The sequence below is a fragment of the Gambusia affinis genome, linkage group LG19, assembly GCF_019740435.1.
Source record: "Gambusia affinis linkage group LG19, SWU_Gaff_1.0, whole genome shotgun sequence".
Taxonomy (NCBI): Eukaryota; Metazoa; Chordata; class Actinopteri; order Cyprinodontiformes; family Poeciliidae; genus Gambusia; species Gambusia affinis.
The window spans coordinates 1,663,915-1,950,486 of record NC_057886.1 but is presented as its reverse complement, the minus strand read 5'-3'; the positions used below and the strand labels follow the sequence as shown (position 1 = coordinate 1,950,486).

The 286,572-nt window shown below is 39.7% G+C and overlaps 15 protein-coding genes and 1 long non-coding RNA gene across 27 annotated transcripts in view; 9 read left to right on the top strand and 7 right to left on the bottom strand.

Annotated features, from left to right (window-relative positions):
• sept12 (septin 12) overlaps window positions 1–11,801 on the bottom strand; it is a 50,645-nt gene extending 38,844 nt beyond the window's left edge. Inside the window, exon 1 of the mRNA XM_044099114.1 lies at window positions 11,552–11,801. Within this exon, the coding sequence (XP_043955049.1) occupies window positions 11,552–11,606 (55 nt within the window). The 5' untranslated portion in view covers window positions 11,607–11,801. The remainder of the gene's footprint in view (window positions 1–11,551) is intronic.
• A 6,679-nt stretch (window positions 11,802–18,480) lies between these two features.
• Window positions 18,481–38,005, top strand: pdxdc1 (pyridoxal-dependent decarboxylase domain containing 1). 2 transcript variants are annotated; one of them, XM_044099120.1, is made up of 23 exons: window positions 18,481–18,778; window positions 20,937–21,033; window positions 21,149–21,217; window positions 22,203–22,295; window positions 22,364–22,510; window positions 23,385–23,574; window positions 24,570–24,638; window positions 24,723–24,801; window positions 24,941–25,025; window positions 26,007–26,055; window positions 27,361–27,462; window positions 27,545–27,670; window positions 28,042–28,092; window positions 30,127–30,187; window positions 31,278–31,348; window positions 31,983–32,088; window positions 32,202–32,376; window positions 34,022–34,140; window positions 34,226–34,347; window positions 34,975–35,067; window positions 35,151–35,247; window positions 36,425–36,523; window positions 37,404–38,005. In XM_044099120.1, the coding sequence occupies exons 2-23, from the start codon at window positions 20,960–20,962 to the stop codon at window positions 37,667–37,669; spliced, it is 2,343 nt and encodes a 780-aa protein (XP_043955055.1). In that variant the 5' UTR covers window positions 18,481–18,778; window positions 20,937–20,959; the 3' UTR covers window positions 37,670–38,005. The 2 variants fall into 2 exon arrangements, with proteins under 2 accessions (XP_043955055.1, XP_043955054.1); XM_044099119.1 differs by lacking the exon at window positions 18,481–18,778 and adding an exon at window positions 20,144–20,269.
• A 4,968-nt stretch (window positions 38,006–42,973) lies between these two features.
• gspt1l (G1 to S phase transition 1, like) lies at window positions 42,974–57,813 on the top strand. 2 transcript variants are annotated; one of them, XM_044099112.1, is made up of 14 exons: window positions 42,974–43,417; window positions 45,443–45,487; window positions 47,776–48,018; window positions 48,249–48,282; window positions 48,354–48,431; window positions 49,248–49,428; window positions 49,593–49,747; window positions 52,042–52,182; window positions 52,267–52,360; window positions 52,470–52,550; window positions 54,019–54,192; window positions 55,796–55,885; window positions 55,972–56,140; window positions 57,180–57,813. In XM_044099112.1, exons 1-14 carry the CDS (start codon window positions 43,231–43,233, stop codon window positions 57,230–57,232), a joined length of 1,725 nt encoding a protein of 574 aa, XP_043955047.1. In that variant the 5' UTR covers window positions 42,974–43,230; the 3' UTR covers window positions 57,233–57,813. The 2 variants fall into 2 exon arrangements, with proteins under 2 accessions (XP_043955047.1, XP_043955048.1); XM_044099113.1 differs by lacking the exon at window positions 45,443–45,487.
• A 2,247-nt stretch (window positions 57,814–60,060) lies between these two features.
• si:dkeyp-72e1.6 (transmembrane protein 238-like) lies at window positions 60,061–64,788 on the top strand. Its single transcript, XM_044099111.1, has 2 exons — window positions 60,061–60,762; window positions 64,666–64,788. The coding sequence occupies exon 1, from the start codon at window positions 60,233–60,235 to the stop codon at window positions 60,749–60,751; it is 519 nt and encodes a 172-aa protein (XP_043955046.1). The 5' UTR covers window positions 60,061–60,232; the 3' UTR covers window positions 60,752–60,762; window positions 64,666–64,788.
• A 1,777-nt stretch (window positions 64,789–66,565) lies between these two features.
• On the top strand, window positions 66,566–85,221 carry mettl22 (methyltransferase 22, Kin17 lysine). Of its 2 annotated transcripts, none has more exons than XM_044099109.1 (12): window positions 66,566–66,691; window positions 76,151–76,305; window positions 76,946–77,141; window positions 77,978–78,135; window positions 79,107–79,147; window positions 80,133–80,277; window positions 80,483–80,554; window positions 81,030–81,083; window positions 81,801–81,881; window positions 82,506–82,608; window positions 83,449–83,617; window positions 84,364–85,221. In XM_044099109.1, the coding sequence occupies exons 2-12, from the start codon at window positions 76,200–76,202 to the stop codon at window positions 84,424–84,426; spliced, it is 1,188 nt and encodes a 395-aa protein (XP_043955044.1). In that variant the 5' UTR covers window positions 66,566–66,691; window positions 76,151–76,199; the 3' UTR covers window positions 84,427–85,221. The 2 variants fall into 2 exon arrangements, with proteins under 2 accessions (XP_043955044.1, XP_043955043.1); XM_044099108.1 differs by having other exon boundaries at window positions 66,569–66,691; window positions 76,142–76,305.
• A 306-nt stretch (window positions 85,222–85,527) lies between these two features.
• yipf2 (Yip1 domain family, member 2) lies at window positions 85,528–90,469 on the bottom strand. Of its 2 annotated transcripts, XR_006368997.1 has the most exons (10): window positions 90,314–90,455; window positions 90,065–90,133; window positions 89,352–89,515; window positions 89,187–89,267; window positions 88,976–89,063; window positions 88,276–88,392; window positions 88,039–88,205; window positions 86,991–87,173; window positions 85,938–86,239; window positions 85,528–85,806 (listed from the first exon to the last, which is right to left on the bottom strand). XR_006368997.1 is itself a non-coding variant. In XM_044099110.1 (9 exons), exons 2-9 carry the CDS (start codon window positions 90,093–90,095, stop codon window positions 86,153–86,155), a joined length of 918 nt encoding a protein of 305 aa, XP_043955045.1. In that variant the 5' UTR covers window positions 90,096–90,133; window positions 90,314–90,469; the 3' UTR covers window positions 85,528–86,152. The 2 variants fall into 2 exon arrangements, 1 of the variants encoding a protein (XP_043955045.1); XM_044099110.1 differs by having other exon boundaries at window positions 85,528–86,239; window positions 90,314–90,469.
• Window positions 90,470–90,646: 177 nt separating this feature from the next.
• On the top strand, window positions 90,647–93,097 carry timm29 (translocase of inner mitochondrial membrane 29). Its single transcript, XM_044099107.1, has 2 exons — window positions 90,647–90,871; window positions 92,167–93,097. The coding sequence occupies exons 1-2, from the start codon at window positions 90,766–90,768 to the stop codon at window positions 92,814–92,816; spliced, it is 756 nt and encodes a 251-aa protein (XP_043955042.1). The 5' UTR covers window positions 90,647–90,765; the 3' UTR covers window positions 92,817–93,097.
• A 21,444-nt stretch (window positions 93,098–114,541) lies between these two features.
• On the top strand, window positions 114,542–127,362 carry LOC122821315 (cytosolic phospholipase A2 gamma-like). Of its 2 annotated transcripts, none has more exons than XM_044099104.1 (13): window positions 114,542–114,688; window positions 117,592–117,702; window positions 118,874–119,016; window positions 120,044–120,230; window positions 120,314–120,419; window positions 120,834–120,974; window positions 121,943–122,008; window positions 122,091–122,225; window positions 122,443–122,589; window positions 122,699–122,782; window positions 123,988–124,142; window positions 125,348–125,519; window positions 126,695–127,362. In XM_044099104.1, exons 1-13 carry the CDS (start codon window positions 114,569–114,571, stop codon window positions 126,871–126,873), a joined length of 1,746 nt encoding a protein of 581 aa, XP_043955039.1. In that variant the 5' UTR covers window positions 114,542–114,568; the 3' UTR covers window positions 126,874–127,362. The 2 variants fall into 2 exon arrangements, with proteins under 2 accessions (XP_043955039.1, XP_043955041.1); XM_044099106.1 differs by lacking the exon at window positions 114,542–114,688 and adding an exon at window positions 117,424–117,505 and having other exon boundaries at window positions 126,695–127,314.
• Window positions 127,363–128,627: 1,265 nt separating this feature from the next.
• On the top strand, window positions 128,628–216,733 carry LOC122821313 (carbonic anhydrase-related protein 10-like). Its single transcript, XM_044099103.1, has 9 exons — window positions 128,628–129,348; window positions 132,159–132,233; window positions 173,041–173,183; window positions 206,922–207,107; window positions 209,562–209,657; window positions 210,060–210,132; window positions 212,330–212,484; window positions 213,770–213,944; window positions 215,929–216,733. The coding sequence occupies exons 1-9, from the start codon at window positions 129,288–129,290 to the stop codon at window positions 215,949–215,951; spliced, it is 987 nt and encodes a 328-aa protein (XP_043955038.1). The 5' UTR covers window positions 128,628–129,287; the 3' UTR covers window positions 215,952–216,733.
• LOC122821314 lies at window positions 138,596–140,398 on the top strand. 2 transcript variants are annotated; one of them, XR_006368995.1, is made up of 3 exons: window positions 138,596–139,114; window positions 139,392–139,471; window positions 139,592–140,398. It is a non-coding gene; the product is annotated as an uncharacterized LOC122821314 (long non-coding RNA). The 2 variants fall into 2 exon arrangements; XR_006368996.1 differs by having other exon boundaries at window positions 139,564–140,398.
• A 14,055-nt stretch (window positions 216,734–230,788) lies between the features above and the next one.
• On the top strand, window positions 230,789–233,978 carry rpl23 (ribosomal protein L23). Its single transcript, XM_044099102.1, has 5 exons — window positions 230,789–230,890; window positions 231,599–231,682; window positions 232,599–232,727; window positions 233,343–233,456; window positions 233,858–233,978. Exons 1-5 carry the CDS (start codon window positions 230,878–230,880, stop codon window positions 233,938–233,940), a joined length of 423 nt encoding a protein of 140 aa, XP_043955037.1. The 5' UTR covers window positions 230,789–230,877; the 3' UTR covers window positions 233,941–233,978.
• A 1,762-nt stretch (window positions 233,979–235,740) lies between these two features.
• On the bottom strand, window positions 235,741–240,219 carry si:dkey-283b1.7 (von Willebrand factor C domain-containing protein 2-like). Its single transcript, XM_044099101.1, has 3 exons — window positions 239,815–240,219; window positions 239,189–239,318; window positions 235,741–236,267 (listed from the first exon to the last, which is right to left on the bottom strand). Exons 1-3 carry the CDS (start codon window positions 240,178–240,180, stop codon window positions 236,038–236,040), a joined length of 726 nt encoding a protein of 241 aa, XP_043955036.1. The 5' UTR covers window positions 240,181–240,219; the 3' UTR covers window positions 235,741–236,037.
• A 1,299-nt stretch (window positions 240,220–241,518) lies between these two features.
• On the bottom strand, window positions 241,519–252,619 carry smarce1 (SWI/SNF related, matrix associated, actin dependent regulator of chromatin, subfamily e, member 1). 4 transcript variants are annotated; one of them, XM_044099097.1, is made up of 11 exons: window positions 252,519–252,619; window positions 251,911–251,968; window positions 250,419–250,462; window positions 249,690–249,788; window positions 247,866–247,958; window positions 245,762–245,893; window positions 244,646–244,817; window positions 244,329–244,501; window positions 244,139–244,240; window positions 243,202–243,433; window positions 241,519–242,513 (listed from the first exon to the last, which is right to left on the bottom strand). In XM_044099097.1, exons 2-11 carry the CDS (start codon window positions 251,915–251,917, stop codon window positions 242,185–242,187), a joined length of 1,383 nt encoding a protein of 460 aa, XP_043955032.1. In that variant the 5' UTR covers window positions 251,918–251,968; window positions 252,519–252,619; the 3' UTR covers window positions 241,519–242,184. The 4 variants fall into 4 exon arrangements, with proteins under 4 accessions (XP_043955032.1, XP_043955033.1, XP_043955034.1 ...); XM_044099098.1 differs by having other exon boundaries at window positions 247,878–247,958; XM_044099099.1 differs by lacking the exon at window positions 249,690–249,788.
• A 3,395-nt stretch (window positions 252,620–256,014) lies between these two features.
• On the bottom strand, window positions 256,015–261,657 carry LOC122821929 (all-trans-retinol 13,14-reductase-like). Its single transcript, XM_044100251.1, has 10 exons — window positions 261,454–261,657; window positions 260,301–260,483; window positions 259,922–260,060; window positions 259,584–259,686; window positions 258,448–258,643; window positions 258,167–258,364; window positions 257,510–257,629; window positions 257,216–257,354; window positions 256,364–256,473; window positions 256,015–256,220 (listed from the first exon to the last, which is right to left on the bottom strand). Exons 1-10 carry the CDS (start codon window positions 261,611–261,613, stop codon window positions 256,015–256,017), a joined length of 1,554 nt encoding a protein of 517 aa, XP_043956186.1. The 5' UTR covers window positions 261,614–261,657.
• A 2,750-nt stretch (window positions 261,658–264,407) lies between these two features.
• Window positions 264,408–279,461, bottom strand: mpp2a (MAGUK p55 scaffold protein 2a). Of its 3 annotated transcripts, none has more exons than XM_044099094.1 (14): window positions 279,170–279,461; window positions 273,220–273,268; window positions 272,884–272,984; window positions 272,617–272,772; window positions 272,327–272,497; window positions 271,422–271,529; window positions 269,839–269,958; window positions 269,564–269,695; window positions 268,643–268,745; window positions 268,109–268,177; window positions 267,822–267,983; window positions 267,486–267,688; window positions 266,135–266,263; window positions 264,408–266,042 (listed from the first exon to the last, which is right to left on the bottom strand). In XM_044099094.1, the coding sequence occupies exons 2-14, from the start codon at window positions 273,248–273,250 to the stop codon at window positions 265,866–265,868; spliced, it is 1,662 nt and encodes a 553-aa protein (XP_043955029.1). In that variant the 5' UTR covers window positions 273,251–273,268; window positions 279,170–279,461; the 3' UTR covers window positions 264,408–265,865. The 3 variants fall into 3 exon arrangements, with proteins under 3 accessions (XP_043955029.1, XP_043955030.1, XP_043955031.1); XM_044099095.1 differs by having other exon boundaries at window positions 279,164–279,398; XM_044099096.1 differs by having other exon boundaries at window positions 272,617–272,766; window positions 279,170–279,398.
• A 1,657-nt stretch (window positions 279,462–281,118) lies between these two features.
• pyya (peptide YYa) lies at window positions 281,119–286,198 on the bottom strand. The gene is made up of 4 exons (XM_044099092.1): window positions 286,069–286,198; window positions 284,200–284,406; window positions 281,640–281,720; window positions 281,119–281,502 (listed from the first exon to the last, which is right to left on the bottom strand). The coding sequence occupies exons 2-4, from the start codon at window positions 284,385–284,387 to the stop codon at window positions 281,478–281,480; spliced, it is 294 nt and encodes a 97-aa protein (XP_043955027.1). The 5' UTR covers window positions 284,388–284,406; window positions 286,069–286,198; the 3' UTR covers window positions 281,119–281,477.
• Between the last annotated feature and the right edge of the window lie 374 nt (window positions 286,199–286,572).

Sequence of the window (286,572 nt, the reverse complement as noted above, 5' to 3'; positions counted from 1 at the left end):
AGTACAACTTCCTGTGGTGGCATGGAAAGTTAAAATGACCTCTTGACTGGATTACTTCAAGCAAAGTTTTGCTGAACATCTAGACCAACATAATGTCAATTTCTGAGTATTGTTTAATACAATACTCAGAATGTATTCTGAATAATTGAAGCTTAATTGTTTAAGCTTCAGTTATTCAGAAAACTTGAATAAATGTTTTCAGAAGAAACCAGTTTATTAAGAGTCATTGGTTCAGTCATGTTTAAGAGCTAACGGCTAAATGCCAACGTAGAGTTCACATGTGGCTGTACCTCTGTCTGTTGGCTTATGAAGTGTAAAGGCCTGCCCTTCTATGGGAAAAGTGTCCCCTTCTACAGGGGAGGACACACATACACAAGCATGCACACGCCCACGCACACATGCACACACACACACACATTCCTTCTTTCTGTAAGCACAAAGGGCAGATTGAGGTCGTCGCTGCAGTCAGGACATCAAGTGGGGGGTTTCATTACAAAAATCAGCCGTTGCAATGTGACACAACATGAAAGGGTGTGGGGGTTTGAGGGTGGTGGAATAAAATACCTACCAAGACTTGGCTCATTGTTCAGTCAATTAACCGCTCATATTGGTAGGATTTAATTTATTTCTTTGTATAACAACAACAAAAAAAACTAACCAAACATTTTGATAGCAGGTCTATGAAATCAGTAGCGCCATCTTTTCCTCAAAAGCATCTTTTAAAGTTTTCGGGCATAGAGTACCATTTTCTATCACAATCAAGTAACTATATTACCTTCTGCTACAAAAATGCCACATTTATCAAATATGACTTAAAAAATTAGCTTTGTAGTTTGCTTCCTTGAAATTGGGTCTCTGTCTCTTTAAAAACTCCTGCTCTTTCTGAAACTGTCTTCAGGAAATCATCACTACATGGCCTCTTTTTATACAACATTTTTACCACTGTTTTACTGAGAAGTTGCTCCTATAATGAGGTCAGCAGATGCTCAGTTCCACCAGGTGTTTGCTAATTACTGCTGGCTAGTCTGAAGGATCTGAGTTGGGGAGTGGCAGGGAAGGGTTGACCTGTAAGGCGGAGACTCAAAAACTGCAGCTCTTTGGAGGAGTTGCGTCTCAAAGGCGTTTTACATAGCTGAATGGTTTCCATGGATATTAAAGGATTTTTCAAACATCCATTAAGAAATCAAAACAACTCTCCAGATATGTTTTCAATGAGGCAATAACATTCTGACATGATGTAAATCATTGAAGAAGACTTGAGATGGGAATTGTTTTCAGTCTGCAGAGACAAACATCAACAAAGCTGCAGCTTTAATTGTGCTTTTATTTGTAAAACATATTGAAAACCATAAATTACTTTCCTTCCATTTGTCCCATGTGGCTGCGATGAGACAAATGAAGGCAAATAATAAGATAAATAACGGGAGCCGGCCTTCATTAAAAGCATTTTTAAAGAAACACTGTATTGTTTCTTTAAGAGCAACATGTCAACATGTGCTAAAGAATGCTGTACCACGTTTACTGATGAGAAAAAGATTCTAATTTTGTTTAGCTAGTGTCTGCTTGGATATCTTTGTGATAGAAATAAAAATAATAATTAGGTGCAATGAGGCCTAATTTTAGCTAAATAAAAATGAAACACATGTTCAAACCTGAGCAGCTGCTGTATGCCATATTAACGAGCAACAATTTGTGTTTGAGGCAGTTTATGTGCTAGCTTCAAGAGATATGCTAACAAAACTAATGACTGGTAGCAGGCGAGCCTTAAATCACACACCTAGCTGCACAGCTATTGGCCCTCAGCTTCTGTAGGCTCCAGGCAGTCTGAGGATGTGTATGTGTGGACTCGGCTTGGTTCACCGAGGCTGCAGGCACAGACATGCCCTCCCTGCAGTAGATAAGACGTCCTGGTATCAGGTAATTGCTGGCACCATTTCAAACTCTGCTGAAATAATTACCTGTGACAGTAATGTGCCTCATTTCAGCTCCGTTTTACCTTTTACCTGAGCAGACCCTGTTAGACAATATGTCATCTGTTAAAGCCAGCACCTAACTTTGTTTCTCTGTCTCTTCATTACCTCCTCCCTCTCTCCCTCTCACCCCCACCCTCCACACACACACACACACACACGCACACACATATCCAGGCACATTGAATACCTGAGCAGGGTTGTCAGTCTGTCCATCCTCCTGCAGGTTGTTTCACCTGATATACATGTGTTTTAAGTACCTGCATGCATGTAGAAGTCCCACTGGTATGAACTTTATCCTTCAGTGTAATGCTGTTGTCATATTTCCTGACACAAGCCCAGGCTGTTTAATAAAATCATAGGAAATTTTCTGGTCCAATACCAAACATTCCATACTTGACAGGTGAAGAGTCAGAGAAGGTGTTACTCTGCCTTATCAGTAGCTGCCTTTTCAATACAATTGTGTCCAAATCTCAACTCAACTCATTCTTGTGCTTCTCAGATCATTCCTGAAGCATTTTTGCTTAGGGGTAGATTGCATTATGCTGCTGAAAGAGGCCATGGTTAGGATTACTATTAAATGATAAATGTCAGTGAACAGTCACATGAATAGCAGAACCCGAGGTTTCCTATCACATTGATTTCTTAAAGGGGCAGTATCATGTGTTTTTGAGCTATAAAAATCATCTTATAAAACAATCAAGTAATATTGTTACCTCCAATTGTTAAAAAAATCCTGAATATATCAAATATAACTTGAAAGAAATTTGGCTTTGCAATTTAAAACCTTGAAATTGGATCTTTGTCACTTTAAGAAATGAATGCTCTTTGTGAAACTGCTTTCAGGAAGTTACCACAACATCACTCCTCTATCAACTCTTTAATAATTTTTTTAGGAGCGTTTTACTGAGATGTAGCTCTTATAATGAGCTACTTCTCAGTAGCATTTCTACCAGGTGTCTGCTAATTGCTGCTGGCTAGTCTGAAGGAGCTGAGTGGAGGAGTTACGGGACAGAGCTGCTCTGTGAGGTGGAAGTTCAGAATCTGCAGCTCTGAGGAGGAGCTGTGTCTCAAAGGCGGGGCTAGGTCCAACCATGCGTTTTGCACAGCTGAATGGTTGCCATGGAGATTAAAAGATTTCTCAAACATGCATGAAAGAAACAAGGCAACAGTCCAGGTATGTTTCTGATGAGGGAGTTACACTAATGGCAAACCTAACAGTATGTGAACATGTAACATAAAAAGGTTTATTCTTTTAAGGAGTTAAAGTCATGGGCCTGCAGCCACAGCATTAAGACCTTTTTCTTCCTGCTCCAGTTCTGATGCTCACATGCCCATAGTTGGTGCCTTCTGTGGTGGACAGGGGTCAGCTATTCTGATTGGCCTGCAGATATGTGACTCAAACAATCTATGAAACCTGCTGTTTATTATGACACATTTCAGAACTCTGGAATCCGTCTGAGATGTCCAAGATGCAGACGAGGGAAAACACATTTGTCCTCAGAGCAGTGCATCTCCTGGACTCAGATTTGTCCTGTTCTCTGCACCTTTTAAATTCCCCCTTGGAGATGAATAAAGTTTTATTAAGTTGAATTGAATTGAAGAACCAGCATCAACATTTTCAGGAAGTTAAGCTACATTAGCTTTAGCTATGGGGATTGAGAATCAGTTCTCAGTAAATGACCTGATACAAATTTTCTAATTAACCTCAGTGAAAAGTTACTCCACCTTTCAATATGAACATACAGTGAACCATGAATCTGATGGCAGTTCATACAGCTTCAAATTGTGTTAAGATGATGTTAGATAACCTTCATGTCTGGTTTAGAGGTTAAAAGTTAACTGTAGTTTTCCACCACAGGCTAATGCTCTCAGACACTGGAGACCACACTATGGGCTTTCTGCTTTATTTGGTTTAGTTTGTTCTAACGTGTAAAAAATAGTTCAGTAGACTAAACTATTTTACCACCATTTGTATAGACATATTGTTCAGTTTTGTTCAGCCATAACTCCCATATATGCCTTTTGTAAGCCAGGTGTATCCAACTATGAGAAGATCCCATTCACACCCAGACAACACTGGAGAGAGATTATATGTTCCTCCTGGAACAATCGGCTGCACATCAACACTCCTGGGACTGTGTGCCAAGTAAACGGCCCAATCCATGAAATGTGGCAATACACAATAAAAATATGCTGCTGAGAACGCCCAGTTACTACACACTGAAACATACACTGATTTTTCACTGGTATCTGTGATCCGTACTCCTTGCTTGACATTATTTCAGTTCAACATATTTTATGTACTAAAATATATGTGCTTGATGATAGACAGACGAACGGACGGACACAGACAGACAGACAGTTTTGACTCCCAGGCAGCATACAATCTTCCAATGTCATGCAAAACTCCTACATAGCCATCAAAGTTAAAATGAGAAGTTTCTAAAAGTTTGCTAATTAAGAAACATGGACTGCATTTACACTTAATAGACTTAAAAGTAAATGTAGAAAAATGCTCAGTCGTAAAAAAAAACAACAATGTTTTGGATTTACAAAATATGACACACATCCTGAGGGAAGGTAATTAGGCATGAAATTGGAGTTCTGAGAATGAAATTACAGCAGGTAATATCTGAGCTGGTGGTCCCATGTTTCTCCCAGCTGCTGCCTCCACCCAGACAGACCAGGCTGAACTCAGGGAACTACTTACTACTGCTGCATCCTCAGGCAAGTCAGCCCAGAGCTATAAATGACTCTCCAGAATCTGCATATCTTCACTAGATCTGAGTGGGAAAGATAGGGGGAGAACGTCAACGTGATGCAGGCGGGCCCTACACATGAACATTATCACCATCATCAGTGCATACCTCCTGTTAACAGCCCCATTATAGAGTTTCCCACTATAGTGTTAGTGCGTGCCTCAACTCTAAAATGGCACCTCTCACCCCTCTTTGGTGCTACATTCATTTGGTTTTCTGTTTGGAAAATAACATCAGAGATAAGATAAACTCATCCATGCCATTATCTTCAGTTGTATTGATTATTGCAACAGCGTCTTCACAGGTCTGTCCAACAAATCAACCAAACAGCTGCAGCTGATCCAGAATGCTGCTGCTCGCATTCTCACTAAAACCAGGAAGATAGAGCACATAACACCAGTTTTAAAGTCCCTCCACTGGCTCCCTGTAGCTCAAAGAATAGACTTTAAAATACTGTTGTTAGTTTACAAATCACTGAATGGTTTAGCACCACAATACATTAAAGATCTGCTGCTGGGCGTGCTGCGGTGGCGTAGGGGATAGTGCGACCCACGTTTGGAGGCCTTCAGCGCTTGACGCGGCTGTCGCAGGTTCGATTCCCAGACCCGACGACATTTGCCGCATGTCTTCCCCCCTCTACTTCCCCGTTTCCTGTCAGCCTACTGTCATATAAGGGACACTAGAGCCCACAAAAAGACCCCCTGGAGGGGGAAAAAAAAGATCTGCTGCTGCTGTATCAACCTTCCAGAACTCTCAGGTCTTCTGGTTCTGGTCTGCTCTGCATCCAGAACCAGAACCAAACGAGGAGAAGCAGCATTTAGCATCGACGCACCACAAATCTGGAACAAACTTCCAGAAAACTGTAAAACAGCTGAAACACTGACTTCCTTTAAATCTCGACTAAAAACCCACCTTGTTAGAGTTGTATTTGAAACGTAATCAATTACAAATTTATTGATGGAACCTGACTTAATGTTGTGTTTTGATTGTTGATTCTATGTTGCATTGTGTTTTTGTGTCTGATATGATGTAAAGCACTTTGAAATGCCTTGCTGCTGAAATGTGCTATACAAATAAAATTTGATTGATTGATTTATTGATTGATCAGAGCTAAATAACAACAGCAGTCTTTTAAGGTCAGCTTAAAGCTACAGGATGTAACTTTTATAAAATAAAAAATGCTTTTTACATTGTTGTTAAAATGATCATTATGTCATGACAGTTCCCCTGCCTTCTCCCAGTGTTCCCAGTACTAACTGCAGAAATACTGTACATCACTCTGTCAAAAACAACCAGGAGGATGGACAGATGGATGGAAAGACAGAGATTGTTTTAGTTTTCCATCTGTCTATAATCTATATCCACTTATCCTTGCAGGGTTTGTGCCCTAGACAGATTGCCATTCCATTACAGGGCAGCGTTGACACAACCCTGCAGCACACACACCCAGACCTCCTCCCAGTGAGCAGCTGGATGGTTAGACTGCATGAGTTCCTCCATCTGATGGTCCTGGACTTTGGAACTTCTGAACAGACCTCTCTGGCTGCTGATGAACGTGTGCAGAGTGTCCGCCATTGTCCAGTGTAACAGGCTCCTCTGTGCCACAGTAGCCAGAGAGTCCAGGTGACCACCTGCCCACCTGATCAGTTTGTCCAACTTGGAAAGGTCAGCCTCGGAAGTCGTACTGCCCCAGCATGCCACATTGAAGGATAGGACACTGGTGACCACAGACTGATGGAACATCTAACTTTAGACATTTGTTAAAAGATCTTAGCCTCCTCAGGAAGTGCATGCTGCTCTTCCTGAGCAGAGTTCTTGGTCTGGATCCGGCCATCCCAAAGCCAACACTAAGGAGCTGTATCCACCGTGTGGATACTATTGAGCTGTATCTACTGTGTCTGGTGATCTTCCTGCACTATTTCAATGAACCGGTTGTCTGCTTGAACATTATTCCTCCACCTGTGTTGTCATATTCCATTTCCTGTGGTGCCTGTTCTAGGTGCACTAGCTCCTTCTAAATCACACCATGTACATACCCAACATTGCTCAAAGCTTGGACCAAATTTTGTTCTGATTCTTCTTTTTGCTTTAAGGTTAGTGAGTGAAATTGTCTGCTAATGCCATCTATCTCTATACATCATCTGTTTGGTCTCTGGAGACTGTTGAAGTTAAAGTAACACATGCAAGTGTGAAGAAATGTACGCTCATTTCTTCAACTAACAACGTAATTATTCCCTGCAATTACTGAGCAGTGAACTGGTAAACATTTAGAGGACAAGAACTTCAACCTGCCAAGTGGAACAACTTTAAGATGGAGGAGTTGAGTCTGGACTTGTTTATTTCAAAAGATTCACATTTAGCAGAACCACAAGAGCGTAAATAAAACTTGTAAACTGCGCCCTTTAATAGAGTTTACACATGCGTTTATCCAAGATGTCAAGTTTTTACATTATGACGGGCTCAACATATTGTAACCATATTTATAACAAAGAATTCTGTTCTCTGATACTAAGAATTCTGCCCACTATGTCTATGAATTCCATCATTTATTACTAAGAGTCCCTTCCTTTCTTATTCTTTGTAATAAGAATTCCATCTTTTCTTACTAAGATCTCCATTCTTTCCTACTAAAGATTCTGTCCGTTTTGACTGTCGTATATGACTAAGAATTCCATCATTTATTACAAAAAATTCCTTTACTACAAATCCTATTCTTTATTTCAAAGAAAATCTGTCTTATTACGAAGAATTCCGTCATCCATTACAAGAATTCCATCCTTTATTACTAAGAATTCCATCCTCTGATACTAAGAATTCCTTACTTTATTAAAAATTCCATCTTTTATTACTAAGAATTTCTTCCTTAATTACACAGAATTCCATCCTTTACTAAGAATTCAGGAGGTGCAGAGCATCTCGTCTTATTCAGCTTGCAGCAGCATTTACCAACACCGTTCCAAAATTTTAAACACCACATTGTGCATCCTGTAGGATCTGCTCTCAACATTCAAAATGTTACTGCAGCTCTAATAACATCACAAATATGCACAACAGTAATGCCACACGTAGGACTTCTATAGTTCGACGTGTTTCTGTCATTGCTGTCCAGAAGGACAGCGGTGTGACTTTAAAGGTTAAGGCCCACTCAAAAAATCACAATATGAAAGCTAACTACACCAAACAAAAAAAAAGTCAAGACCGCTTTTGTTCCAAATAAACGGACCAAAGGGCTGGAGCTCTCTGAATCTTTGAGATTCTCTCTGAGAATCTTTGAGAATACCAGGAAGGGAGATAAAAATTTAAAAAATCTCAACACCACTGAGAGTAGAGTACAGATTGTAAAGCTGCACTTTAAAAACAGTGCTAACTTAATAAAATTGGTCATTTGGGGGAAAAAAATCCTCTGTCTTCTAGGCCAGTGTTTCCCAACCCTGGTCCTCCTGCCTGCTGTAGACGTTGCCCCTCTTTACCAACACCTAGTTCAGCTGACTGCAGTTCAGCAAGCACCTGTCAATTGAAATCACCTGGGCTGAAGCAAGGAAACTCCTAAAACACACACGGCAGTGGGCGTGGAGGACCAGGGTTGGAAAACACTGTTCAAGGCAAACGAAACATGTAGAGGATTTCTGCCAGGTGTCCAGTGAGAGCCAGCTACAGGTGGGAGAGGGCACAACTACAACTACAACCTCTATTCTCCATACAGAGAGCAACAAGTAATATACAATGTGTCATTTCATTGAAAAATCTTTAAACAGTATGGACGTTATAGCTGAAACATCTTGGTACCTTGGTAACTGATCCACACCTGTTGCCTATCTTTCTCCTCTATCTCCACTGCTAATGTCTAATGGTGGAATCATGGTGTCAAATTGATCAGCAGAGACCCTGTCTAACCGTTTAAACTAATTTGTTTAGAGGCCCAGAGAAGCACCTGTCTACACAGAAGAATGTTGAGGACCAGAATCAAAGTAGTGCAGATTTTCTCTTTTCTGTCTTTGCCGCTGTCCCTGCAGGGCTGTGAGCCATGACTGATAACCCCGAGGAAGAGCAAACTATTTAAATTGGGGCGGTCTCCTCCTCTATATACGCTTCCTCACTCTGAGCAGCTCTGGTGTCCATTAATCATTTTCTTGATGTTGGCCTGTTATTTAACGGTTTCAACTTAATCTGTACCTCATACTCCCTGTTTCAACAAGGCTGCTAAAACTTTTTAATAACGCTGACAGCAGCTCTAACGTTTGATGGATTATAGAGAAAATTTCAAAGGTGATGGAGAGGGGCAGAGGCAAGAGGAAGCATGCTCTTTCACAGCGCTGCAAGCAGAAATCCATTCAGTGTGATTATGAAAGCTCCATCACATGACAGCCAGAGCACTTAATCCTTGTTAACACTGCACTTAAAGACAGGACTGCTGCACCTCCCTGTTCCGAATGGAAGGCAGATACAAAAGGTGTGTAGTATCAAGGCTCTATTGCATTTCAGTAATTTACCATTATGTGCTGTACTTTTGGTATTCAATTTTAATTTTTAAGCTCCCTTTTTTGTGTCAGAATCTGTTTTATGTAAGTCACCTTGAATGGCGCTGTACATGAAATGTGCTATTCAAGTTAAATTGAATTGCCTAAGAAAAAGACCCTAAACTGCTCCAACGTGCTGCCTTTATTTAAACTCCAGGTATGAGCGAAGACAAGTAATGGCAGCACATTTAAAGGTGTTTTATTTCAAGGGTAATTACTTTGTGAAAGCTGAGAATACCTCATGACAATACCTCATGAGATTCAGTGGTGAGAAAAGTATCTGCAAAATAAGGAAAATAGAGCACTTTCATGGTGCTCTACCATCAAAGTTTTATATGGTAGAATTTAGTCAAATACGGTAGATTTTAAATATTCTGGGTGACCTTTCCTTGCATCAGCGTAAAAGTAACACAAAGTGTCTGGAACAGCCACAAGCTTAGTGGTCATTTTTACATGAGCAGTGACCAAACTGATAAAAAAAAATAAAAATCTATTTTTCCAGTAATGGCAATTTTAAGAGGCAGGTCTACCTAACAATTTCAGAGCGACATCACAGAGTTCCCTACCTTTCTACGCCTGATTCAGCTGATTGCTGTTCAGCAAACACCTGTCAATTGAAATCACAGTCAATTGAAGCAAGGAAACTCCTAAAACACGCAGGGCAGTGGTGAGAAAATTATCTGCCAAAGTAAGGTGTGTGTGACCCAGGGCTCACAGACTCTGTTGGATCTGCAGCCCAGAAAAGGCGGCGCAGGTTCTGTTTGTCTGCTGCATGTTGTAAACAGACGTCTGACTGATTAGCACAGCCAGACTGCTGACAATAATTATGAAATGATGTTAATCCCTCATAGCCAAGGGAATATTCAAGATAAAACAAATAAAACATTTTTTAAGACCTCATAGTTTAAAATACCAGGTCCCCATACGCTGTTGAAAACACACAGAAGAATTTTAAAAACCTTTCTTGTATTAATCCTCACTGACTTTGTTCTGTTCCTTTAATACCGTACTTGTGGTTTTTTATTCATTATTGTTACATTTAGTGTTGTTGTGTGTGTGATAGACTTGTATTTATAAAACTAAAGAACAGACCCCGTAACGTTTAACTGCCAATTAAAGGAGTATTCCATATTTTATAAGAAAGGTAGCAAACCTGTTGTAACTATTCACATTTTCCTTCGACAGACTACATTTAAAGGGCCTTTATGACTTGATTGGACTGTTATGACTTTAACTGAATTTGAACCAGAATGACATCATAGGGCTGGACAATATGGCTGAAAAACGTATCATGATGCGAGCATTTCATGTCAGTAGGTATCCATAATTGCTGAATTGATTTTGTTTAAAATATCTGAAATTCTGTCAAACCGGTGGAGTGACCTTTCCTGTTTTACCCACAGCTTTCACTAAGCACTGCTTTTATTTTACAACAGATATTAGGAACAGTGACAAAACTTGAAACATTGTTGCTAGGTAACCAAAGAGCGTGTTAGTTGATGCCGTCAACCTCACTTTGCTCACTGTGAAAAGCCTTTCCTCTGCCTTCATCTCCCAGAATTCAGTGAATGTTCTATTAAATGTCTTATCTATTGATATTGATCACGTCTTTAAAATGTTTATCTGCAAAACTCAAACACTGGGAAGTTCTCTGTAGTTTAATTTGAATTCCAGCATCAAAAGACACGCAGCATGTAGCATGAGGCCTACCAACACATGCTGTACTGTACGCATGTTTGTTCACTAAAACACTTGCGTTGACTGGAGGGACTGCAGAGTTTTACCCCGAACCAGGCAGGAAGCAGGCAGGAAGCAGTCTCACAGCAGCTCATTCAGAGCATCTGACGATCTGGAGATACTATTCCCCACTCCCACAACACACGCAGACACACACAAACTCACACACACCAAACTATTTGATATCCACTTATCATACCCTAGCCACATTCAGGTGAATTAAATGTTTTTCACATGGTAGTTGAACTGGAGTCCTGTTACATTACAACCCAGAACAGGCTTTAGCTCTGCACTCTGAAACTAAATGGAACTTTTTTAAATTAGTGGATTATTATTTGGTGTAAAAAAACAAAAACGAAAAACATAACAGCAATATTTGGCAAAAAAAAATTAAAGCTATCACAAAAAGTTAAACAGGTCTACTGTGTCCTGTTTTTTTGTTTTGTTTTATTTTGTTTTAAATAAAATAAAATGAATATCCTCCAGCCAGGGTCTGTTAGGGAAGGGTACTACGCTCATTACTTCAGCCTGCAGTAAAGTAATTCAATATTACCGCCCCGCATACCTTCAAAATCTGATAAGATCCCAGCGAGGTGGTCATTGACTGGAAGGTCCGACATCCTGTCCTAATAGTGGCAGAGATTCCCGTCGCTGCGCTCCAAGGCAGAGGAGAAACGGAACGAGCTCTAAGGAAAACTCTGTCCGTCAGGAAATAACTCAACCCGGTCCGGAGACAGAATGCTGGGCAGCAGATTCCTTCCCTCCAGTTCGGATCTCACTGCTCTATCGGACTGCTGGACCTTCGGAGCCCCTGCGTGGCGGTGGGCCCTTCCCCCTGCTCCATGCACAGGGAGCGGATGGGAGGGAAAGGGAAGGGGGGCTATTGGGCGGACAGGGGTTGGGCGGAGCCGCATGCAACACCTGGGGAAAAAAAAAAAAAAAAAAAAAAAAAAATTCAGCGAGAACCCCTCCATCCCCCACAAACCTCCACCCTCACCCGCGGTCTGCAGAAGCTGACCAAGCTTCAGAGTTTTCGGGTGCTTCTTTCCTTTCACTGCTCCACGAGGTGTGAAGTGGATTCTAGTCAGAATGTCGGAATCCAATGATTAGCTGTTGGATATCATTCATTCTGAAGTGTGGAGAGATGTGGAGAGGAAAAATAAATTCTTGGAAATAGCAACAGCATGCAAGAAAAAGCACAACGCAGAAAAAGAAATGAATGAATGAATGAAAAAACTGCGTTTTACAAGTAACGTTTATTTGTACAGTTAAGCGACTGGGCAGATCAAAGTGTCTTATATCATAAAAACAATCACAGAGTCACCTATTAGGAAACATTCATTTACATTACATGTTATCAAACGCCATAATCAAAGTCATCATCAGCTATACATCAAATATATTAATCTATGTTCCAGTTATTGTCAATCAAAGGAAACTAAACAAATTACTTTTAGTCTAGATTTAAAGGAACTCAGTGTTTCAGCTGTTTTCTAAAAGTTTGTCCCAGACTAGTGGAGCATAGATGCTCAATGTTGCTTCTCCATGTTTGGTTCTGGTTCTGGTTCTGGTTCCAGTTCTGCCCTTACAGCTGCAGGAATTTTGGAATGAATCTCCACCAGCTTTCATGTCCCTCCTGTAGACAACCGTGTCCTGCCGCACGTAACATTTTGCGTTTTGAGTGTCTGATTAGTTTTGGAAGCAACGTCCCAAACTTTGAACGTCTCCTAGAGTTCTGTTGAATAGAACATCTGAACGAGGAGAGAGGATGAACCTGCTGTGGGTTCTTTGGACGTTCCACTGTGGCAAAAAGGGATAACGAACCCACTTATGCAGGTTTAGCGGTATTATATATACATATATAATAATTGCACTAAATATCAACAAAAGAATGACTCCGAAGCGACCAGGAATATAATTTAGATCTTTTTTTGTCTATAGCTTGGAAACCATGTGCTTTTTCAAAATCAGTTTTATAGGCCAGCATTGTGTACCCAAACAAGAATTTTGACTCTGATTTCAAGCTTTCATAGTGTAAAGACACTAACTATAAATATATAAACTATAGAGAAAATAAAGGAAGATATTTTTTTTTTTTGCATTTTCTACAAATGACATGTATCCACCCACTTTTTTTGCAAAGATTTTGTGTCTTTTTTTTCTTTTAAAACCTAAAAACAGAAATAAAATGATGGTTCTTTAAATGTGAGAACACTTCCTGCAGAAAGCTATAAAACTTATAAGCAGTTTTTTTCTCTGGGAATTTGAATAGAATATGTAACAATTAAAAAAAATCATAATTTTTTAAGTACAATTTCAAATAATATTTATACTCTTTCAGAGTTTACAAAAAGAGGAGGAGCAAATTAATCACAGCTCAGGTGGGGGAATTTGACCTCTGAACTCACGACAACCATCAGTCATGCACTGCACAAATCTGACCTTTATGAAAGAAGAGAAAGAAAAGCTAATGCTGAAAGAAAACCCTGAGGAGTCTTGTGTCTGCAAGCCAGATAGAAATCACAGCAAACATGTAAACCATCTGGTCAGATGAAACAAACATGTTGACCCACATTCAGATGTCTATGGGTGGTCTAACACTAACGCTGCACATCACGCAATAGTGTGGTGGTGGCAGCATCATGATGCAGGGGCTTTTTTTTTTTTTTAACAAGGACACAGATGTTTCTCAGAGTTGATAAGAATATTTATGGAGCTAAAATCCAGAAAAGTACATGAAGAAAAGCTTTTAGAAGCTGCAGAAGACCTGAGTCTGGGCTGGAGGTCCGTCTCCACGACGACCACCCGGAACATCCAGCCAGGATGTTTCCTTCAGATCAAAACGTTTTCATGTGTAAGAATGGCCTACTGAAGGTCTGGACTGATTTGTCTTCCATCAAGGGACTGCAGATGCAAATTAGCTTATGCTATAATCTGGTACAGCACATGATAACATTTATGTTTGAGATTTATTGCAATGGAGAATTTGGGCCAAGGTAGATAGATAAAAAAAAAAAAATGACCAAAAAGCTGAGCCACAAACATGAAAATAAACTCAGCAATCTTTTAGAAAACTGTGTTTGAAAATTTTTAAGTATTTGACTTTTCAAACTCAGAATATTTCCAAAAGTTGAAAATACTAGTATTTTGAAATTTTGAAATTTCCATTATTTTTTTCAAGAAAACTTTTGTGATTAAGCTCAACATTTCTGAGTTTTTTGACTGGAAATTTGCTCCTCTTTTTTTCCATCTACAACAGCCTACTGCCTTCTTAAATGCTCCCTATTAAGTAAAGTTGATTATTGTTAAACTGCTAAAACTGACGTCCTGCTCAGCTCAGTATCAAACTGCAGGGACTCTCAAACCACCAAGACCATTTTACTTCCACTGAGCAATTCACATGTAACAAACCTCAATCATCATCTCTGGTACAACAAAAGAGGCAGCGTTTCAAATAAATATAACTGCAGGAACACCCAGAGGTCTTCACCTTCACAGCAGCTAAGTCCCATAATTTGGGCTTCCTGTGTGAAGGCCTGCTTCTAATGAGTCACAGCAACTCTTTTCATTGTCATGTTAAACCTATATTCATCAGATCTCATCAGGTTCTCCGTTACATCGCCCTCTGTGTTGCCACAAGGTTAATTTTGCTGATTTTACTCTTGTGTTTGAAGAGGAAAATAAAAACTTCCACAGGGCTCCAATGTAAAGATGCAAAACATAAATATATTCCACAGTTTTTTGCTTTATCCTTTACAAGAGCAATTGAATCCTAGATAACCTCCACAAAACAAACTACCATTTGGTTGAAAAACCGTGTGGTGCTGTCCATCTTACTTGCAGCGTCTTCCCTTCTCTCTGCTCTCTATCCTCTGTTAACGCTCCAGCACACCTCATTTGCATGAATTGCAAAGTGCCCAATTAAGCTACAAAACATACAAACTTAGAGTAAACCACTTGTTCACAGTAAAACATTATGAAATTAGCTTCATGCAATATAACAATGCTACCTAAACCTCAACAAAGGCACTTATTAAATTACTAATTAAACAAATACGTTTTAACAGTAAGTGAATATTTTGTAAGTTAACTTGGCTTCCACACCCACACTGAGGCTAAAATGAACCGTTTGTGTCCTTGGTGCACAAATCACTTCAGGTTATCTCTGTGCCATTTGATCTAAATTACCCTGGAATGCAGTTCACAAATTCTTCACCTGACAGTCTGCCACACACATCAAGCCCAGTGTAAGAAGATTCCTTCAGGCCAGTCAGAGCACGCATGAACACACACACACACACACACACACACACGCACATACGCACACTGACGAACACACTCAATTGTTATCTCTCTCACCTCACACTTTTATGTAAACACAAATGCACCACTGGGAACTATCAAGCCCATCACAAGCAGAGATTAGGGATGAGTGAGACAGCAGGTTAGATGGACAGAAGAACTAACTGAACACCCACAGTCAGCAGCAACATGCAGCCACTGTAATATCTCTGTTTGTAAGATTCCTTCTCACATGTTCTCCTGATGGTAGCGAAGGTCAGGGGCCCCTCATTAGTCCTGTAGCTCTGAGCCAGAGAGGATTAATGTCATAGTAGCTTTCCCTCATCTGTGTGGCTCGTAGATATGGATTTGTGTGCTGTGTGTGTCACGGAAGGGGGTGGAAACAAAAAGGGTGGAAGAAATGTACCACAGAATAGTAGGACCAGAGTAGATAGATTTTTTTAAATAAAAAGGAGTAAATTTCTGCTCTTTGTATTGCAATACAGGAGTTTTAAACAGTTCCTGATTGGGGTTTCAAAGTAGGTTGACTTTTTATTAGATTGGTGTATGATATGATTTTTACCTTTTGGTCTTGTTTTCATGGTTTAAAAAAAAAAATTTTTTACACATGTACTTATTTTGATTCATTGTGATTCTCGTGGCGCTGTGGGCTCAATGGGAATAACAGAAAGGCTTTTGACTTTTCTTTTTAATCTCTGTTCAGTTGCTACATTTTCCTAATATTTGTGTGTTTTTTCATGTTTTCTTTTTATTTATTTGGGGATATTTATTTATTTCAAACAGGCAAGAAACAAAAACAGAAAAAACAATATTAAGCCAAATAATTATGCACTTTGATGTGCCATTTTATATTATTCAAAAAGGAGCAGGTAAAAGATACAAACTCTTATGTATCTTCTTGTGGGTTTATCGTTTATTATTCTGTACAGCCCCTTGAGCTCCTTTTAACGTGAAGGGTGCTTTATAAATAAAATTGACTGATTGTTTCGGTTGATTGATTTCACAGCAATTTTTGCCTAAGGACATGCTGTCAGTGAGAGGCTGGAATCCACATCTTGACCCAAGTTTCTAACTGAAAACTGTCCGCCATCCATATGATTTACATCCTCATAACGTAAGGCTCATGTAGCTAACCTGGTGAAGACTTGGAATCAGATTGCTTAAAGGGAAGAAGCCAAACAGGAGTAGACAGTCTAATGATCTGGGCAATGTGTGCGGAGGAGACCTTGTGTTCAGCCATTTCCGTGGTTGATATTAACTCAATAATGTCTTCCACTCACGTATTTTCATTATTAAAAGTACTTATCTTTTAGACAGTAACACACTAAGTTTGGATTTGAATCATTACTGTAACTCGTAGAGCCTTGAGAAAAACTGAACATCCCAATCAGTCCATCAATAAGCAACAGCGCTCCCTGGTTGTGGCTTATTGGAATGTTGTTGTTTTTTCTTCTTCTGTGGTTTATTCAAGTTCCTTTTTTAAACACATACAGGTTCAGACAAGTACGGTACCCAGACAGCCCGTCTGATGACATGGGAGAAAAAGGTTGGTAGCAGTGACGTGCGGTCAGGGGAGGCAGGTGAGGCAGTGCCTCACCAGCCATCATGAAAAGAAAGAAAATATATAATCATAAAGTAATTTAAATTGTTATATTCGTCCGGTGGTTTGTACTAAAAAATATTTATTTTTCATGTAGCTTCACCAATTTCGATTTTTATTTGTTCAAAATCGCTGAATTTTCTTATTTTCCCATTCAAATGCTTGGAAGCGATGCCGGTGAGGCAGCAGCGAGCTCTGCCTCACCTTGGATTGCGCAACCCCTGGCTCTGCGCTGGCTGCTAAGCGGAGAGAGCATGTTGCTTTACGGCGTCAATAAAATGGTTTAAACAAATTTAATATGTGAACTTATTTCCAATAATTTAGCTTATGTATATAATGTACAGTGCTGTTTGTCACCAACTGTGTTTGTGTAACGTGTTTCGTGTAATGAGCGATTATAAACTGCAGAGAACAGGTTCGAGGTGAGGCAGGCAGTTCTCTTGCCTCATGGCAGGGGCGCTCAAGATCCCAGACGTTCGTCTTGTTCACCTCAACTGCCGAGTAAGTGACAGCGAGCTAGGCTAAACGATTCGGGAAGCAAGTCAAGTGCAGCGATAGATTATAATAGAGATAGTGATTTTTTTCCTCTCGCTTATCCCGACTTTCGACATGGATGACTACATTACAACACTAAAAAAGTTTTCTCAAGTGAACTTTCAATCGAAGCAGGAGATAATATGTGTGTTTTGTGAGCTACAGTTTGTATGTGTAAGGATGCAGAAGTGAAACATAACCTGTAAACTGCTGTCAATCTATGCATCTATTTGCAAATCTGATTCTGATGACGTCAGTGCCTCACCAGCTATGAACCTCACCGCACGTCACTGGTTGGTAGCCACGAGTTTCTATAATTAAGTTGTTATAAAATATTAAGTTGTACCCATAAACCCGTTCCCACAAGTTATTAAGTTTTATTCACATTTTTTCCCCTGCGTGTCACCAGAAGACGGGCTCCGTAGACAAGAGATTTATTCCTAGATAGTTCTTGCTCTCACTATATCAATTCATTCCACTGTATTAAATTTTTTATTTTATGTTTACATTTGATTCTTTATGCATTTTCAGAAATTTTGTTTTTATGTCCTCCCCGGCTTATCTCATGTTTATTAGTCTCCTTCCAATTTATTGTATTAAAGCTCTAGGTCCGATATTCATCACACTTAATGATGACTTAATTACATATTTCTTTAAGTCTCTCAATTTGATCAGTAGTCTTCAAAAACCAAGGTCTCCTTTACCTTCAAGTTGAAGATAAAGTTGTAGGGTCCAACTTCATTTAACTGAAATCAATTATTCTTAAAACTTGGTTCAAAGTACTCTGATTCTCATTTGATTCTCATACTTCCTAAATCCCATAAACATATGTACCAGTTTCCTCAACATTACACAGTTTAGGAAGCTTCCCCAGAAGGTTCCAGTGACTCAGAATTATCTTTTCTCTCTTTATGACCTCAGCATTACTTTGAATATTGTATCAATGTTTGGCTTTTCATACATTATCCCACTAAAGCTGCTACTGTTGTCTGGTTATTGTTGTAGTTCCGTGTTCCATGTTAAGCTTTAGTAACATATGCTGTGTGATTATCAGCTGCCGCCAGTTGACCAATCCTGCGCAGCGGGGCGTGACGTCAGCCCTGCCAGCGTGGAATGGACGTCGTTCGGCAGGTCCAGGAAGTAAACTGTCCGGTTCGGCCAGTGGTTAACAGAAATCTCCTACGGAGACAGGATATTTAATTCGCAATAAATTCAAAACTGGCGACTTAATTTTTTTTTCCTACGGGCTTTCCTGGAGACTTCTGCAGGGGCTCCCTCGCGTTACCTAGCAGCGAATTCTCTGCGTCCCTTTTCACGGAGCGCAGGTGTCAAGCTGTCAGCTGTGGACTGCTAAAGGTAAGGAACGTGTGCTGTGGAAAGCTAGGAATATGATGTGGGGTTTGTTTTAGCTGGGATAGCGCGCTGCTGGTTCCGTATGTCCGAACTCCAGGTCATACTGAGGGTCTGAAGGAGAGTTAGCCGGTGATTGGGCTTCTCTCAGCCAGAGGAGCCGCACCGAGTTCCACCTGGGGAGTGAATGACAATGGGGATGATAATACACCAGCATATCAATTACCTCCATAGAGCCCCGCTGCTCTTCTTAATATTCTGGGTCAGATATTCAACCAACTTCCAAAAAATGAGTTGGTGTTGCTCATTTAATTCGTCATATATACAACTGCCTTACCTGTAAAAGTATACGTACCTTTAGAACCTTTTGCCATATTAGAACCATAAATGTAATTGTATTTAATCAAAAAATGTTAAATATTTGTTTTAAGAAAAGAAATATTCAAGCTGCAAGCCTGCAGGTTGGTCTCTACCAGCATTCCTGATCTGTGCCAGAACGTCTTTTCCTGTTCTTACAAAAAAAAGTTGAATCTACATCTCAAGCCCAAGTACTGATTGTTTTTTTTTTCTCTCAGGATTTCTCTGACCAACTTTATCTCATAAAAAGAGCTTCCCCACAGCATGATGCAGCCACCACTTAGCATACTACTGGACATGTACTATTGTTTGTTGTGACCAAAACCCTTTTTTCTCATGTTTGGTGTCCCTAACATGACTCATAGCACTATTATTTGTTATTGCACTTTATGAGATATCACTTGTACTATCTGCATTTTTATGCTTATGCAAAAGAATAGGAAACAGAATAGAGTTGAATAGAAACAACCTGTATTGTCCCGCAAAGGGGAAAATTCAGGTGTAACAGCATTGTGATGCCTAGATATAATTTTGATATTTTAACAATGACAATAAAAATATAAATTTTTCATATTATATATTGACTAACAGTTGTCTAGTCAAACGGGTTCTTCCACCTTTGCTGTGGATTGTTGCAGCTTCCTCAAGGTTTCTTTGCTGCTTCTCAAATCAACGCTCTCCTCAGGCCTTTTGCCACTGCAGGGCACGGCCCCCTTCGGCCCGGCCCTATTGTACTCCGGCCCTGGTTGTGTTTGCATTGAGCAGAGCTGCTTCAGAAGTGGGAGGGGATCAAATAAATTCCTCTTGGAGCTGACTGAAGCAATCTCCTCACACTTTTTCTTTTGTTCCTCCGTCTGTGTCAGTGAAGAAACTGAGGAAAAAATTAATTTAAAAAAACCAACATTTGAGTATTATCTTTAAGCGTGATTAACGTCTGGTGAATTTCTTCTGCATTGAGAGTTTGTGATCTGGAAACCCCTCGTTCACAGAGTTTTGCCCACTTCTGATCTCTTCACTTGGAGGAAAGGTTCCTGATTTCAGCTCACCCAAAACTTTGGCTGAAGTGGGCCTTGTCATTCCAGTCTGGCAGAAAGTGCAGATTCATCCTCCAGATCAACATGAAAACTCTGAGACATTTGATTAAGTACCAGCACGTGGACATAATTTAAATCTTATTATTGATGCATCGCTACTCAGACCACAGTCAGTAGTTTTTGTCACCAGCTGCGTTTCCATTACAAGTGTATGCAAATCTTTGTCTATATTCTGCCATTGTTGGAAAAAAAAATTTTTTGCAATTGTGGTGCTTCCATTAAGTAATAAATTAAATTAAAATCACGTGAATATGTTTGTTCATGTAGTAAGTCATTAACAATCATTTCAGCAATGGATGTAAACAGGATGTGCTAGCAATCATTATCTGTCATCCAATCAGAGGAGACTTTAGTGTCTTATTCAGATGTTGGAGCAACAAGTCCCACCTATTTGGGAGCCGCTACAGTTTTGTGAAATTTGTAGTTGGTGAATTGGCATGTTTCTGTTCAGCATATTTATTCTCGTAACTTCAATTAGTGCAATTCTAAAGTTAATAGAAAGGCAGCTTCAGTGGAGAGAAAGTTTCAGGTATATGAGGCTACCTTTTAAAGACATTTGTTAGCGGTCTGAAAGGAGTACAAATATAAATGCATGCCACACTTTTTTTGACGATGCGTGAATTTCCTTTCACTTCACAGTTGTACGCTACTTTATGTTGGTATGTTGGTCCATTCTGTGCTTCATGTGTGAATTCTTCTTAACTCTCCTTCAGGAAGCGAAGCCTCTTCCTTGATCATGGTGGATGCTGCTCTGGCTCAGGTGGGAAAGAACCTGAGTGAAGCCATGAGGATCCTTGGAGATGGACAGATGTAGGTTCAACATCATCTTTTTACAATAAAGAAGAAGGAGGCGAGAATTTCAATAGCATACTTACTGAAGGATTCATGGAGCTGTGTGTGGGCGTGTGCGTGTGTGTGTGTTTAGGGAGCCAGACGCAGGAACGGAAAGCCGACGTTTCAGTAGAACCAGTATCCCCGGACCTCTACAGGGAGAGTAAGACACTTACACACACATGTTACATCTTTCTATTGTCACATGCACTTTGCATTGACTTCCATTAATTTTTCATTGATCTCAGTTGCCTGACCCTGAAACCTAATCATTACCAGTACAGACTGGTACTGGCAATAATTACCAGTAACAGACCGGACCAGGCTTCGGTCCCCACAAGGAGCAGCAACACACACACAGCTAGCCCAGCTCAGGTTTTATTCCAGCTCAGTACTTGTGTGTGTTTCATTCTTCAAGGTGTCCTGCAGATATCTATCTACTTTCCCGGATGCTGTTTTAAAAACCTGTTTTTATTGTTGTGTTTAAAGAGGGTTGTGTGTTTGAAGAATGATTTTTTTTTTTTTTTTTTTTTTATCAAGACAATGCTTAGCTGGAACAGAAGTATAATTTTTAACAAGCTGTGACATATTAACAGTTTCTCAGGATGCGACCCTGATAAAAATCCCCACAATTACTATTGAAATCCACTGAACCACAAGATGCTTTAATTATCTCTAGATTACAACTCTACATTGGAGTGTTTTAGAATGGAAAAGCATGGTGTTATTGGATGTGTCTAAAAAAGTACAAATTTCAGATTTAACAGAAATTCCTTAAATAAATAGTCTCAATTCCAGACCACAAAGCACTCCACACTATATTCAATCATTCACCCACACACACATATTGGCACATTGATGGTGGTGAGCTGCTGGATAGTAGCCACAGCTGCACTGGGGCAGTCTGACAGAGGCCGTCCCTCTGTCCCCCACCAGCAGCAGGCAAGGTGAAGTGCTGCCTACAATGTTCTGCATTAGTCATGTTTGACGACTGAGATAACGTCTGTTAACCATCTAAGGTTTTACAGCACCTGAATGTTCCGCTGGTAATAAACTGGTTTCATATTATGTGGCAACTGTGGCTCACTGGATACAACAGTTGTCTTCTATTTACAAAGTTGTGAGTTGAAGTTGTGTTTCATCTGCAGTGGCCAGGATGTAACCACAATACTGCACCTTGTTCACCACCTCATCCATGACGAGGAAGATGAAGAGGATGGGAGGGACAAGGCCAGCCAGCCGTAAGCAGAACTGACCACTGACTGAAGCTTAGTGGTGCGCAGATATTTATGTGTGCTGTGCCCAGCAGGATCCAGAATGTGGCGGAACAGGGTCACATGGCCTTGCTGGGCCACAGTCTGGCAGCATACATCTCCGTGCTGGACAGAGAGCGGCTCCGGAAGCTAACCACTCGGATTCTGTCTGACACCACGCTGTGGCTCTGCAGGATCTTCAGGTAAACCCTGCAGCACCCTCCGTCATTTAGGGAACAACATTCAGGTTTGATGGAAAGCCTTAAAAAGGTCTTTGTCAAGTGTTAGACAGGTACGATATCAGCATCCTAACTCCTGATACCTTACCTGGTGAAAGTAGTCATTCTTCAAATACTTGATCACATACAATGTAACATTTGCAGTTACATTGTATTTTATACAAATTACATGTAATAGTGCAGAGGTCTGTATGCATCTGTTCCAGTGATGCATGTGAATCTTTGAACCCACCGCAATTACACTTCATAATTTTGGTCAGATATTTAAAACAGAGTAGTTTTGTTGTTTTTTTGTATTGTTATTTATTTATAAACATACTAAAGAGGCTGTATGACGTAAATTCAACTTTTTTGACCTTTTCATGCGTGTTTGCAAAATCCTTTAATCTCCATGGCAACCATTCAGCTATAAAAAATACCCAGGTGGACCTAGCCACGCCTTTGGGGTGCAGCAGCAGTTTCCAAGTTTCTGCCTCACAGAGCAGGCCTCTCCCATAACTCCCATAACTAACTTTCTTCCTTTCTTTCTTTTCAAAATTCTTTATTAAGTTTCACATTTTTAGAAGTGTCTTTAAGTTTTTTTAAACATGTCTCTGTGTAATGTAACAAAATTTCTAAAAAACTAATTTGCTATAAATATTTCTGTAAGACACCATATTCCATGGCACTCAGAGCTTGTAATGTTTTTTTTGTAGCTTTGACGAATTGCCTGAAATTATAGATATTGGACTAATCCCATATCTACACTTGATCAAAAATAGTTTGCATCTGGGTTCACAGATGCAGTTTATGAGCCTGGTTAATGTTTCTCATCATCCATCACCTGACTGTCCTGCAGGTATGACAACGGCTCCGCCTATTTCCATGAAGATGACAGGGATGGCCTTGTAAAGGTCTGTCGGCTTGCCATCAACGCCCGTTACGAGGAATATACAACTGAAGGCTATGCTGTCTTAAGCTCCAGACAGCCAGTTATCTACCAAAGCGCCTCCTGCAGGCCTGGCCTGGGACAACACCTATGCAACCAGGTGGGTGGAATCCATATAGAAACAGAGTAGAAATAAGTGGTCTGTGAGACATTGTGCTACAGTGATGTTGTTTTAGCCACAGTTCTTCTGTCTCCAACCACCTGCACTGGGTCAAAGGTCATCCTAGCACAGAACTAGGTCCTTGACCAGGAGCTGGTTGCTCTGGCACCAGTACACAAAGTGCTGAGTCCACCATCTGTCCCTTGAGTCGTCCTCACCTGTGAAGAGGCCAGCTATGGCAGAGTTCATCAGAGAACTTCTGAAGTTCTCTGATGGACTTTGTTAAAGGAGACCTCTGGCGTGTAGAGGAGGTAAAGGAATGGTGCTAGCACAGTTTGCCGTGGGACCCCATACTGCAGACTCAGTCCTACTAATATTTGGATAAAACATCCCTTAACAATCCTCCATGTAAACATCAAAAGGTGTTTCGTTTCCAACCAGAGGCTTCGTGTTGTCCTGCTGGAACACAAACTATCAAAGTTTCAACCTTCCAAATGGTTGAGGTTAAGTTCAGAATGCAGGTTGTTTGTCTTTACTGCTCCACAATATGGATGATGGTTTTCTAAGAAAACACCTCCTCCATTACCACGCTGTGGAAGACTTCACGAGTTTCTCTCTTTCTTGGAGCATTTTGCTCTGGACCCTGTGAACCAAGCCGTGCCATTTAGATGCATCTCCTCCTCTTAGCTGCAGTTTCCAAACTTCCAAGCTTTCACCTCTCCCTCACTCAAAAATTGTCCCAGCAATAATTGTTAGCCCAGGATAATTGGGTGTAGACAGTTTATTGTTTATTATGAGGAGCTGGTGTAAATGTCAGCTCACTGTTCAGTCTTCATAATGTTGCTTTTCACATGACTGCACACATGTGAGGCTAACTAAACCTCTGGGAGCACCTTGATTCAAACAGTGACTGAATCATTTCTTAATGTTTAATTTTAAAGTCAAAGACTATCCGTTGCAGTAAAGGAAACATGATTTTCCTTTGTCTCTAATAGCTTGGCTTGCCTCTGTCCAGCCTGTGCACAGTGCCATGTAACACCATCTTTGGATCCCAGCACCAAATGGTAGGAGGAAACAGATGGAGCAGTATCCACCTCAAATGGCTCAGTGAATATAAATGTGATAAGAAAAACACTTTTGACTTCCAGGATGTTGCCCTGTTGGACAAGTTGATCAAAGAGGACACGGACGCTGGGAAGCTTCCTTTGCTGCTGATCGCCAACGCAGGTGAAGATCAGACTGTTCCAAAATATTTACATCCATGTGTACGATACCAGGAATTCTGCATCAGTTGTCTGGATTTTCTTTTTTTAAACTGATGGTGAATTAATAATGCAGTTTTGTTTCTGCTGATTCTCCCTCTCAGGTACCCCTGAAGCAGGTCACACAGACAAACTGAGTCGCCTTAAGGAGCTGTGTGACCAGCATGGTATATGGCTTCATGTGGAGGGGTAAGTCAGCGCTGATCCTCAGGCCTCAAATGCCTCATCAACATTTAGGAATTATTTAAAATGAATGAAAAGTCATTTATTTTGAACAAGAAAACAGAAAATAAAATAAAAAATAAAAATGGGTAAAGGAAAAAACAGAAAAAACAAGATGTGACAGATCTTTTAATTTTTGTCATACCATTAAATTTACTCCAAAAATCTAAAGGCATATTTATATAATGTTGAACAAGGTTCAAGTGCTTTAGCTGTTTTTTACTATTTCTTGTGACTGCTGTATATATAAAAAAAAATTAAAAATCTGTTTTTTGTCTCTTTAATGACTAAGTTAGCATCTGTTTATCGTTGTTCATATCGTCCACGCTATTATAATTCACTCCAAATGTGTTGGGAGGAGTTTCTTCTCCTCATTCTGAGCTGGAAATGCTTAATATTGGGAAATTATTTGCTAAAGCCACTTTTACTTTTGTGTTCAAAATAGTAAAGATGCCCAAATTTACTACATAAATGATATAATCAATATAAATGTAGGAAGTAAATAAACAGGTGTTAAACTTCTGTATGAATGGAACAGGAAGTGCTTTTATTTTGACTTTTTTTAACTGGAAATGTCTTTGTAATGTACCAGGTAGCTTAACAGCAAGAGATGTTGAAGGAATGTTGATGTTTATTTTTCCTAAATGGTCTAAAGTCATTCAATTCTGTGTTCAGTTTGAGAGACATTCATGTTGTTGTTATTAAGAAGCTACAGCTAACAGGGACACATTTTTTCGAGCCATTAATATCCTGTAATAATTCTCCAACATAACTGGCTAATAATATAAAAACGAATCCAAGTTCACTTAATTTTATAGGAGGAAAGGGGGGGAATTTAATTTTAACAACAATTACACATGTTAATCATCCTAAGTTATTTGATAGCACAACTTTGTTTTCTCAAACAAACTTAATAATGTGTTTTGTTTGTTGTTTTTTTTCCTTTAGGGTCAACCTTGCCACCCTTGCTCTGGCCCAGGTCACCTCTGCTGTCATGGTAATCTCATTTAAATAACACCCAGCTCTGTGTGTTCCCAGTTCATCCTTAACAAGAACCAGTCCTTAACTCGTCAAGTTCAATCATGGTCAAAATGAATTGATTCATGTTCATAGAGCATCACCAGGTGCAGCTCTAAGTAGAACTTCTTCACCTTAAGTAATTATATTTCATCTGAAAGGAGGCTTAAAAAAATCAAAGCCATAATATCATTCTCAAATTAATGTATTATTTGTGTCATTGCCCTCTATTTTTTTAAACTCTCTTTTGTTTCTTTGCTCACATAAACTGTATCTTATAATGACTGCATTTCCCAACAGCTAGTCTTATTCCCATTTTAATTCTTTTATCAACTATATCACATCACATGTCAAATTCATGGTCCGGGGGACAGCTTTGGCTCACCGTAAGATTCCATGTGGCCCTCTATTCTCTAGGAGGACACATAAACAGAACCTTCATGATAACACATCAATGCAGTTTTTATCTGTGTTCTGTCAAGTTACATCAGTGTGAAATGACGTTCAATCTAATTTAAGTTTAAGAAGTATTTACCAAATGCAGATTATTTTAGATTGTTCATTAATATTTTTAGCAGTTGGTTATTGGATAATTTTATCAATATATCCCTCTAAAAATAGTCCGTCAAAGTTGCAGTATGTAACTTTTATGAAAATTTATTTTTACACATTTGTTGAACTGTCTCTGTTTTGTGACAGTTAATCTGTGAAAAAAATTGAGCTGCTTTGCTTTCTCACAGTTCTAACTGGCAACAACCAGCCTGAGCCAGGAGGCGGGTCTTAGTGTTGTCAGTCACAATCTCATGCGGTGCTGCTCTTCCTTCCACCCTCCTGCCTCCTCTTGCTCTCTGCTGTGCTGCAGCTAGCTTAGCCTGTTGTGAATGCTCAGGTTAGTTAGGATAGCCACCAACGTCAGTGGACAAATGGTTTTCCATTATTAGCACACTTAGCAGTGCATTCATGAGGTTGATTGAATGCACTGCACTTTTCCTGTGGACAGTGCAAGAGGAGTTTTATACCTGCCAGTATACTGACTGATATTCTCCTGCAGTAGTTAAAGTGATGTTAATAATGATAATGATGCATTTTATTTGACAGCACCTTTCAAAACACCCAAGGACACTTTACAACATTAAAAACATAAATTAAACTGTAAAAAATGGCTCCAAGACAGAAAACCACAAAATAACTACACAGTTAAAGTGAAAAGGCTAATTTGAACAGATGAGTTTTGAGTTGTGCTTTGAAGCACAACGATTGTAATCAGAGTGTTTTTTTCCCACAGGGAGCCACCAGAAGCGACAGCATGACGCTGACACCTGGTCGCTGGCTCGGGCTGCCTGCAGTCACTGCTGTCACCCTCTACAGACACGAAGACCCGGCTCTGGTAGGCTCGCACCTCTCTCATTCAGACGGTAGGGGGAGCTGTGGTGAAGGGGCCTTATCTCTCTGTGTGTTGATGTCCTCAGTCCCTGGCAGCTGGTCTGACCTCCAGCCAGCCTGTGGAGAAGCTGCGGGCGCTGCCTCTGTGGCTCTCTCTCCAGTACCTGGGCCACAACGGGATTGTTCAGAAGATCAGACACGCCGCAGCTTTGGTGAGAATGACTTTATCTGAAACCACAGTTGGAGGAATGATTGTTTTTAGACAGTATGTATTTGAATGATTTCTAAGATGCAAATGAAGAACAGCACAGGTTTATCTGTTCTTCTTATTGAAGATTTGATGAAGAAAGAGGAAAAAGTCTGACTGGAAAAATATTTGTTTCTGTTTTTTTTCGGTAGAAGGCTTCTTATTGGTTAATGAACAGGCGTTTTTTTAAACAAAAAAACATGGAGTATGTTAGCAGGAGAATGGTAGCACACAGTCAATGAAATGTATCTATGCCTTTATAATATTCAGAAGTATTTTCAGAAACAAAAGCTATTAACTAAATGTTGCACTTTAATTTGTTTTTCTCCCCTGCAGAGCCAACACCTCCTGCTGAAGCTGAAATCTGTGACCTGCATCAGAACTTCAGTACGTCTCCTCTAGGGCTCTAGGGTTGAAAATTCATTCTAGGATTTGACTGCATTTGTTGTTATGTTCTGTTTGTTGCCATTGCTTACAGGAACACAAAGGATCAGAGTTTCTCCATATTTTAAAAAGCATTATATTGCAACATGTTCAAAAACAAAATCCACTTGTGTTTGTAGGAAGGGCTTGAGAAACAGATCTCTCTCATTGAGGCACTAAAAATGGTAATTTGTTAGATTTTAGGGATTCTAAATCAGTCTTTGGGTTCAGAGCTGACTTTAAAACCTGTTCATTAGCATTTCCTAAAAGCAACTATTCAGTCCTTCCAGGATGTTGGGATGTTTTTTGGTGATTGACGTGGTCTAAAATTGTAGATTTTCTGACACCTTTATCAAAAAATTGTGGTCAAAGTTCCATTTTAAAAATATTGAAATAAATTAATAAAGTTTAAATAACTCTGCATTTCCTTCACAGGTTATGTGTAGCTTAACCTGGGTTTCTAAAGTACAAATCACATTTTCAAGTACCTTCCTTAAGTAGCACCTTAATGCTTATCAAATCCTGACCTGAGGAGTTGTCAAAGTGCAAAAGCAGAACTCCACATTGGTTGTTCAGGTTAATATGAAGCGTTTACACAGTAGAAGCAAATCCTACAGAACATCTCAAAATGGGTTTTGCTACTAAAAATATGGCAAACGTTGCAGCTTATTCATGTTACACAAGATTTCATTTTACGACTTTGTCTTTCAAGAGACATTGTGAAACATGAAGTTAAATTAGAAGGGAGCTGAGGAGATTGGTCAAAATTGATTTGCAGCGGTTAGTCAGAAACCAACAGAAAAGAAGGAAATACGGAAAACGTTAGAGACTGGTCAGATTTGCGGAAAATTTCCGATGACTTGTGAAAATTGCAAATGATGAGTGAATTTGCACTAAGCTGCGATTGCAACTTCCGGGAGGGACTGACTAGATTACCACACACTGAGACGATATGAAGCCAAGTGTAGGGGGACCCAGTCCTAACCCAGCGACTGGAGCTCAGCAGAACCTATTAGAACAGGCAGCAGGTCAAAGAATCTGCAGTTTAACAGTCTCAGTGAGATGTGTGTGAGAGGCTTCCTGTGTATCGTAGGCAGTATTGGTTACCTTGGTTCCAGGGCATGGTGTCGCAGATCCCTCCTATCTCCGGGGCTTCTCTGCGGGACATTCTGGGCTCTGTCATGCTCTCTATTGTAGGTGGGACCTATCCTCTGCCTCTTACCCCCACCTCCCTTCATCCTTTTTTATTGTATCAGTTCTGGTCCATTTTCTCTCATCTTCATCAGCTCAATGAAATGCTCTCTCCATTTGCTGGCTGATTCTTTATTTCTTAGGGCGTGCTTTCACCCAGGCATGTGTTTGAGAGAGTCCTCATAACTACAGTCTCTTGTTGTCTGTGAAAGAAAAACAGGGTCATGAAGAACTGTTCACTGTGAAATGTGGTGTGGCAATCTGCTACTGTCTACTGTGGAGCAAACTGTATTACAAATTGATTTGTTATATGGAGCTTTAGTTGTGTTGAGAATATTTTGTCCAATCAGCTAATTCGTTTTTTAACAAATGCGGTTTACCTCAGACATGCACTGTGAATGCTGCAATCAGGAGCAGATGACCGAACTATGATGCTCAGTTGAAATAGTTCCCCCTTGAGTTTAAGGAATGCTTTTATAGCTTTATGACAGTTAGTGATCAGATCTTAGTTTGTGGAGCTAATCCAACTGTGCCGCTGTGATTTCAGAGTTGTAAGTTTGACTTTAGCTTGATACGCTCCATTTCACTCCGAGCCAAAGGCTCGATCCACCGCCACCATATAGCGCAGTGGGACATTTCAAACACTGTATGAGACATTTACTTACAACTGTCATGCAGTCGGTGTTTACTCGAGCTGCAGCACATCGCACCTTTTCAACTAACATGTCATGCATGATAACAAGAAGATGTTGTGGTATTAGAACATTTGTTTCCGGAGCCTGATCCATATTCTTGTGTGTTCAACAGGTGGAAGACGAACAAAACTCTCCTGTCGTGCTGTTTAAGTTTTCCCAGGAATCAAATGATGGTAAAGTTGTCGCATTCTGCACAACATGTCCCTTCAGCTGACGGTAGTCAGAGGCCCAGTGGTGCCGCTGCATGGCAGACTGCCTCATGACAACTGTGGCTACAATGTAATAGCTTGCTGCTATCAAATCAAGTCAACTTTACTTGCATAGCACATTTTAGCAACAAGGCAGTTCGATGTCCTTTACATCATGACAGCAACATACAGTCACCAACTGTGAAAACAAGTAATAAACATTACATTTTGTCAAATGCCATCATCACAATCATCAATACACAATACAATACATCAAATATGTTGATGAATGTTTCATTTACTGCTAATCTAAAGCAGCTCTAAACAGGTGAGGTTTTAGTCTAGATTTAAAGGAACTCAGTGTTTCAGCTGTCTTGCAGTTTTCTGGAAGTTTGTTCCAGATTTGTGGTGCATAGAAGCTGAATGCTGTTTCTCCATGTTTGGTTCTGGTTCTGGGGATGCAGAGCAGAACCAGAACCAGAAGATCTGAGAGGTCTTGTAGATCTGTAATGTATTTTGGGTTTTGATAAATTGCTCTACAAGTATTCACCCTTTACACCCAACAAGAAAGATCTTCTGAAATGGTGGGGCTCCAAGCCTGAGTGTAGGGAATGTCCAGTGGGCACGTTTCATAAAACGATGCATCAATACTCGGCTACATCTTTTCCCCAAAAGCCAATATGAAGTAGCTGCCAAATGTACCTTTTTCGTTGAAAAATCATTGCCTTATCAATTACAACCTGTCAAGTTCACCGCCACCGGTCATCCACAGGACATGTTGTGGTCAAACACCTTCCACTTGTGCTAACACAAAGACCTTAATCACAAGTCAAGGGAGACTGGAAGCAATTCTGAGATGGTCCCCAAAAAGCAAGTGTCTTACTGGCTGATGGAAATATGAGAAATCAGTTTTTACATTTGTTTGAACATGTTTTCATAAGCTAACCACCAGATGGTGCTGTTTAGTAAGGAATCAGATTTCAAGTTCTAAATGTTTGAATGGTGTCTAGACCCAGTTTGATGAAAGCATTGGAATAATTTCATATCCTTTGTTTCCTCATCTGTTGTGTGTAAGGAGGCAGTGGGGGGTCTGTGGATGGTTTGTGTGCTGGAGAGAAGGAGGTGCTGGATACCTTCAACAGATGGGTGAGTTTTTCCGCGTAGTATTAGAACCGCCAGGGTTAAAGGTCATGATATGAGAAAGAAAAAAAAAACATCTTTGTGTGTCCTGCATTAAGGATAGAGAAGAAATCAGTAACAATATATATCATGATAGACTCAATATCAATAGATAATGCATCTGATAGAATATTCAATAATTTCACTGAACTCTGATCCAGTGCCTGCACAGCATTCTGGGAAATGTATTCTGAGGAAAGGCATTGCCGTTCAACTTCTCTTGGCGAGTTAAACAAGATTGGTGGCATCAACTAGCTCATTCACTCTTTGGTTACCTAGCAACAACCTGTTGAGTAACTGGCTCTGTAGCAGTTAAACGTTTTGTCACCATGACTCATAACTGCTTAAAAATGGAAAAACTGCCACATAGAGTTAAGGTCATATTTAAGATATTAAAAACAAAAGTCAATCAAAAGTGATGTGTATCATCTGATATGAAACATTTACATCATCCAGTCAAAACTGCTCATTTTAGGGCATCATATAAAGAATAAAGATTTTTCTGAGCTTCTTACCACCACATATTTTACCACACATCTACAGTATAAATGTTTTTCACGACCTAACCAGCGCAGAATATTCTGTACTGGTCTGAATGCAGATGGGTGAGCAGCTTGCTCAGCTGGTTCCCTCTAGTGGAGTGGATGTGGTGGAGCTGGAAGATGAAGGGACCTGCGTGCGTTTCAGCCCCCTCCTCACAGCTGCAGGTAACATGAACACCTATGCATCGCTGAGATGACATTGCTTTTAGGCGTCCACTCTTAAGTGCTAGAAAAGTGCGGAAATGTCAGCTGAACACTTTTCTGGCTTTCCCCATCAGTGCTGGGAACCCAGCAGGAGGATGTTGATGAAGTGGTGCAGAAACTCCTGGAGCTGGTACCAATGATGTCAGCCACAATGAACTTAAGACAGGACTTCAGGGAGGAGACCCACCGCCACGCACCGTCACTCACATACATAGAGGAGCTGAGCTGGCCTGGTCTGGGAGCAGTCCGGTAAGCTGTCTGGGCTGCTGGGTTCTGCTTCACTCGGTTTAAACTTAATCTTTTATCCTGTTGATCAAAGATTAAGTTTGATCAACAGGATCTTTACAAAGCCACATGAAATATCAATCCATGCATCCATCAATCAGTCCATTTTATTATTTACTTATTTAGTTATTTCTCCAGGAGTATGGGGTACCGGGCTCCTTGATACGGGCTGTCAGGTCCCTGTATGACCGGTGTCAGAGTCTGGTCCGCATTGCCGGCAGTAAGTCAGGCTCGTTTCCGGTGAGGGTTGGACTCCGCCAGGGCTGCCCTTTGTCACCGATTCTGTTCATTACTTTTATGGACAGAATTTCTAGGTGCAGCCAGGGTGTTGAGGGGATCCGTTTTGGTGGCCTTAGGATTGCATCTCTGCTTTTTGCGAGATGCAATCACGTGCCCCTCTTGGCTGGCCTGGGAACACATTGGGATTCCTCCGGAGGAGCTAGAAGAAGTGGCTGGGGAGAGGGAAGTCTGGGCCTCCCTTCTGAAGGGACCCCGGATTAGCAGAAGAAGATGGATGGATGGATGGATGGATATTTAGTTAGTTACATATTTAGAGTAATTCTAATTAATACATTTTAATTTATTTTAATTCATTGTTCATTTATTTATTTCATTAAATGGCTATCAAACCGAGAAAATAAGATGGTGTTCCAGTGACTGACCAGTTGTTCAGGCATTCCTCTCATGTTTTCTTCGCTTTGGTTAAAGATGTTACCCCAGACTAGCTGCTGTCATAGCAACCTAAAGGAGCATTGTCTTTTAATTGTCTTTTGTCAAGTTATAAAAGTTAACTGGACTCTATCAGGTTAATAAGTTATTTACATCTAACCCCAAGCACACAAAAACATTATTGTGAAACAATTCCACAATGTAAATTTCTTTTCCTCCAAGCATTTCCTTTCTGACTTCCTCTGTGCTTCATGAAAAATAAGTATTAACATGATGAAGAGAAAACATCAGGAGCGACCTTAAAAAAAACAACATTTAACACAGCTGTCTGTCTTCCCAGGAGTGAACCTTTCAGCTAGTTCCGCCACGGACAGTGTTCCATATTCAGAAAAATGACAAAAACCCAAAACCCAAAGAGGTTGAAACTCTGAAAGCTCTAGTTAGCATATTCAGTGTTAAAATCATAGAAAAACCACTCATTTACAAGAGCCACACTCTTGTAAATGAGTGTGGCTCATTTACAAGAGGGCAGAACAAAGACTGAAAAAATATGGCAGCAGAGCAAAGAGTAGATTTGTAAAGTTGCATCTAAATGAAGTACAGGAGCTGTGGAATCTGCTGAGTGGTTGAATATATTTGCTGTTAAATGCAAGTCACTTTAGAAGATGATAAACACTGCATTGTGTGTTTATTGTGATATTGATGGGTGAACTTCTTTTTAACAAAACCTTTATATTGGTAGTCTGATCAGTCTGTATGTAAATAAAGAGGCTGTAGAAACCCAGACCATCTGTAGAATGATGCTGTGCAATAAAAGTGGCTCGTTCTTCATTTACTGTCGTCCACTTGGTCAGACAGGCTCAGTCAAAACAAACAGGCATAGAGGTGAAAAAGCCAGTTTGGACATTTTGCCCCTTTCTGAGCATGTGATGATGTCCAGGTATGAATCCCAGGCTGAAGGAGCAGATGAGAGCAGGAGGAAACAAGAGCAGAAGAAAATCAACGATGCACTGCTGACGAAACTACAAGAGCTTGACACAGACATCGTTTTCTCCACTGGTAGGTTCCTCAACATCTGTGCCCCAATCTGGTACATTGTGTTTTATATTCAATCATTTTCCTTTCTCCGTTTGTCCTGTATCAGGCCCCGAGTTTGCGACCGAAGAGAACTGCATCTTTGTGGGCATGGTGACAGATGATGTTGATGTGTCAGAGCTGGTGCACACAATATCTACACTGGGAAGAGACATAGAGGAGAGCGGAAGGGTAACTGCTCTGTTGGTTCTGTGGGATGCATGAAGGCAGTTGGATGGTGTTTTCCTACCTGGTTGTCCAGTAGACTCAGTTTAATTGGGGACCAAAGCTATAACATGCGTTACATTTATAGCTGGTTCAGTTTGATTTCACACTGCAGAGTCAAATGAAAAACCTGTAACCCCCCCTCACCTGTGGGGGCACTACACAAAATAGAAAGAAACAGCACAAACACTAGAGAAGCACTGATCCATCTTTTTCACTTCTGATACAGATAACTGATGTCTGAGAGTCGGTATCGGCCAGAGGTTTGGTATCGGACAGAAAAACAGAATTGACTCATAGCGTTTAGTTTTTTAAACACAGACATAAATGTACTGAATTACAAATTTTTTTTAGCACTCTGTACCAGTTCAGCTCACTCAAACACACCAGTAGCTTCAGAGCCTTGGTCAAACATGTAAAAACAGCACAACTTTCATTTGTTCAGTTAGTGCAGTTAGAGGTAGAGCAGTCAATGGAAAATAAATAATAAGACATGACATCACTCAGAGCACAAAGCGTCGAATTGGACTGAATTCAGTGCCTGGTGTTATGTTTTCTACAGCACTTCAACAGTTGTGATTCTGTCCTCTGCAGATACTGGAGAACATGACAGAGCGTGTGAGGAAGGGCATCCTGGAGGCAGAGCTGCAGCTGCAGAAGGCCAACGAGGAGAAACTCCTGGAGGAAGTGTGTGTGCTTGTGTTAACAGAACAGATGTGCTCAATCATTTGTTGCATTGTCGCCACTAATTCTGAGTCTGTGTGTTCTAGGGGATGTTGAGACAGCTTCCTGTGGTCGGCTCTGTGCTGAATTGGTTCTCTCCGGTTGAAAGCTCCATAAAGGGAAGGACTTTTAACCTGGCAGCAGGTACTTTACTGACTGCAGACATGTTCTGGAGCAGGGCTGCTCAATACGTCGATGATGTCTGACTGTAGTGTGGGTAGACCGCATGACATAAAATAAATAGACGTCGGCCTGTCGTTCATCCCGTCAGTTGATTGATATACAGGGCCACATTACCAGTTGGTGGCCATAATGTTTCCTTTACTTGTTTGCCAACTGACATTATAACAAAGAAGAAGTAGAAGCTAGTTTTGCTGCGCTAGGTGCAGCAAAACAAGTTAGTTAGTGTGTTACCTCCAATTTGTAGCCCTCTGTTTTTTTTCTTAAGCTTCAGAAATGGTCAATAATAAGTGAGGGAGCTGGACAGAGTAAGAAGACTTAAACATATCGCTTTCATACAGAATTAAACATACAAAGAATGCTCAATGTATTTGTAAATAAATGTATGTTTTGCATTTTTGTAGAAGGAAGATCATTTGGACTTGGTCATTTTATAAATAGATTGCATGCTGAGAAAGTGTGAGCACCCCTGTTCTGGAGACTGAGTGTGTGTGAATGAGAGAGCCATCAGAACGGGGAAAAGCAGAGATGCTGAAGGTGATCGGACCAGGAGGAGAGCAGAGGCAGGGCACAATGGAGTAACTGCCCTCGTCGATTGTGTCCTTGGGCAAGACACTTCACTCACCATGCCTGCTGCTGCTGCTGGTCAGAGGGCCCAGCAGGTGGCGCCAGTGCATGGCAGCCTGGCCACTGTCAGTCTGCCTCAGGGCAGCTGTGGCTACAACCCAGTAGGTCACCACCTGCAGTGTGAATGTGTGTATGTGAATGCCTGAATGTAGTGTGAAGCTCTTTAGTGTCATTTGGACCTGATAGAGCGAAATACAAGAAGAGAATATTTACCATTTAGGTTTTACAAAGCGTTCACAGAGAGAGTGCCACACCTTCCTGCAGACGGCTTCCTCTGACCATGACGTCGCATTTTCCATCCAGAAGTTTTTTGCCATTTGACAAATTTCATAGTGAAGAATAATTTATTTATGGGTAGATGGATAGATGCCTGTTTTTTTTAGAAGACTACCACCTGGATATAGCAAAAGTATGTTATCGTGGTAGTCTTCAATATAGTAGAGCCTTACTGTAAAGGTTTTTGATGTGATTGTTTGGACAGCAGACATGTTGATTTAACCTCTTTGGCCATCAGGTTCTCTGGATTCCACAGATGTGACTTATTCTACCAAAGTTCAGGCAGGCAGGACGTCCCTCCAAGACATCCCCACCCTTTCAGCTAAGAGACTGTCAGGTAGGTCAGTTTCTGTTAAACTCTATTGGTCAAACAAGAACAGCTTTTCATACAGCTTTACATGTGTCTAGAGGCATACACAGCATCTTCTGTTTTACTACAAACAGTACAACAATCTTAAAAAAAGGATTGGACAGAACAAGAACAGGAGCAAATGTATGTTTAGTGTCTTGCAATTTAAAACGTTTGCATATTTTCTTGTGTTATAATTACAAACTTAAGTTTGTTTTATTGAGATTTTATGTGACTGACCAACACAAAGATGGTAAATAAAGCTGACGTTGTCCCAGAACCAGTAAAAAGAGCCCATCTGTCTTTAAGTTAATCTGAGAAGTGCAGCTGCTGTGAGGAGAGAACAACCGAGAACAAACAGCGTCACAGAAGCTTTACTCACCAAGTCTGTGGACACAAACAAATATAAGTTCCACTTTGCTTTCAAGTAAGACATTTAAGACCTAAATAGAACAGGTGAGGGGGGGGACAGGTTTTTCAAAGGTTTGGTTCATCTGACAGTGCAGTGTGAAAGAGAACCAGCTGAAAATAGAATAAATGTTGTATCTTTGGTCCGGCAGACCATCAGGTGTGAAATCATCCTAATCTCATTAGGAAAAGTGATACGATCCAGTGTCATTCCCTGCTGTCCCTCGTTGTGTTGTCAGCTGGTTTTCATTGTGTGTTTTCATTTTCACAGATAATAAAAGCCAGTCATTGTTCATGACTTTCATGTGTACAGTGAATATAGACCTGGAAAATTACCACAGAAATCTGTAATTAGCTTCAAGTGCCAAGTTTAAGGATTCCATTTTTCTAGAAAACGTTCTCTTTTAAGGAAACTTCCTGTTTGTTCTCTGATGACGTCAACACATGATTCCTGTCACAGGTCAGAGGTTATTTCGGCGCCCAGGTGCAGGTTCTGACTCGATGAGTGAGACCAGCTCCATCGGACCAGCTGACGAGTCTTCCAGAGTAGAGAGCTTCACCGGGAGCCCCAACATCCACCCTTTCATGTCCATGTCTCCACCTGAGACAGCGGAGCATGCCGAGGCCTGCATCATACCACCAGGTCTCCATGGGAACCCAGAGCAGGTAGAGGCTGAGGAGGAGAGGCAGCCTGAAGGCCAAGAGGTGGATCTGATTGGGAGATAGGTCCACTGCATGTCCAGGTGCCCTCCATCCGTCCTGCACAAGCAGCCAGTCTAACATGTGCTAAACTAAGACACTTGGAGTCCAACCTCTGCAGAAGGCCACCTGGGCAGTTTGTATCTCTCATTTCAATGTTTCAGGATGCCAAAACAACCCAACCAGTCCCTCTGTGTGACTCACTGTCAACTCAGATCAGTGCATTTCTACCAGTCTTCCTCTCTTCTGCCTTCACTTCTCTGTTGGTATAAAATCACTTGGCTTTTGGGTTGGAGATGAAGGTTCATCCCACATGGAACTGTTTTGAAGACTTTTCAATAAACACCCCAGTTGACATGTTTAGATTGGGCCATTTTCATCTCTGATACATCTACATAAATATTTGCATCTGTGAACAGAAGGATAGAATGAGTTATTTTGCATAAAATGATGATGTCCTTGTAAAACCTGGACCACCAGATCAGTCCAACAGAGTCACTGAGGAAAGGTCATTTTCAAGTTTACATCCACTCATCATGGGTTATTATTGTTGTTCATTCATTTATTTGAGTCCTCCTTTTTCCAGAGTTGTGTAATTATGCAACAAACAACTCCAGCTTGGAATTTATTGCTGACTTTCTCCAGTTCACACAGGCTCTAGGATGTACATACTAGTTCGGAAATGGCTCTAAACGACTAGTGTTGACCTGTAGTCCTCCATAGATTATTCATTGCTCTGGAAATCAGTCTGTCCAGGGGGTGCTGAGGAAAAGTATTTTTGTCATACTTGTAAAAAGTAAATATAGGTTATTAAGCTTTAGCTTTTGTCTAGATCAGAGGCCTTCTTGAACCTTCACCGCCACAATGTTGAGGGGAATTTGTCAACATCTGCCTACAGCCCAGTGTGGATAAGAGAAAATCTACATTAAATCCATTTTTTTCCGTCCAATTCCTGTTTTAAAAAAAATGTTGGCAGTTAATTTGATCAAAATTTTGCATTGGAAAAAAACAATAAGTGAATCATTAAACGTCCCAAATTCAGATCAAACCCACAATGGTTAGATCTAAACTTGTGACCACTACTCTAGTCATTTATAAAGTCATTATCCATGACAAATAATGGGCTCATGCAAAATGAAGGATAGAATGCAGCATTACATTGACATACATGTTATGTTTTTCAAAAGTTCCGTTATATTTCTATAGAACCTTCTGAGCTATAATAACTAACATGCATATTTGTAACTAAAAAATAGCAGTGGAAAATAATAAATTGAATTTAGTAAGAAAAGGTGGAACCTGAAGAACAAGCTTGAGTTTTGACAGAATTCTAATGTTATAATATTTTCATGAACAGGAACGTAGATCAGACACGCCAGATTTCTGCTGTTACTGTCGGCCGTTATCCCATGTGGTTGAATCCATCAAAGCTGAAAGCTTCAAAACAGACATTTTGTGCTTCTAAGTGTTCATATTTATCAAGAAAGTTAATATTTATTCAGTGTAGAAGTACATTTACGAGAATATTTGTTATCACAACTGCTGATATCAGAAATGAGCTGTTGAAGTTGCACATATGTAATGTAAAAATAACTTTTAACACCAAAACAGCTTAGAGAAATCAAATCAAATTCTCTTTACAGCTGCAGAAGTGGCTAGATTCAAAGAACCTGACTTTTCCTTAGTTTTATTTTATTTTACTTTTATTATTAATCTCACCAGGAAGCATTACTAAATTTTTTACTACTCTGAGGGATATTTTTCTTTGCCAAGATATTTTATATAAGTTGTGTGTGAAGAACCGGATATATGGAATGGTTTGAGTGTTTGTGCTTTATTGATTTTTTTTATTTTTTATTTTTTATTTTGGGGCTCGGTCGTATTTTTGAACAGTTGAGTTTATTCTGCTAAACATTTGAAGTCTTTTGTTCGCTCCTCAAGGCTGCTTTATTGCAAGCGTATGCACTTTAATGAGGATTCTGACAAACTAATCTGTTTTCCATGACACATGTTCAGTACCATACAGAAATATTCACACCTTTTGAACAACATGACCTTTTTGAAACATTACAATCTCAACTTTAAATGTCTTTTAGAGGAATTTTATGTGGTAGACCAACAAATAGTTCGTTAAACAGAAAAAGAAACAAAACAATGCATTTGTTTTATATATGAAAAAAAAAACTCTACAATTCTCTGTGTTGGTCTCTTACAGAAAATCCCTACCAAAGCCATAAATTCGGGTTGTGAATAGTTTTGGACTGGACGGCACACTGGTCGTCCCACCCCTCACCATGGACTACTGGAGAGCTAGTGCTGCTGGTAGGACAGGGATGGATGTGCTGTTGGAGAGGGGCTGCTGCACTGGCATTAAGTTTCTAATTTCAGAAAAAAAAAAAAAAATCCAAGTTTCTTCCTGAATGTGTTCCCTCTTCCTCTGACGCAAACTTTTGTTTCAGTTAAGGTATCTTAATAGTGAAAGGTTGGTTGCTTTGAGGTGGGACTATATGACCTACATTCAAGCTGTCCTTATCTTCCTGGCAACAAGCATTGTTCAGCTAGTGTGATGAGGACTTACTGTGGTGAAATTGCATCTTAACAAAATTACATTAACATCTACATCTGGTTATTATTAATTCCCATGCCAGGTGGAAACTTGACTAGGAGTGAACGTTGGCTGTTACAATGTGGATTTAAAGGCCCAGTTTGGGTTTTCTGAGATTGAGAGGCCATGTGCTTCCTGTTGAGTCAGTCCAACAGCAGGACTTGGACTAAAACGGAAGGTTCTGACATCTTGAAGCAACCTTAAATGGTTGCTGATCATTTTGTACTTTTTGGTTATTTTGTGTCCAGCATTTGAAAGGGGAAGAAAAGAAAAAAAAGCTGTCATTTGTTGAACGTTTTGCATGAATTATACATCTATTCCAACCCATCCTGGAAATGTTATTTTCGGTTTCCACTAACCTCGTAATCAGATTATTCTGTTAGCGAAATGTGGTTGTTTATCAGCAGCGGGTTTGCTCCGGGTTATTTTGGGTTTAAAAAGTCACAATCTGGTATATTTGAAAATCAATGACCCAAACGGGAAAAAGAATACCTTGTCGAAGGAGAATACTGTTTGTTATAAAGTTTCATTGCAACCCCAAATTATTCACACCCCTGGCAGATTTGGATTTAAAATATTTTTTATTCAACTTCTAGGCTGCATAAGTCAGCCTAATTCTGTGGTCACTTAAGATGAAAATCCTCTTGGCCTGGAAACTGCTAAAAATAATGATCCGTGTGAAAAAAGATGCAAACATGACCTGATAAGTTTTTGATGATTAGCTTTGCACAGTTAAAAACTCAAGAAATGGTAGGGGGAAAATGGAATCTGCTCATAGTTACCTATTACAGATAAGATATTGATTGCTCACCACTTCTCCACAAAACCCTATCACAAAAAATTATATTTCTTTAAATGTGTTTGCATTGTTGTGCCTCATTGTAAACTTTGTATGAGAGGAAACTCTCTGAATGAAGAGCTGAAACTCCAATCTCCAAACAGTGAGGATGAAGGTTCCACCAGAGTTGCACATCTTCTGTATATAATTATTTTACTACTGGGTTGTTTTTTTCTCTTATGGTGTAAATGAAGCAGAATTTCCTTAATGATTCTTTCTGTAATGGGATTCTAATGCAATATAAAAATTATAAAGTTTTTAACTTGAAACAAAGCTTTTGGTTCTTGTGTGGTGTTTGTCTCTGACATGCTGGATGGTTTCCTTTTGACATTTATTTTTAAGTGCAGTCAGGGTAAAAAAAAGGTATGTTCACCTGTCAGTTCTAGGGATTTAACAAATGAATGATCTGATTTTGATCGTTGTAACATTGTTTCAGTCTGTTTCCATGTCTTTACACCCCTTTATTCTTCTTCTGCACCTTATTTCATATTTCCAAATAAAGTCTTACGCTGAACAGAAATAATGATCCTAATCGCTCAATAATCCTACATTGAGCGATTAATTTCTAGTTTAGAACTCTAAAGGTTGATTTAATTTGACTGAATTCTACTGCAACTTTTTTCCGTGTATTGTGTTTTATATTTATCTAAAATAAGACAATGATCACAATGATATTGTTTTAACCAAAACAGAACAAAAGAATAAACAACTACTGGTAGGTTGTAATTTAAATGGAATGTTTTTGTCCTGTAGTGCTGCCATCCACAGACAAGCCACGTTCTCTCTGCTAGTTTACTCACAGAACCTCAGATGATTCTCACCATGTCTCCAGAGGCTTATGTTCCACTTCATTGCATCATCCATAATAATGACAGAAAAGCTTTTTCTATTATTTATTTTCACATCTATTGGGAAAGCCTCAGTGTTGATTATTCTATGCTTTGATCTAGAAAACTAAAGGTGTTGATTGGATACACCCAGCACATTTCTTTCTTCAACAGCAGAAGAAATACCAACGAGCAGGAACGTAAAACAAACGCAGGTCTAATAAATGATAAAAGAGCAAAATTCCTGAGTTTGGGAGAGAATAACTAAAGAATACTACCATATTTAAAGTGACATCATGCAGTGAACTTTATTAGCGTGAGGTGAGGCATGAATGGTGTCCAGACTTAAGTTTTAGTTTCTGCAAAACAGTTTGTATTTTTCATTGCTGGATAATTGTGAAGAATAGTTTGACTATTCACATCAGCATGCATGAAAGATATCATCCTCCAGGGAACTAGCGTATCATACTGGACTTTGGAAAGGGACAGGCCAACACAACATAGTGCATACTCATAAAGTGGAGGAAAATCATACATGGGTTTCTCTATTCAGAAAAATGGAGGGCTCATATTCAGTCCCACTGGTTCAACACTTTGTAGAACCACCGTTTGGGGGTCTTGATTGGGTGAAGAGTATTTGTGACAATCAGCTTCCAAGTCTTTCTACAAATTTTCAACTAAATTTAGCTGAGAATTATATATATATAATTCTTGCCTGTGGTTTAAATTCATAAAGTAAAATTACAAATAAACTTTTCCTAGAAATAGTTCAACATACTATGCTTTATATTGAATATGTGTACAGCTGGTGAACACGTTTTCAGTAAATTAAAAAAAATAATAATTAAATGTTTTAGGCCGCATGAATAAGCATAAAAGTACTATTTATTTTTCCTCGACCAAAACCTAAGCGAATCTGCTGCGTTAAAAGTTCATATCAAGTGACGTTAACCAATTTTTCTATTGTTTTTCGGGGGATGTAGTTTGTTACTTTTAAATGTCTTCGAGCTGAATGTAGTTCGGTTGCTCATAGGACTTCGAATCCCAGAGTTCTTCGCGCTGAGCACGTCGACTGAAGGAACGCTGCAGCTCACGCGGACTGTCTCTGGGAGTGCTGAGTCGAGCCTGTTCTGAGGCGTCCGGACCGACAGAGCGACTGCTTTACTTCATGTGAACTGGGGACAACATCGCGCACGCACTACAGGGACGGTCCTCACAGCTCAGCCGGACACTGCTAACATTGGGTTGAAGGTGGACACTCACGCGGACCAAGAACTGCGAAGCTCCAATCTTACTTGGTCAAAATCTAAGACCCACGATGGACCCGAGAGACACTGCCCCTGATTCCTGGGAACAAGAGGACGATGTGGAGGCCGACGGACAGCTTGAAGCGGCATTCACAACCCTGAATGTGAACGCTAAGCCGTTCGTACCCAATGTGAACGCAGCTGAATTTGTTCCGCCTTTTGCCATGAGAGCGCCCACAGAGAACGTCGATGCTGCTGGTAAGTTCACCCCAGTCACGTTGGCGTTAGCCGTTCTAGCTAACTGCTAACCGTAGCCTGTAGCTTAGCGAGTGTTCAGACACGCGTCGGTTGGAGGGCGAAAAGGCAGCTACATACTTTCCCGTGACGCGTTTTGTGGTCTACTTTGCCCCATGAACCTTTCATTTGTGGTTTTCTAGCTGTTGTTAAACACAGTTTGAGGACACTTAAACTCTACCGGCACTTGCGTTTTCACCCAACTGGCGGTAAACTGCTAGCTTGTTCGCTAGCTGGTGTGTTACCTACTTAGCGACTGTCACTCAGTTCGTGGGTCAAAGGCCGTGAAACTGACAAATTCTAAACATTACTTGGAAAAAGATGTGAGGTGCTGACATGTTTGTCATCGTGTAGCTCCTTGTTTTAACCAGACACTCGGCTACATGGACAGAAATTGGCGTATCCACTCTGTCTTTTACGTGACGTGGATTTTCTGACGCATTTGTTGGTCAAGAGTGGAATAAAACATGCGAGAACTGCTTGAACGCAGCACAAAGACAGGACAGTAGTTGTCATTGGAAACTAGTTCTACAACTGAATCTCAGTGTGAGTTTTAAAAGCGGTTGCGGGTCACTTCCTATCTTTGTCGGGGTTTATTCCATTTCGTAACTAACATTTTCTGGTACAAAATTGAGCCGTTTGCTTATGAGGGTGACTTGTTTTCATAGGACTCTTGCCTTATTTCTGGCTCTCATTGACAACCAGTGATTTAAAGTAATCCTCAACGAGTCACTTGGCTGTGAGGGAATGTTCTGACATCAGTAAACATCTGTCTGGACTGGAGTTACTGTGTTCTGGTCTGGTACATTTCACAAGAGCCAAACAGCAGTTACAGCCCAAACTGTGTCCAACAGTCTTCAGAAAAAAATCTTAAATTGAAATCTGGATGAGATTTGAAAATTGAATCAGTTTTATTTTTATAATATATCAAAACACTATACCGAAATAGTTGAGTGGCAACTCAACTATTTGAAACCTAAAAGATCTTTTTCTTCAATTAGTCAAATCTAAGTACTCCCACCACATTCGCTCCATAAAAGCAACTATTAACACAAGAACATTTACCTAGATGTTTGTATTTGACTTTAATAGAAATCAGACAACGCTCATGGACAAACTTGGATGCAGAAATCACTGGTTATCTTGTGGGATGCCTTCATTTTCTGTCTAAATCCAGAACTACAACTTCCAACAATCCTGCAGTGCATCTTTTATTTTATGTTGGTTTAGAATAAGAAAAAAAAAATAATTTTGTTGAAGTGAGCAGGTCAGACGCCAAAGAAAACTGGAAATGGGTAAAAAGCCTGATTATGTTTCTCTGTTCTAAGTACTCGTGTACAGATAGGAAGGAAAGAAAGGGATTCCAGCTCAAGTCTCCCCTTTCTGAATTCATACCCATATTTCTACACAAATTCCCCAAATCTCAACCCTTTCCTACTTCAGTTTTATGTCGTTGCTGTGTATCAGTTTATTTCCTCAAGTGTAATTTTTCTCGTTTATATGTAATTATTTAAAGGCGTGGTATGACTCCAGTTAACATTGATTTTAATTCTGAGGACAAGTTGTTTTTATGAAATTGACAAGTGTCTCCTGATCAAACCAGAGTAACGGTGAGGGACTCAGGTTTGTTGGTCATTTCTGGAGTCGTGTAGTAACATTGATTTGCACTAAGCCCAGTAGCTTCTGCCTTCTGGCAGGTATGAGCTATTAAAAGGTGCAGTAGCAGGCATATGGTGGGAGGGCTCTTCTTTTATTTATTTATTTTTTACCCAGAAGTGTTTGGTATGAAATGACCTGACCGGTTCTGATCTGTGGACGTGGGACAGACCAGTTCTGTGTAGTCATTAATGAGCTGCTTCCAAAACACAAATTAATGGTTCAGGTATTCATTTTAGCTGTACTCATTACAAAGTTTTGTTTCTGAAAGAAAGCAGCATTAATAGACTACCTTGAGAAAAATCCAAACATTACCTTTTTTCCCCCCTGCAGTTGTGAATGATAAAGTCTCTACCATGGACGTGTCAGAAAGCAGTGGTACGTATAACGCTCCTGCCAGGCTGGCGTCTGTGTCCTCCATGTTGTTGTTGCATTTCTCATTGTTGTGACATGAGCCAACTCACGCTGAAAACACAGCAGCACACAGAACTGCATTCACTATATATACGTTCCTGGTGGTCCACATCCGGCCCGCGAGCCGTCTGATTCTGGACTCCTGGCTGACAACCTGCTCTCTGTAGTTTTGTGGTCAGTCCAGATCCTGATCCAGAAAACATAATGGATGTTGATCCGTTTTGGATTTTCCAGGTCTAAAGAAGAACCATTCTAACTTTGATTTAGCTTGAACGCGCTAAAGATGTGTCAACGATCTGTTAATAGGCTGTTACTATTGGCAGACAGCTGAACGCATGCGGCTTTTAGGAAAAAAAGAAGTTGGCGGTGTGCTGAGTTTGGGTTAACATGACATGCTGCAAGTTCACCAGTAAAATAAGGTGGACAATAAAAATCGATGTTCTGATGATATTGAACTTCTGCAGTCTTAGCGCCACCTACAAGAGGAGCGCGGCAGATGATACAGGGGGTAAAGGAGAGTGTCCTGTCAGACTGTTGATTTAGACCTGATTTATTTCTTCTCTTGTCTGACCAGCATAAGACCAATGTGCCTAATAAGGGGTAGTAATATGTAAAATAGATTTTTTTCAGTTTTACATCATGTTAACTTATTCCCTCTTCAAAAACATACCTGGAGTGTTGCCTTGATTCTTTCATGTATGTTTGAGGAATGTTTTAATCTCTGTGGCATTTTAAAGAGGCCTTTCATCAACAATAAAAACTCAGAAGAGCTTTCATTTTTAAATTCCTGACTTCTGTGGATCACCTTAGAATTTAACTATCGCCTCTTTTTTTGGCCTTTTGTATTCATTGGTAAAATGTTATTTAAACCCCCCCTTAAATTAAGTACGTAAATTTATAATGACATTTTATTTCCTTGTGTTTATTGCTTTGCATGAAAAGAAACGCCGTTCATATTTTCTTATCGGTTCTACAAATCAACTAAAAAGAAAAGTCAAAATGTTGATTATTTAAAAACAACAGAATAAGTAAAAAATCACCATGCACACAGTTGAGTGGGTAGTCTACTTTGGATTGCTGTTCAATTGAAAACACAGTCTTGCAGTAGATTAACATCAGCTTGTGTTTGTTGTGTGTCTTGCTTTGTCACATCCAGTGGGAGTGTTTCATTATCACCTTAAACACATGTGGCCGGATTTCAACGGGAAATAACAGTAAATGATAAACAGCCGAGTATTATGCTGGTCAGTCTTCTACGTCATAGTTGGGCTTCAATCATACAATACATGACTGTAAATCTGGAGAACAATACCTAGAATTTGCATCAAGCACAACAATGAAAAGATCCCCAGCTTTTATAGCTGCGGATCCATTAATCACCATGGCAACCTATCAGCTGTGCAAAACTGGGTGGGCCTAATACCGCTTTTGAGACAGCTTCTCCTCTGAGCTGCAGTTTCCAACCTCACAGAGCAGCACTCCCCCTCAAGTCCTAGACTCTGCTCCTTCAGACTAGCTAGCAGCAATTAGCAAACACCTGGTGGAGCTGAGTAACTGCTGAGCTCATTATGAGCTACTTCTCAGTGAAATGCTGATAAAAACATTAAAGGGTTAAAAGATGACTTCCTAAAGATGGAGTTTCAGAAAGAGACAGTTTTTAAAGAGGCACAGGCCCAATTTCAAGATATTAAATTACAAAGTCAGATTTTTTTAAAAGTCATATTTGACGTATACAGCATTTTTATAACAACTTAAGGTAACATACTTACTTAATTGTGCTATAAAATGGCACTGTGGAGCTGGAAAATACATGGTATTGCCCCTTTAAAGATATGCAATTCTCTAGTATGTAAATTCTGTCATAACTTTGTTAAGATAGAAAAACCTAGAAATGTCAACGTCACATCCCTTGAAGCAGAACCATTCTATTCTGGGTTTGTTAGATTTCAGTTAAATGTGTTACTATGAACTTACAAATGTTAACTTTGTAGTTTCTCATTCGGTCAGCTTCATCTGTTATTATTTATACTCATTCAGCGATGTGTCTCAGAGGTGTCTGTGTGTTTACGTGAGTCACTGAACATCGTGTTTGAAGGAATCTGTGCCACAGTTTAATCGAGCTGTTTTTATTCCAGATCAGGTTCATGCCGGTTAAGCTGCTGGCTCCCGAAAATTGACATTTAGTCACAATTAGCAAGTATTTGATAGTTGACCTTTTGAGTCTGACTCTGTGATGTTCTGTGCTTGTAAAGTGCCTGTGGAGAACGGTGATACGGAAATGACGTCGGAGGAACCATGGGACCAAAAAGACGACGAAGCGACCGAGGAGGAGCCGGGAGGTGGGGACCGGGGGCCAGGGGAGTCGGCCTCGCCGGAGGACAGGGCTCCAGAGATGATGGAGGAGGAGGAGGAGGTGTTAGTGCCAAAGGTTCCAGCCGTACAGCCAGACGCCCCCAAGAAGGAACACATCAATGTGGTGTTCATTGGACACGTAGGTCAGTGCCGAGACCCACTGGTTCTATTTTATTTGTGCAGGGCATTGTTTAAGAAATGCACACCTTACAGTTAATCTGGAAAGTATTAACTCACTTCTTCACTTCTCCCATGTTATGTTCCAGTGTTATTCCAAATTGTAACTAATCTCTTTCCCCACTATTAATTTACACAAATACCCATGACAATGTGGACTTTTATTCAAGAGTCTAAAGTTTGATTCTGTTTCCAGATGCTGGAAAATCCACCATTGGAGGACAAATTATGTAAGTAGTGTTCTGTATTGCAGGTGAAGTGTTGTAGGAGGATTAGCTGTAACCTCCCCGTCTCTCTGCAGGTATCTGACAGGCATGGTGGACAAGAGGACCTTAGAGAAGTACGAGAGGGAAGCCAAGGAGAAGAACAGAGAAACCTGGTGAGTGGGCCGCCTTAGCTGCTCTGTCATAACAAACTAGCTCTGTTTTCATTCTTTGTCCGTACTCTCTTTTTTCCAACATTTTGTAATTGTGGTGTTTCCAATAAATAAGACATGAAATTAAAATCCCGTTAATAAGTTCCTTCATGTGATAATTAAAAATCATTTCAGCTGTGAATGTAAAAGAACGAGATATATTCATAATTCAGCCATGGTGCTAGCACTCATCATCTATCAGCCAATCAGAGCAGACATCGGCGTCTTATTTGTTGAAGCAACAAGCCCCGCCTACTTGGGAGCAGCTATGTATGCGACATTCTGGGGAAATAGTAGTCAGTGATTTTACATTGGTTATGGATTCAACACGTAGGAATGACATAACATTTTATGAACTGTGATGCTGTGGGAGTTCTGGTGGAGCCAGCTGAACATCGTCCGAAAAATACAAAAACACCCAATCATCTTTCTACCACTTCCAGTAGTCTCATTTGGCTGTTGATTACATGACTCATGATGCAAAAAATGGTTTGAGTTGCAGTTTTACAAAATAAAGCTATTTTGCTACGGCTAGAAAAACCATCCTGGCTCAAAAACGTTTTATGGAAAATCATGAGTGTTTTTATCTAGTGTGTCTCCATTAAGAAAGTTTATTTTTGTAAATCCAATGTGCTCAGTTTTATGGTTAATGGAAATTAGTTATTTGTGTTTGATCCACTGCTTGGTGTGTTTTTATGATGGCAGATGTAGGTCATTGTGAAGATGTTGTAAAGAGCAGTCCTTCGACAGTCGGTGACGATGTGTCCTCTCTGTCTTCAGGTATCTGTCCTGGGCTTTGGACACCAATCAAGAGGAGCGGGACAAGGGGAAGACTGTGGAGGTGGGCCGAGCGTACTTTGAGACAGACAAAAAGCACTTTACTATCCTAGACGCTCCAGGCCACAAAAGCTTTGTGCCGAACATGATTGGAGGAGCATCCCAGGCTGACCTGGCTGTTCTGGTGAGTAACTCACAACTGGCCCACTGTTGGGCTCCACCACACACAGACATGCTAAGAACTCAATAACCTCCAAACTCAACTGCTAATTTATGTTGAATATGGATGGGAGTGCTTCTCAGTATAGAGTTCCCCTGTATAGCTGACACCACTAACTGCTCTTACAGGTGATCTCTGCCAGGAAAGGTGAGTTTGAGACTGGTTTCGAGAAGGGTGGACAGACCCGGGAGCACGCCATGCTAGCTAAGACGGCCGGTGTCAAACACCTGATAGTCCTGGTCAACAAGATGGATGACCCTACAGTCAACTGGAGTCTGGAGAGGTGGGTACAGGGAAAACAAGGGAGGGCTCAATGTAAGCCTGCTGCAATTAATCAATTACTCACATGATTAATTAAAATGCATTCAGTGATTTCCATTCTGATTATATTTTTTGAAGAGCAATTTTCTTTAGATTTCCTAATTCATTTTATTTATGGTTTCAGTTGTGTGTGGTTGTTTTTTTATTATTATTATTTATTGTTTTTGGTTGTTTTTATTTTGGGCAATTAAAATATCTTCCAGTTGCAATGTGAAGTGTTATGTGCAAAATTAGTGCTTATTAGTCTTTCAAATGGTGATCTTCTATTATATTAATTAAAAATGGTCTGAAAATGACAATGCTATCATCTATTGTAATGATTTTAGGGACAACTCATTGTCCAGCAGAAATTATTGTGACCAGCCTAGTTCAGTGTTGATAACAGAGGTGGTTAATGATTCATGCTCTGCTGTTTCACTGTCCTAATTATAGTCCTCTGTGATTACTCTGAATGTTTGTTTGAATTCTAAATTTGTCCAGGTCTCGCAGTACTCAGCCAAATAAAACAGATCAGATGACAGTTATCAGCTCTGCTGCCATGTTACCAGCTGGTAGCTCACTGTGGTGGCCTCAGGTCTGTCTGCAGGGAGTCTCCATGTTTCTCTGGGTACTCTGTCTTCCCCCTGAGCTCCAAAACAAGCGTGTACATAAGTCATTCTAAAGTTGCCCAGAGGGGTGTGTGTCTTCATATGGTACTTTGTCCTGTTTTTTTTGTGGTTGTCCTGCAATGACCCGGTGACCCTTCCAAAGAAAACCCCATTTCTCACCCAACATAAGCTGAAGAGGGGCTCCAATCCCCTCCACAGCTCTGAAAGAATAAGTGGGTGTTGGGATGCTCATATGGAAATTTAATGGCATTGTTACGCAACCTGCTAATGAAGAACCATAATTGCATGATTCCATGTTGTTCGAGTGTTTCGGCCATTTGGATTGAAATAAGAAACCAAATTAAACCCCAGCATCTTTTATCTAGACGACCTGAGACACACTGAATCCAAACTGGTGAACAGTATTGGCTTAAAGGCCCCAGGACCATCTGCAGTCCTTTAAATGAACAAGGTGTTGACTGTAGAAACAGATGGAGGCGTGTTGACCTGTCCATCCTGGGTTAACTGATGGAAGATGCTGCAGCAGCTGATATTTACAAGGCTGAGCCTGAGATCATGGCTTCATCTGTCATTTCCACCTCATGAATAAAAATCGGCTCCTTGGATCGCTGTGGGGTTAAAGGTTCTGCTTCTTGTCCCTTTCATGACTCACCGTCCTGGTCAAGACAGCGTTTGCTGATGCTCAGCTGGGTTTGTCGTCTGGTTCTGATTTTTCCCACAGAACTGGGTCACACAGTGGTTGGACCTTTTAGGAAGGAGATGAAAAGGCTTGGAACATCATGAAGATAGAAAAGTAGAAACTTTCCCCACCCCCTGTGCTGTCATTGGACAGCTGGCTTTCAGTGACCAAAGACATTCTTGAAACAGGAAAGTTGTGTAAAATGTATTTATTTAGTTATAATATTACTGTCATCAAAAACACACCTGGAGTGTTGCCTTGATTTTTTTTATTTTTTATGGATGTTTCAGAAATCTTTAAATCTCCCGTGGCAACCATTCAGAATGAAAAAACACTCAGAACAGAGAGTCACATTTTCTCTGCTGCTCTGCCTTGGATCTGTTGTCTCCAGCCGAGCTTTCCCCTCACTTATGACTCTCCCCACTCAGCTCCTTCAGACTAGCGAACAGCAAATATCAAACACTGGGTGGAACTTCACACTTGCTAAGCTCATTATAAAAGCTACTTTACAATCCAACACTCCAAGGAACGGCTGTAAATGGAATAATGGAGAATCATTGTTGTGATGGCTTCTTCAAGGTGGAGTGTTGGAAAGAGCAGTAGCGTCTTAAAGACAGAGTCCAATTTCAAGGTGTCAATTCTTAAGTTATGTTTGATACATACAGTATTTTTATAATTGAAGGTATCACCATTTTCTTGATAGTGCCATTTTATAGCACAATGTTGCTGGAAAATACATAATATTGTCCCTTTAAGTTACTCATTTTTGTCTAAAGTTATTGAAATTGTAGATGTTTTCTTTAACTTCTGTATATGTACATTGATGTTGGGACTAAAGGCAGCCCATTTCTAACCTTCTCTGACTGAAATGGATACTTGTCCCCTGCTTTTTTTCTTCACCTTCTCGTTTCCAACGCCAAGCGTTTATTCAGGTGAACCTATGTGCTGCTTTGTTTCCTGGGCTGTTAGGTATGAAGAGTGCAAGGAGAAATTAGTGCCATTCTTGAAGAAAGTGGGCTTTAACCCGAAGAAAGACATCCACTTCATGCCGTGTTCTGGCCTCACCGGAGCCAACCTGAAGGAGGGGACTGACATGTGCCCCTGGTACACGTAAGTCTGTTAGCTTCCTCACAGTCAGGATAACCCAAGATCATCACCTTGTCCTTCTCTAACTGCTTTTATTTGAATTTCCAGAGGCTTGCCCTTCATCCCACACTTGGACAGTTTGCCAAATTTCAACAGATCTAGTGATGGACCCGTCAGATTGCCCATTGTAGACAAATACAAGGTGAGAACATCTGTTTGTTTTTAATGCATGTTGTATGAAAACTGCTTCCTGAAACATGGAACAGATTTTGTTGTTGTCATGGATTGAAAATGTGTTGCTCTCTCACCAGGACATGGGGACTGTGGTTCTGGGAAAGCTGGAGTCTGGCTCCATCAGTAAAGCACAACAGCTAGTCATGATGCCCAACAGGGTAAGTCATCAATCAGATACAGACCCACCCTGATCCAGGGTTACCAGGGCAACCAGCGGCCCATCGGGTTTTTGTTTTTAAAAATGTTTTAACTGAAAATGTAAAATATTACTGGATAATTATTATAGGAAGACATTATTGACAATACTTAGACATATAGCTACAGTATTAAAAACAACAAATAAAAAAAAAAAAACCAAATAAAAAATGATCAATTTTTTTCACATTTGTTAAATCTCAATGAAGTAATCAGACACTACCCATACTACCTCCAGCCAGCCACTGCACTGCGCATCTCTACTGTATGCCAGAGACAAACGGGGAGATTTAATTTATGTGGCCAAGATTTACTGGTGTATGAAAAGCTATTTAAAATTAAAAAAAAGATGCCACACTTATCCTGATGGGGAAGCAAGTAAAATACACTGTGGGAAACCCTTCTGGAGAGTTTCAACTATTTCATCCAAGGTTTTTGTGGCTCTATTGGTCTTTATTCATTAATTGTTGGACAGAGAGGAAGACGTCTTCAGGAATCAATCTGGGATCCTATGTAGCCTCTGTCTGATTCAACACTGAGCCACAATCTGGGATTATTTGATATTTCTCAGCAGACTTATCTGCTAATGCTGACTCCCATTTTCTGATCAGTTTCCCATGAGCAATACTGGTCCAGATTGGGAGAGGCGATGCCACACAGTGTGCAGGAGCAAGTGCTGTCAGACAGAGTCAAAATGTTCCTTGAACAACATGGACCTTTAAGTCTCCCCCACATACTTCAGCTGAAGTTCTGAAATCAGTTCTCAAGGTTGAATGCTTGACAAAAGTTGCGTCATTTTGTTTGTGGAGACATCCGCCTGCCGAACTCAACAGGCCAGGGTCAAACTATTTCAACAAAACTCTGTGTGAAGTGCTGTCTGACCGGTTAGAGGTGTGTTTATGCTGTGTTATATGTAGAACGTTGATCACACAGCAGTGTTAACATTTCTCTTCAGCTAGTCCTCTTTCACTACCTGGTTTTTGTATGTAGGAAATCTGACGTAATGAGGAACTATGTATATGCATGGTTCTTCACTCTAATAGAACTGTCAAACATAGTTCTAAGTAGTTCCAGCATCTGTAAACGAAAACCAAATAATTGAAGCATCAAGTCACTGACTTACAGAAATTCCTCAGACTGAACATGCATACAGTGACAAAAACACTCACTGATTCTAGATCAGTTCTTCAGAACACCCTCTGCCCTCCCTGCAGAGGCCACTAGTCTTTGCATGATGTTTCTGCATCTTGTTTTTCTGCCACCATAATTAGTTGTAAGGTCAAAATGATCAGAGGCGTTGATTTCTGATACGAGTTACATCAGGAGGGAAAGATTACTGTTTTTCCCCCATTTAGCCCACTTTGTGTTTTAGACCTTAAAACATTTCTCATTACTGTTACACCTCTGATTTGAGTGTCTGTGTTCCTGCAGCATGTGGTGGAGGTATTGAGTCTGCTATCGGATGACGTGGAGACGGATGATGCAGAACCTGGTGAGAACCTCAAGCTGCGACTGAAGGGAATCGAAGAGGAGGAGATCCTGCCGGGATTTATTCTGTGCAACTCTGACAGTCTCTGTCATTCAGGGCGCACCTTCGACGCCCAGGTGAGTCCGCCCAGCACAGCTCCTCTAGTGCAAGAAAAGTGAAATGTGTTAGATCTAACAAAAACAAATTTACCGCACTTTGATCGCGAAATAAAATTATTTCAGTCCATAAACTTGTTAAGGATCCATAATCCAGGCCTGGGAAAAAAAGTGGTGTTTAGTTGAACTAAGTCAGTTTAGCTGTATGTATATGTAAGGATGCAGGCTGCTGTCATCTATACTAGAGCTGCAGCTGATGATGATGTAATGAATTATTCAATTGGTGCAATTTCATTTAAACACTTAAGCACAGCTTGTACAATATTAATAGTACATTAAAAATGCAAGTAACCAAATAATTCTTTCTTTTTTTTAAATGAGAAAATACATATTTTATTTATCTATCTTTGGTCATGGGAGGATGGGGGATATTTTTATTTGTGTTACAAGAATATGGCTTCAGTTATCCTGGCAATATCACACAGGATGTTTGTCTTCCGACATCCTGTGTGATGAATTAACACAAGTTTTTATGACTGATGCTAAGAAAATCACTAAAGTCATGAAGCTTTAATGTGCACAAGATTTCAACTTGATCTCAATCTGGTCATTTGAATTATGATGTGTGGGGGGTTTTTTGTATGTTTTTTAATTTGCCAATTAGTGCACACAGAACACACAACAAAATATTTTAATTCATTGTAAAAATAATTTGTAACAACAAATTGTTTTTGCACTAATTTCTTGTTAAAAACCCTTAACAACATTTAGTGCAAAATAACTGGATAAGAGGACGAACAACAGCAACAAAGATCAACCAAAAATAAAACTGATGGAGGAAAACATTAAAATGGATACATTCAGAAGAAAAACAAAACACATCATCAGATGGTGTCACAACAAAAACAATTTATTTGTTTCACTTATGTGGGTTACGATACATGTGTTTTTGTTTCAAATGCATTAACTGCATTCCTTTAAGTGTAGGTGTGATTTTTTTTTTTTATTTATTTTTTTTTTTTTTGAAAATTAATTTTCTTGGATTAACCAATAATAATTGGAGAGCAAATGACAATAAATAGTAAAAAAAAAAAAAAAAATTTACCATAGCTAAAACAGCCAGTTAGTGGCTCTGGCTAAAACATATTTATTTTTCATCTTAAATGCAAAATGATCATTTTGATAAGTCATGAGGACTTTGATGGGTTTTTTTTATAAACTGCCATTTTTTTTAAATATATGCTCCTGTTAACGATTAATTATTGAATTAACTGACGATTATTTCAATAGATGATTCATTGTTTCTGCCCTAAAATTAATAGTAATCCCATGAGCATTTAGATAATCAAATAGTTTTGTATGAAAGGCTCAGCATTCAGCGTTGGCACAACGATGATGCATTTAAGGACTGAGGGACGAATCAGAGACTGTCTCAGTGGTTCTCTGCCTGCAGCAGTGCTGTGCTCGCTCTCTACCAAACATGGCGCCGCCATCTTTATTCAATATGCAGGGGAGTTCTGTGGGAATCATCCGGTGGTAGTTGGTACTTGGGGGAACACCAAACAACTGGACATGAGCTTTAGATGAAATTACTTGAACGTAGTGTGTACCATTTTCTCCACAGATCGTCATCATCGAACACAAATCCATCATCTGTCCAGGTTACAACGCGGTCCTTCACATTCACACATGCATTGAAGAAGTGCAAATCACGGTAAGCTCCAGAGTGGGATCAATTTGCTACTGGTATGGATCTGTATCAGAACCTGACCTCCCTGCTGACGTCTGCCTCCTGTGCAGGCCTTAATCTGTCTAGTGGACAAGAAAACAGGAGACAAGAGTAAGACGCGGCCCCGGTTCGTCAAACAGGACCAGGTCTGCATCGCCCGTCTGCGTACAGCTGGGACCATTTGCCTCGAGACTTTTAAAGACTTTCCTCAGATGGGACGGTTCACTTTACGGGATGAAGGTAGGCCTGATGCTCTGAGGTAACATCCAGCTACAAGCAGGATGGAGGTGCAGCGAATAATCCATAAACGATCACAGTACATAGTTCTCTTGTGACGTCACAGCTTCTGTGAACTTTGTAACTGACAGCCATCTTGGCAGGCAGATGCTATGACAACAATAAATCCACAAGCTTAGAAGTAGATCTCAGCTTGTTCCTATTTAATTTAGAAATGGTATACGTAAATTACAACTAGTACACGACTATTCTGTGAAATATGAAGACAAATACCACTGATAGTTACTGTAGTACTTACTGCTAAATTAGCTTAGCTAATGTAGCTTTTATGTGCAATGTCTGTTACTATGTAAACTCACTCTGCAAATTAATTTAAACATTGATTGTATGCGTCCATAGATTTCAGGCCGTGAGGCTCCTCCATGCTGTACAAACTCTTCATGTTCACCAAGTAGTGACCTGTGTCACAGTGAGAGGTCAGAGGCATCGTTTCCACATGGTCTGACATGTTTTCCTTCTCCATGTCATGCAGGTGGATTCCAACAGCAGATTATTTCATGACAGCAGCAGTCACACAGGGGCCATGAAATAAATGCATAAAATAATTATATTTTTAAATAAATTTTTTCTAAATGGACATTTTTATTTAAATTGATATAAAAATTTTGCTTTAATCAGTTCATGGGACATTCAATTGCCTATTTCATAACATAGTTAAATACTGATATATATATAATTATTTAGTATTAAATGAATGATTTTGATACATTTAATTTGGTATATTTGGTTAAATGCTGTCATCCCTCTCCTTCCATACAGTACGAAACCTTACAGAATACATTTAAATAAATCTCAATTTGCTTAAACTCTTTCCTCTTGTCACTTACATAAATTAAACAAAACCTCTAAAATGTTTGAATAGAGAAAATTAGATGTTTGAATCAAATCATGTCCCTAAAAATGGAAGCGGATTCTGTGGCCTCAAAGATGGACGTGTGTAAAGCAGGAAGTTGATGCAGGTTTTTTGTTGTGCTGTTGCCAGGTAAGACCATCGCCATCGGTAAGGTTCTGAAGCTGGTGGCTGAGCGGGACTGAAGCGGGCCGAGCGCTCGGGAGTCTTAGTGAGAAGGATCTGGCAGAATTCGCTCACATACTGCCTCTTCTGTCTTCAGCGGTGAAAGCACCTCCCCGTCACGCCCCCTTTGTGCGTGTTGAAGATCAGCTTTGGAAAAATCAACTCGTGAAAAAGCAACCTGTTTTTAAACAAAAGACAACGAATGATTACCACAGGAGTCAGCTTTCTCATATTGAGAGCTCTGTTATGCCATTCTGGGTTAGCCCCTTCCAACTCTCCCATTCCTATTACATTACATGTTTTCTTTTTTATTTTCTTTTTGAGTTTTTAATTTTTCTTGCTGTCATAGATGACTCTCAGATGGCAGAACATTTATCCATAAACAGATGCGGACCAGGATTTTGCGAATGATTTTCAAATGCAAATGAAATTCTTGGAAAGAACTCGACCATTTGAAAGCAGAAATGTGTCTTGGTTGTATGTTTTCCCTTTGCTTTTACCCAGTTTTGGTTTCTCATGAGATGTTCTGGCAGAGTGCTTGAGCGTTGATCAAATGTTATTAAAGCATCCAGCTGTTCCAATAAAACATTAATTGGGAAAACAAAGTGTGTTTGTCAGAGCTCACTCTGCCAGCCTGATTTCCGCCATTTTCCTCAGATCAACTTCCTGGAGAGCTAAAGGAGCTGAAAGCGCCGACTGGTTCTGGAGGAGAGCCTTTCATTTAAACCTTTCAATATTCATTGACTAATGTTAACCCTTTCATGTGTATGATGAAGTATTAGGGCCATACTAAGAAAAATTTAAGAAATGATTGAGAATAAAGTCGCATAAGAATAAATTTGACATGAGAACTTGTACAAGAATATTATTTTGACTTTATTCTCCTCTTTCCGTATTTTGATTTGGTCAGAATTAGAATTTTATGTAAATTTATGGCTTTACTCCTGTATTTTCATTCTTTCTTAGAATATGGCCGTACTACTTTGTATATGTCGAGGAGTTGCTGCAACAAACTTTTTTATTTATTCTCTTGTCAGTGTTTATTTTATGCAACATCACCCTTACACTGCCACCTACAGGTGCAGATGGGATGGTCAATAAGTTTCTGGTCACTGGGAGCATCTTGTCAGTTATTCAGGCAATTAATTAGAATAAAATTGAAAGTTAATTTAGTTTAGTGTCTTGATCACTATTAAAACACACAGATTAGTCCCATCAGAATGGATATTCTAATTAATCGGTATGACCGTGAGCATTGGCATCAGTTAGCAAATATTTAAATTTTACCACTTTGTGTAAAGGAGTAAAGCAATAAAGGAGGAATTATGAGTAATATTAGAAAATGGAAAAATGTTTTACACGTCCATATTTTAATGTCCATCAGAGATCTTGTAGAGAACGGTGACGTTGCAGAATCTTCATGAAATGAATACTGAATGCATTTCCGCAGAAACTGGCTGCAGCGTTCAGTGACGGAAATGTCCCGCTTTGCTGGGTGACAGAAGCAGTGACGGGTCCGACCTGTCGGGACGGCAGCACTACAGGGAGCAGTGGAGGAGGAAACCACGCGGCTCCTGAAGAGCTTTTTGCTCCTGTTCACTAAACGATTCCATCTGTAAATCTGCATCATGAACTGACTGCATCCAGCTGTGTTCGAACCTGAGGGTGAATATTTAACCTCCCCTCTCCAGCTAACCGTGTGAAAGATTGAGATCTGGAAGGTTCGCATGGACGCAGTGGACACAGTATGTAAATTCTTTAGATGTTATTTGCCCCGTTTCCGTCTGCAGATTTAATATTATTAAGTGCAGGTTCCAGTGAAAGCAGATCAACACGCAGCCGTTGCATGACTCGCCGTCTGAAATCAGTTAAACCACCCAGATGCCCAAGTTTTGCAAAGTCCAAAAAATGTGTAAAAGGTGACACTTTTCATGTCTTGGAGTATTGGTTCATTCCTTGCTTTTTCCACATTTTTATAAGGAATCTATTAGCAATTTTATTTTTGCTTTAGTCAGGTACCTGACATCCTGCAATCCTGCAAATGAATTATGTCTCTAGTTCTAGTTCTAGTTCAGCACAAGCTCCTTTGCTGTAGGAAGGACAGTTTTTGGTAACTTTATTAATGACCTAAAATCCCTCAGTGGTTGCTAAAATGGCTAGAATCTGACAAAAATAAGTTATTGAAAATTAATCAGTGGAAATAGCTGATTTCCACTGATTGTTTCTGCTAAAAAGACTAAACACAACTTCACCATAAGGTGACGTTTGATGTTCTGAAACAACGAAGTGTGAAAAACATTCAGGCCAATTAGGAAATCAGGAAGGTAGCAAATACTTTTCCCTCACATATCTTTTACATTTTGTCACCTTACACCCACAAACAATTTAGTTTGATCAAATTTAAAGACAGGCTGTTAGACCTTCATTACACAAACCACCACAAGGTGGTCTCACCTTCCTGTGAACTTTGCCCTCCTTCAGTCAATAGTTTGTGGATGTTGATATTTGTAGAAAATGCTAAAAAAAAAAAAAAAAAATCCTCTAAAGTCTATATATTTGTACCTAAAGTCTCTACGCTATGAATGCTTAAGATTGAAGTCAAGATTCTTGTTTGGGCCCATAAAGCTGATTCTGAATAAGCGCATAGTTTCCAAACTGACCAGAGAAAAAAACACTAGAAAATATTACTATTTGTTTTGGAGTGATTTTTTATGGATATTTAGTCCAATTATTACATTAAACAAATCTGATATAATAATAAAAGCCTGCATTTGTTATTATATCTTTACTATAATCTTCATTATACATTATTGGTTCTTTATTGCTCTTTTTTAAATTTTTGCCAAAGTTATGAAGAGCGGCAGGTTGCGTGTAGCCTGGCAGAGGAAGGCCGTTACCGGCCAGGTGCCTCAGCTGCAGTCCCGCCTCCTGGCAGCGGAACGCCCCTCCTGTGAGGTGTGTCCGCCTGTGTGCCCCGAGCAGGACAGGTTGTCTCACCTCCCAGCCGCTGACACCTGAACATGGAGGCCGAGTACCGGGGTCTGGGCCGCTGTGTGTGCAGCTTCTGGCTGGCTGTCGCCTTTGACATCGTGGGCCTGACCGTGCTCCTCCTCGGGGTGTTCGTCAACGTGTTTTTCTATGACCTGCTCATCTACGCGGGCGCCATCGTCATCTTCCTCAGCCTCATCTGGTGGGTGTTCTGGTACTCTGGGAACATCGAGGTGCCCCCGGGGGAGCTGGAGGATGACGTCGGCCTGCTGAAGAAGAAGGGCGCCGCGGGCGGCATCGGCGGGATAGTGAGGCAGCTCTCCAGCCGCGTCTCCAACGGAATCAGGAACTCTTTCCGCCGGAACGGAGGCCGCGTAAGCCGAGCGCAGAGGTCAGCCGTTGGGACAGCGGAGTCCCAGCGGACGGGACAGGTGGCCGTTGCCATGGAAACCGTGGTCCCGCAGGAAAGCCCCCCGCACACTGCAGTGTCCCCCGTGGCTGGCGGTCACGTAGAGATGCCGCACACAACTATGGAGACTTCACCCACGTAATAGGTGGACAGGTGAGGCCCGGATCACACACAGCAGGTCAAAGTTCAAGATGTACTGCCGCTTTATTGCGCTGAGGACATGTTTACAACAAGGATTACATTTGTCACGATGAATAGCTTAGTTACATGCACTATAAAAACACATTTTGGAGAGTAATAAATCAGTCAGAAAAAATGTTGACATTCTAATCAAGCATAACTTTGTAAATGTAATGTTCAATAACTGTTCAATTCTGACCAGAGGAAGTCATTTCACTCCTTCACCGTTTTTTAGCTTTTTATTTTTGCTCTAATTGTTTTGTAGCCTGGTGGTAAAAATTAGAGATGTGCAATATTTTGGTAACAGACTGATACCAAGACCAGGGTCTGCATCGCTGGAACAAATGATAATAACAATAATTTTTATTTAAGGTGTGTTTTTGTTTCTATTTTGAATTATCTTCTTCTAAACCTGAGATAGGATTTGGACAAGGTTTATAGGCAAGGGAAGGTAATTTTATTTATATATCACATTGTCAGCAACAAGGCAGTTCAAAGTGCTTTACCTGAATTAGAGGAAATACAACAAAACAACAAACCAAAGGAAAGAGCAGAAGAAGAAAAAAGAGAACAAAAAAGTATAACCCCATGTTTAAGAATAAGTAGTTAGTGATTTATTAACTAGTAGGGGTTTCCTCTGGATTCTAAGTTTGTTCTAGTTCCTGCTCTGCGTTGAGTGAAATCTTCTGGATATTTGTTCTAACTAATAGATTTGATTCTTCTTCTGGGTTGAGTGAAGTATGGAAGCTAAATGTTCCTGTTCTGGGTTGCTAAGCAGAAGATGAATAGGTTCTTTATTGGTGTCTACAAAATATTTTTATTGACATTAGCGTGACAAACAGTAACTGTGGAAAATTTTAAAAATGACAAAGCGCCAAGAAAAATATCATTTGAGGTGAAATTGAGAAGACATTTCTTCTCAAATTAAGAGGAGTTTAACTCTACTTGCTGACAGATTAAAGACACAGTATACCCAGATAATACTTTGTATCACTATTAATATCATTTTTGGAAGTGTGTACCTTTTGATCCAGTCTTAGCTCAAGACTCTTGAAAAGATAAGAGGCATGTTTAGGACTTCCTGAGCAGAGCCGTTTGTCCCACTGTCCTGAAGAAATGTGATACATTTGTGTTGTGCTTGCCGACGCTTTGAGATGTCACCTGAAACAAGTTTCCTTTGAGCCGAGTGCTACAGGAGACCCAGTGCATCCGAGCTGTCCATCGCCTGAGCTGAAGAAGATTTACTGTGGCTCATCTTCTCTGAATCAAGTCAGACCTCTGTGTGATAATAACCCCCACCGGTGGGAGCAGCCGATGCTGGCAGCATGTGTGAACAGGGTTGGGTGAGAGGCTGACCTCGCCGATGGTACTGGCCTCAGTGAGATGGAACTGAACCCCCTTTTCATTCTCCGTCCTTTGGTTCCTGTTTCTTTGAAAGAGAGTTCAGATGACAAAAGGGAGGCTTTCCACACCGAGTCTTTGAAAAGACTGGCAAAGGTTTCAGTGTTCCTGGAGCTTGATAGGTTGAATGAGAAGCTGTTGAATATTCATTCCCTGTGTAAACTACAAAGCTAGGAAATAGATTCCACTCCTGGTCTGTTTAAACAACTGATCATCCATCCATCCATTGTCTTTTGCTTATTCGGGGTCTGGTCACAGGGGCAGCTGCTCAGACTTCCTTCTCCAGCAACTTTGGCCAGATTTTCCTCTGGGATTCCAAGACGTTCCCAGACCAGGAGAGGATCATAGTCCCTCCATCATGTCTTGGGTCTTCCTCTGGGTCTTCCTTGGCGTCTCCTACTGGTGGGACGTGCCCAGGACACCCCACCATCCTAACCAGATGCCCGATCCACCTCTTGCTCCTCTCAATGCGGAGAAGCAGAGGCTCTGCTCTGAGTCCCTCCTGGTTGACCAAACTTCTCACTCTATGTAATTTATTAGAAGAAGAATATATGGCAGATCGACACGTTGATTATTATTTTCATTTAGTCATAAATATGAGGTTGATACTTTTACTGAATGTTTTCAGTAAACATTCAAGAAATGTTTACTGAAAAAGATTCTGGAAATGTTAAATCTTGACATTAAAAGATGTATAATTACAGATGTGCCCATCAACAGCAAATACCTTAAAGCCTTTTTATGAGTTTCAGAGTATCAGATAAAGGTTAGGTGTATAAGCCTAAAGGCACAAATATGGAAAATCTTGTTTTTCTTTTTTTTTTTTCTGTCGAATTCCAGACTATCTCCTCTATCATGTATGTATTTAGTCCTTAGAATAAAAAAAATTACCCAATCTATCAAATTTGAAGTTAGAAAGTTATTACTGAAAATCTGAATTCAGATGTTCATTAGATTTTTAGATAGAGGGTTGTCAGGCTTCAATAACAAACATTAAGTGAAATGCATTCTCTCCTTGTTAACGGTACTACAATGTACTTTGCTGTGTATTCTTCATTCCTCAATTTACACATAAAGTTTAGATACTGTATGTCATTCGACTAGAGTCAGCAGCTGTTTATAGGAAATGTAAAATTCTGGTTTTTTGCCCCAAACGACTTCTTCATGTTGACCATCGTACCCACTGATCCCGGATCAGCTCTGTGCTCTCTGTGTTTGTGTAAAGCTTTGTTCTCTTTTAGTCAGATGTGGTTTGAATGCGGAACTGAAGAAAACTTCCCGTAGCTTTGAGGCTGTAAAATCTGTTATCGCTGGATAACCATTAACCAGCTGAGAGCTCCCTGGCAGACCAGCCCCTAGTTTAAACAATAGCAGCTTCTCCTGAAGCCGGCTCCCAGACTGGTGTAGATGTTTGATCGAACTCTGAAATCACTTTTTTTTTTTTTGGTCCGCCTTAAAATCCATCCCACCTGAGTTCAATGTTTAACGACCGTTTTCTGTTTTTTCCTCCCCTACAGAGACACACCCACTTCCTCTCAGCATTCACTCTGGAGTCAGTCTGACCTGCAGGACTCTTCGGTTTACTCATGTGGACAACAGATTTTATAACTAGTTATTTTTTTAGAAGGAAAATATGTTCATATGTTTCAAATCAACACTAGTAGATACTGACTTAAGATCTTCATATTGACCTGGGAATGTGTTCTTATCTGAATAGCAGCTGAAGCTTTTTGGTTTGTTCCAGTTTTCCGCATGGATATGACCTGTGTGCAGGCTTCCATTTTAAAAACAGATGAAAATTATGAGTTAGATCTGATAACAGTATTTTTATTATGACCAGACTGAAACCTGAGCGTTAAAAAGAATTAATGGAAAAAAAACAATCTCTTTCCTCATGTTTGAAAAAATGTGTTGTATTTTATATAAAGTGAATGATGTGCAATTTTCACATTTTTTACTCTTAAATCTGACTCGGGGATATTTTCTATATTTGTTGGTACTTGATGAACTTGTTTGTGAAGATGTTTGTGTTGTGTTTGGCGTCACTGACACCTTCAGATGAAAAATACTTTAATAAAAAAGACAATGCACTATATTATAAATAAAAGTTCTGAGCTCTGGTGTGGATGGATTACATCAATTTCCATAATGTTTATGACACAGTGGCTCTAGTTTTGATAACCAGAACCTGCTCATTTGGGCTCTGTACTTTCAGGACATTTTAGAGAATTGCTGCTGCTTGTTTAAACTGAGGTGCAGGTTCTAGAATCTAGATCACATCTTCACAGCAGAGGTTTGATATGGAGATGTTTTTGTCATGCTGATCTAGTTTTAGTCGAGAACATTTGGCTTCTAACCTGAGTCTAGAATCCTTCGGTATGCTGAGGGATAACCACGCCTGTGGCTGCAAAACAAGCCTCGGTCACCAGCCTCCACCACACTAAACCGTTCTGATGTTTGTGCTTCCTCCTTCAGAACAAGCCAGTACAGTCCTTTTCTCCTGGTCCTGTCATGAACTTCATCTCTCCTGCCACTGAAGTGCATATCTTCCCTATTGACATATGAAGATATGCAGCAGAATAAAACTTTGGCCCTGAAGGTTTTTGTCATTGCATGCAGAAAAGCTCAGACATTAGGTATATGACACATCGGTTTCCTCTCTAAAAAAAATGTTTGCTCTGATAAAAAGTCGCTTCCCTCCACATGCGGAACTGGAGGGAAGAGTCAAGCTGTCAAATTCTTCAGATAAAACATTATTTGACCACTTGGGGGCACCGATGAAGCACAAAACTGAAGTTCCAAGGGAGAGAGTTTGTTTCTGGAACTAACTTTCTCATTTCTTTATATTTTGACCAATATAACACTCCATTGCGGCAGACTGGCGACCTGTCCAGGGTGAACTTCGCCTCTCGCCCGGAACGTATCTGGAGATAGACACCAGCAACCCTCCTGACCCCACTAAGGGACAAAGGGTGAACAGAAAATGAAGGGATGGATGGATAACACTCCATTTGTCATTATTCCAGCATATCTATAGTTCAACAAACCATGTTACAGCAACTTCAGCATATAGCATTCCACTATGGCTAATAGAGCTGAGACAGAGCTCTCTGAGGTTTTTTTTTTTTTTTTGAAGACTTTCTAAGCATTTCACGATCTGACCTTGGATTGAACTGGTTTGGATGTCACCTCAAGGGAAGATGCTGCTGCTCTGAATATTCTCTCTCTACACAACGATGGAAAAGCCCATATGAGCAGCAAGCTGCCAACACTTCAGTGTTTATCACTTAACCAAGTGTGTTTGACTAGCAGTACTTCATTATTCTGTGGTTGTATTTAATTATTAATGACACATGATACATAAAAGTTAATCAACGTTCCTCCTAAAAAATATTGTAGTTGCTCCTGTTTCCTTACTTCCTATTTTGAACATCTGTTTACAGGAAAAACCTGTCCTACATGGACATTATATAAATGAAAGTGTTCATGGACTCCTACAAATGTATAATTTGGCCACAATGTATTTTGTTTGGGTCATTACTGGATTAAGGAAAACCTTCAGAAAGTACATCCACAAAGCAGCCCTTTGTCCTACACTATTTGCTGTTTTTCTAGTGTAGTTGCACAGGAAGGCCACAGGAAGGCTAACATCAACATATTGAACAGGAGGAACTCCTGACCTTATTCCCATCTATAGCGATAAACACCAGTTAGTGACCTTTGGACTCTGATGATGATACTTTTCCATGTTGCTCCTGACTGCAGATTAAAGCTGCCTATAAACCACCCAATAAGTATTCATCCCACTTTTTCCTCCTCTGTGATTTTGGATTTCACTTCCCTAAGAAAAATCTACTTTCTCATGTGTACGGTAGTTACAGTCAAGTATTTTTATTTGAGAGTGGGATTGATTCTCCAAGTGCAATATAAAAATGGGTGGAAATTTAGATGAAAAGAAATTAAAAGCTAAAAATATTGAATGTATTTGTATTCAGTTAGTCTCTTTAAGATCAAGGTTTAAATTTACTAATTTTTATGTTATATAATATAATATAATATAATATAATTAATATAATATAATATAATATAATATAATATAATATAATATAATATAATATAATATAATATAATATAATATAATATAATATAATATATTTCCTAAATTGTTTGTTGGATTTCGGAGGTAAATCAAACGCACCATTACAATGAAGTATGTTGCATTCAATGTTAGACGGGAACTCGTAAGTTTCATCATCTAACAAAATACCGCCTTTGGTGTTTTACTGAAGTCATTTTAATTTTTCTGTATCTCTTAAAAATTTATTTTATTACTGATTCTTTGACAAAGGAAAATATTTGGCAACAGAAAACTGAGATACTAATCGGTGGCAGCCATGTTAGATGTCCTTGTCTGAGTTTCTCAGTGCACTTCTCAAAGTTTTTCTAATTCCGAGAAACATGAATGCATCATAAGACTGTCATGTCGGCCCCGTTACGGCAGGTGAGTAACCCTTAATCCTGTTTTAGTTCCCTTCTAAAGAGGTGTAGGACTTTAACTGTATAAACAGTGTTTCCGAACATGAACGCCCAGACATGATGGCTAGCAGAGTTAGCCGTGGTTAGTTGTGCCGCGGTCTGGGGGGAGGGAAGTCAGAATCTATGGACGTTTCACGTGCAGTCACTAGTAAACAACAATCAGTTTCTCTTGACAACAGGAGGTTGGGTTGGAAAAAACACGATTTAAGGCAGAGGTTTCCAATTCCAGCTTCGGGGCTATTGAGCTAAAGCTGGAGGTGCAGTCCTGCTCCAACTCACTGATTCTCTGTCTGAATAACTTCCTCGGTGTCCTCGAGATCCGGTTGGTAGTTAGAGCTCTTCAGTTAGTTCAAGTTAGTTAGAACGGGGATGATGGATCTGCTGGGAAGTTGGAAGGCAGAGACTCTACAGTTCTGGAGTCGAGCACCCCTAATATAAGGGAGCGGGCAGAAGTCGACTTTTCTCTCCGTAATAGTCAGACAGCAGAGGAATGTGGCGTATTTACTGCTTAAATTATTCATTCATTTATTGTATTCCAATAATTTTAGATTATAGTAATTTATATCCACCCAGTCAACAGGACGTCCAGCATGCAGTGATCTTTGTAGACAGATGGCACCAGCGTGGAATACTAAAAATATACCGCCAGAAACAGACACTCAACATGATGGCATAGTCAAAGGAAGGCACAACTTCTCAAGTCTCGAGTTTTAGATATTAGGACATAAGACTAAGGATTTCCACCAGGGGTCTTCAACTCTGTTCCTTGAGGGTCCTGCAACTTGTATATGATTCCCTGGTGGTCCAGCACACCTGAATCAAGTATGCAGTCCAGTTGTCCAGAGTCCTGCTAAGGACACTGGCCCCTTCCTACATGATCAGGTTACCTCCTCAGATGACAGGCCGTGGAGGTGGCACTGCTGTCATCTGTAAAAGGATTTTTTTTTTACGTCAAATTATCGCTTCAAGTACTTCCAATTCCTTTGAGTTGATCATGGTCTGAATCACCGAGATAGAACCAAATGCTGCTCTGATTTATCGACCATCTGGTCCGGTTTCATCTTTTCTTTTAGACTTTCAGGAGTTTTTACCTTCTGCAGTCAAGCTAAATAAGATCTTCATCACTGGGGATTTTAATATTCATGTTGATGGTCCTACAAATCATTCCGCTATGATGGACTTTCTCAATATTATGGACTCTTTTAACTTCTCACAGCATGTGTGAGCCTACTCCTACTGCAGGTCACACTTTAGACCTGGTTTTTACTTATGGACTCAATCTTAGCGATTAAAGTGTCTTACGATAAAAGATGTTGTTTTTAGTGACCATAAGGCTGACTCTTTTAATATGTCTTGTTATTTGGAGACGACTTCTCAAGTTGCCAGAAAGTGCAGACGCTTTATTGACAATGTTGTAGTTGGGGAGTTTTCTTCCTCTTTTCATTTACAGCTCCTCTTGATGATGACAGAAGGTTAAAACCTAAAGGGGCCCGGGGCCTTTCAGTCGGTGGCCCCAAAGCTGTGGGACAGTTTGTCCTTGCAGCTCCGTTTTGTTGACTCTGTGGAGGTTTTTCAAAACCAACTAAAAACATTTTTTATTTTCCCAGGCTTTTATCTCTTGATTACATTGTTTCTGATGTTGGTTTTATGTATTTTCTATGGTTTTAAGGTTGATTTTTTATTGTACAGCACTTTGTGATTTTATCGCTGTGGAACACACTTTATAAATTAACTTTACTTACCCACTTACTTATTTATAAATTATTACATTTTTACCACTAGCTAGAATGGCAAAATGTTTTTATTTGTGAACAATGGGGTAGAAACATCCTTTATGGTTCCACAAGAGGGGAAATGTCTGAGCAACAGCAGCAAAATGACAAAATAAATCAAAGAAAGATAGAAATATGCAATATATAAAAACAGAATAAGGCAGAAAAATACTGTATGAAATTTCATCATAAATATGCAGCTGTAAAAAAACTAGTGTATTCAATCAACTTATAATCTAAGATTTGCTTGTGTTATGCATGGATTTGTCTCTTATGCTGTATTTAAAAAGTCATATTTTTTACATGATGCAGAAGTTGGTATCATATATATGGTATAAATGAATTAACCTTTCTTGTGGGTTGCATGTTACACACAGATCCGCCCCGCTCCTCCTCACCATGGACCCGGTGTCTGAACAACATGGAGGAAGAGAAACTGAGTCATTATTAGACTGAGGGCAGCCTGACTAGTTTATTTTTACTAAATTATTATCAACTTATAATCTAAGATTTGTTTGTGTTATGCATGGATTTGTCTCTTATGCTGTATTTAAAAAGTCATATTTTTTACATGATGCAGAAGTTGGTATCATATATATGGTATAAATGAATTAACCTTTCTTGTGGGTTGCATGTTACACACAGATCCGCCCCGCTCCTCCTCACCATGGACCCGGTGTCTGAACAACATGGAGGAAGAGAAACTGAGTCATTATTAGACTGAGGGCAGCCTGACTAGTTTATTTTTACTAAATTATTATATTTAGCTAAATATTATTGCTGAGGGGCCACAGGCAGGCCTCCTGACATACAGGTTAAAATAATAAATAAAATAAAAAAAATTAAAAAAAACCTCAGAGAGGGCATTAGGGGCATCAAGGATAAAAGGGGCAGGGGCTCAAGCCCCTATCTGCCCCCCCCGCACCCCCCCTGCACGTGCCTGTTGAGTTTGATTGATTGATCTCTTTTCCAATATGTGAAACATTTGTGAAAGGATTCACAAGAACGTATTTCAACGTGAGTTTGTTGAAAGATAAGAGACACGACACATACATGTGATATGAATAAGTGAAGTGTTAATTAACATGCTATTATGTGTAACAAGTACGTTAACACTTCACTTATTAATTCATTCGCTCTCATTGAGCTTCCCACACAATTGTAGAAAATTGTAAGAAGACTGTAATAAAGGAGCAAGACGCTCGGCTACCTGGCTCATGAATATTGAGTTTGGCTAATCTACGTTAACATACACGGTGTATCCAACACGTAGGGATAACAGTATAGTTAGGTTTGTTTCTTTGTTTTTTCTTTTGGTTTTTTTGTTAGTCAAACTCTGGTTAGTAGTTATTATTGCAAAAGATAAACTGCTTTCTGGTAGATAAGCCACTTTCAATATGGCGGACGATATAACGTATCACAGCAACGGGCTGACCCGTTCAAGCGATAACTTCCAGTTCAAAAGCACTGTCGTCCAGTCAGTGATCTCTCAAGTCTCCAACTGGGACGTACCGTTTCCGTTAATGTTGTTGTGTTTTTACAATTTGTAATTGTGCTTCGTTAATTTTGTAGTGCTTTGCACCTCACGGCCACCGTAACAAACGGAGGACAAAACCAAACAAAATAAATGAAAGGTTGAATACAAAAATTACTAAAGCTTATTATGAAATCACTCTAATCAAGTCAATCTAAAACACATTAAAAACACTGCATCACATAAACCAGCACTCTAAAGTCAAACTTGATCTAGTAGATCTGGTGCAGCCCTGCTAAATAAAAGCAATATAAAAAACAAAAACATATAATTCAATCTGATTAAAAGAGACAAATGTATGAGCCAACCCGCGACGTCGAACAACCACACGCCCACGTAACGCTGCCACCGGAACGTTAATAATAAAAACAATTGTCTAAAGATGAATTGGCCTTCGTGGTTCTGGTTCTGGATACAACGGATGAAAGACATTGGTGCAATGCTGAGAAGGGAGGATGATTTGGAGAAACAGTTGACAGAAGCTCTGGATGAAATTGCGCGTCTAAAACAGGATGTTGTTTCTCTCACCGAAGAGCGAGACTCGGCGCTCTTTCAAAACAAAATCTTGGAAAAACGGACAATCCCAAGGTTAAACCAAGAGATAGAGAACCAGAGAAACCCCAGGAATCAGTTGAGGTCTGAGATTCAAAAGTACCATAAGAAAGTTATGGAGCTTCAAACCACTTTCAAAAACTTCGAGAGGGAGTCAAAACAGGAGGTTGAGAGGATTTTGGTAGAAAAGGAAGCAGTGGAGTCTCGAAGCACAGCAGGCCAAAAGACAATTGAGAAGCGTGAAGATGAAGTGAAGAGACTCAAGTTTGGGCTATCAAGAAAAATTGACGATATCGGTATTTTGAAGAAGGAGGTATCACACCACAAAGACAGGTGCCGACGTCTAGAGGGCAAAACAGAAGATCTGGAAAAACAGCTGGAAATGGGAGAAGAGGAGAGGAAAAGTATTCTGAAGAAACGTACAAAACCTTCAACAGAGGAACTCATTTTTAAAAGTAGGCAAGAGTTTAGAGCAACGCTACAATTATGTGAACCTGTAATAATTGAAGAGAAAATGAGACGCAGGGGATTAGTGAACCATCTGAAGAAAAAAGAATCTGAGATAAACGAACTCTTGACGAAACAGGCTGAGAGCAACTCTGAGCTCTCAGCCTGTCAGGTAGCAGCCAGGAATGGCAATGAGAAGAAATGTTTTGACCGCCCAGAATCTGATTGGAGAAAATTCAGAGCTTAAATGGTCACAGAGAAGATGAAAACAGGGATTTGAAGAAGAAAGCGAGGATTTGAAGGAACTCCATAAAGAGCAAAAGGCAAAGTGAAAAAAATGATACACAGAGATGAAGAGGAAAGTTGAGACGAAAACTGATAAACAAATCAAATTTCTTCCACCCATTGACTAAAAGTCAGTTTGTTATCAAACTTTGGCTCTCGGTGAAGGCAAGTTAGTGGCACATTTTAAAGAAAACAAGCTCACACCACCAGAACAGTTAAAGCCAATGCCAACCTAGTAAGAGAAAGTCTGAAATGTCATCAACATTAGCAGGCAGGAAGCGTTCTCTCTGGGAAACTGAGCAGAGAAAAGATGGTGGGCAACCAGGCAGAGCGTGGCGCTCATTAGTTATTAATGAGATTAACTCATTAATAACTAACTTGCACTAACCTGTACAAAACTAAATGTGTAGGTTTTCTCCGGGTGCTCCGGTTTCAGGTGTCTTTGATTTGACCTCTGTCTCTCACTCACTGACTGTTAGAGATACAAAGAATATGAACTTATCTAGTTCAGACTCTTCATGCGTTTCTTTTTAGCACACACTCCTTACATGGCTTCTATTTTACTGCTCAGGATGAGGGACGGTAACAATTATCAATTAGATAATTGGATGAATGGATTGATGATTGGATTGGATGCAAAGTTTTTCTCCCGGTGCCCTGATTTTTTTTACTATTGAGGAAAATAAGTTTTTAGGCTAATGGAGTAACTTTGTGTTGCAAGTTGGGGTGGGGGGTTAGGGTGCTGATGCACCCACAGTCACTGGACGGCCTTTTGTTTTCTAGTGCTAAGAATAACGCTAAAACTTACATGAGAATACCAGGCAGTCGTATTCAATAAATTAAGATATGATGTGTCTTTAATATAGTAAATAATAAAGACGCAAAACCTTTATTGGGTCTGGTTCGGGCAGTTAACTCTTTATTTAGTTATTATTGGATTCTATAAAACTTGTGGCTTGTGGCTGTGTGTGTATATATATATATATATATATATATAGGGTTCGATCTTGTCGTGTGGTGTCCAACAGTATACTGTTAGCCTTTGCTGCATTTTTTTTTACAGTTAAATACCACAAAATGCCCAGTAAAACTAAAATAAGACTTCTTTACAAGTAGTTACTGTAATTTGCATTGGATTGTGGGTATAGGACATAGTATTACAGTAATTTACTGTATGTTTTGAAGTTGCAGTAATTTACTGTTTTCACATTGCAGTAGTGGTACTGTACTTATAATGTCTTTGTGCTGCCCATGTAAGAATTCTATTTGATTTCCAACGGTCGTCGTGGTTCCCTGTTTCTGTATTTTTAATCCTTTAGTGGTTAACATATTTTTAAGGCAGAGAGAGAGCATGTACTTTTGTTTTTTTTACATCCTAGGTAACATTAATATGCAGTTTGTCTAGCTAAGTCATCAAGGGCTTCGCTTCCAACTTTTTTCTGATAACGTTTGTTTTAAACTCCGAAGCTTTTTCCCTCCAAGTGCAGCTCTGTCGCCGTGCTGTGGGCTCACACTGCTTCAGCTCTTCGCAAGACAGGTAAAACAAACACTTCATAGAAAACTGTTTGAAGCCTAAACCTAGTCTGGAAATGTAAATTTTAGATGGAGTTTACGTTATTTATAGCAATATAGCATGATGAGCTCGTTTGTGCTGGTTAACCTGGTAAAATAACGTTACCTTTAGTTTCTAACTCTGGTCTATTATATAACTAACATACTGCAACGTAATAAGTAGTCTGTAAATCACGTGAAGAATAGGAAAATATGATGGTGTTATTTTTTGAGCTAGTTCGGAATTAACGTTAGCTAAGGTGCTAATTTTACCGTTGAAAGTTTTAACTTTGACTTTTGCCGCTTAATCTTCCTGTGGCGGCTAGCTTTGGGTTGAGATAAGCTCAATGCGTGAGCGTCTGTTAGCATTGTTGTTACATCCTTTGTCGAATAATATAACGTTAACTGATAATTCATCCTTTTTTTTTTTTACATCTAATAACTGTTCATTTGTTTAAACCATGACCTTGCAAATATTAAAAGTGCAGATTAGCTCGGTCAGCAAGGATGAATTCTAACGTTGTTCTTTTTTTTTAAATTTTCTTCTTCAGATGACTTTTTTTAACTACCAAGCTTTTTCCCTCCAAGTGGCTGTGCAGTTCTGTCCTGCTGAGTGCTAACGTAGCTTCAACTCTTCAAAAGACAAGACAACAGGTAAAAAGACAGCTCTTCAAACATATTTGAAGCCACAAAATAGTCTGGAAATGTAGAGGAGCAGCTAACCTAATCTATAATTTTGAGTTTCCTACAGCTGGTTAGCCTGCTAAAGTACCATTACATCTCCAACATAGTGCATAATCTTTTGAATTAGTGAAGACTGACTGACTGCTTTTGCCATAAACAATCCAAAAACCTGAAGTGAAGCCAGTCCTGCACATTCTTTATGCAGCTTCTATTATCACTTCAGTGCAATTGATTTTTTTAAAAACAAATTATCAATTTAATGCTGCTTTATGCCAATGATTTTATGCATTTGGACATTGTCACGTCAGCTTAATTTGTCAGCCTTCCTGTCGATTTGAAAATGTAGATAACTTCCTGACCATCTCATGACCTCCCACATCGTCTGTCTTATTCTTTACAGTTCAGCTTCCACAAGATGGATCCCACTGGTTTTGTTTGACGAATGGAATAAAAGTTCTTCTGATGTAGGAAATGCATCTGATATAACAATATTTATTGATATGAATGCTTACCATACTGTACATTATCCCACTTGCACTGTTATTGTGATGTATTGTGTAACAGAGCACATTTAAACTACTGTTAACTGCATTCTGACAATGCAGCCTCTGCTGGTTTTTGACTGTTCACCATTTCAATGATATATGTATAACATATCATTGATGGTTCATATCTTATGAGGTGCATAAAATTTGTAGTGCCCATTTTTTTTTAGTTCTTTGGTTGTACAGTGTACAACAAATACAAAAAAAAGTAGATATTGTTATTGTTATTGGATTCAGATGCATTCAAGTGTTCATATTGAATGAAATACAGTTCATATTCAAATGAAGTTAAGTATATTCTATATTTCTTTTAAAAGTCAGTCTTTTAATAGTTTATGGCTGGTACTTGATGCACACATGTTCATGTTGCTACATACATGTGCCATAAAAATATTGACATGACCTGTAGTGTGTTCTATGGTTTTGTTGTTTTATAGCACATTATATTGTATTGTGACATTGTTCTTTATGACATTGTGAATATATAAATGGATTTTATTTCAACAAATCTGCTGAAAATAAATACCTGTTGTTATTCACAGTACTTGGACTAAATTTTCTTTTATGAAATTTTTCGGTTTATGGTAAAATATTCTTATATTAAAAAATGTAAACTTTAATTTACAGTAAAACTATTATATTGTGAAACAAGTTTACAGTAGACCTGCTTTACTATAAAATACAATTACAGTACTATACTATAAACTACATTTACAGTAAAGCAGTTATAACTGTAAAGCACACTCACAGTAAAAATTAACTGAAATATAACAGTAAGGGTACTGTGGAATGGTAATTACAGTAAAATGCCTAACAGGCACAACATAATGGCTACAAGTCCAGTTAACTAATTTTAAAACCAGGCATTAATCAATGCTTTACTACAATCTATCTGCAATGCATGTGTCTCTAGTGTCAGCGTAACGTCCTGACTGAATGAAAACCATTATAACCTGTTTATGTCACGTTAACGAAGAACAGCTGAAAAGTTACCGGGTTCATCAACGTAGCAATTTCGCTCCAACTCCTCCCCTCGTCATTTCTATATTCTTTGCACCAAATGTTTTATAAACATTAATGTTGTTTCCACATATCATCTCCAATGTCCGCTGGACTTCAGGTTGCGCCTGTCAGCTGTTTGGGATTCCCCTCTGTAATTTCCCCTCAGAAAGCAGGAGGAGAATCCGGCTTTCTGATTGGCTACCTGTCACATTCAACAGGCTGCGGTAACGATCCCAGTCGGGGGAAAACCCCTGATTTAGATCCAGCGGCCACAACGATCTACCGTAACACACCACACACTACAGGATGATCAGAAGTGACAATCTTACAACGATAAAAGTTCTAAGGTTGTCATAAGGGGAAAATGTAGGTGTGAACTAACTGTAGTGTGAACTATTGCATCAGGTAGTCGATGTTCCATCTTCTCTATTTAAATCTAATGATTACTGAAGGGCAATATGGTAAACAGACTTTATAATCTGCACTCTTGGTTGAATGGAGTATTTATTTACACTTTGACTTTATGTTGTTTAGGTTTTTTTTCAAGTACATTTTTTGTTAATGGAGACTGAGAATCAATTTTATTTTTGTTTTTGGTTGTTTTGTTTATTTTATCAGTTCCAGTGTTGGGTGTTCTTTTGAAAATAAAGTGTATCTATCTTTGGCAGGAAATCGCATGCATTATTATGTCATTTCCATTAAATCAGCGTAAAAAGGTCTTCAAACAATACTATCATCTATCGCAATAGTTTTTTGAGACAATTAATCGTTCAGCAAAATTTGCTATTGTGACAGGTCTAGTATCAGGATTGTAGTTTGAATAAAGGGCCTTTTCTGTTTTGAAGAACTCTGCCCTGCCTTAGATCAGCTCTATTTGTAAAATACATCCAAGTCAATGCACAGTTGGAGTTATGCTCAACTAAAGATAAATTAAACACAGTGTGATTCTCGTGAAACTTTTATTCTACTTGTGAAAAGCACCCAGTTTTATTTAAGCTATGAAAGAATAAGCTGTTGTTAATAATTGTTCTGTTCAATTTGAGTGTGTGCAGGTTCCAGGAAGCAGATGGTTGGGTTTATCCAGACTGTGAGTGATCACCCATGGATCAGATGACCTTTAAACATGACACCGTGCTGTCAGATGTTCACATGCACCGGCCCAACACACACCACCTGATGACACGCCTCAACAGCGCCGGGCAGCCAGGTGTGTATGACAGCAGCTTTCACTGATTACCTGTTGGTCAGTGCAGATGTGGCAGACAATTATTTGGAAGATGAAATCATTTTTGCACAGTCACATGGTTACACAGCAGGTTTCACACGACCCAAAGACCACAGTAAGTAATCAGAGGTCTTTCCAGTCCACTTGTTGCTTAGCAGCACTCTGAGAACTTGTGTATTCTGCCTGTTTCCTGTGTGTTAGTCAGAAACTAGACACCTGGATTATTAAAAACAGCTGCATGTTTAATCTAAGTTCTGTTCCAAATAGCAGCACTTGATAATGTTAGGGAACCAACCACTGTGATTCAAGTCCACTTTGCTTTCAGTCCAGTTCTGTTTAATTTGCTCCATTCAAACTGATTCATATAAACCTCAAATCACTTTATGAAGTCAGGAACATTCAGTACAACAATACCTGAATTCAATTCCACAATGATTTTACAAAGTAAATCATACACTGTAAAAACACAAAATCTTACCAAGTATCTTTGTCTAGTTTCTAAAGCAACTACTTTAGCACCATTTGAACTAAGAAACACTGGATGAAATCGATTTGATGAGGAAAAGTTTCTTCATGAGGGACTTGGACTAGAAAGGAATGACTTTTGAACATGTCTGTTCAGTGTTCAGGTCCAGATTTAGGTTCTTGGTAGAAAGTCGTGCTGACAGTGACTCTGGGACGGATTCAGCAAACGACGAGAAGCACGAAAGTCCGAGGAGAGACGGAGGAACGTCTCCTGAACAGGATGAGGAGGGAGGTAACCAAGGAAACGTGGAGACATGTTTGGATGAAGACGGAGACCTTGACGTCACACATCGGTATGAGGGCTGAAACAACCCAGTAGACATTAAAATGTTGGTTTTGTGATTAAGAACTTAGAATTCCTGTTTGGCAAAGTTCTAGAGAACAGAATTTCTTGGAATGGAATGTGGCTATTTACAGGGTTTGTTGGGAGCAGTGAGGGAGTTAATTAATCTCCTATAACGCTCCTTTGTTCACCTCTGATGCAGCACATATTCCACCATATTCCAACAAGCTGCTGGTTCTATAGGTCATGATGTTTCCTAAAGAAGTTCCTGGAACTGAGTCTAAGGTTCTGCACCAGGTGGGACAGGCAGGTGTCCGAAATATAACAGATATGAAGGATAACTGGTCAAAGCTCCAGAAAGCCACAGACTTTTCTTACACATACACAGCAGTGTACTGGTCCAGTCACCATACAAAGGTTCCATCTACAATTGGAGTGGAAGATCGGTCATTGGTGACCACAGCAGAACATAACAGAGTGCAGACTAACTTGTTATTGTTAAAGATTTTTTTTTCTTTTACTTTTACTTGTTAAAGTTTTTGACTACTTTGTTTCCATGTTACTTAAACACATCAGTGGAATTGGAGAAGTATTTAAAGACTGACAGGAGAAGAACTGGAGTCCTTCAGCTGCTCTAAATAGATCTAGTTATGCTTTATGTTTATGTTATCAAATCATTTTGAAATGGAAGAGAGTCTCAGAATGGAGGATCTTCCAGAGTACCTCATTGATCTTGTTCAAGTTATTCATATTGAAGGTTAAATCTGTATAATTCTGACATGCTTGATGAAGTCTTTGGTATGACCGCACACACACACACACATCTCTATTCCTTTGATTTCACAGACCACGAAAAAGCTCAGTGGATGAAGGCGGCAGAGACTTGGTCTGTCCCATCATCCTCCAGCAGTCTGCTCCTGACCTGGAACAAGATGAGAACAGTGATGATGATGGTGGCGGTGATGATGAAGAGACTTGTTGTTCTCAAGACATTATACAGATTGGTAAGACTGAATTTATACAGTTTCGACCAAATGTGTGATGTGGTGTATTGATGTGTGTGAATGTGCTTTTGTTTGTTTTTCCTATAGCTTCATTTGGTAGATATCAAAAATAAAAAGATTTAAGAAGAAAATGTGAATTTTAGAAAATACCCAGGAGGGAAAGAAACAGCTTTATTTATTGAGTTTTGAAACTGTTTGTATCCTAAAGTCACTTTGAATGAGTTAACTTGTGTTTCCATGGAATAGACTTTGATTTGAAGGGTGTAACAAGATCCCCCAATATTAAAATGGCCCAATATCTAAAGGAAATCCACCTAGCAAAACACTAACTAGCTGCTGTTAGCATGGGGCTTTGGTGGAATAATACAGAATGTTATCTGCTAACAATGCTAACATTTTATTTTGATCATTTCCAGAAGCAATTCTACTCTGAACAGAGTATTTACTCTGTTTGAAATTCATGAACCCCCTTTTACTCCATTTGTGAAAACACAACATGGGAAGTTTTACTTTTCAAAAATATTACTTGAAGCATATTTTGATGTTGTGAGCTCAATATTAAATAATCATCTTTCCTCATGTGTTGGATGTATTCTTACATCTCTTCCACTCTCTGCCTCTTATGCTACTACATAGCTTTTATTTTATTGAAGTCGAAAGCAAAGTGTATAAAATCCCCTGGACGTCTCTTATGTTACAGACATTTAGATCTTGGACTGGATCTTGGACTGGACTGGATTCACATGTGATTTTACCCCATGTGATCACATGTGATTTTACCACGAAACGTTCCAAAATCACACGTATTCATGTGCTTTCACATGTGATTCACATCATTCACATGTGAAATTTGTGCGATCCACATGTGATCACATGTGATTTTCATGGGATTTTTTTGTAATGGAGATCTTTATTATTTAAATGTATTCATGTTGACCAGACAACACAAATGAGTAAATACTGTCTTACAGAACACACTATGGCTACACCTTTAGAAGATGTTGGCAAACAGGTGAGTAGTTTCCATCCTTGTGTGTCACTGGCTCCACACTCTTTAGCTATTTAAGTATGTAACATTCATAAAAAGTATTTTTACATATCAGTTTAAGCTGTCACTATGTTGCCACAGTTTGTCATGAGACAGACAATCTGTGAAAAAGATGGAGCTCCTCTGCCTTCTTCTAATGCTAAGTAGAAACAACCAATCAGAGTGAGGATTGGTTATTTCTTCAAGATCTCCAGGTTATTGTATGCCTAACTGGAACAATACCATTTGTTCCAGTTACGGTAATGTATTTTTTGTACAATATTGGACAAAAACTACATAACAACTATGTTAGCTTCAGTTGTTATAAAAATGCTGGATATATCAAATATGACTTAAAAGAAATTTGACTTTGTAATTTAACGCCTTGAAATTGTGCCTTTGTCTCTTTAAAACCTCCTGCTCTTTCTGAAACTCCACCTTCAGGAAGTCATCACAACATGGCTCCTCTATTAACACTTTAACAACGTTTTTGCGAGCTTTGCTTTGGGAAGTAGCTTCTATAATGAGTGGAGCAGATGCTCATTTCTGCCAGGTGTTTGCTAATTGCTGCTGGCTAGTCTGAAGGAGCTGGGTGGAGGAGTTATGGGACAGAGCTGCTCTGAGAGGCAAAAGCTTGGAAAATTCAGCTCTGAGGAGGAGCTGTGCCTCGAAGGCGGGGCTAAGTCCAACCAGGCGTTTTGCACAGCTGAATGGTTGCCATGGAGCTCAAAGGATTTCTCAAACATGAAATGAAAGAATCAAGACTATATTTCTGATGAGGGAATAACATTATAACATGATGAAAAACTCAAACAAGATTAACTATTGCTGGCCCTTTAAGCAGTTCTATGTGTCTGGCCAGATGACAGACGACCTCCTGACCTTTCTGGAAATGTTTTTGTCATACTGAACAGTGAGATGGCGGAGGGTTGGATGGAGCTGATGTTTCATGTCCTTTGGGTTGACCCAGGTCTGGCGAGGGGCCCTCCTGCTGGCTGACTTCATCCTCTCTGAGAAAGGCACGTTCAGTGGGGCCACCGTGCTGGAGCTGGGAGCAGGGACAGGCTTAACTAGCATCGTCATGGCAACCACAGCCAAAACAGTCTACTGCACAGGTACGAGGCCATTAGGTAGGGCTGCTCAGAAATGGTGGGAAAAATCATTGTGTTTAGCAAAGTCACTCATTGAATGTGTAAACCTGTTTGCATTCCAGCTTATCTTTACTTTCCTAGTCGCTTCTCCTCAGTAAGTCAAATCAGATGAAAGGTGTAAGAAGACATGTTGAGGTCTGTCTGCGCTGACGCTGAATGTGTTTTCCAGACGTGGGTGAAGACCTCCTGAGGTTGTGCCACAGGAACGTGTTTCTGAATCAACACATGACAAAACCAGCAGGTCAGAAATGTTCACATTTCCTCTTTTCTCTTTTAAAGTCGAGCGCATACATTTATATATCGTTGCCAAAATGGCTTTATTTGGCTTTACAACTTTATTTTGAAGGGATTTGAGGAAAAGGAAAAAAAAAAAAAAATTCTAAAATGCCAAACTCAAGGAAGTCAGGGTGTCAACATGATGAATAGTGCAGTGGTTCTGATCCTCGGTTCTGATTCAGATCCGTCTCCAGTTCCTCTGCTGCCACCAGCTGCTGCAGACGCCTGTTCATGTCCAGCTTCCTGTGGCAGCAGAGGAACACCTAAAACCTGCCGGACGAACAGTAGACGTAGTCTATTGGAGCTGTGTTGTAACTGTTGTCTGAGAAGATATTAAATTTGACCTCAAACACTGCTACTACTGCTACATCTACCTTAGCTTAGCTTCTTCATCTTTGCCAGCAGCAGGTTACATTCATGCATTTTTTTCCACCCATCAGGCGGAGAGGTGAAGGTAAAACGTCTCAACTGGCTTCAGCACAGTCTTTGCACAGGTAACACCATTCTGCTTCTTCTCTTAGATATTAAGCATATTAGTCCGTTCATAACCCATATTTTAATGTCCAACAGTACAAAAGTTGCTAGACAGACTTTTTGCACAAATACTCCTGAAAAAATAAGTGTCTACTGCACTGAACCCCATTGAAAACCTCATTGTTATCCCACCAAATATTTATCCTGAACTCTTCCTGAGTTCAGCCATTAGTGTTGTTGTTTCTAAATTGTTTTCTTTGCATTATTTGAGGTCTGAAAGCTCTGCATCTTTTGATGTTATTTTGATCATTTCTCATTTTTTGCAAATAAATTCTACGTTTTTGCTTGGAATTTCGGAGACATGTTGCCAGTAGATCATAGAATAAAAGAACAATGTTCATTTTACTCAAACATGTAACTATAAAGAGTGAAACCAGAGAACCGATCATTTTAAGTGGTTCTCTTCATTATTTCCAGAGCTGTCCGTGTAAATTCTTATCTGGAGTTCATCATCCATTAACCCACCAGCTGATGATGTCACTGGACTGCTTACTTCAGTTCAACTTTTAATCAGATCTGTCCACCAGTTGTGTTTAGGTTGCAGCAGAACGTCTGAGGACCCTCGATGGATTTGTGGATAATTATTTAGCATGAATGCAGATTTGATCAGAATGATCTGCTGCAGCATCACTCCACCAATCACCTGCTCTTTCTGCTCTTCCTCTCTGCTTGTGTAGATGCCGATCTGGAGTTCAGCTGGACTGAAGAGGAAGTCGCTGATCTTTATGACAACACCAACTTCATTATTGCAGCTGACGGTAGGTTTGCAGTTCTGATGAAAATAAAATCAACTTTCCATTTCTTCGTTCAGCTTGATGTTCGTTTGAACCCAGTGCACTGCACAGGCATGATGAGTCCAGTGGCTGGATGGCAGGTGCAGTTATCATGAGGTGTAGTCGCTACATACAAATAAATTGCAAAAGGTTTAATCGGTGAAAAAAAAAACAAACCCTTTAAATCTGTGTTTTCCTCTACCCACTCATTTTCAGGCCAGGAGGTGGTGCATGACGGTCAAGTTCCAGTTTATTTTTTATTTTTTAAATGGGACAATACATATACATGAACATTTACACGTAAATAGATGAGATTATAGCCTAGTGGGTAATTTCCATCTCTAGCCTCATTGGCAGGTTGATTTTAAAGCACAATAATAAATACAAAGTTAAAAAACACAAAAGAACAGAATGAGAAATACTCTACAACAATCCTGACAAGAACTCATTAGTCATTATGTCTAATAGGTTTTCATTTGCCTCCATGTTTTATTCTAAGGGAGAGATGATCGAGTGATTAATTTATTATAATTTTTTTTTTTTGCATTTGTCACCATTGAAGCTGCAACAGAACAGACTGAACTAATGTTTCCATATTTGTGTCTCCAGTTTGCTATGACGACGATCTGACAGACGGCCTCTTCAGGACTCTGTACCGACTCTGCAGCAGCTTTAATCACTCCTGCACAGTTTTCATTTCTTTAGAGAAAAGGTAAGGAAAAACTGTCTGTCACTGTTTGTTCACCTAAACTGACAGTTCAGACTGCCAGCTTCGTAGAGCCGCGGCACAAAATACATGACATTAAGGAGGCGCTATAGAGTTAGTCTCAGTCTTAGGACACACTTCGGATTTTAATTATAATAAAATTTAAAAACTTTGTATGATTTTTTCTTCCATTTCACATTTATGCACGGCTTTCAATTTCCGTCACAAAAGATTCCAACAAAATTGTGTCAAATTTTGATTCAGTTTAAATGAGTTTTAGTGTCATCTTGCTACAAAGTTTGTCTTAAAGTCAAGTGCACACACTTCAGTTTGGTCCTGGTCAAGTTCACTTTATTATTCAGATTAGTTTATGTCTGAGGAAACCCAGCGGCTTGCAGCATTCACTCCTCCAACAATCGCTCGACTTTACAACAATCAAAGTCAAGCGACTTTGATTGTTGCATGTTCAGTCAAAACCAGAAATCTGTACAATATAAAAAGATGTATTTTTTTCACCCTGTCTGACATGAAACCAGAATGAACTTTTCCCGTTTTAAATCAGTTAGAATTACCAACAATGAAAATTCCCTTAAAAAAAAATCCTTCTCATTATTTTGGTATTAGCATGTATAAAACATAATTGACCTGAAACGGGAAAAATTCATTCTGATTTCACATCAGACTGTGTGAAATAAATATAAATATCATCAGCATAAGAGAGGAATCCCATGTTCTCTGATTATTATACCATTTAGAAGCATGTATGGTAAAGAGAATGGTCCCAGCGCAGGGCCCTGTGGTGCTCCAGGATTTGGCAGTAATTTTCTTCCCTCTTCTGTCTTACAGGATGAACTTCAGTCTGCGCCACATGGACATTTGCTGTGAGGCCTACAATCATTTTAAGCACTGTCTGTCCCAGCTGCAGGACATGGAGGACGGCCGGTGCAGATTCAAAGTGGAACCCGTTCCTTTAAACTTCGCACAGTTTCTTCTGTATGAACGTATTGAGCAGCTGGTGAGAAAAACCTTTACACCCACAGTCTGAGCCGCTCTGGTTTTCTATATTCAACCTGTCTCTCTCCTAAACAAAGCTACAGCTGCCACTAACTACCATCCCATACTTTGCACTGCATGCTCTGTTTATTTGTGTTTCTCTGCTAGATCAAACCATTCCAGCTGCTAATGCTGCCATTAGATCTTTGTTTTTTCCTTAACTTAGAAAGTACTTCTGGATCCAGTTTTCTCTGGTTTTGTGTGAATCCATCCTTTTTTCTTTTTTTCTAACGTGGATGGGGTTTTTTTCAGAGCAGTATTTTTAACTCGGAATGACAGTAGTTGTGAATTTGTATTGTATTTGTATTGTACAGTTTGTTTATTGTATAAACAAACTGCTCTGAACTGGATTAATATGGATATTTTTTTGCTGTTATTAGAAAATACTTTGTCTTCTTATTACAGTGTCTTTTATGCAGTGAATCTAGGCTTTTAGGAGGAGACAAACTTACGAAGATGTATTAGGGCCATTTTAGATATAGAAATAAAAGGAGTACATTTCAGACAAAAAAGAAAATCTCAAAAATTTTCTAGAAAAAAAGTTTGAACAGTTGAAAATTTGCTAGGAAAAAAAAAAAATCTGAAATTTGAGATTAACCTCAGAAAATTTTGAGCTTCAAAAGTTAATTACTGAGCTTTTGGCAGAAATGAACTTTTTTCTCCCCTCATCTTTTACTGGTTTTTGAATAACACTTCTTGTTTTTGCAGGAGTTGTGGAAGATCTCTGCGTCTCCTCGTGAATCTGAAGGAACTCAGTCTGACTCTGAGTGAAGAAGCTCCCAGAGATCAGCGGCTGACGTTTCAGCTCCATGGACGCTGACCACAGGCTGCCTGCTGGACGCCCCTAAAATCCACTCTGTTACTGATCTGTGAATGAACCATTGCTGACCGGGGGGGGGCTTTGTTTGGTGGGAGGCTGTTCAGCCACAAAACAACCTGTTTCTGTTGAGGAACGTTCCGCTGGTTGATGCTGCAGGTCGTGTGAATCCTTATCAGTCTGCCAGAAGTGTAGGAGGCTGATGGATCCTGTACGTCTGACCAGCTTCCACCATGTTGACATTTATTTACTTTCCTACAAACGTCATGATGAGACATCTTTCTGCTGCTCAGAGGAACTGTTACTGATTAGAACCTCTGAGGTTTATTGCTCTGAATAAGAACTAAAGATTTTCATGTAACAAGCAGCGGTCCTGATCACCATCATGGGACAGTCTCCACATGGAAAATATTTGAAAGAGCTAATGTAATTTATTTGACTTTTTTTTTTTTTTTATGCTGTCCAGTTGGTAATAATCCCTTTATGCTCTTTGATTCTAACAGAATCTCCCCCCAAATAATCAGATCTCCACTGGCCATGTTGGTGACGTCAGCATTTGTAGTTTTTATTAGCTGAGCTTCTCGTTCTGTTCACACAGGTTCTTTGAGAATGTGGCTCAAACTGTGTAACAATGTGAACTAGAAAAATAACTGTTAATATTTAACAGTAAAGAGTATTTGGGGAAACTAGGATGTTTGAGTCCAAGAAAGTGGAAAAGGAGTTAATAAAAGTTCTTGTTGCTTATGGAACTCACCATGAATATTTAATTTTAAAAGAAGTTGAAATGTTTTATATATATATATATATAAAACATTTATATATATATATATATATATATATATATAAAAAACATTTATATATATATATATATATATTTGAAATATGTCACTGTGTAATGAAGCTATAGAAGGAGTTTCACTTTATGAAATAAATGGCAAAAACTATTTGAATTTACAGAGCGGTACCTACAATAATCAGTGTCTGAATCCTTCACATGGAATATTTAGGAATTTTACAGAGGAAGGACCAGAAATAAAACACATCCTCAACAGAGGCAGAGTAGTCATTCTAAATTTATTAACAAAAAGTAAGTCTCAGTAGTTTCACAAAGGAAAATAAATAGCTGTAAACCTGCTACATACTTTAGAATTTACTTTTTAATTTTTTTTTTTAACTAGAGTCCTGACAGTGAGCGCTGAGTGGAGGAGACGGAGGCGGTCCACCAGCATCACTACGTTTCCGTTCCAGGTTATTAAAACACCTTCAGAACAAACACCATGTGGCCTGGAATCCATTCAGTCGGCTACGACTTCATCAGGCATGTTCAAGCTTCACTAAGCAGGACGAAGAGGAATGTCAGTGGATTCACCTCCAGTGTGTGGATTGATCAGGTTATAATGCAGGAAAGAACTGAAGGACTCCTGATTCCAGAACCTGGGAGTTCTAGAAGCAGATCTCCACTTACTGAGAGTTTAAGTTGCTCTGTTTTCACCAGAGGGGAGCGGCGGCCATGTTGGACCCTCTCCATGCATCACTTCATGACAGATCACAGTAGAAAAAGCTGCTTTTTAACTTCACATGTCAACTTCATTTCACCTTTCCAAACCTTTCCCAGTCAGGAATGGATCTAATGTCCTGTGCTCCTGATAGGCTCCGCCCCCTCCCCACCTGCTGCTCTGGTCAGTGGGCCGTGATGGGTGTTGGATGGATGGGCGGGGCTATAGTGGCAGCAGGTGGTGTGTGCTCTGCAGTTTGAAAAAAGTATAGCTGGAAAGGAAAAGAAAAATGAGGATTTTCAGCCGTTTGTTGTGAATCAACAGCTGAGTTTTGATTAGAAATGTGTGCAAATCTATTCTGCTAATGTAATAAAATTAAATTAAATGAAAAATTCCAGTGTTTCCATTAAATACCAAATGACATTAAGTTTACATGTGAATAAGCTTGTTCACACAATAAGTCATGTCAGCAATAGATGTAAACAGTTGCATGAGACGTATTCATAATTCAGCCATGATGCTAGAGCTCATCTTTCAGCCAATCAGAGGAGACGTCTGCGTTTTATTTAGGCATTGGAGCGACAAGCTTCTGGGGAGAGACTAGGTATGTGACGTATTAGGGAAACTGTCGTCTGTGATTTTAACTATGGATTCAAAAGGTTATAATGACTCAACATTTGATGGACTGTGACTCTGGGAGCTCTGGTAGAGCCAGCTGCACATTGTCAGAAAAACCAAAAACTAAAACCATCTTCCTAATATTTCTTTGACTTTTTCCTCGTTTTCACCAGTAGTAATATCTGGCTGTTGATCATGTGACTCATTTGATGCAAAAAAGTGTTTCCATTGCAGTTTGGTGAAATGCATCCATTTTGATACGGCTGAAAAACCATCTCATCCCGTCACAAAAACTATCAAAATCGTGACTTCTTCAAAATTAGGATATTTCCGTTAAGCAAATTTATTTTTGCAATTTCGATTTGTGCAATTTTATGGTTAAAATCCGCCCCGAGCTCATCTACCTTACAGCCGATGGCCAGCAGAGTGTGTAACACCACGATGGTCACCACTGTGGCCACCGCTGTTACTCTGGTGTCGTCCCGGACAACGGGCCAGAAGGTGAGGACCAGGACGGAGCCAGAGATCACCATGGCAACGACGATGAGCGTCCATCGCAGCCACTCGTATGATATGATCCACAGGATCTGGAGGTGATGAGATGTGAGGCGTTACGACCAGCGGCTGGACCAGCTGACCTCTGGTCAAAACTCAGAGTTTAGACATGAGTCCAGTTCCAAAGTTATTCAGACAAAATCAGATTCATATTCATCACAACCACTGACTTTCTTGTGTTTTACAAAGTACAAATCTCTGTGCAACCGTGGAGATGAAAGATAACATTACCTCCTTTTAGAAGAAATGTTTTACACATAAAATTCTGAAAAGTGTGGCATGCTCTCTCTAAAACCCATCACCTCCAGCTGCCTTCAAAGGAACCTAATTAGTAAAAAGTCCATCAGGTGGAGACTCTGTTGTCAGGACAACCATCAGACATAACTCCACACATCCGGCCTTTCAGAACAACGGAGATCAGGAAGCCAGACTGCCTCCAGGTTGACTTGACAACTGAACCTTCTGCACACCACCCTGAACACACCATCCCCACATGGCGGTGGTAGCATCATGCTATGGGGATGACCGTCTTCGGCAGGACTGGGGTGGAGGTTCATAACCAGTCAGAATAGTCTAGATTGAAGCACTTTCCGGTGTTAGAACGGCATAGTCAAAGTACAGACCTAAGTCTAATTGGAATTTTTTTTTCTAGAAAGAATTAGAAAACTGACATTCAGACATCCTTGATCCAATCTGACTGAACTTGTAGATGTGCAAAGCTGGTAAAAACAGACCCAGATCACCTGCTGGTTCTACAGTTTACTCAGATAAATGCATGCCACACTTTTCAGATTTTTATGTGGGGATTTTTTAATTTTTTGGCCTACTGTAAAAATTGCTGTAGCACACACTAAAGGCTAAGAGAAGCCTGAAGCAGATTCAGCAGCATTCACTCACTGATGTTGGGATGTAGATGAAGAGCGAGTATCCATAGACGCACACCGTCTCCAGGAAGGAGTAACCTCCGACCTGCCGCTCGGTGCCCTGTCTCCAGGTCAAGAACGCCCACAGACCGATCGGCACCAGCCAGGCGTACAGGAAGATCACCACTGCAGCTATGGTAACTGCAGCCAGACAGATTACAGTGAGCGCTGAGTGGGGGGCACCAGGGAGGTCATGGGGTTAGAGACTGACCCCTGTGGAACTGAGGCCTGTGGTGATAACTGGGGTCGCCGAGCGAAGAGAGGAAGGTGGACAAGTTCCCACTGATGGCCACCGAGAACACCAGGGTCACACAGATCCAAAACGGCCCTGCACAGCAGACACACACACACACACACCCACACACACACACACATTCAAAAGAGATCATTAATACTCTCTTCTGATCCCTCCGTACTTCATAATATTCTCTAAGATAAGAGCCATTTCTGTGCATCGTCCAGTTAAACATGTCTCATTTGTAGCTACAAATGTCACATAAGCTGTTGAATAAAAGCATCTTATATTTTTAGGATAAATGTTCACTTTAGAAAAATGTTCAGACTTTTTTTTTAAAGAAACCCTTTTTGCTATTTTTGAATGAAGAAAAATATGAAACTTTTGCCAAAAAAAAGGGCGGATACATTTTCTTCTATGGGATGTCGATAATTGTGGAAACTTTTATAAAAGTATTACTGGTACTTTTAGTGTCACTGAGGAAATTCAATGTGATTATTTCTTAAAACAATGATAAAAAAAGCAAAAATATCACATATTGTTAATACATTAATATTTAAAAACATTAGTCAGTTCTTTATCATTGTTATTCAATTATTAGGAGTCATTTTGGAAGGTGTAAACCTCTGAGTGGAACCTGGGCAGCATGTGTTCGGAGGTGAGCTAGCTAACTCACCATACAGGTCGGGGTTATTCCTCAGGTAGTGCTTGACAAAGTTTCTTCCTGGTAGCGGCATCAGAGAGCCCTTAACTCTGTCCAACACCTGCATCATGATGGGAGGGCAGAACCAAGGCAAACATTAGCATTAGCCTCCTATCAAACTCTAGCTGTGTTCAGAAGGTATTTACAGACAGGGTGTGAGGTGTGTTTGTTACTAAGCTCCTACCTGCACTGTGTCCACATTAAATAAAGACTGATAGTATTCAAAAGTCCAGAAGCCACCAGCTGATTTCTGTCCTCCTAAAAGCTGAAAACACAGAACGGCAGTCAGTTGCTGTCCAGTCCAAACACCCAGAGGTCAATATGGGTTTCAGTAACTTATAGGAATGACCTCTGAACTCTCCTCCTGAGCAGCCTCATCCTCAGACAGGTCTAGTCTTACATCCTCCCCAGCCACTGGAGTGCCGGCTGTGGCTGCGGGGTCGTTGGATGCAGACATACTGAGTGTGGGGGCCCCGGGGTCAGCAGACAGGAGATTTGCTGCTTCTTCAAACTCTACATAAAAAAGAAGGGCAAGAGCTGATGAAGACCGTATTTTTCATTTTAAAAAAAAAATCCCAATGAAATACAGTAAAGGTCTGGTTTTAATGTGAAAGTACTGAAGGGTTTGTTTGTTTTGTAGTGGGGAAAATGGCGATTTTTTTATATCAATGTGGTGCACTGTACTATTTAATCAGAAACAAACAGCTGTTCCTACAGTAGAACATTTATTACCAAGAAGAACTGTTACAAGAATGAACGAAAACAAAAAACTCTTACGTGTTATGCTAAGTTGATATTTTTTAAAACCAAACGTAAAACTGTTTGTCTAACATCCCGTCCATTTGGTCTGAAAAGAGTTGCAATCCTCCAATCTCACCAACAGATGTCGCCATTTACATAACACCCTATTCTGCGAAACAGTGGACAGGTTTGACAAACAGATGGTGATAATAAATGTAATATATTGCTTCTCATTTCACTTCTATATGTTCATTACCTGTCTTCAGTGTATGGATGAAAAACATGCTGGAGGAAAAACAGACAGAAAGCGGCCATATTTACCCTGGAACTGCAGGTCATTTGGAGTGGCCATCGCTCGTTTAGACGAGACAAAGCAGCTTCATGCAGAATCTAAAAGAAGGAGCAAAGAGAAAATATTCTAGATGACGATTTCAGTAACAACAGAAATAAAATAAATCAATAATATACCTTTACGTCACCGCTAAAAGCTAAAGCTTATAAAGTGAAAAGAATGTCAACAAAGACACAGCCCGTCAAACGAGCTAGACTAACCGCTCTGCAGCAGCTTACCTTCGCATTAAAATGTTTCACCTCAGGAGGGAAGCGTCTTTCTAGGCTCAGCAGTCCCGGGGGAGGGTTCATAAAACCTGCACCGCTAGTCTTCACACAGGTTTACAGCCGCTGCTGTCAGGCAGGACCTCTTCTGGTACACGTCACCACGTAAACAAAGCCGTCACGTGAACACAATTTTAAAATAATTTATAATTTATTAAAATAATTTATTTATTTTACAGCAGAATATGTATTTCTAGTACCTCGAAACATATACCGAATTGTGTATTTATGTAGAAAGATATTTTTCTCTATCTTTCCCTTTTCATTCAAGAGGAACCTTTTTGACACTAATGTTTGCTGACGGAAGACCAAAGCCGGGGCACCCGGTCCGCGCCATTTTGCTTCCATGCGATCTCTCGGCTGCTTGCAGTGCTGGCTGTGGGTGAAGGTGACCGTGTTAAGTGAAAATGGCCTCAATGAGGACAGCCGGGAGGATGTTCTGTGCTGCGGCTCAAGCAGCGGCTACCCCGGCTCCCAGCAGCCGCTGGGAGAGGCTGAGGAGGAGCAAAGCAGGTAGGGAACGAGCTGACCGAGAGAAGTCAGCTGAGCTTCAGGCCACCATTACTGTCTTCTAGACTGTTATGGGAAGCAGAATAGGTTGCCCGATTTATTGTCGGAATGAATATTATGGGAAACTACTAAACGGAAAACAGAAATGAGAAAATAACTTATTGTGTTAAAGAAGCGCAGACTGGAAGAGGCGTTCAGTCAGCAGGGTTGTCTCTCCGGATGCAGCTGATTGCAGCAAACTGTAGATCAGCTGGTTTATTTTGAAATATTTAATGGAACATAATTATTTAATTTAACGACTAAACTGACTGCACATTAAGCACAGAACCACGTTAGTCGATATATCTGTTTAATTGCTTATTAACAGTAATGGCAGTCAATGCACGGATCTAGAGATGATAAATATCTTGCTGAAGTTCAAAGCTTTATTCCAGTGAATAATTTGTTCATCCATCCTAAAGCTTCTCCATCCATCATACGATTCAACGATTTGACCGTCTGGTCTTCCTGGCAGTCTTTACTTTTAGCAGGTTCCATATTTATAGTCGGACAGCACAGTGGTGCCAGTTGCAGCAAGGGTTTGGGTTTGGTCTCCTTGAATGGCCGGTTCTCTCCAGGTACTCCGACTTCCTCCCACAACCCATAAACATGACCGTTAGGTTACTAGATTTCTCTAAATTGTCTTTAGGTGTGTGCGTGCGTACCTCGTTGTTGTGATTGGCTGGGAATCTATCCAGGATGACTCCTGCCTATACACCAATGACTACTAGAGCAGCATGTATTTAAAGTGACATTTAAAGTCTTAACTCCAAAGATGAATGAGACATTTTGAAACGTGTCTGAAGTTTTAACTTGGGACATGGGCAGTGATCCCAAGAAATTAGAAAAAAAAAAGACTAAAAACATGTATCTTTGATAAGGCAGAAACGAGTTAGTAATGAACTGATTCTGTTCAACTAAACCTTAGGCTGTGTCTGAAAACGGAGTTAGTAAGATGACTGTAAGTTGTGTCATTTTGTGGAAGAATAAGGCATGATGTCACTCAGAGCACAAAGCATAGAATTAGCCTGAATAGATCTGTCCTTATAGATCGGGTACATTGTCACGGATACCCGGTCTAGAATCTTTTTCCAATATCGGGACCAACACAGATGTTAATGTGTCAGTCCCAATAGAAACTACGCCAGCTAACTTCAGCAGTGAGGATTATCTATGAGCTTTAGAACAGACAGGTGAGAGGTGACAACCCTCCCTGATGAACATTTTGCCTTAACTGTGTCTTCTTCTGTTGCCTCCAGGTGTGTGGTGTGGCAGCCTGCTGTCCGACTATAAGGAAGCGTTCAGGGAGATGGTTGTTGGCGCTTGGGAGCAGCCGCTAAAATCCTCTGTGTACTTGTCTCTGCTGGGCGGGGGCTATGTCTGTTTTCACACCAAACCCGACCAGTCCTCTTTTGAGGCCGCCTTGCTGGAGCGCTCCAACCAGCTGGGCCTTCTGTCACCGTGGATACGCAATGGCATCTCTGACGGCCACGTTCAAAGCCTGGTGAAGCTTCGTAACGAAGGCCGACTCCGCTACGCCAGCCTGGGACTCCTCAGTGTGGTGTACCGTGCCGACTACGACCCAGACGCCACGCTGTACGAGGCCCGCTGCTCCAATCTGTCGGTGCCCTGGAGGGAGCTTCCTCAGCGGGTGCTGGACGTCGGCTTCACTGGCTGCTGGTGGATGCTGGACTCAAAGATGAAGGACTACGACATCAACAACAATGAATACAAACACCTTCCGGCACACCTGCAAGCAACCGCACCACCCAGCCCGCAGCAGGTGGAGAGAAACGAGAGGCTGCACAGGGATTCCTGGTTGCCACCGACGATGGAGGACAAGGAGGATGAAAGAAAACCTGTGGACAAAATGGAGAATGTCAGTAAACAGAGTCAGATAAAACTGTGAGGCATTTAATCTGTGAACTCTTTTATTCTCAGTGTTGGGTCAACAGCGTGAAAGAGAAACATCTTCGGTTCAGAGGGTCGTTAGTTTGTTTTTTCACACTGAGTGTTGGTGAATATTTTGTACAATACATGGGCATCCTTGAACTAATGTGTGGTAATGTGTAATGGCTTACCAAGCTGAGCCATTACAGGTTGAAGAAAACCATCTAAAACATCTACAGGTGAGACACACAGAGCTTGTGGTTTAATAATTTATTCTGATTAAAGCAAATCTGAAATATAGCAGCTCAAGCTCAGTTTTTTTTTTATACGGTACTATCAATACTTTCTAGTATTTCCTACAAGAATTTCCAATAATGTGAAACAAGTTTTATCTCACTCTGGCTAAACTTCATTTTACTCTCCTTTGTCATTCAGTGTCCTGGGATGGACGCTCTATTTAAGGTCATGGCAATTATCTTTTCTGGTTTGAAGAAATCTTATAGATTTTTATCTGGTCTAAAAGCCAACGATTTGTAAATGCTTATAGCTGAGATTGGTAAAGCTAAACTATTCTTATGCCTGTAAAAGTTTTAAAAAATGTCCTATTTCCTTCCTCTTCACAGTTGTGCGTTACTTTGTGTTGGTCTGTGTCATAAAATCCCACTAAAATACAGAGGAGGTTCTAATTCCAATGGGAACAAGTTTAGTGAATTCTTCAATGAGACAGAGTAGCTGCATGCCAGACACTAGATTACTAGCCAAAGGATGATGAAGACTTGAAAGTAATTTTGGTCCTTAAGAGTTGTTCATTTCTAGAACATCAGCCAGATGAGTTGAGTTGAGGTTGGATCTCAATGTGAACAGACTGTGATCTATTGACAACTCAGCCACTGGGCCAGGAAGTGTAGATTATTGTTTCCACAGTGATCCATGATGCTGGTGATAAATCATTAACACAAGATGCCAAATTTCATGTGAAGAAAGTTACAAGTTAAGAGTCTTAAGTTCTGGTGTCCACCAGCCAGGCTACCGTTTCGTTTGTATCCCAGGCTTGGTAATGATAGCTCTTCCCCACCAGGTGGTGCTCTAGTTTGCCTGATTCCTGTCAAATTGAAACAGTTTTACTGTTCTAGCTCTATAAAGAGTTGGAAAGGGAAGCATGAAGAATGACTCAACATCAGCACAATGAAATGAGTCTTAAAAATAAATACAAACAATGCAAAGTCCAGAAAAGTAAAGATTTAATTCAGATTTCCTTTAAGGATCAATAAATAAGAACAGTTTTTATATCCACTATTCTCTCCCATAGCAGCCTGAAGTGGATAATGACCCGGCAGAGATGTGATGGCTGCAGCATGCAGTTCAATTCTAATTTTCTATTAAACATCGATGGGGACGGTTCATCCAGGAAGGATTCTGTAGGGGTTTGTGGATTTATGTCTCTGGTGTAGTGTCCATCTTTTATTTCCCTGCATCTCTCAAAATTCCCCTTCCCAGTATTTCCTTGATCTCATGTAAAATGAAAATATTCAGGAAAAAGACGCATGTTCCAGATTATGTGTCAAACATGGAGGGCATGTGATTGGATGGAAGGAGACCAGTGTTTACTGCTGACCTCACCACCAGTAGAACTGGCAGAAGGATTTCTGAATCAGTCTGAATCTCTGTCTGCTCACATCACCTACACGTCACCAATGAGGCGAAGCGTTCTTCAGACGGTTCCTGGTAGCTGCTCAGGGCAAACAGATGAAACATTCCATCCTGTCAGATGACCTCACCCCTTAATGAGAGTGGCTCTCGCTTCCTGAACTTTAATGAAAGCCAAAAAAAGAGTGAAACAAGAAAAAAGTGTGGCACATGAACTTAACAGTTAAGCATCTCCACATAAGACTCCAGTTGTCTTCTTATTGTCTTCTACTTTAGACCATTTTTATGTCTTATTTCTCACTCTACACCTTTCTTTAGGAGCGGGTGACCTCAAAACATTATCCACAAACTTCCTGTGTGGTCTCTCTCTCTCTGTCTCTCTGTCTCCAAGTCCTATAGGTCCATTACCTGTCCTCAGCACATGTCCAAGTCATGTCTCCCCAAGAGTTTGTCCTTCTGATAAACTCATTTCTAATCACTACCAATGAAAGTCTGATCATCCTTACCTCTGCCACCTTCAGCTTCATCTTCTATTCTCCAGTCAGTGCAGCCACCTCTGAACCCTGTAGACCAGGGGCATCAAACTCCAGTCCTAGAGGGTCACTGTCCTTCATTTTTTAAGTGTCCCACTGATCCAACACATCAGGATCAAGTAGCTAAATCACCTCCTCTATAAGTAGGCAAGTTCTCCATAGTCCAGCTAATGACCTCATTTGATTCAGGTAGTCTGATGGTGAGGGCTGGAGTTTTGTTCCAGGAGGGTGAAGAGATTTAAAAAGAGACGCCAAACAAGAGGAAGCCAAGGCGACAGAACCGGAAATGGAACTCTGACAGGCAGTAAAAGTATCTCTGGATTCAGAGAGAAATTCACAAAGCCTCATTACCACACTGGTGAACAGAACAACCTGGCACCTGCCTCTGGTAAACTGCTCCTGATGGGAGGCAGCATGAGGGAAAGAAACCAAACCCAAACTGTACCTCTCCCAGTGGAGATGGCACTCTATTTTATTTATTTTTTCTAATAAAAGACTACACTGCCTTCCACTTCATGATTTTACTATGGTTGAAGCAGAGAAAATATTTATTGGCATTATAATTGATATCATTCCTCCTATTTATCAGAGAAAACCCTCCTTAATCACTTATTGGTGTCATATCAGGTTTAAAATTTTAGTATCACAACAACCCTGATATCTAGATATGAAAATCTGGTAGAAACTGCAGTGAACTGGGATTTTATTCTGAAACTACATACATTTTACAACTGCAGTCAGAAGACATAGGTTTCCTTTAGTCAGGCAATGAGAATAAAACCATAGGCTTGAGTTTTGGTTTTGATATTTTGAAATAAAAAGGGAATAATAATAAAAAAGAAATAATAATCCTGCTTTACTACTGCTACCTCCTTCCTGTGTTTGCATCTTTTCAAGTTTCCTGTCTGCACATCCCTCCATCTGCGCCGTATGGCCCCTACCGGCCCCTACTGGCCCCTCCTCCACTCAGACAGAGAGCTGGGTTCAGTGAGGGCGGTCACTGTCAGGTGCTGTTGGAGAAATATGCATTTTTTTTCCTTTTTCTTTTTTTTTTTTTTTTTTTCGTCAGTAAGGGCTCGTGAGGCAATCAACAACAAGCGACAGCGTTCACACATAATCTGTAGTCAGGTGTCAGGAAACGTAACTTTTAGACACCTCAAGTGGATCCGTTTGGAATTACAGAGAAGATCAGTTGATCAAATGATTGTATATGATATCATATCCTAATGTCAACCAACCCTTATTTCTCCAGAACATTGTGTCAGATCAACCTTCAGGTAAGATCTGAAGTAGTTTTACTGGTGGGTCATACTGGTGCTGCTTTCTCCAACCTGTTTGCACTCACTAACCCCAAGAAGAGGAGAGACGGAACTGATCGACAGAGTGAAGGAAAAAGAAAACACAGAAAGCTGCCCAGTGCTCACAGACATGCACACACACACACACGCACACACGCACATTGTGACTGGATTAATATTAAACACGGTGATGGAGAAGGTGGAGGAGGAAGAAGTGGGGTTGTGCAGATGGGGGTTAACCAAAACAGCTTCATATTTGCTTGATATCTTTGAAAATACGAAGAATTAGCAAGAAGTCAACATCATGATTCAACAAGTTAGTTATGTTACACTTCATTGAGTGCCTTTGTGTAAAAATGTGAAAACAAAGATTGTGATCTCATAAGCTGAATGTTCCTGAGGTGGGAACTCTTTCCTGGTAACGGCAGGAACCCAGAATCCACTGAAGCCTTGAGATGTGACAACTTCCTGTCCGCTCTAATAATATATATATATTGTTGCAAACATTTTGTTGCAAATAGTCAACAGAGTCACAAGAAACGTGTTGAGGGAAAAACCCAGATTGTTCAAAGAGTTGAGAAGAATCAAGAGTGAAACTGCGAGGAAGCCATTATCTTTGAATTCTGTTCTATTTCATAACTGCATCCTGTCTGAGTAGCTAGAAGTACCAGATGTTCAGTGATCAAAGACAGTAAGAAGGATGAGTAATAAGGATGATGAGTCTTTACCAGATGATGATTTTAATGCAGGACAATGTTCCACAACATGCATCCAAGAATTCTCTGCGTTGCTACCAAATAAAGGCAGTAAAGAAGAAAAACTTTTGACATGGTCTCCTTCCCCACCTGGCCTGAACCTGGAGAGAACAAGATGGCAGCTCTTAAACGGGAAATTTCCAGAGGAAATCTGTTTTGATTGTTGATTCTATGTTGCATGACTTTGTGTTTTTGTGCTTGTTATGATGTAAAGCACTTTGAAATGCCCTACTGCTGAAATGTGCTATACAAATAAAATTTGATTGATTGATTGATTTGTTAAATACCATCATGCTTCATGAAGCACAACACACATAAAATATGTCAGTCAATATTTGATGTGTTATGGTTCAAAAGCAACTCTAAACAGAAACTCAGTATTTCAACTGTTTTGCAGTTTTCTGGAAGTTTGTTCCAGATTTGTGGTGTATAGAAGCTGAATGCTGCTTCTCCATGTTTGGTTCTGGGGATGCAGAGCAGAACCAATAATACATGTGTAGATATTCTTCCAATAAAGTCAAATCCTTAAACATGTGTTGAATGTTTAAGAAACATTCTAGAAGTAGACTGCTGCTTCCACTCTGAATCAACTTCAGTGGAGCTCAGAAGTTGATTGAACACTTTGGATTCACCAAGAGAACTGGAGCTGATTAGTGAAAACTGACACTTAACTAATAATGATGAACTCGGTCTGCAAAGACTCTTTTTGTATTCCTTTATTCATTCTCCTTGTTTCTCCAGAACATTATGACTGTTACTGCTGCTCTGTTTTCTATCTGTCCACCAGCACAATGTCCGGATGGTTGGAATATTCATCAGTCCGGGTCAGGAGGTGCCTCAAGGTGAACTGCTCTTAATGGATCGACCGTCACCTGATTTCTGTCAGGTCTAACAGACGCTTTCAAAACTACAGTTTCTTACATTGTTTCTCATTTCTTTGGCATGTTTTTTTTCTTCTAATTTATCTCTTTAAATTAGAATAGCTTTGAAATAATTTAGAATATAATTTGAAAGTTAATTTAATGAGGTATTTCAATTCAAAGAGTTCACGTCATTCCATTTGTTGGACACGCGAACATTTCTTTAATTTGTTTATTTCTGTCAATGTTGATTGTTACGGCTTAAAGCTAATTAATATTCAAAATTTGGTTTCCCTTATATTTTAAAAAATATATCAACTGATGAAAAAGCCCTTTGATCAAGTTACCCTGAAAAATGAAAACAGGCGATCCAACTGCAACACACTGAGTTCACCGGTCACAAATAATAACTGGCTCCAAATAAATTGTCCAAGTAAATTTATTACGTTTATTAAGTCATCATGTTAAGCAAATGTAAATATAGTAAGTTTGACAAACTTCATTTGTCAAAATTCAAATAGATAGATAAAAAAAAAGCTGTCTTAAGGCAAAAGTCATTTAAATCAGTCATAAACACGATCAAGTTGATGAGTGGTGATTAGGGGTGCTGTGTCATCTGTTGCTATTGGTTACAGCCTTTTAACGTGACATTTTCAAGCCCTTCATGCTTCGTTTTGCTGACAAAGCTTTATGATGCTGATTTCACTTTCTAGTGGGACTTGATACCTGCCCACACTGCCAAAAGTACCAGTACCTGCTGTAATCACCATGGTAACGCCAACAAACTGGCCTGACCTAAACCCTGCAGAGAAAGAATGGACTGTTCAGAAGAGGAAGATGACAGATGTCAGAGTCAATGCAGAAGAGTTGAAATGTGCTGTCAGATCAAGCAGGATGATCAGCTTGATGAAAAGGTAGAATCACTGAACACTGATGTTTAGTGGCTACACTGAACACAAATGTGTTCATAACAGACTGCTGCTTCTACTGGGATAATCCAAGGAAGGTTTAAATCCTAAATTTGTTAGAAAAGAAAAGTAAACCTTTTAAACCCAGTTTCTCCACATCAGTAGAGCCTGTTGAGAATGTTCAGGCTAGTTAGCATAGGCAGCAGATGATGAACTGTTTTCCTGTAATGGTCAGTTGTTTCTCCACCATCAGCACATTGAGCAGCGATTGACAGCGCTAAGCCCCTCCCTCTGGCTCTGATTGGTTGTTTTTGTATTGCTCCAGGCAGCAACAGAAGCTCTGTGATCGCTTAACAGATTATGTGTCTAATATTACCCTTTCTCAACAAACATATATATATATATATATAAAGAGAGAGAGAGAGAGAGAGAAAGTAATTTCATAACAGTTACAGCAGCTTTATTGAGTAAATAAAGGAGCTCAGTGTCACAAACTGTAGCATTTGGAGTTTCTGTCTGTTTCCATGTTTGTATTTCTGATTGTTTATGATTGACTGATTTATTCAAGGGTTTCTGGTTCACTCTGTGGTGTCCCTCAGGGCATAGACACTCCTTGACTCAGTCAGTCAGTCAGTCAGTCAGTCAGTCAGTCAGTCAGTCAGTTGTCAAATCCTCTGCTATTGTTGCTGCTGTTAATATCAGCCTGAGTTTATCATTAAACCTTCTCCAACTCATCTCTGCATTTAGGTCTACAACAAGCCTCCACCCATGAGACACGGGGTGTGTGTGTGTGTGTGTGCGTGTGTGTGGTGGGTGGGGTCAGTGCAGCTCTATAACATCTGTCAGTCTTGGAGTGTGAACATGTTTGAAGGGCAGCAGCAGAAACAGTGAGGGAGGGAGAGAAAGAGAGAGAGAGAGAGAGAGGAATGGAAGGAGGGATAGAGAGAGGGAGGAGATAGCAAAAGAGGCCAGAGCAAGAAAGGAGTGGAGGAGGGGTGTCTGGTAGACAGAGAGAAGGAAAAGGGGAGAGAGAAACAGAGAGGGGGGGAGGAGAGACAAGCCAAGTGTGCACAGTATTCATTCAAACTGACAGAGCCTGAGTGTGTGTGTGTCTGAGTGTGTGTGTGTCCTGGTTTGTACTTCCTATTCCTTTGCTCAGTCTCTCAGCAGACAGCGGGAGCAGGAGGACGACAGCGGAGCGGAGCAAAGGAAAGGAAAGAGAGTGTTAAACGACAAAGGAAGAGGAAGAGGAGAAGGAGGACGAAGAGCAGAAAGGACAGAGGAAGTCAGGATGGAAGTCCATCAGAGTCAAAATGAAAATGAGGACAGAGGCGCTGCTGCTCCAGCAGAGGCTGATGCAGAAGGTGAGTCAGCTCTGGCTCTGGTTCTGGTTCTGATTCTGGTTCTGATTCTGGTTCTGGTGCTGTGCCTCTGAGTCGTACCCCAGCATCCTCCCTCTTCACCGGACCTCTGTTGGGAGAGGCCGGTGTGATGTGACAGGGTGTCAGCGAGTGTTTGCCCACACTGAAGGGCGTGCATGATGCAACGCTGAGGAGGAACGCCCAGAGAGACGGAAGGATGGAGCGGAGAACAACAAGGCTAACATGGCAACCACACTGCTGGATTCTCATTCATCATGTCTCATGTCGGTTTGCTGTGAATATGTGTATGTGTGTGTGTGTTGTTTGTTTTTTTTTTCTAAAAAGAATGTGCGTGTGTGTGCGTGTGTGAGTAGAAAGGCGTGCCGACCCGCATGCTGTGTGAGCCGCATGGCCGACTGCCACAACGCAAGAGAATGACAATTAGATTAGAGTATTGATCCAGTCTGGGGCAGGTATCAGGATGCAGACACACTCACACACCCAGCAGCTAGCCAAAACCAGAGGCGTTACACACATCATCATCCACACACACACACACACACATATCAAATCCTTGTCGCATTTCAAACCAGTGATCGGAAACAGAAGAACTGTGAATGGAAATTCCCAGGAAGACTTCAGCAGCTCTTTCTCTTCTCTCTAAAACCTCCAGTTGTGAGAATCAGTGTTTGACAAAACCCCAAAATAAACACGTCTCTGCACACACACGCAAACACGCCTGCACACGGCTGAACTCGGCTGAGGTCACACTCTCACTCACGCACACACACGCACGCACACACACGCACACACACGTCCCCAGCAGCAGCAGCAGCAGCGCGTGGGTGCCTCCCTTGAACTCGTTCACCAGTGAGGTCACGGGTTCAAGTCCCTGGTGGGGGGAGGGGCAATGAGTGGGAGAGTGATGGAAGGAGGAAGAGGAGGGGTGATGGGGGGGGGCACTCACTCAGTCTTGCACCCTTCCCTGCTCCATTCTGCCTCCACCCCTCCCCCCTTCTCTTTATCCTTCCTCCTTTCTCTCACACAGCCGTGCTCACATGTAGATGCACCAGATTTGCGTCAGTGCATTACATGCAGCCTGCACATGCTGCTGCATGCGCGGCGTGCGTCTTGCTTCTGCGTCCCGATCGGCGGGGTTAGACCTTTATTTGGGCTGCTAGCCGAGCCGGCCAGCATCTTTATCTCTCAGTGGTTTGTGATGTGGTTCCTCCATGTTTCACCCACCGCTGAGGTTTATGGAAGATCAAAACTGTCAAGATTGATTCAAGCTGCAGCATCAGGAGCTAAAAATAATGTTTGTTTGTTTTTGTGTTTGTTTTTCCCCTCGCCTCCTGAAGCAAGATGTCCAGCCACCTGGTCCAGCAGTTCAGGTCTGTTATTTCTTCATCCCATTTTAATATTTTTTTTTTTAAAGCATCTTAAACTATTTTCCCAAAAAGGTTTGGTGTAGAATTAGAACTTCCTAAAAGTTTCTCTTAAAGAGGTAGTGCCATGTAAAATTGTACTTTTTTTTTTTTTTTTTTAGCTTTACTTCATGTTATAATGTTATTCCCTCATCAAAAACATGTGTGGGGTTTTGCTTTGATTCTTTCATGTATGTTTAAGAAATCCTTAAATCTCCATAGCAACCATTCAGATGTGCAAAATGTTTTGGGGGGACCAGGCCCCGCCTTTAAGGACGAAGCTCCTCCTCAGTGCTGCAGCTTCCAATCTTCAGACTCAGAGAACAGTCCCCCCCCTTCTCTGCCCACTCAGCTCCTTCAGACTAGCCATCAGCAATTAGCAAACAGCTGCACATCTGCTAAGCTCATCATAGGAGCTACTTCTCAGAGCAAATGCTTGTAAGAATCCCTATTAACCCTTTAATCTTGTTAAAGGGTTGATAGAGGAGCCATGTTGTGATGACTTCCTGAAGGCGGAGTTTCAGAAAGAGCAGGAGTTTCTTAAAGAGACAGAGACCCAATTTCAAGGAGTTTAACTACAAAGTCAAATTTGTTTTAACTCATATTTGACAGATACAGAATATATTATACATATTTATGGTGTGTATAATAACCATAATAATATAATATATATTATATCAGGCATCACGTTCCTGAAAAACACATTATACTGTCCCCTTAAAAGACCTTGTAATTTAAAAATAAGGAACTTTAACATTAATTAGGCTCGTGTCGCCTTCCTCCCCTTCCTCAGTTCAATCTAATCTGAGAAAAAAGAAAAAACATACAAAACCGGCTTTCAGTGTGAAATTAAGCAAACACACATTCATATTTACTGAACCACATGAGCTCACAGTGACACACACACGCACACCCGCACACACACTCACACACACAGCCTCTCTTTCATAGGAAACAAGAGTAGGCAACCTTTGACCTTAACCATTCAGCCAGTCTGGAAAATACAGAGCCTGGAATCGATCAACACTTCTCCTGACCAGACACTCAGCACCGCCCTACCTCCCACTATCACCCACCCTGCCTCACCCCACCCCGCCCCGCCCCACTCCGCCTCCAAATACCCCCTCATACTTTAAGCCACGTGGCTCCTCCATCCCCGCTCCATCGATTCCACAGCACTGACTCTTTGCGTGGGAGCCATCACCGCTTTCAAGGCTTGACAGACCTGAACATAAAACGCAAATTTTGTTGGGAACTCACAGTTAAGCAAACATTGGTCAGAATTACACTGAGATCATCTCTGGCTTCCCAGAGTTCAGGAAGCTTTCTGGCAGAGTCACAGAGCAGAATCATGTCAATTATTCTCTAAATGCTGGGCTTGTTCTGAACATCTGTTTTCTAGAACACATCAATACACTGATGATGTTTGAGCTTCATATCATGTCACAGTGAGTAGTGGGACAAGATTAAAATGTTTCACTGAGTTAGTTGCAGGGTCCATCATTAATTAATAGAAATGAATCACATTTTAATCAAAATACTATTTATCACCTAAATAGCATTATTAATTGGTCATTTTTTGCCTCTAAAGGATTAAATATACATTTGAGCTGAGCAACGAAAACATTTGCTGCTTTTAATGTGTTTAATTAATACAATTTTAATCAAGAAACAATATATAGACAAAATAAACATTTTTGATTCAAAAACAATTTTATATTTACATTTATATATATTTATACATTAGCCTGTTATACAAGTTGATGCTGTGTATTTCACATTGTATTGGTGATAGATAGATAGATAGATAGATAGATAGATAGATAGATAGATAGATAGATAGATAGATAGATAGATAGATAGATAGATAGATAGATAGATAGATAGATAGATAGATAGATAGATAGATAGATAGATAGATAGATAGATAGATAGATAGATAGATAGATAGATAGATAGATAGATAGATAGATAGATAGATAGATAGATAGATAGATAGATAGATAGATAGATAGATAGATAAAAACTACAAAATACAAAATAGCCAGAGAAAAAGGTTTTCAGCCACAGTGGAAAGAGTTTATTGTTCTGTTCATCACTATATACTTCCTCCAGAAACTATTCAGAGCTTCACTTTTTCCACATTTTGTTTTGTTTCAGCCTAATTCCAAATTAGGCTGAAATCTCTTTCTTCTGAATTCTACACACAAATACACCATGATGGCAATGTGGAATAAAAAAAATATATATACAGATTTTTTATTTTTTTTTGCAAATAAAAAAAATAATAAAATAAAATAAAATAAAATAAAATAATAATAATAGCATCCACCCAAGTAATTCTAGTCTTTGCTTAATACTTTGATGATCTAACTCTGGCAGCAGTTAAAGCCTCTGGTCTTTTCTTGGAGTGGTTTTGGAGCTTGATGCCTCTCAGCTCCAACACAAATGAGTAAAATGTTTGGATCTCCTCTTCAGGATGGAATCACGTTTGGAAAAGACCTGGTCATCGGTTTGATTCAGGTGTGGAGAAAAGCCTGCAGGACAGCAGATCTCAATGAGACGCTTTGATTTAAACTGGAGAAACATTTCTGAGATGATCAGTGGAAACAACTCGGTTATGATCGTCATGGCACGAATACTTACAAAAATGTGATTTCTTAGTCCTATATTTTTGATGCATTTGCAAAAATCTCAAAAACCTTTTCTATCTTGTCGCGGTCAGACATTTGTGTGTAGAATTTTGAAGTATGAGAAATATTTCATTACAACTTGGAATAAGGCTGGAACATCTAATGTGGAAAAAGTGTAGAATTGTGAATTCTTTCCTAATGATCTGTTACTGACAGAAATTTGAGTGAATACTGCACAGCAAAAAAAAACTGCTTAAATACAAGCAACATGGTCCCTAGTCATGTTCAGTGCTGCAGTTTTAACATTATTTCTAATTATAATAGTTTATTTTCAAAAATTTTACTGTGTTTTTTTTTTATTTTTTTATTTCATATGTTTGTGCTTCAGCTTCATCTGTGAGAGGAATCCTGTGCTGTCATGAGCCACCCAAACAGCCAAGACCAGGTGAGAAATGTTGAGTCATAGCTAGTGTTATGGTGATTCACAGCAATGCAGTGAAAAACACAGAACAAACCCTGTGACTGTGATTTCCCCTGAAATGAATCTATTAATAATAATAGGAATACTATAAATGAGCAGTTCATGGATTAGGAGAGCTGTATGTACAATGTGCCACTCTGAGATGGACCTAACGTGGCATTATCAGTAAATTCCTATCATACTTAGAGGAGGGATGAGGATCCTGATCTGAGTGAGGTACATTGATCTAAACCATCCCATAATATCTCTGATTGGATGTTCAGGGTGGTTGTGCTGCTGGAAGGTGAACCTCAGGTCTCAGGTCATTTGGAGCCTCTAGCAGGTTTTTTTCCTCCTGGATTGTCCTGATTTAGCGCCATCCAGCCTCACATGTGTGTCGGTTGTCTGTTTTGGTGTGATGGGTCCACCGGCCTCCACATGTTACTGTTCCCCATCTCGCTTCCTTTAAGCAATGGCTTCAACTATTCCATAAGAGCCAGATTCCTTGGTCTTCATGAAACAGATCTTCTTCTTCTCCTTCTTCTTCTTCACTGTAAAACCTGACAGTACTTCTTAATTTCAGAAAAAAATTAAACTTACATTTACAAAATTGTAGCGGTCTCTAATTTCTGTCAATTAATTAAACTCAGAGATGAATTTTTAAAGTAATAACTCATTTGTTTTAAGTGCAGAGCAAGTTTGGGGGCATTTTTAGTAATTATAAATAATTCAACTTTGTTCCATAGACATTTTTTTAAGTTGACTTTGTACCTAAAATGAAAGCCCTATTGAGTATGGACAGTTAATTAATTATTTTTTTTTTAATATATACATCATTGTCTTTGTTTTGTAAACAAAAAGTAAAATGTTGTGAACAAGTAAAAATAAAAACAGCGCATTGCCATATTTTTATGAACTACAGAAAATTGGATGATGTTATAAAATACAGAAAAAACACTGTCAATTTTTAGTTTGTAAAGCCAAAAGCTTTCACAAAGAAAATCATGAAATTAATTGTCAGCAAAAATGACCAAATACAAGACTATTTAGGCAAGGCACTGTGAGTACAGGTAGCTTCTATTCTAGAAATACATTTCTTGCCCACCAATCCTTCAGTCTTCATTCTGTCTTCACCTGCCAAGCTCTTGTGTTCCTCCACAGGTTCCTCCTGCGTGGCTCTCATCATGGCCGTCTCACCCTCACTGCGCCGGGTGACGGCTGATGGTTTGCTGTCAGACTCACTTGTTCAAGTTGTGGGGAACATTCAACGCTGTCGGTGAGTTTGTAGCTCTGAACAAAAAACCATCGACTGTTGAGTGTACCCTAAACTCCTGAGTTCCCGTCGGTTTGTGTGCAGCCATCATCTGCAAGTCAAGAGCAGGCAGAGGCTGCAACCTTCGCTTCCAAAACACAGGTCCCAGGGCTAAAATTAGCACTGGCATTCCATGAATGGTATTTGTTGACATGCCCAGCTAAAATACTTCTTCATGCTCCTAGTTTCTAGCTCCTTTTTCCGCATGTGTTTTTGTGTGCACTTATTTCCATATTAGTCATCATTGTCCTCAAGTCAGATAAGAGATGATTTGAGGTAATTTCTTGTAAAGCCTCCACATTGACCGTTAAGGAAATGCGTTACCTGGCTGGGGGTTTGATGTTCAATGCACCTCGCTGAGATTCTGCTTGATGTGTTACCTCTTATTTAAAATTTTATTTATTTGAATAATTTGATATTTTTTTGTTTTTATTTTATTTCACTAATCAATCTGACTACAGTTACCTCAATTCAATATATTACTAATAAATTTGGTATCATTCCGTTCAGTTTTATTTTTTCATTCATCGCTTCTTTTCATCGTTCTTTCCAAGGCAGAAAGGTTCAATTCATATCTGACTGAAGATAACAGAATGGAATCCAAATCCGTTACTTTAATGTTGTGTTATCAGGTCCAAATTTAAACAGAACACACACACACACACACATCACGTGTAAACTCTTATAACTTCAACCTCAACATCTTTATGCGAAATTATTTTATTGCTTCACTTTTCAAACACTTTCTGCTGTTGCTTAGATGGAAGGCAAAGTCTGCTTTTCTTTGTTTCTTTGGTGACAGTTTTTTGGGTGGTTGATGTCTTTTGGCCATGTTGACCCTGTAGGCTGTAAGTGGTGTCCTGATTTACGCCTGAAGGTAGGTTATATTTTCACTTTGCCTAACAACGCATTCAGCTGTCTGCTACTTTAACAAACCTTTCACGCTGCAGGATTCCAGTTCACATTCATCGCTGTCGGTGGGTTAATGATGCCGTCAACTCGCTGGTGGATGAATGTCAACTGTGTCCATGCAAGGCACATGTCCCTGATCGAGTTTACATGCACAACATCAAATGATTGTATTTCTAGGCCACTGACTAAATAAATACTTTGGACTGCTGACTAAGTCGTCATCTTTTTTCTAGAGGGATTAAGCTGATGGCTTTCTGTTGTTAAATTCAAAATGTCACCAGTAGAGAAGAAAAAAAATGAACTTGTTGCCAAACGTAAGGAAGTTTTTGTTTGGTTGACTGTCTGCTGCCAGTAAATCTTTTACCATTGGAAAACCTGTTTATGTGCTCTCAATCAGAGTCATGTCTGTCAGGAAAATCCATTTGTGAGTGGAGCAGCAGAGTTTAGTATGTGGGTTGTTTCCAATAAAAGCTTCCTAAATACTCTGCCAATGCCAACATGCTTGTCACAGCCTCATTCTCTCTCACAAGAAAACTAGGCTGTTCTTTACTGGAAGCAGTCTGAGTTCAGAGAGATATCGGGATGGAATCCTACAACCAGTGGCAATTCCATATCTCCTATGTTTGGGACCAAACTCGACCCAAACTCACACCCAGACAGCTAGGTTTATCAGAAACTAGCTCCAGAACCTGCTGGCATTATGGCTGCAGTCTTGACTTCAAGCCCACTCTACAGTTGTAGGATCAGTTTGGGTTTTCTGGTCATCTCAGAGAAACCAACATCCTGGCTGGGGAATGGGATGCCGTCCATCCCACAGCAGTTTTATGAACCTCTACTTAAACAGTACTCAGTGATTTACATCTTTCTTTTTATTATTCAGTTTGTGATCTCAGTCATTTCAAAGAACAGTTCAAACTAGTCTTACATCAGGAAGGAAGAGCCTCCCTTAAATCTGGGTTTCCACCCTGCCCAAAGAAAATCCCTTACTGCATTTATTGTAAAGGTGGTGAGGGAGTAAGAACAAAGTCACAGGAGCTAGGTTTGGTCACCTCGTTTCCTCAACTCCAACTGAGAACAACAGAGCAACAATAAGTGCCAAAAATCCATATTTCTTTACAGACTTTTCAAATTGAAACAACTTGGTGTCTGATTGTGAGTGGAGCCTCCTTGAGGTGCCCCAGAACCCCTAAAAACATAGAAGGGTCCTTAGCCAGTCTAGAACCTTGTGCTTGAGCACACGGCCCGAATGGCTGAACCTGGACACTGTAGATTCTACCATGTAGAATAAGCCCAAAATGCCTTACACCAAACACTGAGGGTATCGAAGAGGGTCTGAAGAAGGATGGAGCTCTGACAGCTGAAGAGAGTCTGTTGAGGGAGGACAGCAGTATATTTACACTGAGTAGGGAGGTCTTTCCCAGCAAGGAGTTTGACCCGTTACAACCTGAACATCTGTCTGTCAATACAGACAATACAGCCAAACAAATCTGAGACGAATTCAAAGAAATTAAATGTTATACCTTGTTTTTGTGCTTATTTTTATAATGTTGTACAGCTACGAATAAAGTTATCAAACCAGCAGAGAATAAAACCCTCTTACAGCTGATGTCTCATATTTTTCATTGGCTTTTGGCAACACAAATGCAGTTGGGTCATAATCAGTTCACATATACTGCAGTACCTCATCACATCCAGATTTAGTTCTGAAAATTCAAACACTTGGACTGTAACTGACATCGGATCAGTTTCCTTCTCACACTTGTTACTCTGGTCTTCACCTCCCTTCACACTAAAAGACTTTTGTGCTGACTCAACCTGACAATCGTCTCTGCCTAAATCATGCAAAAATAATCACATGGTGTCTCCAGCTGAAGTCTGAGCTGACCAAAGCATATGATTACGGGTTACGGTCCAGTTCAGCAAACCTGCTGTTTATAATTGTGATAATCTCACAGAAAAGTCTTTTTTGCAGGCATCACTCTCAAATAACCGGTTAGCATGTAGATACAGCCTAACGACTGTTATGAAGACTTTACTGATAACGGCATGGTGACGCCTGTATATGGTTCATGCTTGATTTTCTATAGTGGGAACCCTGAACCCTTTCACCTTCATCCCAGAGTGCACTGGAGGCTTTCCCAGGCTTTTGCCTTATGTTCAAGGATGGTAACTCAACAAGACTGGTCTCATTGTGAGTCTTCCAGAACAGACAGAGAGATACACATTACACTGTAATGGCTCTGCTCTGGGGTCAGGTTTAGGTTCGAGTTACCTCCCGGTAGAGACAGATGGCCTGTACTTCTTCACCTTTGCCCTTCCCCCATGGAAGAGCCTCACTGGCATGTTGCTTTTCTGCAGGACCAATGTCCTCATTCAGACAGCAAAGAGGCACAAAATGAGACATTTGAGGGTGAGATGGAGACATAACACTAAACTCTCAGTGGATGTTAGATTATGATCATGTGCAGAAGCTCAGAGGGCTAAAAACAAACTCAGAAGTTGTAGAATAGAATAGAATAGAATAGAATAGAATAGAATAGAATAGAATAGAATAGAATAGAGATGTCCTTTTCAGTCCCCCAGTGCCACTTAGTGGATATTCAGTTTTACCAGCAGATGACTGGAAGGCAACATTTACCAAAAAATAAGAAATTGTACAATAAAGACAAATTTAAAACAAACTTCTAACATAATAACAAAAATAATACACAATAAAATGATTATATTATGAATATGCTTAATTTAAAAATGGCATTCTCAGACTCCAATGTCCAACTATGTAGGACAATTTTGAAAATGTGCAAATTAAGCGTGTACATTTACAATGGCTGACCACGCCACTCAACACGTTGAATTTTTCCCGTCAGACATTAACTATGCCTTCAGAGATGAACATGTTTAGGGGTGTCTCAGTGCTGAAGCAAATAAAAGACAGCCCTGTGTGAAGATGCTGGCTGAAGCTGGTCAGAAAGTCCACTGCAGCATAAATGTGACGGTTTTCCCCTTTTTATGCCATGCAGCCATCTAAAAATAAACCTTGTTGTTTTTCTGTTTATGCATTTAGCTCCATTGTGGGTTTTTCGTCTTTTCACTGTTCAATATTTGGCCATAAAGTCAGTCCTTTAACAAACCGTTGTGGGATTAAATGCAAAATTTGACCATAGTATAAATAGTTTCAAAGTAGAAAACTGGAATAAAGAGACTATTCCCTCAGCTTCTAACATCTCCGAACAAATTCTTTGAATATTACAGCAGGAACAGAGAAAATGCACAGAACACAAAGAGTGTATAGACCTCTGGTGTTTCGTTGAAGTATTACATCTGATGACGTTCAGACGTTTTTTAAGCTGAGGTTCTGTTAATAAGAGATATCTAATTTATGTTACCTGCAGTGGCTACTTCTCTTATAGGGGTGTACAGGAGCAGCAGAAGTCTGTAGAGACATCTGATGCTGTTTAATATCGCAGATTAAGATGTTTACAAGTGGGGGGAAGGTTGGTGTTAAGGCTCTAAGATAAACACAGAAGAATCCAGCGGTTTAAGTGTGTTATCTAAATGTTGTCAACAAGTGTTCTTATATCAAAGCCAAACATTTAGACTATATAACAGATTGATTAGAAACAGCTTCACTCAGGCCATGTTTTAGCTAATTTGAGTCTGTTGCAATGTTTCCAGTAGAAGCTAATGCATGGCTGTAAGCTATGTGAAGGACAGACATAGACAGACTATTTTATGTTCAGACTAATTGTTAGAATTGACTTTGATCTGGTTTTAAAAATTGGAACTACATGTTCTCTGCTGTTTATGCTACAAGTTTGTTGTTCCAAGTTAACTCATTAAACTGAGCAATAGCTGTGCACATTGTGATCCTTGCTGTCATTATTAGCACACAACGCTTTTATTGACAACACCAACAGCATTCCATCCTCAGCAGTTTAAGACTAGCTTAGACGCCCCATTGTTGAGCATTTCACTTTCCTGAAAGCTGCAGTCGGTCCTTTTATAAAAATATAGATTTTATGTATTTGTTAAAAACTGTCACTGTCCTGACAATAAAATCTGAGACAAATCAACAATCAAGTGTCTTGTCCTCCTGCCTGTTGTCCCACTGCCATCTGCATGAGGACCACGCCTGGTCAGAATCAAGCAGTTAGATTCAGGAGAAATCTAACTGCTTGAAAGAAAGGCAAGCTTGATTGGCAGTGCAATGCCAATCAAGCTTGTGTACTTGCTGCTCATCGCCTCAGCACATACAAGCTCCAGATTGCTGGTTTGCTGCAGCAGTTCTAGAAAAGAAGTTAAACTGTAACTCTTGTTCTGTGGATGACTACCAGAGTGGATATGTCTCCTCGCTCTCTGCTCAGGTCAAGACTGAATGTAAACATATGTGCACTTGACACCTAGTCCACCTGGACATTTGTCCATAAGCAGCACCTGGAAGGCTGAGCTCGGTCTCCGAGGACTGTCTCACTGAGGAGAAGGTCTGAGTGACCGGTGTGAATTCACAAGGAAGTCATCAAGGAATTCACAGAACCATAAGTCACAGTGGAACGTCTGTTCTGTTCCAGTCCAATTCAAAAATGATTTGTCGATCCCAAGGGAAATCAAATGTTGTTGTAACTCACACTAATTCAAGAAGAAAGTAGAATTGTAGAATGTAGAAAAGTAGAATTGCTGTAGCTGAGGAGGCCTCAAGACCCAGTGTCCTGCTGCCTTTACATGAGCCTGCTGTCTTTTAGACAACTTTTAGAGGTGCTCACTTGGATGCAGATCTGGGGACCCGACAGACCGAACATCAATGCCTTCATCATGCAGCAACTGCTGACACACTTCAGCCGCCTGCATAAAAAGGAACCCAGGGGCCACTGCAGGAGCACATGGTCTCACAGTGGGTCTGAAGATCCCATCCTGGTGCTTTGTGGAGGCCAGGGCATCTCTGGCCAGCACATAGAGGGCTGTGAGGCCATCAAAAGAAAAGCCTCCCCACACCATCAGAGAAACACAAAGAAAACACTGAGTAGAATGGAGAAATGACAGGAAGTACTGGAAGGAACCGGCAAGGAGTGACTGAAAAATAGGTGTTTAGGTACTGGGAGGTAAAAACCAACTAATAATTTACAGGTTGGAGGACTGAGGGGAGACAACAGATTGAGGAGAGAGAGTGAGAGAGAGAGAGAAAATGACACACGGGGCAAGGGAGTGAACCAGCAAATGAGTCTGAGAAAGAATTTTAGGACCTAACTGAACTGGAGTAGAAGGAATCACTAGAGACAAGAAGTAAACATAAACTACAATAACTAGGAAATTACTAAACAAAGGAAAACAGTAACAAGGTCGATCAAAATGAGAAACACAAAATACTGAAGCTAGAGTAACCACAAAAGGACTGAACTGAAATAAAACAAAAACAAGGCTTATCTAAATAAAAGAGGAACTAAGAAACACAGAAGTAAAACAAACCAATCAATCTGGGACCCTGACAGCTGGAGGATGCTACAGTCCAGCATAATCTTCTCCACAGTGTCTCCAAACTGCCTCGTCTGTCACATGTGCTCAGTGTGAACCTGCTTTCATCTGTGAGGAGCACGGGACGCCAAAGGCCAATCTGCCAAGTTTGGTGTTCCCTAGCAAACTGTGTTGGGCCATCAGCACAGGCCCTATATGTGGACATCGGGCCCTCATGCCACCCTCATGGAGCCTGTTTCTGACAGCTTGAGTGGAAACATGTACATTAGTGGTACTGCCCCCTCCATGTCTCCATGTCTCTGGACACTGTGCTGAGAGACACGGCAAATCTTCTCGCCACCACTCATATTGATGTTCCATCTTGGGTCAGACGCTCCAGCTGAGCAACATCAGTGGTCTGTGACAGCACTGACGAAATGGAAAAAGTGACTAAGAGCTCAACCAAACGAGAACAGAGAAACAAGTGCGGTCACCACCTGCAGAATCATTCTTTTATAGGCACTGTCTTGATAGTTGCCTCTCATTTCCACCTGTTGTGTATTTCATTTGCCCAGCAGCAGGTGAAATTGAATCACAATAAGTGTTACTGACTGATTTGGAATTATGGTGCCTAACTCCATGTGGGGCATGGAGTTAGGCATGGAGCAGCAGCGAACCAAAGGACACATGTCCAGTCTGTCTACTGCCACTGGTAGATAGGAAGGAGTGAAACAGAAACAACCTAAAGTTTAAGGAAGCTGGGTGAAGCTGATACCCGACCCACATGAAATATAAACACATTAAAGATTATTTTTGTAGGTCGTAAAAGATAATAAATCCCTCAGCTATAAGGCAACAGTTCCCACACCAAAAAAACCACAAGGTTAACTTTTTACATGTCTTGGTGCCTTAGTAGGTGTGCAGGTGGTCCATCTTCTCTCCCTGTCCAGATGAGGGATTGAACAGAACACTAGGACATGTTCAAAGCTTGGGATTTTGTTTTTGAACCTAACCCTACACCAAACATCTTTCTGACTTTGCTGTTGGGTTCCTCTGTCTTCTGTTTATTCTCTCAAGTTCTCTTACAAACCTCTGTTTGCTGATTACATGATGTTTGACAGCAGCTTGTTGCAGTGGATTTACCTCACCTCCTCTACCAACTACCAGTGGACAAAGTCTCCAGAACTCCCTGCAACCTCAGAAGAGTAAGCTGGTATACACAAAGTATGGGTGACCGTTGAAAACGTCTTCTTCGCTTTTACTTTGTGAATAAGCCTACTTTGTGTCGATCCTTGTTTACAAGACTTTATATTCATAGGAGTAGTAAATCCCTAGCATGTTCTGTTGTTCATAAAACCTACAATCTTTGTTGTGTTTACTGTTACATGAGCACCCTACATTTTTTATGTACTCACTAGAAAAAAAAGAGTGAAAGAAAGAGCAGAACAAAGGTGAGGAGTCCTGCTCACAGTCAATCTTTTGAAATTTATTTCTCACTTCTTAGGACAAGTTCACCATTGGGCTCTCTGCCATAATATTTTCTGTAGCTGTTTGTCTGTCAGTAAGGTTCAGGATGTTACACAAAGGTCCATTCCATCAAACCAGTTCCAGTGTTTGCTATAATCTACCAAGAAACAGTTCTTTGTGTTTCTGGCACCAATGGAGACGTATCAGAGGTAAGAGGGGTCCAGTTTGCTGCTGAAAAAAACTTAATCAGGAACTAGAGGCTCTGAGGGGACAGGAGACAATCAAAGTCTTGTTTAATTGGCTCTAGGGTGCAATAAAACACTAGAGGGAGGGGGAAGACATGAGGCAATGGCTGCAACAAGGACTACTCACACACACACAGATATATATAGATATATAATCTCATTTTGCATAGATTTAAAAATCTATGCAAGGATGTAAAGAATCTGTGCCCCATCAGCTGTTTGCAGCACTTCTTATTCATTTGTTCTGTTTTCTTTACAAATCTTTATTCCAAACAAGGACACTTTGTGGACAAAAGATCCCAGATGTTTTTTCTGCTTTCTACTTTGACTCAAACATCTGGTTTACGTTGGAAACTGTTTCTCTGCATTGCCAACACATGGAAGAGATCAGGCGGCCTTAGTGTGTTGATGAAATATCTCTTTTCTTGTGCAACTTCCTCCAACATTATAGTTGATGCAGAGAAGCAGGAAGAATCTGTAGCCTTATCTGCATGCATGTACGTGAGCCAGCATGCAGACGCAGAGAGGAAATACAGGTTTTTCACGCTTAGGGTTTTGTTTTTGCCTGATCATTTCTGGAGTTGCACTACAGGCAGTGGACAACGTGGAGGGAAATATGATAGCTTCTGAGGTGAGACATTCATTGGTCAAAACCCCAGAATCTGTATTTTGTAGAGCGTTTTCTTACAGGGGTTTTTATGCAGTCGAGATACTTGCAGTTAAACTTTGATGGTAACATCAGTTTCTATTAACTAGCTCCAGTTTACATCATGGGAGGATACATGTACATGAAACATATCCCTGTAATAAAATGTTCTTAAGTATTATTATGTATCCACAGGTTTTCAAAAACAATTTCAGACCTTTTTCAAAAGACTGCCTAACATTTTTGGTCAATCTGTTGTAAGATTAAACGTACAAGAAGGTTTAAACAGAAAGCGTCACGGAGTATAAACAGAAATTATTAAGCTAAATTTAATACCTTTAAAAAAAAAAAAAAAAAATAGTGTTTTACTGTCTATACTGTTTATTTTCACAGAGATAATGCACAGGCTGATGGTAATGAAATATGATTTAACAGATTATGAAATGGTGAAAACCCATTCTACACCGTGTTCCAAATTATTATGCAAATTGAACTGATGTGTCATAAAGATTACATTTGTTGTGTTATTAAATTGACTTGTTCACTGATGACTGCTGTCCAGATGGATGCAGTAGTGTATCGGTGGTGGATGGACACCACGTCCCAACACAGCTGTGACGTCAGCAAGGAGGTGGTGGAGTCATGCTTTGGGCTGAAATCATGAGGACAGAATCATTGGTCAGCAAAGTATATGGACTTTCTGACTGATCACTTTCTTTCATGGTTCAAAAAGAAGAGCAGAACCTTCAGTAGCAAAATCATCTTCATCATGACAATGCACCATCTCATGCTGCGAGGAATACCACTGTGTCATTGGCTGATATGGGCAGGAAAGGGGAGAAACTCATGGTGTGGTCACCATCCTCCTCTGACCTCTGACCTCAACCCTATTGATAACCTTTGGAGTTTCCTCAAGCAGCAGTTCATATTAAACCAGCAGCTCTGGGAAGGTTTTCTGACATCCTGCAGAGAAATTCAAGCAGAAACTTTCTACAAACTCACAAGTTCAATGGATCAAGAATTGTTCTGTGATATCAAAGAAGGTTCTATGTTAACATGTAACTCAGTGTGTTAAGATGTTTTTGATTGAAATAGCTTTTGATTTTAGTACATGTGAACACTTAATGCTGCACATTCAAAGAATGACCATTTGCAGTTCTTTATAATCCATAAAATGTTTAGAAAATCTGCTGTGTATAATAATTTGGAACAGAGCATTTAGAGTTTTTTCTTTTTGAAAAAAATACTGTTCTCATGGGGAGCTTTGTTTAGTAAAATTTGATTTATATTGTAATAGTTTATGACTGGAAAACTGTACTGACCATCATTTGATTTGACCATTTAGGAAAATCTGAGAAAATATCACTTATATAATAATTTGGATCACGGTGTAATATTTCGTCACATACATGTGTGATAAGTCATTTTTCAGATCTCACTAAAACCAAACAAACCAACAGGATTAGATATTAATATTGGATCACTGTATCAATGGCTCAGGCCACAGACTGCTTACATCTCCTCATGGCTTCTTCAGGTAAGGTGATGCAGTGCGGTACATATAACAGAGCTCACTCTACTTCCTTAGAGACAGACATTCTAGCTGTGTCCCCATTACAAATGTGAACTTTTGTCAATATTCTGCTAATGTTAAAAATAAAATTTCACAATTGCGGTGCTTCCATCAAATAAGAAACGCAATTAAAAATCACATGAGAATAAGTTTTGTTCAAGTGACAAATCATTAATAAACACGCCAGAGGCCTGAGCTCATTGGTCAAAGACCCTTTGAGAATTCCTTATTAACTGAGCAAGACTCGCTCTGCCGCGGCTTGCTCATGGGACAGGAGGAGAATACTTTGGCAGAACACCAGCAGTCCAGGATGGGACGTGCTGAACTTGGAGTGCAGAGAGACGTTCAGACGCTGCTTAAGTTTTTAAAAAGACACAAATTCTTCATCTCTGGTTTCAACAGAGTAAGGATGTGGACAGCTGAACACTGACATCACCTACAATAGTGACAGAAAAATTAAGATATAATTGTTTATATCATTAATATCCATTACATGTCACGTAACAGTATCCACATAGTTACAATTCAGTTTGGTAAAAGCTTTCAGGGTGAAAAAGTTGGAAAACCACAAACTAATTTTCTAGCACTATACTTAGACTTGCATAACTTATTCATTCTTGCCTTCTACAAAACACATCATCTGTGATGCACCTCTCTGGTTCTCTGCCCATTCATTTGACCATATGCTATTGAGAGTTTCAAATTAATCAAACTTTGGAGGTAGTCTAAAGTTTTCATTGCCCTTTCACTGATTTTACAAACTCTAGATAAAAAGAGAATTGTGTTGCATCTTTTAATTCAAGAGGTCTCAAAAGCTTAGGCCAGACAGAAAGGTCATCTGATTGGAGTTGGAACGTAGTAGCACCTTTTCATGTCCAATGGTCAACTGTAAATGGTCCAGATCAACAGGTCTGGACTGCAGGCAGGTCAGTCTAGTACAGGGATGGACACTCCTGGTCCTGGAGGGCCGATGTCCTGCAACTCTTAGAGTCTCCCTGGTCCAACACACCTGAATCCAACAGCTGAATCACCTCCTCAGTGCAGTCAGGTTCTCCAGAGTCCTGCTAATGACCTCATTATTTGACTCAGGTGTGTTGAAGTAGAGATACATCTAAAAGTTGCAGGACATCGGCCCTCGAGGCCTGGAGTGCCCACCCCTGGTCTAGTACCTGCACTGTTTCACTGTGAAGTAATGGCTCTGTTATAAGACATGCAGAAAGAGGCTTATTGTATTCTTCATCATTCTTTCAGCCTAAATCTTACTTGTTGACTCTGCAGAGCAACCTGATAATCTCCTGTCATGAATTTTCTTCAGGAAACCATCCGTCACTCCTTGTCTCTGTGTGCTGGAGAACAACAATATATTGACAGGAGAAAAGAAACTGTTCGACAGGCATTGAGCAATCTGCAGATCAACTGTAATGCGGTAAGAAAGACATATCCATATGTTTGGGGGCGGTAGAAGTAAGAGTTCAAAATCCAGGGTGCAGAAACATTATTCAACAGTATCATATCCTGGGTCACAAACACTGCTAATACACCTTGTGACAAAGTGGTTCAGTTTTTGTTCACCATTTGTCCCTTATTCTTATTTTTGATATGTTTTCTTTTTGTAACTGGTCATAATGCTTAAATTTAAACATTAGTTTGCAACTTTGCTTCATTTACTATCCCTGGTTTGATTGTGTTAGCATTAAGTTGCAGTTTCCATCTATTTATAGGTTTAGTTTAACGCTACTACGTCTGGATTATTGGTTGAACTTGTTAATTTTGTTTCAAAGTGTATTCATGGGATTTGTGTTCCTTTTTACTTACCATTGTTTGTCCCTGGTGGATCTGCAGCAGGTCAGGAGTATGGGAGCATCCGGCCGGCCCAGTACTTCCTGTTAAATGTCTGAATGATGTCACTGATTACCTGGCTGGGTTCTACCAATTAGAGGGTTTTCTTTGTAGTATTGTTTTGTATTTTTCTTTAAGGTAACTTTTGAATTATCTTGTATTATAGGGTTTATTTAGCCGACTATTTCATTATGTTGATGAGTTTGTAAATTAGACTAATAATATTATTTTTGTTTCTGTTCAGACTTTGTTTTTTTTTTTTTTTTTCCTGTTTAATTGTGGCTTGGTCCACTCATGTGCAGGTGTGTTGCCAATTGGTTTTAAAAACAGTGTTTTTGGAAGCGCAAGAGAGAGCAGATGGTTGTCAGAGAATTAAAAACCAAATAAAATTCATCAGAAAACTCTGGAACTGGTGGCTGATGCAGTTTGTTCTCGTTCACCTTGAGGATTCTTGACCACACTATTTTACACACCTGCTTTTGCCATTTCTCGTCTCATATGACCAGAAAGCTGAACAGGAAACACAGAGGTCCTTCAGCCACGTATTCGTCAAACGTGGCTGAACACAAAATCCTGCAGTCTCAATTTTCTGGCCCTTGTTCATTCCGTTTACTTGCCAAAGGTCTCTTCATGCCCATTCTGATCAGTGGGGGAGATGGTTCATTCTAAAATAAAGAAAAAAAAAGTAGCATTTTTAGTCTGAAGTAATTTGCAATTAGAGCAATCAACTTGTCTAATTCTCTGGTTTCTCTTTCCAGGATTTAGTCCCTCACATCGCCCTGGTGGCTTCTGGTGGGGGTCAGAGGGCAGCTGTGAGTCTGATAGGCTTCCTGTATCAGCTGGAAAAGGAAGCCATGCTGGACACTTTGCTCTACATAGGAGGAGTTTCTGGGTCAACATGGTAACAGAGCAAATTAGCCATAATTACACTACATGCTGGTCAAATGCTGAGTAATTGGAAGTTGAAACAAGCTGGAAACCAGTGACTGGATCTCGCATAGAATGGAACTGGAACAAAAGCAATGTAGAAACAGAAAAACTTTACTGAACAACCAGGAACATATTTCACTTCTTAGCAGACTTAAAACTGCAGTATGTGACTTTTAGAAAAGTATGTTTTTTATGTACTTGTCACCATGTCCTGACAGTATAGTATGAAACAGACCATCCAGCTGTGGTCCTACAGCCATTTGCAGAAATACACTGCTTCCAGAAACAGCCAATTACGGCTTTTAGTGCCATCTGTCTCGCTCCGGTACGTCCTGCTGCTTTCAAACACCGTCCATTTCTGCTCATACATAGACCTGATTGATGGCGCTCTGCTACTCTGAATGCTGTCAGTAACACTAACAGGGCCATGCCCACAGAGCCAGCCTGTCTGGATAACGATGAATGACATGATGGAAACACTTGAAGCATGCAGGGCAGTGGTCCCTGCGGTCAGCTGCCAGAGGCTTTACAGCCTCATGATGGCTAACAAAGGATGGTGGCGTCTTCTACATCATCGTCTGACATCATGAGCTCCAAGTCCTTTGACTCTGCCAAAACCTTGTCTCTATGTACCTCCAGAATTGGTTGAGAATTTGCAAGGTCATCACAAATCTCATCTGTCTGTATTAGTGGGAATGTTGGGGGCATTAGACCTCAGGCCAGTTGTAGTGAGTGGCTGTAACTCAGCTTGATATTGATTGATATCAATCAATCTATGATAGCTCTGCCATTTACTTTCCATAATTTAGTTAAAGATCAAATTTAAACATTGTTTTATGTGGACCACACTTTATTTAAGAGCACCAAATGGAGGGCAGCTGTGAGTCTGATATAAATAAGTGATTTACATTTTTATGGTATTGTTTTACAACATTTCTAAGCACAAGGCTTTGTCTTGACGCCTGTGTGCCTGCCGCTCATCCTCTTCATGTTGTCAGGTCCATGGCCTTCCTGTACAATGACCCTCAGTGGAGCTCCAACATGGATGAAGCGGTGTCCAAGCTGCTGGGTCCTGGGGTGGAGCTGGAGCACGCTGTGGCCTGGTTGACTGAAAAGTCCAAGGAGGAGGATTTCTCTCTCACTGACATCTGGGGGGTTCTGACCTCTGCTGGCATCATGAAACAGGTTAAACAGACGTAGCTTGGAGCTGAGACATTCATCAGATGTGATGATTCCTCAAAAAAAAAAAAAATCTTGTACTTTATCAGATGGATAAACGGCGTCTTTCAGAGGAGGTCAGCAGGAACGTCACCAACCCCTACCCCGTCTACTGCGCTCTGGAGAAACACTGCTACTCACATGGGCCGTTACAAGGTACACACTTTCATCTGTGGTAACTGAGGGATTTACATGAATAAAGTCAACACTTTATTTGACGGGGTGTGCACAAAACTGACAAGACACTGTCACAAACATGACAGAACACCCGTCATGAAGATGAAGGAGTCTTTATGAATGTTTGCCACTGTTGTCATAAAGTGTCAATCGGTAAGTGATGACACATATAATGCAAAGTTGACCATTTTAATGGACTTTTAATACGAGTTTTAATGTAACTTTGCATTAAAAGTGTCATCGTTTATCGAATGACACTTCATGACTACAGTCACAAACATTCATGAAGACTCCTTCATCTTCATGACGGGTGTTCTGTCATGTTTATGACAGTGTCTTATGCACACCCATTCAACGTAAGTGTTACAGTTAAAGGTTTTCTCTGATGGTTAGGTAAATGGTTTGAGGTGAGCCCTCATGAGGCAGGATTCACAGAGCTGAACCTCTTTGTTGAAACGTCACTGTTGGGCAGCAAGTTTCACAACGGGGAGCTGATGGAGAAGAAACCAGAGATGGACATGATCAGACTACAGGGTGAGCTTCACAATTACTGAGCAATACATCCAAACTCAGCTGTCATCACAATGCATATATATATATACAATACCTCAATTACAAAGGGCTATTTGGATGGTCGTCAATATTTCTAGTTACACACATCTGACTTATATATGCAAATAGTACAATTCCATGAAAGAGGATTCAATTTCTTACTATTTTTTAAATATTTGCTTTTTTGTCCCAGACCATTAAACTAATTTCAATATCAAAGCATAAACCAAAAATCAGTTTATAACTAAAGATGTCATTGATTGAAACAATCTGGCTCTGTGTGGAAAAGGAATTGTTGTGAAAAGACCAAACTGATAGATCAACTTCATAATTAAAAAAACCTTTTATTTCAGTCCCAGTAGTCACATCCTGTCCTGACCACATAGATTCAGGGAATCACTTAAATGTCATTAAATGTCTTTTAAAAGAAACAAAACTGTTTTGTTTTCAAGACCTGAGAACAAAACAGTACCAAGATCAACAATTGTTTCTTCCAGAAGAGTAGACTCTTTTTTTTGTAGGGATGAAGACAGAAAGAGGTTAAGCTAGAATAGAACAGTCTCTATCTTGTCATCACATAAGAGTGTGATGCAATTAATGCAGCTGACACTTTCAGGTGATAAATAAAATACAAAAGCCATAAAAACAACCACTGAGTTTTAAATCGGGTGGCAAGCACAGCCAAACAATAGTGACATCACCTGGTCACATTCCTAGTATTTCCTTGATTTAAATGTAATAATTCATTTGGATTACTCTGCAACTATTAAAACCACAATCATGTTTTATAAAATGTACTTGATCAGATAGCTCTGAAGACTGATGGACCAGGTGGGGACCAAAGCTCTGTCCTAATATTAAAACACATATAGAAGCAAAACAAAAACCAGCATCTAGGATGACCACAAATTGTTTCCTTCATTCATAAATATACATTTTTAACTGTGCAGGAATTTTAGGCTGTGCACTGGCTCATGAGGAAGTTATCAGAGATGTGATCCCTCCCTGGCTTAATGGTAATCACCACTGGAAACATATTCTTAGTAAATTCATGTTGGCTTTCTGACCTAAATCGTTTTCTTTGTGCTTCTGTTTCAGTGCCCACAGATGATGTAACCATGGAATACCTGCGTGTGTACAACGTGCTCAGAAACCTGATAACTCTCGTTTCAAGCACCATTCAGGATCCTACTGCCCTGTCTGAGCTCGACAAGTTGCAGAAAATCCTACATGGTACGAATTCTAACCTACATGCTTTTCATTGACAAATATGAATTTCTTCTAAATTGGTGTGTTTCTGTTCAGCACATTTCTTTTTGTAATATGTGGTCAATGGAAATGCAGGTAGTGCTGATTGGAGAAGAACTAGTCTTTGATTCGTAACAGGATATTGATGCAGCAAATTCTTGTTTTTATTTCTTACTATGCCTGTTAAAATGCTCTTTTCAAGACAAGGTGCATCATAATGAGTCAGTTCTGCTGGAGTCGCTGAGTCCAGAAGAAAGAAAAACTCTGTTCCAACAGTGGAGTGTTGGACTGGTGGGGGCAGTGGACACCTGGGGCCAGGGTTTGGAGGATGGAGCTTTCAAAACATCAGGTGTGTATTCTGAAAGACCTGAAGCACAGGCAGGGGTTACTGGACAAGAAAGGAATGGAGAATTAAAAGATTAATTGAACAAAACTTTGTTTCTGTGCTTTTTCTCCAGTTTCTTTCCTTACAAAGCAAGTCCTTCCTCTTATTTTGAAGTGGGAGTGGGGAACAACCAGCAACTTCCTCTATCAGTTCCAGAGTGAGTGGACAGACCTCTAGAGCACAGATGTTCAGCTAGCCTGCATTAAGACAGACAGACAGACAGACAAACAAACAAACAAACAAACAAACAAACAAACAAACAAACAAACAAACAAACAAACAAACAAGAGTTTGGACATTTTCAAGTGAGGTTCTATGATGTCAGTATCTGCTCTGGACCCCTTACCTGTGGATAGATGTTATGTTGTGTGTGATGTACGCAGGACTGCTAGCTCCCACCACAAATATTTATTTACTTTGCAACAGACTCACTATAGAATATCTTTATGCAGTGGGTATTACAAATAACTCTGTACAATGCTATGTCAAATATTTTAAGCAAACTGCATACTTCTACTTCACTGGTCGTCCCTCAGTGTACTCATCAACACTGTCCCCATGTGACAAATCCAGGTATGGTTTTACCAGAAAAGACTGAAAAATATTTAATCATCTCAGCAAAAAGAAGAAAAAAAAGGGTGAAATTTTAGCATTTGTTTAGGTAAAATTTAGCTACATTCTTTAGAAGACACAACCAACATCAACAAAAGAATAGCTTCACCAGAAGAAAAGCAACATTTTAAAATCATTCAGCCAGAGTCCAGAATGAAATTTGACTAAAATAATCTGTGAAAGAACCTGAGGAATGCTGTGGACTAGATTCAGATCCCAAACTCTTCCCAGTTTGAAACAGTTTGAGTTACTGAAACATTTGATCTACCTTTGAGGTTTATCCAGGACTTTTAGAATAGAATAGAAGTACTTTATTCATCCCAGCAGGGAAATTACTTTGTAGTTGCAGCATAGAGACAAGACAACTACCACTGAGTAGTAGTTGTAGATAAAATATAAAATATAAAATGCTATAAATTGTAAAGTGCTGTAAAATATAAAATGCTTTTGAAATGAATTGAAATTTGGTCTATTTACCAAACACTGAGTTCCTTTGAATTGAAACTAAAACTGCCCCTGTTTAGAGTTGCCTTTGATTCATAACTGGAACATTGATAGATATATTTGATGTCTGTTTGGGCGATGATATTAGACAAAATATTATGTGCATTAATTATTTTATAATTGGTTACTGTATGATGTTTTCATGGTGCAAAGCACACTGAACTGCCTTCCTGCTGAAATGTGCTGAAATGTGCTGTATACTAATAAACGTGGCTTTTACAAGTTCTTAACTTCTGTTTCTCACAGATAATTCAGTTCCTGATTGTCTCCAGACTAAAGAAGAATTTCACCTGATCGATGCAGGGCTGCTGATCAACATGGCCTACCCGTCATTCCTAGGAGAGAAGAGAGACATCGACCTCATCATTGCACCAGAGTCTAGTGCTGGAATTATGTTTGAGGTGCTCAAAATTACCCTTAAATCTCATGTAAACACTTTTAAAATTCTATGTTTGCACTGATGAAAATGACGTCCCAACACAACACTGACAACTGGGCAGAACATGCTCAGCCCTCTGAATCAGTCAAGTTTTATGAAGCAGCCAATGATCACAGGCTGGAGCATGAAGTGGATGTTGTTGCTAATAGAGGATATAAGATATCATTGCCCCTCAACTGGACAATTTCAATTGTTTTCTGATGTTCAAAATAGTTTCTGCAGACAAACTTCCCTCAGTTTTCAGCTGCAGTGGGCTCTGATAGCAAATCCTTCTAATAAGAAATATGTGGCATATTCTGGCAGCTCAGAATAAAACACCTTCTCCAGATGGCCCACAGAAAAGAATTGTAATAGTCTGATATCAGCATTCTTCTGTGTAACGTTGCAGGAAGTGGATATAGAAATGATGTCTGTTTTGTCAACTTAGTAAACGCGTATACTCAACAGTTACATTATGTTTGGACATGGAGCCAGAGACATACTAGTTCACTTACCACAGCACAAGCAATCCTGTCCACATAGAATATTAGGGTTTTTTTTTTTTGTTTTTTTTTTTTTGTAGTAAAACCAAAGTTCTTTACTTATTTCTGTCACCCAGAGCAGTGCATGTTTGAAAACTGAGACAGTAAACCTAAAGAGTATGTACCTGAAGTTAGGCTGAGAAAACATTTTATAGATGTTGATATTAAAAAAAAAAAACATGAAAGCACAGCAGACTGATAGGTTGGTTGAAGTTGAGAGAATGGACTGGATCACAGCTGGCATAGTAGACAGTGAACAGAAATTAGAGTAAAACTAAAAAAAAAAAAAAAAATTCTCTTGTGAGAGCAAAATTGTGTATACTTTTCATGGAAGTGTTCCTAAACTAGAGAGTGGTTTGTCCCTTCAGGGCTCCTGTACTAACATGGCAGAAAGGGTGATGTGGTTGAGGTGGGTCGCTGCCTGGTCTGTGACGACAACACAATCATTTTTTTTTCTGTGGGATTTTACATTAATGGTAAAAAAGTAGATTTGGTAATATCACATTGTGTTTCTTCCTATCAACACTTGAAAGTTGTTTAAAATGACCACAAATCTTTTAGATTTTTTTGATAAAGGCCGTGATACTGTAAGCACTGAGGCCCAGTATGGCACTACTGATCTTTCTACTCCTGCTTCCTTTTACAGACTCTGATTCTTGCCAGGGACTATGCAGCTGAAGTGAATAAACCCTTCCCACAGATAGATGATAAAATCCTGGAGGAGAGCGACTGGCCGAAGGACTGCTACGTGTTTGAGGGAAAAGAAAAGGAGCCGACCATCATCTACATGCCGCTTTTCAACCAGCAAAACTGCAAAGGTTTGATCCGTCTGATTAGTCAAGTTTAGTAGCATTACACTCACCTCCCTATTAGTCATGCTTGTTCATGGAAGAGTGGCAAGAAGAAATCCTCTGCCAAAACAAAGAGCCATAATATGTCCCACATGGTTTGTGTAGTTTGCCACAAACCATCTAAGGCGCAGAGAGAACATGTGGAAGAAGGTGTTTGGAAATTTTCCATCCGTCAGTGGAAAGCAGGTAGAAGGAAGGAACTGATTCCACCAAGAAATGACTGAGAGTGTCTGAACTTAAATGTGCTTTTTCTATTAAATTGGCTTTTTTGAGCTTTACATCATCTTATAATGTTATTCCCTCTTCAAAAACATGCCTGGAATGTTGTCTTGATTGTTTGATGCATCTTTGAGAAATCCTTTAATCACCAATTTACAAAGGTAAAGTTTTAAGTCAAATTTGATACATAAATGTATAGATATACAGCACTAGAAGCTCTGATTTTACTCTTCACAGGTCTCATTTTACTCATTTTGAGTAAAATGAGTGTTGTTTTGTTTATTCTATGAACCACTGACAACATGTCTCTGAGATTCCAAGTAAACAATTTTGCATTTATTTGCAGAAAATCAGAAATGGTCAAAATAACGACAAAAAATACACAATGCTTTCAAACTTCAGATAATGTAAAGAAAACAAGTTCATGTTCATTTAGAAACAACAATACTATCGTTTTAACTCAGGAAGAGTTCAGAATAAAGACTTGGTGGAATAACAATGAGGTTTTCCATGGGGTTCAGTGCTGTAGTCTCATTTTTTTTTTCAGAGCTGCATATATATGTTTATGACAGTTGAAAGTAACAGAGTTACTTGATTGTGCTATAAAATTTCACTATATGGCTGGAAAACAAATAATACTGCCCCTTTAAATAATTATTTCAAGACATTTTAAAATACCTTGTATAATTCACAGGTGTGTATCGCTGTGTGTTGGTCTGTCACACCAAATCCTGAAGTTTGTGTTTACAAATTAACAAAATGTGGCTGGAGCCATTTGTCAAATTCCAGAGCAGGTCTTTGGTAGACGAGACGATCTCTGTGTCATTTCAGCTCACCATCTGTGTGAATGTCCTCTAAAGCGAGGCACAGTGTTCACGGTGAAGGTAAGGAGGCTGATTAAATGTCTCTCACTGTTTCTGCAGATGCAGAGGAGGTCAGAGCAAAGATGAAGGAGTTCTCCACTTTCCGGCTGCCCTTCAATCAGGAGAAGATTAACTTCCTTTTGGAGACGGCCAAAACTAACATGAAGAACAACAGGGAGATTGTGCTGAGAGAGATGAGGAAAGCTGCTCTTTGTCGAATGAGGAAGATGAGCGTATGAGTCTGTGGGAAGGTGCAGGGTAGCAAAATGAGTCAGACAGAGAGATAAAAGGATTCAAGATTCTCTCTCAGCTTATAAATGTATAATCTGAAAACTCACTGTGTCGTCCAAATAGGTGATGGGGAAAAAAATCTGAATAACAGCAGTTAAGGATCTGAATGTATAATACTAAGAAATGTCTTCACATTGCATTTTTATGACATGTTTTCTTTGATTTTTGTTGGTTTGGAGAAATGTTATATAAAGGATTTCACACTGATGTTAGAATGCATGATTCACCTTATTATGATTATGAGCAGTACGGTTTTGTAACCAATAACATTTATAATGTGAGTTATTACATTATTAGCCTAATATAAAAGTATGTAAAAAAAAAAAAAAAAAAAACCCACTGCATTTCTTGGGAATAAAATTTACTAGCTCAAAAACTGATGTCATGTTAAAAACTTTCCTTGTTGCTGGCAAATTGTAGTGTTTGTCTTTATTACATTTAAAATGTTACGTTATTTGTTCCCAAGCTTCGACCCACTCGTCGACCTTTATTTCTAGTGGTTGGAAATGACAAACACAGAGGCTTATATTATTTTACCCAGTGCAGTGCTGGGAAAAATAATTTGCTGCTGTAATGATAATTAGCAGTAAACCAGGAGCTGAGCGGGTCCTGGAGGTTCACAGTGGTCAGTCTCCATGTTGCTCTGGAGACTGACCACTGTGGACTCTGAGACTGTGCAAGGTGACCAGAATTAAAGGGGCAGTGCTGCATGTTTTCTAGGCAGATTGTGCCTTTTAATAGTACAATCAAGAAATTACAACCTTCAGATCCATCCATCCATCTTCTATTCACCCTTTGTCCCTAATGGGGTCTGGAGGGTTGCTGGTTCCTATCCCCAGCTAACGTTCCGGGCGAGAGGCGGGGTCACCCTGGACAGGTCACCAGTCTGTCGCAGGTCAACACAGAGACATACAGGACACACAACCATTCACACACACACACACACGCACACACACACGCACACACACACACACACACACACACACACACACACACACACACCTAGGGAGAATTTAGAGAGACCAATTAACCTGACAGTCATGTTTTTGGACTGTGGGAGGAAGCCGGAGAACCCGGAGAGAAGCCACCATGCACAGGGTGAACATGCAAACTCCATGCAGAAAGATCCCAGGCCGGGAATCGAACCCAGGACCTTAAGTTGCTCCAACTGCGCCACTCTGCAGCTCCTCAACCTTCAGATGTTATATATATGTCAGATATGACTTAAAGGAAGTTTGACTTTGTGCTTTAATGCCTTAAAATTGGGCCGCTAACTCTTTAAGAAAATTGCTTTTTCTTGAACTCCACCTTCAGGAAGTCATCGCAACATGGCTCCTCTATTAACACTTTAACAACGTTTTTACCAGCGCTGCACTGAGACTCTTTTGAGAATTGGTGCTTCATAAATTAACTGAATTGAAATAAAATTAATTTAAATATTGTAAGATCAAATTAATATTTTTTGACATTGTTCACTAATGATATTTAATACATACTAATATACTTGTTTCCTAATGAAATTAAGTACCGACACATCTAACTAATCATTTAATGATTATTTAACTTAAATTTATGGACCTCTACAAGTTACTCAAAGCTAACAGCAGAGGGCGTGCGATATTCACGGTAGACATTTATGAGTTATTTATTTAGGTCAGAACAGCCAAACAATCACCAAGGCCATCTGCATGCACCTCCCTGAGTCCATAGAGAAACTGACTCAACAGAGGGACTTTCTGCGCAAGATGTCAGATTAACATCAATTTGTTTTCTGGAGGATTTTGAGTGTTTGAGTTTTTCCAGGCTCATGCAGTTTTACTGTAAGAGCGACACACTGGAACCGTTTTGTCCTTTTTGCACTTTTAACTAGTAAAAGCATATTGTCTCGCCATTTTTTTCTGGATATATGGTCAGTTTAGCGAATCCATCCTGACATCATCGGATGAACATGCGGAGTTTTTCTGCGCTCTCCTCGGGCTCTGCGTCCACAGCGGCTGCGCGCTCCCAGCCAGCATCATCTCCACGCAGAGCAGCGGACCTCAGCGCTCAGGTGTCCTAACGGCTTCATTCACTGACAGACACCTTCATCACACACGCTTCTAAGATTAAAAGAAAGAAAGAGAAATAAAATAAAAAGATACAGAGTAAGAGAAATGTTGCCTGGGCAACGCACCGGTGAGTGAAGGAGGACGGCGCTGTGGAAGCCGATCTCCCGCTCCGGAGCTTTGAGGCTTCCAAAGATTTCATCGCTGCGCCGGAGGACGGAGACGGGGACCAGGGGAAAATGTACAAAGTTTGCCCGTGTGGTCTTTCAGAGCGATCCCGCAGTAGCGACAGGACATGAGCAGGAATTAAACGAAGGATGCGTTTCATTTGGGATTTATGTTTGATTTTGCAAATATACATCATCTGCAGTTCGTCAGGTAAGGATGCAAAGGAAACTCCCATCATTCACCAGAACCATCTGATGTAGCTACAAACCACCACCAACAAAACTCAGAAAATGCAAATAAATAAATAAAAATAAATAAACATAAAATAAAATAAATAAATAAAAATAATAAAATGCACTACTGTGAAACAAAGTCTGTGTTTATGTGACCATTTAATAGCTTCAGATTTATGAGGCTACTGTACTTCATACATGCAACGCTTTCAACAGCAGCTGCCACTCAGGTTATAATGTCAGCTTCTTCTTTATACTGTTGATTACAAAGAGTCCGGACGTGTTGGGCAGAGTTGGTCACTGAGTCCGCGCTCTCACACACCATGAGCCGACACTTTGATCACACTTACAGCGCATACATATGCATAAAACAGCTCATAATGCAAAGAGCATAGCGAGTCACACACAGTAAATATATAATTCATGAATACAAGATCTGCAGCTGTTTGGACTTCACATCAGCTTCACATCATTCCCACTAAACGAGTCCAGACTTCCTACATAATTACAAAAAGTCACAAACTGGTTGGACTGGATATTTCCATCATTTCAGCTTAATATAGAGAAACACAGAGTGAGAGAAACCATTTGATCAAATCATGGGGAATATATCGAAACACACACACACACACACACACACGCACACACACGCACACACACACGCACACACACACACATATCTATCTATCTATCTATCTATCTATCTATCTATCTATCTATCTATCTATCTATCTATCTATCTATCTATCTATCTATCTATCTATCTATCTATCTATCTATCTATCTATATATATATATATATATATATATATATATATATATATATATATATATATATATATATATATATATATAGTTGTTCTATTCTCAATTGATCAATCAGTTTGATATCTTAGGGCAGTTGGGATTAACAATATGGACATTTATTAAATGTCAAAATAATAGAAGGTGGATTTTTCTAAATGTTTTTTCCAACATTTTCTCTCTCGCATTCAAGTATTTGCTGGATTTCCCTTTGAATCTGTTTTCCAACGTTCCTGGTTCCCTCCAAGAACCTTTTGTTTTGCTGGAAATTTGGCCCTAAACAAAACCAAACCCAAAGGTTTTGACCCAAGTCATGCAGTAAGTTAATAGACAGTTATCCTCAATACTCACTGAATGTATGTAAACTTTTAAGTTCAAGGAAGGTTACAAAAAAAAAAGTCTACAAAATGTTCTCACTACATTTTTTAATTTTAAAAAAATATTTTAAAAATCTATTTTTTACTTATATAAAAAATTAAATAATTTTGGTAATTCTACCTGAGATTAAAAATGAGAAAGGTTTGGTCAGATTTCACTTCAGACAGTGAAAAAAAAAAGTGTCCGTCTCTTTATTTGGTATTCAGGTTTCAACTGTTAACCAGCCAGAAGCAATTAACTTCACTCACCTGAATCTCTGGTGTTTCAGCATTTGATGAAGCTTTGATTAAACAACTATCTGTCCAGTTCTAGATTTCCTTGGTTTCTTTCTTTCACCTGCTGAGTCAAACTCTACCCAGATCTGTAAAATAACTAACAAATTATGGACTGAAAAATTATCACACAATGCAATAAATTTTAACAACAAATTTTTATGACTAAATAGTCTAGAATAGAGGAAAAGCAATAATCCCCATTGAGTTTGTAACCTCCTGATGACAGTTGAAGAGTTCTGGACCAGAGACAGCTTTGATGGCTCCGTCTCCCATAGTAACCATCCTGACTGACTGATTTTTTCACAAATACAATAAAACTAAAGTCAGATCTTGGACTGAAAATTGAGAATCAAGCTCAGTTTTACATTGTCTGCGTGTTTTTGTTGTTGTTGTTGGTGTTGTTTTTTTTTTACTTTGAAGTCAGAAATGTAATTCCAAAATGAAATACCTTTGATTTCTGAATGAACACGAAGATGAACCAGTGGGTTCACCCCGGTTTCCACTCACACAACAATAAGCAAAAGCTACTAATTTTTCCACTTTCAAGTGGAACATAGATCCATTTTCTCCCTTTAGTGTCAAATCTAATACAGCACTAACACAAACATATAGAACTGTGTCAAATTCTATACTTTATGTAGAAAGTCTGTTTATTTCCCGTCTTTCATGGGAAAGATGGGAAATATGGTTTCCTGTGAGAAGCTTTTAGTGACGCTGCATGAAGTCGAATGGTCCATGTAGCTTACATCTAAGATTTATGAAAGCCGAGTTCAGTTTTCGTTTCAGCTCCAGCCTTCTCTTTCAGAAATGACATTTCTGTTTGTCTAAATTGGTTTCCCAGATTTATTTCTTGAGCCGCAAAAGTTTTCAGTGACAGAAGTTCCACACACACAGATTCCATCAGTGTGGAGAGGCTGCAGTTAGCGTTTTGGTAACATGCTAAACCCACTGGTTCATGTTTGTGTTTGTTCAGAAATGAAAGCTGCTTCATTTTGGAACATTTCTGGTTCTTGTGGTGGGTCTAAATAAACTCGTGGCTTCTTTTTGGTAATGTTAGTGAAAACACATAAGGACCCTCTTCTAATGTACAGTGGAGACTATCAGAATTGTTATTTTTCATAAAATAACTTGAAGAAGTCAAGTCACTACCCTCAAATTTAATATTAATCATTGCTTACAGCTGTTTTCTCTTTAATAGTGGTAATCCTCTCTTTTTGCTTTGCCAGGGAGATTTTTTTTAAAAAAAGAGCTTTGATATGAAAGAATTTTGAGCAGTCATTAAGGATCTTATTAAAAACCTCACATTCTCTCTGTTTCTATCTCTTCACAGCTCAGCCTATTATCTCCAAGCTTGATGAGAGTTGGTGGGCATATAAAGATGTGGTCCAGGGAAGCTTTGTTCCAGGTAACCGATTCCCACTTGTCTCACACGCAGCGCTGGGCACGCTGATAGGAAGTGGATCACTGCCATCGTGTTTCTGTCGGTGTTTTTCGTCTGCATTTTGAAATTGTGAATTAGAGAAAGGTGATAGAAATAACACAGATCTGCTGGCTGTCGCCGAAGTGGGCTTTCTTGCTAACTCGGTTTCCAGCTTTTTCTGGAAGGGGCTGGTGGGCATCAGATCAGACGAAACATCTACACTGCCTTGCAAAAGTATTCATGGCCCATGAATATTTCAACATTTCAATAACCACAAACTTCAAGGTGTTTTATTGAGGTTTTATGTGACGGGCCAACGCCAGCGTAGTTTGGAGTTTGTTCAGATGATCATCATCATGATCATAATGATGATGTATTTTTTTAATTAAAAATACATTTGTATTGTTCAGTACATTACAATGTGAGGCCTACTCATCTGCTCCAGTGGAGAACATTCTGTTATAGCTTAGTGAACCATAATAATGTAGCCAGCCCCTCTTATGCTTTCTGTTCTCACTTAGGAGGCAAGGATTAAAATGTTTATTTATTTATTTATTTCTCCCCTCCAGTGGGTCTTTTGTGGGCTCTAGTGTCTCTTATTTGAAAGTAGGCTGACAGGAAAGGAGAGGGGGGAAGACATGTGGTAAATGTCAACGGGTCCGGGAATCGAACCCCTGACATCAAGGACTCAAGGCCTCCAAATGTGGGTCGCACTATCCCCTACGCCACCACAGCAAGCCGGGATTCAATTATTTTAAATTAAAAACATTACATCAATATTATACTTAGTGAATCACCAAGAAAGTTTGAACAATGAAGATGATTTATTTATTTATTTATTTATTTATTTATTTATTTATTTATTTATTTATTTATTTATTTATTTATTTATTTATTTATTTATTTATTTATTTTTAAGCATTCCAACTTTTTTCTTAGAGAAAAAGTTCTAACTTTTGAGCTCAGAATAGGAAAGTCTGAATTTTGAGTTTAAAATCAGGATTGGTCACGGGTAAGGCAAAATATTATTGGTAGTAGTTAAAATGCGCTTCCAGGAAACATCATGCTTCTGCGTATGAACATGTTTCACTCTGGAGACCGCAGCGTAAATATGCTCACGCCGTTGGGAAGCAGCGTCACCAGGGGGCAAAACTCACACCTAGAAGAGTTAGAGAGGGTAAGTGTCAGAGTTAAGATTAGCTGGAGATTACATCAGTGAGATTTGCTGGAGTGAAAAAGCAGGGAGTGTGTTTGGGTGTGCCAGCCTCCCTCTGGGAAAGTTGTGACTGTAAGTAGGCTCAGTGAGGAGTGTGTGACTTTGACTTGAGCCTTTTCATCCTACGTGGGCTTTCACTGGTTACAGTTATGCTGGCATAGGAGGAATGACTCCTGTAAACTGTTGTTATGCTACATGTAGGTCATTCTCATCTGGTACAGTCAAAGTCAGATGTTTACATACAGCACATAAAAGAACACACACACACACACACACACACACCTTCTTTCTTTCTTGCTGTCTGAAGTTACATTATTAAGTTCCTTTCATATAGGTCAGTAAGAATTACCACAATTATTTATATTTGCTTAAAGCCCAGAATAATCAGAGGGAGAACTTGTCAGAGATTTATTTATTGACGTTTTCACAAAATCAGAAGTGTGTTTGGAGATTGATTACTGTCTCTTTAAACAATGAGGGAAGGCACGGATGATGACGTCATAGCTTCGGAGACTTCTGATAGGTTAACTGCATACATTTGAGACAATAGGAGGAACACCTGTGGACGGACTTTAAGGATGTATTTCTGTTTTGACATGATGGGGAAGTCAGCAGAAATCAGCCAAGACTGGAGCTGCATCAGTCTGGTTGGTCCACTGGGAGCTGCTGCAGTCATCTGTTCAAATTCACATTCAAGAACACCTTATTGATCCTAAAGGGAAATTAAATGATCTAACTCACTAATTCAAATTCCTCAAAGAGTTATTGTAGACGGTGATGGCGTTTGGCAGGAGGGTTCTCCTGTAGCGGTCTGTGTTACGGTGAATCTGAAGAAGCTTCTGACTGAAGATACTCTGTTTTCTCAAGACAGTCTCATGAAGAGGATGCTCAGTGGTTTCCATAATTTTCTTGATTTTATGAAGAATCCTTCTTTTCATCATCTTCAGAGGTTCCACAGTCATCCCCAGAACAGAACTATCACAGAACCAGAACAGAACCAGAACAGAACCAGAATAGAACCAGAACAGAACCAGAATAGAACCAGAATAGAACTATCACAGAACCAGAACAGAACCAGAACAGAACCAGAATAGAACCAGAACAGAACCAGAATAGAACCAGAACAGAACCAGAATAGAACCAGAACAGAACCAGAACAGAACCAGAACAGAACCAGCCTTTTTTATCAAGTTGTTGAGTTTTGTCCAGCCCCTTTCTCTGATTCTGCTGCCCAAACAGATGCTGGTAGTAGAGATGACGCTCTCAACAACAGATTGATCTGCAGCGTCTTGCTGGACTCTTTGAAGCATCTTAACTTCAACAAGAAGTCCGGTCTGGCGCGGCTGTCACAAGGTCCTGATCTCAGTCCTGGAGAGAAGCTGTAGGTAGATCCTCCAACCCTGACTGAGTAACGCTGGCTCTGTCAGGAACAATGGGCCAGAACTCCAGCATTGTGAAACTCTTATGGAAGAAAACCCAACATGTTTGGTTCAAGTCAAAGGCATTGTTACCAAATACTGAGGAAATGTATGTAAAATTCAAATTCTGAACTCTGACATATTCTTTCCCTCATTATTGTGGCATTTAGTGAGTAGAAATAAATTTGGTGACTAAACATCTCTAAAACAAGAGAAGTTTGGTCTGAGCTAACTCCAGTCTCTTTATGGGCTATCTGGAAACTTCTATGTTTTCTATGATCCCCTTATTATGCAGATGAGGCAGAGGCTGAAAAAGGTTTAGGACGTTCTGTCTGCCTCAACAGAGACAGAAATTGGCTGCCATCTGAGGCACATTACAGCTGATAGTCCACTGCAGTTTAGGAGAGAACCAAAATGACTGGAACTTAGTCACAAACAGAGAGGTGGTGAAAATGATAGATGAGAGTGAGTATAGTAGAGCCTCTATGCTCCACCTGTAAGCCTTTCTCTTGGCTGAAGAATATCAGGCTAAATCTTGAAATAATGTGCAGCATGCTGGACAGATGACAGCAGGGGCCGAGGCGGAGCGCTTGGCAGGGCAGGACTGACCACATATCAAAACTTTAAAGAGCCGTTCAGATGATCCGTTTTTAAAAATGTAAAAATCTCTAAGAACAAGTTATTTTATTCCTTCTATAGTTTTATATCAACGTTTTGGGTAAATAAAAAAAAAGTTAAATAATTTTTATTAAGCCATATTCATATTAATTGTAAAGGTGTAAAATGTAAGCATAGAACACCTACAAATACCTTTGTTAGCGCTATTTTTAATATACAAACAAAATAAAAGGAAAATATCACAGATAACAAAATAGTGGAGGAAAGAAGTGGTTTTGGAGAAAGAAAAATCCTCTTGTGCACAATTAAATATAATAACACAATATAACACAATTTAGCTGTAAACTTTAGCCAACGAGCAACAAGAAGAAACCGACTTCATGAGACACTGCAGGAAGCATCAGTGTTTCAGTCTGAATGATACGTCTGCCACCATGACACCTGATAAAAACCAAAACAAACAGCGAGCAATGAGCGGGCCTCATACATCCAACCCCTTTCTTTTATTTATTTGCCAAATAAATACTTAAATAATTCTTGCTGTAAAAGAAGATACTCAGCCACTCCCTTCTGTGTAGAAGCTCAGCTGAACATCCATCAGCTGCTGCTAGAAGCTTAAAAGCCCAGAACCATGGAGGAAACATCCAGAGAGGAGAATTTAAGAGCTTCTTAGGCTGACGAGGCGAACCCAGAAGTTCTGTTCAGAGGTGCTTTGACCTATGAGACAGACAAACAGGAAGAGCTAACAACCCAAAGCTGTGAAAGCTTTGGGTTGTTAGCTGTGAAAGTTCACAACAGAAGCTCTGAGAGCAGCGTTGAAAAGGTTGAGGTGTGTTTCCCTGTTCCACACAACGCTCCATTCTACTGCAGTGAAGAGTTAACACACAGAAACATCCCTCAGCAGCTACAGAGACGCTAAGCTTCATAACTTGCTTTACTTTTGTAGTTGTTGGATGTTTCAGGTTAAAACTCATTAATGGTGACCTTCAACTTTAGTCCAACACAATCTGGACAGGTCACCAAACTGTCTTAAATTTTGTATAAGGACACAATAGATTTTAGAAGGCATGGTTTTTAGGTACCAGGTCAGAGGAACAGATTATTTTCTGGGTCTTGGTAAAGTCTTGTCTACTTTCTGACCAGTTTCAGAAAGTAGACAAGACCAGTTCCAATGGAGAAACTTTGGCAGAATGAAACCTGTCCCTGCCTCTCTTTCTGGCACTCAAAATTACAAAAATTATTTTTGCATTGTTTTACACACCCCCACACACGCCCACCCCCTCACACGCACACACACATAGGACACAGGGATTTTCAAAGCTGTTTTCCAAACCTGTCTTTATGTGTTTTGGAGGAGTTTTAGAGTCGAGGATCTGTCTGTCTGAGCATACTTATGTTTCCTGTGTGCAGCAATGGCAAGAATCAATATCTGTCAAATAAAACCCTAAGCTAAGACATTCCAGGAAAGACTTTGCCTTTAGAGATTTTCTAGGAGAACATCAGATATGTCAGTGCTTCTCTGAAGCAAGTCAAGGTGGGTTTAGTCCCTACTAAGAATGTAAATGCCTTTGTTGGGAGGTATTTGAGACCTGGCCCAGTGGAAGAGGCCCTCAGGGCTCACCCAGGACCTGCTCACATCTCCTAGCTGCCTTAGGAACGCCTGAGGGTCGTCTCAGATCAGCATGAGGGGAGGACAGAGGTCTGGGGATGTCTGCAGACGAGCTGTCTCCATGACGCTGTGTTGAAAAACGTTTGAGTGATGGACGCTGTTCTCAGCAGTCCGGCAGAGCTCTCACATCTAAAACAGTTTCCTGCAACTGTCCTCACAGGTTGCTGTTGCATCACATCAAATTAGCTTGTGTGTGTTTCCAGTCTGTCAATTAGAACTTCTACACTGAAGGTGTGTGAGATCAAAGTATCCAATGAACACTTATTGCAGTACCATTAAGAGCATCAAAACCTTGCTAAAACCCAAAACATGCACTGCTTGTGTGTTTTGTGGAATGCGTGTTTGTAAGGTGTTTGGTCTGCTCATGCATCCCTAAGTGGTTTTTTGAAAGCACCAGTTATTATCCAGTAATTGTGTGTATTTTGTGCTGTTGCTCAGACATCCAGCCTCTGCTGTTTGCTCTTCTCTTGTTTCTCAGCAGCTTGTATTTCTTCTCTGAAGTGAAAGTGAGACTGGGAGCGGTGGTAGAGGGCCAGCCTCTCCTAACTGGGGATCGTTAGGAGAGGCTGTTATTGATTTATTTCAAATTAAGAGCTTTGTGTTTCTGTACTTCGCCTCCGTCCATGTTGATGTCAGCTGATCTCCGTCACCCTCTGTCATTCCCCATCCTGTCTCTGTGGCTCCCCGCAGCAGGTTGAGGGGCGTCAGGTTCATCTTCAGTTGTACGGTTCTTATGTATTTTTGATCACATCTGAGTCTGGTTGTCTCCCTGCCTCCTTTCATCTGCTTCCTCTGCTCTGCTGTATTCTCTCTCATCTCTGCTGCCCTTTCAGCTTCTCTCCCTCCTCATTTTTGCCTCTTCGCTAACATTTCTTACGTGTCCACTTTTTCTATTGCCTCCTATTATCAACCAACCTCTTGTAATTTTCCCCCAACTCCTTAATTCATGAAGTAGTCCTTTTGTTTTGCTTTTTCTCCTCTGCCTTTGCCTTCAGACCTGGAGATGTCTGAGTCAGTCAGCTGAGTTTACCGTCTCCTGGGGGATAAGCTGAACCCTCAGAGGAAACCTGGACTCTGGTCTGTGGTTGGACGAGTCTGACAAGGTTGATTCCTAAGTAAACATTGAGCTGACCGTAGACCTGATGTCAGAGATGTCATTTTTAAAATTATTTTTCAAAATATGTTGTTGTTGAATGTTTTTGACATGCTGTATGATGCTGATCACGCTGAAAATCAGTTGGATGAATGAAAAATAGCCTGACATGTAATATAGAGCACACTATTTTAATGGGCTTTACTAGGTTTGCTGTTGTTCTTTTGTAAGTTTTTGCTTATACAATTCAAATTATCTGACATCGTTTCATCTTCTTGGAAAAATTCAATTCCGTCATGTGACTGCGACCAGTTAACATGAAAGGTCAAAACTCATGCCAAGTACAGAATCATCCACTTGGTGTGACCCCTACTGCTGCATAAGTTATCTAACCATCCCGCAGCCTGAGGTTGATGCTCAGGAAGAGTGATGTGGGTGTCCCATCAGCCTGGCAGTTCCTGAAATGACAAAAAAATTGGCCCTCTGTCTCTTTAAAAACTTCTGCCCTTTCTGAAACTCCTCCTTCAGGAAGTCATCGCAACATGGCTCCTCTATTAACCCTTCAACAACGTTTTTATCAGCGTTTCACAGAGGAGTAGCTGCTAGAATGAGCTCAGCAGATGCTCAGCTCCACCAGGTGTTTGCTAGTTGCTGCTGGCTAGTTTGAAGGAGTTGAGTTGGGAGGTCACAGGGGAGAGGGCTGCTCTGTGAGGAGGAAGCTTGGAAACTGCCTTTGAGGTGCGGCTCAAAGACGGCACACTGTTCCTCCAAGCATTTTGCACAGCTGAATGGTTGCCATGGAGATTAAAGAATTTCTCAAAAATGCATGAAAGAATCAAAGCAACACTCTAGGTATGTTTTTGAAGAGGGAATAATATTATAGCGTAATGTAGAGCTAAAAAAAGTGAATTTTGCATAATGCGGCGCCTTTAAAGTCCAGGATGTGTCTGTATTGTGTTCTGCTGCTGTTGGCCTTAGAAAAAGATTCTACTGTGTCATCTGTATTCAGTCCAGTCATATTTATGATGGATTGAATCACAAATGCTGGCTGTCCTGAGAGTATCTCTGATAACCTCCTGACTTCTGTTTCAGTTCCACGTATCTATTTAGACTTTGCTTTTATTTTTAGAAAAACGGTTCCATCTGCAAAATATGTTCTCCCAGGTGTTTGATGGATTCTACGTCTTCCTGTTAGAATTAAAAAGCACGGTAAGTTGCTTAAATATCTCATGCTGCCAGGAAAAAGAAATACCTTAAATTGAATTTTTCTTGTATTTTCTCCCATCTGTGACTTCATGAAGAGACGAGTTGTGTTTTGTTGGCCAGCAGGTCTGAAAGCAGCTGCCCAGAGAGGAATGTGGACTGCTTTTGGCTTCAGCCTGCAGGATTTGGATTCTGAATTCCCTTCAAACTTTGAGTTTGTCTCCTCTCTTGGCGGCGCGCAGCAGACTGAATAAACAGTCGGGTTGCCATTCTCCAACACCCAAGCTGTCTGCCCAACATTATTAATGGTAGCAGAGAGTGGGTAGCCTTTTTGAAGTACCAACGTCTTGGAGAGAGACTGCAAAAGCTAGTTTATATTTAACCCAGACTTGCAGGAAGTGGGAGCAATATATGGCCTGTTAAACAGTAATCAATCATTTCTTAAGATAGCGTCAGAAGAATTTAATAGAGTGCTGTTTTTTTTTATGTTCCAGCTCCACAGCCTTTATTTTCCACATTCTGCTTTGAATATTTCCTCCAAAGCTTTCCTTGACTGAATGTTGGTTTGATGTTTTTTTAACCTGAATCCACTGAAGCTTGAAGGAGTCTAGATGGAGTATGGAATATGGTAAACAAGACAAGCTATTGTTTGTGTGCCCCCTCTAAGATAAAACCTGTGTTTCTGTGAGCCTGAAGAGCTGAAGACTGAGGAAGTGTCTGTCAGGGAAGTGTTTATGAGGAAGAGAGGAAGAAAAGCGGGCGCTCGGGGGAGCTGCCCTTTCCTCCTGATACATCTCCACTCCTGCTCCAACTGTGTGTTTCTCTGAGTGTGTCCACTCCAGGCTCTAAAACGGGGAGGAAAAGTGAGGGAGCACCCAGGGGGTCTCAGCTCCTGCCAGCGTCAACAGCCGGAAAAGCGATTAGAATTAAAAGGAAACCAATGCAATTCCTCCATTAATTATTGGGTTTAATTGAGTGTTTAAGGATCCTCATGGTGGTTTTGTCTTCTTTATGAAGCGGCTAAATTCAGCACAGGCTGTTATTGTTCCACAGAGGGGAAATGTCTGTGCAAGGGCAGCAAACTGACAGGCAGTCAAAGCAAGTAGATTTACTCAAAGAGAAAAATATGAAATAACAGAGTACAGATCCCTCATCACTGTTTGGATTGAATCTATTTCTTGGTTTTAAAACTTATTGAAGCTGCATTTTCCAGGGGCAGTATTATGTAAATTTGACATTTTTGAGCTTCATGGCAACCGCTCAGCTGTTAAAACGCCTGGGTGGTCCTAGCCCCGCCTTTGAAGCCCCGCCTCCTCAGAGCTGCAGCTTCCTAGGTTAAGATCTTCCTCCTCACAGAGCCGCCCGCTCCCCTGCCACTCCTCCACTCAACTCCTTCAGACTAGCCCTTAGCAATTAGCAAACATGTAGAGGAACTGTAGAACTGCTTAGCTTGTTATAGTATTTTTAGGTACTTGATTGGGGTTTAAAATGACAATATGGGCCTGAAACACATGATACTGCCCCTTTAAATGCACCATTAGAAGACTAGAATGAATACATTGATGCCGATGAGTGGATGTTTACTTTGGTCTTACAAGTAGGAATTTCCTAGATCCCATTTGAGATGAAGAGACAGGAAAAAGTGAGGAGTTTTGACAGGCGCCATCATCTCATATGTGTTTGTGTATGTTTTATTCCTGAGTCTGTCTGCTTTGGGTGTCATATCACAGCTCAGGGTTGCTTTCTTTTGAGTGTGCTGTAAGTAGGACACCAAGTTAGTGATCAGAAGGGCCTCTGCCTTCCTCCATCTCTCACTTTTGGGTGCTCACACACACACACGCACACACGCACACACACACACAGACTGTTCTTATGCATATATTTCCCTCTCTTTGTCATTGTCAAGCAGTTTCCTTTGCCGTGCCTTTCCCCTTCTCATTCTGTCTCCATTAACCCTCTCTGGCTCAAAGCCTCTCACACTCACACTCTCATTCTCTCATGCACACGTCGCACGGCCACCAGAGAGGGAAAAAAGTGCAAGAAATGAAGAGAAGTAGCAGGATCAAGAGGAAAGAGGAGGAGGCGGAGGAGGAGGAAACTACATTCCTCCCACGCAGTAGAGCTGATGGGAACAATTTTAGATGGGACCAAAGGACAGAGGAACAGCGAGGCTGGAGGAAGAAAGAGGAGAATAAAGAACAAACGAGAGAGTAGAATCAGGGGACGGGAATGAGGAATGAAGTTATGATACTCTGTCTTAATGATCTCATTCTACTTGCACAGAATGCCTGATGGCGGCCTGCTGCACGTTTTTTTTTTCAATTAGCAAAGTAATGACATTAGAGCTGGTTCTAGCAGTGATTATGACATTATGACTGCTATTTGTTCCTATTTAGCCGGACCGCCGTGGGATGGACGGGAATCGGCTCTGTGGGACAATGTATCTGCCATCTGCACATCAGATTCTTTTAAGCCGGAAGGTGGAATGTGTCTCATTGCTGGGACTCTTCCTGATGTGTCTGTTACAAGGTGTGGGTGTAATTAAAATGTCCCCACTGCCATTTCTAAACAGCAGCGACGTTTACTACTGGAAAAAGAGCTTGACTCACGTATCTGTATCTTTCACACGTATTCATAATGCAGCAACATGCAGCGCTTCTATCACCCACACCAGAAAACACATGAGGGGCAGAGTGAAATGTATTTTGAAGATGTGAAACTTTCCACCAGCTGCTGTGATGATGTTGGTTAGCTCTGAAAGCATCTACTCTGGCCCCAGAACCAGGTTCTGTCCCTGCAGAACGTCGCTGCTGCTGCTGCTGCTGTCTGGGGCCGACGGCGCGCTCCTCCACATTTCACCTGATTAGTTCTTCTTACTTAAAAAAAAAAAAAAAAACTATGTGCAAACTCATTGCCTCAAAATGTTTTGGTGTTCATTATTTGATTGAGTAACATAATTAACTTGTGCATTTTTTTTTAGTGAGTGGTAAACTAAGGCAATAGTAGCACCTATTAGCATTCATATAATTTTAAAGGCAGCTCTAAAATGAGCTCAGGAAAGATTCTTTTTTTTTTTTTTGGTTTTAATTTTAAAGAAAAAAGTTCCCCAAATTGATCTCTCCCATTATTCTGGTGTTTTACAAAAGAAACAAAAGTGTTGGTAAACCTTAGAGTTTAGTCTGATTATTTTTTTTTTTTATGCAGTGTATAAATATCTGGTTTTAGTTGGATGTCATGGCTTTAAACAGCTTGTTTTGTCGCTTCTCAAGTAACTGAGCACAGTTGTTACTTTAAATATATTTTTAGTGATGTTTGATGGCTGAAATGTTATCTATATGAAGGAGGAATTGCACTCCCACAGCATAATAATAATAATAATAATAATAATAATAATAATAATAATAATAATAATAATAATAATAATAATAATAATAATAATAATAATAATAATAATAATAATAATGTGTTTCATATTTTTTGTGTCTGAAATCCAATTAAAGTTTTTTGCCTGACTCAGCATGACTGTCCGCCTGCATTTGAAGTCATCCCTGATCCCTCAGTGGTCAAACTCTCCATCAAGTTTTCAAACACTTGGTTGGGTCTTACTTTCAGAACGTCGTTGATGAACACAGACAGGACTGAACTGTGCTGATCAAATACCTCAGCCTTTGCTGTCTGTCTGGAAGAAGAATGAAAAAATATAAAGAAGAAGAAGGAGAAGAAGAAGAAGCTCGGAGCTGCAGACATCATTGTGATGCTGTCCTTGAGTCCTCGAAGAACGTTGAAACTGTCCATCATCGGATACTTGTGGGACTCACTTAAGTCAGCGAGAACAGGAAGCTGAAAGAGGAAAACGAAGCTCTGTCTCATTACTCCTCTTTCAGGAGGTGGCTCTGTTTTGGTTCAGGCTCAAAGTAAAACGTCCTGCTAATTTCAGATGCTAGAAGGGAACATTGGGCCGGCTGGGGGCCGAGTTCATCCCCCGGAGAGCAGAATTTAAATCATTTTCACACATCAAAGGCCAGTGCAGATGCCCGATGTCTCTTCCATGCTGTGCAGTGTTTTTGAGTGAAAATACTGCAGGCGTGCTGAAAAAGATGTTGATGAAGACAAAACTCCACAGGTTAGGAATACATCCCAGTTATTAGCATCGACTGAAAACAGCATGTCAATGCTCAAAAGGTTTTCAGCTGTTTATTATTATCGCTATTATTATTGCATCTGTACTTTTGGTAAGCAGTGCCTCTTACATTTGGGCTTTCTCCCACAGCCACGCCCACTAACCCCGCCCACCTCACCACCGCAGACATAAACCAGTTGTTTGAGGACCAACTGAGAAGCAGAATTCTAAACTTTGTTATGTTAACCAGCTACAGTTTAAAGCAGATGTGTGGCAATCGGACTATACAGCTACACAGCCAGTCTGCTGGTGTCGCCATAGCGACAGCTCACTCGTTCACACAGAAACAGACCACCTAGAGTTTCTCTAATTCAAGCAAATGTAACACTAGCACACTTTCCATTTACCACTGCCTAGCAGATCGAGTCAGAATTAGGAAATTAGAATCCACACAAACACCACATGAAAATAAGCTGTGGGAAATAGAAATGAAAAACAGCAAAATAAATAAATCAACCAAACCAAGTTTGGTAAGCTAAGGGTGGATCTACTTTGACCATTCTGACAAATCTGTTCCAAATTTTGCTCTTGTGATCGTTAGCTTAAGGGAAACTTCTTTGTCTTGTTTTGTCTGCGGCTCCAGAGTCACAAGTGGAAAAATAATAGAGACTAAATATATTATAATCCCAACCAATTCAGGTTTTTAGCAGTTTTCACTTTTCTTTTTCATGGAATAATTTCATTGAATTTCCTCAACTAAATGACAGTCAATATACCTTCAACATTTCTTTTTACATCTGATTGTAATAAGTGTTGAGTGGCAGCATCACCTCCTCCTGGGTGAGCATAGCATGTGTCATAGTGTTGTTGGCTTTGGAGCAATCCTTCACACTTACCATGCATGTGGTAACAACGAAAAGGACAATAGAACAGTGGAACCTGAACCTGAACCTGAACCTGAACCTGAACCTAACCTGAACCTGAACCTAAACCTGAACCTGATCCTGGCTCTGTGTGAACAACCACCTGCCACCACCACCTGGGAGTTTCCAAATACAGAGCACACACATAGTTAAACACAACAGCATTGATCCAGGAGTACATTCTGTGTCAGAGGACCAGTAGAGAGTTAATGGCAGCAGTAGCTTCTAGGACAGGAACTCAGCTAAGTAGATAAGCTCTGAGCTCATTTCCAGTCTACAGGATGGAATTGAGCACATGCAGTTTGTTGCAGCAAAATATCAGTCAGCAGCTCTGCATAGGAAAGAGACAGGATCAAACACGGAAAGGCAGGGCCAAGTGTATTATCTACAGAAGGAGAACATTTCAGTTATTACAGCAGCAGCTCAGCTTCCTCCAGGAAGACATCCAAGTTAAAGAGAAGGCTAAGCCAGACGTATCCTCTATGAAGAAAACGAGGACAGACAGCTAATGTCAGTAATACTGCAGACAGTGAACAAATGGAGGAAGTCACAGTGTTCCTCACTTTGATCACATTGTCCTCCAGCAGATAAATCTTCAGCAGGATGCCAATAGAGATAGTCAATATAAGCTATTCTTCACTGAGAAATGAAGTCTTGTGCCTTAGAAAATGACACAAATAGGACCAATCACAATGTAACTATCATAATAATAAGACTGGTGAATGGTCAATAACTCACCCAAAAAATTTTAACATCATTGTTCACAAAGGAGAATGTCTGCAGAGAAACATTTCTCCAGCTCTGCGACCGTTTGGTAAAACCAACACAGAGGAAGCAGGGAGGCAGTGGGACTGTTTACCAGACGACGGCGGTCTGCATCACTTTTGTGCATACAATCAACTGCACTCATAGTCTATGTAGACCACTTGAAACATGCCCAATTACTGCATGTACAATTGATCTCAGGCCAGATTGATTAGGTAACATGGTCTGAGCGTGTGTTTTGTTTTTATGGTTGGATCCCAACAGTTGGAATCCATCTTTGTCACTCATTAAACAGGGAATCAGTACTTAAGATGTAGCTTGCAAATTAAGATATAGTTTTGCTTGTGTGTTTTCACATTTTGCCACATCACTCATGTCTTTGTTTTGCCTGGATATATAAACACAGCAACTTATAGTTTTGAAATGAAGGAAGTGTGCATGTTTTATAACACATTTTACTGAGTAAAACCTGGAGGGGCTTCGCTGTGTGGAATCATCTTCACTGCTTTTAGAGCTGCAGGCCTTTTAGGGTATGTTTAATAGACATACTGTAAAATACTGAGACATAGAATACTCAGTATTAATGAGAAAAATACATCAAATTGTTTTTGATGTTGCAAGAACAATAAAGAGCAATAATTCATTTTAATAACAATATAATATGGCAAGTATCTTCATTCTTATCAATAGAGCAAAACCAGTAAGCAGTTGCCAAGCCAGCAGGTTTTTAGATTAAAGATTAAAAACTGTACATTACACGTGTTAGTGCTGTTCATCAATAATAAACAATATATCTTGGTTTCAGTTTTGGAACCAGGCCACCCCACTGCAGAGTGCATCAACACGCCTGTTCAAATTTTATGCTTCTGCAGATTTTTGCGTCACATTGTTATGATGGTCAGGCCGAGGTGGCAGAGTTTGTATTTTCTATTCAACTTCAAGCTGGGTGTGTGAAAAAAAAAATAAAAAAAATAAAATCAAAAACATTTTTTTAAAAACTGTAGTCCCCAACATTCAGATGAGTAAAGTGTTTTTGTACAACTGCATGTGGTTATGCAAAGTTGTCATCGGATCACGAGCGTGATATTGAAGTCGCAGCTGTGCTGATTCTCTTGCAGAGGTGCACATTTGTGGTATCCATGGTCTGCCTGAGCTGTTTCATTTGTTTTGATTTTTTCCCCCCCCAACATGTCCAAAAACTGTAAAAATCCGATTTATGTGGATATCAAACTGGCTACAGAGACTCATGCATAAGAAAGTGATGTTTCCAAATCAAAGGCTGATAGTACCAACATAAATGAATGCTATTTATTAATATTGAAATATGCGGCACATGTAATATTTTCTCACAAACAGAGAAGCTGATCAAACATTTCACTTAGAAGAGCAACGAGGAGGAACGGCGTTGCCGGCAAGTTGTCAACAGTCCATCTGACCATCTGTAGCTCTGCTGGGTGAAGTTGCCTGCTTCAACTGAATTGAATGATTCAATTTTGATTTATTTTTATACAATGAGTGTGAAGTTTTATTTAAATGCAAAAAAACCCCCCAAAAAACCTCTCAGATTTTCTTGTTCTAGTGCTGGTCTTCCATGTAATGTGGCTCAAAATCAGTAAGACTCAATGGAAAACATTTGATTCTAAGGCTGCTTGCTCTGGTTGTTGTGATCATAAATATGCTAAACTATGGATGGCTTTTCACCAACACACACTCAAGTAATTCATTTAAATGTGGGCAAAGTGTCCGTTCAAAGCAGCCAGTGTTTGGCAATGCAGTTTGAGGAGCAGATCTCTCTTTGCAAGTACTTTAATGTTATGGGCGAAGAGCAAACTCTCAGTGCTATAAAGAAATATTTGCCCCCTAACAGATTTATTTATTTTTTCCTTTTGCTTTTGCCATGGAAACCAAGGCAACATGGTCCTGTGGGAAACACAGAACCCGTCGTTACAATGCAGAGCAGCAACTACAAGTGGAAGCTCAGTCCTCTGTCCTTTTAATCATGTTAGTTCACCAACAGTAGAGGGATTTCCACCATCAACCATTTTAAAGTAATGCCAAATTGACTTCATTTAAGTTTGGACTTTGACTAGACCACTCAAAAACCTTGATTGATTTTTTTTTTCTTGTGTCATTCAGAGGTGGAATTGCTGGTGTCCTTTGGATGTCTGTCTTTTTGCATAGACCAACGTGGTTGAGCATAATGTCACACACTGATGACCACGCCCTACTTCAGAGCACAATTCATGGTTCCACCAATTAGAACACTTCGTTCAGGTTCTGAAGACACAAAGCAGCCATAGACCATTACATTACCACCAGTATGTGTGATTGTGTTATTTTTTTCCCCTCACTGCATGTTTTTCCATTCATCATCAAAATAAATTCAGTGGTTTTTCACATTTCTAAATACAACTTTATTTCCATCACTAGTTTAATTTGGGTTTCTTCTCTGGAACATAAGTATCTGGGTATTTTTATGGTTGTATTTTTGAATTAATAAGTGTAAAGAAAAAGCCTCCTTGCAATTCTGCTTATTTAAGTACTTTAATTTTGCTGCGACTGGTTCATAACATGCTGGTTTATCTTTATGTTTTGTCAGAATAATTAGAGATTGTCCTATTAAAAAAGATGATGCTATCATGACAAATTCTTTACAGTCCGTATGAGCCTCATTTACAAGCATCACGGTTCACACTGGGAGGTTTTACAGTCACGCTTTCTGTCTGACTCTTTAAATATGACCTTTGTCGTAGTGCTGAGTATCAACACAGCTTGAGTCAAAGTCGGAGAGACAGCCGAACTGTAGGAGGGATGGACAAGTGACAAGAATACAAAGAAAGGGAAAATAGAGAAGTTCGAGAGAAATAATCCACCCTCACAAACCCACAGGCAGGCAAGCACACACACGCCCACGCGCACACACACACCTACACACACACAAACACACGCACACACACGCACACACACACACACACACACACACACACACACACACACACACACACACACACACACACACACACGCGCACACGCACACACACACACCCGCACTGAAATGAGGAGTCAGTCTTCTGAAGCAGATGGCTGTAAATCCCCAATGTCACCAGATGAAAGGTTGAGACCCTGGAACATCATGACTTGTCTCAGCACTGGGACCAGTACGTCATGCTGCTGTAGCACAGCAGTCTACACAGTTTGTCCATGGGATGAATGTTGGTTTATTGGGCCACTGACCTATGAATAATTCAGGCATGAACCACAGGCCTGATCAGTCTCTGCATATTTTCTGGTGAGTGGAATTCTCTTAAGAACCTTGAAGTTTCTTGCTGTTGTTTTTAGAAACACAGCTGCAGAGAACATCCACACAGCAAAGCTTCATACTGGCCACTGTGCTGTGGCTCCTCATGCTAGTGAACATTCTCATAGAGAAACTATACATAAGCACACCCACGCACACACACGCACACGCCCACACACAACCAGTCAGTCAAACACACTCACGGTGGGAGAAAATTACAGAAAATTAAAACATTTAAATCCAGTTTGTCATTCAGTTTGATGCAAGAATCAACTAAAAATAAAAAAACTCAGTGTGGTTTTTGATGATTAGGATCGTCTGTAAATCAGCTTCACAGTTCTTCTAAGTTTTATCTCTCAGTCAGCGGCGCCAGTGCAGACATGTTGGACAGAAAAAGCTGAACGTTGGAAACGAGCTTCGATTGTCTACATCCTAGATGTCTTAAACGCACAAAGACATCATGTGAGGTCTAGAAACCCCTAAGAACAAACCAGAAGTGTCTACAGCTTCAGCCGTCAAACCCAAACATTCATTCACGGCACAACATGGAGCCACGAATGGTTTAGACTAAAACCTGCTCTGGATGACCAGTCTAAACACGACAAGCCAGATGACAGAAATTATACAGCAACACTAATCCTACACTAAAAAAAAAAAATTAAAATTCAATGTCTGCCTCAGATCAGTTCTGAAACAGCAGCAGTTCCTCACCTGAAGTTTGTCCATGGTGAGGAGACTCTCTGAAAAGCACAAGTGAGAGTCGACTTTCTCACCTTATTTAAACACGTTGCAATGGGATCACCTGCACAAGAACCCACCCTGCAGGTCCATGCTGTCTGAAACCATGACAACCGTTTGGCAACAGATGTGATGTGATATTACTTACAGAAAAAAAATTAAATCAAAAATCCAGCAAGACATGACAAAGTCCTCAAACAACAGAAAACGTTCATTGTTGTTTGATCAGAACAATAACAGGTGGATGATGAAACATTCAGGCCTTTTACAATGAGAGAGAATTGACCTTCAGGAGTGTTACATTATGTTATAATTACATTATGTTATAATTACATTATGTTATAATTACATAATTACATTATGTTATAATTACATTATGTTATAATTACATTATGTTATAATTACATTATGTTATAATTACATTATGTTATAATTACATAATTACATTATGTTATAATTACATTATGTTATAATTACATTATGTTATAATTACATAATTACATTATGTTATAATTACATTATGTTATAATTACATTATGTTATAATTACATTATGTTATAATTACATAATTACATTATGTTATAATTACATTATGTTATAATTACATTATGTTATAATTACATAATTACATTATGTTATGAGCTTATCCCTTCATCATAAACACATCTGGACTGATGCCTTGATTATTATTATTAATGCATCTTTGATAAATCCTTGAATCTGTATCAACTGTATCTGTAGCAACTATTTCTCTTCATAAACCTTTACTTTTCTTAAGTTGTCATGACATCTTGAAGGTGGAGAATCAGAAAAAGTTTTTAAAGAGAATGAGGCTTGAAAGAGATTTCAAGATGTTACATTGTGAAGTAAAACTTCTTTTAAGTCATGATTGATATATATATATATATGTATGTATATTATATGTATACACACACATATATATACATATAAATGTATATATATATACATATTATGTATATATATGTGTATATGTATATATATATATATATATATGTATATATGTACATATATACATATATATATATACATATATATGTATATGTATGTATCCTGCCATTTCTTTTTATTATAAGTTTTACTTTTACTTTTGACCTCATTTTTGCTTATTTTGATATTAAGCTCAAAATTTTCCTTTTTTGCTGCATTTTTAGCAAATTTATCCACCAACTAATTTCCTACTCTTCCAATATGGGCAGGAATCTAAACTAATTTAACCCGGGATCCATAGTTTTTAATTCTAAAAATGAATTGATTAATATCCAATATGATATCTTGTCTTGTTTCTGAATTTTGCTCTAAAATTCTTATTAATGCACTACTAGAATCTGAACAAATCAATATCTTCTTTTTTCTCATTTCTTCACTCCATTCTAGAGCCACTAATACAGCCATTAATTCACCTGTGTATACTGTCAACCTGTCTGTTACTCTTTGATTTTTCAGAATATTTAAGTCCAGAATTATAAATGCTATTCCTATTTTATCATTTGACATTTTAGAAGCATCTGTATATACTTGTATATACTCTGCATATTCTTTCCTTATATACCTTTCCACCTCTTTCTTTTCTATTTGTCTTCCTCTTTCCAATAAACTTAAATCAACATCAGATTTTCCTCTTAACCAAGGTGGAGCATCAGAAATACTCACTACAGGACTGACTAAATAATTAGTTATTCCTACCTCATTTATTTCAGTGTTAATGATCCATCCAGAACTATTCATTTGATTTTCTCTTGACAAGGTTGTAACATGGCGTTTGGAGGGTAACTTTCATTAAATCCTTTAATATTTGCCCAATAATTTAGGGCTGCTTGTTTTCTTCTGAGCTCCAGTGGCCGCCTGAGCTTTTGACAGTACCTGGTTCTGACGGGTCACTGCTGGCTGACACCAGCAGATGTCAAAGATGTCTCTCTCTCTCTCTCTCTCTATCTTTCTCTCTCTTTCTTTCTCGCAACCCTCAGAAACTAAAAGATCCAGGGTGGCACCCAATATCGCAAAGTTCCCGACTTGTACATTTGCACAAATGTTCGGCCAACTCTTTGTAAAATGGATGGTGTTTGAGTCTCTCCTGTGTTTTTTTCTTCATTTTGTTTTGTCTCTGCTGTCTCTGTTGTTTTGGGAACCTCTTCAGGGTTTTGTGCCACCCTGGATTTCCATCGGTCAATCTTCAACTTCAAAGCCACGATCTCCTGGTTTAAATCATCATTGGATGTTTGAATCCAGTTTAGCTGTTTGCATTTTTCTTTCAATTTGTCCTCAAATTTTTTTCGTATTGCACCCTCTGATTCTTTTAACTGTACATTTTTTCTGGAAATTGTTTCAAGGTCATGTTCAAGATCATAAATCGTCAGTTTTGCTTCATCCAGCTGTAAAATCATGGTCCTGATTTGAGATTTGTAAAACTCATTCGTGTTTCCAAGAAGCTCGTTCTCTGCTTGGAGGTTTCTGGTGTTGTTGTCGGTGGAACTATTCAAACGTTCAATTTTAGTCCTCAGTTTATCGACTGTTTTCTGCAGCTTCTCCTTCTGTTCTTGAAGTTTTACGCAGCTCTTTTTCAAAGTCTTCATTTTCGCCAACAATAAACTCTCTGCTTCCATCTTCGCTCTCTGGTCAAAATCTGTAACTGCAAATGAATTTTTCTGTGGAATCTGAGAATATACAAAGACAATCGCCTGTGATGTCACAGACAGGATGAGTGACATCACTGTGTGACATCAAAGCCACAAGAAGTCTGTTGGGTGTGGAGGGAAAGGGGGGATGTTTTTTTTAAAACTTTATTCACAGACACACTATGTAACGACAGAGTTATGCCTCATTTGTTCTGCCTGAAGAAAAAGCAAATACTGATAAATATATTCAAGAAAAAGAAAAGCTTTGGTTCCCAACTGTACATTCAAAGCAACACAGATTTCAATTGTTTTAATAGCTATTTTTTTGTCTTTGATAGTTGGGATATAAAACTTAACTTCATTGTAAAATGCAGCAAAGCCTGGCTTTGTTAGGAATAATTCAAATGAATTTTAATTTAAAGATCACATTAATGTTACAGATCCAAGTTAAATGCACTTTCAAGTTGTATCTAAGTTTAATTAACATTGAAATCAATTTAATTTAATTGACTCAAGTACTGTTTCAATAAACAATGAATTGGTTTTTTATTTTATTGCGCGACTCCAAAGAAATGAACTAATTCCAGAACCGACACGGTAAACAGCTTCAAACCACCTAGAACTATGAGAGCTTCAAACTCCACAAAGCACAATCAGGGCATCGGTACGACCCTGCCTTTACTTCCCCAACCAATCAGACGCTTGACGGGTTCAGAGGTCAAGCTAAACCGCAGAAGGAACGCAGCAACTGGAGGGATGAGGTCATCTCTTTCAAAGACGTCTGATAAGATTTACTCCAGGATTTTTGTTTTTAAAATGTTACCAACTCCTGATTATTTTTTAGGTTTTAATCAGGTAGAGGGGAAAAAAAAGTATTAAATGAGTCACTAATCACAACAAAATAAATCTAAACTACAATGAAAAATCCCAAAGCTACTCCTACCCTGATACTTACATTCCACTGAGGATCCACACGGCGGGAGGAACGCCTGAGGACAAGAGGGAGACGAGGTTCAGGGAAAGAAAGTGGATGATTAGAAGTGGGCAGTCAGAACCGCTGCAGGTGAGTTTACCTGTCGGCTCAGGATCAGGATCAGGATCAGGATCAGGATGAAGATCAGGATCAAGATCCACTGGCGCCTGGATGGTTCGGTTCCAGCAAACGGTGTCGGAGTATTGAGAGCAAGGACTCAGAACCTCCAGAGAAATATCTGCAGGACGCAACAACACGGCTTTAACTTTAAAGAGGCTAAAAAGGCAACGAAACAGAAGTCAGTGACCAGAGTTCAACGTGACGAAGCAACGTTGAGGAGCAGAGGACGGTTTTTACCTGAGCACCTGGTGCATGGAAAACACTTAGTCCAAACTGCAGCATCGAGAACCATTGAGCAGGTTCTGATTACATGGAGGTTTAATGCACACCCACACATACACACACACACACACACACAGAAATCTTTGGATTCAGGCCTTTTCAGATGCACTATGTTGTTGAGCAGCAGTCACCACAAAAACATCTTATATTAAGTTAGTAATGTGTGCTTTTCAGTGATGTTGTAGTTGTTATATTCGTATGTTGGGATTCAGACAATAATTCAGAGTGCACACACTGCTGGACAGGACAGGTTTAAAAATTAAAAAATGCACTCCAGATGTCTGAGGCAGAGAGATGCAGAATAAGTAACAATTTCTGCAATAAATTGAAACCCCAGTAGTTTCTCTCAACAAGCTCAACCTTCTTAACAAGAACAAAGAGCAGAGGCTCTCAGGTTGAGTGGAGCGATACGACCCTCCACACATCAGAGAAATGAACAGCAGCTCACAGTTTATTATATGTATGATTGTTGTTCGAAAAATATGATTTATTCATTTCTCAGTGGGGAGAGATTAGCTCGCCGGTGGGACTATGGATGACATCATAGTAACTTTATTTCACCATGGTTTGAAGTTACTCAGGTTTCCACTCAACCTGAATAATTTCACTGTTGGCCTTTACTATCAAAATGAAGCTGACTAATTTTGTAACTTTTTCGTCACCCTTCTTACTGACTTATAACAGTCGTATTTTTTTTGTTACCTATGTAGAATAATTTTGTTAAAGGCCAACCAAATGTCAAGGCTAAATCACTTTGAACAAAGCAGCTTGGAATCTGTCCCATCCCAAATAGAACAGCTTTCATTGGAAAAGATTCATAATAGGGAGAATGAATTTAAAGGGTTAGTTTGTTTCTTGAAGTAGGGATCTGTAAAGCTGTAAATACACATTTTGCTGTAAATGATAGACATTGAATCACTGTGTGAACCTGAAAGGAAATGAATCCTTGTGGTTGGAGGAAGCTAGTAAGAACTATGCTGATTTGGCAAATTAGCTGACTGAACCTTTGCAAGGATTATATTCAAATATTATAAAGAATTATATTCAAAGTAAGTCACCACTGATCTGGAATAGCTGATAGACTCCACCAATGATCACCTTAGTTTGATTTCAGTCATCTGGCCAAAGATTAGCAGGCACAACAATGTGACTAGTTATATATTCCTCTTACTGTCAGTAAGACAGTTGAGCCTTTACAGCTGGTTATGCAAATCATTTGATGGGCCACTTAGATTCATGTGGTGACAGCAGCTACACAAGGGGCCCAATCTGACTTTTGTCATAGGCCCCTGCTTACATGGGGAGCTTAAGTAACTTAATAGGTTATGATTAAAGTGAGCGATGATTTTCCTTTCAAGTTGCTGAAGTTCATAATTCTTTAATTTTCTCATCTGTTTTCTTGAACGTGACGTTTCTAATTAATTAGATGATGTAAACTTACAGATTAGAAGATTGATTTATTTTTATTAGATAGACTTCACAAGTGAATTGATTGAATATTATCTTGTGGACAATTTGGTTGATGCAATTACCAAATTTAAACTGAAAGGAAGTAGTGAATCAGTATCATTACCTGCCTTGAAATTGGCCTCTGTGTCTTTAAGAAGCTCTTAATTTTCCAGCACTCTCCCTTCAGCACATCATCACTTTTCTTCATCATGCCGTTTACAACTGTTCTTAAGGGCATTGGACAAAGAAGCAGTTTGTATAATGAGTTCAGCAGATGCACAGTTCCACTAAGTGTTTGCTAACTGCTGCTGCTGCTAGTCTGAAGGAGCTGAGTGGAGAAGGGGTCCTCTGTGAGGAAGAAGCTCTGCTGGAGACTGCAGCTCTAAGAAGGAGGAGCTTTGTGGAAATAGGTGATGCATTGTGGGCACAAGAGTGTAGGCACCCAGAATGGTTGGCATGGGAAATAAAAGGATTTCTCAGATTGGATGAAATAATCAAGACGACACTCCAGTTATGTTTCTGATGAGAGAATAACATTGTAACATACCAGAAATCTAAGACAAAAAAGTCCGGTTTTCATTTTTCCCCATACCCCTTTAAGCAAAAGATGAAGAAAAACTTTTTTTTTTTTAACCTACGAATATTGAGAAAGATCTTATAACTTCAATGTTTGTCAGCCCACACACAAAGACAAAGAGAAAATATCTATTTGTCCTGACCAGCATAAGACGGCTTTTGGCTGGAGTAATGAAGGAAGTTCAGCAAGTTATCATTCAACAGATTAAAGCTCTAAGAACTCTGAGATCTTAATCAGACTTTTCCCAGAAAGGGTTTTTCTTGTTCTGTGCACTCTGCAACTGTCACTCAAAGGAAAGAGGGGCTCCTCTACACATCATCTGTGTCCTTCACAAAGTGAAACATGAAAGGAAAGCATGCAGAATGAGTTACAATGTTTTCAATTACAGCATCATTTTTATTTAAAAAAACTATAAAGTGTTCCCAAAACCTCAACATGGGATCTAATGCATAAATGTAATCATTTGTGTTTCTCGACTGTATTGCTGAAAAGAAGATATACCATAATGTCACATTTCTTTCATGGATACTGGATCTACTGGCAATGTTAAAAATGTATGCAAATAAATCAACATATTTCAATGCTGATTTTATTTTATTTTTTTACTTTAATTCAGCTACTACACTCAGGTAAGTTACCTGTATCCATTCACATTAAACAGTCGGAACAACACTGACAACCAATTGGGTTGCTGAACTGCCCCAAGGATTTATTTATTGTAAATCTGAAATGATGAACTATCACCACATTCAAGCAAATCACATAATGAAAAGCAGGTTCAGTGTGCCTGTGAACAAGAAAAATAAAATCCTGAAGGACATTGTGGGAAATAGGTGCTCATGGTAACCGTGGAGCATTCGTCTGTAATGTCGTACAGGCTGCTAAATGAATTCTGCCCTTGGTTCTACAGTGCAGCGTTAATAACCTTGTCTAGCTCAGTGCAGTGCATGACACAATGAAAGTGTTTCTAAATGATCCATCAACAAACCCTATCTGAGTTTAAGGCTCGCACTAATATGGACATTCAACAGAGTGGAGAGTTTTTGTTGAAACATAAAACATTTATATATTGTTATATATAAATGTTGTGCAGAGAAAGGACGACTCTATCTGTATTTATTCATCTTTTGTCGTGTGAGCTGGCCTACTGAAAAGACACAAACATAAACTCAGTGAACTTTGCACACGGGTCAGACGTGCATGAAATGTCCCTGGCTTTAACGTTGGGAATAGGTCACAGTATAAATAGCTCAACAGCGCCCCCTGACAACATTCAAAACACCTTCCTCATTAAGCTCACTTTATTGTAAAAGTATGAAATTGTGGCCCTTCACAAGATCTACCTGAAACCATTCTCTACAACAAACAAGACGGCGGTCATTTTGGATAATTGTTGGCATCTTTGCGTTGCATCGGTCAATTACAGCCTTTAATTTGATGTAATTCCTCCTAGAGGTTTTGATTAGCTGGCTTCAAATTTTGCAGTTTGGCCTTGGGGAATGGCAGAGTGTGTGCTGCAGAAATGTTGAGTTTTTGAGAATGTTGAAGGGGCGTGGCACTTCAAACTTTGACTACACATCATGCAAAGTATTGTTATAACTATTACAAAAAAGTCCCAGAGACATAATACCCCGCTGTAATATAAAACACAAAGGTGTGATAACTTCCACACACAAAGATGAAGTTTGGCCTGACTTTCTGTGCATCCTCACAGACCAGCAGTCAACATATATTTGAATATGTGGCGATTCACAACGCAGCGGTCGGGACGAAGGCCGGAGCGGCGTTGCAGATTTGTTTATTAGGACTGTTCAAAAAATAAAGTTATCAACGATATTTTTTTGATGCTACGGCAAAGTGTGTTAATCTACGGCAAAGGCTGGAAGTTTGACTAGTTGAAATAGGCTGATTATTTGTCAGATAGTCATTTACTGGTGGCCTGATTCATAATCATGCAGCTTTTGGCTGAAATGTTAAATAAATGTTTTGTTTTTTTATTCAGAAATGTCTGTGCAGCCACCACAGAGACAGTTAGTTTCCTCAAGCTCTCTATGATGAAAACAGCAACTTACAACCAGAGAAGTCAGCTACTTGACTACGAAAGAAAATAAACATATCTTAATCTGTTGTTTTTCTTCTTTTCTTTATATGGAAAACAAGACTTTTAGACACTCATACATGTAAAGTTTATATTTTATGTTGATCTTGGCCGACACAGCTGAACTGGATTCTGTAACCAATCCCACAACGAAATAATACATAATTACTCATGATCTACACAGCAGGACTTCATATCAGATATTCTATTGAAATAAAGAGCCAAATGTGAGTTTTCTTTTGTTGTACCACAAGGGAAGTAATGTATGAATGCATTATTTTGTGGATGAATCTAAATCTAAATCTTGTGTGAAGCCAAGGATTATTACTTGTCGTTCTTGACAGAACAGTGACTGTGAGGCAGAAACACAGGAAAAGCATTAAAAATCTCATCTGTGTCGGCTGCTGTGTGGCCAACTGGCTGTGCTGCTCCCCAGAGAACAGACACATTTAGGAGCAATCTGGGTTGCTCTTTGCACTTCTGACTTAGTTACATGTACTGGAAAGTGTTATACGGGCCAGACAAACCCAGGGGTCATGAATAAGGCCTAATCAAAGACATAGAGTCTACTGCATGGGCCAGATGGAGAAGTCCTCAGTATAAATTGTGACTGGCCACAAGAAAACCAGGAACCAGTGGTTGCCAGAAGCAACCAGCTCTATGAAAACAAGGTCAACTGGCAACCCACCGCGTTGTATAAAACCAAGGTCGCTGGTAAACAGTAGAAATGTAGACATTTATCGTGGCATTATTGGCAAGCAATGGCAAAATTGTACTGCAGACTTTAGTGTGAAATATTTTTAATAATTGCCCTGCGACAGACTGGTGACCTGTCCAGGGTGAGTGACCCCGCCTCTCGCCCGGAACGTAGCTGGAGATAAACACCAGCACCTCCTGACCCCATTAGGGACAAGGGTGAACAGAAAATGGATGGATGGATTTTTAATAATTTAAATTCTTTGAATAAAACTAATCAAAAGAAAAGTGCATTTTGCACATGTATGTCATGAAGAGAAAGGTGCAGCTCTTTGTGCTTTTCGGTGTTAGAATGCTGGACTAAATCGACAACGAGCTGCAAGAAAAGGTGCAGAGGTTTCATGTGGAGCAGTAGAGCTCTTCCTCTGACTGTTTTTTTTTGTTTTTTCCCCACATTTTCACCATTTACTGCATCTGATTCTCACTGTATTATCACTTGTTCCCCTGTCACTCGGGGCTGTGGCGTGTTTGGGATGCCAAAACGGAGGTGTCAAAAGAACAAACTGCCTACCACTAGTGTTTTTGCTTCACTGTGGGGCGTTGGGAGATAATCAAAGGGTTTTTCTCAGAACAAAAGCCAAAATCAAATAAGCAACTTCACATTGAAAACCCAGCCTTAAAATCCGCAACCCGTGAGTCATGAGATTTGAAAATTAGAAAAAAAGCAACAACAAAAAAAAAAAAAAACAAGCCCTGAGTCGCTCATAATAAGCAGACTTGGCAACACTGACAGGAACACGTCTCCCTGGGGCTGTTCTGAGTTATTTATAGATTCTGAAAGTGTTGATTCTAAGCTTTGCAAGGATGAAATTGGAAATAAAATGGATATAAATGTTGGCACTCTGGAAACCAGATGAGCCAGAAAACAAACCTCGAAGTTTCAGAATAGTCCCCATAGCTGATGGGCAACCTGGGGGATGTTAACAAAGACTGATCATTTGCATTACTTTGTAATCTACACCCAGCACTGACTGTCAAAAAGCAATTTGTCAAATCCTCTCACCTTGAATATAATGTTGGGGTTCCACAGGGCTCTATCCTGGCACCGTTATAATTCTCAGTGTGTGCTGACGTTCTCCTAGATGTTTGGCCAGAGGATAATCTGCTGATGCATTAAACACCTTTACAGACACTGTCATGATTTTACCACAAGGGAAAGTTACAAAGACAGCTGCCACAATTCTTACAAGTTCATTTGTAGTTCTTATAGTTCTGATTGTGGTTCTTACAAAACTACAAAGTCGGTTTAGTTCAGAGGTCGTGTTAGACGTTTTAGTGATCAGTCATTTTGACTGATCATTTTGACCAGTTTCAACCCGTCAATTTTTAAATGATGGCTGTTTAGTTGCATTTAAATTTCATACAGTTTCATTTTCGACAAGTTGAACAGAGAATCTGGATCCTATCATACCTCCAGCAGATGAAAACATTTGAGCTTTTCTCCACAGTAACAAATTACTGACTGTGTCCCCAATAACTCAATAACTCAATAACTCAATAACATACGAACAATTAAATCAAAAAACTGTTTCACCTGCTGAGGCCTCACATCTGCTCACACAACTAGAATTTAGATCGGACCTAAAAACTCCAACTCGACTCGGACAGAGACATTGTGAGATGGTGTCCAAGCCAACCTGATTAACTTTACCAACTTGATTAAACCCAACATGTTATTCGGATTAAGGATGTTCTTCTTTCATCCTTAGACCATTATTTTTGTAAGCAGCTGTTTTTTAACATCTTCCTGCTCCATCTTGTCAGATGGTGAGTCAGGTTCAAATCATCTGTATGACCGAAAGGATCTTATCTCTGCTGCTGGTTACCCATTTTAAATATCTTGGTTAAATTGTGGACTCCAACCTTACCTAATAAAAGCACATAAAGATGTAATTTAAACAATTACATTTTACCTGCAAAATTTGAAACTGATTAGGCCCCTTCCCTCTACAGAGGCTGATCTGATTGGATCACACTTTGCTTCACAACATGGCTGTTTGCTTGTGTCACTTCACTAAATCCCATTAAACACCTTCATAAAAAATAAAAACTAAAAATCTTTGATAGCTTCTTATTTATGAGTCAATAATGGATAAGGCCCTCCTGTAACTCCTGGAGGATTTCTTTTCAAAAAGCTAAACGGTATAAATTGAAGCAGATCAACTCCAGGGGGGGACTGTGAGGTTCAAAATTGAAAATCTTCCAGGATGCTTTATCTGTTAAAGAAGGTGAGATCTGGAATGGACTATCTGTCACCATGAGAGAGAACTCCACCTATTCCTCCTGGGAGGCGGCTAGCAGCATGGTGCTTCAGTAATCACTGAACCTCCGGTACCTTTTAGGAACTTCCTGTTCCAGTTAGAATTTAATAATAGATATCGTATTAAACACTTTAGAAGGCACTGACACTTTGAAAAGAGTATCTTAAAATACATTCACCCAAACTTATATCGTTATTTGTTGTACATGATTCTATATTGATGTTATTTCTGCATGTTGTATTGTTTGCAGACTACAAATTGAAATTAGCATTTTGCTAAATTCAGTGTATTTACAGCAATATTGTTTAATTCTTTATGTAATATCCCATTCAGATAAAACCAATCCAATCCGATTTAAAGAGGCTATGTTGTTATTTAAAGCTGTTTGTAAAGGAAACATTCTTCTCTACTGGTTTCTGTCTCACAGGAGACAGAAATGGTACCGACACGGTCAAAGATTTTTGGTTTATTTTTGTGTTGGCTTAGTTCTAAACAGATTGTAACATCTCCAAAATAGCTTTGTATGCTATTTTAGCACACAACTAGCTTTGTTCTGTCCTAAAATTACATGAAGGAAATTTTTAATTTCAAGTACAGCATTGTTTTATAGCAGAATGCAACATTACCCATCCATCCACTGGCTGCACTCTGTTGTCTTTTGTTAATTAAAGACTAAATCAAACCAGTTCTAAACTCAGATCTATATTTGGCCTGTATTTTTTTTCATCCTTTTCTCCTGACTGATATAAACTGAAAAACTCCAGACCCTGATGTTTGTGTACAGCTTCACCCCGAGTAATTTTGAATATGGGTTTAATTCAAACTGACATGTCACATTAAGAAGTAATAAAAAAGGCCCAAACAATTCGCTTCCCTGACAGTTAGGTGAAGCTTACAGCCTCTTCTAATGTTTAACTCTTACATCTGTGAGAGATTTCTCTATTTAAATAGTAAATGGACTGAATTTATGTAGGACCTTTCCTGCTACACTGGATGCTTTACAGTACAGACATAAACACACACACACACACACACACACATATCTTCACACTCATAGGAAGGTCAGATAAAAATCAACAGATATTGGCACAAACACATTGAGGTAAAATGCCTGCAGCTTAGCAACAAGTGAGCTAGCCTAAATAAAAGGAGTCTAGCAATAAAGAGGAAAAAAAATGGTTTGGGATCCATTGTTGAAATGTGCCACAAAGACGTCCAGCAGGTCAATGTTTTTGGCCCTTGAACCAGTGCAACACAAAGGTCATGACCCCACAGGTAGGGGCTGTTGTGCCGGTGAAAGCCCACACAGACATTTTTGAAACTGTTTCCGTCCATATACATGCAAATGATTTTATCTATCAAATTAATTCAGTAATTTAAAAAAAAAGTTTCTCATCCCAAGCCAAACTGATGAAGACTTATCTGCTTGTCTGCATGAATGGAATTCAGCAACTTGTTCAGGAAGCCAGCTAAGCTTAATTAAAACCCTCTATGGATAATCAGAGTGCTGTGAGTTAAGACGCGTCTCAATTATGCTGATGGACAATTTCATCTAGATGGGTGTGTTGAGGCCATCCTTTCTGAAAATATTTGCTATGAGGTGGAACTCTGTTACATTTATGCTCGGTAGATTTTTCTTTCCCATTGTTGTAGCAATACTTCCTGATAACTCACCTTGCTACATTGACAAGGCTGCTTATGTATTTTTAAATGGTCGTGTGTTTGTAAGGAAAATGCATTTGTGGTTTGAATGGCAGAGTTGATGATGTGGGTTGTGTCCATAGAAAACTTGCCAAGTCCTCTCTGCCAGAACTAAGCAGATTATTCTCCTATGAAATCTTGTCTGTTGCCGTTTATTGTTCAAATTTTAAGAAATTATATATGTATATATATATATAGATATGAAAGTTTAATTCTTCGCTTTAAAAGCCTGGGTAGCCTTTTAAAGTGAAACGGGTTTGTAACAATGCCAAGAAGCTTGGATACGAGAAAGAAATAATCCATCAAACACATCTTCTTTATTCTTAGTGCTTATTTTAGATTCTGTAACTGCAGTATTTATGCTGGACACAAATTTGGATTCTCCTGGAGAATAAGGAAAGCTGATTTCAGACTTTCTGCTCCTGCTCTTTTCTCCTCATCTGTGGTCTTCATCCTCCTGGTGTTGGAAGGGCACAATTAGGCTGTCCAGCTGTGGTCAGCAGCCGCTTCCCCCCACTGCCTTCCTCCTGCTGCTCATGTCTGCAGTGACTTGAAACTTTGACTATAAAGCAATTACTGAATGTTATTGGAAAACCAGCTAGCCATGTTTAAGTTTCGGGTTTGAAATATCAGCTAACTATTTGAAATGATTGCCTCCAAGTAAAAAAAAAAAAAAAGAATTGGATCTGAAAAAAAGACTAGGACAATTAATCAGGAGAGAATTTCTCGTTTTGCCTGTTGGACAAGGCAAAGCATATTAACAACTTTTCAGAAGATTAAAACTTTCCAGTTTTAATTTACAGAACTATTGAGATGTGCATGCCTTGCAGGTGAAACGATTTAGTTCCCTCTTCAAGAGTCAAGATAGGTTTTGCAGATAGTTATTCTAGCAGCTATAAAAATGTAGCATTTTTCAAGTGTTCAGAATATAAATTAGAATTTTAGTAGAAGAATTAAGAAGAATTTGGCAATTTGTATTCATTATGTGATAATTCAGTGCAAGTCTGCTGGTCCAGATATTCAAGGACTTTTCAATGAATACATATTGTGCTACATGGTCTAGACAAGAGGGAAAAAAGGCAGAAATTAAAATCTAAACTTCTTGTTTTGACAGAAACTTTCTTAGTTTGAAAGAGAAAGGAAGGTCCGATGTTCAGGGTTAAGACCGTCATTTTCAATTTCACTTTCATGACTCTATCTGTAATGCAGTTTCAAATTTTGTATCCATAAAAAAAAAAATCTAATTGATAAAGCGCTCTCCTTTATGATAATATATGCTGAAGAACGATACAATTGAAAAAGAAAATGGATAACTGGGCCAGGAGGTTGATGATGAATACTCTGAAATATATCTGACAAATTTTAGGTTTCAGAGTGAAATAAAAAAATCAAAATTCTTCTTGATTAAAAATTTTATTTCAATAAAGCACTTGTTAGAAAACAAAACAAGCATTTAAACGGTGCAAACTTTGGTGAATATGACAGGTCAGATGTCCTCACAGTGAGGAGGGATAACTCAACAACCAGACGCGGCGACATGGGCGGGCATTGGGGGGTATAAGGAGGCATTGCCCGCCCACCGAGTCACCTGGCCTGGAAGCTGTTTGTTGCTTTTACCTTAAAGTGGCCAACTCTCTGTTACTCCTATATCGATTTGATACAGTAGAGGCTTCCACACTTCCCATATCTGTGCCCTCTGTCACTTTTTTCAGCATTTAAAACTGTTTAATCCATTGTTAACATGTCGTAACCTGTTTTTTCAAACTGTCTTTAATCGCAACCTGGGCGCTAAGACGCTCACGCCAGGTTTACACATGAGCGGCAGCGAAGGAGACCTGCTGCTGCTGTGCAGAGCTACTCAGGTGTTAGAATCAGGGTAACAAACACAAAGAACTTGGCACCGTTTCCCCCCCCAAACTAACCAACTGAGTTGAGTAATGCTGTTCAGTACAGGTAACGTTAGCTAACAGATGACTAGCTAATACCAATACATCATGTTAAGCTTATTAACAAGTAGCCTTTAAGATATTGATGTTGTTGTCTATGTTCAAAAGTGAATAGTACTTGTTACATTCACTTGAGTAACTTTTTTTTCAAAAAAAAGTTACTCAAGTAACTTACGTAAGTGAACTTGGGCAGTAAAACTACTACACTGTAGTTTTTCTTTATTCTATTACTATTGCTACGTAAATTCATTTTGCCTCCCCAAAATAAGCCGATGCCCCCTCTGCTAAACTCGTCTGGAGCAGGGCTGTCAACCACTTATTTTTAGATTCTGTGTTGTCTGAAACTATAAAAAGTTATTTATTTCCTTCCCATGAAATGGGTCAACACAGCTTGACAAATGAACTGGAATATGGGAAGTCCTAGTTTGCCAGAATAAGAGGGAGTCGAACTGTAACTCTGAGAAGTCATATAGCGGGTTGTTACCCCAGGGGAGAGCTGGGAGAGATCTGTCTGTGAAGCGCGCAGCGGAGCAGAGCGCAGCAGACCCGGACGTTGTGTAAATTGGCGGTCACTCTACGAAGGTCTGCATGTACTTGACGCAGACAATGTGGATGCAAAAAGCAAATGTTCACCAGACCAGTCCGCACAAAGGTAAATTTTTACCACCTACATGTCCCAGGTGTAGGTGGCACAGTAGACTGCTGGAATTTGTCACAAGAAACGTTGGAAATCTGAAGGCTTGACCTTTGACCCGTTGAAATGAGTTCACCTAATTCAGGTGCCATGATGGACATTGGAAGTGAGGGACGGGAGCATTAAACGGATCGACTGCCATGGTTTCCCCAAGTTGTTTTGTCCAATATAGCCACGGTTTCCACTTGTTCAGGTCTGTGGATGCAGCACAGTGGGGCTCATAGAAAGTGGAAAATTGTTAGCTAAGAAACTGCCTCATACCTCCCCCCTCCTGATTGTTAATTTGATCAAATCATGACTTTTCCCTGAATTCACGCAGCATGATTTAAACCACAGTGTTATGAACAATGTTTCCCCTCATGCCGGAGCAGACTTTAAAGTTTACAAAAGTCAGGATGTTCACTATTAGTAGGCTACATGACAGTGGAGAATTTTCACCATTAAACCGAATTCAGGGGTTCTGTAATTTTCTGAATTGTGATGTGAATTTCACTTTCACATCCTACACTTATGTTTTTCACACTTAAGAAACCCAGAGACTCCAGTCAGTAGTGAGGTGTGTGTGGTAGGAGTTATAGATGGGTTGAACATGGGAATACATCATTGGTCAGTTCTGATGCCCTTATTGTGTAGAGAGGTAATGGGCAGGTGTGTGGAAAAAGTCCGGCCAGAGTCCCCATGCAGGACTATGTTCACATTTTACATCATGATTTGTAGTGAGAGTGGGAAGCAGATGGACTGACAGAATGAGGAATGCTAAGTGGAGGTAAACTCCATCACTTTGAATTCCTCATCAGAGGAATGCCAGGCAGGAAGAGCTACTGAGGGTGGATGAGTTTAAGGGTACAAGAGAGCTAATTAGGGTCAGCCAGAGAAAATTAAAATGATTCTTATTTCAAAAAGTAAGCATTGAATACTGAGCCTTTAATATTTTTTCTGGATATCTCTCAGAGATATGGTTGCGTTATACTCAACTTGCAACATCTGAGCAAATGTCTGGTTGCTTTTCTCACTCAGTCTTCCATCCTGCTCTGAGATGCATCCAGCACAGATTCCTCTTTTCTTTTCTCAGTCTTTCTGCAGCCTTCTCACTCATGCAGACACATGGAGCTTCTTCTCTCCTGTCTAATAATAGTCACTAAGTGGGGGTGGTGGGATCCAGGGTGTACCTGGAGTATTGCCAGTGATGCGAACGTGTTCTTTTTTGTTTTTGGGTTGTTGTTGTTTTTTTTCCACCAAAGCATTTTTAGTTTCACCTAAACAGGCTTCAGATTTTTGTGAAAGATATAAATGGATTAACTTCATATAAGACCACATTATGGAAAGGAGTGTGTAAGATAACTAATAAATATGGGTGTGTGTACTCAAAAAAGGATGTTCTACATGAATTTTCTATGCTGTGGTCTTCTTGCATGTTGAACAGTGTCTGTCTTCTGTGCCTCGCTGTCTTTTCCCACCTCAGAGATAATTGGGCGGCAGCCTACAGAAGAAGTGAGAAAAATGAGGTGGTGCAGAAGAACAAGATTACAGTGAAGTTACATCACTGTTAGCAAACAGAACTGCATTCTATTTGGCTTAAATTACCCAACTTTTTAGTGACATCTGCTGCCTGTAACAGAGAAAACGTTCAGTCTGAAATGTTTCTGAGTGTAAACGCCTGCAAGCCCCAACACACACACACACACACATGCCCACACGCACACACACACAGCCAGATGCTTTCCTATTGGACCTTTGTAACTTTTTATGTCCTGACAACATTCACTGATTAGGCACAATGTTATGAAGAGAACATTACATTAAAGTTGACGTATTAGGAGCAGGAAAAAATTTGTAGAAAAAAGAAAACTGACTAACGAGTAGCCAGCGTTTCCATTGACCATTTCCACTACAAATTAGAATTACAAAGACAAATTTGATTCATGGAAATGGAAACACTTTTTTTGCACCAGACCAGTCCTGTGTGATGACTGGGTAACATCAACCAGATGTTACTACCGGCGGAAAACACAAAGAAGACAACAGGAAGCAGTTGGAGGAGGACGACACAGCATTGCTCTTTAATGACTTTTCGCGTGAACAAACTTAATCACGTGTGATTTTAATTACATTTTTATATAAAAGAAACAACCATTGGTAGGAGTTACAGATGGGCAATTGTGGGGGGTTTGTATGTTAGCAGAATATCGACAAAGATTTGCACACATTTGTAATGGAATCACAACTTTTGATGCATGTGGGGAGTGAACCACATTAACTGATCCAGATAACATGATTCTGATGGAGAGATGTCAGAAAATATCTCTCCATCACCCAAACCTGCATCATAATGTAGTTATAGACTGATGGTCTGAACAGGTTCCACTTCATAGAATAGAACAGAATAGAAATCACTTTACTGTTGCTAAGTAGAGAATTTTGGGCCTAATGAAAGACAACTCAAATAGCATCCTGCTTTACTTGAAGACTAATTAAAGGCTGTACAGTAAGGGCAAATTTAAATTATAGTATAAAATTTTACTGGGTATTTATGAAAAATAACAAAGAGGATTTGATTTAATAGAAGAGAAATGTGGCTTTAACCTTGCTGCCTAATAAAAACATGGAAGGAATCATGTTGAAGTTACATGTTTCAAAATAAGGCTCAACAATATTTCCCTGAAAGACTAAAAACTCCCACATTATCACGAGCTCACTGGGATGCGTGGAGGCAAACATGGTGTGTGTTCACTAGCTGGTGATTTCAGCCCACCTTTTCCCTGACTGACTTCAACAAGAGAAGGGAAAGGCTGTATTATAATAGACAGTAGTGATCTCATGGGACCTCAAGCACAAAGACTTATGTGGATTCGATACAAGAGCCTGAAATCAAGAAAACTGTCTGTACAAAAACAAAACAACAAAACAGTCAGACATATGAAAGCGTGAGCACACATGGATCCAAGCACATTTCCTTTGAAGAAACCTGTGAAGGTGAAACACCAGGGATTACCAGACTCCTCCTTCTGCAGTAGGTGTGTGATACAGAGAATATAAAATAAAAACAGGACAAATACTGAAAAAATAAATATGTTCAGACAGATTCATATATATATAGATTTAGATATATATAAATATATATATATACGCCCTGGGCAACTGCCCACATATAAACCGCCTCTGTATGCATGTTTTCAGAAAATGTTTTATTGTCTCAGATCAAATATGTCTGAAGATCGTCAGTTTTCCAGGTTTTTATTTTCAGAAAGATTTAGAGGAAGCCATTTTCTTTTCAACATTAATTTAGAAATCTACATCTACATTCATTTCCTATGGAACCTGTGTGATGAGCCGACAGTCGTTTGTCCTCATCCAACTAAGCGATATGAAACTTAGAGCTCGTACATGTAGATGTGCGCACACAGGATGGACCAGCTGCTGGACGTCCATCTGGAAAATAAGATGTCTGGAAGCCCATGGTATTGTAGTTCTTTAAAGGAAAGCATTCAGATTGATTTACACTTTAGAAGCAATTTGACCTCATAAGAAAGGAAATTTTCTTTCTCTTTACAGCTGAAGAGAAAATGAGGAGAAATAAGAAAAGTACAAGGTCAGTAATGTGTGTAAGAGCCAGAAGCAGTGAGCTGTGATCCTGCAGCACGAGTTTAGAACAGATGTCTGATAAGGGAATTCCTTCAAGGCCTCCAGTGTAGCAGGGCCTGATAATAGAAGCATTTCCTATGAGAAACTGGTTCATAAAAGAACTAGCAGAGGTTAATGGGAGCATTTCCAGGCTTGGCGACGAGGACTTGTGCTTCCTTGTGTTAAACATCAATTCTGAAGTGCTGAAACTCCTATTTTTCCACAACTAACCAATCTTCTTCATTGCTTTGGTTTTCTGAAAGAACTCAATCAATTTGCTCCATGAGTTGACACGCTCAGTGCAACACTCATTGAGGGAGCGCATTATCCCTGTCCAGCTTCCCTCATTGCCCCAGCATGGGATTTCCAGCACCATGCTCTGCTCTGCTCTGCTCTGCTCTGCTTTCAGTCAGCTGGCCACTGATTCCACACTCCTGGCTCTCTAACAATCAGAACACCAATTATTCTCCTGCTCTTCTAGAGCAGGATTCTTCTGTCTCTAATGGAAACACAACATTAACATCTTTATTCCCTCATCAGATTGCATTTTGCGTGTTTTTTTTATTTTTGTTTGCATCTTCTGTCTATCTGTGCTCACATATATTTTGTATATTAATCATAACGTAGAATTATTCAAACTTTTCCAGTTCTGTGGCCTCAACACAAACAGAATCAGTGACATGCAATTGAGCGAGTCTATGTAAAGTGTGTGTGGGGGTGTGTGGGTGTGTGTGGTCTTGTCTTCGATACATTGTAAGGACCATTTTCCTAGTAATTACTGAGTCTAGGTCAGGATTAGATCTGCACTGGTAATGGTTCACAGTATAGGTTAGACATAGATATGGTTAGTAAAATGAATGGGAGTCAATATAAATGGACAAGAAGGCACATGTGTGTGTGTGTGTGTGTGTGTGTGTGTGTGTGTGTGTTGGGATGAAGGGTGTAAGATTCACGCTGCTCGTCTCCCTCATGATGGATGTTATTTTTGTAGTTTCATCTCCGTCTTTTTTTATTCATCTTCTCATTTGAGGCCATCTCATCTGACCATCTGTGGATAAGAGGTCTGGGAGAGCCTCCAAATGGTCAAGTATTTATGAGCTGAATTAATCAGACAGTACAGTGCCCCAAAATAATAATTAATTTGCCTCTTGCAAATAACTTTTTTTTTTTTTTTTTTTGGTTTGTTTGTTTCTTTAACACTCTTGGCCTGATGAGACCAGTAGAATAAAGTACAACACAACATCATAAGGCTGTGAGACTCTGGAGAACCAGAGTAAAAAGCATTATCCATGAGAAAACACGGAGCAGCTGTGAATCTTCTGAAGAGTGGCCTCTTAAAATCAGAGTTTATAATTTATCAATAAAATAGAAAGCAGTGGCAAAAAAAAATACTTCTCAACGAGAGCGCCAAGGCTAGAACCACTGCTGCCTAAAAGGATGAAAATCTGAAATGAAGGCTTTTACCCACTACTGATAAAAGAGAGTCCATCTCTTATAAAGATGCCTACAGTGGCAGATAAAATAGAAATTGTCAATAAACTGAATGGATTGAGCTTTGCATGTAAAGCCAAGCCAATTATTCTGAGAAAGCCGTCTACTGGACATTTTAACTTGTCTTGTTATGAAAGCAGGAGGCACATTGTTAACAGTTTGTCTCCCCAGGGAACAGAAAATAACCAGTCAGTAAATGCTGAGCGCTGATTTACAGAAACAGTGAGCCTCAAGCTCCAATTGTCCCATGACAGCAGTATGTGAGAGACATTTTCTTAAAGTGACGTCACAGGAGTTAGTTTTAGTCTTAGGATTCTTTGTGAATAATCCCCTGAAAAAATAAAAAATAAATATTTGGTTAATGGTGAGGAATCTCCTGATTTTACCGCAACTGGTCAGGAGGAGAGGAAGCCAAAAAGCTACAAACAACCTCATGCACTGACAGAGGAAGAATGACTCACTTTTAATAAAGATGTATGTCAGACATTGGTATCCAACATGTCAGAGAATCTCACAGTAGTTAGAGAGAAGACAGATCATCTCTGAACATGTTGACTCTGTTTGGAATGTTTTTGTGGGTTTGTTTAGTTTCTGCAACTGCAACGACTGGCCTCTCTTTGTTGTTTGGTGTGTATCCTGACAGGCAGGGTAGTCTTTAGCCCTGAACACACACACGCACACACACCCACACACACACACACAGCTGGGGAGATATGATGGTGTGTTGACATACGGCTGTGTGTTGAGCAGGGTTCAGGGCTGCCACATCTGTCACTCCACTCTGCAAAACAATCCAGACCGAGAGGGATGAGAGGCTGCATGGAGAAGGGTGGAGTGGAGGGGGGGGCTGAGTGCTGCTGCTGGGTCCTTTTAGCTTCCAATTGTACATGATCATGTATGAGTATTAAAACATATGCAGAAAAATAACTATGTGACTTTTGCAGGCCATGAGTTTACATCAAAACTCTGGCCAGTCTCAGGTCAGGAGGCTCAGCTTGTCTTTCTTTATAAAAATGACAGCTGCTTCACACTCTGAGCCGTCATTAAGCCTCCCTCTGACAAACATCATGACAGTTTATCTAGTGATCAGCTTGAAGTGTGTGTGGGCGTGTGTGTGTGTGTTGTGGTTGTGCGAATCTGGATTTCAGTGGCTTCGGTGAAGTCATGCCCGTCATGTCGGTTTGAACTCTGCATGTGATCATCCTCTTCTCTTGTTGGGCAAAACGCGTGGAGCTCACATCTGGCTGCATTTAGCTAAGCTGTAATTCAAACGTGCCCATCCAAGGTTTTATGATGCAAGTTGGTGTGCACACTGCATCAGAGGATCACTTGGTGGCAGAAAGCAGTCACGGTCTATGAAACTGATACTCTCTAAATCCTCTGTGTACCACTGGCACAGTGGTTTTCACACTGGGCTAGAAGAATCACTGGTATGTTAGAGCTCAGAGAACAGACTTTAAAAGTACTTTTGGTTTATAAATCACTGAACAGTTTAGCATCACGACACATCAAAGATCTGCTGTTGTTGTATCAACCTTTCACCGGCCCTGCTGGTGGTCAGGAGGCCTGATGGGCTCATTACATGGCATCCTCAGACTGGCTGTACAGATACAGTCCATTTAACCAAATTCTCTAAATTCCCCTTAAGTGTGTGTGCGTGTGTGTGCGTGTGTGTAGTTGTTAGTCCTGACTGGTGACCTGTCCAGGATGTACCCCACCTCTCGCCCAATCATTGTGGGAGATAAGCCCCGCCCCCCTCACGGCCCTGCAGCGATCAGCAGCTATGATCGTCGGGTGCTTCAGTTTTGATCATTTTATTTTTTACTTACTTGGATCCTCTCAAATTGTTTATTCCTTTGTGTTTTCAGTTTCTTTGTTTATGCTCACCTTTTATTTGAGTGTATGTGAAATTGGATTGGTGCTTTCCTTCCTTTGTTTAACTCCGTTTGTGTTCATTTGTTTCCCTTCCTCCAGTCCCTTCAGCCTACCAGGAACAGGTGTTACTTCTCACCTGGTTGCCTCACCTGTTCCCCATGTCTTTATTCATTGTTTTTCTCTGGCTCCGTCTCATTACATTTACTTGTTAGTTGCTCTGTGGTTATTATTTTTGCGCTGCCTGTTCTCCCAGCGATCTTCCCTGTCAGTCTCCTTTTGTTTATCTTCATTAAAGTCACTCTGTTCCACTGAAAGCCTCTGCGCTTGGGTCCTCAACAAATCACATCCTGACAGAAGCAGGTTCAAACAATGGATAGATGTTGTTACAGTTCAGTAAGACAGCTCTTGTGTCAAAGTTCAGATATGTCTCTACTGGTTGGGTCTGGCCTCTTGTCTCTGGTCTCAGTCTGGTTTTGCTGCCCAGCAGGTCAACGATGAGCACGCCTCATTTTCCAGCTGATCTTCTGCTTCTACAGTTACATTATTTCAGATGTAAACTATGTGGATCAACAGCCAGACTAGATTGACTCAATCCTTCCACTCTTCAGCACCAACAAGTTAAACAATAAGAAGGGTAAGGAATGGCTGACTATCAAAAATGCAAGATCATATCTTTTGCAAACTGCTGACTGAGCCCATCATTAGCAGACATGTCCAGTTGCAAATTTAGCATTTTCCAGTTTTGTTCATAAAACGGTTTTAAAATTTTTTTCTAAATTCTGTTTTTGTCATCTAGTCTTCATTTGTGCTGTCTCTTGAAACCTTCCTCCTTCCTGCCTTACTAAGCGAATGTTTTGGTCTGCTCTGTTGCATCTTCACACACTAGGTGCAAAAATGGTTACAACTCCCACTCAGTTCTTTCTATATTAATGCAAACCTACATGGATTCCAGCACAGCCTTGGCACCCGGCACATCTGATCTCATCCAAACTCAATGTGCTGCAGCTACAGACACTCAGATGGGAAAGTCACTTAAGTAAAAATAATTTAATCCCATGGATGAGCAGCTAGCAATAGTTTGTCTCTAATTATTATTATTATTATTATCATCATTATTGGATTTAAGTAAATTAAGATCTCAGCCTCCTGTTTTCTCCAATCACATCATAATTGAGCTTCCCTGTTCTCTTTCTGTTGGATTTAGCTGAAATGAAAACCCAGCTCTGTTTCTGTCTCCCTCTCATTCTTCACTAGTTCCGTCCTTCTGGGGTCTGGTCAACTCGGCCTGGAACTTGTGTGCCATCGGGAAGAGACAGTCCCCCATTGACATCGAAACCACTCACATGATCTTTGACCCTCACCTGACCCCTCTGAGGCTGAACACAGGAGGACGGAAGGTAAGGATGAAAGAACTGATGAACTGATGAAATGCGAGGAGGGTTTGTTCTCAACCAGCTGCTGCACCATAATTTACCACGGCAGCTCAAAACAGAGCAGATCACTAGCTGTGTTTCCTTTACTAACACGAACAAAACTTATTTTGCTAATGTAAAAAAACCAAAAAAAAACAATTTAGCAATTCTGGTGTTTCCATTAAATAGAAAACACTCATCCCAGCGCCTAAGCGTTCGATCAAAGTGTCTCTTTGAAACTGATGTTTTCATTAAGCAAATTTATTTTGAAAATGTCAAATTGTGCAATTATTTGGTCAATGGCAGCACAGCTGCTGTCTTCCTTAAAAATGATGTCTGACCAAAGTTTCAGCTGTGTCCTCACCTGGAGTCTGTTTGACTGCACCATAATCCAGAGGCATTTAGTCTTTTTCAGAGGAAACCATTGTAACCATATGACACAAATTCCTCTCTGATGAAGACCAGGCTCTCTATTTTCTTGTTGAAAATGACATTTTGACTCTACTTTTGGTAGTTTTCTTTTTTCTGTCCTGTCCATTAGAAATGGGAGTACTTCCTCTTGATGATGACTATTGGGAAAAATTTTTTTTTGGAGAATGTTCACAGCCATGTCCTTCATAGAATCTGTTCTGATTTCCAGTACGAATCAGGCTGAAGGGACATGGAACGTTTTCTCTCTAGGTGAGAGAGCCAGTGAGGTGTATCAGGGATAACTTCCAAATGAGGTTTAGACTGTGGTACCCAGCCTCTCATTCTCTGGAGTGGACCATATATATATATATATATATATATATATATATATATATATATATATATATATATATATATATATATATATAGTTCAGCTTCAGCTTCAACTTTGATTTATTTTGTTTAGATCCATGATATATATATATATATATATATATATATATATATATATATATATATATATATATTTTATATATAGACAGTAAATTGTGAAAATAAATTAGATGTTGACAGGCCCAGTTGGATAAATGGGCAAATGTATTTACTTAGACATTTAAAGAATTTCGTACAATTAAAATAAGCAAACATATCCAGGCGGAGATTTTAAATTTAGGACATGAAGGGTTAAATAAAATAGCCGATACAGAACTGGTGTTGGCGATACTAGCCGTGTATCGGATCGATGCTAAAAGAATCAGTACCTCCACACAACACTTCAGATTAGCCAGACGTCTTAGAGTATGCTGATGTTGTTTTAGAAGAAATGCCATCTAGGAATTCTGTTGTGCTTCAGGAAGATTTTAATTAATAATGAAGTCACCCTGAAGAGTACATTTAGGAGGAACAACCCCTCTTCTAGCTGGAGGAAGGGAGGCTGTTCCCCTGACAACCAGCCTCAGATAAATGAATGGGTGAACAGATTTTATTGTCTCATTATCAGCAGTAGCTATCAAGGGCGTAAATCCCATCTTATTATTGGGATCATAAACAGGAAAATTTCTTAAGACCAATTTTGGGGTAGTCGGTAAAGTTACAGTGAAATGAACACTGTAAAAAAATGAACTTAGGGGGTTATTAAATCAAAAAAAGAATATCATGTACTTTTAACTAAATAATTTCATGTTTCAAACAAAAACGTGATACAATCATGTTGGATAAACAAGAAATTCAATAACTTCACGTTTATGAAATTTCATCATGTTGAGATAACATGATTCATTATAGTCAGACTGATATAGTGCTGAAGCCGAGTGAGATCACAGGATGTCACGCGAGTTCATGCGAGACAATCGTTTTTGTCTCAACTTGAATAAGATATTCAAGTTGAGATAACGTGATTCAATTTAGTCAGATTCATTTCCCTCCGAAGAGGGTCTAGTGAGATCAGGGGATCATGAGAGATTATGAGACGTAACTGTTTTGCGCCTGGAAAGACTTCAGAGTGGTTGTGGTTACACATTAAACTATAGATATTTGTTTTTCTCTGCAGGGCACTATTGGCATTTAAGAACTGCTCTGTAACAGTTCTCACATTTCTTTCAGCATTTAAGAACTGTAAAAAAAGTCATTTTTTGAAAAACACTTTTTTTGAAAAACATCTTTGAATTAACGTAATTAAATCCATCCATTTTCTGTTCACCCTTGTCCCTAACGGGGTCAGGAGAGTTGCTGGTGCCTCTCCAGCTACGTTCCGGGCGAGAGGCGGGGTCACCCGGACAGGTCGCCAGTCTGTCGCAGACGTAATTAAATCATGGAAAGGATTTCCACATGATTAAATAGCTTTTTTTCAGCATGAAGCATGTTTGTTGAGCTAACTTAATTTTCATGAGTAGGAACAACTTAATAAGTAGTGTGAAGGTATCACTGTGACATCAGTTGGTTTCTCCAGTGTGTTGTGGTGGCGCAGGGGTTTAGCACACTGCATGTTTGGAGGCCTTAGTCCTCGACACAGACGTTGCTGGTTTGACTCCCGGTGACCTTTGCCGCTTGTCCTCACCCTGTCTGCCTACTATCTCAAAAAATATGAGCCACTAGACTCGCAAAAACTCTTCGGAGAAAAAAAAAAAAAAGGAAAAAAAAAAAGTTGGTTTCAACTAAATAGCCATTAATCTTAGTCAAGTAAATTATTTGCTCCAAAGCATTACAAATTAGTTGGGCTTGCTCTTTTAAATGACATTGGGTCCAACTATAGTGAATGAGTTGGATCAACCTTAATAAATTATATTGAGCCAACTCATTTTATTTAAATTAGAATAACCATAAATATATTAAGTTCAGCCAACATGTTTTGATTTAGAATCAACCATAGAATAACTATAATAACATAATTTGATCCAACACAATTGCTTTACATTGTAATAACCTTAATAAATTAAATTGACCTAACACATTTGCTTTAAATAGGACTAAAAGAATTACATGGTGCTGAAATAAAGCAAAATAATCAGGTGGAAAACATTTTCATGATTTTTTTATGTTCATCCAAAGAGGTATTTTTTTCAGTGTAACATAAAATGTTGCTTTAAAAGTTTTTGAACCACATTCAAGCTGCACGACCAAAAATGACTAGCAATGCACATCAAATGTGTTTTTCTCAGTAAGCAAACTATTGAGAAGTAAAACTAAAATTCAAATGTTGCTTCAGTCTGACTGATCTAATCTCTGCTACAAAATATTACGGTTTTAAATAAAAAAGCTTTAATGAGTAACTGCCCCTAATAAAATTCGTCATTAATATTGATTTATTGAAATGGCTTCCAATACAGGTTATGGGCTATTTAAATTATAACTTGTTCAGTTGCTTTATTTTTAAGCCTTTTTTTAGTTTTGTCATGTCCTGGATGACGGAGATCAAACAAGTAGATAGAAATGAATATCTGGGGAGTATCAGAACGTAAACGTAACATTTAAAGCACCAGGGTTTATATGGAAAAATATTAAATTTTTTTTTTATTTTCTTCCTCCAAAATTGACAAAATGCAACATTAGTGACTGTAAAACAAAACTAAACATCTTTAGATCTCAGAAACATAATAATTTCACAGATTGACATTTCTCTGTCATTTACTCCAATCTAATCAAAATTGTGTGGATCCTTTGAGCGTAAATTTAATTTAAAAAAATGTCCTTTTATTTGCGTCAGAATGAAAAATTAGGATGTGGGAACGAATCTACATCCAACTTAAATAACAAGGTATTTCTCAGAATTTGATTCATCTCAAATTTTGCTGCCTTTTTTGTAGTGAGATGCAAACAATCAGAAATAGATTGAGTATTACTAAAGATATTACTACAGAACCATTTTAGATTATTTGGTCTGAGTTGAGGAGTTGCTCCACAAAATTGCAATTTCACGAAGCAATAGATCTTACTGATAATGGAACGATAAAAACTGCACTTGTGTGTAAATGAAATAAATTGCAGTAGTTAGGAACAACAGGATAACAACTTATCCTTTCTAAAACTATCAACTGCTGCTCAAGCAAATTTTAAAATGGCAAATAAAATTAAAAAAATCTGAACAATCCTACAAACCTTTTACTGATAGCTATGTGACAATGCATTAATAATTGAGGGTGTTATTGTACAAACGTTGTCAGTTTGATATACATCCATACAGAACAAACCCAGCTCTGCTTTAAACTTGAACTCATGCAGAATGTTAGCATGAAACATTGAGCTATTTTTTTCCAAGTAGCTCAACTTGAAAAAAATGACTCCAAAACAAATCAGAGAGGAACACTAAAGTTTCTCATGCAGCTCCAATGATGAAGACAGATGAGCCAAACCAGAACTTTTATTTTTCCGTCGGTACTTACAGCAGCTCGCTCTGCACTGAGCTGATGTCCTCACCTCACCTGACACAACTTCAAAACAAATAATAAACATCACAGAGGTGGAGAAAAATCAGCTGCGTCCAAATGGCCACCTGGAGTCGTTTTAAATTTAGTCCGCTTCTGAAACAAAATAAAATCAAAAATAAATTCAGGAATTGGAAAAAGTATATATATGTTTTAATTGTCATTATTTCTCTCAATTTAAGCATTCCAAAAACGTAGGGAAGCATAGTAAGAATAAGACTTTCATTTTCTTCAAATTTGGCTGTACGAAAGCTGTTTTGTCCACAGTAATGAGTAAATTATTGACCACTTCTGACCGGCTCCTCATCTATCAGGTCTTTGTTTCTAACAACGCATCGTGTTGTGATGAGGGCTCTAAAGTGTCACAGGCCTGAACTCCACAGTGTTCTCAGAGAGCAGCGTGAGCCACTAATCATGGCTCCTGTGGCGGCAGTTGTTCACACACCACATCATAAAATCACAAGAGCGACAGCAGAAGGTCGAGCCTCTCTAATCCAAACCAGCGGAGAATGTAGGTCAGCCAGGCTAATGAAATATCTGCTTTATTGAGACACAGTACCAGAGCTCATCTACGTGGAGTTCTATGCAAATCCAGGGAGCTGTTCTCTGTTTGGTCTAATTTACAATAAAAACGCATTAAATTTTATGTGCCTCGTGTTGTTTGAATATGGCCGTAACTTTATACATGTGCATACAGAAAATTGCTTCCATGACAGCAGAAATATTTCATTACAAACTTGAGGTACAATACGTGTTAAAATACTTGTTGTAAAATTAAAATGAAACAAATAAAGTCGTTTCTCCAGCTGAACAGAAACAAAACCAGGAAGATAGAGAACATCACCCAGTTCTACAGTCCTTCACTGAGATAACAGACTTTAAGATACTGTTAGTTTATAAATCACTGAACTGTTTAGCACCACAACACATTAAAGATCTACTGGTGTTGTATCAACCTTCCAGACCTCTCTGATCTTCTGGTTCTGGTTCTGCTCTGCATCCAGAACCAGACTCAAACATGGAGAAGCAGCATTCAGCTTCTATGCACCACAAATCTGGAACAAACTTCCAGAAAACTGTAAAACAGCTGAAACACTGAGTTCTTTGAATCTAGGCTAAAGTCTCATCAGTTTAGAGCTGCTTTTGAACCATATTGGCAAAAATATTTGATGTGTATTTAGGATTTTGATGATGGCACTCATCAAAAATTAATATTTGTTTTGAGTTTTCTCAGATATTGACTGTACAGTGTCTTTTTTTAGGACTTGGCATGTTTGTGTTTTTATGATGCAAAGCACTTTGTTTGCCTTGATGCTGAAATGTGCCATAAAATAAATGCGTTTGACTGAAAATTGTCAGTCGTCAGGAGAAAAGAACTGCAGAAAGATACATTATGAGTCTAAATGTAGATTTGGGATCTACCAACACATGAACAGGGTTCTTCAAAGTGTCAGGTTTTCTTCCCCTGGGGGGTATGAGAGTTCTTCTGAGACAAGTTTTCTTCCAGAATTGTTCTGGATTAGCTCCATCCAGATCCAGCTTCTCTGTTCATCATAATTATTCTACAGATGATAAATGTTTATGGCCACATTTACTGACATGATTGTTCCACATTTCTACTTTCATGTAGTTTTTAACCATGTGTATGTATTCTCCTATCTGAGCACATTTAGCTGATGGAATTGTATTACATTTAAAACAGTTTATCTCCACAGAACCTTTACCCTCTCCTATATCAACCTCCACTCTAAACGGGAACATTCTTAAAACTATCACTCACCAAACTCATCCCGTTTAGCTCATTGTCTCTGTTAATCATTGTGACTGTTTTTGTTCTGTTTTTTTTTATTATTATTATAAAATGCTGCTCTTATTTGCAAGAGCAAACAGAATCATTTTGTCTGCCCTCTTGCTTACAGACAGCAGTTCCTCTGTTCAGAAGTTAAGCAGGCAGATTTTTTTCAAACGTCCACAAAAAATATGATCTGCATTAAATCTGCAGCAAAGATCTGGCCCTCACCTTGTCTCCATGTAAGCCTCATGAATGATTGCGCTACTGATTTGCTGCTTTTTGCTCTTCCATCTTCAGAAAGGTTGTATAAGGTGAAAAACATTTGATACACTCAGGTTGCTAGAATGATTCATCCATCAGCTTCTCCCCAGAAAGTTTTTTTTTTCTTTGTTGCATGGGAAGATGAATTCCACTGAACATGCATTAAGAACTCAGGACTAAATAACACTTAAAAATAAATACACTGCGTCTGATTCCTTCTGCTTTTGAACTTCCATTTTCTCCAAAGTAAACCTTAGAAGTGCCTTCCATCATAAGCTGCATTCATACTCCATTAGAGTATCTGATCATGCCCTTCACTCTCAATAGCTGCGTTTCCATTACAAATTTGAGCAAAACTTTGTTCATATTCTACTAATGTTGATAAATCACAATTTCAAATTTGTCAGTGTTTTCATTAAATAAGAAACGTAATTAAAATCACACATAAATAAGTTTGGTCACGAGATCAGTATTAAAAAAAACATGCCACGCCGTCATCCTCCTCCTACTTCCTGTCTTCTTTTTCTGTCGTTTCTGCCAGTAGTAACATCCGGTTGTTGATCACATGACTCATGCCAGGTGAATCTGCAAATCTGCACAACGCTAATTGTGATGCAGCAGAAAAACCGTCTTATCCTAACGCAAAAACGTTTTATCAGAAACCATGTTTCTTTTTCCTTTTTTTTTTATTGACGTGTTTCCATTAAGCAAATTTATTTTCATTATTCCAATTTGCACAATTATATGGTGAATGGAAACGCAGCCTACTATCACTGCTGATGTTCCAGGAACTTCTTTGTGGCATACATAAACAAACCTTTCCCTGATTGACACTTCACCCCAGCTTTTCCTTTTGTCTTCATGCTAGTTGTTCTCTAACAATCTACTGGGGCCAGAAGCAGAACTGTTGCATTTATGCTGAGACTAATATGCACATGTGAACTCTGCTTATAAATTAGGAACACAGATAAATAAATAATAAGGATGACAGTGGATTTTGGGCTGTCGGAAAGGAAATAAACGCTGCACTTTTCGGATTTTGGGACACATTTATTTAAAAACCCTCCAGAAAACGTAGAGCTGATCTGCCTCCAAAACCCTAATATGACACTTATTAGGTTTGTGGTTGCAAAAACCTTAGCAAAAAAGAATTGCACCAAAATGCAAGTTTATGATTGTAAAACCAACAAAATGTGTGTGGGGGGTGGGGGGGATTCCAGCACTCTCAGCACTTCTGCAAGGTACCGTATAATTACTGTACATCTTCCAAGCTGTGAAATCATCTTAAACAAATAACTTCCTTATTTAGCCCTCATTAGTAGGAATTTTTGTTCCGTTGTATTTGAATTTTAGAGGAGAACCACAGTGCAGGGAGACAGCTTGACAGACTGAATGCCTGGGCCAAGATTTGCCAGCCGACTGGCAGTATTCAAACAGTAAACAGCAGGAGAGAGACAATGAGCTCACATGTTCTTCCTCTGCTGCTCCGGCTTCCTGTCTGCAAAGATCAGTTTATACTGTGCTGCTTAGGAAGAGGAGATGCAACACCGGCTCTGCATTTCTAATCTGAATATCTTCAGCCAGTCTAGTTGTTCTTCCATCAAACATTAAGTTCTTTATTCTGGCCAGGCAGAGTTGAGACTTTGATTTGATTCCACCATGTTCTTTATTGGCTCCCAGACATCTGGCGGTTGAAACATTAATAACTCGTACTACATTAATCATTGACTCGCAATTGGAGTTGTTTTGTTCGAGGATACCTGCAGTGCTTTTTGAGAACCACGGTAAAATACAGGCCCACGGTCTCAGCTTTACTTTGACAGTTTAACTTTGTTTCTTGAAGAAACAGCATTAAATTCTGTTCATTAAATTCTCAGGATGTTACATTTCCTGGACGACTGAGAATCTAAACCAGTATAGAATATTAACACTATGTTCCTATTTTAAATGATTGTAACAGATGAAAAATACTCATGAGGAATCTGTTTACCCTTTACATCCACAAATATCACAAAATAAGACTCTCTTGATGGTAGCAGAATACAATAAAGCTTTGAATAAAAATGCAACCATTTTTTTTTAGCCCCAGTTTTAATATTCTTGAGAAAACGGTTGTAATTTGAATGTGTCCAGATGTAGTTTGGTAGCGACGTGTCCCTCTCTGTCAGGTTATCCGTGCTTGTTGGATGTAGCACATGATGGATCATAAAGGTCAACATGCTGTGAGTAGCTGCAGGTGAAAATCAGAAAATCAGTCTTGCCATCTGTTACATCCCCAAGGCAGCCTAGGGGTAATGGTGGAAAAGCAGACACCACTGCATGTAAACCTGGAACCTACATTAGATTGACAGGGACTATGTGACATGAAGCCACCTCAGCAGGTAGAAGCAGTGCTGGTATTAGCTGACTGTGTTACTCAGCTTTTTGTTTTCACAGCCCCTCCTTTCAGTTTTACTTTAAAATACAACAAGCATTCTCAGCCGCTTCCTATCATATTTGTAGTCCTGATGGAAAGAGCTAAGACTCCTTCTCTAGACTCCATGAATCAGTAAAAAGTGACCAATTAAAACAAAAGGACACAGGTCTCACTAGTGATCAGCTGATCGATTACAGGAGAGTAGAGAGCCTTCCGTTGAGTCAGATGGCTGATGGCTGCTTCCTTAAAAACAACTTGAGTTTCTGATCTGTGTGTCAGCTCTCTGCTGACACACAGCAGCTCTCTCTCTCTCTCTCTCTGGGCAGTGAGGACTGTCAGCCTTGGCATCAGCAGCTGCTATGTCGGCCCTGGGAGGTTGTTGGTTCAGTGATACGGTCTTGATGTCTCATTCTGGATTCAGAACAGAATTATAAACAGAGAAACAAATAATGATCATTATTTTCATCCTGTGAGAAGTGGAGGGGGGGGTGTGTGCAGTGGATACCTCAGGCCTCCAGTAGACTGAAACAAAGGCTGAACTGTCTACAAGAAGAAGGAACAGAGTAAAGTGCTCCCCTTGAAGCTCAGACCCTTCAGTGTTTGCAGCTCGATGCTGCATATCATCTGTTAATCTGCTGTGAAGAGTTCAATCTCTTCTGCTGTGATCTGTTGGGCAGCAGATGTTTTTTAAACAGAAAATCTGGTTCTGCTCTGGGGACTGCTGTGGAACCAATGCAGAACGATGGATGAAGAATGCATCATTAAATGCAGAACATACCATGGATAACTCTGACTACAATGCAAACTGTCTTTGCGGATTTGAAGCTTGGTCGACACAGACCACTGCAGAAGATGCTTCCTTCCATCACCGTCTCTGACTCTTGATGGTTTTATTGAGTGAAACTGGGGCCTTTCGCCCAACAACTGTTGGAGATGGAAACTGTGCTTTTGCATTGTTTAGGCGTAACACTATTCCAAACAGAGCAGGCCTGAGAGCAAGACAGGACTGAGGCTGTAAATAATTCAAACTATTCAGACTTTACAATTAATATTTTAATTACTGACAGTCCAGTGAAGTGAGCTTGTCTGCTTTATGGATATTTTTATTTCCCATCTTCTCACTAACCGGTATAAAATAGTCTTAAATTTGTTAAATGTTAGTTTATCTCAAAAGTTAAGGGCTAGCTAAACTAAGGTAGCTACAATAAATTAATTAATCGATTAATATTGTTATGTAGCGTGCTTGGACTTAAGAGATTGTTTAAAACAGCAAAAACGAGCTTCTTTACACCCGTTTCAAGATACTAAATAAGATCCATCACTGATCAATAGATTAAGAATCATGTGTCCAATAACAAAGACCGAACATTTTGGCTGTTATTTTCCAGATAATCAGGTGATGCCCAAATTTTGATCTAAATTATTAGCTTTGTTAACAATTCCCTCCAGCAAGTATTTGCAGTTATTCACAGCTAAACCAGACTATATCGTTCAACAGCAGTGTATAAATATCTTGCTTTAAAAGGAGTTTTTTGTGCGTGCGTGTGAGTGTGTGTATGTGTGTGTGTGTATAAAAATGATCAACCAGCACTGATGGAACACATACATTATTATAGCGACATTAAGAACAGAAGCAGTTTGAGGCAAATTTGCGACAATAGTCCACAAAGGTTTAATGCTGAATGAGTTATGAAAGTAGGGGAAACTGCCACTACCCGTCGCCCGGAGCAACAGTCGGTAGCCAATGAGACTGAATGCAGACTGGAGGAGAGTCATTATTGCTGACCAAGGAGTTACACTGTCCTTTTCAGCCACTTCCACTTTTACCTTGGCATGAAGAGATGTAACATTTAGTTTACCTCTTAGGTGTTTTTTTGTTGTTGTTGTTGTTTTACCTCCTTTGAATTCTGCAGAGCAGAAAAAATACAGTAGTGAAGTAAAACCGTTCAATTCTCTGTTGCTACTTTTATGTCAAGAATACATCAGAGTTTGAAGAGGCTTTGTCTCGCCAACCTGGAAAAAGCCCCAGCTGAAATGCATCATCAAAAGCCTGAAGCTGCTTCGACATTTATGTGTTTTTGATAAGAGGCGCGGTTCTGCAACATTTGCCGTTATACAGCAGGAGCACGGAATAGTTTCAGCAACTCGAGCGGGTTTCATTTGCTCAACTTTTAGGTTTGTACAGGAGAATAAACAAGTTTCTCTGATTGTTTTGGTTCTGGCTTTATGTATAAAACTCTTTCCTACAGTTAAAGTTCAGAACTGCTCAGAATCCTGCAGCTGTACAGACTCTGTGAACCTTGAGATGTCTTAGTAAAAAAAGAAAAGAATCATTTCTGGAATTTTTGCATTTAACTCTTTTTACTATTAACAACATTGTGGAGAAGAAAAAGATCTTTTGTGCCAGAACATCTTGTACGTAGCGCACATCTGTGTGAGTCTCTGGGGGTCAAAGGGCACCCACAACCTAAATCTTATTGGTCAGTTTACTTTTGTTTATTTACCGGCTTGGCGCTTTTTCTGCAAGATAAAAATGAATGGCAGGAGTTTGAAGCTCTCGTAGTTCTAGGTGGTTTGGAGCTGTTTACCGTGTCGGTTCTGGAATTAGTTCATTTCTTTGGAAAGCAATAAAATAAAAAACCAATTCATTGTTTATTGAAACAGTACTTGAGTCAATTAAATTTAATTGATTTCAATGTTAATTAAACTTAGATACAACTTGAAAGTGCATTTAACTTGGATCTGTAACATTAATGTGATCTTTAAATTAAAATTCATTTGAATTATTCCTAACAAAGCCAGGCCTTGCTGCATTTTACAATGAAGTTAAGTTTTATATCCCAACTATCAAAGACAAAAAATAGTTATTAAAACAATTGAAATTAAAGCTTTTTCTTCATCTTGAATATATTTATCAGTATTTGCTTTTTCTTGAGGCAGAACAAATGAGGCATAACTCTGTCGTTACATAGTGTGTCTGTGAATAAAGTTTTAAAAAAAACATCCCCCCTTTCCCTCCACACCCAACAGACTTCTTGTGGTTTTGATGTCACACAGTGATGTCACTCATCCTGTCTGTGACATCACAGGCGACTGTCTTTGTATATTCTCAGATTCCACAGAAAAATTCATTTGCAGTTACAGATTTTGACCAGAGAGCAAACATGGAAGCACAGAATTTATTGTTGGCGAAAATGAAGACTTTGAAAAAGAGCTGCGTAAAACTTCAAGAACAGAAGGAGAAGCTGCAGAAAACAGTCAATAAACTGAGGACTAAAATTGAACGTTTGAATTGTTCCACCGACAACAACACCAGAAACCTCCAAGCAGAGAACGAGCTTCTTGGAAACACGAATGAGTTTTACAAATCTCAAATCAGGACCATGATTTTACAGCTGGATGAAGCAAAACTGACGATTTATGATCTTGAACATGACCTTGAAACAATTTCCAGAAAAAATGTACAGTTAAAAGAATCAGAGGGTGCAATGCGAAAAAAATTTGAGGAAAAATTGAAAGAAAAATGCAAACAGCTAAACTGGATTCAAACATCCAATGATGATTTAAACCAGGAGATCGTGGCTATGAAGTTGAAGATTGACCGATGGAAATCCAGGGTGGCACAAAACCCTGAAGAGGTTCCCAAAACAACAGAGACAGCAGAGACAAAACAAAATGAAGAAAAAAACACAGGAGAGACTCAAACACCATCCATTTTACAAAGAGTTGGCCGAACATTTGTGCAAATGTACAAGTCGGGAACTTTGCGATATTGGGTGCCACCCTGGATCTTTTAGTTTCTGAGGGTTGAGAGAGAGAGAGAGAAAGAGAGAGAGAGAGAGACACATCTTTGGCATCTGCTGGTGTCAGCCAGCAGTGACCCGTCAGAACCAGGTACTGTAAAAAGCTCAGGCGGCCACTGGAGCTCAGAAGAAAACAAGCAGCCATAAATTATTGGGCAAATATTAAAGGACTTAAGGAAAGTTACCCTCCAAACGCCATGTTACAACCTTGTCAAGAAAAAGTTCAAAAAAATCAAATGAATAGTTCTGGATGGATCATTAACACTGAAATAAATGAGGTAGGAATAACTAATTATTTAGTCAGTCCTGTAGTGAGTATTTCTGATGCTCCACCTTGGTTAAGTGGAAAATCTGATGTTGATTTAAGTTTATTGGAAAGAGGAAGACAAATAGAAAAGAAAGAGGTGGAAAGGTATATAAGGAAAGAATATGCAGAGTATATACAAGTATATATAGATGCTTCTAAAATGTCAAATGATAAAATAGGAATAGCATTTATAATTCTGGACTTAAATATTCTGAAAAATCAAAGAGTAACAGACAGGTTGACAGTATACACAGGTGAATTAATGGCTGTATTAGTGGCTCTAGAATGGAGTGAAGAAATTAGAAAAAATAATATATTGATCTGTTCAGATTCAAGTAGTGCATTAATAAGAATTTTAGAGCAAAATTCAGAAACAAGACAAGATATCATATTGGATATTAATCAATCCATTTTTAGAATTAAAAACTATGGATCCCGGGTTAAATTAGTTTGGATTCCTGCCCATATTGGAAGAGTAGGAAATGAGTTGGTGGATAAATTTGCTAAAAATGCAGCAAAAAAGGAAAATTTTGAGCTTAATATCAAAATAAGCAAAAATGAGGTCAAAAGTAAAAGTAAAACTTATATTAAAAAGAAATGGCAGGAGCAATGGGATGGAGAAATCAATGCAAGATTTTATTGTAGCATGAAAAAAAAAAAAAAAAGTTGGTGAATGAAGGAAAAGGTAAAAGGAAGAAAAGAGAAGAGGACGTTTTATCCAGGTTAAGGTTTGGACATCCAGGGTTAAATAGTACTCTGAAAATAATGAACAAACATAGAACAGGTTTGTGGAGATACTGTGGAGAGTCAGAAACAATACAGCATATTTTTCCAGAATGTAATAAATAGAATCAGGAAAGAGAGGTGATCATCAGAGAGTTAAGTAGAAACAAAAATAAATTAGATATTAGAAATTTGCTGCAAAAATGGTCTGAGGATGTAGAGTTCAGCAGCATTTTAAGTTTTCTGAGGAGAATTATGGGAAGATTCCAGTGGTTTTACATCTGGTTCATACTCCAGTATTAATGCACCTGTAAGTGGTTTGTCAACCGCCATAAAACAAAAAGAAGATTTTTTTTGGATTTTTAGCTAAACTTTTATTGTACAATAGTTTAACAAAAAACGTTATATAAGATATATATATATATATGTACACATATATTTATATACATATGTGTATATGTATATATATGTATAATATATATATATATATGTATATATATACATATACGTTATATAATCCTATATATATATATATATATATATACATATACGTTATATAATCCTATATATATATATATCATGACTTAAAAGAAGTTTTACTTCACAATGTAACATCTTGAAATCCCTTTCAAGCCTCATTCTCTTTAACAACTTTTTCTGATTCTCCACCTTCAGGTCGTCATGACAACTTAAGAATAGTAAAGGTTTATGAAGAGAAATAGTTGCTACAGGAGATTCAAGGATTTATCAAAGATGCATTAATAATAATAATAATCAAGGCAGCAGTCCAGATGTGTTTATGATGAAGGGATAACATCATAACATAATGTAATTATGTAATTATAACATAATATAATTATAACATAATGTAATTATGACATAATGTAATTATAACATAATGTAATTATAACTTAATGTAATTATAACATAATGTAATTATAACTTAATGTAATTATAACATAATGTAATTATAACATAATGTAATTATAACATAATGTAATTAAAACATAATGTAATTATAACATAATGTAATTATAACATAATGTAATTATAACTTAATGTAATTATAACATAATGTAATTATAACATAATGTAATTAAAACATAATGTAATAATAACATAATGTAATTATAACATAATGTAATTATAACTTAATGTAATTATAACATAATGTAATTATAACATAATGTAATTATAACTTAATGTAATTATAACATAATGTAATTATAACATAATGTAATTATGTAATTATAACATAATGTAATTATAACATAATGTAATTATAACATAATGTAATTATAACTTAATGTAATTATAACTTAATGTAATTATAACATAATTTAACGCTCCTGAAAGTCAATTCTCTCTCATTGTAAAAGGCCTGAATGTTTCATCATCCACCTGTTATTGTTCTGATCAAACAACAATGAACGTTTTCTGTTGTTTGAGGACTTTGTCATGTCTTGCTGGATTTTTGATTTAATTTTTTTTCTGTAAGTAATATCACATCACATCTGTTGCCAAACGGTTGTCATGGTTTCAGACAGCATGGACCTGCAGGGTGGGTTCTTGTGCATGTGATCCCATTGCAACGTGTTTAAATAAGGTGAGAAAGTCGACTCCCACTTGTGCTTTTCAGAGAGTCTCCTCACCATGGACAAACTTCAGGTGAGGAACTGCTGCTGTTTCAGAACTGATCTGAGGCAGACATTGAATTTTTATTTTTTTTTAGTGTAGGATTAGTGTTGCTGTATAATTTCTGTCATCTGGCTTGTCGTGTTTAGACTGGTCATCCAGAGCAGGTTTTAGTCTAAACCATTCGTGGCTCCATGTTGTGCCGTGAATGAATGTTTGGGTTTGACGGCTGAAGCTGTGGACACTTCTGGTTTGTTCTTAGGGGTTTCTAGACCTCACACGATGTCTTTGTGCGTTTAAGACATCTAGGATGTAGACAATCGAAGCTCGTTTCCAAAGTTCAGCTTTTTCTGTCCAACATGTCTGCACTGGCGCCGCTGACTGAGAGATAAAACTTAGAAGAACTGTGAAGCTGATTTACAGACGATCCTAATCATCAAAACCACACTGAGTTTTTTTATTTTTAGTTGATTCTTGCATCAAACTGAATGACAAACTGGATTTAAATGTTTTAATTTTATGTAATTTTCTTCCACCGTGAGTGTGTTTGACTGACTGGTTGTGTGTGTCTGCGTGTGTGTGCGTGTGTGTGTGTGTCTGTGGCATTATTTGCCTTTATTCAACTGCAGCTGGACAGGAAGAAGGGCAGAGAGAGTGAGAGGAAAAACATGCAGTAATGATCAGGACCAGGAGTCAAACTGCGTTGACGACTTCAGCCTCTGCATGGTGCTGCTGCTCTAACACTGAGCCCTGTGGTGCTCTTTTTATGATTATGTTTGAGTCCAAGCCAATTACCAGAACCCTTGAATTCTGTTATGCATCCAGGGTTTTCTGTATAACTTCAAAACGTTTTGTGGTCACACTCTTGTGTTTGTTCCATTGGAAGTAAGAACATGTGAAGGATGAAGCTACCTAAGAATCACACAGTAAAGTTTGCTGGTGAGGTTCTGCTCTTTGCTCAAATCAGGAACTTGAATTTTAACAGCATTTGATATCAGGCATGTAAAATTCTCCTGGGTTCCTGCACTGACTTGTGTGAGTGTTTTGCATACTTGACTGTTTCCACTGTCCTCTGGATAACTTTACCATGAAGATGTGTGACTGCAGGCTGCTTTACTGCTCCATGGATCAGAGTTTTTGGTGTTTTGAGTCGGCCTGGCTGGAGTTATCAGGGGAATGTGTGGGATTGTCTCAGAGCTCCTGGCTGAACTGAACCAAATTTTCCAGGCTTTCTGGGTATTTATAGATTTCTTGTGTGGGTTGGTTTCAGCCCAGTAAGCAATTTTTTTTCCCCTCGTACGTCAATTCTGTTTTTTAAAAAAAAATTACAACTGCATCTCATTAGCCATCCAGATTGGAGCACAACACTGACTTATTGTGGTTTGCAGGTTCATTTATATTCACACCTGACTTTCATGTTCCAACAAAAACTCAGCAGTACAACATTTTGGCACTTTTCCAACAAAAACAAATTATGTAGATGATAATGGGTAATCTTTCCAAACATCTTTCTGTTCTAGTACCAAGTACCAAGGTTTTCCTGCTGTGATGTCACTTTTTATTTATGGTAAAGATGAGAGTTTTCAACATCCAGCTAAGAATGTGTGGAACTTCATCTGAAAAAAAGATTCTCTCTGCAGGTGTTATTTTATATTTCCAAAATTGCCAGAAAGTAATGGCCAACAGCAGCTGGGGTGACAGCGCAGCTTTCATATAACTGGATATTGTAAAACTCACATGCGTACTTACTAGATGTTTTACTGCATGGGCATTTCAGGGTCAAAGTGGAGACCGAATGCTGACCACTACGAGACAGCAATGAGCTAGCAGCCTAAAACTGAATCAAATGTTTTTTTTACTTTCTCTGCCCCTGCAGAGCCGCCCAGGCCTGGTGAGATCGATTCTCAGGAAAAACTTTTCATCCTCCAACTCACATAAAAAACTGTCACTTGGTCTCTCCCTCCCATTTTTATCTAAAACTGATTAAAGGGCCGACTTCACGTCACGGCCAGAGTGACAGTCATGTTCTCCCTGCTGAGCAGAGAGAACATGTCTGGTGTGAATGGACACTGGACAGTCGTTCAATGCATCCTGACTTGGTTGCACTTCTGCAGCACAGGAGATGATCTTCCATAAAGATCATCTCACTTCTTGGCTTCTCCCATCACTGCTATGCTAATGATACCCAGCTTTCTCTTCCATACCCACCTGACGACCAGATAGTCTCAGTACAAATCTTGGACTGCATCCCTGACACATTGTCATGGATGAATGCCCATCACCTCTAAGCCCTTGATGCAGGCTAAGGTCATCTCCTACAACCCAGTCTGTGCTGCAGATGTTCCACAACAGAGCAGCACATCTTCAGTTTTTATGCTCCACTAATCTGGAACAAACTTCCAGAAAACTGTAGAAACGATAAAGCACTGAGTTCCTTCAAATGACGGCCGAAAACTCATTTGTTTCAAGATAGCTTCAATTAATAACTATAATATCATAAATAGTAGACTGTTTTCCACTGCAGTATAATGTTTTTCACTCATTTAGTGTTTTTTTATATAATATAAAGCACTTTATTTTGAATTGTCCAGTTGCTCAAATGTGCCTTACAAACAGACTTGAATTGCTCTCATAAAGGCAACCCTAACCCTAACCCTGTCATCAGTCATTCCTGTCATCTAGAGATTGTTGGCTAATAGTACACATTCAACACTGAGGAAAATCCAGATTCTTTTCATATTATTCTGTGACACAAAGGTTTTTTCTCTTTGTGAAGCAGTACAGGGAAGGTAAAGAGTTCAAAATATGGACAATAATGGTCCTAATAAAATATAGAGTGGATTTGGCTTCAGTTTATTAATCAAATCAATCAATCAAATTTTATTTGTAGCACATTTCAGCAGCATGGCATTTCTAACATCATATCAGACACAAAAACACAATGCAACATAGAATCAACAATCAAAACATGACATTAAGTCAAGTTCCATCAATGAATTTGTAATTGATTATGTTTCAAATACAATCTTAAACAGGTGGGATTTTAGTCGAGATTTAAAGGAAGTCAGTGTTTCAGCTGTTTTACAGTTTTCTGGAAGTTTATTCCAGATTTGTGGTGCATAGAAGCTGAATGCTTCTTCTCCTCCTTATTATTCTTAAGCAGTGCCACTTCCTCAGTACAAACAGAATGTAACCTGAAAACTACTCAAAGCTTTCAGAAAGCAGGCTTAGCAAATTCTGAATAGAAGGCAGATACTCTGAGTAAACGTACCTGGCTCTGTGTGGATTTAAGAAGACTCAAAATGCACATTTTTCACCAGTAGAACTAGAAATGCTAATGATGGTATTGCTGATGTAAAACAGAGCGAGGTAGCGTAACGGAAATCAAATCAATGAGTGAGTGTGATTTCAGAAAGAACTGAAGTTTAATGCTTGATTTTCACTTCTCTCATTTCCAAAAAACGAAAACAAATGTTGGGTGATTTTTATTTGAGCCAAATATTAATAACTGCTGCATTATCACATCATGTAATAAGGAACATTTGGTGAAATTAGGTGACTTAAATATCCAAGTCATGATGTCTAAAAAGCTCAGCTTAAACTTAAAATGTTAGTAAAACTAAATTTGTGCTATTCACGATTGATTCTAACGTAAAAGAACATCTACTAATGATTGAACTCTAGATTTCGCCATGACCTCATTGTGTTTATGTGAGTGGCAGATTCCCATCCGCCTCAAAGGCCTCAACGTTTAACAGCCGCTCTAACCTTCCTGACAGCATCCTGCTGCCGTTAAAATGGAGTGCAGCACAAAGAATTTGCCCTATTTGAGCAGAGCAGTGTGCAGGGTGTAGGTTTACTGAGATAAATTATTGATGTGGCAAAAAACAGGAATGCTTGAAAATATTAATGATAAGAAATCTAGCTGCCGTTTGATCAGCGTCCTGATGAAGATGTCAGCAGAGGCTTGGCGTTCCAACACTGACAGTCTCTTCTAGAAAAGAAGCGACTCAGGACTCCTGCTGCCTGGTTTTCTGAATCCGGATAAGCACATGTGCATTCCCATCCACCTCCTCTGAATGTTCACTCATCCCGCTTTCTGAATCCAGGCCAGGCGTTCTCCACAGAGACGCACCTGGCACAGCCTGGCGGGGGATTGCTTTCGTTTCTACTGTCAGTGTTTACTCATTAACCTGAGAGACATTATGCAGGTAAGATGTTCATAATTGTTTTAATTTAGTTTCTGACATTTCCTCAATGCTACAAAGTGATTGGAGTTCCTCCTCAGAGCAAAAGCTTTATAAATATTCATCCAAAATGTTCACATGATGTTTTCCCCCAATTGCCCAAAAATCTAGTTTATCAACCAATACAGGATTTTATGTTTGATGTTTTTTTTTTCTTTTAATTGCCCTTTTAACAGATCTTGTAAAACGTTAAACTATAATAAGCTTATGCATTTATTAAACACTTATTAATAGACACTTTTTTTGGTCTACACTTTGTGTAGTTGTGTAATTGAACTGTTTCTGTTTACTTTTTTCTTATTTCTTTTTTTGAACATTGTGTGTGTTTTTGATTTGTGTACTCAAAGGTAAAAATCACTTAAATAAACAGTAATAATTTTTTTTAAAAATGAATACATTTTTATTTTATTTATTCAAAGCAAATGCCTCACTGACAATGCAACCTTACCACAGCAAATGTGAGCTGTTTACATCTGAATCAAATGAAAAGTTCAACTGATCTGAAATGATCAAGAGGAAATGAGCAGCCACTTCTTCCAGGAAGCTCCACACGCCGCGCAAGAGTTAAAAGCTCTATCTGAATATTTTATTTCATGATTAATGCTAGTGTGCATCTGCTGAGTGAGAGCACATCGCACGGCCATCTGTCCTGGCCTGCCTGCACATGCCGGGGAAGAGCTGAGGAGAAAAGGAGGAGGGAGATGGAAATCTCCACAGCGAAGATGATATTGAGGATAAAGAGCAAACATGCTGATGTGTGTCTATAACTTACTGTGAAGGACACCTCACCCAGGAGACAAACAGAAAACTGGACACCCTGAGCTTGATGTTATTACAGTCTGCATGGTATCAGGTTATCTGGCCATGTGTCTCCCTGAGTCCTTAACTTCATGCATGATAGTAAATACTTCTGTCAGCCAGCTGACCATTTGGCCAATCAGAGGGAATTATACAACTCCCGGCTTCTGTCATCCTAAGGAAGCTTTGGGATTGAAAGAGCTATCAATCTGTCAATCCTTTCCGTGTCCGGGCCGGGTGAGGTTTCCCGTGTTGAGTCAAATTAAGCCGCAGGCTCCACTCCTGGTGGTGCCCTTCCGTCAATTCCTTTAAGTTTCAGCTTTGCAACCTGTAGTTGCAAAGCTACAAGTATACTCTGTAGTTACAGCCTGAAGTATACTTCAGGCTGTAACTACAGAGACAGAAGAGAAATCATGCACTTCTTAACTCAACTCAAAGGCAGCCAGGTGAAGATTTGACAGGAAGTACAGTCAGTACCTGTTCACACCCCTTCAGCTTTTTAACCTTTAACTACATTACAATTTAATGCATTTCCACTGACCATTAAATTGCGCAAACTGAAATTCTGAAAACAAATTTGCTTAATGGAAACGCAGCAATTTTGTGCTGCGTTTCCATTAACTGAGACTGAGGCGGTTGTTTTAGATGTATTGAAATCAACGTATTTTATTCACAATGTGACTCCTGTGATCAACAACAAAGCGTACATTTGTATGTCATGCCATTCAAATCCTTTGCTTTTACAGATCTCTAAATATTCCTTGGCAGTAGCTTGGGGAGGATTAGGTCTTAAAGGCACAGTGTTGTGTAAAATCAATGTTTTTGAGCTTTGATGTTATAGTTGGACTGTATGTCTGCTGAGCTCATTATATGATCTACTTCTCTACTCTGGTAAAGATGTTTTTGTGGTGTGATAACTTCCTGAAGGCGGAGTTTCAAAAAGAGAAAGTTTCTTAAAGAGACAGAGGCCAGATTTCAGAATGATAAATTATGAAAGGAGGAAATGTCTTTTATGTGATATTTAATAGAGCGTTTTTATAACAACTGAAGGTAACAGTTACTTGTTTGTGCTAGAAAATGACCCTGAAAAACATGTAACACTGTCCTTTAACATCAGGCCTTTAACACCTCGACTGTTTTCTGCAGCCTGTGTGTTGCAGAGCTGCTGCAGTGATGACCAAACTTCAGACAGAGGATCATTTGTCTCCAGAATGCTGCACCTCTACATCCTGCGCCACATTAGCGTTCAGATGTTCGTGCTGATGGGTTGCCATTGTTCTGTGGGTTATGGCCAAACACCTATGCTTGTAAAAAGAACATTGTTCCATAAATCTAGTGCTTTATTTCATTATAACTTTGCAAATATTTGTCCTTCAGCCATTCTAACCGACTATATTTGCTGAGTGTTTTAATAAATGGCCCCTCATAAACATTTCACATACTGAGATGTGTAGCGTCTGAAACGGAGCTCTTGGGTCTGTTGATTATCATCGTTTTGCCTGAACGCATTGGCAATATCCCTAAATATTTTTCCTCCTGTGTCTAATCTTTCTCCCCGGGGATGGATTGATTCCAATTTATCTGGAAAAAGGCCTTGCAGACTTTACAGACTGATGGGCAGCAGCAGCAGCTTTGTGTACTTTGCCTTTTAAATTCTATGGAGCAATGAGGTTGTATTTGGTTCTCTATAGGCAAGCTTTTAATTCTGGCTCCTTTTTGTTTTTATGAATAATTACAGCATGGAATGTGTGTCTTTATTTGTGTGTGTGTGTGTGGGGAGGAGGTGTGTGTGTGCATGCGTGTGTGTGTGTGTGTGTACCATGTATTTGATGCATTGTGGGGACTATTTTTCTGACACATACTACGTTGTGGAGACCCACTGCTCCTTGTGGGGACTGAAGCCTGGTTCCCACCAGGGGAAACGCTGCTTTTGGGTCAGGTTCAGGATTAAGGTGTGAATTGAGTTTTGATTAGGGTTAGAGTCAGAGCTGGGCTGAAGAAATGAATGGAAGACGAATGGAAGTCAATGCAAAGTCCATGTGAAGATAAAAAGGCATAGTGTGTGTGTGTGTGTGTGTTTGTGTGGGTGGGTGTGGGTGTATTCATACACGTGATTTAGTACAATGAACAGCAGGGAGCAGGCATTGCAAGCAGTGTTGTTTAATAATATTTGGTGAAAGTAATAAAATATATCTGTTCAGTGCTTTGAACTGGGAGGAATGATTAATATTTTATCCCCAAAACTGAGTGTAAGAAAAATTTGAGACGCTGCAATAAAAACATTCGCTGTTCACCCTCCAGATGTTCCAGAGCTCGTTTAGAGTTCTGCTTTTACAGCCATCTGAATTTTTTTTGGTCCCTTTTTATGGATTTAGAGTTTTATAGATTGCAGCATCAAGACTCCAAATACCAGCATTCACCCAGACAAAATAACAGATCTTCTCTTCTATTATCACTCCATACCAATACTTTAGCACACATCACTTTTATTTATTTTTTATTTGTAGAAAAGGTTGTGAATCATGTACAATTTTCTGTTGATGCCACAATTGCATATGGCTTTGTGTTGGTCTTTCACATGAAATTCCAATGAAATATATTTATGTTTGTGGTTGGGTGTGAATAGTTTATGAGTGTGTGTATGTATATATATATATAAAAAAAAAATTCCCTTCTCACCCACCGCGGGTGGTGATTCTTCTTCCTCTTAGCTCGGGTCCTCTACCAGAGGCCTGGGAGCTTGAGGGTTCTGCGCAGTATCTTGGCTGTGCCTAGGACTGCACATTTCTGGACTGAGATGTCTGATGTTGTTCCTGGGATCTGTTGTAGCCACTGTTCCAGTTTGGGGGTGACTGCCCCGAGGGTCCCGATGACCACAGGCACCACTGTGGTCTTCACCTTCCAGGCCCTCTCCAGTTCCTCCCTTAGGCCCTGGTATTTCTCTAGTTTTTCATGCTCCTTTTTCCTGATGTTGCAGTCACTTGGTATTGCCACATCCACCACAACGGCTTTCCTCTGTTGTTTATCCACCACGACTATGTCTGGTTGGTTCGCCTCACCATTTTGTCTGTCTGGATCTGGAAGTCCCACAGGATCTTAGCTCGGTCATTCTCCACTACCTTCGGGGTGTTTCCCACTTTGATCTTGGGGTTCCAGTCCATATTCTGCACAGATGTTTCTGTACACTATGCCTGCCACTTGGTTGTGTCGTTCCATGTATTCTTTCCCTGCCAGTACCTTGCACCCTGCTGTTATGTGTTGGACTGTCTCAGGGGCCTCCTTGCACAACCTACACCTTGGGTCTTGTCTGGTGTGGTAGATCTGGGCCTCAATTGCTCTGGTGTTTAGGGCCTGTTCCTGGGCGGCCATGATGAGGGCCTCTGTGCTGTCCTTCAGTCCAGCTTTTTCCAGCCATTGGTAGGACTTTCTGATGTCAGCCACTTGGTTATTTGCCGGTGGTACATCCCATGCAGGGCTTGTCCTCCCATGATGGTTCCTCCGCACCTCAGGTTCTGTTCCCCATTGTTTGAGACATTCACTGAGCACATTGTCTGTTGAGTCTTTGTCCCTGATGTCTCTCTGGATCTTGGATCTATATATATATATATATATATATATATATATATATATTTATATATATATATATATATATATATATATATATATATGTATATGTGTGTGTGTGGGGGGGGGGGGGGTGTATGTAATGTTTTTGTAGATTTATATTGTCATATTTCTATTTCATGTTTAGCTTGTATTCTGGGGGTTTTTTCTACACTGTACTGTCTTTTTATTCTGTTTTTCACTTCTGTAACTTTTATTCTGACCCTGTCCACTTTTGGTCTCTACAGCCTGAATTTCCCACTTGGACTAATAGTCTTATCTTTATACCCTCATGCTTGGATTTCTATAACTCCCTTTTACTAGGAGTTGCCCTGCGTGCTCTGTCACGCCTACAGCTTGTGCAAAACGCTGCAGCCCAATTTCCAACTGGCAAAAGAAAATATGAGCATATTACTCCTGTGCAGGCTTCTTTGCTCTTGCTTCCAATTTAATTTAGAATGGATATTAAAATTCACTTCCTGCTTTTTAAATCTCTAAATGCTTTGGCTCCTGTATATTTGCTTCAGTCCCATATTCTCCCTTGTTCACTCCAGACATGAGTCTCTGCACTGGTAGCCACACCCCTATTAAGCTCCTCTAGGAACGATATTTCACTACTTACCATCTAGACGTTCTTTAATAGCCTATAAATAATAATATGACCCTGTGCTTCGCTAAATGCCAACTTGAAACCATGATGCCCTGGAATGATCTCCAACTTAATCTACATCTGACTCAGTACTCGGGCGCCATGCGCAGAGGAACGCTGCCGAACCTCTCAGAAGCTGACAAATGACTGTCCTCATAAAGACCGTGAGTGTTCTGCAGCACGCTGACATTTGCTAATACATTGGACATGTGTTTGTGCACGGTTGTGAGTCTTTGTGAAAGTGACAGTTCATTAGTCACATCCTATTGTGCAGCCTGAGTCCTGTGCGTGCACACACACACACACACACACACACACACACACACACACACACAGATTTATGCAAAGCAATAAGCACACACTAAAACAGTCCCATTGTAATTGATCAATGACGGCCATATGAAACTGTCTTCCATTAACTCATCTCAGGGTAACTTACTCACCATTAGATTTCATTTATTTTTTATGGAACATTAAGTAATATTAATATGCAAGCCTGTTAAATTGCAGTTTTCTTCATTTGCAGTCAGTGTCTGTTACAGTAGCTTTGTCTATTTGAAGCGTTTGCCTGCATGAGCCCAGATGTTAACGTTTCCTACACTACAGAAAGCTTTTCTCAGATAAGTTTGATTCACTCACATCAGATCATCTGTTCAGATTTAAGCCCAAAATTACTCTCCACATGCAGTGCCTATAAAAAGAACTCACTGCCTTGGATATTTTTTATAATAATTTAGAACAACATCCAATATGAAACAAAGGGTTAGATTGTTATAATATTTCTATCCATATCCATATTTCTATCATGAAAATATTTTTTTCCATGAAGAGCAACAGTGAAAAGGGTTTCTTTTACTGTCAGCTGGGCAAAATAAGTGCGGCAAATAAACGTCTCACTAAAGCTTTTAAACCCGACAGCTGATGAAGAACGGAGCATTCCTTTAACATGTCTGTCTGCAGGGAGCAGCGTTGGCTGCTGGCCCCAATGCCTGACCCTGATTATAGGGCCCCGTGTGTTTAGATGATTTTTGAAAGATTTACAGAGAGACAGAGCTTACCTTGCCTGTGGATAGATTTTGTCAGGCTTAAATCGGCTTGGAAAAGATTAGCACTCACGAAGTTTCCAGGAGAAATCGCAGGGAAGTTTTCACCTTCCAGAACAGATTGGAAGAGGAAAGAAAAATAGAAGTGGAACAGATGGAATTTAAGAAAAGATCCCTGACTCGTATGACGTGTTAAAAGTCAAAGCGAAACCGAGCAGATTCCTTAGTGGACTGAAAACTGACAAAGGCTTTGAAACATGTAACAGGATTAGGGAGTCGGGAGCCTGGAAGAGACGAGGTGAGGGAAGCGAGATGTAAAGACTGAGAGCAGATGAAGGACAGGATTAGATGGAGGAAGACAGAGGCGACTGTGGGGTCAGCCTGAGAAGAAATGAGTCATTCTGAATGCCAATATGTTGAGCTTTGTCTCCCATTTACACACAAACAGCTCCTGTTTTCCACCGGCCGCTGAACAACATCCTGATTCAGACTGACAGAATAAATAAGTTTTACATGATCACTCAAAGAAATTCACATGAAATCCAAATGCGCCCAAAAATGTTGTTTCTGTTAGCCGAGGCTCATATTGCTGACAGAATCTCCACAGCTCTAATTGGACTTCTGACGTGTTTAATGGAAATATCCCACAGAGGGGCGTCTTTAAACTGTAAATGTACAATCCTATTTATAGCAGCTGGTTTTGGAGGATGAAGTTAGCTCTTCATCATCACTTTGTCCTCTTCTCTGCGGGCGTCTATTTAAATGAACTCCAGTACCTTTAAGCTCCAGTCTGGATGTAAATTAGACATCAGTTTCAGCCAGTAAGTCTTCTAACACGTTACTAGAGAGAACAGTACATCGTCTGAGGACGCAGACTGGCTTACATGGTAACTATGGGGCCCGCCTGGAACAGGGGCCCGCAACATTTACAATCAAAGAAGCCTTCTTTTTTTTTCTTTTTTTGTATCCTTTAGAGATGCAAATGTTACGTAATTTTGATGAAATATGCATTTTACAAAAGCTAGGTTGGTATTTATCAAACCAGACAGGAAGCAGTTGGCCGGCCAGGAAACCTTTTTAGATTTTTTTCAATGAAAGATGATTTAGATGCTCAGTTTCCTAAAAGTAGGTTGGACAACATCAACATGTTATACGGTGGAAAACACAGAACCAGTTTGGAGGGACGGTGTAATCATATGCCTGCTGATGTCATGTAGGATCTTTAAGGGAAACAACCTTTTTTTTTTTTGATGATATTAAATCTTCAAAGTGAGAAATGACTTTTTCTTTATCATTTCATTCACACTCAGACCCTTCCAGCCTGAGTTTTTCCAAAGCTTCTCTAACATGTTCTTCTCAAACTGAAAGTGTAATTTTTAATCTGTTTCTATTCTAATAAACCAGACCAGAGCCACTAAATTAGAGTTTAGATCTGACCTAAATAAAATCCAACGTTGTGTCCAAGCCCAGTCCAACCTATAATTACCTCTAATTAGGAGGCCGAGGTTGAAGTAAACCTGACGTATTATTTTAAGCTGCTAACAGCTCACAATGGTAGCAGTCGTTTGTTGTAAAAGCAGGGTGAGTGAAGCGCACATCTTCTGGGATGTGTGTTTGTTTAAGTCTAATTAACTTCTGCACCTTACTTTCCTTCTTTCCTCAACAGGATAAACTTCCTGCGCCCCTATTTGGACTAGAATAAATTTTTTTGACTTATAATCCAGAGTAATTTAAAGTCTGGAAAATACAGTAATTGTGCACCGCTAAGGTGGGGAAGGGCAGACACTTATTAGAGCTCGTCTTGGCAGATGAAGATAAAGATACTGCAAGTTTTTTTTTCATATTTTTTACCAATTAAATTACTAAAACTGAAAAAAGTTATCAACAAACATGACTTCCACTTTGTGAAATCTTCTAGGAATCACAGTCAGATTTCATGGATCCTAAATGCGGTCCTTTCATCCCGAGGATGTTTTCTTCTCCCTGTAGCCAGAGGTATAAAAACAGAAGTGTCACAGCATCCATCAGGCTGGCCTTAACTACCGGTTGTCTTTGATCTCAAACATCCGGGTGTGCGCCGCCGCCTTTAAAGATAAATAGAGCTGTTTTCAATAAATGGGTTGAAAACAGGCAGAAGTACTTCTGAGAGCAAGTCAGCCAAAGACGACCAGATTCTGCTGACCTCTAAGCTTTCAGCTGAAAGCTCTCGAGGCAATTTCACATTTCATAAAAAAAAAAGTGTTTGATGCAGTTCCAGGCTGTGAATAGCCTTTGTGTTGTGAGAACAGCACAGTAGATCAGTATCTGATCACATCAACTCCCCTGGTTTTGTGAAGAAAAGCATGTTATGTTAGATGGAAGCGGTCGCTATGAATGTGAATAAGCACTTTGAAACCACTGGCCATGTTAAGCATCTCGTGACTGATTACAGTATGAGGTGTGTGGACAGTATGCTAATACACTCTTGCAGACAGGCAGACATTTTTACCGCTTCAATGTTCCATCTTTTTTTTTTATCAGATGTTTGAGTTGAGTAATAAATATTTCATATGTTTGAGCCACTTTCCTTGACAAATACTTTAGGTTTATGCTAATTGGTAATGATTTGTCAATGGGATTAAGATCTAATGTTTTCATCTCAGAGCCTCTTGGTTATTTGTCTTGTGTTTCGTGGTGCTTCATTTGTTTCTGACGACATGGTGAGTGATCAGTCTAGGTGCATTTGTACAAGCAGCAATGTCTTTGCTGGTGAAACTCGTTTGATAATGATGAAGTAAAGATGACAGTCTGTGTTTTCTTGAAGGTAATCACAGTTGGCAGTAGAAGTACTCCACTCCCTTTAAAAGAAATGATTCAGTCAGAATGACAGATTAAAATCATCTGCCCTGTACACTTTGACACCTTCCATAGGATTTCTTTTTGGTTTTAACTTTATCTTTCATTAAATGTATAATTGACTGCATTCAACATAAGCTTAATGCAAATTGCTGGGAAGAATCCGCCGAGATAGAGGTTGATTTCATACCTGGTAGTCCTGTGGACTTGATTTGATTGGAGAGCAAATTTACAACATTTGTTACATTTTCACTCCTAGCAGTTCCTCCAAGTAAAATGAATCAAATCCTCTGAAAAGCCTGTTCCCCTCCTTGCCTGTGGTGGCGCTGCACCATGAATCACAGAAGGAACCGACACAAAAGTCTTAGAAGAAGACGCCAAACACAACTTCATTTTTTACGAAATGTAAACAGGAATGGGGTGGTGTCAGATTTTAGCCGTTGGAGGATTTCTCTTTTGTCTTTGGCTAAAAGCCACGAGTCATTTCTCCTGCTAGCATTAGGCTTACAGGTTCGTTTCGGTTGTCTTTACCCAGAATGCCCGGTGCCATTTCATGTTCTCACCTCCCCAAATGTACCGAACCAGCAAACGATCCAAGTTCCAATAAAGCGGATTAAACAGGGCTGGTGTGAATGCACCCTGAATCTCTCAATTGTTTTCCTCTACTTTTTCTCCCTTCCAAATTATACCATTTAAATATGGACATTAATAAAGTCAGAGAGCTACCACAGAGCTATGATTTGGCAAAAATTCACCGACTGAGGTTGAAGCAGAGTTTTATTCTGCCCCTAACCCTGGGCTTGCTGGTTAACTCCAGAAACAGAACTTCCCTGAAGTGGAATGTTAATGATTAGCACGCGCCGGTCGTAGCATGTGAGCTTCCAACCTTCTGCTGCAGTGATGTTGACGCTGTAAGAATGGCTTCCAGAGAGAATTTCCAGCACTTTGGAACCTCAGCAAATGGGGTTTCCAAATCAGCACATTGCTTCGAAAATAACTTCTTCAAAATGAACGCGTTCGTTGTCGGAGGACGGCAACGAGGGCTGCTGGGGTAGTCGAACATAATCATATTTTGAAGCTCATAACAGGCTACAAGAGATTCAACTGAGTAAACATTTATTTGAAGTGTGGATTAGCCTTGGGAAGACGTTCAAACCTGCAGTGTTGTCGTTTCATCATGTGTGTGTTGCAGGAATCCTTGGAGGGAAGAGTAGTTGGATATTACGAAGCGCCAGCAGCACAGCGCTGTGAAACAGCAAGCCAAGCAAAGCTTTCTGCTCCCCGTCCTCTGCTGTGATAATTAGGCCCACCGTGTCAGCAGACAGATAGTCAGAGAGTATGTCTCTAATAGATACTGACAGAGGACTTAAATTAAAAACCCCGGCCCTTACTGTGTGCTCATTGGATTACATGCATTATGCAGCGGCCTATTACAGCCTGACCGCAGGTGGGACCACTCACTTCTCCTTTTAAATATTAGCATTTCATTTCCCGCAGAGTTGTTGAGCAGTGCTGACGATCTCTCTCAGCCATTTCTCCACCTTCGTCTTCATCCGATTTCTTTATATCAATCACTGGTTTAGATCAATGGTGGTACAATTGTCTAATATTTTCATTTGGATCATTCTTAAACTGCAGTTGGTGGGGCCGCACAAAACCAGTCCAAGGGCCACAAAGAGACCCCAGGCTACAGTTTAGACACCGTTGGTCTAAACCTTTAAAAAATTTTCTTAACGACTAAGTAATCACAGCCTAATTCTAATCAGATATTAATAATATCAGATATTATTGATCAGAACAATGTTTGATGCTGCTCTGCTGAACTCAGGTTTGTATTTTGGAGAATAAAAATAGAAAATTGCATGACTGGGTCTCAAAATATGTTGAGTCCCTGAAGTACTTACAGGGCAATAAATAGTCAAGACTTGTTTTAAATCAAAACTCAGGCTCAACCATCAAACAGGTGCAACCCCAGTTTATAGCTGGCATAAAAAAAAATCTGTTCCCCTGACTACAAGTGATGGCATCTCGGTCTTTAGCTCCATATCAACATTCGTACGCACACTTTCTGCTTGTAAAAAAGCAAGTTCAAAGTTCTGTTTAACCAGAAGAGGCTGTAATTTCCAGCTCTGCCTGAAGTGAGAAAAATAATCACCCTGCTTGCTGGCTCTATGGAGGAGGAAACCTGCTTCCAGGCCTGTAGGACCTCTGGACAAAAACAGTCAGAGCGATCTGAGAACCAGCTGGAAATGTTTACAAGCCCAAATGTTGAGGGGCACGCAAACAAATTTACTCTGTTTATGTGATGGACATGAGCTGTGTGGGCAGACGGTGAGGCCCAAGACTCGGTTGTATTCATTCCGCCTTAGACCGACTGCAAACACACGTCTGAACATCCTGGTTGTCACACCGCCACCAGTGGTTCCTCACTCCATCCTGACCTCTCTGTGACCTGTGTGTGTGTGTGTGTGTGTGTGTGTGTGTGTGTGTGTTCTTGTTTCTTCTGTATGTCGTTGTGTTTTCTCGTGATGGACCGGTGTCTTGTCCAGGTTATGAAGCACCCGTCATCCAGTGATGGCTAGAGATGAGCACAAACCCACACATGAAACTCTGGAAGTAGTTGTAGAAAATGAACGAAGGAACTGAACTGAATTATCTGAGCTCAGTTTAGAACTAAAACTTGAACCAACTGGAGCCCTGCCTGGCCGTCCGAAACAAAATCCATTGGGAAGCTTCAGCTTGGTCAAAGTTCTGCAGCTAAGAGGAAACAACATGTCAGACCCATATCTTGCTTCCTTGACGTTTTAGAATACATTTTAAGCTTCCTGTTGTTTGGTGGTGGCCAAACATTTTGTCACATGGGCCCAAATCATCAAGAATTATTTAAAGCAGATTTGGGTGAACTAAAATCTGCTTTTAATGAAAGTCACCAGACAGTTGGGCTGTTTAATATAGAATTTAAGAGAAAGCAAAAGAAATTGCTGTTGCAATTGTAAGAACATTTTAATTATATTAACCTAATGAGAAATAAAAATCATCCGTCTGCATCAATTTGTGCTGGTGGACAAAAATAGCCCAGAGGCCACTTGTGGCCCCGGGGCCAAACTGCTCACATTCCTGAATTACAAACTTCCTCTGTAAATACTGAGGTGTAAAAAAAAGTGTTTGTCCTCCTGATTTCCTATTTTGTCCATTATTGTCACACTTCAGTGTTTCAGAACATCAAATCAATTTAAATCTTAGCCAAACACAAGTAAACACAAAATGTGGTTTAAAATGACAAAACTCCAAACCTACTGATTACTGATTTAAAATATTTGAAGAAGAAGAGAAAATCTCTTATTATAGGGGGAAAAATGATGTGCTTATTTGCTCTTCAAATTCTGTTTGCTTCGTTATTCATCATCCTTCAGCATCAGTTTGAGGACTTCAGCTTCAACAACACATAAAGTCTTGCAACTCATTTTTTCATTTAACTGAAAATATTGTCAAAATTCCCTCATTTCAGAATGAAACCGTTGAAAATCAGACATCTCACACACTATCTCACATTCCTCATCAGACAGAAAGTTACATTTAGGACGGTAAACCAGAAATTCAATCTTCCTTCGCTGTTGATGCTTTCTGGCCCTGTTGATAGGTGAAGAGCTCTGGTAGTCACAGACATTTTTAGAATCTAAATCCTTGGCCTCATTCATTATAACAGCAAGCTTTTCTTTCCGGATTATGCTGTGCATAGATTCCAGGCTGGTGAGTAATTGTTTAATTTCATATTGCCCCAGCAGTGGCATGTCATTTTAAACTCGCTCCTCTTTTATTTTTGACAAACAGCAGTAGAGAATGCGTAAATGCTGCGCCGCCACGCAGTGTGTGAGAAGAGCCAGGCTGGCAGCCAGACGGAGGACGCTAATGGTTCATGTGTCGCCACGGGTGTTGGGAGTGACGACACGCAGCTCTGCATGTGTTCAGAATGATTCATTTTTCAAGCATTGTAAATTTAGACTTATTTGTCTGTTAGTCGTTTATCGAAGACATACTGACAGAGATCCTCTCTTTACTCCAAAGTCATACAGAAATCCAGCAGTTAACACGATGTCATTTCATGTTCCCATAGCAGCCACATCTGCTTTTCCCAGTAATTTGTGGATGGTGATCATAAGGGAATCAAAGCGGAGTTTGTATGACTCCAGCTCCTTTATATTTTATGATTCTATCAGGAATTATGAATGGGCTGTTACCCAAAGTACTCAAAGGATTATGTCTGAGTGATTAAATGAGGCCTTAGAACTGTGTCAAAACTAGATTAAATGAAAGAATTAAACATTTTCCCATTTACAGACTCGTTCCAATCTTGCGTTGATGATTTTTCCGGTTAGCATAGCAGAGAATTCAGTCTCAACTGCAGTCAGATCAGAATATGTGCAACACAAACAAGCATGCCCTTTCACACTGTTGGCTTAGCTGAACAAAAACATTTCTCTGAGAGAGACAGAGTTTTCTTCGAGGGCGTATCAGAGTCACCGTAGATAAAATAAACAAAAATGAAGAGCAAATTTCTAAAAAAATTTTTTAGATTAATCTCAGACATTTGAGAGAAAAGTTTGAAACAAGTTTGAAAAGTTCGAAATTTTCTAGAAAAAATGTTTTAAAATTTGAGGCTAATCTTAGAAATTTTCTAGAAAAAAAACTTGGACATTTCTTTCAAAAGTCATGGCAGCCTTTCAGTTCCTTCAGACTAGCCAGCAGCAAATAGCAAACCTCTAGTGGAACTGCACATCTGCTGAGCTCATCATAGCAGCTACTTTTCAATGCAACACTGGTAGAAAAGTTGTTAAAGGGTTAATAGAGGAGCCATGTTGTGATGACTTCCTAAAGGCAGAGAGCAGAAGTTTTTAAAGAGACAGAGGCCCAATTTCAAGATGTTAAAATACAAAGTCAAATTTCTTTTAAGTCATATTTGATATGTACACTGTGGAAACACAAAAACTTCTGAATGGAGCAGAGTGGACAAAATCCTAATATAAAAATACAAACTTGTGAAGTAGGCATGTGTGTGTGTGTGTGTGTGTGTGTTTCCCAGTAACACACACACACACACTGTAAAGATGAATGGTAAAGGGAACAAACCCCACGCTGCACAGATAACATCATGTTTACGCCTTTTGTATCATGATGGGAATTTGACTTCACCTGTCATGAAGAAAAGGAATTTGAAAAATGGAGAATTTTCAGGTGACTATGATCTAATATAATCCAATCCCTGTGTTTTTTTCCTCCTAGATGTATGGCACCATGTACAACACAGGAAAGCATGTGTCACTACGACCAGACAAAACACATCTGGTGAACATCTCTGGGGGCCCCCTGGGTTACAGCTACCGACTGGAGGAGGTCCGCCTTCACTTTGGGAGTGAAGACGCTCTTGGTTCTGAGCATCTCCTGAACGGACAAGGATTTCCTGGAGAGGTGAGATGTAAAACCTGAGCAATGAACACTCACAGGGGAAAAGGCATGGAGAAAATGTTCCTGTGTTCAATACTTTCCTCTTTTCTTTTTTTTTTGTGATCTGCTTTTGTATCACAATGACCAGTTCTATCGACAAATTACAGCAAAAGCATACGGTAAATGTGAACCTTGTCCAGCCTCTTGTCATTGGTCTCCCACACTACAACTTACAGTACTTGTCACCAAAACTTTAGGCATAATTTACATCAAAGTATCCCTCAAAGTATCCTGCTATATAGACAACATGGCTAATCTGATAGTCTTATCCAAACACAATGAAACAAGGATTTGTCAGTCTGAAGCTCTGACATGTTCAGTGTTACAGATATTTATCTGTAAAACTGGGTGTTGTAGGTAATCCATGCTGTTTGTACGAATTGTTTTGAGAATTTTATTTATTGTTCGCAAATTATTTGAGAAATGCCCCAAAGTGAGCTTACTCCTAAGGTAAAGTAGAATCAACTGAATAACAAGAACCCACATTACAGCGGTGGGCTATAAGAAGAACAGAGTGGTGAGACAACTTCTACTTAGCCTCCCACTACCAATATGCTGAGGCACGTAGTTTAAAGAAGTCCCAGACGTTCTGCAGTCAGTCGCTGCAGACCTTCAAACTTCATACAACCTTCAGATTAATTCAGGAGCTCTGAGCAGAGACGTTTATGGAATGGGGTTTTTTGACTGAGCACCAAGTGCAATGCTGGGGTGTGAAGTACACCGCCACTGGACTCTACAGCTGCAGAGACATGTTCTGTGGAATGATGACTGATGTTTCTGTTTGTCAACCCAGTGGATTAATCTGAGCTGCTCTCAGCCCCAGAGTTTCTCTCTCGCGTTGGTGCATTTCTCGAATCATTTACGACATTCACAAAGCAGCAAGTGCATTTCTCAAAACTATTTGTGCAAACAGCATAACAGCATGGATTACCTGCAAAACCCAGTTTCTTTCTCAGAATCCTGAGGCCATTCCACAAAATGAAATATCTGTATCAGTGAACATGTCAGTGCCTCAGAATGTCAAGTCCCTGTTTCATTGTGTTTGGATGAGACCGTCGTAAGAGAGATGCTCTGTTGTAAACGAAAGTTTTGATGACAAGTATTGTAAGTTGTAGTTGTGGGAGGCTGGACAAGATTCACATTTATCTTTACTTTTAAATTGGTGAGAAAGGGAAACACAGGACAGGTCTGTACATGCAGTGCTGTAGTAATCACAGTACAGTTTTTCTCTGCCTCTTTTTCTGTTCTGCTTCCTTAATCCTCCACCTCTCTCCTCTTCCTCCTCTTCTTCTCTCTGACTCGTCCAAATCTTTGTCTTCTATTGTAACATCATGTTGTGCTCTGGCTTTCTGGCTCAGTTTTGGACAACACACTCGTACACCTTACAGAACGCCTTCCTTCCCAGAACAGTTGAGGTTGGCTGCAGAAGGAGGCCCCACATTATACCAAACCAAATAGATCAGCTGTGAGATTCCTTTAAGTTAATACGTACACGAAAGAAGACCAGCAGATATGTTTGACAATATATTAGAGGTAGAAGTATTCATTTAAAAATCCATCCTATTCAGGCGGATTGTCCTTGTTTTGTTGCACATGTGCACCATTCCCAGTGTAAAAAAGCCAGGCAGCAGTAATCTAATAAAAACATATCAACTCAGACCATTATGGGCCCAGAGGAAGAGGAAAGGCCAACAGCATCACCCCGATCTGACATGTGGAATCACTTTAGGTTTTGTTAACGTTCATGTTTTGTTCAACACGTTCAATATGCTGCTCCAATGTCTTCTCTCTTCCTATTGTTCCAATAAGGCTCTGCTTTAAATATGTGGAAAGCTGCAGTGAGCACAACGTCTGTACAAAGATGAAAAGGGACTGGATTTATTCCTGCCATTAACCCACTAGCAAGAGATGCAAAACAGGCAGCAACAACATGCCTGTTTTATCGAGTTAACAAGTATTCTTGTTAACTTGATAAGTAAACTGACTTGGATGAACTAATCATTTACCCAACATTATCTGCATGCAGCAGCCCTACACAACTTACACGGCTTGTTAGGAAAAGACAAACTGTATGCTTTTAGTGTGTTTAAATATGCCTTGGAAAGTCACATTATCACATCTTAACCATGCATGGGACATGTCCCACATGTCCAGCCTGCATCATCCCCAATGGATGGAGAAACCAGCTTGAAAAGAGAATTTACCTTCTAGGCTGACCCATACAATAACTGTGCTCAATCACACTTATTTAAAAAGCTGTAAATCGATTATTTAATGGGGATGTGAGGCATTTCTAGTTTGCTTAACAAAGTAGAAAAGAAGACATGCTGAAAACACTCAGTCTTAGCTCTACTTCCAGTGCTTAGAGCTACCTGTTTAAATCAGGTAGCTCTTCTTCTCTTTGTTTGTCTCTTTCAGGTCCAACTTATCCACTATAATCAAGATCTGTATGCTAACTACAGTGAGGCGGCTAAGAGTCCTCACGGCATCGCTGTGGTCTCCATCTTCATTAAGGTTTGATTGTCATAGTGACTGGATTCCTGCAATAAAATGGCCTGACCATGTGTACATGATCAGAAAAATAAAAATCAAGCATGACAGGGAATCATTGAATACCATGTAGTGCCTTGTAGTTAAAATACTGTGGGAGCAAAAAATATAACCACCACAGACTAGCACGACGGTAAATAATGACGTTCTAAGTGTGGAAGATTAAGTTACTGTGAAGGTTGATCACTTATCAAGCAAAGAGATCTGCAGAATATCAGCCTCTACTCAGTACTAAAAACAAAGTGCAATTTGTGAATAATGGATTGTAACAATGCAAAATGCAGCAAAAAGAAAAGAAAAAAACTTTTGTTTGTGGTGCAGCTTGGTTTTTTTGTTAATATTTGATGTTTGTTTCTTCCATTTCAGCTCTCAGAAAACTCCAACGGCTTCCTCAACCGTATGCTCAACAGAGACACCATAACCAGAATCAACTACAAACGTAAGACAAACTGACCGGACAAACTGAACAGAGCTTTCTGATTGGTGGTCTGAACCAAATCTAAACACACTCTATTGAGAACATTCCATGCTCTGTGGGTTTTTGTCTGGACTTCATGGGCAAAACACCGTTGACTTTAGTGATTTACCATCTTTTTTCTTTACATTCACACTTCAGTGTTTCAGATCCGTTTACACGTTTATATCAGAGACAACCAGATGAAATGCAAGATTGAGTTTTAAAATCATGATTTTATTGATTTAAGGTGAAGTACCAGGTAAAATCAAATTTTCTTTAGCTTTATGTTACAGTGTCATTCCCTCATCAAAAACATACCCGGAGTGTTGTGGTCTGTTTTATATTAATTTTAGAATTTATTTTACAGTACAGACCAAAAGTTTGGACACACTTTCTAATTGAATTCAATGAGAAGGTGTGTCCAAACTTTTGGTCTGTACTGTATATATATTTTATCCTGTTGTACTGTTTTTACTATTTAATATTGTCAATGGCTCCTCTGGGGATGTACGTTGCACATTAGCTAAAGCTATCAATGGTTTTGTGTTCTGTGTTAGCTTCTATTTCTTTACATTAAGCTCTTCTCCATTCAAATAAACACTAAAGAAAGAAGACAGAAAAGTTTTGTGTTAGTCCGAGATGGAGGCAGACGTTGCGCTGAAGGTTGCGTGAAGAAGAGAGCTGCCACTCAGTAACTGTGGAGACTAATAAGAATTTCCAATTCCTGTTGAATTGCACTGAATGTGGCAGAATTTCAGATGTGATGTTTAATCATATAAACAGAGTGACGGATGTTAATTCCAGCCTGAGGTGGGACCGTGTCATAAAAATACCCGGAGCACGAAGATGACTCACTGCGCCAGATTTGTGTGAGATCAAAGATTTTGTTCTTGACAAGTAAAGAATTTATTTTAGCTTTATAATCAGTACCCAATAAATTGGCCTCGTCATGCACATATTTATGTTTTCCTATTTTTATAACAGTAAGAGATGCTTTTCGCTTATAATTATCACCATAGATTAATGAAAATGGCAATAATCCCTCTGTCTCAAAGCTTTCATTTGGAATAAAATATCTTACATTTGTTTGAAGGTTCTATTTATTCATAGCAGAAAAACGGTGCCATCAAGGATTCCTAGGTTTGTTGCATTTTGTCACATTGCAACAACAAACAAGTGCGTGTTGTCAGGCTTTCATTTCATAGCCCAAACAAGAAGTAGCACAAATAGAAATTTAAAAATGTTGGTGTAATTTGATTTCAACTTCCTTTAAAACAGATGCATATAAATAACATTTATTGCACCCAAGTGCCCCCAAAATGTCATTTAGTAGTGAACAGATTCTGTGTGTCTTTTAACCTACGCATAAAAGCAGATGCTCTGTGAATTCCTGAGGTTTGTTGCTGAACATTAGAAAATGGAAATGCTGCTTGTTTTGTCAGACGGGTCGGGGAGGAAGCAGTGGAGATTTTAAAGCCGGGTTAGGTTCTAAAACATCTGCCAGAACTCTGATCATTCCTTCATCTGGACACCTGCTGGCCTACCAGGACATGGACGTCCATCTGCACTTTAATCAGAGAAGAAGAGACGTCAGTAACTCTGGATCAGCTGTAGAGGACCAAAGCTCAGAACAATATCTTACTTATTTATGCCAATATCCGACCTAAACAAAGCCATTTTTGTAAAATTGACTTTTTGCATCATTTTATTATGTTATTCCCTCATTAAAAAACATACCTGGAGTGTTGCTTTGATTCTTTCATGCATCTTTGAGAAATCCTTTAGTCTCCATGGCAACCATTCAGCTGTGCAAAACACCTGGATGGACGTAGCTCCGCCTTTGAGACGTAGCTCCGCCTCTGAGCTGCAGTTTCTGAGCTCACAGAGCAGCAATCAACAAAGATCTGACTTGAGATCTGAATATGGATCTTAATCAAAATTGGCATTTTCTTGTCAATTCACATGTATCCACTGTTCTGAATTGCTTTGTCACATACGATACCATTAAAAACACAGGCATGTGTTTTCAACAAGGCTACATATGATTGATAGTTAAAGCTGGTAAGAGTCACATCCACAGACAAGTCATTGTTTTCTCCCTGGTATCAGAGCATCAGGAAGGAGCTTCAACAGAACATGTTCTCACAACGAGCTCTCTTGCTTTCTCCCCTTTCTTCAGATGATGCATTCCTACTAATGGGCCTGAACATAGCTGACCTTTACCCTGACACCATCCGCTACATCACTTATGAGGGCTCCATCACCATCCCTCCCTGCTACGAGACCTCCACATGGATCCTCATCAACAAGCCAGTTTATGTGACACAGATGCAGGTAGTTAAAAGTGGGGTGAATACGTAACACCAGGCCACATGCATTCTAGCGGGAACATCATTTCTAGTTATTGGTGCTCTGAATTACAAGTCAGCTTCTTAAAAAAAAAAATGAAAGGAAAACATTTTTAAGAACAGATAGACTTCAGTAACTGCAGAAGAGGACAAACTCATCAGATGAAGTGATGAGTGAAACCTGCTTTTTACCACTTGATTCAAAGAAAACTCTCTGCTTTGATTTATTAGTTGATATAAAAATCATAATCTGCATACAGGTTTCATGACAGCTCTATAAATCTCCTTGCCTTTGTGAAGTAGTTGCTCCAGGCCTTGAAAGCCTTTTCATGCTGCCTCAGAAAGGGACTGGGTGTTACGGTGTTCCAGTCCTGAACAGCACTTATCTGGAGGAAAACGGCTCACACACAGACACACACACACACACACGCGCACACACGCGCACACACACACACACACACACACACACGCCCACTCACTGCAGCTTCTCACTGGACTCAGCACTGGGAGGAAGATGTCGCCTGTGCAACTGACTTTGACTCTTTGTGCTGGTCATTCGTTTATTTATTTGCGCTATGACCAGCCTGAGGTCAACATTAAACAGAAGTATAATTAAAACTTTTATTCTTATTGTTATCAACATGTTTACATCCTCATCATTACTGTGATTTGTTGTGGCTTTTTGCCGTGCATGTAAGGTTTTTCATTTTCAGCAACAGGGCAGTTCAAAGTGCTCGACGTGAATTAGAAGGAAATACAAATAAAATAACAAAAGAAAAGCAAAAAGTTCTCCACAATTTATAAACTAATAGGAGTTTCTCTGGATGAACTAATAGAAAAGAAAAGTAGAAGTGTAAAACTACAATACATATTGGTAATCTATAATTTATAAACCAGCAGGGATTTCTCTGGATTCTTGTTCTGATCAAACTAGATGTTGTTTCTAGTTTATTTCTAACTAAAGGAGTTTTTCTAGATCTTGCTCTGATTTTAAAACTTTAAGGCTAAATGTTGATCTAAGGTGAAGAGTAGTTTCTCCAGATAAAGTAGCTAACAGAAGTTTCTCTGGAAGTTGGTTGTAATTTCTGCTCTGGGTTGCTAAGAAAGTAGTATTTTTACTACATCATCTATTTTATAATAATTATTAATTGTCATTATAATAACATCTAATTCGGTGTGGTTCCCAGTGCGTAGCACATTTTCCACATGTTAGAGTGCTGACCCGTGTAGCCCCGGTCAGAAGCGGACTGAGCTGTGGGTTTGTCCTGCAGATGCACTCCCTGCGCCTCCTCAGCCAGAACGAGCCGTACAAGATCTTCCTGAGCATGAGCGACAACACCCGGCCGGCCCAGCCCCTGCTGCAGCGCTGCATCCGAACCAACATCAACTTCAACAAGCAGGGCCGCGACTGCCCCAACAACCGCGCCCTGCGCCCGCAGTACAGAGGTGACCCGACCGCTGCTGTCGAGAAAAAGCGTTTCAGTTCCTGCTGGAAGTGGTTGCCAAGTTTTATATAACGTCACGTTCTTTTCTCGCTTCTCGTTCTTCAGAGCTGATTAGGGGGAGCCGTTACATGCCAAAAGTGGAGATATTTTTAAGTTGCTCCTATCTGGACTGTCAAATCCATTGAGTTGCACTTGCTCAGTTAAAAATAACCAGGAAACTTTTGGTCAAAGTCAGCAAATCACTGTGGAATGTCCCATCGTTAACAGAGACTACAGACATGAGTGATCAGCGAAAATGACTGAGACACTGAAGGTTCTGACAGATCTCTGTTACTCTGACGGTATGAATCAGGCTATCACTATCACTATTTACATCTTCATACCAAAGCTCATATTTATCTCTGCCTAAATAAATATATATTTACTATAATATGAGCTAAAAGCAGTAGGATGAGCTGAACACCGTCAGCCAGCCGGTCACTTTCACTGAACACACAGGAATGGAGTTTGTACTTACTCTGCAAAAACACAATCTTACAGAGTATTTTTGCTCTAATGTCTTAGAACACTTGAAATACAAGAAAAGTATCTTCCAAGTAACTTTCCAACAAGACATGAGAGCTTGTTCTAAGTCAAGAATTCCAGATAGTGATAAAACGTGTTAGTTCCTCTGACAGATTTTACAACATGGGAAAATGTCTTGTGTAAAAAAACAATCTGCCAGTGGAACTAAAACTTTTTCATCTATATTAGGGAATTATTGACTTAAAGTAAGCTCTTATACCTTGTTGGAAAGTTACCTCTAGGTTGGTTTTCTCATTTTTCAAGTGTACAAATATATTGAAACTAGAAACTAAACCAAAAATACTTGGCAAGATTTTGTGTTTTTTGCCATGTTGGAAGGTTTTAGCCATAGTAAACTATTTTCCCTGCCATGTTGTTATTGTTGTTTTGATTCTGGAATACAGATTTAAGCAAAAGCCTAGAATAAATGTTACATTTAATAGAGCTATGATATTTTATCTTGTGGTTACTTTGCTATTTACAGAGAACACTGACATAAAATCCAGAATTTAGCTGCTTATTTTTTTCAGCTATCTGCCTAACAGACATGGCACCGTTAGCTTGCCAGCTGCAGTCTCAAAGCAGCGTTACCTTATTAACAGTCAAGGCTGGTGAGTGTCGAATCATAGCTCTGCCTGCCAATCCAGTGGATGAGTCTAGTTTCAGCAGTTGCCAGGAGAAGTGCTCTTGTCTGACTGCACTGTGTGGAGGGTATGGTCTGCTGCAGTGGAGCTGATGGTGTGGGGCCAGTTTGGAGAGGTTGAGCTCGGCTCTTTCTCAACATTTTCGTAATATTGACTTTTGTAGACAGAAACTATGTCTTGATGGTATAGTATGAGACAATCTGTGCCAATTATTATCTCCATTGCCTCTTCCCTGTGGTTCTACTGACATCTGCAGACACTGCTCCCGCTCAGAAACAACCAATCAGTCTTAACGCTGTTAATCATACTTGTGTATGCTTGCAGGGGCGTTTTATGCACGGCTGCACCTGTCGCTCTGCTTCTGTCTCAATCACATTCAGTTTAACAATAAAGTTGGAATAAGATTTAACTCATTTTACCTGTAAGAAAACATCAGTAACCTTTAACAAACAATTACCTATTTAAAAAGATGCAGCATTTGGTTACACATACACAACCTATAGAAAGACTAGTTTTATTTGGTCAACTGTATTTTCATTTTTAGTTTAGTTTCACTTTTAAAATGATAAACTAAACATAATGGCGTGAGAGCATTGATGATGACAACTGGGTGGCGTCGCCGCGGTCGCCATGCGGCCGGTCCGACGTCCGATGCTGCTTCCAGCTTCTTTCTCTTTTTTGCTTTCATATTTGACGTTTCTCTTTCTGTTCTCTTCCAAACTGCAGGTTCTCTCTGCATTCATTTCTCTTTTCTTCTCTGCTGTTTCCATTACGCAGTGAATCAGTGGCTCCTGAAGTAAGCTCTGCAGCGGTGGCACCAACCAGTGCAGCTCCACGGGGGGGGGACAGGGCAGGACTCCTACCTGTCTGCTTCAACGGAAAAACTGTTGAGCTGAAAAAAAAACTGCAGACGAACTGAATGGAAGACTCAACAACTGGACTTCTCCACAGACAGCTTTACTAAACTAGCATTAGCTAAGCTCAGCTAACCCAACTCCAGGCCGAGTGCTGTGCAGGCCTCCTACTACACATCCACAATGTAACACAGCTCACTACGGCCGGCACAGCAGTGATGCAGTTCAGGCCGAAACGTAATATAAATCATAAGGCTCCTGATGTCTGCACTCTGTTTGTTCTTATTTGTTGCTTTAAAGCTACAAAGAATGTTTTTTTGTTTGTTTTTTTTTTTTGTCTGGTTTGTCAGATGGATGTAATGTAGAGACAGGAGTGTGTGGCGCCTTCCCTCCAATCCAGGCTTCAGAGAGTAAATATCAAAACCTTCATCGCTCACTGAAAGAGTTTACAGTTCTACTGAAGGCCCGTATGCCTGGCAATAAAGAAAACGAAGCTGGAGCGTGGAAGGATTGTGAAATGTCCTCCTCATTATGTGAAGTAAAAAAAAGGGGAAAATCTCCTTTTATAATCTCCTTTTATCAGTTTCACATTCATTTCACTGCGTTAACATTATGTTCTATACCAAAACAGGAAAAAAAAAGTTGCTTTAGACTTTGAAATGTAGTGATTGAAAAGTTTATTGTGTAAAAAAATGGTTTTACAAGATTAAAATAATGTTTTAAAGGCTTGATGAATGTTCTGTGTTTAATGAATCTGAATAGTCCCATAAATGGTATCTTTATTTTTCCATGACCTTTTCTCCATTATGACAAAGTCACACACAGTGTCTTCTGAATCAAGAACCTTTACATCCGAGTTCATAATGAAAATCATCTTATCTCTATAAAACTGTTGTTGGATTTTTCAAGTCTAACCTCAAGTGTACAAAAACATTATTCATTATTCATGGTTTATTGTTTATTAAATAAAGATGAAGCCAAAATAGGAACCATGTGAGTGGAGTAATGAACACACTCTGTGGTTCAGTTGCAGAAGAACGTCTCCCTGTCCCGACTCATCACCTCTTCATTGGCTGTAAAGGAATTTCCATCTACGCTTTATGAAACATGTCTTCATTACTTGGTGCTTTTACAGGTGAGCTTCAGATGGCTTCACCTTTGAATCTGGACTACTTTGGTTTATGGAGAGGTTCGCTGTCCATTCAATGACTGCAGGGTTCCAGGTCCAGTAACAGCACAACCAGCTCAGATCATCGACCCTCTGCTATTATTGAAGTGTGTGTGTGTGTGTTTTACATGACATTAGAGTCAAACGTCCACTATGGTCTCCTCTGTCCAAAGGAGATTCCATCAAAAGTCACCGGCTTCATTTAGACTCAGCTTAGTCCAGATATAAAACTAGAATTAGGCTGTACTCACACCAGGACAGTTCTTGTTTGATCCGGTTTGCATTCAAGTTGTGCTTTTCTGTAGACAGACTATAATTTCAAAATGAAGCAGCTGACAGCCGTTGCTCCCTTTGGACTGAGATGACCCTGAATGATGACATGATGCCAGCTCCCATCATGCCAGCATCATCAGCTTACTGTTTGCGGCCCACAACAGGATGCTGATGGAGTTCCTCTCAATAAAATCTTCATCCCTAAACTTCCTGGAGGAACTTTTTTTTCAGCATGGAGATGAAAATTAAGCAACCACCAGCCACAAACTCAGATGACCTTCTGGCCTCTTCAGGCCTCTCGAGCCTCATCACATTTTGTCCTGTTACAACCATTTTTTCTTTATTGAAATTTTTACATTACAGATCAGAAGGTGTGAGTTGGATTCAGGCCTCCTGAGTCTGTACTTTGAAGAGCCGTCATTCCCAGCAGCTCCGGCTGCAATTTGTTGAGGTTTGTCTCTAAGCGATCTAAACATCTGGACTCTGATTTCCTTATCCATTCTCTTTGGTAAAAGAAAAAAAAAAGCTCAAATCCAGTCAGTCCAATCCAATCCAGGACTTTGTGATTGTGTTGGTGTTTTGTGCAATCAAAATCACAGCATTTTGTGGCGCTAACTTTGAAATATTTGTAAGAAATTTTGTATAATGTTAGATGTAACTTTTCATTACTTACGGACTATAACTTGACATCAATGAGATTGAGGCAGCAGCCACTTAAACCCAATGCTTTAGACCAATTTTGGAAAGATTTGCACTAAAATCAGAAAAAAAAAAATGGAGGTCTGTTGATTTTGTATGAATTTTGCAAATTTGTGAAAAACTAGAGGGACTTATTGATGTAATATGGAGTCCAGAGGGCCACATAAAAAACTACAGAGGGCCAAATTTGGCCCCTAGGCCTCATGTTCGACACATGTGGTGTAGATGTATGTTTAGAGTTGTTTTCCTTCCACCTTTGCCTCTGAGCTGCACTCTTCTTCCCAGGAGAACAGTTTCTCCTCAGCAGGACTCTGCTGCCACCATGTGGACGGTGTGTTCACGTTAAAGTGCAGCGTTAGTTCTCCGCCACACTAACTGTTTTGCATGTATGCCGGAAAGTTTCATTTTATTTTTCCTCTGAGCAGAGCCCTTTCTTCCACATCTCCAGTGAACGTGACATCGTGACTTTCTTACAGAATCTGTTTCAACAGTTCTTTTCTTGACTTCTTTGGCAGCAGATTTGTGACGTGCTGTAGCGGTGGTCACAGTCAGCTATCTCCTGCCCCGAGCTGTGAATGTCTGCAGCTCCTCCAGAGTTACCTCTTGGCTCCTCCTCTAATCAATGTGACCCCGGTCCAGTCTACAGTTGATCCAGGCTCTCTTCATGATCAGATGATGTGGTGATCAGAACTCTTGAGAGACGTTTGGGATTTTGTTGGAGAATCTCACTCTGCAGCTTCCTCCCTGAGCTGCTGCCGTGTTCCTCCGTCTCCATGATCCTCTTTGTTCACTAATGTTGTCTAACAAACCTCTGAGCCAAAATGCAGAGCAGTTAGATCTGCACCAGATGACATTCCCCACAGCTGGCCTCTGATCACACAACTTCTGAAAGCAAATATTTTCACTGGTTTATATTCAGGGATTTTAGGATGAATGCTAGTTAAATGCTTTTCCTTCCATTTCTCAAGTATATCCAAACATTATTATGAGATATTTATTATAGGATGAAATATTTTGAAGCTGTGAATGCTAATTTAAAAGTGAATAAAACTGACTAGCTGCAGTGATCAGTTCCAGCATCCTCTCCTCATTCTCAGCAGATTTGCGATGATTTGCTCTCCATGGTTGTTTCTTTTCAGTGTTCAGGAACTTGTTAATTATGGAATCCTGTAGTTTAGAGGTTAATTCTTATCAGGATGCCACTTCTTTTTGTCGATTTCTTTTAGTTGGCTTTATTGTTACTTAATTTATATAATATAATACAACATAGTTTTTGGTGTTCTATCATCGTGACCCTTTGACCAGTTTCTAATTAGTTCTCTTCACATTTCCAGCTTATTAGTTGTAAGGAAATGTGAAAATGGCATGAAAATAAAAACAATCTACCATCAGGGCATCACCTGGTTCAATAAGAGTTCCTAATGTTTCATATTTTGTGTGATCCACAAGGACTGTGTAACACACAGTATAAAATTTTAATGTCAGCTCCAAACATTCACAAGAAATTAACTAAAAAAAAATACTGATTGTGACCTCAATTAGATTCTTTTTCAAGAGAGAAAAGAATCTACCTCGTCAGCAGAACCGCTTCATACAGCTGACAGTACAGCAGGGGAAAGTGGGTGAGATCCTAAATCTGCTGGAGTTCCCAGAGAGGAACAAGAAGAACATGCAAACTGCATGCAAAAACAACACCGGCCAGGATTTGAACCAAGGACCTTCATGCTTCCACTGCACCCTGCAGCACTGCATACATATGAGCCCCTCCTGTTTGGAGGGGGAGGTAACAAGTTAATGAAAACCCATAATCACATTCAATCAGATCTTCAGAATTGCTTTAGTTTGATTTCCCAAATAAAAAAATAGGGTTCACACTCTTTCTTAAAAACTCTATTCAAAGCATTCATTGTTTTATGGTATCATTTTCATGCATGTTTATTTTTGTCTCAGTGATGGATACCATCCAGGAAAGTAGCTCTTTTTCAAGTGACCCAATATGCTTTGATCTTAAAGTACATTACAGGCATGACGGTGCTGCAGTGATGCATCTTCACTCACCCACGGAGTAATCACTGACTTACCACTTGTCTCAGTCGGAGGCCATTTATAGTAATCAACCGACGGCATTTTCTCAAAATCCACAAATCTGATTTTATGGAAAGCTGAGGCGGGATTAAATGTTCTAATTCTACTGATTAATTCCATTTTACAGACTACTCAGTTTAGCCTGATTGAGTTTCAGTTTATTGGACCACAGTCCTAAAGCTTTAAGACATCAGATGGAGAAGTTGTTGCTATTTATGAGTCGTACCACAAAGACGGTGCGATAAAAACTGTGCTCTAAAATGAATCTGCCCTTGAAATACAAAGAGCAGATTACAAATCATTTCATTTATTAAAGGGAAAATAATCAGTCAGGGGGGAAATACGTTTGAATTGCACTTTAGATGGAGGACTGTTTAAGATGACTTTGTGTAACTTACACTATTAAACTATAACAATTTAAATGGAGAGTCCATGACTGTTGAGATTAGACTCCAGACTGATGTTACCATTGGTTGTAAAGTTGGGTTGCTAAGATACCATTGCAGGCAAGAGAGAGAGGAGGCAGTGGGTGCTGGGTGCATCTGTGGTTTTGGGGGAGTGAGCATGTGGAATAAGATGGTGCTGCCACTGAATACTTATCAGACAAAAAGAGAAGTGGGAGAGAAGGACAGGAGGAGGTGGGGGATCTGGGGGGCTCGGAAAGTACAGACGGGTGCAACGTAAAGAATAAAAAAGAAATTAAGAATATGAAAAAAGTCACTGAAGGACAGGAATAGAAGGTTGTGAAGAATACCTTCTGACAGTGACGGGTGGTGGTGGGAGTGTTAGCCGACAGAAAATGGAATCGACTCTGTGTGAAAGACCTGAGGGATCAGAGTGGGCTGCTGAATGTAGGTGGAGATGAGAAAGCAAGAAGTGTGAATAAGAGAGCAGAGGATCAGTGACGTGTGGTCATGGGAGGCCATCATGGAAACGTAATATATAATGATAAAATGATTTATATTGCTACTTTCACCTTGTGGTTTGTACTATAAAGTACCTATTTTTCATGTAGCTTAACAAATTCTGACTGTTTTTTCTTAAAAATCGCTGGATTTTCGCATTTTCCCTTTCAAATCCTGGGAAGTGAAGCTGGTAAGGCAGCAGCGAGCTGAGCCTCACCTGGGATCGATCAACCTCTCTAACTACACTGGCTGCTGTTCTAGACAGCGTGTTCCTCCTGTCCAATAAAATGGCTAAAAAACATTTAATGAATGAACTGATTGTCCATAATTTAGCTAATATAATATAATCTACAGTGTTTTTTGTCACCAACTGTGTGTGTAAACAGTAACATGCAGCGGGTCTGTATTTGTAAATCTGATTCTGATTAAGTCAGTGCCTCACCAGCTATGAGCCTCAGCACTCGTCACTGCAGAGGATACACAACAAAACTAAACGTATACCTGTGACAGAACAATACAAACCACACACTGCTTGTTATGTACTAGAGTAAGGCAGTTCAGGTAATATACAGGAAGTTTGATAACATCAGTCATAAAGACAAAATAGCAGTCTGTCTGTATTTCTCATATATTTGGGTATTTGGAGAGTATTTCACATCAGTTTTAGCTATTTAATACTGATAAGATGTAAGTAGCATAATGAAACAATGAAAACGGAAAAGTCGATTTAAAACTTTTGATATTTTAACTAAACGAATTTAGTAAACAGTAAATTCCCCATAATTGTACTGTTAAACTCTATCCTAACCCTAACATATTCCTACTAAAAATTCCTAGCAGTTGCATTGCAGCAGATGGACGTAATGTGGTTGTAACGTACTTTGACGGAGGTCTGTCCTCACTTCACACAGCTGGTTTGATGTTCCTGACTGTTGAAGTGAGAGTGACGATCTCGGTGAGACACCAGACGCCTTCAGAACCCAACCATGGCCGTAGCAGTCTGGAGGAGATCTTGACATCAGCCAGTTCAGTTTGAGTGGATTTTCAAAACAGTCGCTAAGTCCTACAACCCAAAAAGGTTTTCACAAGACGAGACCAGCAGCAGCCTGTAGTCAATGGAAAGGAGGATCACAAACTTGTCAGAGTTATTTTTCTAGTTCCAACTGTACTGCGTGTTGATCTTCTTTTGTTTAACTTTTCTGCATGCTAGAAATCTCCCGAGAACTTCTGACCTATTGCCATCTTAATGAGCAGACCAGGCCTTTTCACACAGTGACACGTTCTAAAACCTGTTTGAATTGTGTAGCAAACTCTAACATTTTTTAAAGTTATGATTTTCTTCCAGGGCTGCACAGTGGCGCAATTGGTAGAGCTGTTGCCTTGCAGCAAGAAGGTCCTGGGTTCGATTCCCAGCCCGGGGTCTTTCTGCATGGAGTTTGCATGTTCTCCCTGTGCATGGTGGGTTCCCTCCAGCTTCCTACCACAGTTCAAACACATGACTGTCAGGTTAACTGTTCTTTCTAAATTCTCTTTAGGTGTGTGTGTGTGTGTGAGTGTGTGTGTGAGTGTGCATGGTTGTGTGTCCTGTCTGTCTCTGTGTCCCTGCGGCAGTCTGGCGACCTGTCCAGGGTGACCACGCCTCTCACCCAGAACGTAGCTGAAGAGGCACCAGCACCTCCTGACCCCTCTAAGGGACAACGGTGTAAGAAAATGGATGGATGGAGGATTTTCTTCCATTTAAACAAAAAATTCGAGGGATGTTGCCTTGTTACACCGTTGGGTCCTGCTGCTGCTGCCAGATCTCTGTCAGAGAAAGGTTGCTCAGACAGCTTACACTAGTACTGCTGCAGAGTGAATGAGCTTTAGTCAACACTGTTAACTCCTCACCATGAAATGAAAACAGGACATTTTATTTGACAATCACTCCGTCTGGGAAGCAAGTAAACTGTGATTCCCGGACCTGGCGACATTTGCCGCATGTCTTCCTCCCTCTCCTTCCCCCCTTCCTGTCAGCCTACTGTCATATAAGGGACACTAGAGCCCACAAAAAGACCCCCTGGTGGGGAGAAAAAAAAAAAAAAAAAAGTGGCGTTCTCTCCTCTCAGACTCGGCCAGGCTGGTCTTGTCTCCACACCTTCAGAGTTGTGAAGTCGACAAGAACAATGAAGCCACAGACATTTACACCGTTATGCTGCCACAGCGAAGGCAGTGAGAAGGCAGAGGCATTAAAAAATGAAGTATTAAAGGAACTTGTTTACTTTTTAATTCATAATGCCTGAATGCTTAATGAATAAAACAAACAAAAAAAAACAATTATTGCATTGTCACAGTTATACTGGACACTCTTTCATTGTTACCTAATGATAATAAGAGGTCACAATAATGTATGTACACAGTAACACCTGCAGTGACCCACATTACATGAACATCAGGTCAAAACGTAAACCTATTTATAAATACAGATGAAAAGTCAACTCCGAAAAGTTTAACATTCCAGACATTTAATTTTATTCCTGAAGTTTCTTTAATGGTTGATGTCAAAGTTTTTAAAGCTTTATGTGTTTTTTTGATGAAGAAGACGCTGGCCGGCTGATTCCTCTCTGGACATTTATTAGCTGCATCAACACAGATGGTAAACGTCAAACAAGAACCTGAGCCAGGCTGGAACGTCTTCCCTGCCAGACTCCGTTTTATAGAAATTACACTCACATGTCATGAAGATTACATCGTCATAAAGTTTCTTATCATTTAAGACGGACTGGTTGAGGGATTCAGGAGTGTGTGTGTGTCCTGGGAATGTTTGTGCTTCAGTTTGTGCCTTATCTGCTTCGCGACCTTCACCGCTGGTTCCAGTGTGGCTCTTTAAAGATTAACACATCGCTACAGCATAGAAAACTGACCCAGCCATTCTGACCCGCAAAGCTTTGCGGGTAAGTAATTATTATCCTTCCAGAATTAGAATTTTTCCATCTTAACACTTAGAAAAAAGTTTGAAGTAGACAGGCTTTAAGTTTTTGTGGAGCCCCACATGTTTAAGAGGCTTAAATACTTTCTTGGGTCATAATGAATTGTTGAACAGAGTCTTGTGCTGAAGGCATCGCTACCTTCAGCACAAGTGACCAAATAAATAAACTCAACGAATGAAGATAAGTTGCACTAAAATATACTGTGATTGCTCACACAGCAGCTCCAAAATAAAGAATAAAATTTGAAATGACTTATAGAATAAAACATTGTCCAGTCCAGTATGAATATGTTCACTTAAAGACCAACTTTTGCATTGTATCTGCAGACTCCAATAATAAAACAGAGCAGAAAGTCAACATCATCGCTCAGAATCCTCTTTCTGTTCACCGATTGGCCCAGTTCAACGAGAGGAGACACAGACTGAGGAAGGCTGATTATTTTATATAGGTTGATAAAAATAAAGGGACAGAAAACTATATAAACATATCTGAATCCTCAGTCATTTCTGATATGAATATGTCTGTCAAATTTGTACTTATTAATATAAAATACATTTTCCAAGTACCAAGTACATAGCATAATTAACACAACTGCAACTTCACTTATGACTTCATAAATGGTGTTGCAGAGATAGTGTAATATAAAAATAAATATAGAAATAGTGTAATGTAAATATAGAAACCATATTAGCATAATGTCATGTAAGCATCACTAACACGTTAAAACAAAATGTTTTGGACTGTCTTCAATTAAAATAATAAAAAAATTTGTTTTATAGTCGAAACAGACAATTTGAACTGTAATCATTTAGAACTTTACTTATCTAATTATGTCTTTACCTTCTTAAACTCCAGTATTTTTGTTTTGTTTTGGTTTTTATGTTGGTTTGTTTTTTGGGGGGGGGTTTCCTCTGATGTCCGTTTGTTATCTTTGATAACTTATAACTGCTGGGTTTGACTAATTTCTTCCTCCAGAGTCAAATCCTTGTGCATTTGAAGTCTCTCGGCTAAGTTGGTGTCCCTCAGTCCCACAAGGCGATATCTTATTAACTCATCGTGCAGTGGACCGTAACTGCGGTTTAAAGTGAGGTGACAAATGAGTCAACAATCTCATTAGCTTGCTGTGTTTTTTGATTAAACTGGGTCTCTCATGAATAATGTTTTTTTTTCTTGGCACAAATTGTGCATATAAATTGTCTCTTACTGCTCGGTGTTTCTGTCTGCTTCTTCCACCATGCAGTGAGCTTTAGCAGCGCAGTTAGCCACTCAGCTAGCAGCCAGAGATAAAAAAAAAAGATGGCTGCCACTTGATTAGCATCGGGCCACATGTCCATAGCTGCAGTTTGTTGCCTCTCTGGGACTGGAGCGAGTGAAGACAATGTCACGGACAATATGTCTGTTTGGGGAACATATAATTCAAAGATTCCTTCTGTGGAATTTTAAAGAAATCAGAGCCCAAGGCTTATTTCTTCAGCCAGAATACAGCTTCCAATTGCACAAATAGTAGACTGTAATTGTACTTTAGATCCAGCGTTTCTTTAAAGAAACAGTACCTCCCTTTGAAGAAAGAAGTCCCCTCCAACGCAGAAATGGAGGGGACCTAATCACACAGTGACAGCCACAAAAAGAGCAGCAGCTTCTAGGCCTGTCATGTTAACTCACTTTGCTGGATGGTAAATTGTCCCAGAAATGACTGCAATAACAAATCAGAACCAGGAAGAGGGTCTCTGCACTGTAATCATGCTTGTGTACACGCTGCTCATTGTGCTAATGATGAAGAAATAACTTGTCGTTACAGGAAAACTGTTTAACAGCCATCAGCGGTGGCCATGCTACCGTCCCTGTAGTTCAATCGCTCATGGCTGAAGGGACAACAGTGCTGTTAGAGACTCCATAATTAAAGGTAGAGATATAGTAGGTACAGATTGTATGACAGAGTGAGGTAGAAGAAGCAACTGAAAAAAGCAAAGAAGAACGCTCCGATCCCGGGCTTACAGCTCAGTATAAAGGTTCTCCATGGCTACCAATGTGAAAGACACCAAAACCAACACAGACAGCAGGCTGCACAGCACTGAGGCTCAGGGCCACTTCAGTCTGATAAAGAGCTGCACAGATAAATGGACAGGCAGATAGATTCTCTCACACATGCATCCAGACGTTGCACATTATTAACTTGCATACTCTACACATTTACAGCTCTGAATGCAAAATGAGGATAAATATTTGATAAGGGAAGCCTTGTGAGTCGTATTTGTAGACAAATCACGTTGCTCCAATCTCAATGGGAGACAAAAATAACAATAACTCACCCTTCTGGAGGAGATCTAGGTCAAACACATTGTAGATTCTCCAGATCTTTATGTTTGGACTACACCAACAGAACAAAATTCAACATATTTTCAGGATTTTGAGAATTTTTTTTCTTTCTCTTCCAATTTGTTTTGGTCTAGTTGACTTAAAACTGCCATACCAAGGCAGTTTCACAAGTTGAAGATAGTCAATTTTGTCCCAATTCAAGCATTCCGGTTCACTATGAATCATCAGCAGAGGCACCAGCCACTCTCAGATTTACCATTAAAGGGGCAGTGATCTGTAAAATTAATTTTACATCATGTTGCGCTGTTACTCCCTCATCGAAAACATACCGTACCGTTTCCAAGCTTCTGAGCTTGAGGATCATGGTTAAAATGCTGGGCTGGGCCCTCTGGCTCTGTTTCAGCATCTCAACATATTTTTGGTGCATAAACCTGAATACTGCTCCTTCCTGTTTGGTTCTGAATCTGGTTCTGGGTTTCAATGAGACAACCAGTTTAAATAAAATGATTTATCAGCTAACAACATTATTTTAAAGTCTAGTCTAGTCTGGGTGATGTTCTCTATCCTACTGGTTTTAGTCAGTGTGATGTAAAAGGAAAAAATGACTAATTTGTAAGATATCAGTTACTTTTGTACATCTGTCTCATCAATGATTTTACCATAGTAGTTCTGCTTATTACCTGAACCAGCTCAATAAATAGTGTTAACTCTAACTCCAAAGTTATTAAAAAATACACAATATTGTGAAACTTCCTCTTAAAGGGGACAAGACGGATTGAATCTCACAGAAGTCTCACAAATATTTCCAACAATCGACAAAGTGTGAGATACGTTTGCCTGACAGAAAAGTGCAAAGCAGCAGTGAAAATAAAAGCTATTTTGAGCTTTTCTTCACCTCCGGTGGTCATAAATCAGAAATATGAGGAATCGTCAACAGCACTAATGTCTCCTCACAGAAGGTGAATGGGCCATAAAGCTCGCAGGTTCCTGACTTGATGTAATTGTCCGTACAGGCTGATGATCCACACCAGCAGACGTGACCTGAGGCCAGACGAGGAACATGCTGTCAGAATTTATATCGCCCACAGCTGCAGTCTTAAAATATTTGATTAATTTCCTTCCACAGAACGCTGTCGTTTTTATGTAACTGTTGTGCTTTAAAATAATGTCTGGTTTAATCATTGGGCCTTGAGCTCTTCACATTATTAAATCTACTCATCCTTGAAAGAAGGTAGAACCGCTCTGATGCTGAAAACACTGTTGCAGGAAGGAGTGATGTCCTCATAAAGCTAGTGAAACATTTGTTATTTTAATCGTTTAATTTCTTTTATTTTGTTCGGTTTTTTTCCACACAAAAACAAACTTCATTGAACGATGTAACTTGCTTTCTTTACATTAGTATTTATTTTGCCACAATATTATAAATTCTAGTGTATTTAAAGAAAGCTTTACAAACACCAAGGTGACCAAAGATCCTTTGTTACCCCGACTAGATGTGATCTTGATTCTAAATTGAGAAGATGTTATTTTACCTCTGCCCTTAAATCTCTCTTCTGCTCAATATACAGGCCTTCAGAGCTCTTTTGGTTCATCCAACATTAACCAAAACCCTGGTCCAATTCTGTAAATATACTGTGTGTGCCATCACAGCTGAAGAAAAGATTCAATGGGGTATTAAAAATAGACATGTATTGCATGGATCCAACACTGTGTATATATATCATTATCATCATTATATAAATCATTATGCTAGATTCAAATGTGACCACATACATTTTGGGTAATACATTACGTATCACTGCGTGTGGAATTAATCCATATGCTAATTGCCTGAACACTTCCAGTAAATTACATGTTCCATGATATGCTCATTTTTGAGAGGGAAATATTTATTTTTGCAAAATTTAATCTAAATTTGAAGAAAAGGGCATCAAGAAGTTTTCTGTGTTCTTTGTCTTTCATGGTGTTCTTTTAATGTGTTGTGAAACCTGTTTCATTTTTTGAACTTTCTTGAACTTCAATTTTGAACCATATTAAGATTTTTAAATCTTAATATCTACACTTTAAATGATGTAAAGACTCTTCCCAACAGCCCAGGTTGAGTTGGATTTGTGGGTCCTCCACCTGTTGCTGTTTCCAGAGATGCATAATTGTATATATAAACTGGAAAACATGTGCAAAAAGCCTTCAAATGAATGTCCTTTTTACTGCATTTCTCCAGTGGGGAATAAGTCATGTTTGAATTAATAATAATCACCTGACAGTATTCAGAAACCTCTTATCAGTGATCCACAATCTCATAGATCTGGATTTATTTTTCTTTCTTTTGCAGACCCAATTTTCTTAATTTTGGCATATGCCTTACTGTTGTAGCAAATCCATATAAGGTTTTGCCCAACATCAGTGTCTGACCTTATGAACGCATGTCTGAAAGAATGAAGAATGTTTTAACTTCCCATAAACATGCTTATAAAAGCTTTTGAAAGCCTTCCCAAAAAAACTGAAGGGCTAACATCTGCAAAGCAAGTTCTATTAAACCTTATGGTTTAGGAGTTTGATGTCACAATAAAGCACTGGATGTTTTACACTTTTTGTTTTTACAAATCACTCATGATCATGATTACAAAGGCCCATTTAGTGCCAAAGTGAAAACTGATTTCTACAAAATAATGATAAATACACATATGTAACATAACTGCATAAAAATCCATTACTTTGTTTGGATGAAACTTTGGATTGCAACATAAAACCAAGAATGTCAATAATCTGTTGACCTGTCAGCAGTCATGTTCATGCTGGTGCAATGTCTTAACATTTGTAATAAAGGGCTGACCAAGTTTATAAACAATGTATATTTTTTCTGAGTCAGTGTTTTTTTAAAACCCTAAACTGCAGTGGCAACTTAGAAGGGTTTTGAATTATGTCTGTGTAACAACCTTGGATGCAAAGTTGTTGAAACTCAAGATGGGTGGAGAACGTCTGTGAACATCATCTTCTTTTCACAGATTCTCTTTTGGATTCAGGTTTGGTCCATGAAGAAATGTAAATGTAAATGTCTTGTTAGGTTTACTGTTGGTCCGTTTAATTGAATGTTTAGTTGTGACATGGTGACTTCCTTTACCTCAACAGTCTGAGTGGTTTAAATTAGTGACGTCACAGTTTTCACATTTCTCATTGAAATTTGTAAATATTTTATAGTTTGTGTTTTACATCCCATCAAAACCAAATCATTTCGACACATATATAAAAAGCCAGTCATGTTGTAAATTCATCTCGAAGTTTGAATTGAGCTCTGTGGAAACCTAAAGTTGTTTGCTGCCCCCTAGTGGACAAAGGTTTAATGTGTATAAAGCTAGAAAGAAAAATCACATAAAATTACACATAATTATAAAGTTATTACATTCTTTTCTAAATATTCTTGTGATGTGACAACTCCAGAATAAATGATTAATTGTTTCTGGATGCTCTTTGCTAACTTACAGGTAGGGTCTATTGTTCAGCACTGTTTAATGTCTACAACGGCCTATTAGGCCATTGCATATCAAGATTGCTGAGTTTTTCTGGCAAAAAACTCAGTAATTATTATTATATTATTATTATCTCAGAATTCTTTTAGAAAAAAACTTGGACATTTCTGAGTTTGAAATAAAAAAATGGGCAGGTTCAGAATTACTGATCATATGTGTCATTTTATGTTATTTTTCTTTTTTTTTTAAATAAGTAAATAAAGTGGAAAAAATAAATAAAATGTGGACAACACATATTAGTGTTGTACACTTAGAGAGGATATAGGATGACAAGAAGTTCTATGTTCCTGCTGTGAACTGATGGTGACTACATTATTACTGGAGAATGTAGCAGCAGGGTTTTAGTATCAGTATCAATGACATTTGGCAGTTTGATCCATTAGGCCAGGCTCCAAATTAGTTTTTTAAGCTTTGATATATCTGTTGTGTTGCTGGTTAACAATAGTTTCTATTACTCGTGGAACAAAATTCTTACATTTGTATTAAACTAACTACTAGCTGATTTTTATTTCATTTCTTTCCATAGAGTTGTTTATTAAATATTTTTGCTCTTTCAGAAACAGTGTACTAGTAAACTGTGTACTCTTCACTAACCGAGGCATGTCTGGGTTATGGTTTGAGGAAACTTATAAACTACACAGAAGCTGTTGAATAGAGTTTAAATTAGAAAACAGCATGAGCTTTACTTTATGGACATCATTATTACTTGTTTACGTATTCATAAATTATAGTCTGGATTTCTCTTTTTTTTTTTTTTTTTTTTTTAACACGATTAAAAAGCCCTATCTTAAAGCAATCGAATTGAATGGTAAAGTGGTTTACATTTTTCCAACACTACCTGAACATCTCACAGACTGATGACCCGGATGGATTTGTGTTCAACTTTATATCCCATAATTCCTTTCTCCGCCTTCCTCTTTCCCTGTCGCAGCAATGTCCAAGAGAGGTATGATAGACTGTCTGTAAAATCCACCTCCATCCACTGTTTTTTATCATACTGTGGAGAATGTAATGTTACTGAAGTGTGAATAAGTATTCTCTATTATGTATTTCTGCTGCTAGTTGTAGATTTCTCAAAATAGTTAACGATTAAAGTTGTAGCATCTTGCCTTTCTGGTGACTGCCGCCATATTTGTCTGTCGGGGCCATGTAGCATGGCGGCTAAAAAAATCAGTTTTGAAGCTGTATACTTTGCGCGTTCTCTTCGAGATCAACTGAGAACACAATAAACCACCGCTTGCTTCATTTCCATCTGACCTGGGTTTTATAAATAATGCTGCTGTGCTTCACAATATGTTTACTGAATGTAGCTAAAGCTAGCGGCAGCTAGCAACGTGAGTGGTGTTGGAAAACTACTATTATTAATTCATAAGTTCCTACAGCACTCATTTAATAGATACACGGGTCAGTCGACACATTGCTTTATTAACTTTAATGAGTGATTGTATTAGAACTGACTGAGCAGACAGACTAGCAGACAACTTCACATGGTCACTTCAGTGATGGTTAGTACTAAGCAGGTTTTTCAAGCTGCTTATTACAGCTGATCTGCAAACATGGTGACAATCCAACTTGTTACTTATATTTTTGTGCAGTTGAAGTAATCTTCAGGACAGACTCCAGGCAGAAGATCATGTTGTTTTCTTTATTTCAGGACGTGGTGGTTCATCTGGTGCAAAGTTCCGGATCTCACTGGGTCTCCCAGTGGGAGCGGTCATCAACTGTGCTGACAACACAGGTATGTGGCCGAAGATATACTTATGTATAAGCAGCAGATGATGAGAATAGGCGGTTATGTTGTTTCCATGGATGATGACTGAATGGAGCATCTTGTGAGAACAATAATCTGCTATTAATATGGTTAGCATTCCGTTTTTCAGACTATTTGTTTGGGTTCCACTCAGAGATGCAACTGGGTTCTACAGTTGCATATTCTATATGCATCATAGTAACTTTTAATTTGTGTGTACATGAAGTTCTGAATGGGAGTTTTGCATTTAAAGCCACAAAGTGGTGAAGGTTCTCAAGAATTTTAAATTCTTGCCTTTGCTGTTTTTCATAAATACTAATGAAATGAAACTATTCACCTGGTTTAAGGACTTATTGTCTGAAGTCTCTTAATGATGGACCTCCAGAGTGCAGTGAAAAATGATGTCATCAGAGAGGGGGTCTTTAAAACGTAAATAATACTAAATTTAGCCGTCTAAATCTAAAACAAGTTATACATTTCTATTTTTCCCCATATAGGGTCTTAAAATCACACACTTTGGTCTTAAGTATGCAGCCCCCATGTCTCTTTCTCTTACACTATTATTCAAGTTCAGGCAGAGCTGTACTTGGAGAGCCATTGTTCCACATGAAACAAAATGGTGGTAGGTCAATGTCAATGGCCCAAATTGGGATACGTATAAAATGAATCTGAATCTGAGGTTTTGTTTCTAACTAATGTTCCTTCCAAAAGCACTTGCTCTGTCTGCTCAGTGGCTGGGTGAGTTGTCGTAGAAGGAGACAGTAAGTCATCACTGTGGGTGAGATGGCAGCGTCACTGTGGCTGACCGATCTCAATCAGGGATGAGACAAGCTGCTCAGTCTTTAATGTCTTTGTGTCTCCTGTGATGCTTGTTTTCACTGATGGGGCCCCATCTGTCCCACAGGTGCCAAGAACTTGTACATAATCTCTGTAAAGGGCATCAAGGGGCGTCTGAACCGGCTGCCGGCTGCAGGAGTGGGTGACATGGTCATGGCCACAGTGAAAAAAGGCAAACCTGAGCTCAGGAAGAAGGGTGAGTCTGACCACACTGCACCGGCCTGCAGCACCTCCACTCATACTGATGCTTCTGTGTTTGTCAGTAAATCTTCACAATTCGGGCCGTCATAGTACAAATTATGCTGGATGATGAATTGTCCCAGGAATTCTATTTAACAATATTTGTCCAAGTAGAAATGATGGATCTCATGTTAGTTGATCATGAGATTGTGTATTTATTTATTTATTGATTGATAGGCTTGCATGCTGATTTAAGGGTTCAACTAACTTTTCAGTTTAACACTTCTGAAGTGATCATCTCAGAGATTTATAGGAAATGTATTATGGTGTTGACCTTTGACCCTCCAGAGCTGGTCTGAGGGAGAGCCAGGATAATGATATTATAATTCTGAGTTAAAACAGGAAAGGTTGTGTCAGCAGTTCAATATTTAAAACGAAAATCTAATCAATAATTATCTATCATCTGATATGAACCCCTTATATTGTGATACATTGTCCACCGTATCGACCTGCATTAACAGGAGCATAATCAGGTGTTCATGCTAAACTATTAAATGGTTTTTATTTTTACTCCATTTTTTAATGGGTTAAATTATAGATGTAATGCTAAAGTTTTCTAATGTTTCTTCAGTGCATCCTGCGGTGGTGATACGGCAACGGAAGTCGTATCGGCGAAAAGACGGTGTGTTCTTGTACTTTGAAGACAACGCTGGTGTCATCGTCAACAACAAAGGAGAAATGAAAGGTGGGTTTAGAGATCCGTGTTGGAACCAGGGGATGAAACGACCAACACACTCGTGGTTGGGTCTGTTCAGTCCCAGGGCATCAACACTGACAGTCGTGGTTAGTTTAAGTGCAGTTGTTAAACCAACACTCCCTTCAAAAAGCACTTGCGTTGTCTGCTCAGTGGCTGGGTGAGTTGTCGTAGAAGGGCAGACTGAATTCATCTCTTTGGGTGAGAAGGCAGCGACCCAGTGACTGACTGATCTCAATCAGGGATGAGACAGTATTCATATTATTCATATCTCACATCATCTTCTGGCTTCCTTATCAGTTTTGATGTAAAACCTTTGAATTGTGTCTTGCTTGGTGTCCAGCTTGATGTTTGGCCAGTAGTGACAGATTTTTCTTTGTATCCATGTTCAGGTTCAGCCATCACAGGACCAGTGGCCAAAGAGTGCGCTGACCTGTGGCCCAGGATCGCCTCCAATGCTGGCAGCATCGCCTGAAGAGAACCTGTTTGTTTTCAATAAAAACTGTTCAACAAGCTGCTTGTCCTGCTTGTTTGGAGTTCATACCGGAACAGACGGGATAAAAATGTTCATCTACAACTGAGCTCAGTGAGGTTCTGTGTGTGTTCAGGTTTTAAATGATGCTGCATTACGTATGGAGCTACCACTAGATGGTGCACTGAAATGTGAGCATAAATCTAAAAACATTTAGTTGGGTATATGTTCAGTAACACCTGGTGGTGTCAAGGTGAAGAAAAACTGTCAAATGTTCAGGTTAAAATCAGTGCTGTGAGATCGGCCCTGATTTTCTTAATTTTGGGAGATCAGAGAGGTTGGGCTGACCGGCCCATCAGGTCATCTTTGCATGTTTGCAGTTAAAAGTGACCCCACTGTTGCCAACTAAGCAACTTTCTTGCTATATTAACAATTAAGAGAAAAAAAAAATCAGTATTAGCCAAACTCAGAATTGGCAGGTCAGGCTTTTAGAGCTGGTAATCGGTGCATACTTAAATTGTTTTCACTGAAAAACATCAATTGAGGCCAAAATTTTAATTTACAAGGATTTAATCTGGATACTGAAGAGCTTTATCTTAGGGCTGTTCCTCATCCAATATATTAACATTTATTAGAAATGGAATCAGAAGAAAAAAACAGTAATGCCTTTATTGTTCTAAAAATGAACAGTGACATAAATGAGGATTTTCTTTTTTGTTGGCTGAAATAGAGGAAAGTAGCAGTGTGCTGGGTGAGGTTTCATCAAACTAGTGATTTTAATAGGGTTATGATTACTGTAGCATTAATAACTATCTGTTATGTAGATGTGGTGCAAAGGTTTGGATTCAGCTTGGAAAACAGTTTGCCAGGTACCTTTTAGGCTGCTGATCTATCAAAGACCTGGATAAATTATTGGTTGGTTTAGAGAAAATAAAGTTCTGCTTTGAACAAGGCGATTCTAGAGGAGTTGTGAAGAGATCATCCAAACAGTAGGGGGCGCCTTCAGAAAGTTTAAAAAAGTGACCAGATGAAAATCTCGAGTGGGGGAGGAAATTCTTCAAAATGAAGAGCCATAATAAAATTAAATAGATTTATTAAACAAGGGAAATGGGCGTCCAAAATCTAGGTAGTCATAAAGGACACAAAAAATGACGAATAAATGAACACATAGATATTTATGAAAAGATTTGGTCTGTGGCAGGATCAGAACAGGAAACATGAAACATCTATGTGACACATAAAGCTCTAGAGAAACAACTTCTATTTGCTCATCAGAATTCAATAAAACCACACATAAACATATTCACATTATCTACAAATGTCTCTACTAAATACATAAGGTTCAAGTCACAGTTTTTAAAAGGATTTCAATTTTCTCTTGTTTTCTGCAATAAATGTAAAAACTGAAAATGTGACTCATCACATCGGCTGATCTGCACAGTAGCATCAATTCAGATCAGTTAATCATAACCAAATCAATTTATCATAATCATATCAGAATATGTTAACACGATAAGCTTATCTTAACCAGATCAGTGTAGCCCCACTCAGTCTGACAGGTGAGACAGAACAGAGTCAGGATGTGTTGCTGCAGGTGGACATTAAATACGTTAAAATATGATCAAATAATCAAATATGTTTTTGTAAATATATATATTTGTTAGTACAATATTCACATGTCATTACTGTAATTCCAGTTGATTAGTGTCACAGTTAGAGCTCCAGACAGAAAGGTCAGATAGTGTCAGTGAGAACATCAGAACAGTTCTGGTTCTGGTGTGATGAGGTTTCTTCAGTCAGTAACAGGAATTATTCGGACTTTGACAAAAAGTTTGATGTCACTACTTTTCCAACACTTTCAATCATTTCCTCCCTATGATGTTGTTGTTAGTAACTAATTTGATCTAACTTCATCATTAGGATGTATGTCAGTATTTATCGGTGAACCTAAACGTAACTTAAATAAAGCTGAATGCTGGTGAGCATTAGGAACCAGAGGCTGGAGTCATGATTCCCAAACATTCACTGCTCTGAGTCCCACAGACTGAGAACAGAGGGTTGTTTGTAACTGACCAGTAACTCTGCTTCACTCAGTTTCCTTTAGGGTATCAGATCCAGTCTAGGGAACAGTCTCCCCGCCACGTCCTCGTCCATGGGGGCGTCAGTGTGGGTACGGAGTGTGGAGCTGGGCAGGGGGCGCTGTTCGCAGGTGGCCTGGGGGTGGGTGTGCCACGTTCCGTCCCTGTAGGTGCAGTAGCACACCGTCTCCTCGTCGATGTTCACGCGTTCCCCTGCCGGGATCACCCTGCTCCTGGCAAAACAGTTGGGACCTAAAAGCACAGGAGACGGTGCAGGGCTTCACCCAGTGCTTCCCCACAGCCATTCATTCTGCTACACATAAGTGTTTTAGTTAATCAGTTAAAATTTTACTTTTGGAAAAGAATAGCAAATACAACACATGGTTTCACTTATTAAGGAATAAAAGTAAAGAAGTAAGCCACATACTGTGAAGGTAGCAGACCTGTATCTAATCTTCTGAATGGACCAGTTTGAAGAGTTTCAGTCTGGTTTCAGAACTCATCATAGCGCTGAAACAACTGCTGAAAGCTACTAATGATATTCTCTTGGCTTCAGATAATGGACTATCTGTTCTGGTTTTGGTCTCAGAGCTGGTTTTGATCCAGTCCAACACAATATTCTTTTAGAACGTCTTGAACATGTATGTAGATTTCAAAGGAACAACACCAGACTGGTTTAAATCCTTATCAGCTTATTTTTTGCTTTAACAAATGAAATGATATTTTAAAAACTACTCTTTGTATTCACTCTTGCTATCTTTGATATTAAAATGCATTTGATGAACTGAAGCACCTAAATGTGACTCGTTGGAAGGGAGCAAACACTTCAATAACACACACACAAAAAAAAACGTTTGATCATTTTCATCTTCATGTGGCAGCGACATTTCAAACAATTAGCAGCAGTGGGAGGCGGAGGGGACAGGAAGCTCAGGCAGACTGAAGCCAGATCCCACCAAGACGCAGCTGACGTGAGGGAAATTGGAGCGATGGCAAAATAAAAAAAATAAAAATAAAAAAAACAATGACGCAACAAAGCAAACCATCTGTTCCGCTGCCTGTCCAGACGAAACTGGATGGCACAAATTTACTCTCGCTGCCAAAACAGCATGACCCCGGAAGCAACACCCAGAGCCTGCCCAGGTTCCAGTTGGGAGGTCAGACCATTGCTTTGCAACTTGTGATTTTTATTTTAAAAAAGAAAAAGAAATGCAGCAGTGCAAAATGATTAGATTTTTGCTGGAGCTCTCCACACTAATTCCACTAATATTTAAGAGGGTCTTAAAGGCTGAGAGGACATGTGTGTGACATAACAGGGACGCTTCTGTAAGCTGCAGGGAGGCTGAGGTGATGTAAGCGGCGCTGCAGGGTGAACACACACACACACACAAACAGCTGCAGTAATGGTCTCAACTGACTGCAGGTTTGGTCTTGAGTGATGGGGAAGAGAACAGACTTTAAATTGCTGTTAGTTTATAAATCACTGAACGGTTTAGCACCACAACACTTTACAGATCTGCTGTAATGTTTTGTCTTCTAGGACACAAACTCACCTGGTTAGATCTGTTTTTGAGCCATAATAAAAGAAACATTAACAAATATTTTGATGTGAATTGATGGCACTTGACAAAATGTGAATAGTTGATGACTTTTTATTTTTGTGTTTGTATGATGTGAAGCACTTTGAAATGTGCTGTACAGACAAGCAAGTGAAATGCTCAGCCATAACATTGTGACTGGTTGTGAGTGAAGAAGGCGGCCTGGTGAATTATCTGACACCATAAAAGCAGACATAATATCACAGCATAATGATGCAACCAAATGGATGCTAACTTTACACGACTTCAGTCAGTCCTCTAGGAATCCTTCTACTGACACAGTGCTAAATGCGCTAAATGACCCAAATCTTAAAATGTACTCTCTGACGCCAACATATTGGTTCATTCCTTGTAATCCCTGAATTCTAGTCCAGTCATCTGCTTTTACTAATACATGTGAAAGAAAGGAACTCAGTGTCCTTTCTGAGTGGAACCAGGACAGGATGCTACCTGTACAATAAATCCAGAAAGTTCCTCTCACTGTCTATTCCACAGGCAGCTGTCAGTGAGTGTAACAACCAGGCTGAAGCAGCTGCTTTTCTTCCTGTAAAGTGCCTTGTGCTGATGTTTGTTTCTAATAATATAAATGGATTTATCTGAAATGGGAACTGTGTCTTTGCTCAGCCACATTCAGGAACCCCTGGAGCTTCACCGGTACTCACAACAGTGCAAGTTAAGAGGTAGAGTCTGGGCAGGGATTAAAAGTTTAAAATGAAACGATTTGGTTGTTTGCTTGCTTGTGTTTTTTACTGTGTTTTGATTCTTAGCCGTTTGGGGGCCAAAGTGGGCCCCAAAGCAAGCTGGTGCCAAGTTTTGTCAGATTAGTTTCAGAGAGCTTTGAGTTCTTTCAGAATGAGCTCGAAACGTTTTGTCCGTGTTTTCTCTTCCTCTCCTCTCAAACCTGCCTGGATATGTCAGTACAGTCCCTGGAGATGGAGAGAACGGTGAGACAGTTGTAGTTAGTGGGTTTCAGAGAGCACTAATGCCATTGCTGCCAGGTTCCACCAGGTGTTTGCTAATTGCTGCTGGCTAGTCTGAAGGAGCTGAGTGGGGGAGGACAGCTCTGAGACTCAGAAGTCTGGAAGCTGCAGCTCAGAGGAGGAGCTTCATCTCCTAGGTCCACCCGGGCATTTTGCACTGTGGAATGGTTGTTATGGAGATCAAATTATTTCTCATACATGAAAAAGAATCAAGGCAAGGCAACACTATAGGTAGGTTTTTGATGAGGAAAGTTGTTTAGGTGTGTGTGTGCGTGCAGGGGCTTGTTGTTTATTCACTCCTTTATCTATTGCTCCATAATAAAAACACCTCAGATACTGAGAGCTGTTTGGTTATTATTTCCCAATAATTAGATGGGGCCCTGACCTGGTGATTCTGATTAAAACCTCTAACTTTGGCTCTTGTTAAGAGTTTCTCTTAACTAAACCAAAATTTTACTGTACAGTAACTCAATGTGTTTATTCTTGTAAGACAGATTTTTTATTTTTTATTTTGTGATAGCATGTCTAACTAATTTCAAATCACCAAAGACAGTAAAGTTTGACAGTGACATGACTGGAGCTGGACCAGTCTTACCAGTCTTACAGATGGGACAGCAGTGGTTGGGCTCATAGGTGGGGTTCACGCAGTGAGGGGCCGGGCAGTCGGAGATGCTGCAGTACACCTCTCTGTTGGCCTCGCAGCGACACCGCTCACACCTCGACACCTGCAAGAAACGAGAAGCCGTGTCCATGTCCACTTCATGAGAAGGACAACATACTGCACCAAATTATTCAGAACGGAAAATGTCAAAAACAATTAAAAAATAAAAACAAAGTTATGCTTGGAAGTTCAAAAAGATTAAGCATTGTCACAAAATGGAGAAGAGTTTGGAAACAATAGTGTGAACTTGATTTGCTTTTTTCCCCCCTGCTTGTACTTAAATTAACACTTTGAAAGAGACACGCAGACGGTATTTGGCTCGGGCTGCACCGATAAATCGGCATCGATTTCCTTAATTTTGGGAGATCGGTGATCGACAGATGCTTACATGTGAAGCTGACCTTATCCACTGATCTTATCTACCTCAGCAAAGGTCTAAATATCAGTCGGAGGGTCAGCCTCAGGAGGTGCATCGGCACGGGGAGTGGAGGAGCAAGGCAGGACGGGACGGGACGGGATCGAACAGAGTGGAGGGATGGAGAAGTCTGAATCTGTCTCACCCTGAACTCCTCCAGCAGTCTGTAGGTTTTGCCTCCGTAGACGCAGACCCTGGCCATGGCCTCACACACAGGGCAGCACGCTTTATACCTGATCCGCGTGCACTGCGGGTGGATGCGGGGACACCTGGGTCGGACGCACACGGGGCCGTCCACGGTGCAGGTGCAGGGGCACGCCGTGGGGCTCGGGTAGTAAACCTCTCCGATGCTGTACACGAAGCCATGGTCGTCAATGCACCACTTGCCCCGGTAGTCCCCAAACTCGTAGTCCGGTTCTGTCTTGGTGGAGTACTCCTCCGCCGCGCGCCCAGGAATCAGCAGCAGCGCCGCGAGCGCAACAGAGAGGCCGGGGAGCGCGCGCTTCACCATGGTGGCCGGGGTGAAGTGAGCGGCTGTTTCTGCTGCGCTCCGGTGACCGTGTCCTCACACAGACCGGGCGGCAGTGACGCGCGTGGGGGCGTCACTACCGCCCTGCATCCCGCTGGTTCACCCAGAGGCTTCAAAAGTGTCAGGTTGTTTATGGATCCAAAATATTGATCTGACTAAACTTTTAATGGATTTCTTTATTTATTTATTTTTTATTGGTTCTCAAAAGAGAATGAACTTTGGAAACAATCTGCCACTTCAAACGGCACGAGGTTGTAGCCGGGGGGACCCTTTGCAAACTCATAGACTATACTACTAATAACACTAAATTTAACTTTTTTCTCACTTTTATCTACTTTTCAATAATTATTACATTCATTTAGCATAAATGCTAACTTCATACTTTCTGATTTTAGTTGGCAACAAGCCAAGTAGTGGAAAACGTTTTGCCAAAAGATGACAGGCAAATAAAAAAATCACTTTAGGAGTCAGGGCATTATTTTAGGAAGGTCACAGTTATGACTTTATTAATCTGATTTATTGTGGGCTTAGCTTTGTCATTTTTTATGCCTTTATTTATTTTACTGATGTTCAGCACCTAGTTTCAGCTGACTGGTGTTAACGCGTTTTATAAAGAAAGTTCATGATTATGTTGAATACATTACTAGATAGAATTTTCCACCACAAACCCCTCTTTTGATAAGAAAATTTTATATTTATCCCATAAAATTTTATTTCCTCCCTACAGTGGAGTTTTTTGCAGCAGGGCTGCTGGACGGTTCCTCTGCTGTTTTTCTACTTTTACATTTTTAGCTTGAGGAGCAAAGGAACGTGATACATTTGACTGACAGCCAATCAGAAAGCGGACCATGGTAAACATTGTTTTTAATTTTCCCTTCGTGTGACAATAATAACAGCTATTTTAACCCAGATTTTATAGTGATTAAAAGAATTACATTCATAAAATCCATTTATTGGATAACATTTTTTTCTCATCTTCCCTCTAACTTTCTGAGGTGATCATTTTGGTGGCAATTTCATAAAAGAAAAAATGTGGGTTCACTTTTCAGTTATATGTTCACCATATTTGTAAGTCATTTAAAAATGTCAGTAACATTCTGTACTAAATATTTTAACATTTTTTTTGACAAGTGAATTGAAACGACTGAATTGCCCTGATATGACAAATGAATTGAACTGAACATAAGTTCACATGAAAAGGTCATAGTGCATGTTAGGTTCATCTTGAAATGTCACCTATGAGCTAAATATGGCCAACATTTTGTGAGTAATGTACATCAAGATAAATAAAAAAAAAACAAACAGCCATCCACCCACAGATTGGGAAATCAAATTTATTTGAATCAATAAGATCAGACAGTACAAAAAGAGGCAGATTACTAAAAGGTCCATTTCAAATAAGAAACCAGTCCTTTGAATGGGTGGCCCATGCACTTTTCTCATGTATGTAAATGATTCTAATGTCAGCAGAAACAGGCAAATAAAGGATACAGTCAGTAGAAAATATGATAGAAAACCATTACAGAAACAACATGGAGGGCATATCTGGTGTTTCAGCAGAAACATGGGGATGAAAGAACGACGCTGACTTTAAACTCACCAAGTCATCACATATCAGCTTGCTTCGTTTTATTCCACATATTCTAAAGGTTCCTCATTATCTGCAGGAACCTCAAACTGTTGCAGGTTCATACTTAGCTGAGCATGCAGAAGGTTGGGAATCAACAGAAACCAAACAGAGCTTCTTCCAGCCAGCAGAGTCAGAAATGTTTCAGAGAAGCTGAGTTGGTCAAAGGGAAGGTTTACAGGTGGAGTATAGTCTCAGGTGTGTGACAGGAAAGCAAGTAGTAACAGAACCAGTTGTGTGTTCCCCACAGACGCGTTGGTCTGTCAGGTGAGTGGATGGAGCAGTAATGAACCTGTCTGGTTCACAACTTTACCACTAGAGGGCCCACCTCTACAGCTACCACTCTGTTCTAACTAAACTCACACATCATACTGTTGGCTACTCTGATTGGGCAAAAGTAGAGGTGGTGGGGGGGCTACTTCTTCTGAGGAGGGTGGGGGTGCTGCAGCCCCAGGGTTGGGGGCATCCTGCCCCACTGAGGGGTCCGACGGCACTGTGGCCCCGATGCTGCCCTCTGCTGGAGGGGGCAAGCTGTTGCTGTCATCACTGGGGGAGCTGCTGACCGGAGTGCTGCTCTCCCTTGGGGGCTCGGGGGGAGGGGCTGCTTTATCAGAGGCAGATGGGGGGTCAGGCAGGGGAGGGGCAGCAGACTGCTGGTCAGAGAGAGGCTCAGGTGGCGCCGCCTCATCTGGGGGAGCAGGACACACACGTTTACACACTTATAGGTGACCCATCATGTTTCTTGAACAAGTTAGGATGGGACTATGGCCAATACAAAACCCTTTTTTGCACAAATCATTCTTAGATAATAAGATTTTATACTGCTCAGTTCTGCCTACTGTGAGCTCCTTTCACAATGACCTGTTTTAGTCTGTGGTCACTTTAAACCAAACAAGCTGCTGGCCACGCCCCCTCAACAATGTGAAAATGGCTGCACACAGGTGTGCAATTAAACAACTGAGCATCTGTGAAAAGCAGAAGTGGAGCCTCCTGCACAACCAACAAGAATGCAGCAAGTGGTTTCTGGGTGGTAAGTCAACAATAAAACTTGTCTTTTCCGACAAGTTTTGTTGTACAGCGAACAAAACGGAGCTACGGTGGGGTTGCTAGGTGACCGGCGATGCCTGACGATTTGTGACTTTACATTCTGGAGGTTTTTGAAATGACTTATCTTCCAGACACCAAAAACATAAACTTATTGTGCTGCTTTTAGAAGCAGTAGCAACCAAAATGGAACAACAAAGGCGCACAAAATGTGAATTTCGCACAATATGTCCACTTTAACTCTGAAAATGAATCTAATGTTTTGGTTAAAGTGATGAGTTTTATAAAAAAAAAAGCCCCATTATGTGCCCACAGTGTGGAAGCACTAGTACCTGTCTCCATTGGTGTGGGCTTGTCTTCCTCTGTGGTCCCTGAGGTGGTGCTAGCGTTGCTCTGCTCTACAGCTTTGTTCGCTGCAGCTTCCTGTTGCTGCTGCGCTGCTTTCTCCGCCTGCTCAGCCGCTTCTCGTTCACGTTCCTCGGCTCTCCGCCTGGCCGCCTCCTCTGCAGCCGCCATCTCGGCCGCCAGCTTCTCCATGTCCACCTCCACCTTCAGGCCGCACAGCTGCACACGAGACAAGGCCAAACACAGCACTGAGTACAGGTGAGCTGGTTTTACAACATGAACAACATATTTCCTCCACAGTTTTAACAGCTGTGGATAATACAATTTTTACTTTTTTGCCCGACAGACTGTGGAGCTGAGTTTAGTCTCAGATACTGGTTGTTAGAAAGGTCTGGAGGCGACCTGGAGACGGGATTCAGGATGAACCTGGGACATTCCAGCACTAGATATTCAATTAATGGTTTGATTTGATTGGATAACAAAACTTCAACAAGAGAACCAACAGCAGAAACAATTGAGAGAATTCTCATTAAATAAAAACATTTGCTGTTATGGCTATAATTGATACTTATGATGTGTGTCAGGGATAATCATATTTTACATATCATTCTTTTAAAATCATTTTTATCTATTTGCTTGTTGAAGTGGCAAAATAATTTCTCACATGGGACTAATAAAGTTTCTCTTTCACAGAACAAGAACAAAATTGGAAAGTCGTGGAAAGAAAATATCAAGGCTGACAAAAATGTTGAGTAAGAAACAGAAAATCAATATCTGAACTGGAAGAAACTTGAAGGGGAGGAGGAAATATATGTCCTGATCCCATTTTTATAATTTCATAATAATTTCCACAAACACACATTACACCTGTAGCTACAGTGAGGCTGGATCTCATTTAGCTCCAATCCTTGAGTGGAATCTCACCCGCTTGAGTTCAGTGTTGAAGGAATCAGTAGTCTCCAGGAAGCGTCTCTTCTTCTCTTGGTGGCGATCTTCGATCTGCAGAAGCTCTGCCTCTAGCTTTCTCTGAAATGACGTGCAGACAGTCGCTCAGAGGAAACCACCATCGACCTCAACAAAACCAACAGTGACACGCCTCATCCAGCCAACCAACCTGGTGCACCATGAGGGACTGGACCTGCCTCTTAAGGACCTGCATGCGGGCCGTGGTGACCACAGAGCGAACGTCGGGGACGACGATCTCGCTGAGGATGTCGCTGATGAGTCGGTGGTTCCTCTGGAAACGAGCGGCTGCAGAGTGCTTCACTGAAAAGCCGTCATCGTAGTCTGGGCACAGAAAGAAATCCAACATCATGCTTCAACATTAGCAGCTAGAGCAGCTAAATCAGAGCTGTCCAGTTAGCCTGTAGCGCCTCAGCTCCCTGTGCTGGTCCTCTGGGGGTTCTAGGGGGTCTGTGAAAGTGAACTTGCCATCGGGGTCCTCGGCAGGCTGGATGCTCATGTACGGCTCTCCCTTGTCCATGCGACTCTGCCTCTGCCTGCTCTCCTCCTCCAGGGCAGCTTCAGCGCGGTTCTTGGCGTTCACGTAGGCCAAGTAAGCCGGAGAGTTGTGGTAAGCTTTCAACGAGTCGTTGTACTCAATCTGCAGGGAAAAACGCTCAGTTAGGAGCCAACCTCCAGGAACGGATCAGCAAACATCTGGATAACACTGGGAGGGGTCAAACAACTGAACCACTCATTTAGGAATCAGCTATTGATTCCTAAATGAATGGTTTAGGAATCAATATGCAAATAAATAATTTTATTCTGTTTGTAAATAGAAAAACCTTTTAAAACGCAATAACAGCATTTCTTTAGTGAACGCTTAATCATAGCAAAGGACGCATCGGCAGCATAAATAATCCTACCAACAGGTAGAGTGCAGAGCTAATCTGACGACTGCTTTCTAGATTAAGTAAATAGATATCAAAATGTGCTTAACAAGACATTTTTTTTATTCTTTAATTATAATCAGGTGAAGTTAGGACTATTCCACTTGAGGAATTTAGTGTAGAAGACAATTAGTGTTTTTGTGACACCTTTCTAAAAGATTTAGAGGGTTCTTGTACAGTTTGGACTTAAATATGTCAAATGTTCTTTTTGAGTCTGTACACTAAAGTAAACAATTAAAAAAACGTAGGGCTGAAATGATTCGTCGAATGATTAGAGTACCTCGGTTATTAAAATTCCTCTAGGAAAATTTACCTGCCTCGAAGCTTGGTTAATTTAGATTTTATTATTCAGCTGTTGTTCCGGCCCAAACATTATTCGCGTTGCGGGGAGCTCTCACTTCCTCCTCTGAATTGTGGCGAAAGCTAAATGTTAACAGCATAACGTCCAATTTTCAATTGTTTGATGATAATGCCCGGGTTTTCATTGTTTTTTGGGGGACCAATAGGCATCCTTAAAATAACTGGAGTTAGCCTGTGCGTGAAGCTATTAAAGTCTTACAAAGCATCTCCAAGCTAAACACGTAGCAGGAGCAGAGACGTTCCATGAATGATCATTCTCCCCTCACAGAGGACTGCTAGAGGAATGAGTACGAACCTTTTCAGCTTCGTACTCATTCAGGTAGTCCTGCTTCTCCTCGTCAGTCAGGTCCCTCCACATCCCTCCGATAATCTTCCCAATCTCCCAGAGCTTCAGGTCTGGATTGGAGGCTTTCACCTGGTCCCATACCTTCAGGGTGATGCAAGATGCAAACCATCAGATCACATCCACTTTAATGAGAGAACTAGAAGACAACAAAGAAATAAAGGAGGAAAAAAAAACAAAGATAGAAGCAGTCAACTAGTATTTATTTTTTGCAGAAAGACTTGAGGAAACAAAATAAAAGTGCATCTCAGTAAATTATAATATCTTCAAAGAGGGTTTTTTTCAGTAATTCAACTCAAAAAGTGGCTAAAGTGGGTCATTGCCATAGTAATCGTGTGTAAATAATGTGTGTTGCAGTCAGAGTAATCATTTCAAATGACATTAAATTTGCATTTTATTTGGAAATAGAAGGTGTCAAGAGTCTGCAGAGTGGAGAGGAACAGAATCCAAGCTGCTGAGGTGTAGAGAGGTTTCCCAGTCAGAGCAGCGCTCCAACACGTTTCCCTCTGCAGACAAGCTTTATGGAAATCCTGCTTTTGTTTTCCAGGATGTGTTGGTACCGACCCACTGCACAGAAAACCAGAACCTGCTTTAATAAACAGAATGGGGCAGCTCTGTTACTATCATTGACATTTTTTAGTTTCACTGCTCTCTTTCTGGGGGGAAAAAAAAGTTTTTTTTGGATTCTGTCCAGCTGGATTGGTTTTGGGCAATACTTTTAACACGTTGCTCTTTTGCTATGCTGCGTAACAATAACAACATGATTTAATTTCCCTTTGGGATCAATACAGTATTTAGCGAGATTATCAGTTCTTCTGTAACAATACATCATTCTAACTGAACTATTCGATATTAGACTAATAAAGTTATTCACAGCCAGTGCAGATCTCCTCTCTTCACCCACATGCAGTTTTGCGTGGTCTGCAGATGTCAGAGGTTTGGTTTTTACTACAGCGGGTAGTAAAGTCTGGTGTTGCCTCCCGTTCAGCCTGCTGCACTTCTCATGTCTGATGGCTTATTTTACCAACGGCCCTGATGACTGCTGCAGCTACATCTTCATTTTTCCTCTAATTGGGACCAAAAGAGGACGAAATGATGATTTTCGTTTGTCCTCTGCATGGTAAGTATGAATGAAGTTTGTTCTTTGGTAAAAATGTACTGTTTGAGAAAAACTCCATCACCATCTATACGTGTCTGTTATTTAGAGGAACTCAACACATCTCACCAGTTGATCTTACAGTGAACAAAACTGTTTTCATATTCCTGGTAATTAATGCCACAGTCACTGAAGTTTGGGACATTTTTCCTGTTTATCTGCTCACCTGCAGATAACAATATTCACTAATGTCAGTTTGGTAGCATAACTGTGATAAACAGCTGTAGTACACTGACAACATGCTAGCTGATGCTGATATAGCAAATTAAATGCAGGGTAACCATGGTGACCAGTGACAGCTTAAAGGCCAGCACCTGCCTGTGTTTACAAATAGGTATACCTTTAGAAGACAAACCTTTCTATGGTAAAAAAATCTTTTTTGTTGGTCTGTGTAATATTCTAATTTCTGACAAGTCGATTTGGAGTTTCTAATAGCTGTGAGCCAGAATAATCCAAACTTACTGAAATACATGCTGGAAACACAGAACTCCATCTGATTCTTCAAAATGAATTACTGAAATAAATTTGGATTTCCCCGATATTGTAATCCACTGAAATCCACTTGGAAGGCGAAACATGGAGCTGATGGATTTATGGCTGCAGTCAAAGAGCGGAATGTCTTCAGCAGCATGTAAGGATGAGATTAGAACTGGAAAACTACTGAGAGCAAGAGAGGAAATAAGAGCAGCAGAGGAAGTGAATGCAGCATCTAGAAATTGAAGATGCTGGAGAATTAAAAGCTGACAGAATAAGAGTGGAGTTGCTCCACTTAGTGGTGGAGGAGGAGGAGGTGGTGGTGAGGCGTCATGGCTTGGCTGTTTCCCGCCCTCAAACCCCTGCAGACAGTCAGGGGAGGGGAGGACAAGCAGTAAAAGCAGACACCGTAGATGGGTGTCTTACCTTCCTGCTTACCTTCCGGCTGTACCGCATGTAAGGCATCAGAGGCTTGTCTGGAGGTTTGGGAGGCTTTGGGACGGTGATCCCTGACGAGTTCTGTGGAAAAGGAGAGGAGAAGAGAAGTGAAAGGATTTCAGGTGGGACAGCAGGATGGGGGGATGAGGAGGGAGAGACAGCAGGTGAGGAGGAGGAAAGAAGAACAAAGTGATCATAGAACTCCAGCTCTGGAGGTCCACTGTGTTATCAGACACACCACTGATCCCTCCCTCCCTCTTTCCTCATGGTGTCAGTTCAGTGACCTTTACCCTCTTTAACAAGAAGTCAGCTGTTTGCAGCAGAGCGCCACCTGGGCTGTCACTAGGAGTGTTAAACACACTGCTGGATCTACAGCAGCTAGATGCTACATGTCTGTTCCAGGGTTGTATAAAGAGCAGATGTCAGTTGAAACTACAAGTTTACATACACCACTCCCCCCAGGTTCCACTAATGCCTGGGATGTTGCTGCACTCCTTAATGATTACTATTTGGTTTCCATGGAGCTGAATCCAACCAGATTGTTCAAATTAGAGCATCCACATGACATGTTTTCATTCCCATTAGCCATTTATTCTGATTACTCATGTCCATGTGAATGTGGCTGATGTCCTGTCACATCCAACAGCATCTTAAGGGCTTTAGCTTTAGCTCTGGAGTCAATCTGCACATTCTGGATCAGAACCTGTTTCATTTCTGAGTGGAATAGATTTTCTTTTTTATTCTAACTGAAATAGAACAAGAGAAGTTTGGCCCGATTTTACTTTAGAAAGAGAGAGAAAAAAAAGTGTCTTTTATGAGGTGCATCTTCTGGTTTCAACTATATATCCAAAACAATACAAACATTTATTTAAAAATTAAGTCGGCACAATTTAAGGAAATTGTTAAAAACTATCGTTTAAGTTGCAAAAGTAATATTAATTGCAATTATTCCAGGTTTTTCCATGTACTTGTGATGTTTTACCTCCGTACAATGTCTTCACCACTCTGAGCTTTAGTACGGGTCGGTCCAGTGTGCCATTTTATGATCCGGCATATTCAAGCGAATGTTTCCACCTCCAGCTGGAGTCCGACTGGGCAGGCGGGGTTAAACCCAAAAACCTGACATAGCGTCATGCTAAAGTGGCAACAAACGCAATGCACCGCTGTGTTTTGTCACAGGTAAACAGAATTCATTTCCTTTTTTGAAAAAAAAAAAAAGAACACATTTTATTACCTAAAATGCAATAACAGCATTCCTTTAGTGAACAACTGATTGTTTACTAAAGGACCTGCAGTTAAAAATCTTTCTGACAACAAGAGCTCAGAGTTCAGCTCTTTCTGCTGGAATTGTCAATACAGTGAAGGACTGACGCGCTGAGTGTTTGCTGGATTTACTGATTAAAAATTGGAAATTTTTCTTAACAGAATGTGAACCAGGTGAAGTTAAAACTGCTGCTTGAGAAGTTCTAGATAGAACAGATTTACAAAGTTTTTTTTTGTATCTTAATACAAAATGTCCATATTTCTGTATAGTTTCGGCCTGATTACTGCTCTGTGTTTTATCAGCAAAATGGCCTTTTTGTATTCTGTAGAGTCCTTTTAATTACTAAATTAGCTGAAGATTATTTCAATAATGAATTCAGCCTCATTAACAAAAAGGGGGTTAAAAAAAATACTTTTTGCACACACACACACACTTATTGTTTTCTTAATGCTTCCCTGAAAAGTCAATAACATATCAAATCATATTCCACCACCCACCACCCCCCAAATTTCCAAGTCCCGTTTTGAAATCCTTCTTCCATTCATTACCCTGCTGGAGCCTCCGGAGCTCCCTCCCAGCCGGAGGTTGTTGTAGGCCAGATGGCTGTAAGGGTTGTAGCCCACAAACCCTGGGGTGGAAGGCATTTGCTGATGGAAGACAAATGAGACAAAACACGAATGAGAAATGGCTCACAAACAAGAGGAGGAAGAGGGACAAACAGAAAGAAAGTAAGAAAGAAAGAAACAAAAAGGAGTGGAAAACATGAGCAGTTGTTTCGATGACCTCAACATGCAAGGGACAAAAGAAAGAAGTGGCCAGAAGGCTGGCATTCAGAGTGAGAGCGCAACATGTCAACGCTGCATGGAGGATTAAACTCTGTTTGACTAAACCCGTGTCTGGACCAGAACCGTTCACAATGTTGCACCCTGCTGCTGAATGCGAGAAAATGAAATGCTGGGGAAAAAACCTAAAAAACTAATCAAAACAAAACAAAAAAAACACAGACTGCTGACTCAAGTTCACTAAGATTTCTACCCAACCTAGGAGGATAGAAATCTTGACTCAAACAGCTACATTCTATTAAAAGGCTAGAAATGGTTTTAAGATGGGAAGAAGCAGGAGCCAAAGTGATTATGGAGAGCTGAACAAGATTTGTGGCAACCTTAGTGAGTTCAGATAGAGAGAAGGAATATGGAAAAGCAAAAAGTAGAGGACAGCAGCCCAGCTGTTGGCCAGCTAGGAGGAACAGAAGCTGCAGCTGCTGGTTAGATACTCACTGTTGTTGGGGCGGGAGGGGGAGGTGGAGCGTAGGATGGGCGCTCTGTGCAGGAGCAGAGAAAAGAGACGCATGACAACCTGAGTCTGATCATAGTGCTCAGAATTACAGCTGCACTCAGAAATCAGAGAGAAAAGGAAAATATCTGGGGTTTTTATATATCACAATTGCACAATTTCACATTCCAAACATAAATCTACTTAAAGGAGATGTGCTACGTTTCGGTGCTAGTAAGAGAGGGTAATTTTGGTTGTATCAAAGTTGGTTTATTTTTGCAAAACTGTAATGGAAACACTTTTTTTCTTATCGCACGAGTCACATGACCAACAACTGGATGTTGCCACTGATGCAAACCAGGAGAAAGATGACAGGAAGCAGTAGGAGGATGAGGACGCTGCATGTTTATTAATGACTCATCACTGGAGCAAACCTATTCACAATGTGTTAAGTCATTTTGTTCATTTAATGGAAATTGTGTTTCTTTGACATTGACAAATTTGTGCACACATTTGTAATGGCAACGCAGCTTCTGTTAGCCATTTTCAAAGTCAGCGAGGTTTTTAAAACAAAATGTTGTTCTTCTATCTGTGTTCAGAGATGAGGTCCATTGGACCCCACAAGTTTTTATTCTGTGCTCGCCGTCCAGCAGGGTCGCACTGACCCCACGAGCGCTTTACCACAAGAGGGTCAAAGAGGAAAACTTTTTTTCTCCTGAAGAACGTCTGCTGTTTATTCAGATCAGTGGAAACAAACAGAGCAAATCTCTCCTGGTCACATGCCAAAAAGTATATATACAGTGTGACACACAGATGCTAATGTTAAAACAGAAACTGCAGCAGATTACATCATCAGGTCTGATATTCTACAGGCAGCTGGAGGATTTGAAATAATCTCTTTTTTTATTTTCCTGAAATCATTTAACAAATCATTATATTTACATTCGACTAAAACTGTCAGTAAGTAGATACATCTCCATGTTACTCGGAGAAATCTGCATTTTAAGCAAAAATTTAATAAATGATTGACAAAAAAAGTAATAAAAAAATGCTGTTTTGTATTTAGACAAAAAGGTCCTGATCACAGTCATATGCATATATTGCACCTTTTATACAATATGTGCATGCATACTATGATATACATTATACATACTGTATGATATGTGTACTATAAGCATATTATACATATTATATAATATGCATAATACTACACAATATGTAATATTATATAATCATATACATATTATTAATATTGTACTCCAATGGTGAGTAAATACAAGAAATGTTATTCTGAAATGCACAACCTGTTTATGTTTTTGAATGATTAAGTGGCTGGTCCATGGGAACAAGGCCCATATTTTCATATCAAAATGCTTAATATTTGTATTATTTGTAGTATTTATATTGTTACAGAACTTTCCTTGGAGCAGTATAAGGGAAATAGGAACGAAATAGAATAAAATCACTAATAAGGTGTTTTTACACGTCTATACTTACTTGACATCGTTGCTGGACTCTGGATTGCAGAGATCAGGCTGTCCCCATGTTGGTTAAACTGCAAAAAGAAAAAACGCGCTAAGACTTCAACATTTTCAGCCACCAAAAGACAACAATCAGAACCAAAATGTTTAACTTAAAGAAATATTATGTGCGGTCTCCTAAACGGTCTCGAAATTACTGCATATCTGCGAAAAGCATCAATGAAAGACGGTCGACTTCTTTTTGAAAATCAGGCTAACTCTAATAGGCAAGGCCCGCTAGCTGAAGGGCTAACACGAATACGGAGGAAATTACGCCTCGGTAAACATCAACAGTCTTACAGAGTTCATATAAACGACCCATTTACACGCAGAAACATAAACAGAAGCAAAATAAGTCCGCTGCTGAACTATTTACAGTCTAACTCTGGTCGGAAGAATGGAATCAATGTTAGCGACGTTAAGCTAACAGTTATCAGAACGTAACAAACCAGAAAGAGCTCAGCAACGACCCTAGCTGCTAAGCTAACCAAAACCAGCACATTTAGTACATTTTAATCCAACTTATTTAAGTATTAAACAAAAAAATATTTTTTATATGCACAAAGAAATTACTAACACACTCACTTTGTCACTCTTTGTTCCCTTCGACTAAGACGCCTCCTGTTCCGCTTCTCTCCCTTTCACTCACAAACCGGTAATGTTTAAACAAAAAGGATCCTTTCAGAATAAGAGCTTGACTACATGGGCGCTGGGAATTTTTCTCTTGTCCAGGTTGGGTAGGGTACCCAAAAATTGTTCTCAAGACTAGCACTACTTCAGGATAAAGTATAAGTAACTTAAAAAGCAACTATCCAAGAAATCACTCAAGTAAGACAACAAAAGAATTTTGAGTAAAGGCTACTATCACTACTTTTCTAACTGTTCTTACTAGGTTGCTCAATCAGTTGGGTCAGGGAGAGACAGAGGTAGATGAAAATATTTAAACAGCTTAAAACACTGACGAAATAGCATAGTAACGACAGAAGAGAACACTTTTGGATTAACTGGAAAATTATCCAGTGAAAATAAATGATTGTAAATTTGTTTGTCCCTTCAGCAGTACTTCATCTTTTAAATCAATTTGATCAATTCTATGTCCATGTGTAATGTTTCAATGTCCTGTCGGCAAACTTACAGGAATTCACTTTGAGTAAAACCGACAAGATTAAAATTACAGGAGACAGACAATAGTGGATGAGGAAAAAAAAAATAGAAAAGTTATAAACATGGAAATGGTGGAAATTATCTAACAGAAACCAACACACCACATATTGTTTGTGGTACTATCAGAGCGAATAGATAGATATTTGTGAACAAACATGAAAACTGAATGGATAAATGTCTACACAGTGCTTTCTTCTTCTTATTATTATTTTTTTGTATTTTATTTATTATTATTATTATTATTATTATTATTATTATTATTATTATTATTGTTGTTGTTGTTGTTGTTGTTGTTGTTTGTCCTGTATATTATGTGGTTTAAACCACTCTGTCTGTCTCAGTCATTGTCGTTGTGTCCTTGTGAAAAAACTTCAGGTGGCACCATCATGGCAGCTTCTTCTCTTTCAGACTGCCCCAGGGCAGTGTGTGTGTGTGGGTGTGTGTGCGTGTGTGTGTGTGTGTAGGTGTGTGTGTGTGTATGTGTGTGTGTGTGTGTGTGTGTGTGTGTGTGGGTGTGTGTATGAAGGCGTGAATGTAGTGTGAAGCGTTTGGGGTCCTCTGGACTTGATAAAGCGTCATACAAGTGAAGGCTTTGGTTTCTATTGCTCAATAAAAGAAGGAGATACCGAACATAATCAAAGTGGGAAAGAACCAAACCAAGATATATCTGTGAATGTGAATCTTAAAAGTTTATTGATAAACTCATTTCTGAAAGGAAGAGAATTATGAGATTATTCTGAAGATCACTGGAGGGGAAAGGAACAAGAGAGCCTTCGAAGCTCTCGTCTGCCTCGTCTTCCACCAAGCCTTCAGGCACTCTCAGCATATCTGAAGTGCATAAAACACCACTAAAATATTAAAATCCAAAACATTTGTTCTGTTTTGGGTGCTTCTGTGCTTCTACAGAAGGTTCTTCTTCTTCTTCTTGGTGTTCCAGTGCTTGAGGCGAGTCTTCAGAGCAACAAGGTCAATGTAGAGAATTTGGTTGAGGACAGCCGAGGCACAGAGCAGTCCTCCGTGCAGGGCCCCAGCCAAGCCATTGCAGAACACATCCTGACCTGAACACACACACAATGACATGAAGAATCAGACTCAAAGTCCTATAAAGGCATTAGAGAAACAACCTTCATAGTAGATTTGAGATTATAATGTCACATTCATCTATTCAAACAATTAGTAACACAGGCATCAATATCATAATAATAGAAATGCTCAACCATCACACATCAGACAGGGTTCTGTTTTCTGATGCTCTGGTGTTAAATGTTTGAATCAAGAACAGAACCAGCACATTTTGTGAAGATGCTAGCTGAAGCTGGTAGGAGACTATCATTACCCACAATAAAATGACATGCTTTGAAAAGCCACTAAGAGGGACAGAAACCATTACTCCAGCCATATAAAAAAGTTACACAATTATTATAATTAATACACTATGGTCAGTCTGCTGTGCGGTGTTGGTCGTGCTACCTGTGAGGTACAGCCCGCTGACGGGGGTCTGTGGTCGTGTCTTAGCAGATGTTTCCGGACCGAAGCGCTCCAGGTTGTGAACCAATACCAAATACATTTTTTGGCCATGATTTGTTGAGGATGGTCATTATGACTTCTGAATGGAACAAATGACGCTCCATTCAGATAGAAGTTCAAGCTGAACATTGCACACCTATGCAAGCAGGTCATTTCACCTATTTAATTCCACTACTGGACATTAGGTTAATATGTATAACTACCAACCACCTCCACAGATAGATATCAAAGTCTAATGTACATCCTTCCAACATAGCTGGGATGTAATTTGTGATGAAAAGGTATGAAGCCATCTTGATTGCTATTTTAAGAAGTTGTGAAAACAAATTGATGTAAATTCAACTTCAGATGAATATAAGGCTGGTCTGGTCTAATTTGCCATTACTGATTTGACATTTTTTTAAAAATAATAATAAAATTCCGAATGTAGAAATAGACACAGAATACATGAATTGTGACGTTTCATCTTCAAAAACTCAGATTTTTGAATAATTTTTTTTAACGTTTCTGATAAATAGATGTACACAATTAGCTTTTTTTTATAATCAGGTGATCAAATGGATAAAGCTGGTACAGGTGGTTTGTATTGTAGTTCTGGAGGCTTGCAAGTATTTCATGAATCGGAAGAAAATTAAAAATGTTGATAAATTTACCTCTTTGGGTGTGACTTTGGATCCTAACCTTTAAAACGTATTATCTATAATATCTACTATCATATTATCTAAATTCTCAGATTTTTTTCCCTGTTTTTTATATGGCTAGCTTGTTGTAGGAATGCAAAACAGCTTTAAAACCTCTTGAATCAATATACAAAAGTGCCTTATAGATTTGATCAAAGAGCTTAACATGATCTTTAAAACTCTAAAAATCTGATCTTTTATGTAAACATTTGTTTAGTTTATAAAGTTCTTCACGACATTGTTGCTCCACCTTCAAGAAAGCTTGTCTGAGATCAGATAACATGAATGGAGTCTAGAGGGCGCCCTCTAGAGGTGAGTGCAGCATCCCAAAACGGAGGACTGCATTTAATGAACGTGACTAGTGATTGGAATAATTTTCCAAACGAGATTACATGTTGTAGTTATAAATCTTTGCACATTTGATAAAAACTTGTATGTTAGATGAGCAGATTTGCACTCATTGTTGACTAAGGCAAATAAATTTTTTCATGGACTCTCTGTTGGGTTTGTAGTTTGATTTGCTTGGTTGTTGTGAGACTTACCTGACATGTATTTATTTACAAAACTGGCATTTCACCACTTCATAATCTGTTAAATAATAATTGATTACTATCAGCCTGTTCAGGGGCTGCAGGTGGAAATTAGCGTTCTTTTTTAATCACAGTTAGCAGAAGAATTACCTCAAATCATTTTTGTCTCTTTTCTTACTGTTAAAGGGCAGATTTATGCAGAATCCAACAATGACTCACTTTATCTCGAAGTTGAGGGAAGATGGTAAGAGCCCATTCCAGCAACTCTTGAGCCATGCTGTTTTTCAGGTCCAGATATTCTGGACCCCTCTTGCCAACTTTGGTCTCCTTCCAATCCTCAAACCACTCATAGCGGGCCATGGTGAGTAATGTCATACAGGACTTACCTGTACAAACACAGGAGAATACAGAAGAGCAACACGTGGAAAAGGAGGTTGGTGAAATTTGTGGGTCAGATCAAGCAAAAACAGCGCAATGAAAGACGTCTCATTCAGGAATTCACAGCAGTCCTGGGGGTTGAATGTGTTACCTGGGTGTCTGATGGCGGCTGTTGGATCTTTAGCTGATGGGAAGGTGATGAACATCATGGGTATGTTTCCTACCACCTGCTCTCTGTTCAGAGAAGAGTACGCCTCCATACTGCAGCCGCGGCAACATGCCCCCAAACACAAAGACATGAGCAATAAATTATTGTTATACTTCTTTCTTTAAATGTTTATACCCCTTAAACCTTTCCCAATTTTTTCACTTCACACTCATAAAACTTCAGATTTTACTAAGATTTTGTAAGACAGACAAACATGAACAGTGCAGAACTATGAAGTGAAAGGAAAATGATACATGGTTTTCAAAGGTTTTTGTGGAAATAAAATCCAAACTGAGTCAAGACTTTGTAGAGCTGTTCTTCATGTTGTTTACAGCTGAGTCTTCGCTTTATGACTGCAGGTTGAGAGACAAAATATTGCTCATTCTTCTTTCCTAGGCAGCTCCAATTCAATCAGACTGTATCTAGAGTGTTTGTTGCCATCAGTTTTTAAATCTTGCGTCAGATTTGGAGTTGGATTTAGGTCTGGACTTTGACTAGGCCATTCCAACACATAATACTTTGAGCTCTGGCTCAATGTGCACAATGTTTCAGGATTGTCCTTATTTTTCTCCTTCAGTCTTCCCATCAACTCTGACCAGATTCCTGCCCCTGCTGGAGAAAAGCATGATGCTGCCAGAGCCGTTTCCTTCTGAGTTCAGGATGATGTTCGATGCCACTTTTACTCCAAACATAACGTGTTGTATGTAGATGAGGAAGCAAAGCTTTTTCTTAAACTGATTAAACCAATGCACAGTGTTCAGTCAGAAAGAATAAAACATGCAGGAGCAAACATACAGTGAGTCCAAGTCGTTGCCTTTATACATCCAGAAGTTCTTAGAAACAATGTTCAGATCTTCCTTGGTTCCATCCAGACCAACAAAGACCAAGAAGGAACCCATACCATGACGAAGCATGCCGAGCAGTGACTGGATTTCTACACAGACACACACACACACCCACACCCACACGCACACACACGCACACACACACACGCCCGCACACGCACACAATACCAACAAAGACAGGAGACACCAAATGAAGAAAATAATATCAGAAACATGTACAGTTAACTGAGTGGAAACATTTTACCTGGTTTTTCCTGAATATGCTGAGGTAGAAATTTCTGGAAGGTGTTGAAGATTCCAGCGTCAGAAATGACAACAGGGGCGAGGACCTCAATCTCTTGTTGTCCTTTGAGAACCGTCACACCTTGAAAACATGCTAAATACTTTATGGTGGTATTTTAGAGCAAATGTGCAATGTGGCTCACCTAGAACATGTTACAAACAAGGAAAGATAGCCAAATCAAGCAGCTGATAACACTACGTTTGAGTGGTTTTTGTTTGCTTTCATATGTTGAAGGAAAGATTGGGTCCAAAATAAACACAAGAAGCCATTAAACAATCATTCAGGCATTCACTCTTCTACCTTGTTGATTTCTTTGGGCAGCAGTTGTTTGCACTGTGGCCATGTTAAATTTGGTTAGGTCAGGGTGGTACCTTATTGATACAGAGGAAATTATGAGGTAGCCTGTTGCTCCCTAATTCCTACCAAAAAATAAAAATAAACCTCAGAAATCTTGAGATTAAGCCCAGAAATTTTCGAGTTAAAAATGTACATTTCTAATGCATTTTCTGCCTAAACAAGCCGAGTCTCTAACATTTTGCTTTAACTTGTATGTAGATGACATTGAAGTGTTATTCTTAAAGTTTACCAAAACTTGACCAAAGGTCTTCCTCTGCTCACCACAGGCCTTCCCCTGACTGTTGATGAGGATGCGTTGAACAGGCGCCCTGACCAACACTTCACCGCCTGCCTGCTGAATGACTGGAACGATGTGAAAGGCAATTTCACCGGCCCCCCCGTACGGGTAGTACGCTCCACGTTTGTAGTGGTGGAGAAGAAGCGCATTGATTAGGAAGCTGGACTCTTTAGGAGGGACACCTACAGGCGACAGGACACAAGACCCGTGAACAATGTGTGCAGCTCACAGCTGATGAGCTGAGAGGTCTGGAAGTGATGAGCACCGTAGAAAAAGTAGGCAGAGAGCGCCTGCAGGTCCTTGTTCTGAGTGAGTCGGGACATCATCTCTGAATGGCTGGTTGTTGCTAGGCGAAACACAGGAGATACTCTATTCAACAGTCCAGTCCAAATCAGAAGGTTTACCACCAGGTAGGGCAGGATCTTCAAAATGGCAATCAGTGGAGTTCTCCGAGAGGCGTACTGCAGAAGGACAGAGTCCAGATTATTTCTCACACATGCTATCCTGTCAAACAGCTGTTCATTCAGAGATGAAGCTGAACTAATTTTTATGGAGCTGCTTTTAGGAAGTCAGCTAGTGCGACCACCACCTCCACAGCTCTCAGTATAAACACTGCTGTAGAAGAGCAGCAAGCGTAGCAGAGGGAATCAGCATGATATAAACCGCTATTAGATGTTTCTTATTTGGGCATGTAGCAACACAAATCACACAGGTGAGTCTACTGAGAGGTGGAGACCAAATGCCTGGACCGAGTGTCCACTGATTAAAAGTTCATTAATGCAGCGGAAACCAGAAGTTTACATACAACTTTTCTCTCACCGTCTGCAGGCAAATCAGAGCAAACTTTTCTTCTCTTAAATGAGTTATATTTCCTAAAATATTTCTAATTAATAAATGCAACAATTATGAGAGAAAGAACATGTCAGAGATTTGTTTCTTTATTTATCTCCTTCAAAATCAGTTCATACTGAATAATTAATTTCTAACAATGAGGAAAAGCCTGGATGATGATGTCACAGCGTTGGTTACTTCTTGTAGGTTAACTGACACATTTGAGTCAGTTAGAGACTCACCTGTGGATGTATTTTAAAGTCACACCTGGAACCCTCTGCTGGACATGTTTTTGGTCCAAAATGTAAAAAGCCAGATTGCAGTCTGCAAATGTTTACAGGGTAAAAACCTTCCTGTCTGGAGACATGTCCTCTGGTCCAATGGGACTAAAGTATCCACCATAGGTTACTTTATATAGTGGTGGCCATTATGACCATTGTTACATATGGAGGGAAAAGAGGGATTCTTATATGCCTGTGTCCTGCTTTTACTTTGTCCACTTGCAGCACTTCATAACTAACCCTCATGTCCGGTTCATTATGGATATCACACACAAACATGCACACACACCTTCATCAGTTTCATAAACTCATCAATAGCTTCCTCTTCTTCTGGAAACTGCTTCTTCAAGGAATCTGCCATCTCAGTTTTCCCTGCGTGAATATGATACTCCCTGAAGGAAGACAGGATGGTCAGGTTTAGTTCTGATGGTGGGACAGCTTCTTGGCTGGAATTACAACATGTGACGAAACTATTGCTGGAATGAAACATGCAGAATTATTCAGTAATGGCCTGCAAACGGTTTCAAAGAGTGTGGACCCTTCATAAAGATGACCTTTTTTTCTATATTAAGAAAAGTGGATATAACTTATAGGACAAAATATCACGTTGATGATGACTTGGATTACCTGCAATGGCCGGGCGGTCCAAGAAGCACAGTGTCATAATGTTGTTCCAGTTTGACAAACTGCAGCTGTCCCTCAGTGATCTGATCCAGAGCGACCCTCAGCAGGCTGTTCTCATGAAGTTGGCCCAGATAATGGATCCCTGATGGAAGCAGGTATTTTTAACCTTTTAAACAGATCATTTATAAATATTTTTAAACTGATATTTTTCAGGTATGTTTGTGTATGTGTATGTATTTTAGCTATAAAACCATGCTTACTATAAATCAATGATTTGATCTCTTTGTGATAAAGACAAAGAACATCTGAATCATTCTGATATTTCAACCTTTGTAGTACAGGAAGGTTTTTTTTGCCGGCGTGTTTTGCTGAGGAAACCTACCCACATCAAACTCAAAGCCCTTGTTTTGGAAGGTGTGTGTGCAGCCCCCAGCAAGGTCATGCTGCTCCAGGACTACAACTTTCTTCCCAGCTTTGGATAAAATCGCTGCGGCTGCCAAGCCTCCAATGCCGCTGCCAATCACCACCGCATCCAGAGCCGGTGGAACCCGGTCGGCACGGAACCCTGAGGGAAATGCATCATCATGTCAGGCTGAGAGCATGATGCTGCGGTCCATTTGTAGTCAGAACTGGGAAAGTTTGAGTTCCGAGTCAAAAAGCTGAACAGGAATCTTCCTTTGAAGTTGGACTTCCCACTTGGAAAGTGAAAGAATTTATTGTTATTTTGGGTGTGATGTCAATCCCATCTCTGGAATGAAGCCATTTAACATGCTTCATTCCAATTAATTTAACATGCTGCTTGCCTGTTAAATTAATGATGGCCTTCACAAAAACTTCACCTCCAACTGCTAACCCTCAGCTGCCTTAGTGTGACGCTCAGGAGGAGCGCAGAAAATGAAGAGAGATCGTCCCGTCACATCATAAAATTGGAATCAGCATTTTGCGTAATATAAATTTTTATATTTCTGTTTCTGTTTGTTACTTGAACGAACAAACAGAAAAGCCGCTTGATAAAAAGAGATGTAAAAGTTAAACAACTTTCTTAAATAAATAATGCAGCCTGCGCTTTCCTGGGACACAGAGGCTGCTTCTAGAAATTTTCAAGAACTTGACAAGAAAATTTAAGAAGGACTTTTCGAAATCCTCTTGAAACTTATTATGTATCTTTATCATGTTTTTTTTTTTTTTTTAGAAAATATCTGGTAAATTCTAAAGGAGTAAGTTGGGGAATGTACAGGATGGATTAGGCTGCACCAGATGTTTTTATGATGTAAAGCTCTATGAACTGCCTTGTTTCTGAAAGGTGCTATATAACTGAACTTGATTGACTGATACCAGTCATTATAGATAAACACTCTCATGTCACTAGCTACCTGCAGAGATATATAAAAATGACTGTCAATTCTTTCCCAAAATGTATCACTGTACCAGCTACTGTAATACAACTTGTCAAAAAAAAGTAATAAAATAAGAGCAACTTACAGTCATTGCTTCATTTCTGCCTTGTCTTTGCATACATTTCCTTTTTCTCTTACCTTTCTTCAGTCTGGCATCCCTCTCCTTGCTGTTGATGACCAGGGGTCCTGGTGATCTCAGACACTTCTCACTGAACACTTTATAGCGCGTCCCAGTGATAAAGAACAAGATGAGTGCCACCAACAGACAACTCAGGACGGCAAACACCCACAACCACATGGCAGAGGACAACCTTACACAACGCAACAAAGATCAGAAGAAGGAATGCAGAGGAGATGAGACAAAGGTCAAAGCACAAAGTGCAGAGGAGGGAGGAGAATCTGAGAGTTGGGTAAGAGGGAGAGCAGAACTGCCCCGAAGGCGAAAAACTGCCAGAAGTCTCAGTTTGGAAGTAGTGGAAGGAAGAAGATTAATGGTTATTCACATCAAGAAGTCAGTAAAATGTGGTAAAACATGTGATAATCAGGACTTTAAGAATGGCAGAGAAGATTCTTTACGGCAAGACATGAGACCAGCAGGAAAGAGAGAGCAGCTTGTTCATCAGACCTTCAGTGTGGAGACGTCACAAAAACCCCCACATGAACCGCCCTTCATTACTGAACCGCCTAGAGATGAAGGTTAGTGTTCTTCCTTCCACAAATAGTCTGTGAAGCCCACTCTTCCATTGTTCTTTGATAAAATACATCACAAATCACAGTATGTTATCTTATCTTATTGGCTTTTTAAAAAAGACTGCAGTCATTGGGCCAAAACCGAGGTAGCCAGAGGAAATACATGAGGAGATGATGCAAACCCACAGAAACGGATTGAGTCCAGGACATTTTACTCTCCCTCTGAATGCTGATAAAACTGTTCCATCAAAATATCAAGTATACATATAAAAGTTCTGCATGATTTCCAGATTTAGGTTTCTCAGTAGCATGTTGTAAGATGAAAGAAAATCACACATTTAAATCAAACCAATAATTTATTCTGAAAAGATCAAAGCATACTTAATGGATAGTTCATATTGTTACATAAACGAAAAAATAAATCAGGCTTAATCCAGTATTCCACTTACAGTAAGACAACATATGTTTTTCAGTCATCATACTTGTAACAGCTTGTAGTTTTTGAACTATACAAAGTTCTAAAAATGCACTGAGATATCGGTTGTCAACAGAAAATGGAGGATTTTCCAGTTTGACCAGCCAGTCGGAAACTCAAAAATAGAATTTCTTATTTGTGAACACTGCTAACGAGAGAACAATAGAGAACAATCCAAGTTAGCAATTTTCAGTGTCAGTAAGATGTTTGAATTAATGTCTGTCTGTGAGAGGGAGAGTGAGAGCAAGACTTCAATATGATTCATTGATTTCATATGAACTGAACCAGGAGCAGCAGAAAGGAGACAGCTGAAAAATTAAAATGGGCATCTTTTCCATTTGAATGAGCCTCAGATCCATATTTGTAATTAAATAGTTAAATATGATTGGTTTGAAACAGAGACGTCGCTGGACTCTGGCCTAGCAGATAACAGGAGGGAGAATGGAGGACAGCAAAGTAGCTCTTCTTTATCCTTTAGAGTATTCAACCTTGTTTATGGAAAGTTATGATTCTGGAAACATTGACAGTCTTTTGTAAATCACAGACTTTCACTTTCCTACTCACAGGAAAATAACAATAGCTGCACTCCCCACCCCAGGGGCTTCTAAAAGATGGAAAAGAATTCAGAACTATTTGATCTTTCTTTTAGAACAATACAACATTTATTGAGGCTGCTCTCACCCAGTGTTGCCTCTGATCCCAAGGTAAATATATTGACCAAAAAATGTCTTGAATATTGTTTTTAGTATCTTCCGATACTATAGTTCTTAACCAGAGTCCACTAAATTTTTATCAGCAAATCAAAGCTTTACTAGACAGCAAATTGACAATACAATGTCTCGAATACAAAACAATGTCTGCTTTACCCAAATTGCCAAGAAATAATTAACAGCGTGCCATCATTTTGAACAAGTTTTACATAATATTATGGAATGTTTCAGTTGTTCATATCAAATACATAGATATGTTTTTTACCGTCTTCACTGTATACAGTAGTAGATATACTGGAAGAAATATGTACTGTAAACCTATATTTGAAGATACTTCTTGCTTGAATTATTTATTCAGAAAATTATCAGTTTTGTAGAAAAAAAACTGTTTCTGTCCTAAGACGTACCAACATTCATAAAGATAAAGGAAAAAATGTCTGTATTACATCTATTTTATTTTAAAAAATTGAGTGAGGTTTTGGAATGTCTTCAGGAGAGCAATGATGATATACTCAAACGTTCCAGGGGATCAGAACCTAAAAGCTCCCAGACAAACATCTGTTCTTCAGGAACATTTTGGAACTAAAGCATAGATAGTAACTGAAAATCTCTTCCCAAAAGGAACTAAAACAAGCACTGCCAGGTAACAATCAGTAGTTATCAAGTATTTAACAAGCACCAGTTTTCCTTGTTTGTGACTCAACATTGTGCGTTAAAATCATCCAGTAGCTGCCAGTCAGAACCATAATCAGAAGCTGCGTTTCCATTGACCATATAATTGCAAAAATAGAAATTACAAAAAATAAATTTGCTTACAGGAAACTCAAAGGTCTTGATAAAAAGCTTTTGTCCTGGGATGAGGTGATTTTTCGGCGGTATCAAAGTGTGATCAACAACTGGACGTCGCTACTGGAGGAAAAGATGAAAAAGATGTCAGGAAGTCCTTGGCTCGTTCATTAATGACTTTTTGCATGAACAAACTTATTCACGTCTGAATTTAATTTGTGCGTGAATGCTTCTTATTTCTTATTTAATGGAAACATCGCAATTGCAAAATTGTGGGGGGGTTTTTGGCACTGGCAAAATATCAACAATGTTTTGCTCAAATTTGCAATGGAAACGCAGCAAGTAGAGGTGGGAACGTGAGAAGGAACAACACAGATCTTGTGTTATACACTAATGGGTTATAAGCATATATTTAAAAATGGCCTTCTGGACATTTAAACCAATATAAATACCTATTATACCATTGTGTATATACAAGCTATCTACAAAAGGAGGGGATCTAGTTAAACAAATCGGGATCAGTGCAACATAAAAGTGTCAGCCGGGGATGACGGACTGTTTTAATGCAACGCAGCGTTTTTAGGGAGCATAACGTTGGGGGTTTCTATCAGAGTCCAAACTGTGTAACACGTCAGTTCTCAGAACCTCTGCTGCTCTGGTGACCTGTTACTGTCTCAGTACTTAGCAGTTGTGTTGCAGTTTGTAAAGTCACATAATCAGAGAGTAAGGCAGTATTATGGGATGGCTGAAAGCATTCTGACTGTGACTTGTTTTAACTGGCTCAATTAGTTGTATGGCTGACTCACACTGAAAGAGTTTCTTTCAAATGCAGTGTATGGGTGTAAAGGACAGTCTTCCCAGCTAGTGGAAAAAATCCTCCAACTTCTTTATTTCCAACTTATACTAGAAAAAAATTACTTCTGACCATCTGTTGCTGTTTTTACAACAAAAATAAAAATTACATTTCACAATGACTTTACCACCTTACTGCTTCTGTAACATATACAAAAATGCTACACTGCATTAAGAAATTCAGTATCTGACTACCAGCTTTTCCTAACAAAACAACCCTGATCCGCTGAGGCGTGGAAGGCCTGTGAAGGGGTGCTAACCAGAGGGATACGCTAGCTGCTACACTCAGTTAGCATAATGTCGTGCTTCTCTGTGTTTTGTATAATCACTGCACCAACATGTTCACCACCAGATGTTGCTTGTCTGACTTAGCGAGCTAAAAACCTAATGATTGTTCAATAAAAGCCTATTGCAGCTGCTAAGGCTGTAGTTCACATGAGCGGCAGCCATTTTGGAATTTATGGTGGAGATTGATGGAGCAACACATGATTTATGGTAAATAAGCCGGGGTTAGTCTGGTGCATTATTGTGTATGAATGTCCAACCAATTTGTACGTTAACAGAAAGTAGAAAATATTTGATATTAGTTGGCAGGATCCGTTTTTTGGCTGAAATAAATCTCTTGGCACATTTTGACCCCAAAAGGTCTGACCTCCTTTATGATAGGTAACCAAAGGGAAAAAAAAATGTCTGAAGTTTGCAAGTAAAATGTAAAAATAGAAAGTTCTGAAGTCCTCAGGGTCACAGACGCATACATGTGCATGCACAGAGTCTTTCTGAGAAAACTTCAAATCATCCAACAACCTTTTGAGACTTTAGTGCACCTGAAGCCAGCCGGGCCGCTACCATCCAACACACTACGTTCTGCAAGAAGTATTGCACCAAAGGATGCTGAGTCCTCACATCGTGACAGTTTTATTCTACACACACTTTACACACACAGTTCCAGCTGTGGTCCAGGATATGCCAGATGTCTGTTGACACTGATGAAAACATGAGTCTTGAGGATTGAAACATGTGGGCAGAGTTCTCAGGTCTTAGAACACCCAAGTGACTGGGACCCACTGTGGGTTTTTGGAAACTGTTTCCAGAGCCGCTTTGACGGTGCGATAAGTCTCATCAAGGTTCTCATTGACGATGATGAGGTCAAAGAAGTGACCAAAGGCGGCCTGGATTTTAGCACTCTCGTCACATGTCCTCTGCAGCTCTTCATCCTGCAACACAGAACACACAGATTGGCTCTCCGCACACTTCTGACACAAATTTTTCAGTGCTCTATAAGAGAAAAGGTTCATTTTGCTCATACTGTCAGGGCCTTTGTGACCACCCCAGCCTCTACAGCCGAGTGATTCATCGCCTTGAGCACCTCAAAGTCAGGAGATTGCAGGAAAACCACGTAGGGCAAGAACTCCGAGGTCCGCAGCACTTTGAGAGACTAGAAGCAACATGGAAAGTAAACGAACACATTAGATTTTAACTTTAATATTGTCTGAAAGTTAACACTTTTCATGGGATTTAGAGAGCATATCTTAGAGTTTATGACAAAAAACTGAAAGAGCTGAAAGAGGAGTACTTTATGAAACATGTCACAGATCTTACAGTCAACAGAAAGTTTCTCTGCCCATCATTACAGTCATGGAACCTGTTTTTTCCACCAGCCTGGTGCTGGTAGCCTACCACAACACATCACAAAAGTGACTTTGGTAGGCTGACCGCTCCTGAAGGGCTTGATCACTGGTTCATGTTTTCTCTACTTAAGGGTAATGGATCTCACTGTGGTGGTCTGGAGTTTGACAGTAAAATCTAACTCAGTTCCTCCCTGTTCCCATGAAGGCCTGATTTAAGAGGGAGAGTGTTCATGTTTTCCAACAGGACCAGGTTGGTTGAGTATGTATCTATGTATATATGTATGGATGTATGGATTGATTGATAAAACTGTCACCATGTCACGACAATATGAGACAGATTATCTGTGAAACAAAGTCCAGCTTCTCCACAAGAAGAACTGTGCATTTCTTCACATCACTTCTATAGTGATGTGAAGAAACGCACAGCTCCCGGTCAAAAACAGCCAATCAGAACCAGTAGGAGGGTCTTAGCGCTATCAACGGGCTGCTAAATGTGATAATGTCCAAGAAACACCTCACTGTTCTGGGAAAATTGTTTATCCCCACTCACCTGTGGCTATGTTAAATAGCTTTAGCATTCATGACAGACTCTGTTGTGGTGAACTAGCTATAGCAGAGAGCAAGGGGCTGGACATGAGGAGCACATACAATGGGATGATTGACAGCGATAAAATCCTCTTCTTGACTCTGACTGGTTGTTTCTGACTGAACTGAGTAGTTCTGGAGCTATCACTGGGAGAAGGCAGAGGATTTTTTTCACAGATTATCTGTCTCATAAACCCCAGGAGAAGCCAGAAGAGTTTAGACTCGAGCTTCTCGTTGGGTTTTCTGGTCTTCTGTTAGGTGCTTTTGTAGCTTAATTACACTTAAATGTTTCAGATCCCAAAGCAAATTTTAAGATCAGGTAAATATAACAAGAGGTACTGTCATGACAAAGTGACAGTTTTACCAAGAATGTAAAAAGCATGTTTTTAATCTAAGTTTTAATGGTTTTAAAATCCCCAGGAGAAGGTGAACGTGTCTACAAACCTGTGGGTTGGCGTCCAGGATGCAGACGCGTCCCGCCTCCGCCACCTCGTGGATGGAGTCAATCTTTAAACCGTACAAGTTGCCTTCATATTCTCCATATTCAAGATAACGGCCATTCTTGATGTCAGCCTCCATCTTGTTGCGGCTTGTGAAAGCGTACATCCGACTCTCACGTTCTCCCTTTTTAGGCTTTCTGGAGGTGTCTGGATACACACACAGTTATTTCAAGATTTTTAGAGGGAGCATACTTGTGGTCAAAGATGACAGAAATCCTAAACTGTCCACTGAGCTTCAAAGTCAAATAATGGAATCACTGAAAGCCGTCAGGTTTCCTACATGGGATGGTGGTACCGAAGAGCTGCGGATCCCTCAGCAGCAGCTTGGCCTTTAGTCTCCGCCTCCCAACGCCCTGAGCTCCAATTAAAACCAGAGTTTTTCTTTTGAATGGTGGGACCTTGGCCACCTCCTCATACAGCAGGATTTCATGTCTGTCAAACTCTATGAATGAGATGAACGGTTAAAGGAAAGGAGGTAAGCAAGTTAATAAAAAAGGAACATTTCAGAAGGACTCGGGGAAGAAATGTACATTTTCAGAAGTAAAAACAGTGAAATCAGACATTTACCTGCATTTTTTGTGGTCACATACATCATCTTCTTCTTCTTCTTCACTCCAAGACCAGTGCAAAGATTTCCTGTCACACCATAATAAAATAGTTTTAGTGTAGCCAGGCTTCCATTAGCTGACTGAATCGTCTCCACACTCATTGGTGGATCCATTCAGCTGCCATTTCATGCAGTCATATTCAAAAAATCTGAATCTGTGTTGAAATGAAAATAACAACCTCTAAGCAGGTATTAAACATATTTTCATTAAGCCCATATTTCTGATTTCAAATGTTAATATTCTCATCCTAAGTATGTTTTCATTGGCTGGAAGCTGAAAATCATAACTAACAGAAATAAAGCTTGAAGACATCAGTCTGTTAGGTATAAATTGACATAACATCTTTTACTTAGTTCAAGATATCACTGAAATAAATAACCTTTTCAAAGTATTCTAATTTATTGAATATGACAGGACAGAGGTGGGAATTTACCAGCAGATGGCAGCAAATCCCTGGAGTCTTACTCAGGTTTAGTTTTTTCAGTCCACATACCTGCAGGTGCCAACTCCACATCCTTCTTCACAAAAGCTTTTCTTTTCTCCTCCAACATCTGACTGGGGATCAGCCCTGTACTTCCACCCTCCACATGTCGGCCCTGAACACCAGGCGCAGCCACACAGCAGTGTTCAAAATATTAGTGTTTAAAACGAAGACCGGAAAGTTCCAAGCCCCTATGAAGGATACTGGAGCAAATTTAATTTTGTAGTAAAAAAAAAAAAAAAAACGAAAAGGAAAATTAGGACGTTAAATAAAATTTGTGTCTTGATTGTTCTTCTCATACTCAAGTATCTCCTGCAGAAACATGAAAATGTTTGGAGGTTTTGCTTTCCACTGAACCACTGAACCACTGAACCACTGAACTAGCATTTAGCTGAGTAGAAACTACTGCTGCTGTTTTTCTTGTGTCTGCACTGTTTTCTCAAACCCCTAGTCGGTTCTGGTTCTGTTGGAAGTTTATTCCTGTTAAAGGGTTGTTTTTTTTCTCCATGCTCAGAATAAGGGATTGCTGTGAAGTCAACGACAACACGAGCGTTTTGTCTATTGTCGCTACGTTCTCGTCTGTGAAGAGTGAATACCTCGACTCAATGCCTCCATACAATCTGCTGGATGTTGTTAGATTAAAAGTTTTTGTTTTATTTGAATCAATCACTCTTGGATTGATTCAGAAAGTGCAATTAGGAATTCTAAATGTAATGTAGTATAAATAATAAAGCAGGACATTGCTCAGAGCATAAAGTATAGACTTAGACTATTCTATACTAGATCTGCCCTCATGGACTGGGTTCCCTGTGTCTAATACCCAATCTAAAAGATTTTTCAAAATTGGAACCAAACCAATATCAATATCTGGACTGTACAGCCTGAGCAGATAAATCTTACATGCTACAATTGCTTTGTGTGAAAGTCTCTTACCTGCCACCAGTTGACATCATCTTGGTTGACTATCTGAAGGATGTCTCCTGTCTCAAACCTTAAGGCTGCTTCCTTACAAGGAATCAGGGTGTCATTGGCTGGGTCGTAGTCATAGTGACACTTGAAAAACACCTGGACAGATTCAAACCAACAAGAGGCTTTACGTAATGGTTTCCCCAACTCACTGGTTCAACAGGCATCACGTTCATTCTGGATGACAAGAATCACAAACTACAGAATTGCTTCCAGCAGGAGGTGGTGTTAACTTGTGTCACCTGTCTTGGTGGAATGGTCTCATGGTAGCTGGGCAGAATCTTCAGAACCACAATGCCACTGGCTGCTTGTAGCTCCTCCAGCAGCACCCTGGGGTCCTGGCTCACATCTCGCCCGTTCACCTGTCAGAACACAAGAACAGTCTCTTCAATTTAATTATTCACAAAGCTCTTCTCTACGATGAAGCTCTTAGGTGTTTTTCTATAAACTGTTGCATAGAATGAAATAAACAAGCTCAATGTACCAGTAACAATCATGCAACACTGATGTATACCAACCTAATTTGTTGTGGAGTATTTCTTGTTGATAGTAACATAATTCAGCATTGGGTTCAGTGTGTGTGTGTGTGTGTGTGTGTGTGAGTGAGACAAGGATCTTTTATTTGACTTTCTTTTAATAAAGATCTAACCGAGGACTCGGTTTGCAAATCAACCTGTGACTAGAAAATCTATATACAAAACAACGGTTGCTCTGTTTTTCACATGCAACATTGCTTAATGTGTTGTCCTTGATTAAATAAATTTAAATTGAAGTGAATCACAACTTTGGAGCTAATCTTGCTACATTAACATTTTTCACTTATTTTTAACAGATTCTGAGTTCTCCTTAAGGGCCAGGATATAAAAAACAGCATTCATCATATTTTTAAACCATCCTTCAGCCAAACAAGGCGTCAAACATTTAAATCAGGAGCAGATGTGATGTCACACTGTTTGAGAAGAAGAGAGGAGTCACATTATGACATGGCTTTCCCATTTTAAAGCAAAGACAAAATCATTCGATTTTAAATGTAGACTAGTTTTAGAGCTATATGAGCAATTAGCACAGATGGTGCAACATCTTTACACCCAAACTTTGCAGGCAATATATATATGTCTATTAAATATAGGATGATGACAACCTCTCATTAGCAACTCTACTAGCAACCATTTATTTTATTTCTTGTGATGTTTCTAATATAAATAATATTTTTCATATGACTTTATTATTTAATTTTTGACTTATGTTTAAGATATATGTACAGAAACCAAACTGGAACCAAAGTCACATTCTCTGTTTGGATATATAAACTTGACCAGAGAAGCTAATCCTGACTTAAAATGTGTTTTTTCTCACTTTTATTCGGACTTGAAACTTTTTTACTTTTATTTAGAATTAATGCTGCCTCATACTTTCTGGTTTTAGATGGCCATTAGTTTTTGGGGCTTTTTTTACAGCAGTGTCCAGCTTTTCCCTTTCTTGCCTTGCTAGCTTGAGGAGCAAAATATTGGGATAAATTTGGGAGCCAATCATAAAAATGAACAAGGCAGATACCATTTGAGTAAGTTATTTTATTATTCTTTATAACAATGATTTTAAAAAGATGATATATATATATATAATTGAAATTTTATCTTTAAAAATGTAGTTAAATCATTTGCTTAATTTTTTATTCATTTTTTTCATTATCTTTACTCAAACTTTCTGAGGCAACCCTAACCTCAGAAAGTCCCTCTACTTTGAAAAACACTAATGTAGATTATAGTAAATAAAGTCAAAGAGCTCAAATTCAGAACCTAAAGAAAAGTAGAAATTGGATAAATACCTCTTTGATGATGTCACCAACATGCAGGAGGCCTTGCTGGTCTATAATCCCTCCATGGAGGATGCGGGCGATCACCAGCTCTCCACCTTCCACTTTGAACGTCACACCCTGAAACAACAAGCAAAAACTGTTTGAGTGAATCCAGAAAATACTTAAAGAGCAACAATCAACAAGTGATAAAACTATGACTGTTAGGAGACATATTGCTAAAGATCCGGGAGAGAATCAACCTTACTGTCGTCTCTGGAACGTGATTGGAGCAGGACACAACCTAACTAATAAACTAATAAACTTCTCATCAGAAACAATCAATCAGAGCAAGGAGGAGCGTTGTAGTGCTATGAATCACCACATGTATGTGCTGCTCAACCCAACCCCCTTGTTCTCTGCTACCACAGAGGTAGCCAACCACGACTGCTAAGGCTAGTTAGCTTTGCCACTAATGACGGTGAATAAATGGTTTTCATAATGACGTAAAGTAAAAAGAACAGCTAATAAAATTATTATTGAATATTGAATATTTTGCAAGAGTTATATACTGCAGTCTTAAGAACTGAAGTTATCCATTGAAAAATGTTTTTGGTATTTAAAAAACTCAACTTTGTCTCATATTAAAAGATGCTTGATGATCTGAAACATTTAATGTGATCAAAAAAATCAGAATAAGTCTAAGGGAATAAATACTTTCTCACTGCACAAAATTAAAGCGCCTAACCCATCTAAATTATTTTAATCATGTGATTTGCTGTTGTTGGGGATGCTGTTGACATTTAACACATCCACTATGAGATCAGATATTTTTATACAGGGAAAAATAATTAAAAGCTAATGTTTCCTGATTTGATGAAAGTAGAAATGTTTAGCTGTAGCAGAAAAACAGGCAGTAGAGTTAATGCAGTTCTCACCAGATGTTCCCCGGCTACTTTGCGTATGCCAACCATGCGTATGGCATCAGAGGGCAGGGCCGGGTTGGTCGTCTGGCTGTCTTCCTGTTCATGATCAACACAGTCACACGGGCTGGGAGGCTCGCTCTCGCATGCCTGGGAGGCCACTGAATCATGAGTCTCCAGTAAAGACTAAATGGAAAAAAAAGACATAGAATTCCAGTTTGATATTCAAATGTATCTTTAGTCAGTCAAAGCTCCTGCTTAAAAGCCCTGAAATGCATTGTGGTGCATTTGTGTACATTCCACACCTGGAAGTGAGGCTGTGTGAGGATGCAGGCCAGCTCAGCGGCGGCGTCAGAGCGCTGTGTGAACGGGTCCAGATCCCTGAGGATCTCCTGCAGGAGCTCCACGTTGTTCTCACTCACTGGCGACAGCCGCGGCTCCTTGGGGCTCTCCTCCTGCTCCTGACGCTCACCAACAGTGAGCCGGGGTTTAATTCAGTGGAAATGACAGTAACGTATTCATTTTAAATCTCAGATCCACTTCAAACATTCGTATTTGAGTGTATGCCTCACCAAAGGGCTTTCCATAATGCCTTTGAGGTAGATGAGGTCCAGGTCGTTGGCGATGGTGGAGCTGGTGGTGCTGTCACTCATTGCGTCCAACACCTGGGGAGCTGACACACACACACACACACGCATAGATACATTCAACAGATGAGAATCCCAGCATACTTCAACATTACGTTTAAAAAAACGTAACATCCTTGCATTCACTTGATGCATAGAGAAGAGCCTTTAGGTGAAGAAAGGAAGGAGGAGTTGTAAAAAAAATGTTTTTAAAAAGAACAAACAGACAACAATGATCTCATGGTGATAACTGCGAACATGAAGAATTGTGTCAGGCCTTACCAGGCTCTGTCCTGGTGGAGGCCACAGGCATGGCAGAACTTCAGTCAATCTAAGAGGGACAGAGAGAGGGAGAGCAGGGTGGAGGAATGGCTGCAGAGTTTAAGCAAAAAGATGACAGACCTGAGAACAAACTTATCATTAGTTATAGGAGCTGGATTTATATGTTCCAAACGCAGCCAAATACCTCAAACGGTTTGGGGAAGAATATGTTTTTACTAAAAACAATCTGAAACATGTGAGGTGCATTAGATTCAGCCCCCTTTATTAGCCACACACCCATAATCAATACAAATCCAATGCAATAAGTTGACGTCAAACCAGCTGATTAATAACTAGAGTCCATGTGGGTGTAATCTAATCTCAGTGCAAATGCAGCTGCACTTTGACGACATCCGAGGTTTGTTAAAGAACATCAGAGACCATCCATTATCACCCGGCGGCAGATCTGGAGAGGTTTATAGAAGGGTCAGGCGCTCTGGTCAGTTCATCATCTGAACATGGAGAGGAATCTATAAACATTAGCCACAGAAGCAGCCAAGAGGCCCATGAAGGAGTTGCAGAGATCCACAGCTCAGACGTCAGAATCTCCCAACAGGAAAACAACTAGACTTTCACAACTCTGGAAGAGTAGCAAGACAAAAGCTCATGCTTCCAGAACTCCATGAAAGTTCTGTTTGCAATTTTCCACAGATCAAACACAGTAAATAACAGGCACGCTCTGGAACGCCTTGATCAGATGAGACCAAAATCCTTTGGCATGAACGGAAAACACTATATGTGGTGAAAAACTGACCCATAATTCCTACAGTGAGACATGGTGAAGGGTTTTTCTTTTCTTTTCTCTGAATACAAAGGTACACCACACATTCATTTATTCATTCTGAACCAAAGAAAAATTTCAGCAGATAAACAGTTTTCCACTGTTATCCCATTTAGCAGCAAGTACCTGAGGAAGATATTTCTTCAGAGAATAGCAGCTCAGGAAGGACGAAAACAGGATGGATCTTTTGACAGATTCTTTGTGTCATATCGTACTTTCACAACACGGTGGCAGTTTTAACAAATTTGTACATAAAAAACATATTTTTATAAAAGTTACATATTGCCACTTTAACTTCAGACAGTGAGGAAAAAATGTGGATCCTTCTTTTTATTTGGTATATCAATGTAAGCTTCTGGTTTCAACTACTGGGAATAAAATAAACTTAACCTTTTAAAAAACTGATTAAATCAACAATGTTCTGTCAGAACAGTGAGTCCAAACATCCAGCAGTTTTTAGAAACAATATTCAGCTCTTCATTGGTTCCATCTAGATCAACAAAGACCGAGAAGGAAACTGATACCATTTCAAACACACACACACACACACACAAAACAGGCAGTGACGTCAGCAAGAGAGGCGGAGCTTCTGCGATTGTTCCAGAATGAAGTCTGGCAGACTGATGAGAGAGGGGACAGGGAGGGGCATGTGGGTGTAACTAATCTATACATCACCATGACAACACGTTCAGCTACGCTTATTTTGATTAAGTAAGAACAGACCAGGGTGCTCTTTACATCTATGCCATCTATCGTTGTAATGAAAAGCTGCTGTGAAATCACATGGCTGCCATGGCAACGGCTCCTCCATCAGCTTTCACACTCATATCCCTGCTTATTGCTGCAGTAGGGATTATACAACACCTTAGGCAAGAGCAGAGCAGACTGGGAGGCAAAACAAGGATCTAGAAGGAGAGCTGGATTGACTGAAAGGAGATCATCATGTCTGTCTTCACAGACTTCATAATCGTCCATGTATTTCTGATGGTGCCACAATCTTAGGAAACAGTCGAGATCCAAACAGCAATTTTAGGTACAGCGAGATGACAACCTAACTGCCTAAAAAATCTGAGCCAAAACTTTGTTTCGAAAACATGGACATTTAGTTATACCTCATTAGACAGGCAGATATCTGTATTAATAGGAAATAAACTGAATTACTTTCCCAAAATTATAACAGCATACAGTTAATGTGATGAAAAAGGATAATTAAAAGATAACATCAAATGTACAGAATAATACAAGTAGAATTCACTGTGCTACCGTTCCACTGATGCATTTTTGACCAAGAGTGCTCATAAAGCTTCAAGAGCCTGTGTGTGTGTGTGTGTGTGTGTGTGTGTGTGTGTGTGTGTGTGTGCGTGTGTGTGTGTGACTGATGATGCTGAATCACTCTTTACTCCACCAGCTTCCAGTTTCTCAGCTGATTTAGAGCAGACACTGAAACACAAGCATGTTTCAAGACACTAAGTTTCAGTAAAATCTTTCTTTGTTTGTTTGTTTTGTTTATTTGTTGTTTTTTAATAAACTGTAGTGAAGGCCTGGAGGTAGAAGAGGATCGCTGAGACTTGCTGTCAAATGAAATGAGGTACAAAATGATCTAAACAAGTTCAGTTTAACTTCATCAGAATAATATCCACATTTCTGAAACAGGACATTAGTTTGAGCATATAACTTATGAACCTGAAGGTAAACATATTCATCATCTGCTAGATAACTTGAAGTGGGGAATGCTTTACTTTTGTTTTCTTTAGTGCAACATATCAAAACAGTACCATTTAATCGATTGAACTTAATGGAACAGAATTATGTCTTTTCCAGGCACATAGTGTCATTTTATAGCACAATCAAGTTGCTATGTTAACTACTGTTATAAACATTTTACATATACATTATATTAAGTCAAATATGACTTAAAATTAATGTTACGTCCAAATTTAATGCCTTGAAATTGGGCCTCTGTCTCTTTAAGAAACTTCTGATCTTTCTTAAACTCCGCCTCCAGGAAGTCATCACAACATGGCTCCTCTACTAACCCTATAACAACTTTTTACCAGCACTGCTGAGAGATGTAGCTCCTATAATGAGCTCAGCAGAAGCACAGTTCCACTAGGTGTTTGCTAATTACTGCTGGCTAGTCTGAAGGAGCAGAGTGGGGAAGGGCTGCTCTGTGAGGTGGAAGCTCAGAAGCTTGAAAGCTGCAGCTCTGGGGAGAAGCTGTGCCCATGAAAAAGGAGGAGATGTGCCTCCGGTCCCATCAGGCGTTTTCGTCAGCTGAATGGTTGTCATGGAGATTAAAGGATTTTTCAAACATGCATGAAAGATTCAAAGCAACACTCCAGGAATGTTTTTGATGACAGAATAACATTATAACATGATGTAAAGATAAAAAAAGTGGATTTTACATGTACTGCCCCTTTAACATTATGAATGCTGTTGTCCCTACATATATTTCATAGTAGCTGCTCAGGTGTGAACCACATAGATCCCTCAGGTCATCAAACATATGCTCAGTCTGTGCAGCGTTTAGTTTCTATCACCCTCAGCTCTGGAACAAGCTGCCTGAAAACCTGAGATGTGCAGAAACGGCTGGCTTTAACTCAGAAATGAGAACAGGACTGCTTACTGCAGCTCCCCCCAAAATGTTTGATCATTTCTACCATTCTTTAGCTTTTAAGTGCCTTAAATGTTGTCATTTAGTTTTTTAATTCATTTGATCTGTTTCTGAATTGCTCTGTGTTTGAATTACATAGTAAAAATAATAGATGCCGATAGATGCATTATTGCATCAACCAACTTTTTCAGCTTACAAATGTGTGAGCATAAAAACCGTATTTATTACTTGATAACACAGAAAACATTGAGGGAAGTGCAGATACAAGGAAGGATGGATGAATGACAACAGGACAGTTTCCATACTCTGTTTCCTTTTTTCATACTTAAGGAAAACAAATCAAACATAGTTTTCTTCACTTTTGTTCATCTTGCAGTCGACCATTGTTGTTCTTGTTCTCTTCTCTCTCCCCCCCCCCCACCATGCCATTAATGCAGACACGCCCCCACCCACTCATCACTGCGCCATCTCCATTCATCTCCCACCGCCACCCATCTGCTGTGCTGAGCCATGAAACAAATGTCACAAGAAGTGTTAGTACAAAAGCTTGGAGAGCAGCCAAGCCTTGGTTCTACTGCTACTATATTTTTAAAGGACATAATCATTAGAAATGCGATCTTATGAAGTATTTCACGTCCAATAACATTTTTTACATATCAGAAGATGATGTTCTAATCTGCAATGTAAGATAGAAGTGTCGTTTTTGTGTAGCCTGTTTAGATGTGATGATGGTGGGGTGTTTACATCCAATAAGGTCGCCTTTTTACTAGTGACTGGAATGAGAAAACTTCAGAAGATTTGATAGCTTTGTAGAAAGAGTTAAAGTTAAGAACCTACAACATTTAGGGAAATGTTTTACTAAATGTTAATTTAAGAATTAGGAGAGTTTGGATTGTCGACTAATCTTTTTGGCCTTTATTAAAAAACAAGTCAAAACCAGATGCTGTTTTTCAGTGACTGCCCTCACAGTGAGGGCGACTGGCTCAGTGGTAAAGTAGCTGTTTTGCAATTGGAACAGTTGTTACATGCTGATGTGTCTCTGGGCAAGGAACTAATTCTCAAGTTGCCTTCTGACTGGTGTGCATGCGAGGGCGAACCAGTCTGTATTGTAAAGCGTTTGAGCGATCAGTGTGACCGGATAGGTGCTGTATAACATCAGCTGACCAATCACTGAAGGAAGGCAAAAGGAGGATCTTTTGAAATGCGTCTTTTTTTAGTTCCTTAAATAGGAAATGTAATCAGCTAAAATTGTATCATTTTGTAAATGTGATCTAAAATCTAGGTAATGGAAACTGATGTGTGCATCTCAACTCTGAGGTTTTCACTGAGGCGAATTCAATGCTGTCGTTGGCAGGACAGGAGTGGTTCACTGGAATCACAGAAATCAAGCTCAACCTTGAATGGGTCAGATTTCAATCCAACATATTGCTCAGTCCTGGACCGAATTATTCTACAGTCCTCACAGATGCTTTAAAATTTAGATGATCATTTCTGAATTCTTTATTCTTTTTGTGAGAAAAGAAATGAAAAAAGCCTATAATGTACTCAATTAAGAAAACATGGACTCTGTATGTACATCATAATAGTGATTCTAGACTGGTGTACAGCAGCAGTTTGTCATTTTGCTCTCATTCATCCAGTAATAGTGAGCACCTGCTTGCCTCTGCATACTTGTGGGTGGTGTGGGGATGGAGGTAGCTGGGATACACCATGCAAACAACCACGTACACACACACACTCACAAGGACAGTTTAAAAAGCCCAATTTACCCAACAGTCATGTTTTGAGATGTGGCAGGACGCCGTAGTACCTGGAGAGAAGCCGTGTATGCTCCTGGAGACAAAGCAAAGACTGAGCTGCGAAAACAACAAGAAACTGCTAACTGCTGCGTCACCATGCAGCCAATGAACACACACTTCAAATTAAAGAGTAAAAATATTAACAAAACAAATCACATTGTTTCTGTGGGTTCTTTTTTTTTAACCACAACATGCATTATAAAGAATCTATTAGATCCATACAACAATTCAGCCTGAGGCTTGACCAGTTGAAGTATTTCAGTAGCCATTCATCCCAGAAATGATCAAAGCCAGTCCACGAAACAGACACTACGCAAAATTAACAAGCAGGGAATCAGATGTCTTCAAGTCTGTGTGCAAATTAAATTATCTATATATATTAAGTGCGTGCATCACACGCCTAACACAGTAGGAGAGATGCTGAGCGCGGCTCTAATTGGTCTCAGAGGTAATTTATAACCAAAAATGACACACCCACTTTCAAAATGCCTACAACCCAAAGTCTGACCAGAGAACAAAGAAACTATTTACCTCATTAACATAACCTCAGTGTACAGTCATACATCACACCTTCAACAATACAGCTCCGTCAGCTCTGTGAGCATTAAACAACCGAGAGAACAGAACGCAGCAGTGAGAGCTGCAGGTCTCTCGCCGCTCTTTGTTTGGGGCAGGAAACCCCGGAAACCCCGGAGACCCCGTCCCTCCTACCTTTACCTTTATGAGACAGGCTTCCCGCTGGCTGGAGGTCTCGTGCGTGTCTTGTTGTTGTCTTGCTCGTTGTCGACGTTAAGAACCGCGACTGTGTCAATTTGACCGAAAAATAGCCGCAACTTCCGTGAAACTTCAAAATAAAATATTTGGACATCTGACGGTAAAACGCAAAGCTTTTCTCCACGGCATGAGGCGCACCGAGCTGTTCGCCCCTCGCAACAACATTAGCCTCAACATTGCATTTGTTGCACTGCTGAATTAATGGAGCCCCAGAGAGCCCCTCCCTCTGCTGACACACACACACAACCAGACACACCTTCACTTCTCTAAAAACCACATTTGAAAAAAAAAAAAAATTAAAATAAAAAAGAGTTATCCTTCCATCCATCCATTTTCTAACACGCTTGTCCCCCGTGGGGTCAGGAGGTGCTGGTGCATATCTCGAGCTAACGTTCTGGGACAGGTCATTTTATGAGACATCTTGAACCAAATCACGTAAAGAAATACACTATTTTGTCTAATTATTTAGAGTTAGCAGTTAGTTGTGTTTGTGTTCTAAACAAAGCCCCTAAAGGACATTCTGGAGTCTTTAAATTTCTATTTTATCTTTAAAGTTATGGAAAACTTTAACAGCTCTTTGTTTTCTAGACAGGATCTAGACAACCTAGGTGACTGAATGCAGGGCTCTGGACTATCTAATGGTTCTTTAACTAGTTCCGAAACGAGGCAACACTACCACCCAGAGGAAAGGGTTGGATGTTGCACCTTAACCCAGGTAAATTGATTAGAAAATGTAGTGGCAACAAACAAAGGAAGAAAAAATTATTTAGTGAAGATCTTGAGGTTAAGGCTGTGCATCAAATGTTCTGTTTTTTCTGTAAAAACAAAACCAGAACATTTTTAAAGTATTATAGTAATTACATTTTGCCTGTATTCATACTTGCTTTTTTTGAAGTTTTTGTGTCTCCGTTAGATGTTTAGACAGAAAAAAACACCACAGACCCACTCCTGTTCCTAAACTCCTTAATGTTTAGGAACAGGATGTCTTTAATGACATCATTAGCCTACTTTGTGTGTTTTTACACTTTGCTATCAAGATACCACCATATAACTGTTTGACATTTTCAGACTGAGCTGAATTCTGTTCCAGTTATGCATGAATGTTTGTTTGCAAAACATACATGCCAAATGAAATGACCGTTCTACAATACCTACAGTTTTGAGATCACTGGACACTAATTGTGTTCTTCACACAGTAAGGATTGGATGTGGAGTGAACTGCTTTGGAGTAGCTGGTCTTGATAAAGAGCTCAAAAGATTTTGACCATCAAATAAATGTGAATATAAAACAAAAATAACCTGTACGAATGCTAACGGGTTTAGAATGGGGATTTATCAGTGAAAGAAACTAAGAATTGACTGTGATCAGTCCTGACATTCTTCTTCTTCTTTCTTGGTTGAGTGTCAGCAGCCACACCCAGACCTGGAGAACTCGCCTATTATACAGAAACTGTTTGAAATGATGACATAGGGATCTCAGAAAATAACACATCGGGTCTTAATCTGAATAAATTAAAGAACAGATGAAAAATTTGAGTAATGTTCCCCCTTTTTGTATATTTTGTCTATTTATGTTTTATGTGTTTTAGACTTCACAACCTCGATGTGTCCTGGTCTCACCATTTTCATGGTAAATTTGTTTTGAGTCTAGATTTGCGTCCCCCTGTGGCTGTTTGTGTGTTTGTTTCTGTTCTGCGATGGATTCTCTTTATCTTTTGGTAAAAGATCATGTGAGAGTGAGGACACCACTGTTTGTCTGACATCATGTTTTGAATTACTAACTATCATGATATTACACAAACTTATGACAACATGTTAATACTGGTCTTCTACACCGTACAGCTCAGCCTGTTCCAGACTTTCATCCCATAACAAGGAAGTCATAAACAAACGTTAGTCACACAGAAAATGGTTTTATTCACACCCTCTGCTCTTCCTCTCGGCAGTGGCAACAGCGAAACAGAATGTCTTCACGATACAGGGATGGAGGGACACAAAGACACGGCTCCTCGTTCGATTGGCTGCTCTGACCTCACATGTTTTAATCTGGACACTGACTTACGGCACAGCACTGTTATAGAACAACAAAGTTGTCGAAATGACGAGAGACAGAGAGAGAGCTTGTGCTCTGGTCAGCAATGGTCATTCTGTTGGCTTTAGAGGGGGTGAGAGGCACCTGTTGGCTCCTCCAGGTGCATTCTGGGAAGGCCCCAGAAGAGAAGCACCATGAGGAGGAAGGAGGGCTGCAGCGTCACCACATGAAAGAGTCATCGTATCTGTTGGGAGGCAGACAGAGAGAAGCCAGTCAGCGTCTGGTTCTTCGTCACATGCACCAACCCCCCCCCCCGCCCCCCCCCCCACACACACACACACACACACACACACTCCCCCTAGGGTGGATGAGGTGCTCCACCTTGATCTCTGGTCTCTGCTGCTGTCGCCTCCAAACAGCAGCTCTGCGACCACGTCCTCCTGAGCCGAGCGCTTCCCGTATCTGCAGAGGGGAACAGAGACACATTAAATCATAGTTTAAATCCAATTAAACTGCAGTTTTATCGAACATATTGGTGTGTTTTCAGTTTTATAATAACTCTTATATGACATCATTTATCTTTGTAAGTGTCAGTGGGATGTAGAATGTACACAATAAGTTAAGTGAGTGTTTGTGTGGAAAGCTGTGATGCAGAGTTACAGTCATTGTCCCCCTTTCACTCTTTTCACCTTTACTTGAGGTGGGGCATCTGAGGCAACAGGGGCATCTGGGGCAACAGGGGCTCATGTAAAACCATTGCATGGTTTACCAGACAGTAGACTGCAGGTGTTTTTCTAAGAGAAACAACAAAACCCCAGCAGCCCGAGCTGCTCCACCATCACAGCATCCAATCTTACGCCCCGCTTCTTCATCTCAGTCTGTCAGTATGTGTGTGTGCGTTGGAGTGTGTGTGTGCGTGTGTATGTGCTGCCTTGCAGGGAAGCAATCAGGCAAGAAATACACATTTGGATTCCCAGCTGTTGCTGTCTCATACCGTAAGATATTTTCCATCTCTCATAATGGTCAGTTCTGCACCATAAATCTCCAGAGTCGGTCCAGCCGATATTTTCTACCTGCATGACTGTTATGATCTCATTTATACTTTCATCTGAGAGAAAGTAGTGAAAACTTTAAACCTCATGTGCATCTCTTTTGTGTTGCTGCGTTCGATGCACAAATATTCACATATTGTATGTTTGTTAAAAACAACTCCACTCAGTGGCACTTTTCATTTGTTCTGAGAATGCTATTTTTTATAACTGTAGAGTTTTTTTTTTCTTGGTTGTAAGTTTGCTTTTACTTTGAAGTCTCATTTAATTTGTCTGTTTTTATATTTTTGCCATAGTTTTAATCTGCATGCTTCATGTGGAGATGCACCAATACAGATATCCTGACTGGTTTTTAGTTTTTACCCTCCGATGTGGAATTTAGTCAATTCTGTTAAGAACACAGACACAAGTACCTTGACAATAAAATAAGATATTACAGTTCAACATTTCTTTCAATTTCTTACTGAAAATGACTGAGTCTGGTTCAGAGCCAGCCCAAGGAATAAGTGAATTGAGCAGAAGGGCCTCTGGGCTTCAGGGGCCCCAGAAATGCTTAAACACAAACAATATATCTAGAAGTTCAACATTTGATTACTGAAAATGTATATACCTTTAAATCAGATTTAACCATTTCAACGGAGATCAGTTGAAACATTTCAAATTGTTTATCATTTAAAAGTAGGATTTAAAGGAATTGGCCATTTTTATGTTGTGAAAGCACAAAGAATAATCTTTATAGTATGTTTGTTAGTTTGCTGTATTGCTATAATCTGATGCTAGAGATTTCAGTTTTGGTGGTTGAGTTTTATTTGTTCACAAATACATCTCAGCAAATATCCAATTATCAGTGACTGATTTTAAGCTTGGCCAATAAAGATTGACTTCCTCTACCAGATTCCACCAAAAGTACAGATTTGATTTATTTCTCTGTTACCTCTGTTGTTTATCTTAGTACTTACATTTTGAAAGCACACCAAAGTGTTTTGTGAGCTTTTGTCTGAATATGACAAAAGCACACAAAACAAAAAATAATTCCACTCTCCCACAGTTTCCTATAAGTAAGGCTCCGCTCTTTAAACTCAGTAGTGTGTATATGAAGCAGGAGTGTGGGAACAGTAACAAATCTTATTGGTCACAAAGTGTTTTCATAAACAAGTCTCCAGAAAGACATAAAAGAAACAAATGTGTTTTTCTTGGCTGCATTCTTCCAGCCTTCAAGTATCAATAAGCTATTTAACTTTCATGAATGCGAGCAGATGGCTCCTGAGCCAGACTGCTTTAAATAAAAACGCTCAACACTGCACTGCACCTGAGAACATCAGGCCTGGATTTGGCCCTGATAACTAAATTTGGGATTCTCTCTGGGTCCATCTTTATAACTTTTATTGCTCTGCTGCTGTAGATTTGGAGGCCTGGAGGTTCAGGGGACGAACTGTAATCTGATCAGAGCGGCTTCAGCTAGCTGCATGCATAGAAGAATCCCACGTTATCGACGCTGTGGGCAGGACTGGGGAAGCGGCTGCTGTTGTGACTCAATCAAGGAAAAATGTATGTGATCTCAAGTGGAAAAGTTGAAGGAAAAAAATAAATTCAAGGGTAACGTTTTCATCCTAATGCAGTTTCTTTCTTTTTTCTTTTTTTTTATGTCTTGAGTTGTTTTTTTTCTATTTGCATAATGATGGAAATTGTTCAGTGGTAAAAAAATAAATAAATTAGCTATTAGAAAATGATAATGTCATGAGATGGATTTCTGCAGATTGCAAGATCATCAGAATAGAAAGAATTCTTTTACAGTTTTAGATGACGGACTTTTTCTTTCTGCCATCATTGATGAAACTAAAGCGAGTTCCACCCATCTGCCCTGAACCGGGACATGGAGGACGAGCACTGACCTCTGCCTGGTGATCAGGTTGATGTAGTGTCTCAGGGCCGTGTAGTACTTGGCCAGCTCTTCAGGCGGAGCGTCCTCTCCAGGGTTCTCTGGCTTTGGAGGGTAGGCGTCCGCCAGCGCTCCCAGACAGACCAGCACACACAGCACAGCGGCCACCAGCATCGTCCATGGTCTCAGCATCACAGCCATCTGAAGTAGTTGGCCCGAACTGCCAGAACAGAACACAGAAAATACAAATAAAATGGGGGAAAAAGAGACAAGTGGAAACAAAATTGATTTGCTATTTTTAAGAGCTTGATATTTGGACGTTCTTAGAGAGGCTTTGAAATTTGGACGTTCTTAGAGAGGCTTTGAATTCTAAAAAAAAAGAAAGGGTTTATTAATATGAAGATACTTTCATAACAGTGATATTCATGGGTGTTTGTGTAAATATCAAACTGAACTAAAGCATGGATGCTGTGTGCAGGAGGCAGACGAGTCAACTCCTGAGGAAGCTGGAACCCTTCGCCTTGTGCAGGAGATCGCTCTGCGGTTATTGCTGTCTGCAGGAGCAGAGGTCACTGTGCTCCTCAAAATTTGGCAAAATCCTTGGAAAGAATGTGAAAATGTTTCCGTCTGCTATGGGTCAGAGGTCACAGCAGCAAACTGTTCTCCATCATGAACTGTTCGCTTTGTTCAGGACGGCTGACCTGTCTGCAACAGATTCACCCAGACCCAGTTCTGCTGCACCCACAAATACTACAGCAGGGTTTCCTTCTGCCTGTAGCCATTCTTTATAAAGAGCAAAATATAATCCATGTAACTCCTCCCTGAACACCTGTTGACAAGTTGCACTGTATTTGTCTCTTTGCTGATTAGAGAATATTTAAAATACTAAAAGTTCTTATTTTATTCTCATAATTTGCTCTTTTTAATTGATATTATGATATTAAAAAAACACGTCACTTCTGTCCAATTAAAGTAATCTTCTATGTTCTACAAGGAAATTGTTTATTTATTTATTTATTTTTACGTGTGTGGTTTTTTTTTCTTGTTTCTTTTTTACTCTTTTTAACCCAACAAATAATTGCTAACTAGCAGAAGTTTCCTCTGAAATGTTCTGGCCTCTTCAGGGGTAAAACTAATGCAGCCTAATGACGTCAGAACCAAAACACATTCAAAGAGAAAGTTTTCAATTAAGTCTGCAGCTAAATTTAATTCCACATGAGATCCCTGCATGCATTCATGGAAAACAACGAACGCATGAACAGACAAATAATATGAACGCTTAGTTAAACACTATTATTATTATTATTATTATTATTATTATTATTATTATTATTATTATTATTATTATTATTATTATTATTATTATTATTATTATTATTATTATTATAAGACTCGTGCATATGTGTCATCTCAAATCTTTCGTTCCTTTTCTCGACCTCTGCTCCTTCAATGAGCTGTAACAGGTTGGCGGCTGCAACGCGCTGCAGGACGTTACTTCAGATCATTCTGGGCTCAGACTGTGGCTGAGGCCCGACCTGCCGAGTGTCTGTAGAGTAATGATTTCTCCGAGGCAGGAAAAGAGAAAAGCAAAGCACGGGAACGAGGTCCGGACCCAAACGGAGTCCGGAGCTGTCTGTGGTGCTGAACGGACTCTCATCAGCAGCTCGTTCAATTTCAGATGAGCTGTGGGAGACGAACAGAGGCTACCAGCTTCATGTCTGTAGCTAGATTCAGCTGGGAAGTAATAATAATAATCATAATAATGACAATAATAATGTACAAAAACCTGATAGCAGACGCTCCAAAGTTGCACAGTAAGGCTCATAACGACATGCTGACTGGTTGAACTGAAGGGAGAAGCTGGAGGTGGATGGAGACTTACTTTATGAAGTTCCAGGCAGCAGCTGGAGCCACAGGTGGTTTCTGACAGCAGCAGAGGTTTGGGGTTCTGCAGTCCTTCTCTTGCTCTCCTCCTCGGTGAGATCTCACTCTGCAGGTCGACGCACCTTGGTTCCAACCTGCAGCTGAAGTGATTTATATGGTTTTGTGCCAGCAGAGATGGGAGGGGTTACACCAGGAGAGTGACTGCGTCAGATGGTGCTGATGATGGAGACATTACTAATGCGTCAGTTGTGTGTTTCTGATGCAGCCAACAGATGACATTTTGAGCCAAGACATTCAGAAAGTCGTGTTCATTGGAAATCCCATACTTGCATTGTGTGGAACCATCTTTCAGATGGTCCAAACTGGGTCATGCAGCCATCATGTAGATGTTTAAGTTTGTGTGAACCGAGATTACAGTTTAGAAACAGCAACCTGACCCACATCTCTACTGTGAAAGCAAATAGAGCAGCCTGTGTTTTAATATGAGCCACAAATGGTTTTG

What these genes read in the sequence shown, in the direction of transcription:
- si:dkeyp-72e1.6 (XM_044099111.1), top strand. Translation starts at nt 60,233, where the DNA reads ATGGAGGCCGAGTACCGGGGTCTGGGCCGCTGTGTGTGCAGCTTCTGG.
- LOC122821315 (XM_044099104.1), top strand. Translation starts at nt 114,569, where the DNA reads ATGCAGACGCAGAGAGGAAATACAGGTTTTTCACGCTTAGGGTTTTGT. An exon ending in TGCAGATCAACTGTAATGCG is followed by an intron (nt 117,703 to 118,873) that starts GTAAGAAAGACA and finishes TTCTCTTTCCAG; the next exon opens with GATTTAGTCCCTCACATCGC. An exon ending in GTTGCAGAAAATCCTACATG is followed by an intron (nt 122,226 to 122,442) that starts GTACGAATTCTA and finishes GCTCTTTTCAAG; the next exon opens with ACAAGGTGCATCATAATGAG.
- LOC122821929 (XM_044100251.1), bottom strand. Translation starts at nt 261,613, where the DNA reads ATGTGGTTGTGGGTGTTTGCCGTCCTGAGTTGTCTGTTGGTGGCACTC. An exon ending in GGATGCCAGACTGAAGAAAG is followed by an intron (nt 260,484 to 261,453) that starts GTAAGAGAAAAA and finishes CATTTCCCTCAG; the next exon opens with GGTTCCGTGCCGACCGGGTT. An exon ending in CAGTCAGGGGAAGGCCTGTG is followed by an intron (nt 257,630 to 258,166) that starts GTGAGCAGAGGA and finishes CATGTTTTCAAG; the next exon opens with GTGTGACGGTTCTCAAAGGA.
- rpl23 (XM_044099102.1), top strand. An exon ending in ACCTGAGCTCAGGAAGAAGG is followed by an intron (nt 232,728 to 233,342) that starts GTGAGTCTGACC and finishes ATGTTTCTTCAG; the next exon opens with TGCATCCTGCGGTGGTGATA. An exon ending in CAACAAAGGAGAAATGAAAG is followed by an intron (nt 233,457 to 233,857) that starts GTGGGTTTAGAG and finishes ATCCATGTTCAG; the next exon opens with GTTCAGCCATCACAGGACCA.
- si:dkey-283b1.7 (XM_044099101.1), bottom strand. Translation starts at nt 240,180, where the DNA reads ATGGTGAAGCGCGCGCTCCCCGGCCTCTCTGTTGCGCTCGCGGCGCTG. An exon ending in GACTGCTGGAGGAGTTCAGG is followed by an intron (nt 239,319 to 239,814) that starts GTGAGACAGATT and finishes CGTTTCTTGCAG; the next exon opens with GTGTCGAGGTGTGAGCGGTG. An exon ending in CTGTCCCATCTGTAAGACTG is followed by an intron (nt 236,268 to 239,188) that starts GTAAGACTGGTC and finishes CTGTGCTTTTAG; the next exon opens with GTCCCAACTGTTTTGCCAGG.
- pyya (XM_044099092.1), bottom strand. Translation starts at nt 284,387, where the DNA reads ATGGCTGTGATGCTGAGACCATGGACGATGCTGGTGGCCGCTGTGCTG. An exon ending in AACCTGATCACCAGGCAGAG is followed by an intron (nt 281,721 to 284,199) that starts GTCAGTGCTCGT and finishes TCCCCTCTGCAG; the next exon opens with ATACGGGAAGCGCTCGGCTC. An exon ending in AGCAGAGACCAGAGATCAAG is followed by an intron (nt 281,503 to 281,639) that starts GTGGAGCACCTC and finishes GCCTCCCAACAG; the next exon opens with ATACGATGACTCTTTCATGT.
- gspt1l (XM_044099112.1), top strand. Translation starts at nt 43,231, where the DNA reads ATGGACCCGAGAGACACTGCCCCTGATTCCTGGGAACAAGAGGACGAT. An exon ending in GGACGTGTCAGAAAGCAGTG is followed by an intron (nt 45,488 to 47,775) that starts GTACGTATAACG and finishes GTGCTTGTAAAG; the next exon opens with TGCCTGTGGAGAACGGTGAT. An exon ending in ACCATTGGAGGACAAATTAT is followed by an intron (nt 48,283 to 48,353) that starts GTAAGTAGTGTT and finishes GTCTCTCTGCAG; the next exon opens with GTATCTGACAGGCATGGTGG.
- yipf2 (XM_044099110.1), bottom strand. Translation starts at nt 90,095, where the DNA reads ATGGCCACTCCAAATGACCTGCAGTTCCAGG. An exon ending in GAATAACCCCGACCTGTATG is followed by an intron (nt 88,393 to 88,975) that starts GTGAGTTAGCTA and finishes TCTGCTGTGCAG; the next exon opens with GGCCGTTTTGGATCTGTGTG. An exon ending in TCATCTACATCCCAACATCA is followed by an intron (nt 87,174 to 88,038) that starts GTGAGTGAATGC and finishes CATCACCTCCAG; the next exon opens with ATCCTGTGGATCATATCATA.
- pdxdc1 (XM_044099119.1), top strand. Translation starts at nt 20,248, where the DNA reads ATGAAAACTCTGAGACATTTGA. An exon ending in CCCCCTCCTCACAGCTGCAG is followed by an intron (nt 32,089 to 32,201) that starts GTAACATGAACA and finishes TTTCCCCATCAG; the next exon opens with TGCTGGGAACCCAGCAGGAG. An exon ending in CCTGGTCTGGGAGCAGTCCG is followed by an intron (nt 32,377 to 34,021) that starts GTAAGCTGTCTG and finishes GATGATGTCCAG; the next exon opens with GTATGAATCCCAGGCTGAAG.
- timm29 (XM_044099107.1), top strand. Translation starts at nt 90,766, where the DNA reads ATGGCCTCAATGAGGACAGCCGGGAGGATGTTCTGTGCTGCGGCTCAA. An exon ending in GCTGAGGAGGAGCAAAGCAG is followed by an intron (nt 90,872 to 92,166) that starts GTAGGGAACGAG and finishes TGTTGCCTCCAG; the next exon opens with GTGTGTGGTGTGGCAGCCTG.
- mettl22 (XM_044099109.1), top strand. Translation starts at nt 76,200, where the DNA reads ATGGATCAGATGACCTTTAAACATGACACCGTGCTGTCAGATGTTCAC. An exon ending in TTCATTTCTTTAGAGAAAAG is followed by an intron (nt 82,609 to 83,448) that starts GTAAGGAAAAAC and finishes TCTGTCTTACAG; the next exon opens with GATGAACTTCAGTCTGCGCC. An exon ending in ATGAACGTATTGAGCAGCTG is followed by an intron (nt 83,618 to 84,363) that starts GTGAGAAAAACC and finishes TTGTTTTTGCAG; the next exon opens with GAGTTGTGGAAGATCTCTGC.
- LOC122821313 (XM_044099103.1), top strand. Translation starts at nt 129,288, where the DNA reads ATGCGTTTCATTTGGGATTTATGTTTGATTTTGCAAATATACATCATC. An exon ending in CATCATCTGCAGTTCGTCAG is followed by an intron (nt 129,349 to 132,158) that starts GTAAGGATGCAA and finishes ATCTCTTCACAG; the next exon opens with CTCAGCCTATTATCTCCAAG. An exon ending in CCAGGGAAGCTTTGTTCCAG is followed by an intron (nt 132,234 to 173,040) that starts GTAACCGATTCC and finishes ATTCTTCACTAG; the next exon opens with TTCCGTCCTTCTGGGGTCTG.
- mpp2a (XM_044099094.1), bottom strand. Translation starts at nt 273,250, where the DNA reads ATGCCTGTGGCCTCCACCAGGACAGAGCCTG. An exon ending in CTCCACCAGGACAGAGCCTG is followed by an intron (nt 272,985 to 273,219) that starts GTAAGGCCTGAC and finishes TGTGTGTGTCAG; the next exon opens with CTCCCCAGGTGTTGGACGCA. An exon ending in ATGATGTCAACTGGTGGCAG is followed by an intron (nt 268,746 to 269,563) that starts GTAAGAGACTTT and finishes CCTGGTGTTCAG; the next exon opens with GGCCGACATGTGGAGGGTGG.
- smarce1 (XM_044099097.1), bottom strand. An exon ending in GCCGGAAGGTAAGCAGGAAG is followed by an intron (nt 245,894 to 247,865) that starts GTAAGACACCCA and finishes ATCACCCTGAAG; the next exon opens with GTATGGGACCAGGTGAAAGC. An exon ending in GCCCACACCAATGGAGACAG is followed by an intron (nt 242,514 to 243,201) that starts GTACTAGTGCTT and finishes CTGCTCCCCCAG; the next exon opens with ATGAGGCGGCGCCACCTGAG.